At 39.8% G+C, this 288,358-nt stretch overlaps 7 protein-coding genes and 2 long non-coding RNA genes across 19 annotated transcripts; 3 read left to right on the top strand and 6 right to left on the bottom strand.

Annotated features, from left to right (window-relative positions):
• Positions 1–54,033: 54,033 nt before the first annotated feature.
• Positions 54,034–67,402, bottom strand: EDN3 (endothelin 3). Its single transcript, XM_080627933.1, has 4 exons — positions 67,102–67,402; positions 66,450–66,684; positions 55,050–55,211; positions 54,034–54,547 (listed from the first exon to the last, which is right to left on the bottom strand). Exons 1-4 carry the CDS (start codon positions 67,151–67,153, stop codon positions 54,475–54,477), a joined length of 522 nt encoding a protein of 173 aa, XP_080484059.1. The 5' UTR covers positions 67,154–67,402; the 3' UTR covers positions 54,034–54,474.
• Positions 67,403–92,689: 25,287 nt separating this feature from the next.
• Positions 92,690–102,548, bottom strand: ZNF831 (zinc finger protein 831; the record flags this gene model as incomplete). The annotated part of the gene is made up of 5 exons (XM_080627748.1): positions 92,690–93,535; positions 94,580–94,731; positions 95,418–95,584; positions 97,311–97,453; positions 98,283–102,548. The coding sequence occupies 5 exons, from the start codon at positions 102,546–102,548 to the stop codon at positions 92,690–92,692; spliced, it is 5,574 nt and encodes a 1,857-aa protein (XP_080483874.1).
• Positions 102,549–130,318: 27,770 nt separating this feature from the next.
• PRELID3B (PRELI domain containing 3B) lies at positions 130,319–145,165 on the top strand. Of its 9 annotated transcripts, none has more exons than XM_080627673.1 (6): positions 130,319–130,465; positions 131,375–131,576; positions 131,935–132,024; positions 132,599–132,669; positions 133,728–133,830; positions 144,723–145,165. In XM_080627673.1, the coding sequence occupies exons 1-6, from the start codon at positions 130,434–130,436 to the stop codon at positions 145,011–145,013; spliced, it is 789 nt and encodes a 262-aa protein (XP_080483799.1). In that variant the 5' UTR covers positions 130,319–130,433; the 3' UTR covers positions 145,014–145,165. The 9 variants fall into 9 exon arrangements, with proteins under 9 accessions (XP_080483799.1, XP_080483800.1, XP_080483803.1 ...); XM_080627674.1 differs by having other exon boundaries at positions 131,408–131,576; positions 144,723–145,155; XM_080627677.1 differs by having other exon boundaries at positions 144,671–144,903.
• LOC308226184 lies at positions 131,566–144,828 on the bottom strand. Its single transcript, XR_013957854.1, has 4 exons — positions 144,705–144,828; positions 140,267–140,446; positions 138,913–139,011; positions 131,566–131,668 (listed from the first exon to the last, which is right to left on the bottom strand). It is a non-coding gene; the product is annotated as an uncharacterized lncRNA (long non-coding RNA).
• A 2,284-nt stretch (positions 145,166–147,449) lies between the features above and the next one.
• Positions 147,450–151,493, bottom strand: TUBB1 (tubulin beta 1 class VI). The gene is made up of 4 exons (XM_080627671.1): positions 151,352–151,493; positions 149,664–149,772; positions 149,367–149,477; positions 147,450–149,271 (listed from the first exon to the last, which is right to left on the bottom strand). Exons 1-4 carry the CDS (start codon positions 151,406–151,408, stop codon positions 148,199–148,201), a joined length of 1,350 nt encoding a protein of 449 aa, XP_080483797.1. The 5' UTR covers positions 151,409–151,493; the 3' UTR covers positions 147,450–148,198.
• Positions 151,494–155,664: 4,171 nt separating this feature from the next.
• CTSZ (cathepsin Z) lies at positions 155,665–160,736 on the top strand. The gene is made up of 6 exons (XM_080627549.1): positions 155,665–155,855; positions 156,295–156,458; positions 158,046–158,225; positions 158,845–158,995; positions 159,257–159,419; positions 159,842–160,736. Exons 1-6 carry the CDS (start codon positions 155,710–155,712, stop codon positions 159,953–159,955), a joined length of 918 nt encoding a protein of 305 aa, XP_080483675.1. The 5' UTR covers positions 155,665–155,709; the 3' UTR covers positions 159,956–160,736.
• Positions 160,737–161,755: 1,019 nt separating this feature from the next.
• On the bottom strand, positions 161,756–172,025 carry NELFCD (negative elongation factor complex member C/D; the record flags this gene model as incomplete). 2 transcript variants are annotated; one of them, XM_080627548.1, is made up of 15 exons in its annotated part: positions 171,893–172,025; positions 171,294–171,409; positions 170,999–171,108; positions 169,882–169,991; positions 169,453–169,560; positions 168,772–168,924; positions 167,817–167,947; positions 166,646–166,811; positions 165,857–165,991; positions 165,187–165,326; positions 164,343–164,457; positions 163,922–164,017; positions 163,582–163,722; positions 163,039–163,168; positions 161,756–162,635 (listed from the first exon to the last, which is right to left on the bottom strand). In XM_080627548.1, exons 1-15 carry the CDS (start codon positions 171,956–171,958, stop codon positions 162,601–162,603), a joined length of 1,752 nt encoding a protein of 583 aa, XP_080483674.1. In that variant the 5' UTR covers positions 171,959–172,025. The 2 variants fall into 2 exon arrangements, with proteins under 2 accessions (XP_080483674.1, XP_080483673.1); XM_080627547.1 differs by lacking the exon at positions 161,756–162,635 and having other exon boundaries at positions 162,992–163,168.
• Positions 172,026–172,208: 183 nt separating this feature from the next.
• On the top strand, positions 172,209–175,132 carry LOC308226401. Its single transcript, XR_013957881.1, has 3 exons — positions 172,209–172,464; positions 173,626–173,731; positions 175,036–175,132. It is a non-coding gene; the product is annotated as an uncharacterized lncRNA (long non-coding RNA).
• A 2,005-nt stretch (positions 175,133–177,137) lies between these two features.
• GNAS (GNAS complex locus) lies at positions 177,138–276,187 on the bottom strand. Of its 2 annotated transcripts, XR_013957880.1 has the most exons (13): positions 274,884–276,187; positions 271,002–271,074; positions 234,815–234,869; positions 234,588–234,707; positions 217,670–217,767; positions 188,207–188,261; positions 187,160–187,233; positions 186,351–186,409; positions 185,277–185,397; positions 184,122–184,252; positions 183,556–183,623; positions 181,933–183,033; positions 177,138–180,519 (listed from the first exon to the last, which is right to left on the bottom strand). XR_013957880.1 is itself a non-coding variant. In XM_080628100.1 (12 exons), exons 1-12 carry the CDS (start codon positions 275,020–275,022, stop codon positions 182,887–182,889), a joined length of 1,140 nt encoding a protein of 379 aa, XP_080484226.1. In that variant the 5' UTR covers positions 275,023–276,187; the 3' UTR covers positions 177,138–182,886. The 2 variants fall into 2 exon arrangements, 1 of the variants encoding a protein (XP_080484226.1); XM_080628100.1 differs by having other exon boundaries at positions 177,138–183,033.
• Positions 276,188–288,358: the final 12,171 nt, after the last annotated feature.

Below are 288,358 nucleotides of genomic sequence, written 5' to 3'. Positions count from 1 at the left end.
TTTTGTAGTTTTCCTATTTATAAATATTTTCAAAGTAGGCTGTAGCATCTAAAGTTAAGCTGGTTTAGTTTGATTTGTTTTTTCTTATACCTGTAGAGTGTCTTCAACTGCTCGTTGTGAGAGAGACGCACCTTGAAATACAGAATTTGAATGCTTACTTGTTGGTAGTAAATATTGAATTTACTTCAACTGCCTTAAATAATTGCTTATATTCTCCTTAGCTGCTTGTTCACTAGGGAAGGTTTATGAAATCCAGTGATGGTTTTTTTAAGAGGTTTTTTATTTGGAGGCTTTTATATGAAGATGACCCAATAATACCATGTAATTTATATTTTAAAACCTCCCTAGGGACTTTTTCTTTTGGGGAAGACACAGTTCTTAGCAAATAGCTAGCAGAAGCAAACCATTAAAAATACATGTTATAACTCAATATTTCAGAATAATTCTGTAGAGACCAGCTTTAGGCAACTGGATAAGTGGCCTGGTTTTCAAATATTCTGAATCCTGTGGAAGGCATAGAGAAACATTGTATTGTAAAAGTCATTCCTGGGAATATATATATATATACTTAATTTTTTTATTTTTATTTTATTTTTTTAATTTACACAGAATCTTAGAGCTATTTAGGTTGGAAGAGACCTCTGGAGGTCATCTGGTCCAAGCCTCTGCTTCAAAAAAGAGCTTTTTTGAAGTTAGATGCAACTTCAGATTTAGCTTAGATACCTCAGGACCTTGTCCTGTCACACAGTCTGAGCAAAACTGTTCTTATTTTGACTTATCCTGACATTTATGTGAGCTTCCTGAGCACATGTTTTGTAGGCAGCTGCACATAGCAATTGCTGATCTTAATAAGAGATTTAAAAGATTTCCATAATACTCTGGAAATTGGATATTGTTTAGGGATCCATTGGCTTAAGGAATGTTACAAGATAATTATTATAGGCTGACCTCTAATAGTTGAAGTTTTCTTCAGAATAGAAATCAAATGCTTTCTTATTGCAAAACAATTCGGAGCATCTTAGGAAGAGTCGATGGCCACATGTTAATTTTATTTAATTTTGTGCTGATTGTTTTTTCAGGACTTGCTTCCCTGCTTGCTGCACATTCAGTGCTGCTGGGATATTCTCAGCATTTAAAGCTAATGTTTCCTTCTCCTTTACAATCAAGAAATTTGGATTGGTAAGACTGTCAACCTGACTGCAAAGGAAAGGATTTCAGTCAGGAATCTATAGAGAAATCCTGAAACAGCAATAGAACTTACTTTTTAATGTACAATTTAATATTTGGGGGGTGGAGAGGAGCACTCTTACATTCTGTCAGAGAATTAAACTGCAGCCTGTGCTGTTCATAATCATCAGACATAATTATTAGGTTTGAAAGAAATATGGCAATTTGTTAATTGTTTGACTCTGTCTCAAATATACTGGGGATGTAAACCAGCAAGAGAGGAATGTTGTAGTCGGCAGAGCCATGGCATTTAATCTTATTTCACAGATTGTCTAGATTACAGTCTGAGGAAGGCTTCTGTTCATCGGGGATTTAATTTGATTTTTCCATCAAACAAAACTGGCATTATCAATTGCACTGTGTAAATTGCTGTTGGTGAGGTTATGGACTTAGTTACCACTCTTCTCTTCAGTGGAAATACTTTCAGAAGAAATGTTTCTCAGTACTCTTTCTTCCCTCAGTGTATGTGACCCTTCGGTTCTGTCATCTGAAACATGGAGAAATTTTCCTTCTCTGTACTTTTTCCTTGAGTCATGCCTTCTGGCTTGTTTTGTAAGGTTTGCTTACTCAACTGGTGGTCTAGTTGTTCACAGTTCTCATCTGTCTCTATCTGTTCTTTCTAAACCAAAATTCTCCCTGTGAAAACTTTCCTATTTGAAGTGGGATGGCAGCATTCCTTTTTAACATCTCTTCTCTCTGTCCCAACATGGTTTGCCTCTGGCTGGAGTTCTTGCATGTCTCTAAGGATATTACTAATCCACCTTGGAAGAGAATGGAAGATCTGTTTTGCAAAGGTTTTAAGTCTTTTAAACTGATTTTGTTCCAAAATAAACCCACTCTTTCCAAATTTAAATTCTTCAAACAAAATATTTTTATTTTTCATTCTTTTGTGGGAAAAACCTACAAATAACAATCCCTATCAAGGTTAAGCAACATCCTGAATTTCTTCTGAATGAAACTAGATATTTTTTGTGTGTGTGTAGTACTGGAATTAGTAATAGGATTATTATTTTTTCCCCACTTGGAAAAGAGACATGAGAAGAGTCAGTAACATTTTGTCTAGTACTTTAAATTTAGCAAAATTACAACATGTACTAAAGAATTAATCCACATGGGTTATTTAACCTCGGTCTGGTTACCTAACACCTTTTTTTCATTTATTCTCCATTTTTTTTATATAGTTGCAATGTTATTCTACTTCTTTCCAACCCAGTCTAAGCCTACTTTAATGCATCTCTTCTCAAAGCTTACAGATTTTCATATGTGTTCCAGTATAATTAAACTTTCTAGCCTTTTTCTATTTGCTTGAGAAACACTCCTTTTTGTTGTTTGGTTTTCTGGGTTTGCTTTTTTTTTCTGGCTGTAAAAGCCTTATAGATTGGATCTTAACCCTGAAGGAAAATATTCCAGATGTTTCCTCCCAGGTATACCTGTCACCGGTTTATCTGCTTTATCTTAGAAATAAATGCCTTGGAGTATAATTCTTCAGTTGCAAAACTACAATAATCTGTATTGTCCAAGGATCCATTTCCAAAGGTGTTGTATGACTCTTCCCTTTCCCTTTCATTTTTGGAATATTAAACTCTCTTTACTTTGTGGCAATTAATGCATATTCTTATTATTCTTATATACATTATTTAAATGTATATATGTGTCAGTGTGCTGACAAGTATTTCTTTTTCATAGTATCAGTACTTAATTTTCCAAAAGCATGTTCCCTCTTCACCTTTAAGCAGAGATTGATATGTCTCTTTACAGTTGATTTGCCTTCCTATTAATTATTTCCATGCATTACTGAGTCTGAGATTATTGCAAAGAGTACACCAACAGGCTCTGCACAGAGGGCACAAGTTCTCAGACTCTTTGTGCTTTCTTATTCCTTCCCCTGAACAGGCAAGTCAGGGGAGAGGGATTATTATATGCACAAGTTCTTGGGTTTTCTTCCCTATAATAACTATATAGGAATTCCTGTAATTTGGTATGATGCTGGACTGAATCATACTTCCATTATCTCCTTTATACGAATGAGAAGGAAGTAGAAATTGAGTTGCTGAAAACAGAGCACTAAAATCCTGACCTTGTCGGAGTCAATTCCTGAAGTTCATCCTGATTTCAGTATGACAAGAATTTCTCCGTGTCTGAAAGGAATACCTTGCACATTACATACTGGTACATGTTCTGCGATGTTCGTTCTTTGTAGCTGAGCCTGGACCTGTTGACTGTCCCTAATTAAAGTAATCTAGGAAATGTAGGCAGCTGAGCTTAAAAGCTAGCTTTGAATGAGCATACTGTGCACACATAATATCTTGTGATATTTAAATAGTTAGGTATTTGTCAGGAGTGGTGCTGTCTGATATTGTTTGAGGAATATATTCTCCTCTTAAGACCATGGACTTTCTTCTCTTTCTTTTAATTTTTTGGACCAAATGGCAACTATTGCACAAACTCTTCCAGGAAGTAAACATTTCTCTCTTATCATTTAATTATCAGCTCTCAGGGGGAGTGACATAAGATAGCAATCGCTCTAAAGAGAATGACCAGTATGTGGGATTAAGCATGGAGGGATGTGATAAATAGTAATACTTCTGTCCTTTTGATTTGAGTAGCAGAAGGTGATGGTGAAAATGGGGTATGGGTCTTATAATAATAATTCTTTTTAGCCAAAGAATAAAGAGGGCCTTAAGTAACATGTATGTGTTTTTCAGGAGAAACATACAGAATTATTTTCACAAATCTTTCTTCTTCCTTACCTTCATTATTATGCGTATTCCAGAGAAAGTCTAGGAAAATGTCACATGTGTAGCTGGAAAGAATTAAAGTGGTATTTTAATTTCTCAAATTATATAATTTACCATCTTATTTCAGTGTCATCGGTTTAGGTGTTGGTCATTTGTAAGTGGACTGTAAATATTTAAGATTTCACTTTCCCTGGGATGAAAACAGTGCATTTGCCAGGTAAAGCCAGCCCAAGAACACAATGAAAATTTCATATTTAGGAAGTGTCTTGCTGAGCTGTTGGCGAGCCCTGTGCTTTCATTCACTTGTTCCTCCAGTTACCATCCAAGAAATATTGCTTGATGGATGTTGACATTACTCCTCATAACCTTGGTATGTGAGGAAGAAACAAATTTCTTGTGGAACTGCCCACAAACAATTTTAATGTTATTTATAATTTATTTAAACCCATCCTCCAAATTATTGTCTTTAGTAAGGTCAGTATCTCCTGCGTAATATTAACTTATTGAAACAAGCTATAATACACATATAGCAGTAATAGTGCTATTAGAGTCCTTAATATTGTTTGTATTCTATTTGAAAATAAAACACGGTATTCATGGTAAACATGAATACCATGCAATATGTAATGTTCATGCTCTGGACTGGGGGTCAGGAGGTTTGGGTCCTATTCTGGACTGTACCACCACACTTGTGTAAATCTTTTGTCTCCCTCAATTTTTGCATTGTTTGGCTTTACTGTTTGCTGTTTGAACCATGGTTCAGAACCTTAACTAATTCCTTGCTTCCCTGGGGCTACTTGCTGAGATGTGGTGAGAAGCTGAAGCAACTGCAGTAGGAGAAGAGCTGTAGAAGACAAGATAGGAGGGCTAACACTGATGCAGTGGGAATTCCTCTGTGAAATATCAAAGCTGCCCATTTTTACTGCTGCACCTCAGTAAGACACAGCTCTTTAGGAAACCAAGCAGCAGTATTTATACTGATCACAGGAATCCATTATTTAACATGTGGTTTTGCAATGTATGTGCATAGACTTCATTTTTTTGAGGAGGAGATTAACTCCCATTTATTTGGAAAAACAGCTTAATGTATTTTATCGTGTTAGTATAGTTTCCAAGCAAGGCATACTCGAGGTACTTGCCAGTTTGACAACTGAGGTGATGTGTTCATTTGTTCTAAGAAGACCAAGACTTGTCCTCCATTCAGTCCTTCCAACCAAATCAAGAACTTTCAGTAGAAGACAAAGGTTTGGCCACCAGATATCTGAAGGTTATCTAGATGGCTGAAGCTTATGTTAGAAAATTTCAGCCCAAGACAGTGTAGAAAATGTGGCAAAAAACTGTGGCAAAGAACTTTGTTTTGCTAGCTTAGTGGTAGTGGGGGAAATCTTTTGGGGGAAAAAAAAGAAAAAAGGCATTATAAAGCTGTTGGGTTTTTTCCACTCTTGAATATAAGTTCTATTCTATAAAACAGAAAGCAATTAGTATTTCATAACAGCATGAAATAGCATCATGCAGGTGTCATCAAATGCAATAATTAGACCTCAGCAAAGTAGTTTAAACATGCTGTTACCTGTGTGACTAGTTAGTTCTGTGAATGATGGGGAAGAGAGTCTAATTAGGGAGGCCGTAGGCAACTGGGAATAAAAGACCAATGTCAGCAGCATCCTAACTAGCTGGGAAAAGTCTTTGTGCCCAACATGCTGCTGCTTGTGCTTTAATAACTAGTCATCACCTGATCCTGTTGTCTGTTTGACAACCAAGTGTGTATACAGGTGATAAAAATGTGAACTGTAACCAGCACTTCAGCCACAATTTGAGAGATTTCTTACTCATGTTTTAGGAGACTGTTTATACAATGACAGCTAGATCACATGAGTTACACAGGAATGGCATGGACCCTTCTTCAAGTATGTTGGTTTTATAAGAAGTAATTTGACACATTCTCTTCTTGTAGGGAGTGTCCAAAAACAGTTATTCCAGAAAGGCAGGCACCCAACTCTAACGATCGAAAATTCAAAGAGAACAGAACCCAGCTTTATCAAAATGTGTTGCCACCAATTTTAAGATAAGACACAAGTCTGTATGAAGAGAGGATCTGTGAGTGCTGGGGCATGATTGTGGACTTTTGATACAGGGGACAGGCAGAGGTAATGGACTTGAACACTTGAATGTTCAAAGTGATACTAGATATTAGGGACTCGACCATAATCCCTAGGTATGAAGGACTGAACTCTACTCTTGAAAGACTATGTAAGTCTTCCAGAATGACCTTTTAAATGAAATTTTTAATTATTGTTAATTTAGAGAGTGGGAGAATGAAAACAAACACCCTCAAACCAAAATCTCAGAATTAAGCAGCTGCTGGGTAGAAGATGGTAAACTGAAAAATTATTGTTTCTAAATTGGCAAGGGAATTTATATGTTATGCCAGGTATTTGTATCTTCTCTCATGAGATGAGTTAAGATTAGAAGATGAGAGAGCCCTTAGGATGGACTGGAATATGGAGAGCAAAGCAGCTGTGAATTTCAGAGGATTTCTGTTCCAGGTAGAAGGTGTTGGCTCTAAATTGCAAGCACAGGCTCACTTGTGAGAGAGGCAGCAAACATTTGGAAGAGCACAGCACTCTTAATGTGCAAAATTGGAAAACAGATTCAAGGTGACCACTGGGAAACTCTTCTAAGCCTCTGCAGAATTGTTTTTTCTTTTGTGAGAAGGTGCCACCATCTGTTCTGTGAGACTAGGAGAAAACACTTTCTTCATGTAAGTAACATTTGGATTTAGATTTGTAATGTGTGAATATATTGGCACTGTTTGTTTGTTAACTACCTTGGTCAATATAGTTCCTACTAGAAAGGTAGTTTAGAGACAGCTGATGTGAAACTGCAAAAATTGTATCTCTGGAAGAGTTGGAAATGAAGATACTTGTGATACAGCAAAAGTGTGATTCCGATATTCTGAGTAGGTGGCTTGGAAAATTTAAAATCAAATAGTGGGGGTTTATTTGAAAAATACTGACTTAGTGAAGCAAAAATGTATCTATTTTAACACACTTCCACTAATGACCTGTCATGTATCTGTCAGAAGCTTGCCTGCTTGACTTGCAGGGTGCTAAAAATCATAGATTTTCAGTATTTGTAGCTTCTTCACCAGAATACTGTAAGTCTTCCATAATCCTGTTTTGAGAACTGAAATGGAAGTGCAAATAACCCCATCTTAAGTGAAGGCTCATGGGACCTGCTGGTTCTTTGCCATGCATTTTGAAGGCTGATAAGGTTGATAGGCCTGATGCCTTTGAGTTGAAGTGGGGATGTTTGGGATTTTATGTTCACTGATAGCACTTGCCCTGACTTCAAGAAGTCTTTGTAGAATGTCCTTATCTTTTCTGAAGCAGCTGAGGCTCTTCTTAGAATGAGGACCAGTATATACCTGCTTGGAGCTTGGGCTGCCTAGTTTTATTTTGACAAAAAACTATTTAAAATATTTGGATTTTTGGAAACTGTATTTGTCATACTGGATTTAATTTTTTTTTACTTGAAAATATGAGTGTACACCCAATTCTTTTACAGAGAAAGATTATGCTGCTGATTCAGTTTTCCTTCGTAATGAAAGTTACAAATTTAACCAGCATTCCTGACTGCTTAGATGGTACTGCTTAAATGGTACTTAGATGCTACATTTAAAGCTGGTAGGATTTCTGCAAGACACCAAACAACAAATGCCACCTTCTAGTGCTACTTATTCTCAAGACAAGATAGAGGCAAAACATTGATATTCTGTAGTAATGTAAGGACAATGCAAAAATACTGCTAAATATATCTTAGCAGAACTTGGGGGGCTGTTATTGTAGTAACCTAGTATGCTATTTGTTGTGATTACTAATGCTTCACAAGAACAGTGTGTGCTCTTACCTATTTTTAAGTGTGGGGTTTTTTCCATCTACTGTGTTTGACTTGTTTAAAATACCTGTTCTATCATCTGAACGCTGCTTCTTTCTGTAAATTCAGAAAACACTACGAGCTGTTCTTTTGATTAAATTTAGTCATGTTATATGCAATAGCTGACAGGCTAGTATCTCATGATACTTAAATAAACATCTTTTCCTCCCGTTAGTGTCTCATAAATCCTATACTTATTTTGTGTATCCACAGGAGTCCTTTTGAACTTTCCACTTGTTATCTTAAAATGTAAGTGCATGTTTTATTAGGGACAATGATATCTTGGTAAATAATGTTGGGTTAATTGATTTCATGAAACAGTCACGGGATCTAAATAAGCAAACAGACAAGTTTGCTGGGTCCAAGTCCCATAGAACTGAAATACAGGAGGGCAGACTTTTAGATCATAAAAGTGAGTGACTGTTTTCCATTCATGGTGGTATATACAAGTGAATCATAGGTTGATGATTCAATGACCTCTAGAAAAATCACAGTACAAAAGGCTTGTAAATTGCTATGCAAATATAATTATGTAGGTGTAAGGTGTTGTGGGGTGGTTTTTTCCTAGTTCTTTAAATGAACATTAGTATGTGTTATACTTTAGGCGTAGTCCATGCTTCTTTTGTGGTGGTTGTTAAGGATAAAATATAAATGTATAATAAACTGCTTGTAATTTGATACAGAAATGCTGCTAGGGAAAAAAAATGCAAACGTCTACTGACCCCTTCAATCTCTTGTCTTCTAAGACTAAGACAGGAGGAAATCAAAAAGCCAAATTGTTCTCATGCCAGTTGCAGTATACGTTGACAAAATATTTAGACAGCTTTTTCCTAAGCAAAGACATATGCTAGAAAATTAGGTGAACATTCTGATGGCTCTGATAATGAATACAAATTATGACCACAAATTGCTGAAAGTGGCCAAATAACTGAAGCACAATTGGAAACAGTGGCTTGAAATTGCCTGGCATCTCTCCACACACCTCTCAACAAGCTGGGCTGGCTGGGGCCACTTGTCCACTCCCTGTAAATCCAAGTTTTTTGTGTGTATTTCCTGCTGTTATCACTCATGGCTTTACCTTTTAGAGCTTTTATAGTTTTCTTAGAAGCTGTAAGTAAAGGATGGCAAATGCACTCATTGTCTAATGCTACCTAGTCTGAAAGCAAGCTGCTCTGTGGAGTATTTCCAGGCCTGATTTGTACAGTTTAAGTGTTTTGGTTTTGCAGTGCACTTAAGTGCATTGATGGCAGAGCTACTTCTAATTTGTCTCAGTCCAATGAATCCAGAGAATCTATTCTATGGCTGCTTTGCTGCAGCAGAATTGCACAATCCCTTCTGGAATGCCAGTAGTATGCAGGGCTATGGATGAAACGGAAAGCATCCTTCTGGCTTTGGCTCTTTGTATTTTTTTCAATGCAGCCACTGTTTTATTACCCTGTCAGTAAAGTTTTAAATTATGACTCTTTCATGAAAACATTTCTTGTTTTAGTTGAAAACCCGTAATGCTTCAGTAAAAAAAACTTGGGGAACTAGAAACTGCTAATGTTTAGTAACTTCTGTATTAATAGGCACAATATAATATATAACAGGCACAATACAGCTTGTGACTTTTGCTGTGAAAATCTTCCTATCTGTTCTCTTGTCTGATGTAGAGGGCAACTTGCTTGCTTCACTGCTAGGTCTCTCCTAGATGTTCCTTTTTCTGTGTCTGTTCATTAGTAGGACACTCCAGACGAGTTCAGTGGAGCTCAGCTGTTTTTTGTCACTTTAATTAACATTAAATCAAATGGCTGAACTCCGTGTGTGTTTGAGAAGAGAACTTTTAATATCCTGCTTAACCTTTCACTGGTTTTAATATTTCCATGAATGGAAGTTAAGTGAAGGCATCTGGCATATTCAGTCTCAGTAAATAATGAAACATTGACATATTATACTGAAATCATGACTACTATAAAACTTCAGAGGTGATCTTGGGAACTCGGGTGTGCACAAGTAACATTGCACCCCTTTAGAAATAAACTAAAATTCACAAGTGAAGTTTTATCTATTGAGCCAAAAAAAAAAAAAAAAAGGAGAAATACAAGCAACAGGAGGGTTGGTTTTTTTTCTCCTACAAATAGCAGTTAGCATCCAAGCTACACGCGGCATATAAATCCAGTAAGGTGAGTATATCAAAGAGTTTACAATCATTCTTCCAAGGTCCTGAAATCAAAACCTGGTGGCTTTCTTTGTGACTGACGTACTACAGAAACAGAGTGTGCATTGCCCTGGGCAGTGCAGTGCTGTGGTTAGCACTATGGTAGCTCCTCTAGGCAAGTTGCTTAGTGTGCATACCACATTGTTAATGTGTCTGCACTAGCTATTGAACTACTTTTCCTCGCCTAGCTCAAGAATCTCTGAATGTATTGCTGTTGAGTGCTCTCCGGGCATAGTTGTCCTTGTAATCTGTATTTCCCTTTTCAATCCAGCAGTCTTCCAGAAGTCTGTGTTCGCTGTCTTAACAGAAGTTTTGACCATATATTAGTGAATGGGCTGAAGCAGGACTATAGAGTGGGCATGAAAAACAATCAGTCTCCCAAGCAAATATCCTGAGCTCAGGTTTTGCTATGACTGACATAAGCCAAGCTTACAAACAGTAATGTATTCTAAAAGCATGTAACATCAAGGAGATTGGGTTGCATAAATCTGCTTCTGAGTTTGCACTTTCTATTACAGTAAAGTCTGTGTCTTAGTCCATTATCTGCAGAATTTATGCAGTAATAAATTTATCCCAAGCTGATCAGAGGCTAAATATCTTGACAGCTACAAGAGATGAATACTCAGGGAATACAGTTATGAAGATCACATGAGAAAAGAGATCCTGGGAAGCTAAGGGGGATTGCATCTACTCGTTAGCACCATGAACTCTGAGATGTACTTGCCATAAATCCATTGGGGGGGGGGGAAAGAATTACATCCTTTACCTATCTAAAGCTGCTGCTTTCCAGCAATCCTTATTTTTGCTGCTTCTGCTTCAGCATTGGAAGATTTCTTGGAAAGTCACCTTAATTTGCTAAACTTTCCAAACTTGATAGCAACAGCAGTATCCTTCTGGGACTTGCTATATTCTAGACACTTCATAGAATCATAGAATAGTTAGGGTTGGAAAGGACCTGAAGATCATCCAGTTCCAACCCCCTTGCCATGGGCAGGGACACCACACACTAAACCATGGCACCTGAGACTCCGTCCAACCTGGCTTTGAACACTGCCAGGGATGAAGCATTCACAGTTTCCTTGGGCAACCCATTCCAGTGCCTCACCACCCTCACAGTAAGGAACTTCTTTCTTATATCCAATCTAAACTTCCCCTGGTTAAATTTTAACCCATTACCCCTTGTCCTGTCACTACAGTCCCTAATGAAGAGTCCCTCTCCAGCATCCTTATAGGCCCCTTCAGCTTGAGATAGTTTTGATTTTTATTCTTATATTTTAGATTGATTTTATATAATACATTCTTATTAGAAAAGTGGTATGTTTCATTTATAACCTAAGAGTTTATGTACCTGAGCTATTAATAGGACAGTCAATGACAGCAGATGAGGTGTAAGTTTATCATGTACTTGCCAGCCACTAGACATTTACTGCACTGTAAAAGAGAATGATTACGTGACAGCTTCTACCTTCATTATCTAACTTCAGTATCAGGGTGTTGTCAAATTTAAAATTATGCTAAAATCAACAGAAAGTTTCTACATAAAAGGTTTCAATGAACAAATCGACAAATACAGAGCAGTCCTTCTAGGCTCAGTGTACTGATTTGTTTATTTGCACATTTGTAATGACGCTGAATCAGTTGGCATGATGGTTAGCCCCAATTTATCTTTGTCACATCACTTGAATTCTCTTGAGAATATCTAATTCAAACAATCCTGTCACTAACATCTCCTAAAGTAGAGTGGAGAACTAACTACATCAAGCCAGACATGTTTTTTTAGTTCAAAGGGTACAGTCCTGTGAACACTAATGTTCATTCCTCCTTCTGAGAGCTGATGCTTGCATATGCAAGTGTATGTAGGTTATGTCCCCAAAGGGAGTGAGGATATTAGAAGCAAAATGTAAGAGAGTTGATGTTAACACTGTCGTAACCTCCATCTTTCCTTCAGTTTAAATCTTGCTGTTCAAAGTTTTCCAGAATGCTGCTGAGCTGAGAGACAAATCTTGATTTGCTAGGTACTTTTCCCTGCACTTGTAAGTAGATTAAAATATTAAGGACTTATAAATATTTACAGTTTTGCAGCACTGACCAAGAACAGTTACCTCTTCTGTCTGTAATAAACAGAAACAGGAAATATCTGAAGGGGCTTTTGCTGCTGTAAATCGATATGAAATCAGAAGGAGGTCCAGTGTTAGCAACTGTAATCTCTTTATGTGTGTTACAGATTTAATCCAACAGAATTCCAGAGAATTCTCTAATTTAGATTAAACAGTATTTTGCTGAAGAAATATAGTGCTTGCTGGGGCATACCTGTCAAACAGAAGTGAACTGTGCATGTACAGTTGGAATATCTATTATGTATCTAAAATTATGTATGGTCATTCTTCCCCAATATTGACTTATAAAATGGAAGATAAGGAAGCTAAGGAAGATGTTGGTGTAAGCAGTTCTGGGGCCACTAGATAAGAACTTGGAAAAAGAATATCGGGGATTTAGATGTGCATAAATAGCATCTGGATCAGTCCCTAAGCTGCAAGTGCTGGAGAGCTGAACTTAGGAGAGGAAGTAGCAGTGTTCTTATTCTTCCAGGCATGTCCATATCTGGTCGCTGCTGGAAATTTCCAATTTACAAAAGGCAGATGTGAGTGAGTTATAGGAAGCCTGAAATTCCTGAAGGAAAGGGTTTTGAAAATAATAAACTTGGTGTGATACCTGAAATTGCTGTACTATTTGAACAAGGTGCACATAGTAAATATTTGAAGAACATGCATAGTAATTGTCAAGGCAGACATTTGAGTGAACTGTCAAAGATATTTGTCTGAGATCATGCTTCACATAGAATCATAGAATAGTTTGGGTTGGAAGGGACCTTCAAAGATCATCTAGTCCAACCCCTGCAATAAGCAGGGACATCTTCAACTAGATCACATGCTTTATTTCCCAAATTTGAGGTAAACAGTTAAGTCATTGTCTTAGGGATTGCATTACAATTCCCATAGGTTTGGCTTTATTTACACAAAAAAAATGTTGGAATCTCAAAGAAATGGTTACAACATACTGTATGTGGCCAAAAGGCAGTAAATAATGTTTCTTACCTGCAAACTGCCAATTCAGGTTTTGCTGACAGCTGCAAATGAGGAAGAGAGGAAGCTCTCTCATGCCAGCTCTGTTCTCTCATCTCCTTTGTGAGGTAGTTTTCCACATATGCACTGAGAAATGAAGCAATTTGTAGAAAGGAAGTTTGTCTATGTTGAATCTTACTCCCGTGTTCTCATTACCATCAATGTAAGGATTTTGAAGTCCGTTTTTTTTCAATGGTAAAATGCAATTCAGTTTCCTTTGAGGAGATAAAGATGAATGATAGAAGTGAATCAGAGGAGGCGGAGATGAGAAATAGGATTAAAAACAATAATGGAAGGAGAAATATGTGTTAGAATTATTTTGGACTTAATGCTCTAAGTCATAAAATATGAGTTGGCTATTGCCCTCCATCTAGAGCAGAGACACAGATCAAAGACGACCCCCTACATCTGCACAGAAAAGCCCAGAGGGGTTGCAGAGTATTACCAAGGTGAATCCTCTGGGGGGTAATGAAATTGGAAATGCTTTAGCCACAGTTTAAAGGTTAATGTTCTTGTGATGAATGATATGACAGCATATAAATTACACCCTGGTCAGTTCTCATTTTTATTGTCTGAATTGGCCAACTGGCACTTTTAATTTGTTTACTGCCATGGTGAAATGCAGAACTGTCTGGGTTTAACACACATTGTGTTCTCAATGTGTATTAAAAAATAGTCATAAAATCCAACCAAAACAAAGCCCAAACCCCTTACAAAACACAGCTTACAAAACACAACTTACAAAACAGTAATGAATATCTGGGAAATACTGATGTCTTGTATAAATTTGCAAGGGTAAGTCTAGTTTACTGCGCAGTACACAGTAAACTGTGTATTAAAGGGAAAACAGTTAAAGGTAATAAGCTTGCTTTGTAAAGCTCAGAAGCTTTTTGCATTCTAAGGAGATCTGGAAGGCCTTCTTACCAGTGATGTTTATTTCTCTAGCAGATCCCAATTCTGTGTAGCAGACCTCCTGCATGTAGAATTAGTTTTCCTTGTTCTGCTGATACTTCCCCTGTTTGGAGTCCACAGCAGGGTGAACACAAGCAGCAAATTGCTCTGAAAACAGCAGAATTGCTACAATCTATTTTCTTCTAAGTTTGACTCCATTCTTTTCCATACTGACTGTATTAATAGCATTCCCCAGCTCTCTGGCCTCTCATTATCAAATGCTTTTCACTGCACTGACTAAAACCCCTCCTGGTTTCTTTGCTTACCCACAAAATATCCCCACTCTATCCACAGCTCTGTCCTGAGTTCCCAAACTAGCAGATGGGCAATAAACACTTACTGCTCTGGTTCACTCCACACTGCCCATCTTCTGACCTACCTACAGATACTTAAGTGTTCCCCTTCACACACAGCACTAATTCTGGCACCTATGACCAGAAACTAGTTTCCACAAATCTTTAGAACTAACTACATTTAAAAATAAATTTCTACAGCTTTTAGTTAATTGCCCAGAAAAATCCAGGTTGGTTGTTTTTTAGGTGTTATATAAGTATGACTTGATCAAGTACAATTTCCCCACCCTTTTAAATTGGAAATATATTGATGTAAAGATACCTTACAAAACACAATCACACAATCTCGTATTTAAGACTTAGAAAAAAAAGTATTCTGTCAATACCGCACTGTTAAACCCCCCAATTTTCTATTACTTTAATTTTTTTTCATCTTAATCAACTGAGCCTATTGAGGAGTAGCCTCAAGTTTGTTTTGTTCTGTTTATATTTACACTTTACAACAGTGGCTGGCAATGAGTTCCTTTTTAATAAAGAATCTTAGTCTGGGGGTTGATTTAGCAATATGGTTCATCTTCTCACTCTGATATTCCCTGCTATGTTCTCTTCTAGTATGTGTTTATCCCCTTCTTGACTCACATAATGCAATATCCCAAATTTATTTTGCCTGCCAGGAGGCTTATGCAAACTGATGAGACATCTGAGAGATGACAGTGGCTTGGTGAATGCATTTCACTGTTACTTTACATGCTGTTCATTGTTTCCATCTGTGAAGAAGAGTCCCAGGAATAAACTGATACAAATACTAGCTTTTAGCATAAATAACGCTCTCATAGCATAGGACATTTAGCCATAAGTGTTTATACATCCTGTAGAACAGTAATCTGGAATAGTTTCTCTACAAAGCTAAGATAAAAGATTTTTTTATAGGAGGCGTTGCTTTGCTTTAGTCTTTTGGTTATTACAAATGATTCACATAGTTCCCAATAATATATATGTACTGCACTACATTGTTACATTGCTGTGTTACTTTCATGCCCCGGAATGAAGAAACATTATTATTAGCAGTGGCTTTGGGCACAGTAACCATACAAATCTTACTAATTTCCTGTGTTACATACCAGCAATAACCCTTTTAGTTCTGATTATTTAACTGCAGCGACTTACTTCATGCTGAGAAAACACCCCTAGTTTAGGAATCAAAGTGTAATAAAAATAAACCTGTTAAACTAATGAATTTTCTGCAGATCACTCTCAGCAAGTCATTGGTCTGATGAATGTAAAGGTTTTAAATTAACTGATGATAAAGATGTTGGCTTTTAGTCAAAGTGAAAATTGATGTAGAAAACAGGAGCACATTGTCATGTTAATAAAAAAAATATTAAATATTTCCTCTAAATCTGCTATCAGAAAGTGAACTTGGCTAGTTTTTAATTATGAAGAAACCGAACACACTGATGGTTTCTGCTTTCATATAGCTCTACTCTCAAACATTGTGCCCTTTTGCCCTAAAAACTCATATGGAAGGGTAAGGAACAGACATAAATGCTCTGCAGGTTTTATATATATAACTTAAATCATTTTTTTTTTTCTTCATTAGTGCAAAAGAAAAGTGGGAAAGTGGACCCACAATACAATTTGCAGCCCTGGTATGTGCAAGAGCCCTACCATCCTGGTTATAGGAAATGGGATGTACTATGCCCAGATTATAAAATAACTTGTATATGGCCAAGAACCTGTGTTTGTCCATTCTGGCAGAATCTGTTGTGCTGAAACAATGTTCTTGCCTGGATCTGGAACATCTGCCTCCTCTAAAAAGATATTAAGCCAATCTTTTAAAAAATAGTTAGCATTGCATATGTAAAGGAAAAGTGAAGAGGACAGTAGTTCCCATCCCTTGGAGCTGTAAGTGGGGTGCATTCACTCCCTTTTAGCAGAAGGGGAGTTCTCAGTCAGCATTCCCCCCATCTGACATTTACTTTTCATCCTGGTGTAATGCTACTGAGGACCCACTGAACTCCCATCTATTCTAGGGAGCTAGGCAGCCAGGTTTCCAAACAAGTTCTTAACGAAATGTCATGGTAGTTCCATACATTGAGTGTGTTCTGTTCCAGTTTTATCTTGTTTAGTTCTCAGAAGTTTTCTTCCTTTGTAAATTTTAGGCTATGAACAGGGTCTACTGGGATGTTCCATCAGGAGATGAAAAGGAGGCTTAAAAGAAAGGTGCTCTAGTATTTCTGATTCTTAGAATAGCTGGATACACTGTATTCTGAAAGAATTCCAGTGATTATTTACTTATAAAGAAGTATGCTTGGTCATTCTAAGTTCACATACAGTGAAGGGCTGTATGTTTTAATTGCCTCTTATTATTTCTCAGACAGCTAAAGCAGCAATGTTATGATTGCATTTCAAGGATCTCTTGTATATGTATTTTTATTTAAATCTAATCCCTCTTTAGAAATCACCAAACCCTAAAAACATTTAGGCTGGAAGTGATTTGTGGAGGTTTTCCAGACCTTGAGCTCCCTGCTCAAAGCAGGGCCATTTTTTAAATTAAAGCAGGTTTCTCAGGACTATGTCCTGTTTTGAAAATCTCTGAGAATGGAGACTCCAGTTTCTCTGTGCAACATGTTCCAGCACTTAATCAGTTTCATTCTGAATTATTTTTTTCATATATCCACTAAGAATTTCCCTTACTGCCACCTGTGATCATTGTGTCTTGTCCTTTCACTATGCCCCTCTAAAAGACAGTTTATCTCCAGCTTTGCTATAGGCCACCCACTTTAGGTAGTCACAACTGCAGATGGCTCCGTAGCCCTTAGTTTACCAAGCTGACTGCAGCTACTTCATCAGCTTTTGCATGTCACGTGCTCCAATCCCAAAACTTCCTGGCCTCTGCTAGGCTGTCTGATTTGTTCCTCTGTCTTGTAACGAGGTGTTCCAGAACTGGACACAATATTCCAGGACCAGATGCAGCTCCACATGTGCCAGGTAGAATTATCATCATCATGTAGGGGGGAACAGTCATTTCCTGCTGCTTGCTGGCTATGGCTTTATTTACATGGTTAGACTTTGCCATGGCAAAGGCTCACTGCTAGCTCCCCTTCTGCTTGTCTTAATCCAGGACCCCAAAATTCTTCTCTGCAGAGCTGCTACTTACCCGAGCAGTTCCTAAACTGTTCTTAACACTTTTTTTGTAGTTGAGGGCTTGTTCCAAAATCCCCTCTCAGTTCCTTCTCAACACTGTTGCCTCTTAAATCAGTTTTGTGGTAGTGCTGGTCAACTCTTCAAAAAAGGCTGCTCAAAAAATTGAGCCTGTATATTAATTGTGGTCAAATATTTAGTAAGTGTATGTTGTCATTGGTGGCAAAGTAGCTAAATCAGCACAGATCATGTGCAGATTTAGTCTGGTTTGTTCCCTGTATAGCTACTGGATTTGGGTTTATGGTCTGTCTCAGCACTTGCATGTTTTCTTGGCATAGATGTTTTCAATTGCAAGTGTGATTAATCAAAAGTCATCCTTAAAGAGTTTTGGCTTTTCTCAAACATGTGCAAAGAGTCTGTTTCTGATTTGATGTGGGGTTTGTGAGGGTTTTTCAGCACAAAGGTCACATGGATTAGTATGAGTTTAGTTTTCTTATATTTATGTGCTATACTATAAGAGCACTGGTAATAATAGTAAAATAAAAGCAAATGTTAGTAATATCCTATTAGCTTTAACAAATGAAAACATGGTATTTTTACGAACAGATGGAGTCAGACTCTATGCGTTAAGTATTTTAGAAATGGTTTGACATTTGAACAGCAAATGGATCAATTAGGATGCTTAAAAAACCTCAAAACCACAAAAGAAATAAGCCCTTCAAGAATAATGATCTTTTCTGTGATAATGTCTTTCAGTCTGATGCACAACTAGTGTATCTTTATCCTTTGTGTATACCCACCAATCAGGAGATACCTGTCCTGTGTAGGTCCCAAGCATTTCATCATGTTCTCCTATCAACATCCCCGTTTTTGCTGGAATAGCTGTGGTCCAGCGATGTGCAGTAACCTTCCCAAGGCTGCCCAGCAGGCTGTGGCAGAACAGTTTATTGCTATGGAGCTAGACAACGGAGAGTTTGGGCTTCTTAAGTACAATTAAGTAATCATTCTGAAATGTATAGTATCAAGAAGTATTGTAACATAGCTGATGCTAACTAGGTAGATCTGCTAATTGCATTCACTAAGCATCTATTTAGAAATGAACATAAGCGAATGCATCTGAAGCAGTTAGTATTGTAATGTGTGAACTCTCAAAATACCATGAAAAAGTACTGGCTTTAAATATAAGGTAGAAGAATATTTATAGGAGCTGAAAAAGAGGATTAAACCCTCTTTCCATGTTTTTCATTATTTAAAAAAACCCCTAAAAACCAAACCAGCAACTACAAAACCCCTCATGTTTTACTTCCGAATGTAAATCTAGTTCTCTCTCTGGTGAGAAGGTCTGTCTTCAGTAAAAATCCTTTGCTGATTTTGGACTGAGTTTGTTTATATTTATTTTATGCATGTTTATCCTTGGGGCGAGCCTGTTAATGATGAGAATTCCAGACTCTGGGACAAAATGCAAAGGAAGCACTTCATAACTGGAGAAAGCAAAGCCAGGAAGAGAAAGCGTTACTCACTTGCAATTTTAAGTGCCTCAGGCTTGCAAAGCCCTCCTGATCTTTAATGTATCTATCATCTCCAATGTTAAGCCCTCTATTCTGAGCCCATAAAGATGTGTATAACTGAAATGGGTATGTTGAGCTATTTGGGAGACTTTATCAATATGGGCTTATAGACTAAAAGGAGAAATCAGTTTGTGTATTTGTTAGTGTGAAATCCTGTCACCAGCATTACAGGTGCAAAGGATGTTGTATTGCACAATTCCTACACTCAGTATTGCTATTGAGCACATAAGCCATTCAGTTACTATGTTTAGCAAAGTAGCAATCTATTTGAACAAAAGGGGATGGTATTAAGTTTTGGCTTGGCTTTTAAGGAGATTAAACATTTGAAATCATGCAGATGAATATGTAATAACTCCATATGTATCCTGCATAGTATGTTTGTGGTTTGAAGTATTCTGAAAAGTCAATAGCCAATTTTTTTGTTTAAATTGTGAGCAGGCTCTGCTTTTGCAGCCTGTAGGCATGTGCAGTGTTAACAATTCAGTTCTGTTTTCAGTCTTCATTGTAGACAAACTGTCCACTGACCATTGCACACAGAATGATTGAGAGTTAGGATGTTGTTTTTTCAGCGCCACTTGTGTAATTAGGACCTTCAATCGTAGGACTGAAAAAAAATCAGTCCTAGGATTGAATGGGGTTAGCAACACTGTCAGAATGAAGAGAACACCTGATTTGTGAATTACTGCTGAGAGTAAATTGTTGGAGATTGGAGAGGCTAGCAGAGTTTCTGAGTTTTCTTTCCAATCATTTCCAGTCCCTATAGCAGAGTTAAGGTGAGTCTAGAGCCGTTTGGCAAAGCTCAAACATTTGTAGGTTTTATGTATTTAATTTTCTTTATGTTTTCTGTTTGCTGATGAAATGGCTGAATTATTACTGTTCCTACTGGCCAAGTCTTGCTGTCTGAAGGTTTTTCCTGCTGCTGCTGTTCATGTTAGCAGTGGTGGGGGTAAGAGTGGAAGGGGCAGCAGTTCTCAGTAGTGGCAGAAGCAGTTGGTTTTACAGGAGGGGTGGGGGATGCCCACACCCGTCTGCTCCTGGGGTTTCTAACAAAGCACTGTGCCAGCAATGGCAACTTCAGAATTGGTGTCTACAACCTTTGTGCATTAATGAGTCATGGAATGGTAAATAATTAGGAAAATCAGGATAGTTATGCCAGCCTACTAGGTTCACTAATAATCATGTATCTAAACACGTCGTAATGCCTTCTACAACTGGAGGAAAAAGAATTGTATTCAGAGAAGCACTGTGGAGAAAAAAGACTAAAAAAGTCTTGATTAAATGTCTTAAGTACCTTTTGGAATTAAAGACTGTGAGTAAATGGAAATTCATTGGCAGACTTGCCTGGAACACTGAGCTTTGCCTCAAGCTTTTAGACCTCTTTAGTGTGTTAATGCATATTTCCAGGAATGATGAAAAATAAGGATCAGTGGTGGCCTCGTGGTGAAAAAGTCAGCAATTACAGTCTGTAAGGCAGACAGGGTAGCCAGAATGTCTAAGCCAAAGAAGATCTATCATTACCTGTTATTATTGGCTTTCAGTTGTTGCCAGCTTAACTGAGAATGCTCAAAGTATTTCTTGGTCCAACATATTTCCAAATTAATCCAAACCTTAGTAATCGAGGTAAGACTGGGGAATTATTTATTATGGGGATTTTTACTTCTTTCTTCCCCTTCCCCCCTTCTTTTTTTTTTTTTCAATCTGAAGACTTTCATATATAAATTTTTATGTACAGCTAACAATCTTTCAATATCAAGCAACGTTTTCTGCTGCTTTTTAAAGTTTGGAATTGAAAATGAGTGTTGAGGGAGAGCTGAGAATTCAAAAGGGGCTTAGATTTCCAAAGTATAAATGTATATATGTTACACTGTTGCCGGATTTCATAATTTTCTGTTTCTCTTTCATTTTATATTGATTAATTCCAGGAGGCTCAGAAAGTTCCCTTTTCTCCATTCTGCCTGGCTGCAGTAACAAAAAACTAACTAGGGCCAAATGATACAACTGAAAATCTCCTGCATTCATTAGGAGAACCCAACAAGAACAGGCATGCCCTTAGTGATAAAGCAATGAGCTTTGTCTCAAGAGGCCTTGGTTTTATTTCCAGTTCAGGCTCCCAGAGAGTAGATGGCTTAATCTCTCTGTGCCGCAGTTTTGTCTATGTAGCAATGAATGTGTGCTATTATTGCCTGTCTCTAGACTGTAAAAGGCAGAGCAGGTATCACAGTATCACAGTATGTTAGAGATTGGAAGGGACCTCAAAAGATCATCTAGTCCAATCCCCCTGCCAGAGCAGGAACACCTAGATAAGGTCACACAGGAATGTGTCCAGGCAGGTTTTGAATGTCTCCAGAGAAGGAGACTCCACAACCCCCCTGGGCAGCCTGTTCCAGTGTTCTGTCACCCTCACTGAGAAGAAGTTTCTTCTCAAGTTTAAGTGGAACCTCTTGTGTTCCAGTTTGTACCCATTACCCCTTGTCCTATCATTGTTTACCACTGAGAAGAGCCTGGCTCCATCCTCATGACACTCCCCCTTTATATATTTATATACACTAATAAGGTCCCCCCGCAGTCTCCTCTTCTCCAAACTATAGAGACCCAGCTCCCTCAGCCTTTCCTCATAAGGGAGATGCTCCACTCTCTTAATCATCTTTGTCGCCCTGCGCTGGACTCTCTCCAGCAGGTCCCTGTCCTTCTTGAACTGAGGGGCCCAGAACTGGACACAATATTCCAGATGCGGTCTCACCGGGGCAGAGTAGAGGGGAAGGAGGACCTCTCTCGACCTACTGACCATCCCCCTTCTAATGCACCCCAGGATGCCATTGGCCTTCTTGGCCACAAGGGCACAGTGTTGGCTCATGGTCGTCCTGCCATCCACTAGGACCCCAGGTCCCTCTCCCCTACACTGCTCTCTAACAGGTCGTTCCCCAACCTATATTGGAACCTGGGGTTGTTCCTGCCCAGATGCAGGTCTTTTATATATTTATATTACTTCCTGAAAGGTAGCTCCAATCTCTCTAATAGCTGAGCAATGATGGCATAAGATGATGATCATGTGAATGGTTAGTTATGCTGGCCCACATACCATAGATTTGCAGGGAAAAAATATGGGCTTTCAGTATTTTATGCAGAGTTTAATATTGCTTCTTGTCTGTGTGCCCACTGGGGGTACGGGGTATGCTAAAGCTGCCATTGCTTGACCTTTGTGCAACTAAACACAAACCCTATGAGAAGCAGCCTTCCTTTCACTTTACTGTTAGCTTGGCTGGCTGCTAACACAGCCTAACTCAAACTGCTTACCAGATTTAATTATCCCAGAAAAGCAAAGGCCGGCAGGCCAGTGACAGTTAAAGCTGGAGAATGGTTATATTTTCCACTCAGATCTGGATCATCCATGGCTCGTTATGGCTGTATCCTTCTGAAATGGAGGTTAGAATACTGAAAATACATAGTACATGTTTGAACCATCACACCTGCATGGCATTAGTATAGCACAGTGCCTTCAGAAAATAAAATTATGTGTGAATAGGGTGCAGGAAACAGATCTTTACAAACAAGTTCTGGGGTATAATGGTCTCTGTTTTATAATTTCCCAACCACAAACAGTATCATGATAAAAATGGGACTTGAAGTAGCTTATTTCTTGGGGAAGAGTAAGTGACCTTGTGTTACTGCAGAGCTGCTGAAAGACAATGGTATTCTTTTTGTCTTAAACTGCATGGTAAATTTGTCATTTTGTATTGGAATTTTATTATGCAAAAAATACAGCCTTATGCAAAAAAAACCTGCTTGTTTTAAATCTGCCATTCTAAACTTATTTACATTAACTGGTGCTCATGAGTGTTCTCCCTGAAGTCAGTGGTATGAATCCAGTCTTAATGAAATTATTTGTTGTTTGTTTTTACTCAGTCTGTAATTATACTTTGCTATGTGATTTTTGCTTGAAGGGTCACAAAAGAGACTAAAGAACAGAAATAAAACCTTCTTAGCTTCTGCACTGGAGGCATTTCTAAGGAAATGCAAAGTTCTTGTATTCTATTTTTAAAAGCGTCATACAATCTGGCAAGGAATATTCTTATGCTATTATGAAGGTTCCTTATATATTTCAGATTTCTAGATATAGATGGGCATGTGCATTAAAGCTATTTTGATGAAAGACAATGATCTAATATTGTAACTAGTTGCATCTGCCAGTAAGCCTGAACGTGTGTTCATACAGATGTATAATTAAAGAGTTAATGGAGATATTTTATCAACCCTTTTAAGATCTTTTGTGTAATCAGCTGTGAATTAATTGTCTCAAAGGCACTTGTTTGACAGTGACTATGTGCAAAATAGTTTCTGTGAGGAATTTAGTACAAACTATTGCCATAAGTATTGTTGGCTCAAGAAAAGCTGTGGAGGAGTATAAAGGAAATACACTTCTGGGAGAAAGTTCTGGTTTCTGTTCCCTTTCCAGATCATTTCACCCTTCAATGTATGCAGGGTTCCCCGTGATGTAATTGTTCCCTCCTCTGGAAGCATCCAGACGGGATCTTTTCCTGTTAGATGACTTCCCTTCTGACAGGATTCAGTATTTTTCTCTCATTTTTATTTCTGAATCTGAAACGAAGTTATGGTGTCACTTATGGGAACAAGTTGAGTAAAATAGGTGTATGTACACACTGAAGAGGCTCTAGGGGAAATCAGTAAAAAATATAGATGTATCAGTAGTTTTGGTGACTACAGCCATCTCTAAGTACAGCCTGATTTTTAAGGACTTCCCTGATCTTTAAGATTTTTCACTTCTTGTGCAGTGATTCCTGTGCAACACAGATAACATGCAATTTATTCCCACTTTTACACAACAAAATGAGAACGATTACTGATATCTTTCTGTCCTACCAATAGTTTTTTGTCCCAAAGCCTATCCTCCTGGTCATGTACGCTGCTGGTAGTGATTCATTTTTCTTGCACAGAAGGCTTAAATTCTTTTCCTTCCCTTGCTGTTAGATTTGTAGGACTTCTTTTAGGTAAAGCGTGCAGTGAATATCGAAGTAATTAATCTTTACCTTATACTGGGATAACCTCCTTACTCCAGCTATATTTGAGAGATCTTGGCTTTTTTTACAGAAAACTTTTTCATTTAGCCTTTATTTTTCCTGTCCTTCACCTAAGGATTGGCTTGTGTTAAGCAAAGGATGGTGCAGTCTTAACGTGCTTCTGAAGATGTGTGCATGTGTTCGAGAAGAGTTCAAGCATTTAATGGAAAGTTCCATGTAAGAATGAAGTACAGCTCAAGTAAAACCTCAGTCTAAATGTACTAGTAGTGATCTATCTTCAGTGTTACTGGTTCCTTATCTACCTGTAATTGTACAAGAAATTCTTTGGGCTGGTAACCATATGTTTCCGAAAGTGCAAGGTTAATAACACCTTTCATTTTAATTGTGTTTCTATTAATAATGTATTATTAGACTGAGAAATTTAGGTAGTTTTAATCCGTAGTGACTTCTCAGACTGCTTTGCAAATACAACTGGTTTGTATTTTAGAAAGTGAATTAATTTTGGAAGGTTAAGATCTTCTATCTTATTAGCTCTCAGTAAGTCCTGTTTCAAGGACAGCACGCGTAACTTGAGGGTTTTATACTAACCTGTGCTGTAGTCGCTATCATCCCAAACGTACGCATAGAAGGAGGTAAGAATTCACCAATGGCAATGTGCAGAGCTTTCCGCTCTGGTGTAACGTGGTTCTCAGACTTGGTCATAGAGCTCCAAACGGCTTCTGTGGCAAGAGCATGCTCGTGTACTGCTGAACCCAGGGTCTTTATTCAGCGCAACGACTTCATGGGAATCTCCCGTGGCCGTTTCCTGACGTTGTAGCCGCTAAAACTGACCTGTCCGTTCCGCTGGTGCTGGGCGGTGTGCGCGTTCGCGGCCGGTAGGTGGCGGTGTTGGGCAGGCTGTGACCGCAGGGCGGGCTGTCTGCTGAGTCCAGCTCTGTAAGGAGAGGGGTTTTCCGCTCCCTTACTGACCGCTTCCCGTCTTCTCTTGAGGGTCTGCCGAATTGCGCTATGTACTTTGATACCTTAGGTCCAGGAAAGCCGCCCTACTGAGCTTACACAGCGTCAAGGACTCTTCTGCTCACCCCACCAGCGAGGAGGCTGGGGGGACACAAGGAATTAGGAGGGGACACAGCCAAGACAGCTGACCCCAGCTGACCCAAGGGGTATCCTGTACCATAAGGCGTGATGCTCAGTGTATAAAGCTGGGAGAAGTAGGAAAGGGGACAAAGTTGGGAGAGATAGCATTTGTCTTCCCAAATTATCATTACACGTGATGGAGCCCTGTTTCCCTGGGGATGGCTGAACACCTGCCTGACTACGGGAAGTGGTGAGCTAATCCCTTGGTTTGCTTTGCTTGCGTGCACAACTTCTGTTTTACTTATTAAACTGTCTTTATCTCAACCCAGGAGTTTCTCACTTGTAGCCTTCCAATTAGTGAGTGAGTGGCTGTGCAGTGCATAGGTGCTGGCTGGGGTTAAACCACCACGGTCTTGGGTTTTACAAAAAAATGAGTTACATGGAAGTGTGTGAATGGCTTCCTGAGCTTCTGCCTGCCCTGTCCATGATTCAGCCTGCTGGATGGTCTGTCAGCTGTAGAAGTTGATCATGAAGAATTAGCCAATGCAGTGCAAGAGTTCACATTACATAATGGCTGCAGAGCTCTTTAGCATGTAGCTGTTACACATGTACAAGCTGCTTGCATATCTTTTCATTCCTTTTGTCCTGGGTTCAGCTGTAGCAGTCATTTTTCTCCTTCTTAGTAGCTGGTGCAGTGCTGTGGTTTTGACTTTAGCCTGAGAACAACTCTGATAACACACCAGTGTTTTTAGTTGTTGCTAAGTAATGCTTACTCCGATCAAGAACTCTTTCAGTCTCTCATGCTCTGCCAGTGAAGAGGGGCACAGGAAGCCAGGAGGAAGCAGAGACAGGACACCTGACCCAAACTAGCCAAAGGGGTATTCATACCACAGCACATCATTCCTAGTATAGAAACTGTGGGGAGTCACCCGGAAGGCCCAGATCACTGCTTGGGTCGGGCTGGGTGTTGGTTGGTGGATGGTGATCAATTGTATTGTGCATTACTCGTGATTGTTTTCTTTTCCCCTTTTAGTTTTCTATTCTCTCCCCTTGTTATTTCCCTTTTTATTACTGGTGGTAGCAGTAGTAGTTTTGTGTTATACCTTAGTTACTGGACTGTTCTTATCTCAACCCATGGGAGGTACATTCTGTCAGTTCTCTCCATCCATCCAGGAGCAGGGATTGAAAAAGGGGAGGAGTGAATGAGCAGCTGTGTGGTTCTGAGTTACTGACTGAGCTTAAACCATGACACTTTCTAGCATATAGCTTAGCATCACTTCCAGTTCAGCAAGATCACCTTAAGTGTTTGCTACAAATGATGAAACTTCTCCTGTAAAAGCTAAACTTACACTTTAAAAGCTGTACTGAATTAAGATGTAAATCCTGGTCCAAATTGAAAAATTTCAATTGTGGAGTCATCCATCGATTTTAAGTGGGTTTGGGCCAGTTCTTAATCTTCTGGCAGGTACTAAGGTGCATGCTTAAAAGCAAACAACCCTCCCAAAACAAATACAACCCCTAAAATCTCTTGAAAACTTGGCTTTCTGTCAGTTCACCAGTGTTGGACATTTCCAGGGCTTGCCTCCCACAAATTTTTGCAACAACTCTGTATTTTAGCATGCAATGTGATCTCCCAGAAAGCTTGATTTCCATTTTGCATGTCTTAAGAGTTTTCCCTTTCTCAATATTTGACAAACAATTTTGACAAACTTTGGCAATATTGATGATGATGATGATAAAACTGAGAGAACCATTGCTGCATTTATATTTTCAATCACACTTGATTTTTGCCTCTGTACACCTACTTGGCAAGTAGTAGCACATTTTCAAGAGACACTGATGGCTTACTGTACAGTTCTTCCCATGGCCACAGAGCAGCGGTTTAAGACTGTTTTGTTTCAGAGCACTGGATGTCATTACTTGGTGACAGACAGAGCTTAACATGTTTGAACTGTTTAATAGGATGATCTAACTCGAAAGAACTGCAAAAATTACAGAACTTGTTAAGCCAACAGGGCCCCAAGTCTACATTTCAAAGAGGTAGTATGACCTGTCAGCTAGAGCTAGGATGCAGCATGGGAATTCCTATATTATACAAAGGGGCAAAATTAGTAAGGCACTTTCTCATCCAGTGTGAATACCCAGAGGGCACATATATATTGCAGAAAGTATATGTAACATGTCATGAATGTATGGGGAAATTCCTCTAATGAGTAATGTATTCTGGGTGTGTTAGAAGTACTACATACACATGATACGTTTGGCCAATGCCTCTGTGCATTGCTTGAATGCAGTACCTGTCCAGACCAACACCGTGCATGTGAGGGTGACGCAAAGTCACTCGCCACTTGCAGGTTTTGTTTGCTGGGTGCCCCAGAGGCTGCTACATGTGACTCTGAACAGGGCATCCAGGCTTGGGGGAATGACCACAATCATTCATTGTAGAAATCCATCAAAGTGAGAAAAATAGGGTTTGGGAAGGAACTGGGACTGAAGAAAGTAAGCAGGAGGGGTTGCCATTAAAATTAATGGGAGAGGATTTAAAAATAAATATGGGAATGCTTTGGAGATACATTTTGCAGAGCTACAGGCTTTGTAGCTCCTGCCCCCAGCTACTGTTTCTGTGGTGCATGCCCAGTCTTCTGTAAGCGGATTTCTTACAGCCATGGATTGCCAAAGGTATAATAGCAAGAATACTGCAAGCACTGGCAGAATTTGGAGTATTCACTTCCAAGGAAAGTATTTTATTCAGGTGTCAGAAATCTGATCTTAGGAGAAGAAAAGAAAAGAAAAAAAAAAAGAAAAGCAGGGATCAGGCTCATAAGCTGTGTATATTTCATTAGGGATGAAGCATTTTTCTTGAGAGGACATTTTAAAGAAAAAAGTGAGGAAAAATCAAAATCTAAATTAAAAAAAAAAAAAATATGCAATTACGAGGTTTGGCCAAAAGAAGCTGAATTCGAGGTCTGGGGCCTGTAGAAAATCCCTTTTGCAGACCTGCCCCACTGCAAAAAAAAAAAAAAAAAAGGAGAATTTGTCTCTGAAAGCCAGGTATGAGACCCAAGAACAGAAAAGCAGCCAGGCCTGGTTGGAATGCTGGCTCATGAGTTGCATTTTTATAATTGCTATCCTTACAAAAGATTGAAAGAAGGATTAAAAAAAAAAAAAAAACTGATTTAAGCTAAACACAATTAAAGCCAACTTATTATTCCCCTCCTGTCTAACGAAGAATTTTGTGCATTCTCCAAATTTTTGGATTGTGTTCCAGATGTTGGAGAAAAATCTGAATATTGTGTAGCCATTCCTACCTTTCTAGTGAAGGTGAGGTGAGTCTGTGTCTGGGCTCCTCAGAGATATTAACAAACTGAATTATCTAGCACTGATTCTGACTCTTTGCAGTTTGATTCAAATTTCTCTGGTCAATTTTTTCTCCTTGAATTGGAATGCCAAGTATTGGCCCACATTGTGTTCATCATTCATAAGTATTCTCACAGCATAAAACAAACTTGTTTTGTTTAAATGCAAAGAAGTCATGGGATTTCATTACATAACGAATATCGCCTTAGGTTATGTGTGAAAGTGACTGTAATGTATTCCAAACTTTTAATATTCCTGTCTAGTGTTTCTTATTATACTCTTTTTTGTTTGTTTGAAGTGAAAGAGATTATCTGTACTCAAAAGTAAGATGTCAGAATATCCCCCTATACAAAGGTTATGGGACTGAGCCATACTTTTTCCACAGAATAAATAACTTTTGAACAAAAGCCTTCACTGTGTTGTTAGTTCATATTCTCTTACTTGCCTTGCACTGCTGTTAAGCTGAAATGGATAATATTACCTTCAGTAGTCAGAGAGAATGTGGCAGATTGAGATGTAAACAAAAATACCAGAATTGGAAAAATATGATGTCTGCAGTTAGCCAAGGAAATTATTTTCTTGTAGCAGTGAGAACAGCAGCTCTTGCAGAGAAACTAGTCCCAAACCTTTGGCAAAATTAGGATTCTGAAAGAAGTTGCGGAGTAGTTTCCAACAGCAGTGTGACTCGTGATTCGTGTGAGGTTGGAAGTTCTGTTTAAGTGTGGCAGCCTAACAAAAGGTCTTTTTGGTTTTGATCTCTCAGTAAATTTAGTGATGAAGTCCTTGAATGTTTGTTTATGTCCATGCAAAAATAACTTAATTGGGTTGGAGTCTACATTACAGCGTCTTCTGCCTTGTTCTGTTCTAGTTTTCTGACCCTAATTTCCTACTTCCTCATTTGGTTTTAATTGGACCTGTTCATGAAAAAAGCCTTCCCCATAAGGCATAAATGTTGTGTGTGGGAGAATTACGTGTAGATGTTTGTTCTGTGAATTGGAATAACAAACTATTCTAAGACTGCTTTGGATTTGAAAGCTCCTTTGGCCAATAGCAGCAAGTCTGAACCTTTTATTTCATTATTATTAATTTTTCAGTTAATCCCACTGTGCAATTTGAGATAATCTATTTGCTGTGGGGTTTTGGTTTTTGGTTGTTTGGGGTTTTTTTTCCTTTTGGCAAAAATGCAAGAACCTTCTTGTCCACCAAATGCATGTGCCTGCTATGGACTTGTGTTACTGACACGTCTGTACATTAATTGAAGCTCTGAATGAATGCTTTTGAATAACGTGCTCTGTGAAAACATCTATGGTATTTCATAAATGTGTTTAGAAATTATAATGCAGATTATCCCCAGTCTTGAATCAGAGATGTGAAGTGTGTTATGTTCTTCATGTGGGAGACTCAGTGGTACTGAGTTCTATATGGCTGTTCTTTGGTTGCATCTGTGCAGGCTGTTGCTGATACTTTTGGCTGTAGATGCTAATATTCAGTAGCATTTTATTCTAGGGGGTTGTATTTACTTTTAATTCTTATTAGGAGTTTGTCATTTCTAGCACAAGAGCATGTTCTTTCCAAATCCAACAGTTTACTTTTGTTCAATTTATGATTAAACTTTTAGGAATCCTTCACAGGATTAAAAAACTGTTTCTCAGTTTGCTTTGTCAGCAAACTGAGTTTCGGCTTTGCTAAGGTTGTGACTAAATAACGGAATTTAATCACCTTATATTGTCTTTAAATGGTGATTTGAATCTCTTGTACGCAAACCGGTAGTTGGTGTTGGGTGATGTATGTCTATGTTATTGACATTCCCAGATACATAAGCTGTGTTCATCAGTGAACAGATTGTATATTCCAAAAAATATCTGATAGAGCTGCTTTTGTGATACAGCAGGTTTTTAAGGCTCCCTTCAAAGGTGATGCTGTGGAACTTCTAGCCATTGCCTTATTTATGATATTAATGTTGTGGTAATGTTGGCTTCAGAGGAGGGACTTTTCAAATCCTCTGGCTGCTGAACAGCACAAGGAATCGGTGCTCTTAAGTCCCTTAGCTACTTCTGAAAATCAAGTTTCGTGTATGAACTGAACTGTAAGGATAGATACTTCCTTGGACCATCATTTCAATTAAATGGACACCTTTAGTACAGAAGAGCACAAAAAATAATACAGGAAATTTCTGGGATTATATTAAGAGACAGATACCTGCAAAATACGTGGGTACCTCCACAGGAAAATGTTTGTGGATCTGGGTGAAGATCACCTATTGAAATAACTAAAAATAGTTACAAAACTATGAATTTTCTAGAAGAGAATAGTTTGGTTTTCAGATTCTGATCTGAAACCCATTGCAATAAAAGGAACTTTGACTCCGTAGACTATCATGCTTGAGATAATTTTTGGGAGCTTTCTTTTCATTGACTAGTCCAAGGAGTCTCAATAAAGTCCACAGAATTAAGTCATCTAGTGCCTTTAGGGATGAAGTAGTGAAAAACATCCTGATAAAGTAAGCTAAATGGAATAATAATTGTATTTTGAGTGGGTAGCAGAGTTTATGTTTGGGTATAATCTTCTGCAGGGAATTTTTTAAAACACTGAGTGCCTGTGCCTGCAAAATTAGTCATACCCAGTGAAAACATTTCAATACCAAGGACCAGAAAATATAGTTTCTTTTGCCTTCATCCTCACAAAGCTCTCTTCGCATGTGATCATGCTTGCTAGTGATTCTTGGTGAAATCAGATGATGAGTATGAAAGAGCAAGACTTTGCATTTTACATATTCTACAACATCAGGCATTGGAAAGCTAACAAAGCTCTTTTCAACAGAGTTATTAGATTGTTACATAAATTGTTGCTTTTCCTTCTTCACACTATATTACATCTAGTCTTCTGTAAATCTTCTTGCTTATTGCTTTTTTAATCACTGCATTTCTCAGCTCTGAGTTATGCTAGCCTGATGGTTTTAGGAGGGGCATGCATGGTTACAAACACAGGTGGTTTGGGTTCGTTTCCAAAGTAAAAATTAGTAACTAAGTGCTGGCAGCTGCATCTACCACTTTATATATATTTAAATCTATTTTATGATAAGAGTTTCTTGTTCCAGATATAAGGGTGGGAAGTGCATCTATATCATGTAATCTAGTCAGCCTTTCAGAGTTCACAGTAGCAATCAAGTCCTGGAAAGAATGTTTTGATGAGAACAAAGCTGCTGAGGAATTCTCCTGAGTTTTGTTAGAATGATGGCTTGGAATTGATATGCCAAAATCTGTGACAAGTCTGTAAAACTCAAAAGAAGACTTAGTGATATGGTTATAGTGCTCTGTGGATTTTCTGTAACACTGCTTTTCATGGACCATACAGGCAGATCATGCAGGGCAGTCTCCTGTAGTGCTTTTGCACTAACAGCGTGCTGATCACAAGGGAGTGTTTACGAGTGTTGCTGGCCTTCAGAGAGTTTGAATTGCCAAACTAGTGGCAAGTCTACTCTACCCCCTAATGAATGTTGGTCTTATAGTGTGATAATTCCCAAATAAATTGCTTCATTGACCCTGCTCATCGTCTTCTTCAGGGCGCCCCATTTAAGCCTCCAGCTATCACCTTTCTCAGTACAGAGTTCCATAGCACACTTATTCCAATCTGAGGCCTTAGGCTCTGAATCGCTGTTGTTCATTGCAATATCCTTCAACAGGTCAGGTCAACACCTGCAGTTCCAGTTCCTGCAGCATTATAGTGCACAGTTTGTTCCTGAAAAACAATACATTATTTAAACTGAAACACTTCAGAGAAAGCATTTTTCAAAAGAGCAATCAGTCTGGCATGTCTCTACACCCACCTTGCTCAAGTTAGTTGACATCGACAGTCCTGTGCTATGTCAGGTGTTTTGAACAAAGTGGAATCACTCCTTCAACTCCCCTAATTAGGGATAAAATATGGGAAGACTTATCTCCTCTTTTACTGTTATCACCATGTTTTAATATCTTAAATATTCTCATTTCCTGAAGGATACAAATACAATACGTGTTGCAGTAATGTTCTGAGAAACTTCTTGTCCCTGAGGGGAGCGGTGTGGCCTTAAGGTTGTCTTATGCCCTCAAATTTAATTTAATTTTATGCAGCTATCAGGCAGATACTTCTTTATTCAAGATTCTAATACACTTGTATGTTTAAAAAATTTTAAAGACAGAGATGATTTAATAGCAAGAAATCAGTAGACTCCATATCACTGATTTCTTTTAAATTGTATGGGGTTTATTGGTATTTATCACAGATTTTGAATCAGCAGACCCATTAATGGGTTCTGAAATTGTCTTGAGAAATTGCAGTCTCGGAAATATTTTCTTTTGTTTGTTCTTGAAGCTTTTTCTGAATAAGCTATCCATTTTTAAAAGCTTGCACTTACTGTTTCAAGGGATTCTTTGCTTTGTAATTGTCATGTTACAGGGCTGGTTGTAACTGGCCTTTGATATGCCCTTAAAAATTGACAGGAATGCTGTTATGCAGTGACATATTTGAGAACTCCTCCTAATTAAAAAAAGGGAAACCAAGCCCCTATCTGACATGAAAGTGTGTAATGTCTGCAGTGTTCTGTGTTGTCATGATGTAGAATGCTAGGGGAAAAAACGTAAAGAAAGTGCAATTGCAAGGCAGAATTGGAGACTCTTTCTTCGGGAGTCAGGGAAAGTTCCCCCCATGTGAAGAGATTCAGCTTTTGAACAGCTTAACTCCACTTTTCTCCTGTCCAACTCTTAGCAGTTGGTTTTGCAGACGTAGTCTTAGATGAATGATCACGTAACCATAAAATATAGTGTAGAGATGAGGAAATTAGTTTTAGACACAGTAGGGTATAACATCATGGAATTTAATTAACTGTTCAAAAAAGTAGTTTTATCTGCCTCTATATCCTCTGTGCAAGGGAGACTGGCTAACATGGCATTGCTGTGGCTGAATCACTTTCAGTACTTGAGCTAGTTGACTTTATTTTTTTAAGTTAATTCATCCATCCTTAGGCTGAAAAGCAGACAGCACTGAAAGCAAACTGTAAGAACAGAACTTAAGCAAAACCAGTGGAAAATACTGAGTAATTAAATGTATCTCCCAAGTAAAGAGAGTCTGCCCCACTGCTGGGTACTGAAAGTGATCATTCACATGCATCAACCATGGAGGCTGGGAGCATCTCTGGATTTTCTTTGTGTGTTTGCTTCTCTTGTTTTAGCTTCTGAAACACTTAGTGTATTTTATTTCTGTAAAATTACTTGTGATCTATTGCCTTGCTGATAACTACGCTGTGGCAGCACTTAGCCACACTTGAGCCGTCTGTGGGTGTTCAGTAGATGCTGTGATGTTCTCTTGGGCAGGAGGCTTTTGTAAGTCCTTCCCTCAGTTCCAGCTGTCTCTACTGTGGAATCACAGTATCACAGTATGCTAGAGATTGGAAGGGACCTCAAAAGATCATCTAGTCCAATCCCCCTGCCAGAGCAGGAACACCTAGATAAGGTTACACAGGAATGTGTCCAGGCGGGCCTTGAATGTCTCCAGAGAAGGAGACTCCACAACCCCCCTGGGCAGCCTGTTCCAGTGTTCTGTCACCCTCACTGAGAAGAAGTTTCTTCTCAAGTTTAAGTGGAACCTCTTGTGTTCCTCAGTGGAATGTTCTGCAGAGCTGGAGTTAAGTCCTTCCAGATGGATGACTGACTTGGGTTCCAGTGCAGGTAATATGTTTAAATTTCAACAAAACTTTGCACCAGAAAAAGAGAGGGCATGGTAAAAGGGCAAATTGCCATCACTGTAACTGGAGGGGTTTTCTTTAAGCAACTTTGGAAGTGCCTGTCATGTTAAGTTCTTCATGTACAGTTTCTTTTTTTCCTCAAAAGATACATGATGACGCTTCTGAAAGTAAGCAACCTTCCAGTGGCTTTAGAGCAAAATAAGTTTCACAAATATCTCCTTCAGTGGGTTACATTTATCAGCTTTCCAATCTCTTTTCAACATGAAAGGTGAAACAGTCTTACTTGAAATAAAGAAATAAATTCTACCTTGTCTTTGAACTGTCTGCCAAGGAAGTAATAGGCTCATGAGGTTTACCTGTGCAACGCTGAATTGTGCTGAGAACAGCAGCTTTTAATGAAACATACAAAAATATTTGAAATTTAGATATATTTTGGGATGGAGAAAGGGAAAGGATTTTTTGTTTGAACAAACTAATTCTGAAATGCTTCTAAGTATTCACCTAGTAATGCCATTAATATCCCAGAGCTATTTCTGTGTGTCTGTGTCCTTTGTTATTCTAGAAATCATTGCTTCTAATTCGAAAAATAATTTTAATAACCCTAAAATTTAGCTTTAACTTCTTCAAAGAGGCCATATGTGGTTTTTAACTGCTTGCTCCTGGGCAACATCAGTCTTTCCACATTCATTTTCCAAATGCACAGACTGGTATGTAACTTCATATGTGAAACCATTCCTATTGATTTTGGAAAGAATATTCATAGGAACAAAGTATGTATATGGATGTTTGTACGATCGAAGCACCATGAAAAACAAAACAGGAAGGTAAATGTCATTATAATCAAGGTCATCCACTAGTTCTGCGCTGATGTATTCTATGCATTAATATCATTAATATCAGTATATTAGTATCATTAATTAATATCATTAAGTAATATCATAATTAATTAATTATATTAATATCATAAATATCAATATTAATATCATTAATGCATAGAAAGACTTACTAAAATTATGTATTTGGAAAAGATTTCTGTCTCAGAATATTTGAAAGCATCATATATGAAAGCATCATATAATGGGAACTCATAATAAGAAATCTAGAATATTTTTTATAGAGCTTTCAGCTGTACAGTAGGGTAATTCCAACCTGTACTAAATACATATAATAAACAGCCATAGAGGAACAAAATATCCAATTTGATAGGTAAATCAGGAGCACAAGTAGATCATAAAGATTGAGAAGCACAGAAGTCAAAGTTCTCATCAAGGAAACTTCCTAAGCAGTGAAAAATTCTGCTATGTCTTGTACTAAAGAAGCAGCACAGGGAAGTGTTTGAGGTGGATTACTAATATTGGGATTGGCATTCATATATCCAGGATCCATAAGGTGAAGTTACTTAATAATTATGAAAAAGAGCTTCCTTTTCCCACTCCTTCCTTCTCTTTTCCTATCTCTATTCCAAAAGTAGCAGTTTAAAACACACTACTTTTAAGAAAACATCTATATGTGTTATAGCAAACTGCACATGTCCATCACACAGAAAGCCCTAAATAGTTACTACTTGGGTTCTGCTGTGCTTAATCAGATGACCAAAGGGCATGCAGAATTAGCATAATGCCAGAAACCTATGTGTGCTCTACCAAACAAGGCTCTTTTATGGTAGAAAAATGAGCCTACACACATGGCATTTAGGATACTTAAACCATACTGAAAGCTGATCTCTCCTGCTCTTCAATGAGGTGCTGTTCTTTATTCTTGCATCACATTGTTATAACACATAGCAGATACCAACCCGTTATTTCAGGTGTTCCATTAAACACCCTGTTTCTCCATTTCAGTCCCCTACAGTCACACTTGGGTCATCCTGCAGCTGATGTGAACCAGAAGTCTGACAAAGGCTTTTTTAATCATGGCAGTTCTAATTAGTTCTTCAGTTTACAATCAAATCTGCTTACAATAGGTAATTTTAGTACTGTATGACTTATTCCTAAGCCATCTTGCTTTCTTTTTATGGAAGACTACTGAGATTTCTCAAAAACTCTAGTATTATAAATGTTCCTAGACTAAGCTGCTTTGTGATTAACAAACCTACTCCAATTAGCAAAAGTCTGAAGTCTTTTTTCCCTTTCCATTTATGAACTCACCGGCTTCATGCAAGAGGGACACACAGCAATATGGATCTCTTGAGTTTCCCTAACACATTTCAGAAATCTTGCGAATGAAAAACTGTAATCTCACAAGGTGTGACAAGCATTGTAACATATGGGGGGAACATTACTTTGTCAGACCCAGAAGCATCACAGCGCAGAGTGAAGCTGTGCCAAAAAGAGTATTTCTTAAAGGATCATCATGATTCTGTTGTCTCCATCCTTCTAAGACTCATCTTTCTTCTCGCTTGCTTACTGGCATCCAGATCCATGAGAAGAAAGAAGCTTTGAAATAATATTCAGCATGAATGACATCTGTTGCAATCTAAGACCATTCTAGTATGCAATTTGGAAAACAATTACTGCCTATCTTTTTGCAGGAGCTTAAACATAGCTGAGGACTCTCTCCATGCATGTCCTTCGCCCTATCTACTCTTCACCCTAAACCAGTTTTTCTATGCCTGCGGACAGTTGATGAAATAATTGTGTAGACAATATCTTTTTAAACCAGGTATGCACATATTCAGATATATGCCAGCAAAGCAGAGAGGAACAAACAGTATTGATTAAACTTGAATCAATTAAAGGTTAGTCTAATTTTATTTAGTTGACAGTGGAAACTTATATGGGAACATGCACAATAAATCTAAGAAATTCTGCATTAGGATTAGCTGATTCTTGGACTGGAACCTGCGGAAAAGCCAGAACGCCTCAAACTTCTCACTCTGTCTCACAAGCAGTTGTTTTATTTTTTGCTTTGATGCATTTTGTTCTGACTTAAATGTATTCATGCAGAATAGCCCTAGGGCATGCAGGATTTGGACCTAGTGAGGATCTGAATGAAGAGTCGGGGGAAGTCAGAAAAAATTCTGTTATTTTTCAATAAGTTTTGAATTAAGTCTCAGTGGAAACTTCTATTCTGGGCATCCCTACACATCTGAATTTTACTGCTCCTTCATTTCTGTCAGTGCAGCTGAAGACTATCTTCCTTCAAGGGTTGAGGAAGTGGTTATAGTCTGTATTCACCACCTCCATGTTTGGAGGCTTGTGTGGGATCCAAGCTCAAGAAAGATACTGGTGAACTTCTACAGAGACCCAGCTATTGCTTGGCATCCTCAAGTATTTAACATACAGACAGAGCCTGAGAGCTGTGTTTGTTCAGCCTGGAGAAGAGGCTGTCTGAGCTGTCTTAGTGACCTCATGGGTGGTTATGCAGAAAACAGACTGGTTCTTCTTGAAGGCAACAGATGGCCAGCAACAGGCACAGATTACAGCAGGGAAAACTGACTAGATAGAAGGAGAAAATTCTTCCAAGTTAGTGTTCAGTCACTGGAATAGAGCCTGAGTAATGGAAAATTGGGGATTTTCAAAATTCAACTGGACAAGGTCCTGAAGAACATGATCTAAACTTGAAGCTTTCTCTAATTTTGAAGTTAGCCATGAAACTGGACCAGATGATCTTCAGATGTCCTCTAGAATATATACTGTTGTATAATTCTAACTTGAGCAATGCGTAATAAAGCATCCTTCTACCAGTCTGATTCTGCATGTAATCCTACAGATGGCTACATAAGCACAGCTGTAGGGACAGTAAACTGAGAGATGAAAAACAGGTCAGGATGGAAGGCAAGAAAAGTAGTAGTCTAAGGAAGCCTCCTACCTAGGCTTTGATGCTGGTCATGTCAGAAGCAGGAGTGTATCATCAGGATTTCCTCTCCTTGCATTTGTCCTGGACTTCTGCTTTATGCCAAGAGCACCACCACACCATTAACAGTTTGTGGATCACCTTCTTATTAGACACCATATGGGAACAAGATATCAGACAAAGATCACCCTTTGCAGTACTAATTCCTTAAATCTGGCTAGCAGTAGAGGGACTGAAAGCTCTACATAGAAAACCAAGAATGGAGTGATTATCAGTGTACAGAGGCCAGGTTGATCAGCATCAAAAGTCCATGTCCCAGCTTCAGTACAAAAAAAAAAAAAAAAAAAAAAATCAAAATCTTAATCTTTGCTTCTGATAAATGCTTCCTTGTCATGATTCCATCTATCACATCAGGACTTATATCTTAATTAAAAGTGCAGCAATGTGTAATCCTATAGGTCTGCATTTGAAAGACAGAAAGAGAAGAAATACTGCAGTAATCACATTTCAGAAGGGAAGAAAGCACATATGGAATGCACATGTAGGTAAGTATGTGGGAGGCTGACTGAGAGTCTTGAATAAGAAAATAACTGAAAAAAACCCTTTGTAACCTCTAAAACCTAAAACCCATTCCCAATATGAATTTTAATTTACCTTTTTTTTTTAAAAGGTAGTAAAGAGTGTCTGTTCAGCCTTTAGGTCAGAATTGGACTTTAAGCTAGGGTTTAATGCAGGACACGTGGAGTCTTCTTGTAAGTAGAATCATAGAATAATTAGGGTTGGAAAGTACCTTAAGATCATTCAGTTCCAACCTCCCTGCCAAGGGCAGGGACACCTCACACTAAACCACGTCACCCAAGGCTCTGTCCAACCTGGCCTTCAAAAAGTAGTAACAGGGCTCACTGAAAAGCCTATAATGTGACTCAAAAATCCTAATTTCTAAGCTATTCTACTCCATACATCTTTACTGGAATGCCCGAGTCTACAATAAAATAGTGCTGGGATGCTGTCTGCCTGTGCATTTGTCTGCTTTGGTAACAAATGTTTGCACATGGACAGGAGTCTGCTGTACCATATGGAGGAAAGCACCATTCTCCTGTTTTGTGTCCTCGCTTGGGCAAATTTACTTGAGACGAACAAAAAAAGTAGTCACATTGATGTCAGATCCTCATGAAGGTTAAATGCTAGAAGGGATGAATGTTGTTGTAACTCAGTGCAATGGAGTGAAAGCCACTTTCAGGGGTCCATTTTGTGACTCTCTTTTCTGAGTATAGACGTGCGTTCATTTTAGCAGTTTGATTTTGAGCTTGCAGTTCTGCAAAGTTTTGATCAGAAGTTTATTTTTTAATAAAATAATTATAGAAAAGAGAGATTCTCAGTGACTTTTCAATGCAGTCCTATTAAAATCTGTGGATTTACTTTAATTTTACAGCAAAATAAATTAAAAGCAGAATACCATCCCCAGCATCATGCTGTGACTTTCTTTTGGTACCAGGCTGAATTGCAGTGGTAACTAAAAGCTCTGTTGCAAAGTTTCTATGCTTGATCAGAAAAGAAAATTTTGAGAAATTGTTAGCTTTATTATTTAACAAAATACTTTTCCCTTAATTGAAGCAGTTTATAATAGTGTATGATCAATGCTGTTTGTCTTCCTTTCCCCATTATTTTTATCCCTCTCTCTTCTTCACAGTTAATAAAAAGCCAAAAAGAGAGAGTGTCTCAGAAGAGCAGATGAAATAGCTGTTTTCTGAGGCTTTTTTTAATTATTATTATTATTTTCCAGAAAGCCCCCCAGAATGCCAGCAATGGCAGGCTTGGGAGCATTGCACTTCAGGGTGGAATAGCTACTTTATTGTTCTAGAATAGTGAAAAACATTTGCAGACAGAATGTTCTGCTCTGGAAGCTAATGAAGCTGTTCAGGACAGCTCCTTCCTTTTGTCTTTGTCCACTTCTTTTGCAGAGAATAATATGCTCATTTATCTTCTTCTGAAAGCGCCTTTTTTTGAGAACAGCAGTTTTCCCATGCTTTGGTAGTATTTGTGGACTCTGCCCTCTTTAAACTGCATTCAAAAGAGGCTGTATAAATACAGAAATATTTCCAAAGTGGACTTGAATTCTACAAGATACTACATAATAAAACAATAGAAAGATGGATCTGATCCTCAGAACACTGGGATGGCCTCACAGAGTAAGAGGTGAATGGAGTTTTATGCGGAAAGGATTTTATTTCCAGTTGGTGAATTTAGGAAAGATATTACCCATTTTACAGCCTCAGTTTATTGTTGGTGAAACAGAAATGATGACCCTGACTTCTGTGAGTAGCTTTGAGAGCTGTGGATAAATTACAGTATGTAAAAATCATAGAATCATAGAATAGTTAGGGTTGGAAAGGACCTGAAGATCATTTAGTTCCAACCCCCCTGCCATGGGCAGGGACACCTCACACTAAACCATGTCACCCAAGGCCCTGTCCAACCTGGCCTTGGACACTGCCAGGGATGGAGCATTCACAACTTCTTTGGGCAACCCATTCCAGTGCCTCAGCACCCTCACAGTAAAGAACTTCTTCCTTATATCTAACATGAACTTCCCCTGTTTAAGTTTGAACTCGTTATCCCATGTCCTCTCACTCCAGTCCCTAACAAAGAGTCACTCCCCAGCATCCTTACAGGCCCCCTTCAGAAACTGGAAGGCTGCTATAAGATCTCCACGCAGCCTTCTTTTCTCCAGGCTGAATAGCCCCAGCTTTCTCAGCCTGTCTTCATACAAATGAGATAGTATTGTTCTAGCCTGTACAGTAGAATTTCTGCAGTCCTTGAGGAAGCTGAATAGGTTCACATCTGGCAGTGTTTCAAAAGTAAACAGCTATTTCTACTATCCTCTGAGTGTCTTTGTCTGCTAGAAAAGATATTTAACACATTAAATAGAGTAATGCCATTGTTTCCAATGGATGTTCCAATTAGCACTGAGGATTTTGAGGGTTAGGTATACTACAAAAGCTAATTAGCAAAGACTAACAGGTTGGACAGACCTTGCAAATGTAACTGAAGGTAACTGCCCTGAATAGAAGAATGGAGCACAGTTGTCATCTCTGTCCTGTTCTAGAGACTAATGTCAAAGGGACTGAAAACAATATTGACAAAATTCTAATTAAATATTGATAAAAATCTGACTAAATATTGATCATAAAAGTAATTTTATTATTTAAACTGAAATTATAACATAGAATCATAGAATCATAGAATAGTTAGGGTTGGAAAGGACCTGAAGATCATCTAGTTCCAACCCCCCTGCCATGGGCAAGGACACCTCACAGTAAACCATGCCACCCAAGGACTCATCCAACCTGTCCTTGAACACCGCCAAGGATGGAGCACTCACAACCTCCCTGGGCAACCCATTCCAGTGCCTCACCACCCTCACAGTAAAGAATTTCTTCTTTATATCCAATCTAAACTTCCCCTGTTTAAGTTTGAACCCGTTACCCCTTGTCCTGTCACTACAGTCCCTGATGAATAGTCCATCCCCAGCATCCTTGTAGGCCCCCTTCAGATACTGGAAGGCTGCTATGAGGTCTCCACACAGCCTTCTCTTCTTCAGGCTGAACAGCCCCAACTTTCTCAGCCTATCTTCATACGGGAGGTGCTCCAGTCTCCTGATCATCCTCGTGGCCCTCCTCTGGACTTGTTCCAACAGTTCCATGTCCTTTTTATGTTGAGGACACCAGAACTGCACACAATACTGCAAGTGAGGTCTCACGAGAGCAGAGTAGAGGGGCAGGATCACCTCCTTGGACCTGCTGGTCACGCTCCTCTTGATGCAGCCCAGGATGTGGTTGGCTTTCTGGGCTGCGAGCGCACACTGCCAGCTCATGTTCATTTTCTCATCCACTGAGTGATCCACCCATCAAATTGCTGTCTCTCCAATTTAGAGACAAGGATGTCATGTGGGACAGTGTTGAACGCTTTGCACAAGTCCAGGTAGATGTCAGCTGCTCTACCCCTGTCCCTCAGTTCCGTAGCCCCATCATAGAAGGCCACCAAATTGGTCAGGCAGAATTTCCTCTTAGTGAAGCCATGCTGGCTGTCACCAACCACGTCCTTGTTTTTCATCCCCTTCCTACTCTTCAAGTCTGTGTTGAAAACTTCAAGGCTTTCTGCAAAAGTTGTGACTTTTTTTTTTTTTTTAAATCTGATTTCTAAATACATTTCCTTAGATGCAGAAGATGACTGCATCTGGTGTCTTTGGTGTACCAAACCTTTGCTGTGTAAAATCAAGGCTTAAAAGTACTGAGATACAATTATTACCAGACAGCTACAGAGTATGAGCTTACTACGTCAGGTGTTAGTTTTTAATGTAACCAAATTTTTATTATCTTACGTGCTTCTTTTATCCATGCAAAAAATGTGACAGAAGGTGTGAAGTGCTATATAACAATGTGTGAAAGTAACTCACACAAACACTTGGATAGTTGTGCAGATGCTTTTATACTAACCTGTCAGTTAATTAGGTCCAGATCATTCATGACTATACATCATTCCCATATGGGCACTTCTCTATGAGTATGACAAATACATCTCTATAATCAAACCCAGAAATTTTTGTTGTCAATGAGGCATTTCTCACAGGAGCTTGGTTTAACCATTGTGGGGGACTTTGCCTGTCTTGCAATAAGGAAAATGCCAGAGTGTAGTTGCTTTACCTGTTGGAAGATGTAGAGTGAGAATGACAAGATGTAGATGGTCAAACAGATGCAGTGAAAGCAGCATATCATGTTTATGGTAACTGCTGCTTCAGTAGCGTTACAGAAAAAACACCTCTCTGGGATTTTTGTTGAATAGTGTCTGTCAACCATAAACTTCCTCCTTTATGTTGACTGAGCTGCCATTTTTCCATGAAATTGTAACTGAAATACAAAATTATTTTATTACAGTTTTGAGGTGAACTTACTATTTGTAGGAGGGAGGGACTGTGTAAAAAGCTATCGAGTTAGGTAATATGTTAAGTTTTTTAATTTGGCACAAATCTGAAATTCCAAGCACTTTTGTTTACTTCCTACAGAAAGCAAACTCTTGCATTTTAGGTAAGTGCTGTGAGCGTTCCAACCCTTCAAACCTTCTGCTGCTTTACAACCACTTTTGATAGATGGCTGGATGAGTTATAATCTTAGCTATACTTATACGCCTAGGAGTTCGGTATAAGCAGGTCATCAGGCAACGGCGACTTCATTCACAAGTTTGGCCTTAATGCTCCATCAGCCAGTATCTGTAATCATTCAAGGCAGCCTGCCTGTTTCTGCCAAAATCCTCTGTTGAACTAGGATTTTTTTTAGGCGGGAAAAGACAGAATTGTATCTATGTGTAAGGAATTAACAGAAAAAAAAAGTGTACAATTCAATTTAAAAGGTCATTTTTAAAAAAAAAAATGCAAATCCATAAGATGTCAGGTTTCTTTTAATCTGTTTTCATAAATGGTTTTGTGTTCGTATTGCTGATATAGATACTTTGAGAGATGTCACTTAGGATTTCCACCCCACCTTAATATGTAAGGCTTTTTTTTTTCTGGTGATATTTAGCCTTGAACAAGGTCTCTCTTTGCTTGATAGAAGCAGGCTTGATAAAGCAGTGGACAGCAGAATTGGTTTTATCTGCATAGTTTAGAAAAGAATGCTTTGGTGGATGCACACAGATTAGGAAATATGGGTGTTTGACAGAGAAATTAAAAATTTCCAGAGGAATTTTTCAAGAAAAGGATGTTCTGATGTTTTGTACAACACAAGACGTTCCTATGGCTTTTAAGTGAAAACCGAGCTTGATAAACATCTTACAGCTGTTTTCCATAAATGAGATCTGCAAACAGTAGAATCTTCAGAAGGTGAAACAGATGAAGCATGAAACGTGGCGTGAGAACAATTTTGTACAAACAGAAGAACACTTGAAAAATCCAAGTTGACTAACTTCCGAATGTTCTGGGCAGCTGATGTCCCACTCTGTACTTTTGGATAACCCTGTGGTAAAAGCACTATTGAAGAGACTGCTTAAGAAAAAAAAAAGTCACACCTTATTTGGACCAGATAGGAAAAAACACACTTAATGTTGGCAGTTGTGCAAAAAAAGTTGTTGAAAGATTGGACTGAATTTATGCTGTAGCAAAGACAACAGATGCTGTAGCTGTGCCATGTTCTTTCTTTACCAGCATTGTTTGAAGATAAGGAAAGGGCTGTTTGGAAGTAGTGTTTCTTCCAATAGACAGTGTTTGGTTTGCAATTTATATTTTTTGCACAGTGAGACGGGCAAGGTAGAAGCAGTTTGGAAACAGGCACTGCCTTTTGGAAAAAAAATTACTTGATAGTCTTGCTTATGTGTGAAAATAAAGGCCTTGAGAAGTATTTATGAAGACAGTGCATGTGGCTGGCAAAAAAAAAAGTTTACTCAGCTTGCTCTGTGATATTTAGGAGAACACATCTGCAACATCAATGAAACAATCATTACAGTAAAATGTCCTCCTCTGGAATCCTTTGCTTGGGTGGCATAGTACCGTGTCTTAAGCCAGAAAGGTCCAGTGCCCACATTGTCATCTTCTGTGCTAGACACATGGTGAAACAGCTTGTCTGAATCGCATGCTGGCCTTAAGAATATGCGAGATTATACAACAAAGTTGTATTTCAGGGGTTGGATGTGGACAACTAGGATGTGCATTTTGATATTAATACCAGATGTTGCAGTATCAACGTGTCAGCATAGTGAATGCTATGTACATTATTTTACTTTCTGGGACTGTCTTTTCCCAAGATTCTTGCCTGGAATGTCCATTGACAATCAAATTGCTAATCAAATACCTGGTGCCCCTTGATTAGTTTTCCTTAGGTTTCCACCTAATGCTTCGGTTCCGCAATTCAGATAATGGTAGTAATATGGCAGCTTTTCTTTAAATCCAGTTGAAAGCATAGAGAGGGACCAGAACCAACCATCCAAAGTGAGACCAACATTGTTTCAGGACAACCAATATGTGCCTGAATGCACAGGTAGCCATAATGAAAGGAAACAGCTATTCAAATCTATATGCCTTAGTTCTGCTCTAAATCACCACCAGAACCAACTTAGTTTCATGTGGGCATGCTACTCTCTGTATAGTATGGTGGTGTTTTGTACACTCCTGTTTTGTTCTGGTAGGCCACAGGTGACCAATTCCTTGAAAATGCTCAAGAGGTACAGTGACAGTTCCACTGAAAGACACTGATTTTCATATGTTCTCTAGGTTGACCAGAGCACTTATAATTTAAATTGTTCCTTGGAGAGAAACACGGCTTAGGGCTGGTCCTGTAGGGATCTTAACATGGACCTTGCCTTTGGTTTGTTCTTGAGTTAGCATATGCAGTAAAAGCCTTAATAATGTGCCCAAGAATCTATAATGAGAAAGTAGCAGAATCAGAACTATGATTCAGAGGTTACTGAACTCTGATGCAGGATTTCCTGTCCTTGAGCTTTCTTTTTTCTTCTGTGCTCCTCCAAATACAGATTTAAATTATCCAATCTGCTTAAGCTCTGCTTAAATGTTAATTAAATTAATGTTAATTAAAGACAAACCTCAGGATCTGGCACAGGTGTTCTGAATGCTTTAATTCATCATCAGATTTGTATAAAGAAAGTTTTTACATTTAAGAATTGAAATGCTTAGGTTCAATCTGGTTCTTAATTGTAGTGTCTTAAAAACACTGAAAACATGACCCTTAGCTGACCCATGACTATCCAAATTGACACCAGAAGAAGATGCAAGCTGGCTTTATTTTGAAATTCATTGTGGAATTTTCTTCTGTGATAGATATAAGGAAAGAAAGTGCAGGTTTAAAAACCATCTATTTTGGGAACTGCATCTTAATGATATCAGAATTTCATAAACACATGCATAGTTCCAGGAACCTTCTAAAAGAGCCTCTGAGCTTTGAATTTTACATCTGCTTTACTCTAGTTCTGTAGTTCACCTAACCCACTAGTCATTCAGTATGCTTTATATTGCTACAATAGTTTGTACAGTTATTTTTTAATGACAGAAGGTTCCTACTCTTTTTACATATACATTGAAAGTATTTGCATAGCAAATGGTAAGTGGAGGCAGCTCTTGAGCAATATAAATAGCTAGGCCTGGGATGCCAAAGAGAAGCACAGTGAGATACTGAAGCTTTTCCAAATTGTTTAGTCAATTCTTTAAGGGGTTGAAGGTACTCAGTGGAAAAATAAGATGGCTAAATCAAAATTAACTATGAAAATAAAAATGAAGATCATTTAACTGATTCCAATAAACAGTTCCTGGACAAGTACAGCAAAATTACCATTCATGAAGCCCCTAAGCACTAACTTAAAGGAGAGCTGGTTCACATTCTGAGAAACAGCTCTAACAGAAATGAGTACTTAATAAGTGCGATTTGCTGTCTAATGGAATATCCATTATAACCACTGAAAACTCATCTTCTCTAAGATTACGACATTGTTTAACATACTGACCCTTTAGTGTCTAAATGATCCTGTCTGTACAGAATATTAAAATATTCATAGGAAAAATGGAGTTTGAATGTGAAAGACTTTGAATCAATTTATTGTTAAGGGGCTAAAACTTCAGCACTTGCAAGTTGATACAATCCTGTTTATGTTGATAGAGAAATCTGCAGGAAGTTTTGATAGAGATATCTGTTTACTGGTAACATGAATGATAGCACATGGTAACGATGCTTAGATGCTTGAAGAAACTCAGAGGGGCAGGAGTTTTTAGATGGGCTTATGTATCTGCCTAATTTCTAAAAGTGGGTGTATATAGGAAATGGCAAGCAACCTACTCTGTTATAAAATGGATAAGGCTCATATTGAAATAAATGGGAACACTAAGCTAGATGATCTAGATACGGAGAGGGGTGTTCAGTGTGCATACTGGTGGGACTCCAGGCTAAAAGGCAGCAAGAGCCCAAGGATCCAGTGAGGTGATTCCCCATGGCAGAACAGGAGCTGAGACTTGAACCTCATCTCAAATCTCTGCTGAAGCTCGACTGTGCTACTGACTGTCAGCATGGGTCACTCAACTACAGAGATACCTTTGGGTTTCACATCAATGCATGCCTGCCTGGTAAAGCACTTCTGAAAATCTTGTAAGTCAAAATGCTTTATGAAGTATGCTTTTAAACTAAATTTGCCAAGATACTAGTTCAAGGTAAACAGAAAATTCAGTATGTTTTGTTTAACTTGCTTAATGTATTTCAAGTCTCTCAATTCTGACATTTCTTTGTAGCATAAAGCTCTCCAGATCAGGTTATATGTTCCCCTTTTTAAATCCCTACAATAGTGAAAACAGACGTTTCCAAACTCATCTGTTTACACTATTGCTTGATTACTATTCCAGTAGATTGCAAGCTAGGAGGTTAAAGATTTAATGTTCATACGGCTAAATTTGTTCCTTTTCTAGCAATAACTTTCAGCTATTTTATTGAGTCATACTCATCTTTAACCTGCATTTTACTCTTACAAAGACACACAACTTTGTCATCTTAAATCACCTGGAAACAAATTGTCATGGTTGTCCTCAGTTATCTTTCACAGCCAAGTTATTTTTGCATAGCTATTCTGAAAATCAGCTCCTAAAAGCAACATCTGATGTATGTGTGAAAGATGGTACCACTGGGAACATCTTTCAGGCTGGAGAGCTGGGTATCCAAAAGTATTCAGGATGGACCTAGTAAGAATATATCCCAGAATTGTGGCCACGATTGATTTTATTTTGGTCCTAAAAAGAGTATTATAATGTAACACTCATTCTTTTCGTGTAGCAAGAGAAATTCTTACAACCATTTTCTGTTGAGTTGTGGTTTGTGAGAGGCTTAGATGTCAAACATTGGGGATTTTAAAAACACCAGAAGCATTTCATTCAGTTGCTACGGGCATAATGTGCTGGCACATTATCCCAGCAGCTTCACAGAATCATAGAATAGTGGGGGTTGGAAAGGACCTTAAAATCATCTAGTTCCAACCCTCTGCCATGAGCAGGGATGCCTCACACTAGACCATGTTGCCCAAGGCTCTATCCAGCTTAGCCTTGAACAATGCCAGGGATGGGGCATTCACAACTTCTTTGGGCAAGCCATTCCAGTGCCTCACCACCCTCACAGTAAGGAACTTCTTGTTAAGTTTCTCATCGACCAACATCCTCAAGTTCTTCTCCGCAGGGCTGCTCTGAACCTCTTCTCTGCCCAACCTGTAGCTGTGCCTGAGATTGCCCTGAGTCAGGTGTAGGACCTTCCACTTGGCATGGTTAAACTTCATGAGGTTGGCATTGGCCAGCTCACAAGCGTGTCAAGGTTCCCCTGGATGGCATCCCTTCCAGATGCTCTATGCTTCTTAGGCAGGAAAAAACAATTCAGTATTTAATAAATAGTTGAAGATATGGTAAATACCATTTAGCACATTTTAAAGCCTGTGAAGAATGATGTAAGTCATCACAGTTTAGCCAAGAGAAACTTCTGCCTGTATGATAAAATAACCTCCCACTCATATATCTGGTAGACTCTAGTGTGTTACAGCCCCCCCCCCCCGCCCCCTCCCCCCTTTAGTAAGGGTAAAGATAACTGAATGAATAAATCAAGAGTCTATTTTAATTTGTGTAGAATTCTTTATAAAAGTGAAACATCTTTCCTGGTGAAAGTCAATTAAAAATCAGTTTCCTTTCCTCCTCCATGCCTCATTTTGCTATCCCTTTACTGACATAACAGGAGAAGGGTCTACAGAACATCGGGTAAGGAGCCATTTGTTCCCATGTACAGGAAACGAAACAGGAGCTCTGCTCAGGAAATAGTCACCCAAGTCTGCAGGAAGATGTAGCCCCTTCTTGTTCTCATCTTTGACAGCCCTCTGGATCTCTGACATGAAAGCCTTTTACCAGGCCCAGCCAAGAAGTCAGACATGGAATTGGTGATGGAGACTGGTGTCTTCACAGCACTTAACCCTGCACATGGGTACCTGTGCTGCAATCTAAGAATCTTTGTGTTGTTTGGGAAAACAGGGAACAAAAAATGGCTTTCTGTCCAAGCCCTTTGCATTTGACAACTGCAATCAGGTCTCCTTCCTCTCCTTCATAGGCTAAGACCCTGAAATTCTTCCAAACCTCCCTTCTACATTGCTTTCTAGACTTCTGATCATTTATTGTTCTTATTGCTAACAATTTCAGTTAACAATTGAAAAATGAACTTTTATTAATGAGAACTAGAATGAGAGCTATGCAACTCTTGACAGAATTAGAGCAGAGTTATATATGAATGGTTTTACATGAAATAGAGTAAGAATGGGAACCTGTTTGTTGGTCCAGAAGTAAACACAAGTGTCCTCAAAATAATATCCCAGATGAGCAGTGCTGAGTACAGCTAACTATGCTAGTGTTACATGTTGAAAGAACATTATTTCTAACTTCTGCAAGTAATCTCTTTTTTTTTTTCCTCTATGGTTTATCATAATTTAAGAGTAGTTTCTTAGAAAAAAGCAGGCTACGAAAAAGAAATGGGGCTACGGAACTGATGGACAGGGGTAGAGCAGTTGACATCATCTACCTGGACTTGTGCAAAGCCTTTGACACTGTCCTACATGACATCCTTGTCCCTAAATTGGAGAGACATCAATTTGATGGGTGGACCACTCGGTGGATAAAGAACTGGCTGGATGGCCGCACGCAAAGAGTTGTGGTCAATGGCTCGATGTCCGGCTGGAGACTGGTAACGAGCGGTGTCCCTCAGGGACTGGTGTTGGGACTGGTCTTGTTCAACATCTTTGTCGGTGACATGGACAGTGGGATTGAGTGCGCTCTCAGCAAGTTTGCCGATGACACCAAGCTGTGTGGTTCGGTTGATACGCCGGAGGGAAGGGATGCCATCCAGAGGGACCTCGACACGCTTGTGAGGTGGGCTGATGCCAACCTTATGAAACTTAACCATGCCAAGTGCAATGTCCTACACCTGGGTTGGAGCAATCCCAGGAACAGGTACAGGTTGGGCAGAGAAGAGATTCAGAGCAGCCCTGCGGAGGACTTGGGGGTGTTGGTCAATGAGAAAGTGAACGTGAGCCGGCTTCAGTGTGCGCTCGCAGCCCAGAAAGCCAACCACATCCTGGGCTGCATCAAGAGAAGAGTGACCAGCAGGTCCAAGGAGGTGATCCTGCCCCTCTACTCTGCTCTCGTGAGACCTCACTTGCAGTATTGTGTGCAGTTCTGGTGTCCTCAACATAAAAAGAACATGAAACTGTTGGAACAAGTCCAGAGGAGGGCCACGAGGATGATCAGGAGACTGGAGCACCTCCCCTATGAAGATAGGCTGAGAAAGTTGGGGCTGTTCAGCCTGAAGAAGAGAAGGCTGCATGGAGACCTCATAGCAGCCTTCCAGTATCTGAAGGGGGCTTATAAGGATGCTGGGGAGGGACTGTTCATCAGGGACTGTAGTGACAGGACAAGGGGTAATGGGTTCAAACTTAAACAGGGGAAGTTTAGATTGGATATGAGGAAGAAATTCTTTACTGTAAGGGTGGTGAGGCACTGGAATGGGTTACCCAGGGAAGTTGTGAATGCGCCATCCCTGGTGGTGTTCAAGGCCAGGTTGGACAGAGCCTTGGGTGACATGGTTTAGTGTGAGGTGTCCCTGCCCATGGCAGGGGGGTTGGACCTAGATGATCTTAATGTCCTTTCCAACCCTAACTATTCTATGATTCTATGAAAAGTGTTCATTAGTTGTATATGAAGTTAATTTTGTATATCATTTTTGAAAAACTGGATTTCAAATTAGCTTAACATCTTCTAGTTACAAATTAAAAATAGGTGAAGTGAGTCCCTAAGAGTGAAGGAATGTTAATAGTGACAAACATATGAAATTAGGTAATCTTGTGGCCACTAATTATTCCCAGACAGAACAATGGTAGTTTGACTCCAGAACCCATCGCATGCAACTTTCAGGTATATGGTTTATAGATTTATTTGGAGATATCTACAATGAACTTTAGATTTCTTTTTTTTCCTCTTCTGGGTTTGATATAACAATTATTTCCCATTTTCTTTCTACTGCTGTATTCCTGATGGGCTGATTTTTTTGTATAAACTGCTTGTGGTACATTGGCACAATGTTTTCAGCTACTGTGCAGAGTCCCTAACCCAAACTATTTGAAAGTGGAATTCACATAGAAAAATGTTGGATTTTTTTTTTTCTTGAGGAAAGAGCACAACAATAAGACCCATAGCCTACCTCTCAAGGGATAAACCTACCTGCATGCCAAAGAAAGAACCCAGTTTGAGGGGTTTTGTTGGGCTGTTTTTCTGTGAACATTTAAAATAGAGTGGAAACGGCACGGGAGACTGGGGAAGGTGTGAATCCATCTTCAAATTAAACATTTAAATTGAATTAATGTGGGAGAAGACAGCAGAAATGGAACCACAGACCTGAGCAGTTCATCTAAAAGCTGAACTGTGTCGGATGAGGAAGCACTGACAGTCCTGTCAGCACTGGAATGTGTCTGCAGTTCCAGGGAGAAAAATAATACAATGACTGAAGCTGAAGTCAATGAACACTGTTCACAAACAGAATTTGCAGTGCAAATGACCATTACCTCCTCCTTTGTCTCAGGATACAAATCAGGCCAGATGAGGGTGATGTTTATAGCAAATGGGACACAAAATTGTGATGGAACTTCTTATGCATAATTATTATCAAAGTATTTTTATTGTGTTTTCATACTCAATTCTCAAACTCTCAGGAGAACTCTCAATCTCCTGAAGAAAGCAAGTTTTTGTATGTTCTTGGCATATGCATTGGAGGGGGGGAATCCAGTTGATGGTTATAAAGGAACATTATAAGCATTCTTCATAACAAAGCTTGATTATTTTTTAAAACCCAAAACTATACACTGTCTTTTAAAAATTATGGGAAAATAGTATGTGAAGTGTTTTTATACAATAAATAATCTATTCTCCATTAATGTACAAAATCAGCTGTATACCAAGAAACTGATACAAATGCAATAACTGAAAGATATATTTAATTTTATAACTATAATAATTTATGAAATATATCCACATATATATATAATATATATATTTTGGCAAAGAGCTCCCTTTCTTGTTTCAGACAAAGTCTATTACCACTGTTTTAAGCTTACATACAACCACTTCTGCTGTTAATGTATTTTCATTTTATTGTTGGTCTCCATCATTCTTATGTTATAATTTAATGTCATTGGGTTATTTAACCTTTGTGCTCTGGGGAAAGTCTGTGTGAAGGTCAGTCAAACAAAAGCATCTGTAACGTCACAAGTAAGAGATTTCCTCTCTTTTTTTTTTTTTAAATAATACAGAACAGGGTTTGCAAAAGTTACTTTTTTTTTTTTCCAGCTTACTCTTGCATCCTCCTGTCAAAGTCCATAATTTCTAAAGAAGTCATTCACAAACATTAAGGGCTGGATATAATCCTTATTGCCAAGTTTCTGAGTTAATCAGTGATGATGTTTCACTGAAGAGATAAAAATGTGATTTATAGTACTAGCAAAGAGGAATGTGGATGACAACATATGTAGGGGCTTAGAACAGCAAATGATGTAGCACAGTGAGTTAGTCTGATTGTATGACGTTTCATCTGAAGTTCCACAGTCCTACCCTTTCATCTTCAGGAAATTCTTTGGGATGAGTAGTTGGAGTTTTGTTCATGAACTACAGTGCATCTACTGTAGAAGTTTTTGCATGGAACTTTGAAGTGCAGGAATAATTTGTGCCTAAATTAGGTTATCTATTGAATACTGAATGTATACTTTTAACTTGCTATAGTTTATAATAATATTTATAATAGCCATCCATCTTTATTCTGCATAGATGCTGTCATTTAAACATCTGCCACAAAGTTAAAATAGATGATTCAGGCTTGCATACATTAACAAGAGCAAGATTTTGTATCAGTTTATTCTTAATGAGAACTCATGTATAGGCAATCTCTCTCTAACTCATCACATTCTCCAGTTACAGTTGTCTGCATGAAGCTGGGGATGGATTCTTCAGACACAGAGTGAGCAGTAAGTGGAACAGTAAGTTTCTGTTGTTCTTTTTTAAATTGCATAGAAAATTGTTTCTGAAGCTTTGTATTGATGAAGTTCTGATCTGCCTTTGAATTCTTCAATAGTGATACATTCCCTGCCAGGTTATATGATAAATATTACGCTTTACTGAGACTCTTGAGAGGGGAGCATGGGAGAAAGCTTCTTCATATATGTTCACATGCCCTCAAAGTGGCATTGTTGAAATGAAAGTGTTGCACTCTGCTGAATTCTCCACTGGCATCAGACTGAAGCATCAAGTTTGTCCATCTCAAGGGAGAGCTGTAGTTTAAGTTCTTGCTTCTGAGCTTCAGCAAATAAACATTAAAGCTCTAAAAACAAAACAAAAAACTGCCTAATTATTCAGACTAACTGCCTATTATCTGATAGAACTATGGTTCATCTTCTTGACTGTGCACAGTGAATACTACCCAGTTGTCTAATTGCCTCTGATCACATAATCATAGCAATAAATTCAGCCTGGGGACTTCTAATCCAAGTGCTTCCCTTCATAGCAAAAATTTTTGAATAATGGTGTGATTAATTACTTAAAGAAAACCAAACAATTTTTCTAGTTCAAATAGCTGCTTCATTTTACCGACAAGTAGTTGCTTATCCTGACATCATATTGCATTTTGTATGTAGCAATAGCATTAAGGGTAGATTTGGAACTTGGAACTTTTTGAAACTAGCTATTAGGTCACAGTAGCCTCTTTATACCTAATATCTAAACTAGGTTTATTTTTCCCTCCAAATACTTTATCCACAAAGTTTGTTCTGTTTCTTTACCTTGACAGTTTAAGTTTTACTGAAGCACTGCATGGGGACATGTAGCTGAGGCTGCTGCAGTGCTAAATAAATGAGACAGGAACAGCCCTCGCCCTAAAAAAAATAGAAAACGGGGGACTGTTGCCAAAATATGTATCAGCTTATAGCCAAAGAATCCAACTTTTAAAGGAGCTACATCAGCGTGAGGAAAGCTAGAGTAGTTCTGTGTATACTAAAGGTTAAAAGAAACAGTAATTGAAAAAAACCACTAAAAAAATAAAACCCCAAACAAGTCCTGAGCCAGACTGTGTCCTTATGTAGCAAGCACTGATAGTACTCAGTTAAAAAAATTTAGTTTTGCAAATACAAGGAAAGTTTATGCAGTGTTTAATGTTGAAAAGAAATACTAATATCTGTAGCATACCTGACTGTTCAGAATCCTCCGAATTCTGTGTGCTACTGAATCAAAGTGTGTTCTTCTTCCCTGCACTGGTCTTTCTCCTCTGTCTCTTTCATTGATCCATGATTTCTGGAGAAGAGAGATTGTCACTGTGTTCTCATCAATTATCCTCACAGAGCCATTCATAAAATGACAATGTCATTTCACTCATTATTAGATTAGATAAAACTTAAACCACTCTAAAACAGTGCATGCCTCTCACTGGACAGTAGATCTGCTGTTTCAAAAATACCACATCATAAAAAGAAACAGCAAATAGCAGTACTGCAGCAGGCTTGGCCTCTTTCCTTCACCTATTAAACTCCCCTGTTTGTGACACGAGTTTTCTCGCTGTACTTCCTGTTCACTCCCCCATCCCTCTTAAGTGGGAAGTGAGCAAGCAGCTGTGTAAGTGCTTGGCTGCTGGCCAGGGTTAACTCACCACAACTGGAGAGGAGAATGTTTATTTAAAAATCAATCTATTTGTTAATCGGTTTCATATGATACATGCAACTTGACTAATTCACCTCCATGAAACAGACAAATCATGTTTGACTGTTTGAAGTTTGCAATATTAAGAAAAGCTACTCACCTTCTGTCTTGCATTCTTCTGCAAAACTGCATACACTGTTCGTCATGAGCATTCATACAAGAACACCTAATTGAAGACTGGAAAGTATTTTGAATCTGCCCTGTAGATCTTTTGCCTCTAAAATTGCCTTTGTAGTTAGACAGCCCATACGGCACAGTCCTCCTGTTGTGAGAATCATAAATAATGGTACATTTTAGGAGCCAATTAAAATTATATTCCATATATTTTCTGGTTTGAAAATAGATCTCTTGATGCAAAGCAATAAATAGCAGCACAAAAATCAAACCATATGCTTATGTAAGAAGTTCCCCCAGTAAGAGATCACAACTTCTGCTCTTCAACTCAGGCTTTCACACAGTTATAAAGTAGCAGACAACCAGCTCAACTGGTAGAATTAATTGGCAACTACACTGGCTACCTAAAACAATTATTACCCAACAGCTGATACAAATACATCCCCAGGTTATTGCTTCTTCTACTGCTTATTCTTTACCTTGTTGGCTCCCTAGCACCCCCTCCCCCCAAAAAAAAAAAAGAAATTGCACAAAATGCATTCTGTTCAGCGCTGCAGCTGGTATGACGTGAAAAAGGAGCTGTGCTGATTTCCCCCAGATAAATAACATCATATCATTGTTGTCATCCTCATGATTCAGAGCCTGATCTGCCGTTAATTTTATCACTTGAGAAAAGCAGAAAACTGTAAGCATGATTTATTGAACCATGGCTGGACCATGACCTATGGAGTTACAAACATGAAAAACAGCTAGATTATCTTCCTTTTACGTATTGACTACTGCTTTTCTATAAGGAATCATATTCTATGCTGCAGCACACCAAGAAATAGTAAGAGGCAGTTCTCTTTATTTCCCTGCAATCTGGCATGCTCTGTTCTTTAATGGGTTAGGGTCAATGTTATTATCGGAAAAGGACATGGTTCTAACATCTGCCTGCAAACATCCCCAAAAAGCATTGGATAGTTTAGACTGATGGCATAAATTATTCTCCTACAAGTTGTTAAAGAATCTCAACTGATAGCAGGCGTACACCACATGGAACTTCTGGAGATCTGTAAACATTCCTGTGTACTTGAGGGATGGGCTAAGCAAGCCACAAAGCCACAAACACTAAAAATCTGACAAGTATTTCATATTTCAAAGGTGAGAAAGAGGAGGGGGTGGGATAAATAAAAAAACCTCCAAAAACACAAGAGGCAGGGAAGAGGAAATAAGGATAAGTAAGGCTAGATCTGGGAAGGTTACAGAACAAAGCCTGAATAATCAGTCTGGAACCACGAATCACATAGTTGTAATTCTTTCATTTGCTTTCACAAAAACATCATTAGGCTATTAATGGGAAAGCTGCAAATCTGCTATTTTCCTACACTCGTGGTGGGCTGAAAGGTTCAGAAACACTGTTTTCTTCATTTCTGCTATAATTTTTGATGTAACATCAGTGCAGTTGATGTAAAGCATTTCTTCAAATCTCTGCATTTATAGTATGTGTGAGTTTGTACTAGTGCAGTGCATCTTTCACAGCCTGAACCAAAGCATACCTACCGTATAGAAATTTATCATAAAATCATACTGGAGCACAGAAAATCCTGTGTGTCAGAGACCATGTGATGGTGCTTCTCCAGCAGGTGCTGGTCTGCTGCCCCTATATGCACACACTGTTGTGTATTTTCACTACTTTATTCTGCGGCTGTGCCTACACACTGGGAGAGACCTTAAAAGACTTTAGAACTCTTGGCTGCCCCTTCTCAAACAGTCATTTAAAACACTCTTCATTGTCTTCAGGATTAGGGATGAGTCCCATGTTGTAAGCGAAGAGTATTAATAATTCTGTACTTCCATCTACTTTAGAATAATGAATGCCAAACGGCTAATGTAGGTAACTTCTGACAGAAATAACTGCTGTGTGGTCATATTTTTTTTATACATTCCTTGTTTTTATGAAGTAATGCCTGTAATTCTCCCAATATGCCTGGTTTTGATTTCTAATCAAAAATTTAAGCCTAAAACTTGAATAGCAACCCAGAGGCTTTCAACAGTATTCATAATAAGGAGCTAAAATATCATAGATGTTTTCTTGCTTGTCAGCTACTCTGATGCAACTGATAAATCACAACATTTAAGCAAATGTTAGTGTGTGTATGACTCTCATTCCAGAAGCTGAAAACATTAGTATTTCAAGTTAGTTCATGCCTCTTTCTCAGAAGTTCAGAAGTGAGATACCAAAGAGATTCAGCTGAACAAGTATCGGAAGCATTTGCTTAGCAGCATGCTTAATCTTAGGTTGCTACATGTGTTACCTGTTGCTTTTTATACTCTTTTTTTATGAGGCTGCAATGCTCAGGTTCAAATTGAAGCAATTTCAACATGCTGAATGGGAATTATTGTCAAAATGTAGTTGTCACCAGGCATCTGTGACAGTACCCTGTTTCCCATTCCAGCTGAGGCATCTCTTTTCTTTAGCCAAAGCTTGCTGACTTCAGTATGCACAGGACAGTTTGTGTCTCTGCAGTGAAGATGAGAAACAGCTGAACTAGGCAGAGTTAGCCATCTGCAAAGCTTTTGGGGATCCTGAACAACCAGTTCCTTTACGCTGTGTTCCTTGTGGTTGCAACCAGATCCCTGGACAAAGTACCAGCTAAGAGCCATTTACAAACTTCTTGGATATTTCTGCCCCAATTCCACAGATTAAAAAAATGAACAAACAAAAAATGAAAAACATCTCACAAGAAATTTTGAATTTCTGACCTTTAACTCTGTAAGCATCACTTTTTCCTTTAGGAGAACAAAATTCTCCTGAAGCCATGCAATGGGTTTCTACATATTTAAAAGCTAAGGTGCACTGTGTATCCTTCATGCCTTTGTTCTCTACAAAGTGGAGAATAAGCAAATCTTTGCAACTCTGGATCAGCCTTCCCATGGTGCTACTTTGAACTGGTATCTGTGTGGCACCTCTGAGGAAGCAGCCCTCTGTTGTAGACTTCAGTTACCACTACGATTATTGCGGCCAGTGAGTAGGTGCACAGAAGTCTGCATCTTCAGTTTTAAAGCACTTTTCAAATTACAGAAGGTCTGATTTTAAGGAAATAGCTGCTTCTTCAGTATAAGATACTTTTTCTTTATTCCAAATGCAAAGAAAGAAGATGCTAATGCAACTCTCCACTACCTGGAATTATTCCAAATGATAAAATTAGTGCAACAGATCTGTTAATTGAAGATAATTCCATGTATAATATAGACAGCACAAAGCTAATCAAAGCACTGTGTACTCTTGTCCCTTGCAACATACTTTGGATTTCTGCAGTAAAAGGAACACACAGCAGTCTTTAGGTCAGACAATGTTTCTCCTAGAATTTTAAAAGAGAAAAGTATAGATCTGCAGATTAGATATTCAGATGCTGAAATAACCTATATTATTTCTGTACTTTGTGTCCACAAAATATAGTCATCAAAGCTCTCCCCCTAAAAGTCACCTAGCTTTTGAAGCAAGTTTTTGCCCTTAAATTATTAGGAGTAGGCATCTGTTGAAAAAAGACAAGAAATACCAAGGAATAGTGAAACAGCCATCCTGAACCAGTGATCTGGGTGGAAATTTCCCACAGAAAACAAACTGCCCCTTGAATAACTACTACCTTCAGGTTTGATTGGGAAATGTGATTTGCCTAAGTCCAGCTATCCCTCATTTATAGTCAGTGTTCAGATACAATTCAGACAATGTTCACACATTTTCAGTGAATGTTCAGACAAAACCAATTATGTTAATTTTTATTACGTGTGGCTGAGTTTCTCATGCTATGTTATAATTGACCTATGAGCTGCTATTATTTTCTACTTTCCCAGCCACTTAAACACAGTAGATACCTCTAGGGCACTTGAGAGTTTCAGCCAAAACAAAGGGATGAGGGGGTTGCAGCAATCATCTTAGATGCTGTGATTTCAGTATTCAGCAATATATTTTCTGGCATGCATCCAGGCCAGCAAGGCTCCCAACAGTCTCCAGTGTTTCCAGATAATCTTAAAAGGTATGAGATCCCTGTAAGGACCACTGAAAACAAAGAACATGGAAAGGAAGCAAAATTTATCATCCTCCAAGTGAAACAAAATGTCCCCAGAATGAAAAAGGCTTGGGGAAATAAAACGTATTTCTGTATATACTGTCACATATAGCTACTGCAGTAATATTGTATAGCTCTGTAGATGAAGAGATCACTGGCTGTTCTGAAAGTTTTGGCTCCAACTCTTTCTGTAACAGGCATACTTTTTAAGAGTAGTTCACAGTAGGTGTACCTGCCATATTATTCCTTCCTTCTCATCGTCATTGTTTAAGAAGTAAAAACATCTTCAAAGAAGTGCCTGTCTTCTGTCATCCTAACCATGTGCTCCATTCACAGAAGCTGTACTTTTTCCAAGTAGCTTTTTGCCACAAAACTATTTTCAGAAGAAACAAACTTTTATCCTTCATAGCCACGCCTGTATTTTCCACATCCTCAATTTAGTAGTAGTCAGCGTTTCTGAGGACCTAGGTTAGTTATAGTTCATTATTTATAACTAACTCAGGTAACTAGCCAAGGATTGCACATATCTACTTCACTGTCCAGTCTCACTGATTACATGAGTTCTTTGATTTCCCTCCCACTGGGATTTCATGGTACTCAAGTTATGTACTGTGAGAGACTCTGAAAGCTTTTTATCACTGGTCACCCTCCTCCTGTAGGTGTCAAAAGGATATTACATGTTTTCTTCAGATATGATCAGAAAAATATCTGAGTTGTTGAGTGACAAGCTGGGCTACATTTCTTGAGGTAAGCAGTATGAAGCAGGCATGGGAGGGAGGGGTTATTCCATGAACACCCCAAATAGCCAGAGAGGCTCGGTAGAGCTCATCTGATCTAATAAACTGAGCCACTGTTTCACAGAAATACTTCTCTCAAAACAACACTGCCTATATTCTCATTCCAGTCCTAATTTGCTCCCAGTTTTGTGGCAAGATACATGGTTGTTTAAATAAATAAGGGAAATCCGGTGCAGAATTTTCTGTCTATGAGGCCCAAGTTCCCATTATTCCTCTTCCTCTGGCTGTCAGGGAATATTAAGTGGGATGGTTATAATGCAAATACACTGAGGTAAATCCCAAAAGGCAGAGCAGCTGGAAAATATGGATGAAAGGAATCAAATGAAGTGTCAAATGGTAGCTTTTTCAAACTAAACTTCAGAGTGCTTACTGCCAGCTTCTGAAGCCACCACACTAGCGCACGCACACAGAATACATGCCCTAATGCATGTTTCTACCACTTTCTGCATTGTGTATAGCTCACTGCTGGTTTAAAAACAAGTAAACCAAAAATCTGGGGGGATACGTTAAAATTTCAGACGGATGAAAGTGACTGTGGTTTGGCAGCCCTTGAGACTGTTTACTCTTAGAATTAGACCAGCATGAATACCAGTGGTGAATTTGCAAGGCTCTGGCTATTTGTCTGTCTCGCCCCTGACCCCATCCTCTGCAGGGCTAGCTCCTACAGTGCCATGGGGTTTTAATCTGCAGAGCCAAATCATTTCAAGTCTTTCTGAGGGTGCTGCTGTTAAAACATTAATACTGTGAGTACTGTAAAAAAAGCTCTGCAGGAAGACTAAGAGGATATATTCTACTTTTAGACTGTGGAGGGCATGCAAGCTGTGCACATTTCAAGTAAGACACTGAAAGTGTGAAGTCAGGACATGATTTAAACATGATTAGGACATACAGTCCCTATACACAGTCTAATCTTGGTAGCATTCACATATGTAAGACAAATAGATTTCAGTGAACATGTGGACAGTAAAGTCTGCAAAATGCAGGGCAAACTTAATTCAGAAAAGTAAAATAAACTCAACAGAAGATTCAGCACTTCTCTTTTGGTACTCAGTTCTGATGGTTAACTATGCGCACTGTTTAAACGACAGACCAGCTTCCTTATTTGAATGGCCTGGCGTGCAGCCACTTTCTTATCATTATGCCTTTGGCTAGCAGGTTTTTTCAGTCTGATCTATTAAGATTATAAGCACATGCTTAATTGTTTTGCTGAACAACAGATCTTTAGCTGTGTACTTTTATGTCTAGTAATAAACAGGATATCATCCAGCCTTATCCAATGATGAATTCTCAAAAAATGGGGTAACTGTGATAATACTACTTAATATCCATAAGGATGAAAAGCATTTTCAATTACATTATGGTGACCTCATAGCAGCCTTCCAATATCCGATGGGGGCCTACATGGATGCTGGAGAGAGACTTCATCAGGGACTGTAGCAATAGGATAAGGAGAAATGGGTTTAAACTTGAACAGGGGAACTTCAGGTTAGATATAAGGAAGAAGTTCTTTACTGTGAGGGTGGTGAGGCACTGGAACAGGTTGCCCAAAGAAGTCGTAAATGCTTCATCCCTGGCAGTGTTCAGGGCTGGGCTGGACAGAGCCTTGGTCTTGTATGAGGCATCCCTGCCCATGGCAGGGGATTGGAACCACATGATCTTAAGGTCCTTTCCAATCCAAACCATTCCATGATTCTGTGTGGGCTTCCATTCAACAAAATGCAATCACCAGTGAGATGCAGGTAGCAAAAAGATGTTATGAAGGAGAAGTTAGCCAGCAGACCATACAGTCAGAACAAGCATCCAACTGGTTGTCTTAAGTCACCTCTTTTGTAACAAGACATCACTTCCTTTCTATATATGAGCAAAACTATGAGTGAAGCAATCATAGGGCACATATTGTTTTCATTCTAAGATGACTTTCTGATGGTGACCTAAGCCAATAATGAGCAAAGATAACTATTAGAGAACTGACTGTATGTGGAATCAGCTGCTGTTGTCTGTTCAGCTTCTGACAAGTCCTGAACCCCTAATGGACCCTTCTGTCATCACTTTCAGGAAAGACCAAAAGAATGAAAGTGCATGAAAAGCCTTTCTCACCCCAACATACGGTCATATGAGGTCAGGAAAACAGATTCTGCAGAGGAAACTATCTGGAGCCAACCTACTGCTAAGGAATGTCTGATTTGCATATGTTACAGAAACAAATTTCTTCTTTATTGAAGTGACAAACACCACATCCTTGCAGTGGCACCAGGTGACCACAAACTCACCGTATCCTCTACCAATATATTCCCACAGAGCAAAGCAACAGATTGCAAGCGTGTGCATGCCCTTGTCCTTCCACAGAGGAAACAGAACGTGTAACTACAGGGGATCACAGCTGCAAACACAATGTTAGATCAAATTCTTCCTTTCACTCTATCCATCCAATTCTCCTCATTCAGAAATTCATGTAATTGGCAGACTCTTTAGATCATCATGTAAGCTGGTCTTTATAACATAATTTCGTTCATTCGTTACTCCTTTTTTGAGCATACAGGCAAATACTGAAATAAGACGTCATATAGAAAATAAACTCCTTTGATTTAACACTTCAAGAAATTATTATTTTTGGTGCCTAGTTTGAGCCAGGAAGTAACTTTACCATTGTGGATCTATGCTAATATTCCTTTGAAACTGTCCAGATTATTGCCATAAATTCTCACTGTACTATTTCAGAATTGAAGACTGCTTGAGTATCCAATATTGTATTCTCATGATAGTATCATTTTCTAATAGTTGTCACTTTTTAATCTCTTATTAATCATTCTGAGCATCTCTGAAGCTTCTGGCGTTGCTTCAGCAACACTAATGTTATTGATTGAACTACATTATATTGTCAGATGCACATGTTCATACTGAAATATAAAACCCCTTTGGAGAACTGCAGATCTAAAAGAAATCTTGCCTGTACTTTCTTCTTTAACTTAGAGAATTAAGCATCAAGTTTTGGCAGTATTACATCAGTAGGTACTGTTTAAAAGACTATTCATTTCTTCTTTAAAACGTATCTAGCTGTAGATCGAGATAAGCATGTTTAATCACTTGACAAAAAAAAAAACATTGCAAACTAATTCCTGAATAATCCATCTTATCAGTGAGAACAACTTGCCAGCTTTTAATTAGCTTTGTTACACAACCATTGTCTACACCACATAATTGCATTATTCTACTCTGATTTACCTGACTTTCTTAAGGTCATTGTCTTTTCCACTTAGGGCTGTCACTGTTCCCAGCAAAAAAGACTTGCTATGTCAGAATAACACTGGTGCACTTACTGGTCTGAACTAACAGCAGTGGTTCATGGACAAGTATAAAGCAGTACTCAAACTTGCGTAGAGATGATTTCTCATTTAACTGGCAATAACTACAGAGAGTCAAAAACTGCATATTCTGCAATTTCGTGCTTTCCTACAACTGTCACCCTGCTGATCTAAGTGGTTTCTCCACAAGGATAGGAACAGATCCTCTGTCATCACTCTGCCTCCAACAGTTTCAATAAAAACATTAACCAGTTTCCCAGAACACGAGCAGAGAGAGGCTATGACCAAGATTTGTTACGAATGTATCACAACAATGCTTCACAGTATCTCCTGTTGGGAAAAGCAGGGGGAAAAATGCAAGGAAGTAAAGTTTGTCTTTGAAGTATGGAAGAGAGAGTAACCTGGAAACAGAAAATAACACGGAATTTGTAACAGGAATAAGAAATGATAAAGTGAATGATATTAGTCAGGGGAAATAAAAAGTAATAAAAGGCAATTGTAGAGTTTAATGTAGAAAATAAACCTGAAATAGATGTGGTAGTTAAATAAGCAGGGAGAAGACAAGAATTAACAGATGTGTGGAAAACTTCCCCAGTCTTTAACACCCTCTGTCTGGCCTCCCATTATGTGTATGGTTCTCAAAATTGCATTTGAGCCAAATTTTTAGTAAATATAAAAACCTTCAATAGTCATGTAAAAACCCCATTTACAAACTGCCAGTCTGTACAGATCCAGTGGTTACTTCCATTTAAAAGAAGTAGCATAACTTGCTTGGGATATTGAATTGCACAAGCAGGCCCGATTTCTCTCATCCACATCCAGAAGTACCTTCTTGCTTACGGAAACATTGTTCCAAGTAGGACACCAGGCCGGAATTAGTGCCAGATCATTCAGACGTGTGACATGAATTCTTAATCCTTCCTCTGTTGCACTGAACACAGTCCAAAATATCTAATATCTGTACTTATTTCAATGACTACCTCTGCTGTCATATATAGAAGCATTCCTAGGAAGAAAATCCTAGATTCCTTGAAAATCAAGACAGCGCTCTTTCAGCTTAGAGAGAGACCTGTATATCTCCCTCAGCCCTGCACAGAGCCTGCTCACCTTGCTGGCTCAGAGCAGCCAAGTCTCGTGAATCAGTGAGAGGAGCAGGACAGCAAAGCAGCCCAGTTCTAATGAGTACTGTCACATCCAAGAGAATTCAGTTCCTACTGGACTAATTCCCTTACTTTCCACCATCATCCACCCACTACTTACCAACCCCACTGGATCCCCAGCATCCTCATCAATCTAGTTCCAACAGTGTTGCTAAGTTATACAGGTTCACATCTTTGGAGCACAGTAGCCAAAACCTATTGTTCTATGTGAATACTTAATATTGAAATTGAATATTGAAATTGAATATATTCTATAGCTTACATAAAAATGTTTAGTAACATGGCACAAAATGTAAGTGGGATAATCATAATTTCCTAGACCTCACGTCAAGTCATTACAGGCTAACCTATACACTAGACAGCAGGGGTAGATTTTACATATCTGAGAGATCTGCTGTTATGTACAACTGAGCAGTTAAGAAAGCAGAGACTTACAGCTCCAACTGTTTAATATTTGGATTATTGTACGTACTTCATTGCTAATGCTGTAGATATCACAAAAATGTTATCTGTTTTTACTCTTTAATTTTGTTCTTTCTTTGGTGATGTTTGCACCAAACTTTCAGGTAGGAAAAAATCCTCCACTTTTAATGCGCACTAAATACTTTTCCCACTGCAATGAAAATTATCATTTCTGTAGACTTCAAACAGGATATCCTAAAAAGAAAGGGGGGTGGGTGGGTGGGTGTGTTTAAAATTAGCAGAATTCTATTTATTCAGTGTGTAGGGGGAAAAGGAATGTCATTCCCCTGTTTTCACTGGTGAGCTCTGACTTAAATATACTGAGTCATAAATATTTGGCTAAAATAATTCCAAGTAATCCTGAGTGGATTAGCGCAGGTATGGAACTCCAAGAATTGAATGACTTGTGTGAACACATGATACTTACTAGTTGGTAGGAGTTCAAAAGACCTGTCGTCAGACATGGCCTCTAGCCAGGACACACAGGTGAAGTTACAAATTAAGTGCCCTAAACCCCATTTGACTTAACCTATTTCACTGCTACTTTCTATTTTTAATATTCATTTTGTTATTTTAATTAAAAGCTTTGCAATAGATTCAAAGGCAGATCTGAGTCAGTACAACTGTTCCCAAGCTGTAGTGAGTGGTGTACTTGATGACATGTATAGAAGTTTACAGTCACACAGCAAAACGATCTTTAATTCTTGAAGATTCATCTGCTTCACTGATTATTTTTTTGATGAACAGACTGCTGTGGTTGCTGCAGGACTGTGACCTATCAGCCTATGAGAACCTTTACAAATCCTTAGGACTGTTTTAGTTACTCAGGGAGACAGGATAGATAACCCCGGGGGTGCAGGAAAAGGAGGCCTCTATCCTTCAGGCTGTAGGCACAGTGTGGGCATAGAAAAGAAATTATTTCTTTTCATGATACTAGTGCCAGGGCCCGCTTCTCTGCACCCACCAACCCGTGGGAAACTCAGAATTTCCATCTCCTGGGGAGTGTTATGTTTTCAACACTGTTTTTATTATGAGTTGAAACAAAAACTTGCTTGCCATTGCCATAAAACGTTATTGTAAAAGGGGGCCTTTTGCAACATCTTAGATCTGGTAGACTGAGGTTTTCGACAATTGTTTTAATCATAAAGTGTACTTCCAGATTATTTTCTTTATTTCGAACGGCACAAACTATTCTTCCTTTCTCAGCAAATGATTTATTGGAAGCAGATTTCTTCTGCACAGTAAGTCCTTTTCCCCCCTTGGCTGATCTCACGCGGCTGCACACGCAGCGCACGCTGAGGCACCCGCGCACCGCCGCGTACCCTGCAGGTACCGCGAACGGGCCCGGAGGCGCTTACCCGCGGCCCGTTCCGCTCGCCTGCCCCCCCCTCGGCGGGCCCAGCAGGTGTCGGGGTGGAGAGGCGCGGGAAGCCCCGCGGGCAGAGCCGCCCCGGTCCCTCTCCGCTCCGGCGGCTCGGCCTGGGCTACCTGGGGTGCGGTGGCTCCGCCTCACACGGGGGTCCCCTGGGGCAGGCGGGGAACCTCCCGCCGCCGCGAGGGTCGCGCCTTCGGCAGCCCGGCCCGCCATTTCGCGTCCCGCCGCACTCACTCACTCGGGAGTGTTGATCCAGATGATGTCGAGGTGGCAGTAGTAGACGCACTCCTTGTCCTTGTAGGTGTAGCAAGTGCAGCGCCGGGCTCGGGTCCGCAGTCCCCCACCGTCCACGCGGGCCCTGCCGCCGGCCGGCAGCGCCGCCGATTCGCTCTGCTCCCGCTCCTTCTGCCCCAGCGCCGCGGGGCGCGGCTCCGCGCCCACCGGCAGCGAGCGGGGCCGGGGCAGCGCGGACCCTGCACCGCGGGAAAGAATAGCTCAGCTCGGCTCAGCTCCCGCGCCCCCGTCAAGAGCTAACACACACACACACACACACACACACCCCCGCCAGGCCCCACGCCAGGCGCCTTGTAGCCCCTCCGTAACGGGACCCGAGCCGCCAGCTACACCCGGAGGGGGTTCAGGGCTGTGAAAAGCACCGTTATGTCTGTATTAACCCCGGCCCCGCGGGCTCGGGGTGCATCGCTAGCCAGTGGTTTGGGTTTCAACCTACATACGGACGAGCGATGTCTTTGGCGTCTAGTTATTACTTACCACGCATGGGAGTGAGCTGTTGCCCACAGCCTTTTGGAAGAAGTGAAAAAAAAAAAAAAAAAACCCAGCCTTTGTGTGCATGCGTGGAAGTGGCAAAGAAAGAAAGAAATTCACGTTACCTGCAGTCGACGTAATTGTAAGGCCAAAGAGGAACAATAAACTGAGCTCCATTAAACCCAAATTGCACGCGTGTGAAGTGCAGGCAAAGGTGAACTGCAGGGGCGAGCGAGCCCGTCCCGGAGCAACCGCTGCAGGTTGGACGCAGAGCTGGCGGCACACGCTGCTACCGGAGGTAGTTCCCACACGGAGGTGTGATTAGTGGTTCTCCTCGCAGTTATTTCCCTCCAGTGCAGGATTAGGCCTGAAGGGGAGAGTGTTGTCAAAAGCAGGGAAATCCATCGCTGGGCTTTTCCCACACACACCTCCCACCCCACCCCCAAACCGATCAGAAACCGGAGCTGCTGTTTTCCAGCTGCAGACGCCTCCCACCCGCCGAGAGCCGCCTGCCCCCTCCCGCGGGCAGCACGGCCCCCCCCCCCCCCGCCCGGGCCCCGCTCCCTACCCGGCAGGTAAAAGGCCGGGGAGCAGCACATTCCCCTCCCCGGAGCGGCTGCTGCTAATGCTGATTTTGGCTCGTCACGTTTAAATAAGCTGGTCCTGTTGTTCCCCGTGTAATTCCAGCAGGACAGAGGATTGCTTGTGTGATAAAACCGCGAAGTTTTGACTCAAATGTGGGCTATGGGTTTGGGAATTGTTTGAGGCTTTTTTCCCTGGAGTCTGCCAGTGATTTACTAGGTGAAATTAAGTCACCAGTTTATTAACTTTGTTTTGCCCCAGTTTAACTCTGACCACCTTTTTGCGGGGAAATCTGACTACAGCGCAAAATTTAAGATAAAAAAAGATTTCATATTGTGTGAAATATCTGACACTTGTGCTAGGAAAACACTCCTGCGCGTGACCCCTTTTGGTATTATCATATCAGCTATTGAGTGATAATAGGTTCAAGGGTTCAAGGGTTAAGGGAATTGGCTATACCTTTTCTTACAGTAGTATGTATAGTATATCCTGTTCTAGGAAATGAATGTCATAGAGAGCACGTGGAGAAAGATTAGCAAATTTAATTGTGGATATTTTAAATCAAAGCACAGTGTTTTATTTAAGAATGTTTCAATACTAACAGAAAGAGCTGCAGCCAAAATTGTTTTTATATATCATGTGCCAACTTGACATGTTCACTGAAATCTGTTTTGTGAGTAGAAAACCGGTTGCAGGATCATTTGGGTTATGTTATCTGAAGGAGGAGCACTGTTCTCTACTGCACCACATTCTTCTCCAGCCCTGCCCCCAATTCCAGCTTCTGGTGTGTAGACTATTCAGTAACAACACTGACAAAAAAAACCAACCTCATTAAGATGTCATGTTTTGTCAGGTTGTCAAACCTTGCCCTTTGTCTGCTTCTAAAGATGGAGAATTTCGTGGGAGAACTTTAGGTGACCATACTCCCAGCTAATAAGAAATGCATAATGGATACTACAGGCAGGGTAAGAACTTAAAAGTTCTTTTCCCCAAGTTTTACAGAGATCACAGCTCTCTGTGGAGACTTAAATTGCTTTTGTTTTGCACAGTTTGTGCAGATGACAAGTTTTTGTAATATAAAGTTGAAACGTCAGAAACATTAATCGTGCTCTATCTCCAAAACCCAGTTAGAAGAGCCAAGATTTCAGTAGATTTCTAAGGTTTGTACCTGGTGCTATTCATCTGGATGTAGCTGCAAGCAGTTTGCTCAGGTGTTGTCAATATTCGAGTACTGAAACAGAACTGTGAAAGTACCTTGTGGATTTTAGTTCTGCAAATTTTAGTTTCACTGCAGTTGCCAGTTGCAGTTGCCATTATTCTCATAACTAATACACTGAGTTGGAAATAGATCCTGTGGGAATTCCTGAACTTAACATCATATTGAAGTTCACACCTGACCAAGGAAAGTCAGCACTTGGGTATCTGTGAGGATGACTAGCTGCCAACGACCTGAGTATTTCTATCATTCACTTTGCTGGACTGGGAGGTTGTTACCCAAGCCTCAGCAGAGTCACAGGCTTCATAGGTCTATAGCTGCTGCTGTCTTGAGAAAGAATAGAATCATAGAATCAACTAGGTTTGAAAAGACTTTTAAGATCATCATGACAAAACATCTCTGAAAAGAAGAATGGCTTTGAAGTTATTTCCGTATCTTACATAAGTAGATTTTTTTTTTCAAATCAGTATGTTCTATATACTGCACTCTGATTTGGTTGGATACAGGATTAATTTTGATAAAGGCTTATGATTTCATTTTAACTTACCTGAAAAGGAAAAAAAATAGAGATTTATTGTGCAGTTACTGTTGAACAGAACCCTTCACAGCAGTGGGTAGGAAGTACTGGTTATATGTTGTTGGTGTGATAAGTAACAAATGCTGTTAAGTCTGAATTGTTATTATGAATTTCATTTTCTTCATTACACTTTTTTTCTTTTTTTGTTGACAGTGATGTAAAACAATCATAGTAACAAAAAGTTTAAAATGAGAAATATGTAACTGTTGTATATTTTGTACCATACATTTGTTATGGTACAAAAGGTCATGTGTTGTGATTGAACAACATTTCCCTATAAAATATTGGTTTACTTTTTAAAATGCTATTTTGGAGGTCTCTTCTCCAGTGTATTAGCTTTTCTTTCATGGGCTGTTTAATCTCTGTAAAGCCAGGGAGACCATATCAGCACTGATACTGAGTGCTGTGCAAACAAATGGAGTAATAAAATATATTCTGAAATTAGCTATCAGGGTTCAGAAATTAAGAAGGGTAAGGGTTTGGTCAAATGACTTCATGTAAGCTTCAAAAGAAGGTAAGACATAGGCTCTACAGGAAGAAAGAGACTCTCACTAAAAGGAATTAATACTTCTGGGCCTGATTCTTATTTACATTGATTATCAAGTTGTTTGTGTCACATATTCCCTAATGTCATAGCTATTTATTTAATAAATAGGGCACTCAGAAGAATGCTGGTTAAGCAAACAACAACAAATAGATTTTAAAACTCTAGGGCCTGTAATGTCTGGATATCAATCAGTGTCGGTGATACCAACGTGATGCAAAATGGTTGTGTAAATCTATTTAATGATTACACTTTAATTTGGTTGAAACATGAAATAAAAGTAGCAGCTATTAAAGTAGCTGGCATAGATTGGAAGCCAGGAGATCCAATTCCTATTATTTTACAGCTTTTCCTTTAAAATTATTTCAACTTTGTAGGTTCCGTTTTCTGTTTCAGTTTCAGTACCTCTAGGGTAGATGGGTACTTTGCAAAAATCTTGAGAGTCCTGGACAAAATGTGTGGAGTGAATCCTTCTCTTTATACCTCCTAATTGTCCCACCTCCAGCACACTCCTTCCTGCCCTCACATAGGAGCAGCCCCAGAGTTCTGCAGGAGCCAGCTACACTCTCTACACAATCAGAATTCCCCTGTGCCAGGACACTTCCTGGTTCTTAGGGCCACCCAAGCAGCTTAAGGAAGACAATCAGCAGATCTACCCTGTTGCTAGGTGTAAATATTGTATATTTGAGACCTTGTAATTGACTGAAGGGAGAATGTATCTTAGAGATTAGGTCAAGGCTGAAGGAGTCCTGGAATGCAGAGCAGCTGAAACAGATGATGTTAAGAAAAGTCAGCTCAGATTCCATATTTTATGTTTGAAACCCCTGGACTGCTATTTCAATTAGGAACATAATCTTGGTTTTGTTTAGTGCTTCTCTGCCCCTTGTATCCTTACTTTATAAATACACTCATGATTGTGTAGCAGTCAGACTCTAGCAGTAATTCCACGGCATTAAAACTTCATCATACAGGTGACTACACAAAATAGTTATGAGTTACAAAGAAGTTCCAGATGTGTTTAAATAAGGTTGGTTACTGAGAGAAACCACTTTAAAAGCTAAACCTTCTAGGCTGTATTTACTCTAGTAATAAAGCCTGTATTTAAAAGGTACGATAGGATTTCAGCAGCAGTGGAGAATGTTTTGGTATTGATACCTTCACAGCAGGCCAAGAGGAAAGCCTGATCAATACACATATGGTAATAAGTAAAAGCAACTAATCTATTTATTACATTTATAAACCATTCCTATCTCTTTTCCCACTCTCTTGCTTCCTTCTTAATCACAATGTTCTTTAGTGTTCCTGAAAGAACATCATATTAAGCTGCAAACACTAATAGCGCACTGCATCATTCTCACAAAGCAAGCAGCTTAATAGATGGTAGTTGATTGAAAAAATGTGCTGAAAGCAAGAAAACCTTATCTTCTGATTATTATTTGTTACTTTTTGCTTGGGATCTATAGCCAGAAAGCTGAAGTTAATCTTGTCTCCCTTTCTGTCACAGACAGCCCCATTTGAAGCCCTTTGATGTCAGGGCTAAGAATCCCATTTTTAATGGCCTCTGAACCAGACATACTAAAAAACAGCAACTGAGCATTTTGTAGGGGTTGCAGTTGGGTAGTTTGCTTAAAGGAGGAGAGTTCTGTTACCTATTTCTGTTTTCCCATTCTTTTTATGATTTTTAATATTTGTACACCATTAAAAGTAATGTAGGTACTAGGCAAACAGTGAAGAGGTTCGGTGCTTCTGCCCTGACCACATTATAGTTTGGTTAGATAAAAGCAAAGTAAAGAAGGAACTGTATGGCTGTTTTTCAGCCTTCATAGCACTAGAGCACACAAATTTAATGATTCCTGCTTGTTTCAGCTATTGTGAAATTTAGGAAGGAGTTTGCATAAGATAACATATCCTGCTGTTGTAATATACTGGAGACAGGGCTCAGATCTGTGGATAAGGAATGCTGCAAAAATCCTAAATGTTATTATCACTATACACCACTCTCCCCAGGGTCTGAACCTGACCTCGCTTCCTGGATCCAAACAATCTCTGTCTTTGTGACAGGATTTTACAGGAAGAGAATTTTCTGTAATTATTACTTGAAACAGTTCTTTTCCTCGACATTTATTCAGGTTTGGGCATGTTACTGAACAAAGAGATTTTCATATCAAAATATGATCAATCTCAACTCTTCTTGTGTTTGCAAAGAATGGAGAGAGCTGCCAGCAAATGAGAAGCTAGAGGTGAAAAACTGGGGTGGTTGTCTTGCCGGAAGAACAGCATGTTTAAAACTGAGTAAGACAGAGATACAGACCACTTGGGACGGACAGCTTGTTTCTGGAGGTGCACTTGCAGGAGGAAGGAAACATGAGCACCAGAGCAAAGCAGTTTGGGCAGAAGCCAGTGTGGAGGGTGATGAGAAGAGGTAGAGAGTGGTGTGCACATAAGAGGGTTTGGGCTCTGGCTTGGTTTTCCTTCCTCAGCGGCCTAGTAGAGAGCTTGTGGTCAGTTGTTTCTAGCATGAGTGATAGGGGAAGTCTATAGTCCTGGGAGGAAAGGAAGGTGTAAAGATAAGATGAGGAGGGTGGCTAGAGATAGGTTGTGTTCTGAAGACTATGGCTGGCCCTCAGGCTATTGTACAAAAAGTTAAATTCATGTGCTTCTCTGACAGCACTTCCTTGAGAGCTGCCCTTCTTGGAATGTGCCGAGCTGAAGCCTGCCTGGATGCCTTTGAAGAGTGCATTGTTTGCATTTTGTTGGAAAGCCAAAGGGCCAGAAACCTTGAATTAGGTGTCTTGTTTGGAGCAGAATCTGCAGGGAGGGATCCACTGGACTACTGGAGAGGTGAGTGTCTGCTATTGCCACTGCTGTGGTCTGTGGAGCTGGATGGAGCAACAACACGAAGTGTACTGAGGCACTGCAGTGATACTGCTTTTTACAGCTCATGTCGGTCAGAGATGTAGCAGCTTGGGTGAAATAGAAGCCTAAATCTTGTGTTGCAAATCGTATGTTGTTTCGTAGCCCTTCTGGCTCTGAAGGGGGCTTTACAACATCTGGATTTTAATTACGAGCATAGGTTTTGCAGAAATGGCTGGCCTCTTTTTGTGGTGACAATTCCTGTTTTCCTAGTTAAGCAATTTTGGGGGCTTTGTGATGTGTGACTTTGTGATGTGACATACAGGTGATTGCAGGAGTTTAAAACCCCTCTGTCGGACCATGGATATGCAGGAACATCTTTTACACATCTGTAGATAAGTGTCTTCTACCAGCCCATTGTATTACATGAGAAGGGTGGCCCAGAACAAAGCTTAATGAAATGTGCACATTTTTTGTTAGTGCACATTGAGTAACAAAAATCTAGTTTATCTTGTATGATGTGCCCAGATTGACAAAACTGTTAAAGTTCATGCAGCAGTCAGTATACTGTGTGCTAATAATTTATTCAGCTAAATGAAAACCAAACAGGCTGGTCATAATTACATATATTCTGTGGCAAATGTCCTCTTAAAATTTGTACTTAACTCAGTAAGAGCTTAATGTTTCTGGTGCTGCCTTGTAGCATACTATAAATTAAAGTTCTGCTGCAGTTACTAACTACTAATAAATTTAGTATCTTCTCATTGCAGCTTCTTGGTAAATCCAAATTTAAAGACAAGTACAGGTCTGACCATTTCTTTTTCTGGAGGATCCACAGCTGAGACTCATCAGTCTAGCAACAAGCGTGACACCGTGTTTGAATATATAACCTTTCCTCTCCCCAAGTAACTTATCTCTCACTAAGAAAAGACTTTCAGAGAGAAATAAACAAGTGTCTGCCCTTGTGAACTAGTAAAGGGAAAATAAAATGAAAAATGAACCCTTATTATTTAAACAGTGCGACATGACAAACTGCAAGTGCTGCTCACACCTAGCCCTCTGAGAGCAGCTTGCTTTGTTGATAAGCTTTGCCTGAACCTGAACCTTTACTTATTAAACCTAGCTTTGTGAATACATTACATATTGCAGTGGTGTGATATTGTAGTCCTCCAGATTTTCTTCAGACCATTTGTTGGGATGAAATCATCAAACACAAGGCCAAGTTAGGCATCAGTGTTGTGAGTGATCTGATTCTTCGGTCCTCTGGGAGTATTTAAGTTTGGTGTAGAAGCTGAGTAATTTAAATCATTCTAATACCTAGAAAGACTGTGTGTATGGGCATCAGGAGGCTGTGTCATGAATCTGGGGTAATAACTGCAGACCATCTGTGAGGGTTGTGTGGTCAAGAGCTGGTGCAGTTTTAACTAAGTGAGGCTAAGGAAGCTCTTGCATTGCTGAAGTGTATGTGCTGTGCTATAACCTTTTCTACAGTGCATATAGGGCGCACTGCTAATTTTGTGCATTCTAAAAATCCATGTAGGTGTGAGTTACGGGCCTAGAACATTTTATGGCAAAGGGATAATTGCCATTCAGATCCAGATTACCAGGTTGTTTTCATCTTGAGATGCTGTTGGTACAACAGATAGCACAGATATCCCATGTGTTCATCATTACGAAATCCATGTCTGTGGCTATGTCATGTCTATCTAATTTGTTGGAAGAACAAGAGTTGGCAGTATCCTTCTTGATGGTTCAAAAGGAACAGTTATTTCCAGAAAAGGCTTAAGTCTGCAAAGCAAACATACTGAGTTACAAGATGAGCATAAGACTAATGTAACCTGGAAATTCTTAATCTATTTAGCCATTCTTATTAATATGATTGTACTTATTATGGAGGGTCTTGACCTCACATGCAGTTTAGTAACTCAAGTCTGGGAATTGCAGTACTTCAGACATGGCAGGAGTTCTATATATTTTATACATTTAAGCACATATATTACTTTCTCTGTGGTTGAAACATCAGGATAGGAAGAGAGGGAGAAGAAGAGGAAGTGCACCATAAAACTTGCATGTAAGTTCTGAATACAGCTGATGTACCTTCTCCCTTTCTCACATTTTCCACAATGTATTTCACCCTACCTTATTAGGGCTGTGAAGCAAGTGCTTGTAAATAAGATTATAAGAAAAGAGTGGGTACCAAAAGAATGTTATCCACTAGTTTCAAGGGAAAAATACTGCGGCATTAACCAAAATAGGACAGGGAAGGTAACAGTGTTTTGTGGAAAAATAGGAAAGATAATGGGGAAAAACAATATGCAAAAGAAGGGGAAAGGAGAAAGTAAATTAATTTGGTTTTCACAGAGGTGTCTTTTCTATAGAAAGACAGCAAAAGGAAAAAGCAGGGAAATAAAGAAAAAGTTTAAAAATACAATAGGAGGCTTAATGGGGAAGTGGAGAAAAGGTATAAAGGAACAGGGTAGAGGAAGAACACACGATGCTAATCTTTTTCCAAGGGTCAAGTATATCCCTCTAACAGCATGGCTAGGATTTTGCTTCTGCTTTTTGCCTCCAAGTGCTTCTTTAAAGCAAATAGCTCACCAGGCACCAGGCTGTTTAGATTACTTGATGTCATTTGAGCTTCCTAGCTATTACGCTGTTTCCTTGACGAAAATTCTTCAGCTGCAAACATTTTCAGGCCCCAGTTGTGTTGTTAAGAGCATGGAAAAAAGAGATAATCTCAGATGATTTCTTAGTACAGCGTTACTTTTCATATACATTGTGGTGAGCATTCAAAAGATTATTAAGGCAAACTAGAACAGATGGCAAGTTCAAAAAGCTGTTTTATTGACTGAAGGACTTGATGAGGGAGGGAATGAAGAAGGACTGGAATTTGTACAACTCTGTTAACAGTCTGGCTGCATTCCTTTGTCAGTATTTTTACTGAGTTTCACTTCCAAAGAAACAATGATGCTTCAAGCTGTTCTGTGAAATCTTGATATACCTTGCTGAGCTAATGAGCCAGAATGCATCACAGCTGCTAGCAAGGCTTGCGTGTGTGTACACACATTTGTACACACATTTGTGTTTGTACTTCTCTCACTCTGAAGTTAAATTCTTTCCATGCCTTTTGAGTTTGGAATAAAAGCCCTTTGCACATTAGAAGGGCCATAATGAAATCTGTTATCCCTGGCTCTGAAATAATTTATTGTTGTTTTAACATTACCCTTCCCCTCTCTTCCTTTTTTCCCCTCCCTATTTCTCTCTTGCTTGCCACCTTTCTCTCTTCCTCCAGGATATTTTATCTTTTCTCAGGCTAGGAATAGAGAACTAGGAGTCAGACTTTTTGCTTTTGATATCTGTAATTTTTCAAGCAAAGACTGTCTATACCAGTTAAAGTTAAACTGGTAGTGACTGTCTGTCCTAACAAGGTACAGTGGAAGAGGACACAGGACTCTCATTCATTTTGTGATAAGTCAGAATCTAGGGGCAAGGATTTTATATGTCCATCATTGTTATAATACTGATGGGCAGAAATTCACTGTCTTACTATAAGGTAGCTGCCAAAAGGATAATGTGGATTGTTATAGGCTCCAGGTAAATAGCATAAAATGCGAACTGAGTAATCACTGTCAAGTTTTCACTGCATAGTTCTTCACTGAATCTAATAGGTATCCGATCAGATAGAGATTTGTTCAGATAGCTCCATTTGCTTTCAGCTATTCAATGAAAAGATGCATGAGTTACTAACAGATTGTAACTATTGCTGTAATATATTTGCTTCAAATAGTTTATATTTGGAGTTATCAAAATGCACTGGGATCTTAAAATTTGCAGAATATATTAAAAATACTGAAAAGGGTTGTCATTGAGAGTAAGGAGATGTGAGCAAGTAAAGGTAGTTATACTGCTGGAAAGTGGCCACCCAAGAAGGTCTGGCAGAGAAAGTAAAGTACTAATAGCATTATTAATCTACTGAGTTTTACTGCAAGTAAAATAAGTAGGGAAAGCAAGATGAAAGAGAAGTAATGAGGCAGCAAGACAATGTAGTGAATTTACAGTTATCAGAGGTATTATGTTTGTGGTTCCTGTTACCAACCTGTAGTATATCCAGGGTCAGCAGCTATGCCAGATGTCCAGATATTGCAGTTCACAGCAGGATAAAGAGCATAACACTGTTCAAGCTCAGTAGGCTTCTCATATGTAGCAAATCCCCCATGATTATTCATTACAACAATCAGAAGCCATTTTTCATGGGTCTGGCAGCAAGGAGGTTGGATGCTGAGTTAACTGAATGTGTTTCTTCTGCTCTGCAGAGTGCTGGTACTGTGGCACTGTGCCCTTGCTACTTCTTGTGTATTTTTCAAAAAATTAAATAATTTTCCTGATAATCTGGGTATAAAAGGATAGATTTTTTTTTATATATTTTTCCCCCAGACAACTGTTCCTGTAATTTCAGAGTGTCTCAACCAAATTGTAATTCATGACAGTTTTGGGTCACACTTCAATTGTTATAAAACCCCACTTCTTTTCCACCACTCGAGGCAATGCCACATCAGGCAGTGGAAATCTCCATTGTACTTTCTGCATGTGTTCACATCAATGCTTTGGCAGAACATGTTAAGCTTTAATTAAGGGGTATGCTTTATGCATAAAAAAAAAATCTCCTCTAAGTCTGTGGTTCAGATTTAGTTGCCAGTTTTCAGTAAACACTTTTATTCACTGTTTTATTTTGTTGCTCTTGCCTTCCTGACACTCACCCTGACTTCACAGCTAAATAGTGAGAAGTATAAATTTTTCAATATATGCTTTTCAGAGTTTTTATTTTTTATTTTATTTCGATGTTTGGTTTGTAGCAGCAACTTAAAGGGCTAAACCAGAAGAAGGACGTTATTGCACATTCTGATGTGCATCAGAAGTGGTTCCTATCTCCTCCACTGATTGTCCCTGATTATAACAGTAGGTTTGCACATTTGGAAAACTGAAGGCAGTGATACGTCAGATGATTAGGAAAGATTGACTAGAAAAGGAAAATGCTGTGAAACACTTTTGCCTGGCATAAGATAGAATAAATAACTGACAGTAACTTTTTTTATACAGATTATGTTCAATATGAGCCATCTCCAGCAGTCCCTCTTTATTGCACAAAGCATGATGGAGCCAAGTGCAATTAAATCCAGAAACTGATCTGTCCACTAGAAAATATAGTCCTTCCAGGACATGGCCCAGGCTATTCTACGTTACGTGATATGGGAGAGTATGGAGAGCAAAACTAACACACTAGTGGTTTCAGATCCTGCTATAGATATATTAGGGCTCCTATAGATAGGTTAAGAAAGGATGCAGATTCCATGCAAAAAGCACAAGTAAATACAGTATCTGGGGCAATAGCTTCAACACAGAAGACTAATAAAAAATGTATTTGTGGGAAAAAAATCCCATATATTTTTAAATAAACAGGTGAGACCTATCAACAAAGTCATATGTAGATAAAATTTCCTAGAAACATGAAAAGTAGAATAGGAAAAATTTGTTGGGAAAAAGAATGAAACCAGATCAGCAGGAAAATTGAAACTTAAGTCCATTAGCTGTCAGAGAACAATCATTCACTGATTGCTCAGAAGCAGAGGAGGACACTCTGCTTTCCTTTGGTGCTTCAACTTCTTTCCTCTTAGTAAAAATCTGTCGTTTAGTTTGAAAATTCACATCTGTTTTATACTGCATGAGTATTTTAAGCTTCAGCTCTAAGTGCTGTTAAGACATCGTTCGCTGCTCAGAGTATGGTTTATAATGGGGATCACGTACTCTCTTCTTGAACTGGGAACTGAAGCCAGGATTCCCTATCTTGAGAAGCAGCTCAGAAGTCAGTGACAAACTGAGTCTCATCGTCTGCAAGCTGTGCTGTCAAGGGTAACAGGCTCTGGGTCACTACTGGCTATTGCGCTAGCTCAGGAGGACAAGCAGTGTGCTGGGAATCCAAAGGTACCAAGCACTAGAGATTTGCTTTCGCATAACAGATTTTTATATTTTAATTTGTTTTTTTAACTTGTCTCTTCAGAATTCGTTTGTTTTCAAAATCTTCTTTCCCTTTCCCCAAAGTAAATTAAACTCGAGCAAGCATCCTGTTTAAAAGTAAATAAATAAACTAACTATGCTATGTAATCAAATCTCAAGTGTGTTGCTTATGCAAGTGATCTGAACTGTACAAGGAGAATCCAGAGTTCTGGGATTTTGTCTCCGTAAGAACTAGGTTTTGTTTTTTAAAAGATCCTTTGTTTGCTTGTTTGTTTGAGACACCTCTGAAAAAAATTGCTTTACAGATACGGTGTCTTTTGGGGTTTGTTTTCTGAACTTCCCCCAACACCGCAGTCTCCTCCTGTCTCTGGGGTGTCGAACTCGCCACTGTTTTTTTCTCCTTTCTTTCTGTTTCTCAGGATTACTGAGAACCTCCTGGGTCTGTAAAGCATGTCCAAGTTGCTTTAGCATTCAGAAACTGAAGATACAGCAATACATGAAGCTGAACCAAACAGTTTAGATTTAATTCTGATAGACGTCTTCTGTTATGATTTAGGAAGTCACTATCTCTTTCTGTTGGTATTTTATAAGATGGGCAAGCAGTGTTCCTCAGGCCTGTCTACTTAAGTTATATGCCATTTGGGGCAAATTCGCTTCATCTTTTGTGTGAATACTGCCTCAGTGTTGCATTTTGACTCTTAAGTACAACTGAAATGTAAAATAAGTAGTGGTAAGTCCCTTTAGTAAGCTTCAGCTTTGATTCACAACTGCCACTGAAGATACACTGATTGTTCCCCATATTAAAGAACTGTATCTTAAGGAAGCTGCAAAGTTGAAATAAGCTGCATCTTGGATAAGCTTTAGTACTCTGTTTCAGTGATGTTTTGAAAGCTGAATGTTTTGTCTGAGATGGATGTTTGGAGTTAAAATTCAGTGGTCTTACAGAATAAAGGCTCTGTATTTGGGGCATTTGTAATGTGCAGTTGTTTTATTTTCTTCTTAATTTTTGTGTGCTGGCTGTGTTTACATTTTATGCCCAGATGGTTTTCTTTAAGGTTTTAGTATATCTTAGCTGTAACATTTTGCACCAGTGTTGTTTTCTTGATTTATGCCTCTGTGTTTGAATAGTTTGAAAACTTTGTGAGGGTACCAAATGGAGAAACTGCTTTTTTAGTACTGTGGATGGCTGTTCTCTGTCAACAGAAAACTGGAAACTTGTAGTTCATGTGGGTATTGTTGACAGTATCATAGTCGTGTCATGCAGGGGTTTTTTAATTTATCCTTTAAAGAAGCCTAAAACCTTTACTCCCAATTGAAAGAGCATTCTTTCTTAGCACTTTGATAGCTCTGGAATTAAGGATTAAGTCAGTAATTTATATTTTTCATAAGGGATCATATTCTTCCCATGTAATAAAATGCCATAGAAGATGCTAAGGCCTGTATGACTAAGATAAAGATGAAAATTATGAGCTGATACTTGTGACATAACTACTCATGGAAGAAAAATCCATTGTTAGAACTAGGTAAAACTAGAAATGCTCATTGAGTAGATAAAAAGCCTACAAATACTGCTGGCTATAACCATTCTGTATTATCTGAAAGAAAAGGTTGTATATTAAAGAAATATTCATAGACAATTTTGCAATTACTTGGCAACCAGATGTGCAAGTCAAGTGTCCTGCATTGTAGCAGATAATTTTATTCTATGAGTAAAAGTACCTGCTTTGCAATGGCAACCTAAAAAAAAATTATGTCTAGAAGTCCATAATAATGTTAAATTGAACAAGCAATTGAGGGTATTCTCAAAACAAAGTAATACAGGCTTCCTTCTGTCTGCACCTAGGGAGGGCTGCAGGGTTTTTGAGATTACTTGAAAGTTGAAGTGTAATTGTGGATGAAATTATGCAGCTGGCACAAGGAACTGATTTCTTACCAATTTTGACTAGGCCACTTGTAAAATGGCTTAGCTGCAATGACTAACAAGTATTTCTGTTCCACTGTTGAACAGAATGGGTCAGTAATATTCACAAGCGGAGTTTACATTTTCTCTTGAAATGTGCTATTGCCAGAGTTACACTTCATCCCTGTTTAGGGGAAAAAAGAGTAGAAAAGCATCTCATATTTGTATAAGGGGAGTGTAATAGAAATTAGGCAGAATACATGACATTTGCTCTAAATGTGCCACCTAAACTGGTGAAGCCAAAGTTACATCGATAAAGTCAAGATACTCGCTAGTTACACCTCACCAGCACACAGATATCTTTCCAGGGAGGCAGGACTCCGCAGTCCCAGAGATGAGAGCTATTAAAGTAATTATTAGTTACAGAGAAAAACACCTACTTCTGTCTGCAAATCTTTTCATATACATTTGTTTGCATCTCATACCCCTTCAGAGGGTGCTTAGAGGAAAATATTGTGCTAAATTCACTATGTTGGCAAAACATAGTTAGAAAATTTGAAAACAGCCGTTTTCCCTACATTCACAAGAAATGTTCAGTGTTGTAAGCCTGTACTCTACATTCAGACTCACCTTCATCTAAAACATACCAGAACATATCAACTCTACAAACAACCTGAGGCATGATCAGATCTGCAGCTTTGAGTGGAAGAACAAGTCTTAGTTTCATTGACTACAACATTTATATTTGCCAGGGTCATACAATCCTGTAGACTTGGTGAAGTATATTTTTTTTCTGAATTAATATTATGTCTTGATTAATTTAGTGGAAGAATTTAAATCCTTTTAGTCTGATAAAGAACTATTAGGATTTCACTGCTTTTAGGATGACTTGATGTTTCTGCTTTCTTGCAGAACAGCCAGTGTTCTCCCACTAAAGAAAAAAAAGGAAAAGGCAAGGAAAAAAAAAAAAGATAAAGACTTGTATGCTTTAGAACCCTTGGAGCAATTTACTGCTTTCTGTAATTTTTTTTGGAGTTGAGTGTGTTTAGTGCAGACTTGTGGTCTGTTTTAAGTTGTGCTATTTTATGAAGCCTTTCTCTCCCAAATGATGTTAATACTGCCCACATTGCATAATTTTGATTTCTCACTTGGTGGAGGAAGGGAAAACACCTGTGAATATGTTTCAGTTCTGTGAGGCTTCTCTGAGGTGCTGCTAATGGCTTCTAATTCTGCCACTCAGTTCTCCAGGAAACAGAGGAAGGGCTCTTCTTGGTCTGAGATTGCTGTGATGCTCCCAGCCTCCTCCTGGCACTGCTTGTACTGCACAGAGGAAGAGGCTTCACAAACCTACACTTTTAAAAGTATATGGGCAATGTTCTTCCTAATTCATGTTCACAGCTTTCCTTTATCCGCTGCTGATCTTGCTCCCATGCCCATTTTTCAGGCTATTATCTCTGCTGGTTTCAGCACTTGCTCATCAGCTAATCCCCTGAGCCTCTTCAATCTTTCATAGCAAGGGAAAGCTCCAGAGCTCTCTTTGAGGCTCTCTGCCCTAAAAATGGAACTTTTCAGCGTTAACTCCCTAAATTATGGGAGTTTTTCTATCTGAACTTTGCTCTGCAGCTACATCTAGTTTCTCCTCAGACTCCTGTTGCTGTTGCATTCTTGTGCTTCATTTCCTGCCCTGAATTCCTGTACTCCAGAATGACTCTTCCTCTCTTTGGTTGCTTGAGTAAGAGTTGTCTTCTGGCAGACAGCTATTGCTATCCTTACTCTAGTATTTTTTCCACAATGCCCCACAGCATAGCCACTTCCCTCATCACTCATTCAGATTTGGAAATAAAGAACCAACAAATAAATTAAAACACTACCTGGCTGGGTCCCCCTGCTGCTTTTGCTTCAGTTCTCCTAAATATGTTAACTTGGCAAGTGAAGATGGACTTGGTGAAGTAGAGATTTTGTGAGTGCAGTAGCAACATTCTTAGACCTGAAATGTAGTTTTCAAGGATATGTTGGCAGCAGTCTGTTAATACAGCTATTCATTAAATGCTTTGAAATCAGGGTTTTTTTATTACCTGTGGAATTTCCAAAGCTTCTAAACAGGACTTGTTGGCTTAGGTGCATCTCCCTATAGGCATGACTAGACTGAATTGATTTACTTTAAGCCAACTTGATGTGTCTGTTCTGATCTTCCATGTTTCCAGTATTAAGCTGAGTTAAGAGAGTTTGGACAGAACCAGCTTAGTTCTTCCTGAACCCAAAAGCGTGTAGGAATGTCCACCTGGCGTGTAAATGCAGAAAACCATCATGTAAATGGTGCCAGGGGAAGTGAGAAACGAACATATTGCTGAAGAGCTCAGCTGGCAGCCACTGTACTTGCTGTGAGCAGACTAGTTCAAAACAACTTGCTAAGGTTTATGTTTGGTTTTAGTAAATGTTTTGGCTATCTCCTGTGAAACTACTTCATTAAAACACTAAGTTGTAGATTTTAGAGTAGTAGAATGTGTATAGTGAGACAAAAGAAGAGCAAGCTGTAAACATGTTCTGCCACTGGTGTTCGTATATTAAAAAGACTTTTTTTAAGCAGAAGTCAGGCACTAGTTAAATACCTATTGCGCGTAACTGCCTTTTTGGGCTTTCTTTTCAGAAGACATTTGAAACAAGGCTTGTAGCTTGCTACCGTATTATCATTTATGTAGATTATGGGAAATAACTGAAAGATCCATTCATGGATAATTTAAACATATTCTTTTTTTTAACAAAACTATCTGACACTCTTAAAAGATGGAATTCAACATCCAAGTTAACTGCCTGTTGGAATGCTAGCCCTGAGTCTTCCCAGAAGAATGTAGAATGAATTTAACTTTTCAGAGGGCAAAGATATTTAAAGCAATACAAGCTATATAAAGAGCTTAGGGATAGCCAACTAAATAGTTTTCTGTTGACTCAAGCACTCTTTCTCTTGTTGTCATGCATCATGGAATCAAGGGTGGTGGAAATATGCATGTGAGGAAGCATGAAGAAATGGCATGCGCTCTTTGTGTATCTTAGTGGCTTTTTTAGACTCGGCCTTACTGCAACATAGTTACTGTTGCTACAGTCCAATCTGGAATCTTTCCATCAGAAATGCTGTTTTGTGTACTGACTCCTAAATGTTTCATATCTCGTTGTTCTGAAATTTGTCACATCTACAGCTTGGGAGGCAAATTAAATCCCATTTAATTTTAGACAGAGTTGTTGCTATTCTAAAGACCAGATTTGGCTTTTGCTACTTTTTTGGCTTAAGATTTCTGCTGATTTCTGAAGCCAGAAACACTGTAGAGTTGCAGACGTGGGTAGCCCAGTCATCCAAATGGCTCAAGTGACTGGTATGGGATGTCTGTAGGCTAAGATAGGTATTTGTTCAAAATGTTTGATATCAATCTAATTTTGTTTCAGCTGAGCTTAATTAAAAGTTCAATGAACACAGTGCTTCTGGAATTTCTATTCATGCAATATAGATGCTCATATATAGGTAGCATCAAGCTGACTTGATACCTTTCTTCTTTATTCTACTTACACAATAGCAGATCTTCATCTTTCAGCATGTGAACCTCAGCCATATCCTGTAGAAATTCCTGGACATGCAAAGAGGGTCATGATTGGAAATAGTCAGGATGGATTCATTTCTGTCTCTGATGAAATTACTACATCTATGGATGAGGGGATTGCAGTGGATATTGTCTGCCTTAACTTTATAACTTAACCCTGGAGAAATGGACCAACCCCAACATCATGAAATTCAGCAAGGCTTTCTGGGCTGCGAGCGCACACTGCTGGCTCGTGTTCATTTTCTCATTGACCAACACCCCCAAGTCCTTCTCTGCAGGGCTGCTCTGAATCTCTTCTCTGCCCAACCTGTAGCTGTTCCTGGGATTGCTCCAACCCAGGTGTAGGACCTTGCACTTGGCATGGTTATCCAGGAGGCAAGGATAAGTGATAAGATTGCTCTCCTCACCCTACTTCTTTTTTGCAGTGTCATTGTAATTAAACCAAAATGGTGATTTTTGTTCTTTTTTTCCTAAAGAGCTGTTCTTACACAGTGTACAGAGTGGAGCATCTGGTAGACATTGTACATAAAGTACATAAAGTACATTTTAGTAATTGATGCAGCTTGGTTGTAAATTTTCATAATTGATTAGTCACCACTATTTTTCTCCGAAGGTGGAGAGAAATAATGGATGTAGGGGTAGAAACAATTAAAGTAGACATTGTGTGTGATTCCATGAATGACAGGGACATCTAAGAGAAGAACTGCTTGGTCTCATTCTCTGGCAACTTCCTCTGTGTAATTATTTTGTACAGTGACTGGCTGAGTTCTAGCTTTATGTTAGATATCCCAGAGGAGGTATTTAGTAGATGTAACTGCAGTGGGACATCCCCTGGCTGTATTTTCCTTCTTTTCAATTTAAATACCAATTTCTTTCTGTCCTAAAGGGAATTATTTCCCTGAGCATGTCCAAGCAAATTCTTCTTGTCATTCGTCTCAGTCAAGCTTTTCTCCTGCTTATATTGGTACATTGTCACTAAATGTAGTTGGACGACATTGGCATAGTTGAGAGCAGCAGACTGGTTCCTTTAATCTTTCTTTATGAGTAATCTATTTCCCCAATCAGTGTTTTTTCCCTGCTTGGATTTTCTTCGAATTTGTCAACATCTTCAGGGTAAGGAGGTTCTCCTGGCACCTGAATTCTTTTTGAAGCACAGAGCATGTTTCCGCAGGCATGTTATTAATTATGGATATTTCTCTAATTCCACTTCTCTGACTATTGTCCAACAGTTCACATCTGCATATCTGCATCTGGTACAAATAAAAAAAGGGTTTGTTTTTCATATCAAACATGGGATAATGACCATTTTGCTTTTGGTTTTATTTCTAAATCAAAGTTTGTAAACCCTTTTTATATAATCTCTTAACTTTTATAATATTGCACAGGATTAGGCAGCTTTTTTATGCTTTACTTAGTTATAATTACTTTCTTGCTTCTGGACAACTAGTGATTGGGGGTCTGAGACCTTTGTATGATTTCCTTTTGAACGTTTGCTCTGTTTGGAGCTAGCATAACCCACAACTAGAATCAATAAAGTTATGCAAAACTTCATAAGAGGACTGAGTTGAAGTAAAAACCACTCGTGGGCTGCAGGAGTTGTGATGACATGGTTTATGCCATTATTGCCTTCCATTTGAGGAGCTCAATGCAAATCATTCTCTGTAAAGGGAATATTAAGAGGCATTGCAGAGTTAAGGGTCAAATTACTTTTTAAGAGGTGTAATTTTCCCTGTTCCTCCTTCCAGCCAACACACATAACGTGTATGTGCATATAGCTATCTACATTGCTAGCTGTGCCAATCTTGTAATTGCATTTGTACGTACAGGTGTTGAGATCCAAGCTATTATAGCCCTGGCTTAGCTTCCCAGCAAAGTATTCCTCTTCCCAGACTGTGGTTTCCTAACACAGGCAGGAAAAATGGTGGCTCCCTTTCTCCTGTTCAGTTGCTAACATGAATTGCTGCCAAAGTGTGCTATGGAAATAAATTCTGTTCTGTTCTTTTTGCATTAACCATTTTGATGGAGAGCAGGAACCTTCTTTAAGGGCTCCTTTTCACAGAGGAGGGAGGACAGCAGCAGCTCATCTGCACCCTGTCGTAGTCCCAGCTGTGTCAGAATGCTTTATCTGGGAATGTACAATGAAATGAGAAGGGTGTTTTCAAGAAAAATCCAAATATGCTGTGTGTAATAAAGAATGATAAATCACAGAAAGGTTTTTAGATATAAACACTGACTATATCTCTATCAGCGTAAGAAGAGTGGGGAAAGCAGTTGATGTGACCTTAACTTTGCCCTGTGAATGCCTCTGTAATGTGTACTTATATTATAAAAAATAATTACATAAAACATTATGTAAGAATATATTTTTATATTTATAGAAATATAATTATAGAAAAATATATTTTTAATGAGGCTTTGCTTTGCAGAGGTTAAGTGTAGTTCAGACAGTTACATTGAAGCTTGACTCCATAAAAACTGAGCTGCCTACATTTGTCTAGAGTGATTGACATCAGCAGTACTATTGAACCTAAGTAGCATTTAAAGACATCTGGAAAACAAGAGCAGGGTAGGTTATGAAACAGCTCCCACGGCTTTCATCCAATTGCTTGTTTTCTTAATGGTGTAAGAATCCTTGAAGAGTCAGAGTCTAATAGAGCTGAACTAGCTCACTGAAACACTTCCACTCATTGCTGGATTAAGTAGTTACTCCTGCTATCATATCCAACGTTGTACATAGAATTGCTTGGTTTGTCAGTCGAGACATGCTACAAATGCATATACACAAAACTTGTGATGCTTAAAAACTGAGTAATTGATTATATTAGAATCACTCTATTTTGTTTTTTTTATAAACCCTAACCATCCTTAGGGACTGATAGTGAAACTTACACAACAGGGTTTTTAAAGCCAAAATAGCCTATACACTCATGGCACACGAATCACAGAATGAACTAAGTTTGAAAAGGCCTTCAAGATCATCCAGGCCAACCATTCCCCAGCACTGCCAAGACCACCACTAACCCATGGCACTGAGGGCCTTATCTACACAGTCTGTGAACACTTCCTGGGACAGTGATTTCACCACTGCCCTGGGCAGCCTGTTCCAGTGCCTGAGCACCCTTTGGGGAAGAAATTGTTCCTAACATCCAATCTAAACCTCCCCTGGCACACCTTGGAGCCGTTACCTCAATCCATCTTGACCACTTTGCAAAGCATCCACAGATATGTTCAAGTAAGTCCATCCCTTGTTTAACTGGTTCCTGTAGCTCTTCTAAACTCAAGCATTGCATAAATACATAACATACTTAAGCAGTTGTCACAAGTAGCCAATGGGTGCACTGACTTTGACTGGGAGAAAGAAACCTACTTTTTTATTTTCAAGTACTGCTTCAATGTAAGAGAATGGTTTATAACAAACTGTGGTGACATTACAGTTCCCTGGAAGACAGCTTTTCAGTATGTGCTTCTACGTGACATTTATCTGGTTCCACTGGGACACTTTAAATGTGCTGTTAAAATCTCACAGGATTTTAAAGCCTAAAAAAAATAATATTAACCTCTTCACCCATTGGGCTTTTGTGGAATGCTGATGGTAAATGAAAAAATACAGGCCAGGAGTCTCAATCTGGGGCCATAACTCCACGCAAATCCTTAAGGTGGATTTAATGGTTTAACAGAGCTACTTAACTACATGAAAATTATTCTAACTTAAGCACTGATGAATAGGAACACATTTGGTTGTGTCAATAAAACACAGGCAACATACAAAACCAGACATACATTGTGAGTAATACAAAGCAATGTGTTTAGGTACCACTCTCACTGTGTATCCGTGGTGCATGGACAGCCACAGGAATACTGAATGGTTTAAGCGTTGTATTTTGGGGAAGCTATTGACAAACAAGAATTTATGAATAAAAAGTGGCCTGGAAAGAAGATCTCTTCTGGCCCAAAATAATGTTATACTGTATTGGGTTTATGTGGCAAGGTTCTGGTAGCAGAGGGGCTGCAGGGGTGGCTTCTGTGAGAAGCTGCTAGAAGCTTTCCCCATGCACGATGGAGCCAACACTAGCCGGCTCCAAGACAGACTCACTGCCCCTCAGTTCAAGAAGGACAGGGACCTGCTGGAGAGAGTCCAGTGCAGGGCAACTAAGATGGTTAAGGAAGTGGAGCATCTCCCTTATGAGGAAAGGCTGAGGGAGCTGGGTCTCTATAGTTTGGAGAAGAGGAGACTGCGGGGGGACCTTATTAGTGTATATAAATATATAAAGGGGGAGTGTCACGAGGATGGAGCCAGGCTCTTCTCAGTGGCAAACAATGATAGGACAAGGGGTAATGGGTACAAACTGGAACACAAGAGGTTCCACTTAAACTTGAGAAGAAACTTCTTCTCAGTGAGGGTGACGGAACACTGGAACAGGCTGCCCAGGGGGGTTGTGGAGTCTCCTTCTCTGGAGACATTCAAAACCCGCCTGGACACATTCCTGTGTAACCTTATCTAGGTGTTCCTGCTCCGGCAGGGGGATTGGACTAGATGATCTTTTGAGGTCCCTTCTAGTCTCTAACATACTGTGATACTGTGTGATACCACTGGCCAAGGCTGAGCCCATCAGCGATGGTGATAGTGCCTCTGGGATAATGTATTTAAAAAGGGGGGAAAAAACCTGCACAACTGCAGCCAGGAAAGAGGAGTTGAGATTGTGTGAGAGAAACTGCCCTGCAGACCCAAGGTCAGTGCAGAAGGAGGGGAGGAGGTCCTCCATGTGTCAGGGCAGAGATTCCACTGCAGCCTGTAGTGCAGACAGTGATGAGGCAGGCTGTGCCTTTGCAGCCCATGGAGGTCCATGGTGGAGCAGATATCCACCTGTAGCTTGGGGAGGACCCCACGATGAGCAGGAGGATGCCCAAAGGAGGCAGTGACCCCATGGGAAGCCTGCACTGGAGCAGGGTCCTGACAGGACCTGTGCCCCATGGAAAGAGGAGCCCACATGAAGCTGGTGTGCTGGCAGGAGCTGTGACACTGCAGAGGACCTGCACTGGAGCAGGGGACAAGTGTAGGGAATACTCCCTTGAGGAGGAAAGAGTGGCAGAGAAAATGTGTGATGATCTGACCACAACTCCTATTCCTCATCCTCCTGCACTGCTGTGAGGGACCAGGTAGAGAATTCAGGATTGAAGTTGAGCCAAGAAAGAAGAGAGAGGTGGGGAGGAGGTGTTTAGGTTTAGTTTTATGTCTCATTATCCTACTCTGATTTGACTGGTAATAAATTAAACTGATTTCCTAAGTTATGTCCTTTCTACCCCTGACAGCAATCGGTGAGTGATCTCCCTGCCCCCATCTTTACTCACAGGCCTTCCATTACATTTTCTCTCCTATGTCCTGCTGAGGCAGGCAGTGCTGGAGCAGCTTTGATGGGCACTTGGCTCCCAGCCAAGGTGAACCATATACACCTGTAGTCAGAAACACTTGCCTTAACTGTTACTTAAGTTCCCAAGTGATGCAGGGTCTATAATCTCCCTGGGTTACTTGTAACATGTGTAGTTGCTTCCTTAAATAGGAAGCAATCTAGTTTATATGCTGCAAATTAAGCCCATCATTTCATGTTCTCCCAGAATAGATGTGGAAGACAGATGATTGTGCTAGCTTTCCCATGTTCTCCTGCTGAACTTTTTTGTGCATATTCCCTTTTCTCTTCTGATAGCTAGCCAGCTCTTGCTATCTCTTCTCATAAATTATGTATTCGAGGTATATTTTTATATTTGTTGGTGATCTCTGGGCTTGCCCTGGTTGGTTCTCACCCCTCGCAGCCCTTGTGGAGGAGTTGGGGTTGCCAGGCAGATCAGTGAAGTGTCAGTAATTCATAAGATCCAACATAAAAGTTTGAAATAGTAAGAAATAGTTTGTTCACATCTAAAGAGGGCAAATCTGAAACACCCACTTGCTTACAGTCTGATTGAGTAGACGTAGGTGTTGAATGTAGATCTTATCGGTGATCAGCATTCCTTATTAATTTGCTTCCTTCAACACAAGGCAGAACAAGTTAATGAGATACATTCATGTGCAAAGAATTTCAAATCTACTTATAGCAAAGCAATGGTACATCAGGATGCTGCTGACTTTGAAAGATAAAGAAACAGAGTCTTTACTCTGTGCCTGGTGCCCTCATGTGGCTTTGATGTTCAGGTTCTTGTGAATTAATTGAATACATCACTGCATGGCTGACACTTTGGCAGCGTAAAAGGTAGCAAATGATTTCCCTGTATAGCCTTGCATGGTCCTCTGTGAGCACAGCATCTGCTGGAAAGCCAAAATACACTGTCTGTCATGTGGCCAGTGTGATCTGGATATGCAAACGCCAGGAGTTCCCTAACTTAAACCAAGAGACCTGCTAAGGTTTGATGTAGACTAACAAATTTAGCATAATTGCTACTAAAAATCATTAAACATTAATATGCTTCAACTGTAGTACTAGTGTAAAATAGTTTAACAGTATAAAGATAAAAATCTAATATAAAACCAGTCTACAGTTGTATCATTCTTTCAGCTGTACCTCAGCCAACAAAATACATGCTGTGCAGTGCCCAGAGCCCTCCAAGCCACCCCTCCTGATGCCATTCAAGCTCCAGCTCAATGCCCATGCTGGCTGAGCTCTGAACACCAACCTTCCCAGGTCGGGGGGCTCTTGCTTCACCATGGCGTCCACACTATGGTATGTGAGATAAACGGAGATTTACAGAAGTCTGCCAGGAAGTGAAGCACAAGAACAGCCCGAGTCACTGTACAGCTGAACTACAACTACTGATCACAACCCAAAATATTGGTAGTAGCACTATCGTTATAAATCCCCAGCACTTGGCAAATGAGAAGTAAAGCAGAGGAATAAAAATGCAAAATCCCTTAAACTTATATTCCTAGGAATTTTCTGTAGTTTTGCCACCAGTATACTTCAGTGTGATTGGTGTAATATTGTAATATTTTTAGAAAGGGAAAAATAGCTTTCATGGTTCATCGTCTATTCTGTATGAGTCGTTTTTTCCTAACTTTTTTAATATCTATATACACATTAGAATTAGGAATTGCTGTAGTATTTTGAGCATGATTTTTTTGTATCAATAATAAATTAATGAACAGAATTTGAGGCTAACAGTGAAGCTCTGTATGGATGACCTCAAGTCTTGTCTTGTTTGTAAGATATGAAAAGCCAGGAACTGCGTGGGGCTCAGCACTTGTTTCATATCTGTGAGCTGTTCTTTGTGCACAAAGGCATTTATTTTTCTCTTGTAGCATATACTAGATTTCTTTGTGAGTATGACCTATATCAGCTTACCTGTGTGTGACTAAAGCGAAAGCAATTCCAAACATCCCACCTAGGTTAATCCATTAAACCCTTTGTATGATTCACTGTGTAAGAATAGTAGAAGTTTAAATACAGAATTTGACTATAATGTACAAGTAGAAAGGTTTTCATGTTTATCAGTCTCATCAAGCAAGTGAATACACTTGGTCAAATTAAAATATCTAATTATTTATTCACATAGAAACCAGTAAATTTTAGGGTTGGTAGCACAAAACTTTTTGTTAAAAAAAAGAAAATGAGCTATGGCATATAGCTTCTTCACTCTCAATAAAGTAACATGATCGCAGTTAAGAGTACATAGAAATGAAACATTCATGTTATATCAGTTGGAGCACAACGTGATGAATATAATGAGAACATCCTTGTTAGAAGTGTTACCACAAGGAACTATCAATAGCCAACAGCTATGTTCTCCAACTAGAAATCAAGAGTATTTGAGTAGATCTTAGCATAAAAGGCACAAAACACAAAGCCAAGCATGCTTGTGTCATTTGTCACAAAGAAGCATTGACATTTGTGCAACATGGAAAAGGATCGGCGTTTTTCCAGACTCTTCCAGTATCACGGATCTGTAGGGAACACTAATGCCAGTGTGTCAGTCCCAGTACAGATGCCAGCAACTACAAGGAAAGAGGAGTACATAGAAGAGGATACACCTGTCCCTTCCAGGAGATTTTAGCTTGTGTACTGAGAAAGCCGCTGCTATTGTACTGTTAGTAGTAAGTAAATTACTGCAGCCTCTCAGAAATGCAGCCTCTCAGAAACACAACCTCTGGCAGTGAGCACCTGTGGGATTGTGTAAGACTGCTAAGACTGTAACAATGTTGGAAACCTCTCATAAACACAGGTTTACCACTTGCATTTAAATGTGTCGTGCCAGCTCCCTTTTTGCTTTAAATAAACCTTTTTAAAAGGTTTGAGTCCTTGAAAGAAAGGACTCTTCAGAAGAGAATGCTGCCTATGCAGGGGAATGGCTTTTCTGATTTTAAGGTGCTTCAGAAATACACATTAAACATCCATGGTATTTCCTTCTGTAATGGGCTAACATCCTGCTAACATCATCTTGTTGGCAGTCTATCTGCTATATCTCTATAACAAGCCTATCCTCATCATCACTGCTAGTGTCATCATACTCAATTCTGGTTTGCTTCCTCATCATCTCTAAACCTCTCTTTTTGTATGTCTTGGGAGGTGTTGCAGTGTAAGTCTTGAACTCAGGGGACCTGAGAGTAACTGGGGGCTTTTGAAAGGCAATAGCAGCAGTGTCGTGTGGCCTTTCATCGCTGTCTGGCTGCAGGTGGGTTCTGTTCTTGTCTGCAGTCCTGGGAAGGTCAAGGATTCTTTGAGAAAAGTTTGCCTGCTCTGGGTGTTCTGTACTGGGTAGTTCAGCCCTTGAGACTGCCTCAGGAAGGGACTCTGCTTTTGATCTGAAGAAACATGAACATCCAGGCTTGGAGCTGGGAGTTGAGTTTTCTTTTGGAGATGAACATGTGTTCTCTTCAACTGGAGGTTTCTTCCTTCCGGAGGCCTGCATCACTGGGTCTAATGTACCAAATCTTTGACTCTCTGACTCTCCACATAGTATGTTTTCCTGGCTGGCTGCTAGGTGTAAGGAAAGAGGACCAGTAGTCTCTGAGTTTTTGCTGTCACCTGTGCCTGTATTTGTAAAATCGGAAGTGCAAGACCAAAAAGAAGGTGCCATTGAGTCACCCTGAATGTTTGGCTGTGACTCCCCTGGGACTGGTCGCTGAAGCACAAGTGGTTTTGTCACTACACAGCAGATTTCCACATCACTGCTGACCTGCTGCATGGCTGTAGTAACTGTGGATGAAAAGGAATGATCTGTCACAGATATTTCCAGAGGAGCTGTAATGTTCTGAAAAGAGAGGTTTGTTCTTGTGTGTTCCCTGATTTGCCCAGAAATGTCCTGTAGAAACTGGGGGGTGGGAAAGGAGGAGGAGAGAGAAAATACCTTTTAAATTTTCAGACCAAAGCAATTGCATCCTTCATGAAAGTGCCACAATAACTAAGCTGACTTTGTCACTGGAACCTCTTCTCTCCCAGTGTGTGTGGGAGGTGTAGTAAAGGATATAGTTTTTCTTTTTTCATGGGTAGGTGACAGATCATGCTAATTTAGGGCTCATCACAGATCATCATAATTTAGGACTGATGGGGGTCAGGGCTTTCACCCCTCATTCTTATGTACTCTCCAGGGAGACATTCTTTTCATTAAGGTGTTTTAATATGCATATTGCAATGATGTTTGTGCAACATAGAGGGAAAGGTTTGTGATGAATCTGTCAGAAATATTACAGTGTCTGAGGTGGCAAGATACGTGTAGGAAATAAAATTACTTAGTAAAAAACATTTTAAGGATTAGGTTCCTAAGTATGATACTGCTTACGCTATGTGAGGAACCAGTGCTCATGGTGTATAACAGCAGTGTGGCTCACGAGCTTTTGTCTTCAAGTGGGGCCAGTGAATGCCCGGGGAGGAGTGTAATGAGGGCAAGCACAGAATACTCCAGGAGCTGTGCTGACACTGCACACTGCAGCATCCTTGCAACACAGCAGATGTGTCTCAGGCCTTCTCTAGCTAATGCAGCTGTTGGTAGCATTGAAACCACAGCAGCACTGGCTTCCACACTGGCCTAAAGATATTCAGTTGGGCACACATTCTTCCATTACTGCCCTCCCCACTTCTCCAGTTCCAAGCTCACTGTCTCTGCCTCAGGATACTCCGTGCTACTTCTGCTGGCACCTCCAATATCAGTGCTAACCAAGTCTGTGACAGCAAGCACGAGAAATATCCTATTCAATTGATGCAAAGATTTTTTTTAAAGAATCTGTGATACGAAGTATTCTCAACCTGAACTTTAAAGCAGCTGAACGTGATTCAGGTTTTAATTACCAATATCCTTTTTTTTTCTTTTAATAAAAAGTAATATATGAAATAAGGCACAAATACCTACTTTTTTATCCATTTTGTCTTTTTGTCTAACATGGTTTAGATTTTCAGTATGGGCAGATATTCCTGAGTTAACCTTTCCTTCTTTTTTCTTTCTGCAAAGTGGCTTGTCTGAGGTGGAACAAGATGTTTCTTTTTGCTGGTGTAGGTAATCTGCTATTAAAAAGAGGTTGAAGAAACTTTTACTTTGATTTTTATTCCCCCACATGCTAGAACTTGCTAAATTTTTCATCATATCACAGAATTAAATTATATATTCTGACTATTTTTCATAAATTTTTCTTCTAAGTCTAATGCGTTTTCTCATTTCCTTTATACATGTTTGGTTGGTTTTTTGTTTTTTTCATTTGCCATTACTGTCCTGCAAAATAATAGCTGTTTATATCTGCTATGAATGAACACAAGGAATTGTGTCTGCTTCCAGATGGTTGTGGCATAAACATCATTTTCATTAATACTTCTAATTAAATGGGGGGTGGTCACTGAAATGCACAAAGCAAGTCAACACCAAACTCAATTCACGCTGCAAACACACAGTCTTGTTTCAGAAAATGGTAAAGATGCATCTTAAAACTTTTTAGACTTCTAGCAGAAGGTTATTTTGAGTTACTTCCCTTTAAAATGCCCTCCTAATTGTCAAATAAACATATATAAGAAAGTGCATGAAAATCGTTGTGTGTTCAGTTCCCAAAATGTGCAGGATGTTCGTGTTTTTACTCACAGAACATACTGAAGGGCAAAAAGTGTTTTTGTAGTTCCATGTGGTGCACATCAGAGACAGTGCGAACATTCATGCTCTTAAAAATATATTCAGTATATTAAAAAATATTCAAAATACTGACCTTGTACCTTTGACTGAGGAGAATGGTACTTCTTATACTTAAATTTACAGGGTTGGGATGAATAGCCCTTCCTAAAACCATCCAGTGTTCTGTTTGGGAAACAATGCTGCTTGCTTTGTCGATTCATTTTCAGTTGAGCAGATCTGCGTATGTGCCTTCCTCTGTACCTGCATTGCCAATGGCATTGAAAGGGTCAACAATACATGTGATTTTAAAAGCAGCCAGAGTAGAATAATGCCACATCATCAAGTAAATTTAAGTCTAACAACAATTTACTACTGTGGAGAAGATGCTTGTTTATGTCAACTCAAAAAAAAAAAAAAATAAATCCAGGATTTTAGGCAAGAGACCCACAATTATTTTATTAATTTTTTTCTCAGTAGGGTTCAGTAAATCCCAGGTTTGATAAGAGAAAAGGATTCAGGAATAACAGATCCTTTTTCCTGTATGTGGGATTTTGAAACAACAAACTTCATACAGACTTGAATCACACAGGAATCACCTGAGACTGCACAGTTGTTGGCTTTTTTACCTTTCACTTACATGCTACCTATTCATCATCACTAATGAACAACATCAACATTTCACTTCCTTAGAAAGCTCACTGAATAATCCAACTCTTCTTTGTTTTCTACTCTAGCTAGATCTTTCAGTAACTTAATGGCTGAGGCTAAAGTACATTGCAAGATCCCATTCCTGTATCAGTAGAATCAGTCACTATACACTGAGTAGTAAGTAAATCTAAAATGGGGTATTTATTCTAGTGTTTGGTGTATTAGAAAAATACATTGCATTTTCTGATTAAGAGTCTGGCCAGCTAGCTACTGATCGGCATGACCTGATCTTTCAGAGCCCTGTACTTAATTGAGTCTCCGAAGCTATTTGGGAAAGCCAAATAAATAAGTCCTGAGACCAGCAGAGGAAAAAAAATATAAAACAAACCAAAAAAAGCCAGGACAAAAACCCCACCCAAAAAACAGACCAGAAGAAAGCCCCAGAAGAATGCCACTAGACTGGATAATACAGCCCTGAGTCTCCTGTTTTTATTCTTATGATCGTTCAAAATTGCGGTGCTGTTTGCCAAACTAGACCCAGTGATTAAGTTACTGACATTGATTTGTCCTCAGGGGAGTCACTCTGTCTGATTTTGGTCATGCAATAAAATAAGGGGGATGTATGCACACAATACCTGTTTCTTATTGAAGCAATTCATCAGACGTGCTGCTACCCCACACTCTTGAAAGATTAGAGGCTAAATCTTCCACTGATAGGAACTCCCATTAAATACGGAGCTGCTGTGCTGATTGATACAATGTGCCTTTGATAGTTTTATGCTCAAATTCTTCCTGCTTTTTATTTAAACCGAATGATCCTTTAAACTACAGATAGTTTTGTTAGTTTGTGTTAGAACTTGATATTTATTTCTCTGCATTCTCTTGTGACTACAAGTTCAGGATACAGATCTCATGAGGACAAAAGGGTCTCACCCACTGCTTTTAGCTGTAACAGGATTAAAACCTGAAGTATTTTGGTTCCCTTCACACAAAAGTAAATGCTGACACTTTTGGCAGATAAGAATAATTTCTAAAGCACAGTGAGAGTCAACTGACCACTCGTCATCTTTCTTTGGTATATGTCTGTTTTGCTTAGAAAAGTCTGTTCCTGATAGTAAACAACATACTGACATTTTTTATAGCTTACCTCTGTGGAACTGCTGCAGTGTGGGAAAATCTCCTTCCGAGAGATTTCCCCAGCACCTCACCCCCCACCCCTCTACCTCCTTCCCCCTGATTTTGACAAGGTTGAATTTTGGGAACTTTTTATTTTCTGTGGACGTTTTACACCCGTTCTAGCAAACTTAAATCTAGGGAAGCAGAAAACCCCATTACTCACCATTTTGGGGTGACTTTAATCTTCTTCTGTTTGTGGCTCCTCTTGAGTTTATTTGTTGAGAGTTTTTCCTTTTTGCAAACTACTGTTTTCTTCTTCTGCTCTGAAATATTTTTGAAAGCACCACCAGGAGCTGCTGAGCTCAACTGTTGAGAGTATTGGAAAAGAAATTAAGTACATGAAACTTCTGAATTCATCAACCAAGAGATTGGAAATCTGCACTCTTTTTAAACAGCACTGAGTAACATACTAGTTAAATAGCCCAACTCTGAGTTTCTCCTGGAATTTGTGTGTTAGCTTTTTCTAATCACTTTGTCCATCTATTTTTATAAAATAAAATTAAAACAACACACTACTTTTGTGGATCTACATAGAATTACTGCATGTTCTTTCATATTCTTCTTCCTGTATAAAAAGTCAGCTTCATCTTACAGAGCTGTTCTAGGATCTGTTCAGATAAGCTAGTCTACCTTCACTTACCTAAAATAGGAAAGCTTTCAAGCCTTAAACATTTCACAGGGTATTAATGTGATTTGGTTTTGTTGACGTTTCAGTGTATCTGAAGAGAGAGGTGTAATCCACAGCCTGTCTTTGACTCCACACATATCCAAGTATAACAAAGTCTTGACATTAATGGCTACTGAAGTCCTACTCTAATTCAGATATTCATTTAAAATGAAAACAGTGAAACACATAGGCTCTTGCAGAAGAACATAAAATACACTCATAAGGGGGAAAAACAAGAAAAGACAGCATTCCTACTGAAATTCTCGAGTGAAAGTTAAATACACGGAAGTATGGATTTTTTTCATGCATCAAATGATTATGTAACTTTTCTTATAAATACATAACTTGTAAATCCTGTATCAACAAATGCCTGTCAATGTCGACTTTTGATAATGCTTTTATTTTTCTAATGGGGGGGGTAAGCCAATTACACCCTCTTGAGAAATGAAATAGCATTCTTACCATTACCTCCTGCATCTGTTGTCCTTCAGCAAAGGATGACACCAATGTTTTTAAACTCCTGTTTGTTAAGCCATATGCCACAGTCTTGCTAATATTTTTCATTTGGAAAATAGAAATATCATATTGTGACAGTGCACATTCGTTGCTAGACTCCTTGTCACAGCTGTGCATGGAGGAGTAAGCAGAGTCTGTACTCCCCTTCTGCTCCGCAGGCAGAGGGAGGCTTCTTGTTAAACAACACCAAGTTAATCGAGGTTCAGCATTTAGTGATGGGAAGGTGCTCTTCGCACTTGACACTGTCAAACTTCCAGAGTAGCAAGTCAGATTATTGTGGGGTAGTGCTGGGAATTCTTTACAGTGAGTGGTGAGAGTGTGGCAATAAAAAGTGCCAAAAGAATGGCAAAAATAAGAGGGATTGTCTGCTGAGCTGTGAGCATGCTGTGTAACCTGCAGTGCTGGTGAAATGTCCTTAAGAACACATGGAGTTCCACTCCTGTCCCACCCCATGACTGTTGGCTCTGCACCCTTGCCAGAGGCTGATGGTATTATCAAAGAGTCACTTCTTGAGCAAAGATGATGTAACATCTTTCTGTCTTCTTTGATGTCAGCTGATATGAAAAACCCACTTGTATACATAGAAGTAAAGCATATTTTCTTCTTTGGGGTTTGGGTAGAGGAAGTAGTTATGCTCACCCACTTCTCTTCTGTTTGCTTTTGGTAATTTAATTTATTTTTGGTTTGTTTGTTTTTCCAAGCATCTTTTACAGCACCTTGCTGCCTCAAGTTTTGGTTATAAAAGGTGTTATCTGTTGTGGTTAAGATATTTGTTGTTTCTGAATTGACTGGTGAACAAAACACTGGAGTTTTCCAGTTTGCATGTACGTTCCATCGCAGCTCTCCTCTGCTGGCTTTTTGTCTCACTTCAAATTTTAAAGGGGACCAGAAGACGTCATTAGAATGAGAACTGAGTGATGGGCTGTTGGGAGAGTAGTGGGGGTAGGTTAAGGTGTCTGTCATACATGTGCAAGGTGTAATCTTCTGTTCTGATCTAAGCAAAAGTGACAAATCTGAGGCTCTCTTCTCTTGTGGTAGTTTAAGGATATATTTTGGAGAAAAGGCATTTTGCTGTGGAGCTGGAGTTAAATGACCAGATTGCGGATGATGATTTTTAGAAGACACATCAACAGCATTGTCATTGCAAAGTGGCACTTTTACTCCTGTTTTCACAAGACCTGTTTTGACATCTTTATCTGTTGCACTGTGCAAGGCGAGGGAGTTGCAATCACTTCCCCTTGATTCAGGCACTAAAAAACCCACAAATGAACTCTTTGAAATACCTGCTGAATGTGAAAGGTTAGCATCACTATAATTAACAGCTTTTGTGGGGACTTTGACTGTTTTAATATACTCCACATTCTCAGTATCTCCAGTAGATTCATTAATTCCTGTGCTTAATTTTTGCTCCTCTTCTTTACTGGAGAATGTCATTGGTGCTGTGGAAAGGCACTGAGTGCTACTGCAGGAGACCCTCTCTCCTTCATTTTCTGCATTCTTTTCACTACTGGGACTAGGGCAGGACTTTGAAATAATGTTTTGTGTCTTCTCCACTTCAAATTTCAGCTTTTTTCTTTCTGGTAAATTCTGGGATTTCCCTGTGGCTTCTTCTCTGTTGTTGGAGAGGACCCACTGGGGCATCAGGGCATGCTGGCCAGTTTCCTTATTCCTGATATAGTTTCCATAATTGCTTGAAGTGGTTTTACAATCTGATTCAGATGGACTGGATTCTTTCCCAGGGCTTGATTTTTCCCATTTGCTCCTCTGTATTGGCAAGCAGTCATCATTTCTTCTGCTGGTGTCCAGCTGACACTGAGTGTTTTGAAGCTCACATCTGCTTGGAGCTAGTAATGTGCTGCTGCCCGCTGTTTGTCTGTCTGTGTCACTGCCCCTGAGATCTTGGGAAGGTTTGCTCATTACAGCCGGGGCACCAGCACTTACTGCATGTGATGTCTCCATTAGGTAGGTTACACTGTCTGCAGGTTCCTCAGAGGACACATTCTGTAGAATATGGTTACCATTAGCAGAGGTTTCAGACTTATCACTGCTTAAACACGTCACAAGGGAGGAAAGACTGTCACGTACAGAGCTCCTGCCATTGCTTTCCTCAGTAATTTCAGAACTGCTGACTGATTCCTTTGAATCAGGAATGAAGCCTGCAATACCTGTAATCTTATTTCCCCTTTGTTTAGTTTTCTTGGTATTTTGACTGCTTTTCATTTTTTGGTAGATTTTCTTAAATGTTTCATCACCATACATTTGCCATTTTTCTTGAGAGAACATCTTTGACTTCCTTTGATTGTGTTTCTTATTTTTAGCACTGATTACTTCTCCAGCCCCAACCTTTTTACTCCCTTGCAACTCCTCTGATGGAGGAGAATGATCAACCACATTACTTAATGGCAAATCATCCACTGCTATTTGTCTGACTAGAGCTCGGGGATGGCTATTAGGAAAATCCACTGAATTTGCAGCAAGACTGTTGCTAGGCAGCAGACTCACAGGGCCTGTGTTTGCAGACTGCTTAGTAAGAGAAAGCGGTTTTGAGCAACCTGCTTTGTCATGTCCCATTCTTGTGCCCTCCAGAAATGGCAAAGAGTTGCTTCGTGTAACAGGCACAGTTTCTATGGTTGTGGAGAACTGGGTGGGAACCGAATGAAAAAACACTGGCTTGCATTTTTCTAAGGGTGCAAAGGTAGATTGTGCTGAACAAAGGGAAAGATTCTTCTTCCTATTTGCATCACAAGTTCTGATGTCAAAATGGAAGGAGTCTTTATATGTATAAGGCATTGGCAGATCAATGCTTCCCTGTTTAGAAAGGACAGTTTTTCTAGGCCTAACGTTGTCTAACTGGGTATCATCCACCACACTTTTGTTATGAGAAATAAGTTTTGAAATGTGTTCTTCCAGCCTCTTTTTCTCTAGCATCACAGCCATAGCTTTCTCAGCTGCATCCAGCTTTGCACTGCTTCGGGAGGTGCAGCTCAAGCTGCTGAAGGCAGTTTCATTTTCCTGTTCTGTGCTGTGTTCATAGAGACTGTGCAATGGGCTGGGTGATGCCATCTGTTGTTCTGTGCTGTCAGAGCGTGACAGATACCCTGAGTCAGTGCTCTCACACTTCTTTAGCTTGCAGTCGAATGGCTTGTAATCCCACTGTTTTTCTGAAGAGGTTGCTTGCTGCCTTTGCAACTGAATATGCTTATTGGCAGTTGGAGTTCTTTGCTCCTGTATCTTCTTTCTCTGGCACTGACCGTTTGGCAAAGCTCCTGGAGATGGCAAACTCTGAGGTTCTCTTTCAGAATCTTTCAGATTACCTTTGGAACTAAAGGACTGATTCATGGTTTCTTTATTTTCTGAAATGAATGATGTATCACTTGTTGCCAGCAGTGGAAGGTCATTAAGGAGTTTCTTAGTGCTTGTTACAGCACTGGGCTCTGTACTCAGTTGTTTCATCTGTATCCCTTTGTCTTCACAGGTGTTACTAAGTAGTTTGCTGCCTTGGTGTGAGGTGCTGCTTTCTGTGGATTTGTCATTCTGCTCCAATGGGCCGCTGTTGTCAGAGTCTGAGGGCAGTCTGGTATTGTTGACATGTGTTTGAGTTCTTCTGTGTTTGTACAAATTGCTTTGAGTTTTAAATGCAATACCACACGTGGTGCATGGAAAGGGTCTCTCTCCAGTGTGAGAGCGAATATGTTTCTCAAGGACACTTGGCTTCAAACAATCTCGGCCACAGTGTTTGCAGATGTATTTCCCAGCTTTTTTTGGCTTTCCTGGGCTTCCAATAGATGCATTTACACAAGGAGTTGGTGATGACAAAACTGGTAAAGTGCTCACTATGTTCAGCGTTAGAGTTTGCCCAAACTGTTTCTGAAAAACTGACTGAGGCTGATCTGTGCCTTCTGAAGGAAGAAGTGGATTCAGGATTAGAGGTATGTTGCTGCTGTCTAGATTTACACAGCTCCTGCCAGTCACTAACTGACTGCTTGGCTGAAAGCATCCTGCCTGGACAGGCTGGTAGAGTGGTATGGTGAGGGCTTTGAGATACACAGGTTGGGGCAGCGCTTGTTCCCGTTGAGGAATCACACTGCTTTGGCTGTGACCTGAAGAGTTCTGTACAGGCTGGAGAGATGAGGTTGAAACTTGTTGATCCGCAAGAGCAGCTGTCAAACCCGGCTGGGTCTGTGCCTCCATCTCAAAGGTTATCTGCCATGTGGTCATGTATCTATGAGGGAGGGGAAACAAAACAAGTAGGAATCTTCAGATAGCAAAATAAACACTTTCAACTGCTGGACTGGGAAAGTCAGCCATTAAGAATGTCACAGATCTTACACACCAGTGTTATACAGACAAAATTACATAATTTTCCAATTAACTTGATTCATCTTTCATTTCTTGGCTAGGAATTAAAGTTTGGTATGTAAAGAACATTGAATATTGCACTTAAAACCTACAGTAAGAACCCAAAGTACTAGAAATAAATCCAAGTATCAGATTTGCAAATGGAGGCCCTCAGGCCCCCCAAATAATCCAGTGTTAATTTTCTGGAACAGTATTCCCATTACATATTTATACCATGTTCTTTAATTTAAGAATTTACATTAATATATGTTAATATAGAAACACAGAACAATAAGGTTAGAAGGAACTTCAGAAGGTATCAAGTCCAGACACCTGCTCAAAGCAGAGTTAGCGCTGGGGCCAGATGAGGTCATACAGGGTATTACCCAATCTGGTTTTGAAATCCTCTGAGGATAAAACCTGCACAGCTTCTGTGAGCAACCTGTTCCAAACACAGGACATGAAACATATTAAGTGTGCTTACCCAAAGTAAGTGAGGCTTTACACGCTGCACAGGTGATGCAAAAAGGAAATATATGAACAGAATGAAACTTGTGTCTTGTACAAGGAAGATGCACATAAATATATATAACATAGAAAAGATGGTATCAGAGGCAAATAATGGGATAAATTAAAGCTCTCTTTTGTGTAGCCCAAATTAATTTTCTCTAATCAAAGGCAATAAATACTATGATATACTGTTTGGGTTTAGATGCTTCCAATTCCAGATTAAAATATTTTGCAGACACAGTTTTTGGAAAAAGTTCTTCTGAACTCTGTCCAGATCTAAGCAGGGTGCTGTTGGTCCAGACTACTTCATATTTTAACAAACATGTATCTTGTCTGTTTTCTTTGTTAGAAACAAACTAGGAAACTGTCAAAATAAGCTAGTTGAAAATTATCTCAGGAAGAGCTGGTAGAGGTATCAGCATAACCTCTTGTAATTACAGTTTGGGTGAGAAATAGAAGGTGATCTGGGAATGTTTGTTCAAGTTCTCATTCAGCTGTACTCACAGCTCTGTATCCACTGGCTGTTAGCAGTAATAGGCTATTCTTGTGCAAACAGTCATAAAAAACCCATTTGAAATAACATAATCAGTGGCGAAATGTGAAATCTGCAATTTGTTGTCTTACTGCATAATCTGTAGTGGTGTTTCTGTGCCTTCCTCGGATCATTTTATTAGCTAATCATTACAGAGAAACAGTATTGCTCAAAATTGTTTGAAATTGGGACTGATTCCATATGACACCTACACACGATGTCACGCCTAGTTAAAGCAGTATCTCTGTTGCACACAGATATTGAGAATTTTGCAAATAATTCACATAAAGGACAAATGGCAAACTCAATGTAATCATTTTCAAGTATTCCTTGGTTATTATTAGAGAGGTTAATAAAGCTGGTAAGTTGATATAAAGTTGGATGGAGATCCAAGAGAAGTTCTATTACTTCACAACTGAAAATGATAATATCTCACTCGTGTCACAACTGAAAAAATAGGAAAATAACTTTCTATTAATGATCAAATTAGGTCAGTACAGGTTAAGGTCAGTAAGTTATATGCTCAGTACTAAATGTAATTAGCATCTCATTAAATCAAGTAGGAATTCAGGTAGTTTTCATATGAAACGTACACACCGTTGACACTGAAAAAGAAAGCAACCCTCCTGGTTATCTTCTGCAAAGGAAAAGGTTTTCCATATTAGGATATTGCCTTTAATACAAATTATTATTTCATCCCTATGTGTGGCTCACAATGCAATTGTAAATATTTCCCTCCTTGAGCAAACACAACACTAAGGTACCAAGAAACTGGCAGCTATTGCTTTGTGCTTCCCATTCTGCATCACTTCTGGAAGTTCTGTTGCTGCCTGGCAACTTATGTTTCACAGCCAAGGCTTCTTCCACTTTCTTTCTGAAACTTGCTTATTGCAAGAACTGGGAAAATGGAGGAAAAAACCAGCAAACTCAGTCCCTGGGATGTGTCCTCTGACTTTCCTTCTAGTCACAAGCAAGGCCGTTAGTGCCTCTGCATCCAATACATGCATCAACAAAACTGACAATGAGCCAATGTGTGCAAAATGAACTGATCTGCACAGAGCAACGTGTTAGATTTTGCCTCTTCTCCAAAGTCTCCATGGACTTTTCTTGTCCACTTCAGAGATTTCTGGAGCAATCACTTAAGTGGCTTTGTAATGTAGCTATTAACTATATTGATGAACAAATGTTGAAAGAAAATGGCTTGTTCAAGGAATTAAGTTGTTACCCATTTTCTACAGTGTGGTTAACACTATGGGTTAAAAGTGGATTTCTCTAATTTGCAAAGTGAGGTTATAGACATTTCAAGTCCATTTAAGATGGTTCTTAAGCTATACAATCACCTTTATTTGTAGCAATTTAAACATAGCACACAATAAAACCAGCAGTAAGTGATTAGGCATAAGCCAATGACAGTCATAAACTAAGCAGGCAGTAGTTTTCCCAAAGATGTGAAAATAAAGAAAAGTTGAGGGGAAAAAGTACACCGCAGAGACAAGACTCTCAGAAGAAAAGTGAATTCTGAATACCATGTAGCTAGAACATGTAACAAGTACCATAGAGACGAAACAAACCGTAGTATTCATGCTCCCCTTCTTCCCCTGGACAGAAGTGTGGAAATGTGGAATTTACATTTCCATCCCAATAAGCACAAAGTATGTTCTGTCTTTGAATATCCTCATGCACATGGGTAGTTGAGGGGCCCTTCAAGGCCAGCCTGTACGTTAGTAGGACTGGCAGTGGATGAATCCTGCAGTTCCAAGGTACCAGATTCTCTGTGTGATTTTGCTTATTCTGGTAAATTTCTGGGACCCAAAATACAGTGTAATTCTGAGAATCATTTCAGTGCTCTGTAATGTTCCACAAAGACAATACCTAACTGATTACAGAAAATTTAAAGGGAGGTTTTAACTAATGCTAAACAATTAAACTAAATGGTGACACACACTCTCATTACTTTCAAGAGTTTAATAATACATTTCTACCAGCTGTGGCGGTTTGCTGCTTTTCACAGCAAACAAAACATACTTTCTTCCTAAGTGAAGCTTCTGTAGCTTGCATTCTACTGAGGCAAATATGATCGTACTTTTCACAACTGTCTTTTATATACAAAAAAAGCCACTCTATTTCTTTGTACATTCACAAAAATAGCTTATCTCAAATTAATGGTACCCCAAGGCTAATTCTCAGTAGTCCTTCCCTAAAGTAGAAGAACTTCCATTGTTGATTGTCAGGCTCTGTTACTGAGCATGTACCTGATGTTCTGAGCTCAATTTGTAACTCGTGGCATTGAACTGCTCGTATAAAACCTTGATCCTGATTAGATAAGGAAAAATTAAAAGTTAAAAGTAGGATTTGGCCAGTCCAAAATTTTCTAGATTAGTTTCTTAAGCTATCAAAACTGTTCAGTAAAATTCCACTTACATACAATTACTTTGTTCCTAGTTTGAATTATATCTTCAGGTACACAGCACAGGTAGGTCTGTGGAACACTGAAAAATCAGAAAGTGGAGTAGTTTTAGATGACAAACCTTATTCTGTATATAAGAATAAGTATAAAGTAATCTAATAAGAGGGGAGGGTAGTACAAAAAACTCATTTAAAATCCAATGTGTTCCTCTTTTCTATATATTTTTTTCTAAATTACAAATATATTTTACAAAGCTTGCTTCATTTTATCAGCACTGTTATAATAATCTTGGATTATACAACCAAAAGATTTTTGTCTTCTACATGGCACACATAAATGCATGGTCGACTGCCCATCACTGTTACTAAAATCATTAAATAAACATATAACTACTTATTTCCTGCACTTACATATAACTTTGGGACACACCATTGAAAGGAGTGTCATAGTCTTGAAGCAGATGCAGCAATCAATCCCCTGGCTTGGTTGACAGGTATAATCTCTAGACATGATAGAATTAATTTTGTAACCACAGAGAAGCAGCTTTTCAATATTCTAAACATACATAATCTACTATATTGGAAGTCTGCCTTTTTTAAAAGCTTTTGGTGCTCCCTACCTTAAAAATAACACCAGAGAGCATACAGAAGTGGAATCCCCATTAGTCTCTAAATAATCTCAGCTCACATACCTTTTATTGAGCCAGGCATCAGCAAAAGAAGTCTCATGTCTGTCAATACTTGATGCAAGCAGAGAGAAACGAGGACAAAGACTTGAAACAGATTAGAAGTAGGAAGTTGGGTTTTTCTTTTTTTTTTTTTTCACATTGCTGTCACTGTAACAACCTTCAGAAAACAGGAAGAGATGAAACAGAAGAAAATGAAGTAGCATTTCACTCTCTTCATATCCTTTATCATTGTTCATGTAGGAACCTATGAACAGAATCAACTGTCTTCAAAACACAGGCATTTTATACACCATACACAATCATATCATTCAGTGACACACACTGACACAATGGTAGATTGTTTTTCTTTATGCCATTAAATATAATCTGCTGATAACTTTACAGTAAAGATCTCTCTTAAAATGTATTGGAAAAGAGGAAAATGGTAGAGAAAAGACACTTGCTACATTTGAAATGATAAGCTTATCCAGCATGGGTATTACCCACCAGCTTCTTTGAATGGTGCTCTGCATTAGGGTAGAAAAGCAGTAGCCAGGAGGGAAAGTACTTCAAGAATGTTAAAAGTGTTTAGGTCATGTTCAACAAACTTCCCTAAAATTTGTGAAAAGCTATAGGGTAAACAGGATAGGGGACAATCAAAAGAAGTGAAAAGAGGTTTAGATATTTTTGTGGGTTTACTTCCTAACGAGCGCTCGGGTAAAGCGGGCAGCAGAGCCAGGGTGTCCTGGTAGGGGGCAGCTGTTCTTTAGGCAAACACCGTTTAAAATAGGTACTGCAAATGACTACTTCCTCCTGCTATTAGGCTGAATCCCAAACTGGAACATGCATTCCCTATTATGTTACAAGATCAGCATATCTGGCCTGTAAAAATTCCTCAGGAACACTGTATTATGGAAGATGTAGCTTTTAACCTTACTCTGATGAGCTCCTGTCCAGTTCAGATGGCTGCAGCCTGTAGTTTGTGAATTGGATAGTGGTGAAACTGTAAAGTTAAGATTGTCCAATATCCACCGTAGTGGAAGCTCTTTCTCTTAGTAATTCAGATGACAGTCTAATGCCAGATGTATCACTGGAGCCTCACTCTATGCAGCTTTTTTGATCTTGGAGAGTTTTGCCTGCTGTTTGGATTGCTCTTAGTTTGTTTGTGGACTCTATTTTAGTAGGCTTCTAATTTGGGAGGTGGAGAAATGTTTTTGTCTTATTCTTCCTATCTTTCTTGCCTGTCATCTAGTTATTCAGGAGACACAAAAAAAATATAAAAGCTCTTTCACAGGGCCTAGTATTGTAGCTTAAAATCCTTCTAGTTTCTATTACACCCTTAAGTGCTCCCAGTAATTGGTAATAGCACTGCAAATGCTCAAAATCAGTGAATCTAGAAAACTACTTGACACTCTGAACTACTTTACAATTACTCATGCTGCTTATCCACAGACTCATTCTGTCCATATGGATAAAACTACTTGCAGCAGCTAGTTTCAGCTCTCCTGGGAGATACTTCCCTAAAGGAATGGATTATCACATATAAGTGAGATCTTCTGGAGGAGTAGTGCATGCTACAGTCAACAAACTAACAGAGAAAAAAAGATGCACATCTTAGAATAGAATCCTGGCAGGAATCAAATCATACAAACAGATGATTATAGGCATTTTACATAACCAGTCACAACTAGTTTCTCTTCAGTTTTACCATGTATCTGAAGTCCATTATATTTTATTCCCCTTTGAGACTATTACTATTTTAAGTTAAGGTGAACTTAATTAAAAGAAACACTTTAAACAGCCCTAATAATTACAGCAGTATGCTGGAACTAGTGACAACTCTAAAACATATATAATCTTTTTAAATTCATTACTTAGAAGACTCAGTAGCATATCAAATTCTAAATGCTAAAACTGAAAACTTCTTATCCTGAGAGGCTTAAAGAAGCAATAATTGAATAAAGCAAGTTACAACTAAAGCAAGTGACTGCATGGATGTTTACCACTGTCACACAAGTTTCAGGGCTTAGCAGAGTCTTTTGAAGCTTGATCTAAAATCTCTAAATCTTGAATAAGTGACTGGAATCCCCTGGACTTCACAGCATCCTATGATTCTTACCATTTACATGGATGCTGTAATGGCTAAAAGTATTTGAACTGTACACTTAGTACAGAGGACTAGTATTACACTGCATTAGTTCTATTTGAAATTAAGTGATTTTTGTTTTCTCTGACTAACCAATCTATTTTTGGGTGTCACTTCTTAAGCTGGAATCTCTATGTAAGACTACTTATATTCATTTAAGTTCAAAACATTATCTTCTTCTCAGAGAAACCTGATTAACTTCAGTTGGCTCAATATACAGCAAAATATCTGGCTTAACTATCTATGAAGATGAGCCTACTGCCAGGTACTACACAATAGGGAGTATGTGGTGCTATACTGTACTTCACTCTCAATTCAGATCTTAAACCCACACACCATTGGTGTGCATTTCTAGGGTCCAAGAACCTGTGGAAAGGGCTCCTTCAGGTGTCTAAAGCCCTGCATCCTTCTAAGATACCTAGAGGGTGTTAGTCAAAGATGTGATCGAGCGAAAGTAGCAATAAATATCCTATACTAATAAGGAAATAGATTTTAAAGATCCCACCAACTACATGATTTAAAGTACCTTACAAACTTAAATTAAAAGACAGCATCTTACAGGATTGTACACTATTAATTTTTCTTATGAGGACAATGATGCTAAGGACAGCACACAACACCTTACCGTCAGCAGAAGATACAGATACTGGAATCATCGCTTCCAGTTGCTAGCCTACCACTGACGGCTAGCACAAGGTGCCAGTGTTCCTGAACAACCTTGACTGACTGAACAAAATTTCTGCTTAAATATTAGTATAAAAAAGTAATAGTGACCCACAGGGTGCTTTAAACACTACCAGCTTAATGAAAAAGAAAAGTTTGGGAGTGCACCCTACCCTAATTCTGGCACTTTCTAGTCCTCAACTCAAAATAGCAAAATGGAACTGATACATTTCCGGATCAGCCCAGAAATGACAGTTAATCTTGCTTTACTTCAAAGCTATTTCTGCCTTTGCCCTTTTCTCAGTTTGACTTCATACCTTGAGATGTCTCATAACAGAAGTAGTGACTTCACCTTTTCACTTGCTCTTAAGGGATGTATCGGATCTTACAAGGCTGCAAGTTCCACCAGCAGTGTGCACACTGCTATAATCATAGTAGCAAAGTTGACAGCCTCTGTCCCCTGCAGAATGAGGCTGAAAATGTGTGACTGTCTAATTTCCTGAAACTATCACAGGCTTTCAGTGACAACATTTCTTGCTCAAACTGTGACTTTCAGAAATCTTGCTACTTGTTAAGAAGTCATTGTTCCTGAAGTTTTGCCCTGCTTCATGTTAGAATAGTATAAAACAACTAGGAATCATCTTGATTTAACTTAGAATTTCTTGTACCATATACTGAGGAGAAATATTTTTGACATTGCACTTCCACAATTGTGTGGTCAGCAAAATTGGTTTATTTATTTTTTTAAACACTGTACCAGAATACAGTATTAAAACCTGTGAAGAAGAGTGTGATCTGTAATACCTTTCCTTCACTTCAGAATAGCACCGCTTTGATCATTAGTATAGTTTTCTTTCTTTTTGGTTCTCTTTTTTCTTGAATATCCATAAATGAAAACATTTAAAAGTCTTAAATCAATAAGAACATTTTTAGCTAAAATACATTTTAGAGTATAAGTGAACATTGTATTGGCCCTTTGATCTCTTCATGCAATTTGCATGAGAGAATTATTTCCTATTCTACTTCTCATGCTGGTACTTTTCTCAGGTCCAGCCATAAGAAATGCTTTCTAGTTTATTTTATGTCTTTATTTAAAATTGACACCACTTCTTTCTAAAAAGAAACCGATCGAACACATCTGTTGGTTTTGTAACACCTTTGTTGGCTTCACAATGGACAAAAAAAGGATTGTTAGTGCTTACAAAATCGAAAAACCTCAAAGGATTTCCAGGGTTTTGTCCTTTGATCAAATTCACTCCTGTGCATTTCCCTTGCTAGGAAAGGGTTAACAGCCGCCAGCCAGCAGTCTATAATCAACAGGTTGCTCTAACAGAAAATAATAACCCTAATCCATCTTTTAAAGTTTAGGAGGTTGGACTAAATGATGAAGGAATAGTGATTAAAGCTCTCTTAAAAACAGAAGTAGGGACAGGAAAATGCTGTGTGTTACAGGAAAAAATCTTTCTCATTGCTAAGTGAAAGAACCATCACATTAAGAAAATGATAACTTTTAAATTTCTGTCTCACCATCTAGAATTTAATTCTCTCTCTGTCTGTATAGAATGATAACAAAACACTTGCTAACCTTTTGGTGGCCAATTCAGAGGCAGCTGGAGAGGTTCAGGTCTCTGGAATAGCGTTGGAAGAAAAGCAGCATCCTGTTTTCTTTTTTCAGTGTCTTTCTCTTCTCTTTTTTTTTTGAGCAAGTGAAAATTGACAGGTGGGTGGTGGGGTGTGTGCGGAGAGAGGAGGGGGTGAAGCCAGCCCACGCCTGGTGTAGGAAGAGTTTTAATGGCCGATGCTGGTAATATGGTTTGCTGCTACAGTGTCTGCACTACTGCAGCTCTGTGTGTGGGCGTAAAGAAACGACACGACTGGGTTTGAAACCATTACACTGAAGATTTGCAAACAGTTAAAAACATAAAAACAACACAACCCCATCAGGCACAAATGAAAAATTATTGTTGTCTTTTTTGTCATCTTTTCCCAAGGTTGCTTTGGTGGGGTTTATGTGTGGCGTTTTTTTCATTTAGCAGATAAAATCCAGTCAAGTTTTTTTCTCAGCCTCTAAATTAAAAAAAAAAAAAAAAAAAAAAAAGGTGAATTAATTATTTAGGCAGGTTTTGATTTCACACAATGACCACTTTGGATGGGGTTTGCTGCTGGGTTTTTTTAATTAACCTAAAGACCTTGTATTCAAAAAGGCATCCAGATTTCCACAGTAAAAGTATTCAGAGGACACTTATATTTCTGCCTTTTATATGCTAAATAGGTACCCAAATCTTGATAGCACCAAGTATTATGGTACAATAGACAGAGCAGCCACTCCACAACCAACCAGATAGGAAATCTTAGACCATGACAATTCCCTTGAATATTCTACAAGACACAGCCAAGGAGAAATGGGACATCCTGGCAGCCCATTTGTGTTCAGCAGTCCAGCAATGTGCCAGGCTTCCTCATCCAAATCAAGCAGAAAACAGGCTTCAGCGTTTGTTGTAACTACTGGCTATGATGGATACCAACAGGAGTGAGACAAAGGGGCTGTTCTCTACAGTATCATGGGAGTGAGAGGAAAATGCTATTCAAGCTAAAATACAATTGCTATTGCAAGAGAATGTGAATATAAATGGTTATGAATACACTGGTTTTGGGAGAGACAGGTGGAAGTCTTTTGTCAAACAAGAACACTTCTCAAACATATTTTTGACCACAAAGACTTAAATGGAGACAAAACAGTTTTAGGAAGAAGCTTAAAAACTTCAAGAAATCTTTATGACTTGGCTGCTCCATGACAGTAAGGGATGAGCCCTTCTTAAATGCCTGTATTAATGTATATATGAGAGAAGACATCCAGCTTGAAAACCGTGTGCTTGGACACAAGGCGTATGCATTCTTGAACGTAATGGTTTAGGTGTGCATTTTCTTAAATATTCAAATGAGCCCCAAATCAACCAGGATTTCTATTGTATTTGGTATTCTGCTGACAGAGAACAAAAAAGCAGGGCATCTGGATACATAGGCAAAGGGGAATGGGGAAAGAGAAGAGACACTTTGCGATGCTCACATTGCTGTTTAGTGCTATATAGTATCACTGGCAGTTCTTCACCCCATATCCTGGCCATGGTGTGAAGGAATCAGCTGAGAGATCCCAGTGTCAAGGACCCAGAGCTGAATGCCAAATCATCAGAATTCAGTGTGTGAGTAAAAACAGCAAGACTGGACTTGAGACTACTAATCCCAAACTTTAACAAAGAATCTGATAAAGGCAGTTATCTCACTACATATGAATCTCACTACAGTGAATTAAGAACCATCTTCAGTTCTATATCTATCTGGTACAACTGCCAAAGAGATATCACTACTAATACACAGAAGCACAGCCTGACTTGCAGTAGAAGCTTCAATTCTTCTTTCATGTATAAACTAGCTGAGGTCAGCTCCAGGAAAAATTTGCCAGAGAAACATCTGTGGCCTCAGCTGATACAGAAAAGTGAGTGTTTAGAGAGAGAAAAGAAATATGGCTCCCATCAGGGTTATATTCATGCAGACTGAGGGCAACTGTATAACATGTTGTAGATTGCAAACTGAAATTGCTTAAATCAATTAAGTAAAACTGGTAATTTCTCTAGCACTGTAAATTTTTGGTGTGTATGGCAGTGCAAAAGATAGGTTTTACCTTTCGTGTTACTTTGTCTTTCTCTAAATTCTAAATTAATCTTTGTATACTCTCTGCTTAGTGAAGACACTTTCTGCCCAGTTAACACTGTGCATTGTTAGTGAGTAGTGTCATTTAAATCCTTTACTATAAGTCATATTAAAAAAAAAAACCAACTAATTACAATTTTCTTGACCCAGTTTGAAAACCGTAGTAGCAAAATACACAGCTCAAGGCAGTAACTCTAAAAGGTGTGTGTTGCTTAGTTTTGTTTCGGTATGTCATGAACAACTACATATAGTGACTCTAGTAGTTGTATTTCCAAGGCACTGCAGCATTCATCATTTCTGCCACAGTACTGGCCACTTTGCTGCAGATAAAGTAACATCGGGAATGTCTGAATGTATCTAATCCTCCTCTGAGGACTAGTCCCATGAAGAATCATTACATGATATTGCTATCAGTCATCACACAGATGTAGTGACTTTTATAGATGTGAACTCCTAAGTTTGAATGTACAGAAGTTGTGGTTAACTGCAAAACTTCCATTTGACCAAAGGCACATTTCCACCATGGTACTTAACATGTTTTTTTTCCCCCAAAGATCAAGCTCTGTAAACTGACAGAATCTTTTAAAGAATTATTAAAAATCTGAGAAAAAATGAAAACAAATAATATTTAAAGCAGGAGGAATGAAAAGCATTCTAGTAAATTGACATCCAACTATTGACTTCATTTCAATACTGCATAACAACTATTAAGATTCATATGGCACTTTGGTCTGTTTGTTGAGACAGCAAGAACCACCACTCTAAAGAGAAACGTAACCCCTCATGTATTGGTCAGACCTTACTGAAAAAAGAAGTCCAAGAGAAAAGAACTTTTAAGGCAAAAATGTGCTTGAACAGCAAAAGGGAGAGAGACAGCTTCATGAGAAGCAAATGTGGGTCTACTTGCCAAAGAAAAGCCAGTACAAGGAGAAAAAATAAAACACAAGGCAAAAGTAATAGATCCCATAGGGAATTAGACTCAAGGGCTGCTGAGAAAATGCTAAGGCAATCACAAAAATGAAAAGATTCAGCTGGTTGTGCGCACAACTTGAATGTTTCCTAAGAATTGAATTTCTTCTTTAAAGTGCTTGCATTATTTTCACATCCATGCAGACATGGGACGGAAGGCTAGCCTCCAACCATCTCCCATTAAAATCCCACAGAGCTTTTTTGCAAATTGAGATTTAATATGTTTTAGGTAAGACTCTAAATGCTGAATCATCATCATCATACAGGCTTGATTTAGGGTTTTATTTGGCTTGGGGTTTTAGTATTAATTCAGCATAAGCAGGTCTGGTGAAGGGCTGTTTTATGGATTAATTCACAAGGATAGGCTACAACCCAAGAAAAGACTTACACATCTTAGACAAAAAGCAGATGTGTGAGTCTAGCTTTGCTTCTAGAGTACCAGGTGACAGGGTAGATATGAGGAGAGCTCCTATTACTCCTCCTTGCTTCAGCCATTCGTTTGCTGACAGTTAGAAGGTTAAAAAGTGAAATATGCTATTGTGCCTTCTCTACAAAATAGATGTTTTGCAGAAGGAATATGAAAGGTCTTCCCAGGTCTTTTAGACTGCTGGAACTATAATATTTTCAGGCTTATCACTCACAAAAATGAGTAATTACAATTAGGATGCACTTAAAACAATGTAGCTTTCAGAGTAACAGTTGCTGCAACTCAAAAAGTCACCAAGGCTAGCTGCTTTTTACACATGCACAAACTAGAGAACAGTCATCTTAATTTTTCCATCTGTTTCTTATTTGTCATAGAAAAACAGATAACTTAAGGGTTTCTGACAGTATTCAGAAATGCTCTAAAAGCCACCAGCTACACCAGCTTAAATGTACTTTACGGAAAATGGGACTAGAATTTGACAAGGTCATTGATCATTCGAACCAACTTTCAGATCAATGGCAAAACTCATTAAAGCATCAACTAGGACTGTAGAAACAGCAGTCCTGTCACCATGACCCCAGGCCAGTACCAGTCACCGAGGTAAGCCCATGTTCCACACCACGCAGCCAACTCAACTATTCTTTTGTTGTTGTTGTTTTCCCCATAGGTTTTTATGTAGGTTTATGTAGTTTATGTAGTTCTGTCTATTTGTGGTTTTTTCTCAACATGTTGTCAAGGAAACCTTACTTTCTTGTAGCTTAGTATCTAGCTCTTGATTGCTACAGACACAAAACAATTTAGGATTTTGAACTGATTGATATACTTTCCCACCCACTGTGAATGCTCTTAATGCTATAGGCTGGATAGAGTGGAAGGAAGACCTTGTTCTTGAAGATTCAGTCCTTCCAAAATGCCTGTGGGAAGTCTGCCAATTAACACTTCTACGTATTAATTTTATTAAGTTATTTTACATTTTATATTTTATATTTTATATATATACAAACATTTTACAGTCTATTATGCTTTATGCTATCCACTGAAAAACAGCCCTATTAATCTTACTGGTGTCCTCTTAATTTACCTCTGTCATAATTCCGCTCATTTTATTGTCTTTGAACAATGTTGAGTTCCTCTTCTTTTGGATTATGTGAGAGCTGCCTGCTAAATTTTAGTAACTAAGTGAAAGTTGCACATTCCTTGTATCCCTTTCTTTCTTGACCTTACCTAATATTTACACAGTTCTTCACTGGGAAAAAAGGTACTCTATGTATAATGTACACAGAATTTATGATGCACTCCAGGGAACAGCTGCTCTTCAGTGCCCAGGTGTGCAATAGCCCACTCTGCCCATGGTTAGCTTCCTGTGTAGCACACTACTCACACCCCCATGGCAAAGCACTAGGTCAGCCTCAGGGTTGGCACCTATTGATTATGTCTCGTGCCTGCTAAGTTCTTTCAGTATGCTGTATAAAACACTCACCTGCTCCATGCATGCCACACAGGTGTCCCAGTTCTTATCACAGGCTTGAGCATGCCATTTGAATTTTCACCCGCATGAAGATGATCAGTGAAACATACCGAATGCTTCACACTACTGAATAACTTCAATATAAAGATGGGAAGTGGTCGTGTGAAAAGAGTACTTGTAGCTGCCTGTCTGAGTGAAGCATATTATTACACTGGACTTGTATTTCAGTTGTATATCATGGTAAAAGGTATTTCTGTCATTCTCTCCTTTGGGTTTCATGGAGCTATGCTTCTATCTGTTGTCAAGGAAACACCAATTTCCCCCCCCCCTTGCTCATTAATGTCTGCATTTTTGTTTCCATAGCTACAAAGCAACCTGTGTTTTAAAATAGCAGTAATTGGATTACCGTGACTTTTTGTATTTTATTGACACCACTAATGGCTCCCATTTTCAAAAGCAGACACCAAAACTGTATCAGCAGTTTTTCAGCTATTAACATTTGTTATCTCCTTGTCCTGAAACACTGGGTACATGCTAAGAAAAGTCTTCAGCATCCAAACACTCACTGCACCCAGACTCAGACTCTGTAAATGGGACTCTAACTTAAAGCTATTTAGTTCTTGACAGGAATGGGCAAGCTGCTGTTGTATTTAAATGCAATTTGCTGTCCATGCTAATAAGTTATATGCAAAACTGTGGAGATTTCACCTGTTTGTTCTTCTGTTGCAAGTTACTAAAGATTCCTTAAATAACCACAATGAAATGTGACAGTTAACTTTTAATTGTAGGTTTCCCTGACCATGCTTTGCTTCTGAAGTACCAGGTGATAGGGTGGTAATGAAGAGAGCTCCAATTACTCTGTACTGAATGAGCATTTCATTGGCACAAGCTGAATTTCCAAGCACCTGTTCCATAATGCCTTCACTTGGCACAAAATATGAGCTGAAATTACTGAAAATAGTCTGCTTTTCAGTTGTATTAGTTTTAATTTTTGATGGGCACCTGCAAATAAATGCAGAGGTTCTGTTGTGGTTCTGGGAGGTGTTAACCCCAACATCTAACATGTTATTGATCCATTATGAATAATCTGGGCAAATCTTTCCAGCCACATATCTAGCCAACTCAGGATACAGACACATGGAAAAAGCACAAAGAATTGAGAGCACCAGTGTTGCTAAAAACTGGTATTACTTAGCAGGGGCATAACTCATGTTTTCTTAAGACAAAAACTGAAACTCCTAGACAGGCTGTTCCACGTGTCTGTCTGTATGCACACTCCTACCATGCTGAAATTGTTACTATGCTGTCTTTTAACACTTCTAATTTATTTGTTACAATGTACTTGCCTATTTGAAGTATCTACAAAGCACCATAAATCCATATTCTGTACCCTTAGCCTTCCGTTTTGGTATCTCCCTTTCCTCCTGTCCCCAGCACGGCTTGTCCCACACCCCCTAATTAGGAGTCACCCCTGTTGTGTCTGCCTGGCCAATCAGCAGGGTTTCTGCACTCTTGTCTACTGAGCCCCAGTCAGCAGACACATACTAGTCTCACAGTCTAACTTGATTAAAATTAACCCACAGTTTAAAAAGTTGTAAGAGGACAGAAAGAATGACTGGATATCACCTATTTCTTTAGAAATACAAGCTAAAGAGAGTCACCAGCCTAAAAGGTTTCCAATCTAGGTATAAGAAAATAGTGACAAGTGGTTAGACACAGATAAGTATAAACACAGAAATCCCTTTAATTTAAATATTAGTTCCTACTTTTCCTAAGGACTTTCTGTGCATCCTTGAGGCTTAAACATTATATTACCATAGAAACAGTATCCTGTGTCATTGTGGACCTTACTGTAGCTTGTGCTGTTATGGAAACAGTCATCTGAACAGCTGTTCTCATGTTATACATTTCAGTTATTGTGTTTGTAAAGATCCACTTCTAGACTATCCTTTCAGGATTCACTTTAATAAAAACTAAGTCTCTAAAGTATTTAACAATTCTATAAACACTTCAAGGCTGCTCTAAATTAAAAATACAACATTAGAGCAGAATTTATATTAAGATTACAGTGTCCCTTCAATAAATACTGACCTTTCCAAATCTCTGGTATCTGCAGAGGTTTGGGGGAAAAGATGGTCTGTCCTCCCCAACAGTCATTACTAAAACTACTTCAGGGAAACAAATTTTTAAGCCACGTGTTCTGTGCAAGGACTCCTTTGCATGCCTGAGTGGAAATAAGAAGGCACAGTGAGGAATTGGGGCTTAGCTGACTGAACTGGGAATTGGGAATTCTGAAATTTTAATTCAAAGTGAACCATTCTTTTGTCTTGCAAAAACCATCTAATATATTGAAAAAGATACATGTGAGTTGGAAGCTCTACTCCCACTATCTTTTTGCCAGGAATTGAGTCCTTAGCTGATCCTAGAGCCTTGAGAAAATCTCCTCAACATTTTCATATTTGTAACATCTGAGATACTACAACTTACTTGTTTCACAAGAGTTCTGTGGGCATAAGTATTTCTTTATTTTCTTGAGTAAAGCCATTGCAGAATCTGTGACAGAATAACAAGGTTTTGAGTTAGTGGTCATTTATCACTTAACTTGTCAGATGTAAATAGCTTCCTGGTTAATTATATTGATTATACCACATAGTTACTACAATTTAAGACTGTAAATCCACACTTTCTATCTCTCTTTTTTTTTTTTCTTCTGATCAAAATCTTCTATACCAAGGAGGTTATATCCCACCTCTATATTCCTATACAAAATACTGCTTATTATGGCTTGTAATGGGAGCATTTCCTAACATTGAAAAGATAACTAGAGAGAGCATTTTAACATGTATAAAGAAAACATCCAAATGTCACAAATTCATTGATAAAATTCAAATACCTCCACTGAGCTTCAGGGAAGCAGGAAAACAAAAACTACTTGGAAACATGTCAGCTTTGACACACAGCTAATTTCCCCTCATAAGGCCAGTGATGCAGTGATACCTCAGCTCTTACCGTCATTTAGATGGAGTATGTCATGTCATGTCCTCCTAATTTAGCCTTGAGTTTGACTCCTTAGGCACTTTCTCTTTCCTGAACCAAACTACTGTGTTCTTGAAGTTAGCTTAAAAAACATTAAAATTAGCCCATCGAATCTCCACCCCCAAAAAGGGGGGCCACAAACATGACTGTGTGCAGTCTGACAGCACAGCCACCGGAATGAGGAGCTGTTGGGCCTGTAGGCCAGCACTAAACTCTCATGCAAACTGTCCATGCAAAACTCGTTGGCATTCCACTATCAGGATATGTAACAGGACAATTAAGAAGTCAACACAGAATTATTTATCTTTTTGCCTTCAAAATATTTAGAGGGTGTGTATATTATGTGTCATAATTGCTATTGTTGTTCTATTCACTACTGCCACAGAGCAGAGTTTGTTATCTAGATGGTTACCTGTGAAAGATTCCATCTTCGCAGCAGTGGTATTCCCCCTTGGCTTAGTCAGTAATCTCCATGAACTGTCAGAGCTCTTGGTGCTTTCTCATATTATTTCTGAAAAGACAGACTAAATTGATTTGCTCAATTTAACTACCAAAGCTGACAGGTATAATTCCATTTTGTTCATCTCCCTAAATTGTGATTGTTCTAGTGAGGCTAATATTGTTCTCCTTCTCTCCATTTATAGCCATGTTTTTCAGAAAACAGATTTTCTGATCTTTATTTTTTAGTATTTCAAGGTTTTTGAAATGCACACCCATTTCCTAGATTCCCTAACAGGCTCCAGCAAAATACAGTAATTAAAAAGCAGGCGACATACCATAATGTCAATATAGGCCTTAAAAAAACCCAAGACTATAAGCAGATGAGGTAGTAATTACTTTTTGAAGGAAGTCTTTTCTAAGTGAACACAGAAAAGATTCAACATCTGAAGTTTGCCTAATTCTGCAGACATTTTTTTTCATGCTTTTGATCCTCACAGTTATTGAAATAATCAGATGAATACTGAACTAAAAAGAATATTCACCATCACTTTTCTAAAGAAGCGTCTTTCTTACGGGTAGATGTAGTTAACTTTTGTTTAAATCCATGCAAATTCCTTGTATGAGTGTCCAGATGGTTTTGAAAGTAATCCTCTGATTTTAAGTGTATCAGCAAGAATTAAGATCTATATGACACACTGAAATACAGATTTATAAAAGGAAGACTGATTTTGGAGTAACTAAATTAAATTTAATTAGTTTTAGTTGCTTCTGCTCCTGGGTTGTCTCCCAGTTCTGTGTTTAATGAAGCTTAATGCAGGGTTTTATTAATATCATATTTTTACTTAGAACTTGCCTTGCCTGCTGCTTTCATTACTAATGTATCTGGCAGCGTCAGTCCCTGTTGGAGTCCATATGCTCAGGGGAGTAGTCAGCTGTTCAGACAGTATTTGTTTTTTCTGTTCCTATGATACTGTACGTTTGGGAGCCCTTTACTTGCAAGACACATAGTATGTATATCTTGTTGAAAAAGAAAAGTTGCTGTAGCTCCCATACTCTTTATCTTACTTTTTTATAGAGCTTGATTTCTAATAATTACTGGTTTACAGTATTTTATGTATTTCAGAGAGCCGCTGTATGCTCAGAGGTTGTCACCTGTAGAAAGTGTATATAAAACCAATTCTTACGTCTGAGCTTGGAAGCCATACATCGACACAAGCCAAGAAGGTCAAACTCCAGTTTTGCCATCTTATTAATCACTAACTTGCTGAAAAAAAATGCATATCCTATTGAATTAGTGCAGCAGAACTGATAGAAATATTATTTAATTGTGCAGCAACTTGAAATAGTTCTTAATTTACTCAAGTTTAGAGAAAAAAAGAGAGGCAGCTACTAAGAAAGTGCTGTAATGTACACTGTGCAAGAACTAGATATGAAAAATTACATTTTAGATGGTTGTTTTGTGAGAAGACAAGTAATTTTTAAAATTACTTTATGCAAATATTTATTCCTTTTTTAAATATTTCAAACTTCAGCTTGTGGCTGTTAACGTTTTAGACTCTATACACACAGAACAAAGAATATATCCGTGGATGCAACAGTGTGTATATCCTGAAGAGATGGATGGCATTAATCCAATATGGCTTAATCATCCTATGGAAAGTGCTTTGAATTTAACATTTTGTTCATTTATACATATTGTTTATTCCTTTAATTATTGCTTTTGCTGAAACACTAAGCTGCAGACAGCTTAGTATATACAGCTTAGTTTCAGCACTGCAGTAAGTGCAGGTATCATGATGATGAAAAAGATTTTGTCTCCCAAAGTGCTAACTAATCATTACTAATTAATTAGCAATGCATAAATTAATAACAACAATGGGGATGGGGAAGGCCTAGAAGAGTCCAAGTTTCTGTGCCTAAATTCTGTACCTAAGAATCATCATGTGCACTGAACACTTTCCATCCTTGGTACAGAGTAACAGCAACAGCATGGAGAAAACCAAGTGTACGATTTTACAGGTATACTGCATGCACAGGTAGGAGTTAGAGCTGTGCTGAGATTAACTTGGTATTCCTGATGAAGTGCAACACTTCCAAATACTGTTCTGAGAATGTATTTTCAATAGCTTATATGTTCTTGTAAGACTTTAAATTATTAGAACTTCTTTAAGTTGTTGCATAATTTTCACTTAAATTTTCGTATTCTGTGTGTACCAGACTTGTACAAGCCTGTTGAATGTGTTTGACTTTGGATCAGGACAGTTCTAGAGAATGTAGTAGACTTCTTTTTCAAGACTCCCAAGATTAGAGTTTCCCCATATATTCCTTTTGTTTTGTTTAAGTGCTATATAATATTTCACAGTTAAGTATTTTACAAAAATCCATAGCCTGCCGTAACTGTCAGACAGCAATTACAGTACACAGCAGATTCACACATTTTATCTAGTTGGACTCTGCCCTTTGACTTTGAGCACACCATCTCAACGTCTTTGATTTTATGGAATCTGTTTATTAGTTTAAAATGTTTATTAGAGATTACCATGAAACAAAATACTTTTGTCCCAATTGTGCATGAAGAGTATTCCATTACTTTATTTATGTAGAAGATATTTGCATTATGCTTCCTTCTTAAACTCTCCTATTAAATTAGTATTTTTTTAATTTGTTTTTCTTCTATAGTTTATCCCTTAGGTTGCATGAAATACTCTTGAAAACCTTCAGAAGACTACTTGGAAAAGATATCTATTTTCAATGAAGCTACAAGCAGGAAACTACTACCGGCCTGGTAAGATAACAAAACTTTTAAACCCTTGGAGTGCCTCACGCGTCATCCCTGTAAGGGAAAGGGCCACTCTCTCGTGTGATTTTTCACTTCTGAGCTAGCTGTTTCTGTCTGGATTGTCATTTCTACCCAAACACCAGAATATCTTCTCAGCTTGGAGTTGGGAATTCCTGCTGTCAAGCCCAGCTGAGAAGGTCAGGACTGAGCCTTAATTGCTGCTATTATTAAAGATCCAAGGCCTGTAGTCCCCGAGATTAAAGGTCTTGTGCTCTTGATTGCTGAGACTGGGTCCTCCCACTTCAAAAGAGGTGTTAAATCCAATCCCAGTACTAAAGACAGAATAAGTAGACTTAAATCCAGGATCTAAGTTTTCTGTGGCCCACAAAATTTTGAACAAAACTGATTTAATGGCTTGCTTTCATCATAGCTGTGTAGTCAGCCATTGACAGAGGTAAACTAAAGGTGTCTCAAGAGTATTTGCTTATAATTGATCTGATAATTGTCTCTGTGATAGTTAAGATGTCAGCACTGATGACTAAGTAGCCACTTTCATGCAGTAGTCTGTGCATGAAGAATTCTCAACTTTCGTTTCCAGGTTGCAATTTCTCTAAACAATGTCAAAAGATAGCTGATGGGATCCAAGATTTCTGAAACAGAGAGTTTTATATAAATTTTGAATAAAAGAGCAGTATTCGAAGAGCGTGAGTTATGTGTGTGACTTAACATGTAATATGTTACAACCATGACCTATCATCACTGGTTCTTCAAGAACTGCATTATAAATTTGCATTCAATGAATGTTTGACAGCATTTGTGTTTTATAAGAAATGTTGTCATCTTTCGAATTAAACAAGAATCAGATGTAGTGAAGAAGCATGATTATTTCCAAACAACACAAATACATTAGCAATTTCAATGTACTTTAAAATATATGGTTTTGTCTTTAATTGTGCTGTTACTGTGCTTGCTCATGAGTTGTGGGTGATAACATGTGATTATCATCTGCCTACTTGATCACATGCACATTTGTGATGCTTGCAAGAGAAAACATTATCTGGCTGGTAACTGTCATATTATGCAGAGTTTAGGAGACTGTTTCCCAGACAACAGAATAGTCATATTGCATCCATGAACTGTACACCATTGTGTATCTGCACTGAACTCAAACACCCAGTGGCAGCTGCTGCTCCCACTAATGACACAGACAAGATGGAACTGTTTGTATAGTCATAATCAAATCAAACTCCCTGAGCTATGGAAGTCAAGGAAATTGCACAATTTAATAAAAAATTGTTAAAAAAATTAAAATTCATGGTTCTAATGAGTCATACAGCACATATATTGTTACAAATTTTGAGTCAGTTTTTAAATTGAAATCAAATCATTCGCTCACCAAAAGCCATTTAAGGACTCTGTACCTGCCTGCTTAAGAGTTCTGCTGCAAACCATAAATAAAGCACACTCATGTAATGTGGTATGAATATGTTAAACAAACCACCACAGACAGCAGGAGGAAGACCTAACCTTAGAGTAGCCAGTATGCTAATGATGAGGCAATGAGAGAGCCAGCTGGGTGTGATTGTGTGCACACTGAGTTTTTACATTTTGTATGGTGTCAGGTGGGAGAGAAAGCTGATAAGAAAAACAATTATTTGCATTCATCTTATATAAACAATATTAGAGACTGGTTAGTGTAGACGGTGTTAGACAGTATGTTTCACAACTGCAGTAGGTGTATCACATGCTTGATAAGGAAGGTACTTGGCCAGTTTTGCATATGAGGCAACAGTACTCTGAAAGTGTGCAGCTTTAGGTCGCCTAGGACATTTTCTGGCAGCAGAATAAAATAAAAGGGATCTGAAAATCAAATGTTGGCTCCAGGGCTAGTTCCAGATCATTCTATTAAATGCAGTTTTTTTAATATACCCTAACTTAAACTAAATCTTCTAAAGCAAAGATAATGTCTGGGTTTGAATTTTCTTCTTTTTTTTTAGGAGGGGGGTTGGGGAGAGGAGATGTTGGTGGGGTGGTTTGGTTTGGTTTGTTTTTCCAGGGTGTGGTGGGTATTTAGGGAAGGGAGAGACATTAAATGCTAGGTAACAAAAACTCAATCTCTCTGATGTTCTCAGCTTCAACTAGCTCTAATTTTTACCGCTGCTAGGTTTCCTGATGCAAATTTACAGGCATAGACAGCAAAGTCCTGTGATTTGTGTATGCAACTCTTTGTGTAGATGGTGAGCAAAGCAAATGTGTTAGTGTGTAAAAATTGACAAAGGAAGTGTGTGTGACTTACTTCTAAGCTTGGCCTTTTCTGTAGGGCAGGCACCTATCCAAAGTTCAACCAGTTGTTGTAGGCAATAAAAAGTTGACAGAGAGATCTGCAGCCTTGAGAGAAAGACATGCTGTTGTTCTGTCCATTTGCTGTCACTGCCATGGAGAGATCCATTGACTTTCAGCAAAACATGACCAAACCACAGTCACTAAAACTGTCCAGTGTTGAAGTAATTTATGCAACCTGGTGAGTCAAGGTGATGAGTTAGTAATTTGACTGCTTTTATTGAGTTAAGTGAAAGCACCAGTATGGAGAGACCTCCTCCCCACAAAAAAAAATCTCAGGTGGCTTTCAAAAGATCATGTATTACTTTAAAACTTAGAAATTACTTGAGGAGCCGGACTGTTTTAAATGTGCCTGAGAAGGAAATGAGCAGCATTTTGAAACAGGAAATAGATTTGCAATAGTATTGTTAAGAAATTACATCCTTTTTTTTTTCAGCTCCCTGTATCACCATACTAGAGAACATCAGCACTTTTTGACTATGGCCTTTGTACAACTGCTCTGCATGCATACATATATATGAAAGATTTAAGTGGTAGAAAAATAATATATATTAAGAAATTGCAGGAAGAATCCTTTTATGCAATCAATATTGGAAAACAAATTCTGGATCTGCATGTAAGTCTGTGGGAAAGAGTTAGTACCTTAATGTTTTTAGTCGTAAGAAGGAAGTATATGTCCCCTTTTTATGATACAGGAAATAGAATATGGCATCTGAGGATGAATAATTCTGACTACACTCTGCCTTTTGTGTCATCTTTTTTCCCTCAAAAGACAAGAAAAGCTGCCTGAGATAAACTTCTATGTTATGGTTTGCACTCACTGCATTTCATTGCTGCAATAAGACTTGTACATGAGCAATAGCACATACATCAAATTGTACAAGTCTGGGTTCAGTATTGCCTCATGATCAATTGACTTCTCCATCCTTTATTTCCATTCCATATGTTATTTAATAACATAAATACATATCTATAAATACATATATATACATATATATACATACATATAAATACATAAATAATAACATTCCACGTTATTTAATTTTCTGGCATAAAAAAAACCTTCTGGCCAGGCAAACAGATGTTCTGAATTGGAGTGTCATAGGATTCCTGCTGCTTATTTCACTTGTTCTTGTAATGAAGACAAACGTGGAAGGTGATCATACAACAGTTCTGCAAGATTGTTGTTTATATACAGGTTATCTGAAAACTCCTGGGTTTTTTCAGTCCTTTGGGAAGGTGCTGGCAGAAGCAGTATGTTTTTGGATGCATGTGTTTATTATTCATTGCAGGCTACCTATGTCAGAGATCACATTGCCAATGACAGTTCTTTTTATCCTTTCACTAGCAGGGGATCAAGTACAGATCAAGTAGATGCTGGATGGGTAGCATGCAGTGTAAAATACTATGGTGAGTATGTGCAGAGCCACTTAGGTGATACTTTAAGAAATGATTTAAACTACTCTAAGATCATACTGTTGTCAAACTATATATGGCCATACGTTCCTGTCTCACTATTTTGCTGCTGCTGCAGTCGTGCAGCTGAGCAGCCAGTAACAGCAGTAAACTGGCCCAGGAGTAAGTCAGATTTTTTGTAGGCTTATGTTTTTGCCAAACTAACCAGGCTTAACTAGAGGACGTAGAAGGGACCTTTTTATTATTATTTGGGGATGTTTCATTGCTTTTATGTTGATTTTTCATTAATATTTTTGAAATAATGAAAAAAGGTACTGATTGTATCTTTCAGATTTGTTCCCAGCAGGGAATTTCTGTCTGGAGCACATTTTAGGTTGGAAGCAGTGGAATGATTTATTTCTGCAGAAAAATACGCTCTGGATTTAGGGCTGGGCAGCCCTTTGAGAGTAGTTGCTGCTGGGACGCAGAATCAGAGTAGAGATCTTGGCCCTTCTCACATGGCAAAGCTCAGAGGTGTGGAAACCTTGCGGTGGGTTTGCTTATGAGACTGTAAATCCGAGTCCTTTCTCGCTGATGGAATAATTTTCTTGGTTTTGCGTAGAGAACCTCATGGAAATCTAGCCCCCTCTTGTGGTTTTTACAAACTGAAGGTATGAATCGATTCGAACTTTGTTCTGAATAAAAAGATACACCTGCATCTTTTCTCTGAAAGTTGATATGGTTACTGGTATTAGTCCCAGGATATAAAATTATAATCTTTAAAATTTTTTATTTGCTTTTCACATGCAACTTCACAGCCATTTTCACAAGAACACAGGGGAAAGGGATTTGTTGGCTATTTCTATAATCTGACTTTTCTTCAAATTGAGAGAGGAAGAGTCCTAAATACTGAAGGACAGAGAAAAAGACTCTCCTGATTGATTGAGAAAGTACAGAAACAAATACAGGCATTTGGTTGTCTTACACTGATCTGTGGTTTATTTGGGGTTGAACCAAAATGGATGATACTAACAAACACCAAGTCAGTGTTTGTTAGTGGATGAAGAGCAAATGCACTGACCTTCTAACACTGTTGAATGTGTGAACCCAAGCTGTGATTCCAGTAGGCTTTCCAGGGGGTCCACAGCATTGGCTTACCCAGCCCTGACCACTTGTTCTTCACCTCAGGCCTCGTCTGCAATACCAGCATGGTCACTGGATGATTCTTCAGTTCCATTTATGGTTCACTGTGCAGAAAACAGAAATTCAGCTGCACTGTTCCCTTATAGCACTTCTCCTGGCCATATGAATTGTCACTCCAGAGCAACATGAGCAGCAGCTCGAGAATAGAAGTCACTGACCTCAGATGGCACCTGCTCCAGCCAGCTTAACCAGCTTTGGCAGAAGTTGAGAAATCAGCTGGATAGAGCCTAGTCTGACACTGCAGATACCTTGACTGAGGCAGGTAGCTTTAAGATAGTATAGAGCTCACTGTCCCTTCTCTCTGCCCTGGGTCAAATGATGAGTCCAGACCTCAGCTGCAGCAAGGAATGTGAGACTATATCAGTTATGAAGAAGGAAGGTGAAAGGTTGTGGAGTGGGAGACCAGCTTGCGGAAGCAGTGAGAAGCTGAGAAGCATGTAAGGACTCAACATCAGCAGTGGAACTGCTAATGCCATGCAGAGGGAAAAACTGGTAAAGAATGCTGGTTATTTAGATAAAACCACATTTTCAGTACAGAAGAGGAAATATTTTTATTCCATCTATGTTTCTCTGAAGAGAGAATGCTCCATCCCTGGCAGACTGCGTTCAACATGTGACATGTGACATGGTCCCATGGACAGGGCCGCCTCACAATAGACCATGCTGCCCAAGGCTCTGTCCAACCTGGCCTTGAACACTGCCAGCAGTGGAGCATTCAGCACTTTTTTGGGCAACCCGTTCCAGTGCCTCACCACCTTCACAGTAAAGAACTTCTTCCTTATATCTGACCTCCTCCGGACTTGCTCAAATAGCTCCATGTCCTTCTTGTGCTGAGGATATTAGAACTTCACACAGTGCTCCAAGTGGGGTCTCACGAGAGCGGAGTAGAGGGGAAAAGATAATAGAATCTTCTACTATTTAATTCTTGGTCATAAAAATGGACACAGTATTCTCTAGCTGCAACATGACCAACATAAAGAATTCTAATATTTAAGATGTACAACTTTTTCCTCTGCAGTTACAAATGAGAATTTTATTTTCCTAAAGTCAGGTTTATTTTAAAAGTCAGGTTTATAAGTAGTTTGGCCCTTGGCATCACTCAAATACAGAAACTCACTTAAATAAAACTTCTGTTAAAATGAACTGAATTTTATCTAAGCGAGAACTTTTGAGATCTAGCTCCTAATCTGCACCATATGTTGGCATGTTTCCTTCTTGGAGATACCATTTTGCTTTGCTTCCAGCAGTTAACATTTCTTTTACAGATTAAAAAAAAAAAAAAAAAGCCCTGATGAGAGACTACAGATAGCCTAAGGGATAGGGGATGGGTATCTGCTGAATTGCCAATGTCTGTTTGAGGGTCACCATCTTCCACAACTATGTATTGCATTCTGAGACCTTGCAAAATGCTTAGCATTTTTAACATCCTTTGCAAAATTCTCCAGTTGCAAAGATCACTCAGTGGGTATTAAGACTAAAATGGATTTAGAACTGTCTTGCAGTCTTCCAGAAATCACTGTGTACAAGATGATGTATGTTCACAATGTTTAGGGATAGTGCCGTGAGGTGGAAGAGTCAGAAAAATAAGATCAAGATAGGTCTCTCCAGCAAACACTCTGTTTAGTCTTCGCTTAAGTATCTGCTGCTGACTGCATCTGGTAGTTTATCATTAAATAGTATCTTCTCTGTATAATGGCTTCTGTATTTGATGTTCAGTGCAAACAGGAATGCACAGGAATATTCACTGAATATGAGCTTTCCCACAGACTGGGCAGGATTTCTGGCATGGCAGAAAGATGATAGAAATTTCACTGTGTGAAGTAACCTGTTTTTGGGAAATTTCCATTTCTACCTTTTCCAGTGAGGCCATTGCTGTGTAGTTATAAGTACGTATCAGTCACTCACTGTTTGAGAGTGGTGAGCATGCAATGTTGTCCTGCTGTCTCCCTGTTTGAAAAACCTACAATTCCTACACTATTCAAGGCACTTTCAATATTGTTATCTTGAGAATTTTAAAAGAAAATGCTTGACGATGAGCCACAAAATGCATATGGGTTGGTTTGTAGATGCAGCTGGTTTCCTACTGCTTTATTGATCTTGTAAATCACTTCTGTTTTATTCCAAGAATGATTAAAATGACTCACAACAGTTAGTTGAAACCCTTCCATTCTGGAATAGCCTGCACGTTACAGAACATGCTTCTTAACATCCAAAAGAGCAAAGAGGCTGTTTTATAAGTGTTGGTTATAAAATAACTTCCAGGCAGCGCACTTACAAAACAATTTGGCTAAGGACACCAGTAAGCTGCCCCGGCGGGGCACTGCTGACTGCTCTCGGTCCGTGCCTTCCTCTTCGTCCAGCACAGCCCCGTTATACCATCGATGCTCGCCATGATCCCCTCGCCCTCTCGTAACCGGACCCCGCATAACGGCTCATCCCGAAAACAGCCCGCGGTACCCGCGGCTCCTGACAGTCCGAGTTAACATAAAACGTGCCTTAATTCCAACATTAACCGACTAAACCTTGCAAGAGCTAACGGGCTGTGTTTATGAAACGTGCGTCTTGTAAAGCACTTGCGTAATTTGAGCGCTTTCAGTTGTGACTAAAGCTCGGTTAGCGGAAGCCACGCAACTGCACTCTATCCCCACCAGCTCAGGGCAGGGAGAGCTCCAGAAACCCGGCACCACCCCGAGCTTCGCCCCCGACCTCCCGTACCCTGACACATTAGGAACGCCGAGAAGACAGCACCTTCCGGCGCAGCCCCACGCAGGCGCAGTCAAGCGGCCGGGCTTCCCGATAGGCGCCTAACACCCGCGACCGAGAGCCCTCTGCGTGACTTTCACTCGCTACGTCACTCCTGACGTCCAGGCGGCGCCGCGCGCCGATTGGATGCCAGCGTTCCGCGCCCACAGGCGGTGCTGTGTCTCGTTCCTGACTGCGCAGGCGCAGCCGCTGCTGGTGGAAGTGCCGGGCTCCGTGGGTACCGGGGCGGTGGAGTGTGAGGAGAGTGCGGTAGCGGTCCCTCTGGTCCTTGCCCCCATCGCCGCCCGGTACCCGCCGCCGCCGCCGCCGCCATGAAGATCTGGACCTCGGAGCATGTTTTCGAGTGAGTGTGGCTCGGGAGAAGGCATGAGGGGAGTAATAGGGCTGGTCTCAGGGATGGCGGCTGCTCCTCCTGGGGGCCAGGGGCTGAGGGGGCTTCCCGGCCTGCAGACCGTCTGCCCCGGCCCGGTGCAGCGGCCCTGCTCCGGCGGTCGTGCTCGCTCGCCTCCCTTGACCTTCCCCCTGCGCGTCCTTGCGCCCCGGGGTCACTCTCCGCGGGGAGCCGCTCGCCGGTGGCGGGGCACAACTCTGAGGCATGCGGCCGCGGTGGGCAGAGCACCAAGCCTACTGCCAGCTCGGGGGGCGCCCTCCGGGCGGCTGGGGCGCAGTTAAACTACCAGAACGCGGGCATCGCTGCCGACTTGGCGGGGGCCTGCCATTAGCCGGTGGCTTCTGGGGAGGCGTAGCCGGTGAGGCTGTGGAAGCCGCTTCCCACTGAACCGGGAGGCATACCTACAGTGTCGGCCGTGGTGAAGATCGGCTTTGTGCTGCACTTGCTTTCCGGGTGTATGACTGACCGAAGTGTTAGGAGTCCGTTAATGTTGTTGGGGCTCCACTGCCCCAAAACACCTCTGCCGAAAAATAATCCGAAGAAATTACTTGTTGGAGGAAAGTAACAGCTTAATAAATTGCTCCATTGTTCCTGAAGCCTCATAAAAGCTGCACTCTTTCAGCATTATGTCACAGGGAAAACATTCATATCGAATTAGAAGCTACAAGGTAGTTGAGCTCAGGAGTCCTGATGAATCAGGTGTGTTGTATGTGACCTTCTGTGTACCTCTGCCCAACCTGCAAAATGGGTGTTTTCCTTTAGGGAAGGGTATTTGTGGGGTTGAGAACTGGAAAATGAACTGCTTTAAAAATACCATTTGATTGATGTGCTCATTTTTACTACAAATCACATTAAAAAAAGGTGTACAACTCTGTCTTGGTTCTGGTTTGGCAGCCACCCCTGGGAAACTGTGACAACGGCCGCCATGCAGAAATACCCAAATCCCATGAACCCCAGTGTGGTTGGTGTCGACGTGCTGGACAGACACGTTGATCCTAGCGGGAAGCTGCACAGCCACCGGCTCCTTAGTACAGAATGGGGAATACCTTCCATTGTGAAATCGGTATGTGTCTTGTCGCAGAGCTTGCAAAGGATGCCGGAGGGTGAGGGAAGCTTGTGAGTCAGGTGTTGTAATAGATGCGTATCATTTCATAACTGTAATGGTTTGAAAAGATAAGCATTTATGTACCTGCTGAGGAAAACTCAGCAGCAGTACATGTAGGGACTTCCTCATAGCAAAAACTTGCCAGAGCTTTAGATTGTTTCCATCTTGAAAATGGTATCTACCTCAACTGAATAATTTTTTTAAGTGAAACTCTAATTCTGATGTCTCAGTGTCTGTGCGATACTTCTGTCTTTAAAGGCACTAAAAAATAGCTGGCTTGCATGATTAATGTTGTATATGTTTGCCTGCCTTCTAGCTTATCGGCACGTGCAGAACAAAGACCTATGTTCAGGAGCACTCTGTTGTTGATCCGGTGAAAAAAACAATGGAGCTTAAATCCAGCAATGTAAGTAGCTGTGTTTGTGCAACTGAAAGAGACTGCAGATTATAATACCTTGTAAATTGGAAAAGGAAATTAATCTTGAAAATTACCTGAAAATTGCACTGGAACAATACAAGTTAAAGGTTTATGTAGCGTGTTCATAGTGGACCAGTTCTGCTTTGCAGGAAGGTGCTACTGGCTTTTTGGAACTTGTCAGGATGGAAGCAGGTGAACATGCTGATGAGCAGGACAGGAGTAGTTTTGGGTGAAGCATCAAGAAAAGGAACTTCTAAAAGCCATTTGGTGTACACAGTCACTGTTTCCTGATTTTGCTCTTTGTACTGCTCAATTTTCCCAATCCCACTGTTGAAATGTTGTTATAAATGGGGTAATTATAATGGTAAATGTCACAGAAACTTATGGAAAGGGAACCATATCAGCAACTGATTTTTCAACATAGAGAAATCTCAACCCTAATATTTGCAGGGAAAGTACAATGTTTAATCTGACATAGAAGCGTAGTTTTGAATCTGCAGGTTTATTTACTACATTTGTTTAATATTTTTATCAAGGGGTAATCTTGTTTTGTATTCTGCAGATTTCATTTACAAATCTAGTGTCAGTAGATGAGAGGCTTGTCTATAAACCACACCCTCATGACCCATACAAGTAAGTACCTCTGTGTTCTGACGTTGCCTAGAAGTAGTACAGAGTCTGACTTTGAAAATTTCCATGGTTTCTCTTGAACAGGAGATGAGGTTTACACCTTGTCTCAAAAAGAATTAAATGGACTGCCATTCTCTCTGGTGACACTGTTTCTGCAGAGCACTGGTGGGACACGCAATGTCACACTATGACAGAGCCCAGTTCAGATCAGCTTTTCAGGTGTTGTCTTGTGTCCTGTCAGTAACTTGAGTTTTCTGCTTCAGTTATGGTGCCCTATTCTTGATCACCTTATCTACTTGAGCACAAAACCTGCACTAGAAGGCACATCTATCTCCCTGTAGTGTATAACTTTTGAGGTTTGGGTTTTGGTGTTTAGTTTGTTGGTTGGTTTGGGGATTTTTCTGAAGCAGAATTAGAGCTTTCTGAGGCTGTATTGCTGGAATTATTTATAATTCTGAAGGATCTTTCCAGAGATTCCAACATAAGAGGTTTGTTTCTTGGTCAGAAGTGTTAAATCCCTGTTGTTGAAGGGGATGTTTTAATGCTGTTTTCCCAATATACCTTCACTCCAGATCTGCTGTTTTCACTCTTCCAGCTGCTAAAGATGCATAAAGGGACACTTCCACTTAATGGAGACTCATGGATTTTATTTTATGAATAGAAGCATAAATCATAAAATGGGTTGGAAGGGACCTTAAAGCTCATCTAGTTCCAACCTCCTGCCATGGTCAGGGACACTTTCCATTAGATCAGGTTGCTCCAAGCCCCATCCAGCCTGGCCTTGAACACTGCCACAGATGGGGCAGCCGCAGCTTCTGTGGGCAACCTGTGCCAAGGCCTCAGCACCCTCACAGGGAAAAACTTCTTTCTAGTATCTAATCTAAATCTACCCTCTAATAAAGCATTTGTACACTGTGGAAATGGGTTATGTTTCTGGGGAAGTTCTGTGTTACACAGCAAAGCCTATAAGAGAATGTTTGTTGGGAAGGAATGACTTTCTTTCAGCAATGCATTATTTTTTTAAGCTACTTAGAATAATTCTGTTTCTTGCTCTGTTTCAGAACCATGTTGACACAAGAAGCAATAATATCAGTAAAAGGTGTAAGTCTCAGCAGTTACTTAGAAGGGCTAATGGCAAACACAATTTCTTCCAATGCTAATAAAGTAAGTATGATCCTTGTGTATAATGTGTGACCACTGGCTAAAGGACAAAGGGGAAAAAAATTTCTATTTTACTTTTTGGCTTTGACAGCAGCCTTGGGAAGGGACAAACACAGTTCTGTTGTCTTTACTGTAGAGACTGAATGCTCAGCTTGCTGAACTTCCTTATTTTTATTTTTTTTACTCTTGTGAATGGAGATAATAAATTATTATTGGCAAAGCTCCCTGACTCTTCACTGGAAAAAACCATCTCCACTCAACAAGTCTGGCACTGTCATGCTTTTGCTGCCCTCCTGATGGCATCCATTAGTTTTTTGTTATTGAAAAAGACAGATCTGAAGTAGTTGTGCGGGAGTAACAAAGTGGTGTTTTAGTTGAGGGTTCTCTAGGAATCCAAAGATGTCTTGAGTTCAGCCTCAAGAATGATAAAGCAATCTGGATAAAAACTTTTGTTGCTCATAATGTGAGCAGTGCTCACATAAGGCATTTTTTTCATGGAATGTAAGGCAGGATGTGTTCCTGCAGTACTCCAGTTATTGAAGTAAGAAGTACCACAGAAGCCTGTATTTCTGTACCTTTCCTTTGGTTTTCAACTATTGTGTCTAGTCATTTTCAGCTAGACAGGGTGTAACCCTCTTTATTTACTAAGATTTATACACTGATAAATTTTTCTTTAACTGTAGGGCCGTGAAGCATTGGAATGGGTAATTAATAGGCTGAATGCAGAGATTGAAGAGTTTGCAGCTTCAGCAAGAGGAACCATGAGGAATTCAATGGCAGCAGCAGCGTTTGTAGAGAAATGACAGTAAATATACCTGTATTACTAAGGAGGCTTAATAATCTGAAGCTTCTCTCCAAGTCTAAATACATGTATCCTTTGTTATTTAAAGGCATACCTGTGTATTAGGCAGGTTTTAAATTTAATTTGGAGAAAAGCTGCATTCTTAATAAGGAGGTTGATGGCAAAGCCCAGTTAATATATTGGTTCAGCTGAACCAGGTTACAGATGAAGAAATAATTTCAAGTGTAGTTCCTTACATGAACACTAACTTGTAATGTTTTCAGATATGAAATAGCCTCGTTTAGTGATGAGGCTGCGTATGGTGGGAGATTGCATGTTAGGTTAACTTCCGTGGAATTTTTATGAGTGTGTATAACTTATGGACTACCTCTTTTGGGACCAAGCCCAAAATTAAGCAGAATGGTTTGTTCCATCATTGTTCTCTTTGTTAATTCTCCATAGTTGTGTGATACAACTTTGTTTAATAGAAAGTTTATTACTTGATGCTTGAAATATGGAAGAATGTACAAAATATCTTTTGAGAAGCTTTTTAACTTGACTGGTTGAGCTAACATGGTACTCAAATGGTTTTGCAGTCAATATGGGTAAAACATACAAATTGTCTCTTATCTGTTAAGATCTAAATTCTATTCTGAAGTGCGACATTAGTGAGCTGGGTGTGCCGTAACTGAAAATAAAATCCAGTTTGAAACTCCTGTAGTAAGTATCTCCATTTCTAAAAGCCCACTAACTACAGAGGTACAATATGCATGAAATCTTGCAAGCTGCTAGGATGTTTAAGAATAGTAGGTGTTCATTTCAGAATTTCAAAGAAACACTTAAAGATCTAAAAAATCTTTGTATATTTGGCTAAAAAGATACCTAAACATAAAAGTAATATTAATGAATTTTAACAGTATACTCGTTAATTTGGTCATGCACCAAAAATAACCTTACATCAACTGAATATTGTATTGTCCTTTAAATTGGCTTAAGTTCCAGAAGTTCCTTTACCTTCTGAAATAATCTGCTCACGATACAAGGCTGTTTAAATGAAAACTTTGAGAATATAGTGTTCTACAGTTCTCGGTACTCGTCATAGATTCTTGGTACTGTCACCAGTCATGAGCTGTGGGAACGTAAAGGTCAGACCCTGCCATCCTCACATAGTATGCCAGCCTGCTGGTAGTCCTGTTGACTCCAGCAGGGGCCATCTGTCCCAGGAGGATTCTTCAGTGTGAGGGGGAAAATGGAGGGACACAGCCCTGAACGAGTTGATGCTTGTAGTTTGGTGCCAGAGGCTCTTGCTGGAATTTTGATTCTAAGCTTTCAAGTGATTTCAAGACTCTCTTAAGTCTTTGAAAACTGTAATGTCACCTGTCCAGTATATTTTATGTTGCATGCCATTTCTGTTATCAGAATTCTCTATTGAATAGTGTCTGCTATATAGACAACCAGAGATTATTTTAAGTTGTAAACACACAAGAACATTCTTCTGTAAGACTTGGGTAGGGGGAAGAAAACAGGTGTGGGGGTTGTGTGTAGAAATATAACTTTTTAAAATATAACTATTCTAAATATTTTTCTAAAAAGAAATGGTTTGAGACTTACTGAATTGAAATCACTAAGCTTTGCCATGCTTTTATAGGAGATTATTACAACTGAACTAGCATTTCAATTTAAAAGGTATACATGAAACTTCTGCAAAACTGTACCATCATTTCTGATAAAAATACAATGCTTGAAACTCATCTGAAATATTTGTTTAGCCATTAGTACTACTTGGTAGTTTTCTTTTCCTGATTTTTCCACACAAGGACTCACAGTTTGCCTTTGCACTGAACAAAAAACCAACTTACTGTTTAATCTTTGCAAGCATTCAACAGCTTGAAAGATCCTTGTTTTATGCTATTTTATTTATTTGCCTGCATTCTCACTCTGCCAGAGTATGTGGCAGTTTTTAAATAAAACTTTATCTGAATTCTGGCTACTCTGAAACTTTGTTTTTTATAACTACTAGGTGAGTAAGATGAGGGGGGTGAAGGTGAATAAATATTCTGGAGTTAGTATCTGCTTTTTGAAATTCATATCCTAAAATGCACATTTATAGCTGCTGTGCTCTTTTTTACTTCTGAGTAACTCTGCTTTTCTGCAAATCTGACACACCAGACTGCAGTTTGTTAGATCCTGTGGAATGACTGTCAGTGTACTTGGACTGAGATTGATAATGCTCTCTATTGTTAAGAGCAGAAGAGAACAAAATGTTTTGGTCTGTATAGTCACTTAACAGCTCCATGTGTTGACCTCAAAGTCTCACAGGAAGAGATTTCACCTAAAGTAGCTTTGCTTGATAGGGAGTGGACAGCTGTCCACAGCAGTTACAATGTATATGGAAAGGGATGTAGATGCCTGCCCTGGGCTCAGCACCCATACATACGTATGCACATAGATATGCGGGTGGTTTCTTTGCTGGCCACTTCAGCAAGTCATATGTTACCTGTGGATCAGTGTCACAGTGCTCTGCAGGGCTGTGTCATGGCTGACAGTGCTCTGATGAATGTAGGATGCTACACATGAATGCACTGGCATTGCAAAAAGTGCAGCCTGAGGTAGTGTGGAGAAACTGTGGGTTCTGGTGGTTAGAAGGAATGGAGGAGGTGGGTAAGAGGAGCTATGGCTGGAGGGACAAAGCTTAAAAGGGCTAGGGAGAAAGAAAACGGGAGGGAGGGGAGAGGTGGAACAATGTAAACAGATTGGTGGTGGGGCCTCTGGATTTGCTACCTGCTGCAGCTTGACTAAATGGATTAGTGTTTCAACTTACCCGTTTTTAAATCACTTAAATTTTGAACTTGTGCAAATAACTTTGCTGAGAAATAGAACAGAAGTGAGAAAGTGAGAAGTCTTAAATATTCTCCAGGCCATTTAGCTTTTAGAGCCAAAGCTAAATGACTTGGAGAATATTTAAGATGGCACCATTAAATCTTTTGTTCTCACTGATCACCTGAAGTTTTCAGTAATCATTTGGGTAACTTTCTCATGTTCCTGCCAGGAGGAGGAACATAGTACAAGTTTCCAAAGAACTGTTCTAAAGCAAGTTGTATCTAGAAATGCTATTACAATTGATCTAAAATCAGAATTTTAGATTGCAGTAGTTGGAAGTTTGAAGTCTTGGCAAGCTTAGTGCCCTCTTTTTTTGTGACTGAACACTGGCATCACCCGCTGGTTCTGCTGGAAACACTGTGCTCTCCAATTGTTAAATGCTTATATGGACGTTGCCACATGCCTATAGAAAGGTTCTTAAATCTTTATCTAAAAGTTGAAAAAAGAAATGCAAAAATGACTTTTCCTCAGGTAATATAAGAATTGGCCATACCAGTGCTGGGATTTTGGTGTTAACTTAGTAAATTACACTTCTTGATTTAAACAGGTTCAAGATGGCTCAAGCAGCAATATAATGTTTAACTTGTTTTATAGTAACTGCAAGGCATTCTAGGAACATGTCTATTGGGTTTAAAATTTTTTTGATCTGTGTAGGTGTCTAGTTTCCATGTATCCATCTGCACTAAAAAGTGTTGAAGACTTGTATTTGTGCACCTAGTAAGGTTTGCTTACTACTTGTGTTCTGCAAGGTACTGCTTTTGACAGTCTGAAATGATGAAAGCTGCTATCGTGGAAGAAAAAAATCGTGAATTTTCTGTGACACTGAAACAACTTGTGTCTGTATGAACACTAAAATAATACCACTGTCTTCAGTCAGCAACAAAAACTAAGTACTTTTAAAAAGGGTTAATTTACCTGAGAAATCTTTCTTCTTGCTGACAATGGCTGTCGGCACCTACCCAGTGACAGCAGTTAACTATAAATGTAAACCAGGTTTTTGGTTTGGAAAACAGAGAAAATACTTTAACCACATTTCCTACAACTGCTGATCTTTCTGTTGTGGTCTGTACTTGAAGTTAAACTGTACACTCTAGTGTATTTCCAATAAATGTTATGTACGGTGAACTTCATCACCCATTGTCTGTTAAAGCCCTGTGGCACAGACAGTTCAGAGGAAAGATCAGCATCTGGCTGAGGTTCATGTTTATAGAAGAACTGAAGAGTTCTGATAAAGAGAGCTTGTGTGAAAGCACCGAGTGGTTTTAGCATCCTTCTGTTTCTCAAAGTGAAACATGTTCTTTCACTTGCACTAAACATGGTAGTTTCTCAAGTAATTTGATGGCTTTGCTTTGTATGTTGCCATAGGATTGAGTTATTCTAAAAGTGAGGGTACATGTTACAGGTAACCTTAACTAATTGCTTACCTTAAAGGAAACAGTCCTATGTGTGTCTGCCTGCCTCCTTCTTCCTGGCTGTGCCGTTCTACTTCTTCCCCTGCACTGAAGGTAGTAGTCTTCCCACCCCTTGTTGAACCAGAAAAAGAATAGAAGAATCAGTATCATCTTTAGGCAGCCAGAAGCAAGGTGAGAGGCACTGTAGGAATAGAAATGGAGGATTTCCTTATCTGTAGGAAGCTATCAGGTGGGCTGAAATTATGTTTTCTCTGCAATGTGTATTACAATAATTTCATATTGCATCTACTAGAAAGTGTTTGCAGCATCAAATAATGTAATTAAGCAGTAAAAATTACAGTTCTGTAAAACGGTAACATTGGTAAGTTAAAGTCTTTCTTCTCAGACGCATATAAAGTTCAGCACAAGGTCGCCTTTTTACATTTTTTTTGTTCTCTAGAAAAGTTTGGCAGTACTTCAACCAAAAAGTTTAAAAACTGAACTAGTTTATATATTATCAAACTGAATATATCAGCTACAATATAATAACATGAACAACATATGTAGAAAATATTTTCCTAAATCACGTACCCAATCCTTTTTACATCAAATCAAACAATTGCTCCTGCTGTGAACTTTAATATTCCTAGAGCCTGTTCAACGTTGTGGGTGCCCTGGTAAGGAATCTGTTTTACATTATGACATGTAGCATCCTTTGGATGAGTTCTTCTTGTTTTTTGGGGACTAAGTAGATATTATTTACCTATGAGATAACTGTGCCGGTTTATCTATATTTAAACTCATTTACATATAGCAGCTGCAGCACAATTTAGTAGGCAAGTTGTGAAGCTGGGAGTAAGGAAGTGTGTATCAGAACCCACACGTGAAATTTCTTTATATTTTACAGTTGTGTCATGCTCCAAATGATCTAACTGAAGTACTAGGAGCACACAGCCTGATGCTCTGTGCAGTTTTATTTTCTCTATAATTGCCAGGTTTGAGAGACATTTCAGAAAGCTATGCCATTTCCTTGCTTTTCCTGCGAAAGAACAGAAAGGACAAAGCAGGCTGCTACTGCACAGGTGATATTTTTCCCTATCTGCAGAGTGAGATGCACTAATGGCCCTTATTTACCAAGGTTCCTAAGTCTCCCTTGTATTTCAAAGAAGCATAAGCACCTGAGACCTACAAATTTCTGGAAACAGGCTCCAGCTGTTGGTGTCACCTTGGGGGGGGTTAAAACCTTTACTCAACATTATCATCAGCTGTGGACAAAGTTTTACATTATTATGCTATTTTGTCAGAACAACATTCATAAAGCTAACAAAAGTTATTAAACACATTAAAATAGGCCATAATGCACAAGGTTCTTGAAACACGAGCCTACCTGAGTTCTGCTCTGCAGATCCTGGGTCCCTCCAGGGCCTATTTTATGCCAGATTTTGTAGAATGGACAGCTGGGAACTTGGATGACTCTGCAAAATTATTTTTACTTTTAATCCAGATGTCCAAAAGTTAGAAATTAATGTCTTCATCTGCTTCATCAATGAACCTTGAAAATGTTGTCCTGTAATAAGAAACATCACAGAACTGCAACTTTATCTTAAGATTAGAGCTAATTTCAGCATATTTTCTGCTGGTGCTCTGTGCAGTGTTGTACTTAGATGAGAGGAGATTTAATAGGAGACGACCCATATTGTCATCAGCATGGCATGATTTCCAGTAGCTGTGGAACAGATTAGGGTCATCAGCAGAGAGAACAGCAGAGCTTTACCAGCACAACCCAATATGGCTTACACAGGCAGAGAAAGGAGATAAATCCACAGCTATCAAAGGTAGGAAGCATTACTACTGACCTGTACATTTTATATAATAGTGACTGTAATTCCATGTTTCTTGACAGTGTTGTTTCATAGGAAAATGGGCAATAACTTTGTACACTTTAAATTAAGGCAGAAGAAATACAGGGAAGAGATGATGGAATTTATAGTCTGTTGGAAATCATGTTGATGCTTTTTCTTCTGTTGTCATATGCCGTTTGTATAGTTTGTTATTCTCCTTACAATGCACTTGAGAAACTTGAGATTGAAGTCAGTCACAAAATGATAGTGTTAGACAGCAAGGGGTATTTTTTAAGGGGTTACTTATTTTCATTGTTTTAAGAATATAGGGCAGTAAGCAGACTTGTTTCATCACAAATTATACATGTTAAGAAAAATTAGCTTTTGCCTTTTGACCTACAAACATTGTACTCTTGACAGAATTACAGTCATGTTGCATGAGCTCTAAAATTACAGATGCATTACGAATAAATATTAACTGTATTCAGGAATTGGGGTTTCATCATTGGTACATAAGCAGCTTTTTTTTCAGCCTGGTAGATTTTGTGTTATGCTAAATCCCCATAGTTTTAGTATGTGCATAGGAAGACACTATTTCTGTCAGACAGGCAGACACCTGCTTCAGTTAAGAGGTGACCTCAGTGGGAGTTCCACCCATGGTGATTATGTTAAATCCATTATATATGCATCTGGACATCAGTTGTGTAATAACACGGGCAAAGCTTGGGTGCATTCACCTAAGAAGCTGCAGCCTCCTGTATCTTTCAAGTGTATCTTTAACTTTCTTGGTCCATAAAATACTGTTGTAATGACTTTCTGAAGAATTTCTATGTGTATTGCTGTGCCTACGTCTGGAAGGGCAACAGCAGGTTTCAACTACTGTGCTCCATAGCACAGTCTTGAGACGAAAGAAGGCAGCTGTAGGATCAGCCTCTTGATCTACTCATACTATAATTAGATGCACCTTTATGAACTGCAATATAAGCTGTTCTGTTCCCTTTTTACTAAGATGTCTGCCTTCTATCAGAACCTCTCTTGAGGATATTTTCATTAAATCATTCAAACCACAAATAAAAAAAATCTGTTAGTACAGGTTTTATGTCCAGAAGTACAAAATAAAAGTATTAAGACCTCTTCTTCTCTGAAAAACAAGTAGAATTGATGTTGCTAAAATGTGTATTTTGTAGTCACAGAATCAGTTTAGCATACTGCTAGCTACCCAAAGACATTTTGCACACGCTGCAGAGAAAAATACTGATTTGCCATTTTTGTTAGAATCATCAGGAAGAGTCACTGTACTTGTATTTCTGTACTTGTAGTTCTGTACTGAAGTCTGTGAGCTCTTATTACTAAGGTGTTTCTCTACCAAAAGAGAAACTGCTAAGAGACATAAAGATGAAGACTGTATGCTTAGTTATTTTCAAAAGTAGTATTATTTAGCTTCATTATGTCTTTCTGGCTTGTTTTAGCATGTTATTAGAGCTCTTTAGTTTAAAATACTTCTGATTTAACACCAGTGATGTTGTGGGTTTATTTGGCTTTTCAGTGTCATCTCTTCAATCTACCTGGACCTATTTGGTCTCAATTTTTTGGCCTCCCTGGACCCCTCCAGTGTCAAGACTTCAGCCTCCTTGGAACTCTTTAAAATCCCCTTTTCAGATTCTTTGGATTTATCCAGTCTGAGTTCTTCGTCCTCTGTGGACTTCTCCAGCCTCACTTCATCTTCTCTGGACCTTTCAAGTCTCACATCTTCAGCCTCTTCAGACTTCTCTAGTACCTCCTCTTCAGTCTCCTTAGAGATCTCCAGTCTCACCTCTTCAGATTCCTGGGAGCACTCTAGTTTCACCTCTTCAATTTCATTGGACTTATCAAGTCTCACTTCATCAGGATCTCTGGATCACTCTGGTGACAGTTCTTTAGCCTCCTTAGACCTCTCAAGTCTCACCTCTTTATCCTCCCCAGATTTCTCCAGTCCTACTTCTTCACCGTCTCTAGACCTCTCCAGTGTCAGTTCTTCATCCTCCCCAGGTATTTCCAGTCACAACTCCTCAGCTTCCTTGGACTCCTATACAATCCCTCCACCCTCACTAGGTGTCTCAGAACACACCTCTTCAAGCTCTTCAGACTCACTAGATCTCACCAATTTTAACTATTTCATGTTTCAAGGCTCCTCTGGATTATCTTCGTCAACCTCTGAGGATGTTTCTCATCTCATTCCTACACCCTTTCTGGATGTCTCCAATCTCACCTTTCACGATGCTTCTTCCCTCACTTCGTCAGTTTCTTTGGACATTTCTAATCTCACGTGTTTAGTTCCCCCAGACCTATCCACTCCCACATTTCTGGATGTTGCTAACTGCACCGCTTCAGCTTCTCTTGATCTCTGCATCTAACCCTCTTGACATGTCCCTTCTCACTGCAACCTCCCTGTATCTTTCCAAACTTACCTCCGTTATGTGCTCTTTCCTAAATTCTGTCTCAAAGTTCTTATCTGAGGAAAGTTTAGGGCTTTACAAAGATATCCTAGCATCTAAACAGAAATGGGCATGAAAACAGGTCATACAGATCTATAATGGTGCCTTGTTCACAGCTGCCTAAACAACAAAATGTATTCTGGAATTTTTGTAGAGCACAGTTTCTGTCACTAATTTCATTTCCATTCTGTCTCAGCATGGTACCTCTCCCAGAGGTTTAACGTTTTTAATTCATGCTGAATTTATATCTGTCAAGACCAAGAAATAGTGAATAGAGCTACATGCGCAAACAGTTACATCCAAGTTGTATGTCTCCCATTACGGATTTAAACCTGAGAGCACTGCAGAATTGCAGGCAGAGGCATTTCACGTGGAGGTAGAGAGAGAGATGTGGTGGGAAAAGAAAACGGGGGGAAAAGAGCAGGTAAGACAAGGAGTAGGGAGAGGAACCAGAGGTGTGGGGCAGGAACAGAGGGACACATAGGTAGAAGAAAGGTGTCCAACTCAGCTAGCATAACTTTTTTCTGTCAAGGTATATTTGTGGCATGAGGCTTAAAATAATCTTATTGATAACTATTTTACCTATCAAAACATTGGACATTAGAATTAAAATAGCGTATGTCTCTAACATGCACTTCATCAATAAATGGAAGTATTGCGGTTATTTGTGTTGTATGCAATGTGGAGCACTGTGATGAGTGGTGTTCCTCAGGAGTTGGTATTGCAACTGGTGCTCTGTGACCCACAAGGACCTTGACAGATTTGTGAGGTGGGAACCTCATGAAGTTCAGCAAGGTTGAGTGCAAGGTCCTGCACCTGGGTTGGGGCAATCCCAAACACAAAGACAGGCTGGGTGGAGAACGGAATGAGAGCAGGAGGACTTGGGGGTACTGGTTGATAAGAAGCTCCCCATGACCCGTCAGTGTGCACTTGCAGCCCAGAACCCCTCTGTGTGCTGCACTGCACCCCCAGAGGGAGAGCAGCCAGTCAAGAGCCACTGTGCTCTGCAGAGAGCCCCCCTGCAGTCCCGATCCAGCTCTGGGGTAACAGCACAGGAGGGACATGGAGCTGCTGGAGTGAGCCCGGAGGAGGCCACAGAGATGCTGCGAGGGCTGGAGCATTTCAGATGTATGCACAAAAAATCCCATGCGAAGGCATCACGTCTGACAGGAAAAACCTCTGAACATGGCAGTTTGGCCACACACGGACCAGAACTCCCAACTGAAGAGTCTGTTTATAACTCGCTGTCTCCACATGTTTGCAAAACATTTTCTTCTTTAGTCTTATCTAGAAAAAGCTAAGACCTTATGGCACAGAGGGGTAATAACTTTTTTAGATGGAAAAATACACACTTTTAACTACTTGCTTGGATTCTTGTATTAGAACAGGACTACTCAAGAATGAGTTAATACATAAGTGCTATGTAACTAGCCGTTAGCCTCAACGAGGAGCCAGGTTCTAATTTCTGCTCTCTAGCTAACTAACGTGTGCTGTGTTCCTGGCGAATTACCTGCTCTGAATCACGAAGACCTCACACACCCACACGGTTTTGGACGGCACGTCCCAGCTGACCACGTTTGAAAGCGAAGCTGAGACCCTCCCCAACCGGGAAGGGCCCAAACCTTTCCCAAACGGTTTCTACCAGAGCAAAACACGCCACTGCAGCGGGAGAACACTCCCGGCGGGAGGTGGCGCGGGCGGGGCGCCTCAGGAGGAAGTGCGAGGAGTCATTGTTCAGCCTTCTGATTGGTCGCTGCCGGAGGAGAGAGCTTCTGACTGGAGAAACGACCGAATAGATGCTGTTGGTCAGATTCTCTGAGGTAACTCGGATTCCCATTGGCGGAACAACAACTCCTGGTTGTTGATTGGCTAGAGAGTAGCGCTGCGGCCTTTCCCCTTCCGGCGGGCGCTGACCTTGCCCGGGAGCAGAGTGGGTGGGTTGCGGTGTGTGTGAGCCGCAGCCTGCAGCAATGGTGGCGTACTGGCGGCAGGCCGGGCTCAGGTACCCGCCCCACGGCCGCCGGGCTTCTCTGATGACTTCCGTCCTCGCGGGGTCGGGGGGGGAGAGATTCGGGGAGGGGTTTGGTTCTCATCATCGTTTTCTGCCCCCTTTTCTCCCCTGTTTTAGTTACATCCGGTTTTCCCAGATCTGCGCCCAAGTTGTGAGAGCGGCGATGAAGCCTCAGTACAAAGCGGAGGCAGAGAGGGCGGCAGTGGCCACGGTGAAAACCGTGAAGCCCAAGAAGGAGTAAGCTGTAAGTCAGGTGAGCAGGCTGGGTGCTGCACTGCAGCTCCTGTGCAGCTGTCACAGCGTGGGCTGCGTTCATGGGGTAACTGCGTGGTTCACCTCATGCTGTGTGCGGAAGATCAGCTCTGATCTCCGTGCATGAAACCCGGGCAGGCTGCTGTCTGGCTTAGCACTAACGTGTGCGGGTGTCTGCAGCCAGACTGTGTATTGGAGAGGAAACTGCTTCATCTCATTAGTTCAGTAAAGTGAGATGTTCTGTTCACCAGCACCTGGCTTTGAACGACTTTGGTTTGGTCAAAGTTGTTAGAGAATTAGCACAGAACTGCTGGGTTTCTACAGTAACACTCAGAGGTTTCCTGTCTTTTCACTAAGCCAACAGCCAGCCTCCCTGAACTGCTGCTTCTTCTAACCAGCAGATTTATTTGTATAAAGGTTATCCGCTACATGTGAAAGATAGATGCTTTACCTTTATTTGTGACACTGCATACATCATGAGCAGCTGAAATCTCTTAACTACAACAGCTGTTATTCTTGGTCTGAGATTAAACGTTGCTGCCTTTTGTCCAAAGCATACTTTGTGCATCTTCTTGAATGTAATAATTTGTATTTTAAATCTCTCATAGGAACTGATGTGTGGTGAATACTCCAGCACCAAATGGCAAAGCTGTGGACAAGCTCAAGACTTCGCAGTATAATGTCATCATATTAATTGTAAAACTTGCCTCTATGTACACATCAACATGCTAATAAATGTCTGTTAAACACATGCATGTGTGGGAAGTGGTGTTCCTCTTAAAACAAAGTGGTCCGTTTTGCAGAGACATTCATCTTTCACTTGTGTTAAAATAGAATAATGTTCTTATCACAGCCTGCTATTTAGTAGCAACATGTTTAAGGCACATCTCGTTGGATTTCAGGGTAACAGTTCAAGTACATAAATAAGAGATTTAATCCTTGTTTAAAACGTTTCTGCCTACTTCAATGATTGTAACTTCAGAAAAAAGTGTTCTTTGCTAAAACCTATGTCAACAGGGAATATAGGCATATAACTTCAATAATTAAAAATACCTCTGCTGGTTTCCTGCTGGAAGTGGTTGGCTTTAAAATTCTCTGTCATCATAGTGTTCAAAATCCACTTGTGCTTAGAACAAAACAAACTTGGTGAAAATCAGTTTGATGCAGCTAAAGGTTATGGTTAAACCCTCAGCATAAGAAGGATGTGGAACTGCTGGAGGAAGTCCAGAGGAAGCCATGGAGATGCTGTGAGGGCTGGAGCAGCTCTGCTCTCTGGAGTCAGACTGAGAGAGCTGGGCTGGTTCAGCCTGGAGAAGAGAAGGCTCTTTATGGGGATACCTTAGAGCAGCTCCAGTGCCTAAACAGGCTCCAAGAAACGTGGAGAGGGGCTTTGGACAAGGGCCTGTAGGGACAGGGCAAGGGGGAATTAAACTGACAGAGGAGAGACTTGGATTAGACATAAGGCAGAAGCTCTTCCCTGTGAGGGTGCTGAGGCGCTGGCACAGGGTGCCCAGAGAAGCTGTGGCTGCCCCATCCCTGGCAGTGTTCAAGGCCAGGTTGGACAGGGCTTGGACCAACCTGCTGTAGGGGAAGGTGTCCCTGCCCATGGGACTGCTGTTGTCTCAAACATGAGGAATTATGTTCTTAACAGTATAATAAACTCTTCTAAGAGTATAAAAACCACTCAATTTCCTCATGTTACAAGAATAAACTGATTTTTGTCTATCAAATGTTTCAAGTATTAACATATTTTATGGAATAATATATAATTTTTATTTTAAAGAATATTATAAATACATTGTAAAGTAGATGGCTGTGAATGGCAAGAAACTTTTTCTCTGAAGTTAAGATATGCATTTGATTCAGTGATTGCTGTTGAACTTAGACCTAACTAGCTGCAAACCATTCTTTCCACTTTGTAGTACTGATAGGAAGAAAATTTACAGTAGTTTAGTTAATATACGAGAAAAAAAACCAAAGCAGATCAAGACATTTACACAGTGTCTATAACACTGTACGCTAATAATAAGTCAATCTATAGTCTGAAATAGAAACAAACCACACAATGATAATGAATACAAGCTCTGCAATAATATAAGCCAGCAATGTGATAGAACTATTAAAGTACTTTTAAAAAGGTAAGAATATGCATATTCAGTCTTTTGCCCTGTGTTGTTTCCTCTCTTCTCCTGCAACTTAAGGAACTGCACTTGTCTGCAGAGCTACATCAGTCTGTGGAGTGTGTAATAACAGAGACAATGCTGTCTTTGGAGCCCTTACAGGTGTGTGCATGGTCCTGAAACAGTAAGAAGGTCACAAACAAAACAGGGACTGTTTACCTGAGAATAAATACATTTGATGAGTTGGTAGCATATTTTGCTGTTGCTTATGATCCTGGTATATATTTATACACAGCCACAGAGGCTGTACATTAGATTCAGTATCAGGCAATAATCTTCAAAAGGTGAATACGTTTACAAGAAAGGCTGTTAGGAGACAACTTGTATTCACAGTGGATCTTTTTTGAAAGCAAGTCAGTGTCAACAGTTGTTTAGGAAGTGAAGCACAGCTGCCCTTAATTTCAAAAGCACTGTATTGTAATATTGGATATATTTTGGCCAGACGCAGAGAATTCTTCTGAAAGGTGTTATTTTCGGTCTGCAGGTGATAGTTATTGCTTTTTTTTTTTTAGTGAGTGTCAACAGGCTTATTTGGAGACTGTTTTGATATTGCCATTGTTTTTACTGTGCTTCCTTTTCGGGGCTGGCTTCTGCTTCTACCTCTTCATATTCCTCAACATCTGCAGTGGCATCCTGGTACTGTTGGTACTCGGACACAAGGTCATTGGTATTACCTTCTGCTTCTGAAAACTCCATCTCATCCATGCCTTCACCTGTGTACCAATGGAGAAATGCTTTTCTTCTGAACATAGCTGAGAACTGTTCTGAAACTCTGATGAAGAGCTCCTGAATGGCTGTGTTATTGCCAATAAAGGTAGCCGCCATCTTCAGGCCTCGTGGTGGTATGTCGCACACAGCCACTTTGACATTATTAGGGATCCACTCCACAAAGTAGGAACTGTTCTTGGTCTGGACAGCCAACAACTGCTCATCCACTTCCTTTGTAGACATTCGGCCTCTGAAGATGCATGCCACCGTCAAGTAACGTCCACGACGAGGGTCACAGGCTGCCATCATATTGCGTGCATCAAACATTTGTTGGGTAAGCTCTGGCACCGAGAGGGCTCGGTACTGTTGGCTGCCTCGAGCTGTCAGTGGAGCAAAGCCCGGCATAAAGAAATGCAGGCGAGGAAAGGGCACCATGTTAACAGCCAGCTTCCTCAGATCTGCATTCAGCTGACCGGGAAAACGGAGTGAAGTTGTGACACCACTCATCGTTAGGGACACTAAGTGGTTGAGGTCACCGTAGGTGGGATTGGTGAGCTTTAAAGTTCTAAAACATATATCATATAGAGCTTCATTGTCAATGCAAAAGGTTTCATCTGTATTCTCTATTAGTTGGTGGATGGAGAGGATGGCATTATAAGGCTCTACGACTGTGTCGGATACTTTGGGTGAAGGAACAACACTGAAAGTGTTCATAATCCTGTCAGGATATTCTTCTCTGATTTTGTTGATGAGGAGTGTGCCCATACCTGAGCCTGTGCCACCACCAAGCGAATGGATGAGTTGGAAGCCCTGAAGGCAATCACAGCTCTCACACTCATTCCTGACCACATCCATGACATTTTCAATCAGTTCAGCACCTTCTGTGTAGTGGCCCTTAGCCCAGTTGTTCCCAGCACCTGAATTTCCTGTAAACAGAAAGAACAGCCACAAAGTTGGGAGTTAAAAGGCCATTCTGTGACAGCTGACACCAGTTACTTTGCTGACAGCAGGCTGTACATACCATGAATAAAATTGTCAGGTCGAAAGAGTGGGCCTATTTTGCTAGACCGTACGCTGTCCATCGTACCAGGTTCCAGGTCCACCAAGATAGAACGGGGCACATATTTATGGGCTAGGACAAAAGAAAATGAATGTGAACAATTACTGTTAAAAGCCAAAGAGACAAGTTTATAACCTGCTTTGAAAACTCTAATCCCCCTACAGTGATTTGGGGATGTATCTTTTAATTACTTATTTTAACCTCCATGTTGGCTCTCCAAATTGCTCTGCCAGCACCCAAATGGTGCCAAGCACTTACAGTAAGCCTCATTGAAGTAGACGTTAATTCGCTCAAGCTGCAGTGATGCGCCCCCATAGTAGTTTCCAGCGATGTCAATCCCATGTTCATCACTTATCACCTCCCAGAACTGAAAATGGAAACAGGTTCAACACATTTACAAAGATTTACTCTTTCTTCAGGACAATGTGCTCAGCACCAAATCTGCTGTGCTCATGCCTGACTGCACAGTGAGAATTTTGCCTGAAATGGGGGATGTTTTGCCATTTACTCATTAGATCAGAGTGGGGATCCTCTTCTCCCCCCTCCCCAAATAAATTCAAGGCAACAGTTTCGTATGTGGCTTAGCTATTACCCATGTACTAATAGGTGGAGGCCCTCAATTTTGTCCCTTTATGGTAAAGGATTGATATTAGTTTAAATAACACAGGTACTAGTTGGTATAAGCTTAACATAAAAGCTGGGACGGTGGACTGTGGAGATGCACAAGTGTCATGGCAAAGCCGGCTCGGCCATATTTGTATGCTAGCAATGCTTTCCACAAACAGATGTTGGTCCTAAGTGTCCTATCTTGACATTCACATGGATGTCCTGTACTTGGGCTCTTATCTAGGCAGCAGCCGCAGCAGTGTTAATGTGACACACCCACCCACTTATAATGACCAGGCTGGTTTAATGTTAAAGGTCTCCTGGGTTAGCATCCAGTCTTGTTTTGAGTGTACAAATACACTCCTGCCAGCACATGCATGCTGTAGTGGTGTGTCCATGTGTGCTTTTCTTACAGGTGTTATTACACGTAAGTGATTTCCAGGTCAAAGCCAACACTACCACACTGCCTGCATTCTGTCTTAGTCTAACATGACGTTCTCTGGCCATCCACAGCTTCATGCTCCAATAAAGGGAATTAAGTGGGAGATTTGTGGGAGAAAGAAATGGAGGAAGAGTACAAGGGAGCAATCCTTCAGCTAACATGTGTCTTCAAACACCTCCTGGCCCCAAATTAACCCAGATACCCTTTGGTTCTGGACAACTTGTCAATTAGAAAGAGGGATATCATGCAGCAAAAAGTAGTGAGGTTTGGTTGGGTTTTTTCTCTGAGCACACAAACTCAGCCATGAGTGACTTCTCCTAAGTACCAAGCACGCCAGTGAACTACACAAAAGTACTCCAAATGACATCACAAAAAGAGCCTCCCACAGGTGGCCAGTTAGACAGGAATCCTTCACTGCACTTTCTGCCACTCTCAGAAAAACCTAGTTGGTCACTGATAGCACAGATCATTCTGCTGGTTACTGCAGTCCCATGTTAATGATCACAGTGTGGCAGAGTTACTGCTTTATGGCTGAACTCAAGTGCTGTCATCACAACTTCGCAGGCCTGGAATCATTTGTTCCCTCACTTGTCCCAGTATTTCACAGACTAGATTAGTGCCCCTGGAAATACGAGTCTCAGCAGGAATTCACTTAGAATCACCGTGACATAGTTACTGCAGATGTTTCACTCTTTGACAGTCTTAGCCTTTGCATGAGGAGCAAACCCATCTTAAGACTTTCACATCAAAATATTCGCATTCATTGCTAATGTGCCATACATCTTACCACTGAGGCAGCAAATAGTTCCCCCTGAAAATCCCCATCCAGTAACAACATTTGACCTGCTACCACTGGGAGCCCTTACTACTAATGACCAATACTGAAAAGAGACCTTACCTTAGATCCAATTTGGTTCCCACACTGGCCAATCTGAAGATGCACGATTTCACGCATTTTGTGTAGCTTAGACCCTTGGTGGCTACAACCCAACAGGTTTTGTGGTTGCAGTCCCCAGCGCAAGCCCTCTCTGCTGCTCTATCAGCTACACCCAGCGCAGTCCGCCCCAAGGGGCCTTTTTATACTAGTGGGACTGTCACGCAGCCAGCAAGGGGAGTAGCCAGAACCTCAGGCTGCTACCAGTAGGCAAGGTGCCTATTTACTGCCTGTGTACAGGGTACAAGAGCACAGGTACATGACTGCGTGGCTTGGAAAACTGTCACACGCACACCCCCCTTACAGTTCATTCTAGTTCTCTGAGCAGCAAACAGTGTGGTTCATTAATATCTGTGTTCACTGTATTTGTGGTTCATTATTTTATATGTAATATATATACAAATACATACACATATATAGAGGTTGTGGCCAAAAATGAGTGACCTTAATTTACTAAGTACATGTGCTTCTGCCACATAATTGAAGTTTTAACATCATATGAGTCATACAGGACAAGATCCATAATAAAACCAATAACAACTTTTGAGCAGTAGCCCCCTATAATCACCACATTCAACACATTGCCAGGCAAGCTTATAGTTCATTAATGAAGCATTATTCCCAGTGCCTAACTGCATAAAGGATGAGAGCAGGATCGGTAACGAAAAAAAGAAAACCCCTTGTAAAACTGCACTCTCAATGATGTACTTTCCTTAAACATTTAATGAGAATCCAGCAACTTCAGACAATCTAAAATCTGAATCAACTTCTAATTAACTTGCATAGATGGTCTCTCCCTCCACTCCCCCTTTTCCTCTCTTCCTTTCCTGCCATTAAGAAATACAGCATTTCTTATCTTTCTTATTTTCTTATATCTGAGATCTAGTATTTCAGAACTTGCCAGGAAAATGCAAGAGGTGAAAATGCAGTTCTACTGAGGTTAACTATTATGTTCACTGCATTAAAGGGAATTATGTGAGGCTGAACAAAACACAACAGTCATGTTGCCTGCTGATAAACAGGACTAATATCACTGAGCAACAGAAACCCAGAATGGACTGTCCTCTGGAAGCTTATAGCAGTTTTATTACATGTTAGACAGCTGTCAGTGCTTTCCTTTTAAGGACAGGAAAAGGAACTATAATTAGGAAAGCACCTTAAGTTATTTTGCATTAAAAGATGACAGTGGAAGGACTTGACTCATTGACAATATGCGTTGCTAGAGATAAGGAATCTCTGAGCTTCCATATTGTTCCAAAAGAAACATCAGCCTATTCCAGACTTCCCCACCACAGCTGACTTCCACTTCCTTCACCAGGCAACAGAGGAACAGGCAACTGCTCCTAAGACAATGTTCAGCACCAGAAGTGCACTGCACAAAAGTAGCTAGCAAACATTCTGCCATCCTCTGCCAATAGCTTGGGAGCCATCTTCAGCAGGGAGCAAGAAAAGCAAGACCTTAAATTCAGGTCAAATTAGTTGGTTTCCTTAAAACACAACAGTGTTCTTATTTATAAAACCCAGAATTCCCTAAACAGTTTAGTTTACTCAGGAAAACAAGCAGTGATGTTCCATTGCCACTCTGTAGATATTTTCTACAATGGCAACAGATATCTTCTAGAGTTTCGTAAGACAAAATTCTGGAAAGGTTATTTGGACGTTTACTTTGAAAGCCAATTTTATCTTACTCATGCACATTCATTTTTGTTTTCACCACCTATGCTTAGCTAAAAGTGCAATTCTGAGTTGTACATTCAATTGCTGCATTCTGACACTAAATAAATACCACATAAAATATGCAATGCATCAATTTACAGTAGCCACAACTTATGAAGAAGATGCTAATTCGCTGTCCAAAAACAACTGGCAATTTCAGCAATAACTATTCTCACTGAAAGCATGTCACAAGCAAAACAAACAAAAAAAAAAAAGGAAGTAAAAGAAATGTGCAATCACATAACACTGGTTTTTCTCTTGCTAAAAATAGCTCCTTGGAATCATGTGCCTCCTCTGCAGCACTTCCTTACAGAGCCTTAAAAATGATGGCACATGACAAAGCACCTGAGGGGCTTTGAAGCCGAAGTGGGTTTGTGCCTCTCCCCTCTCCTCCCCAGCTGTGTCTCTGTGAACCCCCTGTCGCTCTTTACACCAAACCTGGCACACGAGATGCCTGGTTCTCAGTAGATTTGGTTTCAGGCCTGTTCTCAGCTCCAAGAAACCTCAAGCCTGTTAACTGCCCAGTGTGGTCCCCAGGCACGGCCACGGGACATGTGCTGGTGCAGATTAGCTGTGTGAGTGTCACCAGAGAGAGGGGACGGTGCGGCAGGCCTGGCGTCGGGGGACTTTTGGCATTGGGGTGATTAGGAGCAGCCTGACACTGAGCACAGCTATTACCAGCCTGGCCTGCAGGGTCTGTTATCAGCTGCCCACTGCTTCCATTGCCTTCAGAGAGAGCTCTAGATACTAAAGCCCTGACTATGGGAGTAAGCCAAGACCACAAAAGGCCAGTTGGGTTTTTTTTTTGTTACTGGGTTTTTTGTTTCTCTTGTTCTTGTTTTTTTTTTTTTTTCTTAATGCCACCACAGTACCCACTAGCAACAAATACACACGTGCAGGGAGGATTCTGTGATGCTTTGTTTTCAATATGGCTTGCTTGGGAGGATCTGGCTTTTCACAGTAGTGGAGAAGACTGTTGAGAAGAAAGCCTATTCAATTTGAAATTAGCCTAGCTCCAGGCCACCAGATAATTTGATGTATGGATGGCTACCAGATGAGCTGATGCTAGTCTCAACTAATCTGGACTAGCTATATCATCCTTAAAGATGTTACAAAAACCACTGCATTCAACGGGCAAGAAAGACTATCATCTGCTTCACCTTTTCATTTCAGTTAGTAAGAAAAACTATTTAAAGACTACCTTCTGGTGGCAGATGGTCCAAAGGAACTAAGGCAGGACTGCCCATGTAAGTTATCATCAGTGTAATGAGCCCATATAGTTAAACAAATAGGTTTTGGTACAGTTGGAGTAGACAACAAAGGAGTTCATTACCTTCCTCATACTGCAGATCTATGACCCAGCAAAAACCTGGGGCTTGTGGCATGTGAATTCATCTGCCAGGTGACAAATACTCTTACTTGGGCCCTACTGCCCCAGCAGCAGTTACCGGTGAGTTTGGATCATTTGATGAATTGCCAAAAGGGTCAACTGCACAGCAGCAGGCTCTGCTCTTGCTCTGCTGTTCCTTTTGCTGTGTTGGTTCCCAGTTTCTCTATTCATAATGTGGAGCTAATAAGCCTCATGCCTTTTACAAAAAGTGCTAAGAGTTAAGGCAGAAAAGCTACGAGGGAAGAAGTGGCTGTGGTTCACTAAACCTGTTTTACCGAACATGAAAGCTCTAGCTCATAGATGGGAAAGAAGAAACTGGTAGTCCACTCACACTAATTAAACATTCTGCAGGAAAATTACAGAACTATTTCTACTCCTGACTAAACCTTGAGGTAGATAATAAGGAATCTTCAAATGTCCTGAAGTCTAAATGACAGTCAAAGAATTGGACACAATTCCTTTGTAAACTGCACCATAAAAGGGCTTGAGAAATTCAAACTTAGGACTAGCAAAAAACCCACCCCTATCCAAACAAGAAAGCAGCCCTCCTGCTCCCTGCACTCATAGTCACTGGGTGCAGCCTTACACAATGCTGATGTGTGAGGCCAAAGGTAAAGAAAGAAACCCATAACCAGTCACACTGGATCTGCAGCTGTTCCCATAAACAGGGCTCCTTGTCACAACCCCTGTGCTTACAGCAGCACAATGGTTTAATAGCTCCCCCGCCTTTCCTTCCTTCTTGGGGGGGCGGAGGAGGGAGGGACTGGGGGCTGTGTGATCAAAATTGTTTTTTCTGAGCGAACACAGTGATCTCATGTGTGTGTTCATTCCCTGTCCACTAAGAAACTGATTATATACCACTAGGAAGGACTTGTCCAGCTTTCCCCAGACATAAGCTGACATTGGAACAGGCTGCCCAGGGCAGTGCTGGAGTCACCGTCCCTGCAAGTGCTCACACACCGCGTAGACGGTGCCTTCAGTGCCATGGGTTAGTGGTGGCCTTGGCAGTGCTGGGAACGATTGGACTGGATGAGTTTAGAGGTCCTTTCCAACTCGGTTGAATCTACCGCAACCTCGAGGTACGGACCCGCGGCAGCCCCGCACGTGAGCGCAGCGCTCCCCGCCCCGCCCGCAGCCCCCGCCCCCCGGGACCTCCCCGCGCCCTTAAATCCCGGCTCCGGGCCGCGCCGCGAGGGAAGGCGCTACCAGACCCAGGATGGCTACGATATGTCGGTGCCCCGCGTCCCTCCTCCTCCTCGTGCTGCTCTGGGGCTGCCTCTGCTCCCTTGCCCGCGCCGGCCTCTACTTCAGGGAAGGGCAGCACTGCTACAAGCCGGCCCCGCGCAGGGCGCCTGGGCTGAGGTGAGGTTCGGCCCCGCCGCCCCATCCCGCAGGGGCTACGGACACCCCCAGCTCCCTCCGAGCGGCGCCGCGGTTTGGAGCTGGGGAAAGCGCTGGGCGGCCGCAGCGCCCGTCTGCTCGGCGGCTTTGCAAGCCCGGCACCGCCCGGTCCTCGCCGCCCGGGAGGGGTTCGGGGGGGTGGGCTCTGTCCGGTCGCCATCGCCCGAGGGGGCTCGGGAGGGTTCCAGGCGCAGCCGTTGACCCGCGGGGCTCTGGGAGGGGGGGTCCCAGGGGGAAGGGAACCCTACGGGGCGCAACGGTGGTCACGGGACCGGTCACGCTGCCCGCTGTCACGTGACAGCGCCGGCCACCGGCGGCCCTGTTACGAAACTCCCCCACATGTGCCCACTGGAATCCCGGTCACGGGAATCCCGCGCTCCAGCTCCTCTCCCCGCCCCAGGACCTACCCCCGGCCGCACGAGTACCTGGACATCTCCGCGCTCCCCAAGAGCTGGGACTGGAGGAACGTCAACGGCGTCAACTACGCCAGCACCACTCGGAACCAGCACATCCCGCAGTACTGCGGGTCCTGCTGGGCACACGGCAGCACCAGCGCTCTGGCAGGTAGGCAGCAAAGACCACGGCTGAGACCTGTGGATACACTGCAACAGCGGGAATTCCCAAGCAGAAGGTCAGGAGGTTTGGTTTAGATAGAGAAAAAAGGTTAAAACTCTGCACAAGGCATGCTGTTATGGCTCCTGCCATGCCACTGTTCAGGGCAAGGAGCAAGAAGTGGGTTTTCTGTCACCCAGTGATGGGAGTATCAGACGCAAAAGCATTTATCACATCTCCTTCCCTTTTTTGGTTCGTACACCCAGCGCAGCAAGGGGCTACCCCAGCCATGCCCGAGTATGAGGAAACAAATGAAGCTGCCTCTCCTGGGAAGGGCCCACAGGGCATTTGCTTCATGAGCTCCATGATTCAAATGAACTGATTCCCACAGTGTGCAGGAACATCTGTTTCAGTAGATTCTATCAGCCCTTTCTTGGGGAAAGGGAAGTAGAGGTTTGTTTCAGTTAAATATTTTCTCTAGACAGAACTCATAAGGATTTGCATGCAACAGTTGTGCTGCAGAAATACTCTCTACACAGGGCAGGTTCTAAAAGGATTAACTGTGAAGGAGAAATAGAAGGAATTGTGCAGAACTGGGAAGACAACATAGGTGTAAGCAAACAGCAGGAACCATAAAGGATCTGTTCTTAAGCACTACAAGAATAGACATGTATGAAACCTTGGAAGTACTAGGACAGATAAAATACGGCACCTTAATTATATAACTTAATTGTATAGGTAGGCATGCCAATTATGTGCATTTTTCTAAGTATAAAAGGTTGATTGAAAAGAAAAAAACAACCCGGGGTATTTTTTTTCTTAACTGCTGTGAACAGTTAAAGCATTCATTCCTATTCTTGTTGCTGGAAGACTAGGCTGCCATAACACCTCCCAGTCCTGTCAAATAGAGCTGAGTATTATTAGTACTAATAGGACTAAAAGTACTACAGTGCCATCAGTTAGGACTGCTAATGCACTGTGAGAAGCGGTTTATAAATACTCACGGGGAAGCTCCTCTGGCAAGTAAGCTAGTTGTATCTGCTAGTAAGCTAGCTGTTTCTGACAAAATAAGACAGCCAAGTGGCACTGCTTGTCTGGGATGGCAGGGTTGATGTAACAGTGAAGGTCTACTTATGAAAGTTCTCCTTGCCTTAAGTTTTTAAAGACCTGTCTCTCAGATTTAGAAACCTGAGCTGCATGGGCTCAGGTCTGCCTACATGAGTTCATGTACAAAAGACTAGTGAGATGATGTGCTTGTCAAAGCCAGGAAATGGATTTGGAAGGTTTCAGAAGCTGTGACTTGAATTTAAAGGTCTAGGGCACTTCAGGGCTTTAAACAGATCTAGCTCATCTGCATATTTTCTGCTGAGTTTTAATGGAAAATACTTCCCATGGAAACCCACAGTAACAGCTCAGCCTACTGGTGTGAGTTGGGTCATGCTGTGTGCCTCACTGTTGACAGTAGAGGCTTTTCCAACCACAAGTAAGGCTGCCTGCACACAGTTAACAGGTTCAGTCAAGTGGACCATTTTAACACTAGTTCCAATGTGTAGCCACTCACATATTTTGCTAACAAAATACAATTTCTTATCCTTACAGACCGAATCAACATAAAGAGAAAAGGAGCATGGCCTTCTGCCTATCTCTCTGTTCAGAATGTGATTGATTGTGCTGATGCAGGATCCTGTGAAGGTGGAGACCACTCAGGTGTTTGGAAGTACGCCCATGACCATGGCATTCCAGATGAGACCTGCAACAACTACCAAGCTAAGGATCAAAGTATGATGCTTATGTGCTCTGCTTTGTAAGGCTTCATCCCAGGCTTAGCAGAGTTTAACATTAAAAAAAACCCTATAGTTTCTTGGGTTTTCAGCATACTGGTTCCTGCCTTTTGGTGTAGTACTTGCTGTTTGACTGACAGAACAGGTTTTCCTTACAGGCCTCTGTGTGTCTCTTTAGCCAGACAGCATAGCATGAAATCATGCCCTGACAAGTCAGCACAGCTGAATTGTTTTAACCTAATCTCTCAAATCAGTGATATACAATCTCTAATGTATTGAAATACTTACAAGTGTCACCTCAAGCTAAACAAAGTCAAAAATGTAACCTGTCTGGTCATGTGTGACTGGAACAGTTTCTGCATCTAAAGAGATGGACATCTGAAACATTTCCTCCCCAAAGCACTTAGGCCTAAGAAGTAAAGCAATTGTAACTAGTAATTGTAGAGACTTTAAATGTGGTTTCCAGAAAGAAAATCTTTTCACCAGAGTATGTATTAGTAATTACTCTTATTAAGTTCTTAGTAAGTTCAGAAAGAAAAAGCTTAGTGTCATATCGTAATTAATTCACTTGAAGAAAAGCATACTCTTGCAGTGATGATCTTGCTTTTGTTTTGTAGAGTGTAAGAAGTTTAATCAATGTGGCACTTGTGTCACTTTTGGAGAGTGCCATGTCATAAAGAACTATACTCTCTGGAAAGTTGCTGACTATGGGTCTGTCAATGGAAGAGAAAAGATGAAGGCAGAAATCTATGCTAATGGACCAATTAGGTAAAAATAAATCTTGAATGTTAAAAGTATTTATCTACTAGTAATACTGTGATTGAAATACTTGAAACTCAATCCAATGACTGAAGCGTACTTCTCCACTCTGGCTTATGTTAGCAGCTCTGCATTAACATGCAGGGCTTCAGCTTGTTTGTAGATAAATTGAGTCCTAAAGTGAAAATGTAAGAAAACCAATTGGCTTTAGCCAGGCCCCTGTCCTGATCACCTTGTATAAAAAAAATTGCTTCCTCTGTTTCATTACAGCTGTGGCATAATGGCTACTGAGAAGCTGGATGCTTACAGTGGAGGACTTTATACAGAGTACAACCCCTCACCTGTGGTGAATCACATTGTATCTGTGGCTGGCTGGGGTGTAGAAAATGGAACAGAATACTGGATTGTTCGTAACTCCTGGGGTGAACCCTGGGTAAGGAAACATGGGAACAAACATCCTTACAAATTACTTTAGGGGAAAGGTGGGGTTGCAAACAGGAAGCTGCAAAGCTAGCCTGTGGATAGGAAAAGTAGAAGTTTCTTTGAACTAATATGAAGTGTTACTAATCTGAAGACAAGGCTATTCAGAAAAGCTACTTGAGTAATGTCAACTCAATCCCAAATGCTACCTTCCATGGACCTGCAGCTCCAATTATGGGCAACTCTAAGTTACTGTTAGTTGTAGGCAAAAATTAATAGATGGAATAGATGGGGAGGGGGGGAGGGTGTAAGGTGTTGCCTCTGTGAACCCAGTGTTATACTTCATCTTAATTCCTAGATTCACTTATAAATCATTCATATCTAGAAGACAGAACAGACATTGTCTAATTAACAATACGAATTAATTCTTTACAGGGTGAAAGAGGGTGGCTGAGAATTGTGACAAGCGCATATAAAGGTGGAAGAGGAACAGAATACAATCTTGCTATTGAAGAGGACTGTGCATATGGAGATGCTGTACTTCCTTGATTCTATAGTGTACATCTTTCTGTTTAGAAACTACTTTGGAAGCTTCCCAGCACAACCTTTTTCGGTTTAAAGGATATTAGTCTAAAATTCCTTCACAATTCAAGACCATCAGGCAGTTCTGCAAAATTAGCCCTGACAGCAACACAAAATGTCTTCAAAGTAAAATATGTACAGAGCTGCCTTCAGGTATTTCCAACTTAAAAGCATTTTACCCAGGAGAAAGTGGTCTGTATTGACGCACAGTATTGAAATCATACTGACTTCAGTGCAGAAACTGTAAATATCTATTTTTTTACTTACAAATTATGTAGGCATACTGGGAAGGAAAAAGTATACTCAATATTTGGGTCTAGAGCTTATATTAAATTCTTTGACAGTACTGAGCAAATATCTCGCAAATGATGCTGCTCAAAAGGCTAAGTCTGGTCATGACATATTAAAAACCTAAATCCCCTATTGTTTTCCTTGGTCTCCTGGTGAAACAGTGGTGTTGGAAGTCTTATGTAATGCAGTTACTTTTATGCAACCAGAATGATTTATCAGCAATTACTTTGATCAAAAACCAATTACTTACTTATTTGCTTTAATATGTGATTGGCTATGCCCTTTTTCTCCTAAAGAGGCAAAGTTTAAATTGCCACAGCACAGAACTCTCTTAATTTGAAGGTTTCCAATTCTCTTCCTTAACACTCAGCCAGTTACCAAGTGGCAAATCAATGTAATATCGAATGTTACTAAGTGGCATTAAATGCATTTAATAAATGGACTTTTTCTTACATGACTATAGCTGTATTGTAAGACCTTACTAATACATAGATTTGGTTGCACCTAAGAAGTAGTCCCATGTGGTAGCTTACTGAGGGTGGCACTGCTTTTACTGGACTTTGTCTTGTGAAAAGGTTGGTTGACAGCACAGTCTATACGGCAACTATAATGGTTCAAACAATTCAACTTGATCTCCAGTGTGCATAAATGTAGTGTAAGGTAAGATACAAGTTTCAGGGAAGCATCCAACTTCAACAAGACAGAAAGATACATTCAGATGTAGAATACCACTCCTAAATGTCAATCTTCAAAACCTAACATGAATGAAAACAAGCTGTGAATTATGTCTCACTTGAACCTGTAAGTAAGTTAAAGCTTTGCAGTGCTGCAGAGGAGGGGGAAAAAAAATGTCTTCCCCAAAACTGTATCTATCTGCTGCCTCCCAATTAGTAGTTTCTGCAACTTACCTTTCTTTCACAGATAAAGCAAAGAAGTCTGCTCCTAGTAAGAAAGTAAGTTTGGTAGAGTGGTAAAGACCCATAAAAGAGTAAGACTGCTAGTATCTAGGAGGGAATTGAGGTGATTGTGCTATTCTGATCATTTAGGTTTCAAACAGCACAGCTTTTAGTATTGTGACAAGGAGCATGTTTTAGACCAGATGCTTTAGACCATATTCCAGTAGGCTGATGTTTCTGGTTGGAAAACTGGAAGATGCACTCCTTTTTTGTAAGAAAGAAGTTAATCTATACAACTGGCTGCTGTCTCAAGAAGTACTGTGGTAGCTTAAGTGTTCCCATTCACGAATCACAACACATAACAAGGTGATTTCCTCCTGACATTTATGTGCCGCTGGACTTAAAGTCTCCATGTCTTTTTAGAAAGCAGGTTCTTCAGAAAATAGATGTGCTTGGAAAAAAGCACAATGAGCTTGTCTACACCCCTCACTTTTAAACAAACGAACAGCATTTACCTGTAGAAGGAAAATCCAGCCCAATGAACAGAAAGAGTGGCCTTAATAAAACTTTGAAAGAAAGCTCTGGAAAAGAAAAAACCCTTTATTTAAAGGTAAATTATAATCTTGGGTGTATCCCTGCACTGCCTGGCATCTACCAGGAGAGAGTAGAGATAAGTACAAAAAACAAGCCACAGGAAGCAGTTATGACATTTCTGCACACGTTCACATTGCTGGACAGCAGTGGAATGGTAATGAAACTTACCAGTAACATCTGAAGCATCTATTTAACAAAAAATAGATTCCGAAAGATAACATACTCACATATACAGTTCATCTGTTTGTTAATACAAAACTAACCTGGACTGTTACAAACCCATAGCAGAAAATATGTAGGGTTTTTTTAGAATTCTAAATAATGCAAAGGTGAGAAAGAGCTAATCACACTAATTCCTTCTATACAACTTACAGCATCAAAGCCTAGAGCATTCAAGATCCAGTCTTCAGGGAACTACCTGCAAAGTGTTTCCCCATTCTTCAGGTTTTGTATATTACACAAAGAATCAGTGACAAATTCTCCAAGCAACCAAAATAACATTCTTTGAAATAAATGTTTTTCTCCTGCTATTCCCTTTGGAATATCCAGATTTCTACTGATTTGTGTAATAACAGAAAAACCTTCAGTATTACTCCATTTTCCAAAGTACATTAACAGATCTCTGATATGAAGCTCAAGGTCACCATGCAAGTCAATCAATCAAATGCCCTTCAGCCCTTTCTTCCTCAGTTTGGGTTTGTTGGTTTGTCGGGTTTTTTGTTTGTTTTGAGGGGTTTTTTGCTGCTTTGTTGCCCAGTTATAGAGCCTTTCTGGTGGAGAGTACAGCAAAGCAGTGATCGTGTGCTCTGTGTTCTTCATCTTTTCCACTGCTTAGTTTATCATAATAAAGTTAGATTTGCAGTGAGCTTAAAAGAGAAAAAGAAAAGAAAAAAAAAGCATTCAGTACACTAATTTGAGTTATTTGTTTGCATGCAGACTTCTGCATTATGTAAATAATTACGATTTTAGGGTCTGGCCAGATGTTTTTGTTTTAGGATTGGAATGTATCATATGTCAGACTACTTCCCTTCCCATCCTTTAGTTAGTACAGTTCTAGTTCTCAAAAAAGCAGTATTTATCTCGAAGTTCCTCACTACTACCCAGAGATTCTTGATTAAAGGAAAATTGCTAAACACAGGCCCCTAAAAGGGAAGTTATCAGTGAAAATATCTCGCAGGCATTCCTATTTTTAGCAATCCTCCTCCTAAACATTATTTGCAAGTTATAATGAACACAAAAGGAAACAAGTATGCAAGGAATAAATATTACCTATAAATTCAGTCACGGGGTCATGTTCACCTTCTGTTTTAATAGTGCCTGCAATACTTTCATTCTCCAAGATTGGAAGAAAAAGCTGTACAAAGTCTGAGGTATATGGAGGAGCAATCACATCAAGTACCTGAAGCAGCAGACAAAAATGGATTATCCTTACAGTTAGAGGGGTAGTAAGGGCAATATTTAATTCACAATACTAGCCTTGGAAGCATACAAGTAGCTCCACGTAAAACTTCCTGTTCCCCATACAAGGAATTAATAATGTATTCTTGTGGTATTCTATCCACTGTCTTTCAGAAGTCAGCAGTCAGTAGGCCTCAGTCACATCCCAGTGAATACTGATACTACATATATCACTCAGAATCCAATCTTGTATCTTGCTGATACTGAAATTTATATATGTAATTTATATATAATTATATATAATTTATATATATTTTATATTATATATAATATATATAATTTATATATATTTTATATTATATATAATATATATATATAATTTCTATATAATACAGAGCAATTTTTGCTACTGACCTCTGTAACAAAGTATCTGATGAGAGAGATATCTGTATCTAGCTTCTCCAGGCATTTGCGGATATAGCTCACAACAGGTAGGACATATCCTCGGCTGAGTAAGTGCACCATTCTATCCAAGAGAGTCTTCTTCAATTCCAGCTGATGGTACGCGGAGGGAAGAACCAACAGATTAGAACTTCCTCTCAAAAGCGTGCAATTTTTATTGCTCATTCTTACTGATTCCCTATCTATCTGCTATGTTACATTTAAACCATGACCATATTCCTAAATTACTCTTAAAACTGCTGTGACAGCAAAAGCTATTATCTTGAATAAGCATAACTAATATGATAATCACCTGCTCCATTACATCAAGCTGCGAATGCTCTGTTTCAAAGAGTTTGACAAGAAGTTGTAGAACTTGGGGATGAAGTAGCTGATGGCATGTACTGATCTGCAAACAAGACAAGAGAGTTAAATCCTCAGAACTTCAATTTTAAAACCAATGCAGCAGTCTTTATTAGAAAGGTTTACACTGATGTTCAGTGCAGATGTAAACCCTTTTAGGAAAGTGCTCTATCATTTCTTTCTTTGATGCCCAAGTTTTCCTGTCATAAATAATGCTCAGCTAACAAAACCAAGTAATTGACTCTGAACAGAGATTAATCTCTATGTTTAATGACTTACTGCAAATGTTATGCAGTGAACTGGACATACTTCCCAGTTACAAAAGTCAGAACTGTTCTTACTCTCCAACAAGGTTTTATATACACTTTTACCTCATCCAATAATGCCAGATGAACTGGAGTGTGATCAGTCTGCAGCTGGAAGTATCGTGGTTCTGACACTGTCCAATCCACCCACTTTAATACACCCATTGCCACGACTGGGAACCTGCAAAGAAAAGAGATTGATTTAGCACAGGAGCATAAACCAAAACAAATAATCCAACTACAGAAAGATCCCAAACCAAACCAAACCAAAACTCCCTGTAAATTAAAAATTATAGTATCATCTTTCAGTATATTCTAATGGTTGCTAGAATTTCAGTTTAACTTACAGAAGAACTTGCAGAACTCAAAAAGATTTGCTTGAAAAATTGCCAGCAAATCAAGTAGTTTTTCCACAAAGAAAGCGGGGGGGGGGGGCAGAATTATATAGCCTGGAGGAAAATTCTTGCTACAAAGACACTCCCTACTAAGCACAAAATGCAAAACATAGGCAACAAAATTGATGAACACTCCTAGTTTGTTCCAGTTTATTCAGTAGCTATTTCATACTTTGAATAGGAGAAAAAGAACACCTCAAAGACATCTATTGCTAGGAAAGCTTTACTGGGAAGACAAAGTAATCTGTCATCTTTTTCCAGTGGCAGAGAAAAGCATGTTCTGTGACGCAAGGATGACAAGCTGTTAGTGAAAGCCAGAACTTGTGTCCTCATGAGACTCGTAAGTCTCGGATGCACAATTTTGAAAGCTGCTTTCAGACCACATTTTCACATATTCTGCAACGAGGATGTTCTCAGAGTAGCCTACAAAGGCACTTCCCTTCAGCAGTACCCTAACCTTGCCTAAGAATACTTTCCTTCCAACAACTAAAACTTGGGACAGTATTTCTGCTCACCTGATGCACTGATAGAGAGTGCTCAGTTCTGCAACCAATTCTGACGCTCCTTTGTTCTCATTGCAACACAGATTGTGAACAGTTTCAATGGCTTTTGAAGTTGACTTGAGCTCATCCTTGTTTATACTGACTCTCTTATTCTGAAAAATTGCAAAGTTTGAATGCAAGAGTTGTGAATATCCCAGATAACTCTGGTTATTTAAGGAAAGGAACTGTGATTAGCCTGAAATTACATCATGTTTCTCAAAATTAAGATTCAAATCCAAGTTTCAGAAGAACTAATTTTCAGTGAGCTGAAGCACAAGGATGGTTGCGTTATTTAATTCCCTATGGATTACCTTATCCACTTCATAGAATTGGATTCCACTTCCTCTGAAAAACCACATACAGTCCAGTAATACAAAACTGCTATTGATTGATAAACTTTGGGAGGAGATGAGGGAAAAGAACACAAATACTCAGTGCACTCAGACTTTTATAGTACTATTTGGTCATCAGGATCTACATTTTATAGTCATTTCAGTTGAAGCCAGAAACATTTCCTATTAAAGTAAGTAAATCAAGCTTAATACATTATCTTAAATTGAGCAACTTCACAACCATGCATGTTCTTCAGCACAGCCTGCCCACTGCAAGTAGAAATAGTATTATTCACAGAACTGAATATTACCTTCTTCCACATCTCTACTACGCTAGCTGCATATGCCAGTATGTGAATATATTTATGTTTGTGATCCTGGTTGATCTTGGCACCTGGCTTAAACAATGACTGCATGAAGAGATCCAGAAAGGCAGGTACTCGAATCTGTGAAGGAAATGAATGGTTTCTTAGAGCCTGAGAATTACAAGAGGTGACTAAAAATACAGTTTTTGCATCTGATATACCTTGCACAGAAAGAGATATGATGCATTCCCCCAGAGAGTTTTATGAAGAGACCCAAACTTTTGACAGAAAGGAGGGGGGGAAGTGGGGAAAAAAGGAAAAAAGCAGGGTAGGGATAGAAAGAAAAACCAGAGTTACAAACTATATTGCTAAAGTTCGCTACCAAAACCCACATCAGAAGGAGCCAGTGAGAAGTGTGAAATGTCCACTTAAATCTGCTTACAACAAATTGCAAACTGGGTGGGTTTTTTCATTATTTTTTATTAGTAGTATCTAATTTATTCCTTGCCATCTTTATCTCCTAATTGAAAAGCTCTTCAATTAATTTATGAAAAAAGACAAATAGGAACGATTAAAAAAAAAAAAAAAAAAAAAAAAAAGCCAAAACCCAAGCTATCAAGAAGCTAATGCAAAATAGAATATCGCATTTAGACATCACAGTTATAGAGGGATGAGCCTGAGTACTAACTTTTATTTTGTGTTGCTACAACACTTAGCACAAACAAACCTCATCTTTCTGACTACTACTGTACTAAAAGAAAATAGTCCAGAGGTTGTAAGAAGATAGCTACTGACCAGTTCCACTGGAGGTGGGTCCATGCTTGTAAACATTTTGAACAGGACAGTGATGTCTGCTGGATTCAGAGCTCCTTTGGACAACATAGCACCAAGAGCCTGACATGCTCGAGGATAGGAGGCTGCAGTACCCAATGCTAAAGTGATCTGACTGGCATCATGGCCTCTAGATGAAGAGCAAACATACACAGCAACTTATATTCATACTTCAGACATTTTCATTCTAGCCTCACTGAGTCAACAGGGCACATCTTACAGAATGTAATGACTTAAGGCAGAACCCCTTATCCTGGGTAATCACAGAATAAAGATACATATTTTTTGATAGACAGAATCTTCAATTCTTTGCTCTTCTGATTTCAGGTCTCCCAGTACAGAACACTGAACTTTTCTGTTGTTTCAGACATTAAAGCTTGGTACAGAAACTGTTACGTTACAGCTAAGAATTCTCCTTTTGCTGGTAAAAGATGCCCTGGGTTCAGCTGTTTCGTACCAGTTTCATTTCTCCTTCTCAGTAGCGGGTGCAGTGCTGCATTTCAGATATAGTCTCACAGTAATGCTGATAGCAACAACTAAAACATTGGTGTGTTAAGTAATGCCTACCCTGATCAAGGACTTTTCAGTCTCTCATATGCTCTGCCAGGGGCACAAGCCTGGACAGAGCAGAGGCAGCACACCTGACCCAAACTGCCAAAGGGGTATTCCATACCACAGCACATCATGCCCAGTATATAAACTGAGGGGAGTTACCTGGAAGGCCCAGATCACTGCTGGGGTCGGGCTGGGTATCAGTCAGTGGGTGGTGAGCAATTGTGTTGTGCATTATTTGTGTTTATTTTGTTTTGGGTTTTTTTCCCCTTCCCTTTTTAATTTTGTATTCTCTCCCCTTGTTATTTCTCTTATCATTATTGGTGGTAGTAGTAGTGGTTTTGTATTATACTTTAGTTACTGGACTGTTCTTATGTTAACCAATGGGATTTACATTCTTTTGATTCTCCTCCCCATCCTTCCAGGAGTTGGGGGGAAAAGGTGGAGGGGTGAACGAGCAGCTGCATGGTTCTGAGTTACTGGCTGGGCTTAAACCACAACAAAAGGTAATCAAGAATGAGCAAAACACAATTTACAAATCCTGGTGACTTACATTTCACTTATATATGTAACTCCCACTTACTTCTCATGAGCATATCGCTGAACCTCCTGAGCAATACGCCTGACAGCTGACCCTCCTTGTTCTTCTTGAGCCAATATGGACATCATAGATTGAGCAAAAAGGTAAGTGTGTTCTCCATGGCACACCATCTTCTGTTAAAGCACACGTTAAAAATCTTATCACACAACAGGGAACACACAAGTATGCTGCTGGGATTACACTGCCATAATAGCAAAGATTTCAATGAAAACTACTAATCTAAAGAAAAGAAAAGAAAAAAAAAAAAACACAACAAAAAAACCCAAAGCAACCGAAACCCACCTACACAAAAAACTAAACAGGAAACCCCAAAACCCAACAGCCAAGAAAACTACAGAACAGCACAGTATCACTATGCACTGATGCAATGCAAGAAGAAATGGCTAAATTAAGAACTTTGTTTCTTAAATACCAAGATTGAGAGGAACTTCTCTCCTAATTACACTCAGTACTTCCTCTACAGTATTTAAAAAGTACAAAGCCATCCAAAAGTCATTATGCAATTTCACTACACAGAACATAAGCTGGATTGATTCACATGGCAACTTTCACAGTGATGTGGATCATAGAAGAATTATTTTTGTTTGCCAGAGGACTGACTAGACCGATCTTTAGATCTTGTGTTAAATGTGGAAGACAATACTCTATCTTCACGTCTTACAAACCATTTAATAAATATGAGAAATGTTACATAAGCTACCCAAGTAATTCTCGGTCACAAAATTATCAAAAAAGCATAGATTTCCTTGGGGTTTTTTTAAACTCAGATATAACTTCCCTTCATAAGATTTTTGAAGACTTGATGTTAAGATTCTCTACAATCCTACAATGATCTGTATATCCTAACCAGAAAACACTATTTTCTTCCCACATAAAAGGGGAAAAAAACCCCAAACCACCAAAAAAAAAAACCCCAGCCAAGTCGCAGAACACTTACAGCAAACTCAGGGAGGTTTTTTTCAAGGTTTTCTTCTCCTCCATCTAAAATTGTTGCCAGAGATGTACGCAGGACTCTGGAAAATACCTCCAGTTGCTGACATGCTGTTGAAACACTGGTTATTTCCCCTTGATATCCAGCATCAGATATAAGCTATAAAACCAAAAACATCACAGAAAACTTGTATTATCTGCATTTATGTTTCAGATATCCTAACAAGTCTAGAAGAACACAGAGAATTGTAAGATTTGCCTCTGCATACACTTCGTGGAATTCATGTTTGTCTTTCACACTACAGAAAAAGGAATCAATAAAGATGTAGCAAAAAATGTAAATCATAATGACACAAAAATATATTTCAGAACACAGCAAGATAGAACATTCTTTCCCTGTCACAGGAACATACCAAGCTGACTGAAATGTCATACTGCACCAGAAAGCCAGAATTCTCAGATACAGATCACAATTTAAAAACAAACAACAAACTGGGAAACTACATTTACTATTTGCAATCTGTAACACAATTCCTCCTACCAATGTGTACTTGCACTGTTCTGACATTTGAATAAGTAGTATTAGCAGGAATACATAAAACATAAAGGTAGGATCACAGATGATATTTGATGCCAGAGCAATCAGCCATTTATGGATATTCTCATTTACCAGACTTGAGTATAGTACCTTCACAGTAAAATTAAGCATTAAACAGTCAGGATGGGCTTCTGCCAACTTGTAGAAGAGATCTCTCCATGTAGTATGTGCTATCATTTGCTCAAGCCAAGCTGGAGTCTGAAAGGTTAGAGCAATAAACAGAAATGTAAGAATTTCTAGTTGTCAAGGTCATTAAAAGTAAACCTTCTACCTTTCAGGAGTCCTGCAAGTTGTTGTATGGAACTTTATTGCAAAGGAGGATGCCTTTGACGTTTTTAAGTTCTCTAGGCCTCTAAAGACCCCAGTGAGACACAGTTGGTTTTCTGAAACCAGCTGTTTCTTAATCAAAGAGCTTTGAATATATGATTTCCCTTTCCCCACCATCCACTACTCCATCAGACGAAGGCAAATGTGTAGGGTTCACTCATGAAGAGACAGCAACATGGATTCCATGCATACCTCTCCTTCCTCTGTAAAGATGGAATCTGCTTTCCGAGGGTCAAAATGCTTAATAAGTAAGCTCTTTAAATGGTTTTCTACAGTCTCCTGAACTTGCAGTGGCTCAACACCTGTATAGAAGGAAGAATAAACCTTAGCACATGCAATCCAATCAAACATGGCAGCAACACCTTAAGTATTTCAATGAGAACAGAAATTACTCAGAAATTTATCAACACAGAGAGGAGAGCCATCAGTTCTACTGTCAAGCCACACTGATACAGACAGGTTCAGGTCCTTAATCTTTTTTCCTAAATGCAGATTGCTTAGGATCTCAGGCAGGTCACACTAGTCCTTTTCTTCTGCTCTCTTCATCAGTCATGCAAACAGCTATGTCAGTCATTTCACAAGATTGTTACTGGGCACAACACCAAAATGCACATATCTTAAACACAAAACGGATTGCAAGGATGGTGCGTAACCCACCTTATACAGACTAAAGTCCACCCTTTTACTATGTTTGCTACCAGTATCTTTGATAGTATAGGATAAAAGAATACACAAAGTTGTAGTAAGTAGTTCTACAATTCCAAGATCAGGGCATAATAATTCTGCTAATTTGTAAATGAAAGTTTATACTAACTGAGGGACAAACATAACTGAAGATAATGCTAAGCTTTCAAGAGGCTGCTGAAGAATTCAAAAGCAGACTGGTAATACAGAATTCTTAAGAAAATACAGGCATCTGTATGACAGCTTTCCATCTAACCATTCATCTACTGAAAGGTAGAGTAAATAGCAATAGAGTAGTTGGTCAGTTATTTATATTGTACTCTTAGAAACAATGAAATATTGATAAGACCATCTATATAACAGTACCCTTGATTATAAAAACAAAATACAGTTTATGCAGGTGCTTCAACTGTATTTCCCTTTATCATACAGTTTGTGAGCATTTCAAAGTGTTCCTTAACAGATTATTTATTCTCTGCGCAGAATAAACATATTATAAAGAATTTAGTCATACACATATACAGGATGTCAACTTCACAATAATCCACTTCTTGAGTATGATCAAATTTGCCAGTGACAGAATAAAGACCCAAACTATAGTGTATCAATCACTTATCAATCATACCTGTCTGAATGAGCCACTCTGCCAGCAAGTTTACAGTCTGTGCCACTGCAGTGTAGTTTTCAGAGAGGAGCTGGATAACGTTCTCTGGAGAACCTCCTGCTTGGAAATACCTGATGAAAGGATTACAAAATAACTAGTTGAGTGTCATATTAAAAATCAAAACCAATTGACCTCTAAATAGAGGAAAAACAATAGCATCATTTATGAGCTTTCACACAAACTTCCATAAAAAGTGACCATACCACACCTATAACACACATAACGTGCATTTTAACACATATAAGGCTACACTCACCTCTTTAACGTGTTAAATATAGACGGCTCCATTATATAGTCAGGGGTTGAAAATTTCTTCAGGCATTCTTGCTGGACTTCGGCATCATCTTCACCTTCCCCATCCTCATCGTCTTGCTGTTTGCAAGCACAGGCAAGTCAGCCACCTCTCTTACCCTGTTTTCCTCCTATAATCCCATATTTAGACTACTTTTGCCCACAGAAACTCACACACCTCGGCTCACCCCGGGAAGCGATCTCCTCCACACAAAACCACGACTTTTTAACAGAGAAGGCGCAAAACCAACCAGTTGCTTTTCTCATTTAAAACGCCCTCAAGCCCCAGGCCCCGACACAGAGGAGGCTTCCCCACCAGCCTCTACACCCAGCGCTTATCGCCTCAGGTCTGATCCCCACACGCGGACTCCTGCCACTCCCAGAGCGACAAGGCCCGGGAGCTCCTCCGGAACCCACTCGACGCCCCCAAAAGTCTCCGCTCTCCAGAGCGGCCCCGGAGGGGAGCGCTCCCACTCACAGGCCGCTCCAGACCCGACAGCGAGCTGCCGGCTCCCGCAGCGCGGGCAACCCCGCGCCGCCGCAAAAACGCCCGCAAGCGCTCACCGTCCCTCCGTCTGCCTCGTTCCCCCACTCCGCCGCGCTGCCTTCGAAGTAATCGGTGTCCTCCATAGCCCCTCCCGCCCCGCGCCCAGAAAGCCGCGGCAGCTGCCGGAACCAGGCCGCGACCGCCCCCCAAGGAGGAGCGTCGCGGAATGGCGGGCGCCGGGAGGGCGGAGCCGCCGCTACCGCCTGGCGGGGCGGGGCGAGCCGGACCGGGCGGGGCCGAGGAGGAGGGTGGGATTCGCCGCAGTAGCGGCGCTCGGGGGAGGGCGGTTGGTGTTTGGAGCCTGGTTCGGGAGGGCGGGTATTATCCTGCCGCAGAGCGTGCCGCGGCCCGGCAGGGCTGACAGGAGCCGGCGGCACGGCCGTTACCTCACGCCTCAGCGCTGCCGGCGGTGAGGCCGTTGGTTGCAGAATGAGGGCTGAAACCGCCGTGAAGGGTGGCAGGTAAACACGAAAAACGGAACGTGAAAGCCGGCCTGGTGGCGGTGGTTCTGGATGCAGTTGGGTAACGGTGGTTTCCTTGCGCTTTCTGAAGCATAAAGAGGATATTGAACAACAGCAGCAAGTTGATGGTAATGATCAAATGTTATGGTGGAATTAAAAAAAACCTATCAAGTAGGAAAACAAGAATAGGAAAGATAACTTTGGTAGAATGGGAGTGGGAAGATTATTAGGGCTAGATTCTAGTGGTAAAGTTTTATGACCAAGCACTGGTGTAACTCTGTGTACCCAAAACTTGCTGGAGAATAGCATTAAATAACATTAGTGCCTTTTCGCATTGCAAACAATTTGGGGGAGGTCGGGGTCATTACTTTTAGCCTAAGACAAAATCCTGAAGGCTTTGATGTGAAAAAAACATCTTAATAAACCAACTGTACTCCCTATAAATAACACTACTGGCATTAGTTACCCATTTCATTTCTGGGCAGGAGAGTGTGCTGTGTGAGCCCACCTCCCTGTTCCTGAGGCTCTTAAGAAGTCTATAACCACACAGGGCAGACTATTTCTGTTCCCCTATGCATGAAGGTAGATCCCCAGAGCAGTGATTGTGCTAACCTCAAGACTAGTACAGATGGTCTTGGGGGTGCTGAGGAGTCCCAGAGGAGAAGGGTTCAGCTCTGGTGCTGACTGAAGGCAACAGGCCAAGAGGGCACCCAGCAACACAAGGACCTAGGAAGTTAGAGATGGATGAAGAAGGGATAAGTCTAAAATGAAAACTGATCATACAGTCTGACCCTAGGCAAGGAGACAGGCGTTATTGAAATGGAGACCATGTGAGAGAAACAGAGTCCCTTTGTCCTCTCTTCAGATTGACTCCTGTTCCCCAGTTGCATGAATGTAACTGTAAGAAAGGGGAGGGTGAGGGTTGTTCTGAGAGTTGGAGGACAGCCAACAGCATTGCTGATTAATTAAGAAGTCCTTTATTCTCATCCAGTTTCTAACTGAAAAATAGTAAAAATAAATTACATATTCTTCCATGTAGTCCATGAAATTGCATTGTAGGAAAAGCCCTGTTCAGAAATAAGTTGTCGTAGGTGTGGTCATTGTCCTAGTTAAAGGGCTTACTGCATTTAAGATTTCAGCATAGAAAATAGAGACCATCACCTGAACTGCAGCACAGTGCAAGTTGTGCTGTCGTGTGCTGCCCTACAGTGGTGAAGCAACCCTTTCTGAAACATTTCTTCAGCATTTTTGTGAGTCCAGGGTAATTGTTCTTTTTGCTCTGTCAACAGAAAAGTTTCAGAACAGAAGGCAAGCTTGAAACAGAGGCACAACAGACGCATTCTCTACCTGTGCTAGATGATTGCTCAATTGCCTGCAGTCCGGGAAGACAGTCAGGTAACATTTCAACACTTATAGCACTGGCCATTTTTTAAGAGGAAAGAACTGGAGTGGAGTGACAGGCTGAGGCTGGAGGCCAATGGAAATATCCTTGACAAAAAGGTTTTGGGCAATTTCCATCTCCTAGATGTGAGAAAACAATAGTGTACTTGGAACAGACACTGAGATTAACCAGTCAGATTATTTTACTAAGAAAATATTTTTAAACTTAAATCAGAACATATTTTTAAAATATTTTAAAATATTAGAAGGTATTTTCCCAAGGAAATACTGGACCTAGATTTAATGTATCCCAAACCAAGAAAGAAAAAGTATTTTCTGAGATGAGTAAACAGCATCTATAAACCACTGGTGCTTCATCAGCTCTAGTAATTTCTTCATACTACTTCAGTGTTTGAATCTTAAAACAGTAAGATCTTTTGTCTTTACATATGTGTATCTCTTATTTTGATTGCAGTAACAGATTTTGGTGGGTTTTTTGTTTGTCTGTTGGTTTTTTTTTTAAATTAAAGAACAACACTGAAAGCATTTACTTTTAACTTTCCTTGAGGAGAAAACTAGGGACCTGTAACAGAGCCAGACATTTGATGAATAACCCTTTGCAGAAGAATTGTAATATCCAAGCTCTCCCCACTTCAGGTCAAAAAGCAAAACGCAATGTCAGATCAAACCCAGCAGTTTCAAGGTATCATTTAAACTCTGATGAAACAGTAAATGTACCAGAAATTGATTTTGCAAACTAAACTTCTACAACTTTGAATGGAAACAATGTTGGTATCTTCTTGGGTTTATCTGTCTTCTCCAATATGGATTTTTTTTTTTTTTTTTTTTTTTACGAAGTTTCAGTAAAACCTTTGTAAATAAAAGCACTTAGATTTGCCTGAATGTCTCTGAAATGTCTCATTACCCAGCAAATGACTGCAACAAATTTTCCCTACATGCATATTTGACTACATTTTGTATGTAAAATATTCTTGAGTCACAATTCTCATTGAAGGAGACTTTTGATGAACATATTAAAGATAAAACTTAAAACAGGGGTTAAAACTTAAACAGGGGAAGTTTAGATTGGATATAAGGAAGAAGTTCTTTACTGTTAGGGTGGTGAGGCACTGGAATGGGTTGCCCAGGGAAGCTGTGGATGCTCCATCCCTGGTGGTGTTCAAGGCTAGGTTGGACAGAGCCTTGGGTGGCATGGTTTAGTGGGAGGTGTCCCTGCCTATGGCAGGGGGCTGGAACTAGATGATCTTAAGGTCCTTTCCAACCCTAACTATTATTCTATGATTCTATAAAATTTTAAGGCAAATAAATATACCATGAAGGCCAGCCCGAGTCTCTGCTGCATGCTTTGGAGGAGCAGTAAAGGTATCCTGGAAAGTAGACGTGTGAAGAAGAGCCAGATCTACAGAAATGTGGAACAGAAGTTAAGGTTGGTTTCATAACGGAGTAAAGAATAAGCCAAGTATCAAATGCTCAAGTTTCAATTCCGCCCAACTACCAAAATTTGTTGCTTCATTTTTGAGAACATTTCTTAACAACTCTGCTTCACGTTTTCCTACCTAATGAAGGGCTCAGTATAATACAGCTGGTGACCCAACTTCACGTGGTTCCTTCTGGGAATTAAAGAAAAATTCCAAACAGAAGAGCCAACTTCAACAAAACTGTTTGCCTTTTATTTCATACCTTTTTTTAGTAATACCCACTCTGGCATTCTCTGTATGCTATCTCTGCTCCTTGCCCTCTACAAATTCTTTTAGCATCAATTTGTATTTTGTAATCATTAGCCCTTTACAAATCAGCCAATACATTCAACTAGAGAGAAGTTTACTAACTTTTGAGTAGGAGATTACAGCAGCATCAAGTTAGGCTAATGAGTTTTGGCTGAAGAATTCTTCCTTCTCAAGCAGAACCTCAAGAGTAAGCATTTTTGTTTGAGATTCACAGCTACTGGTAACAGTTATTCCAGACATTGAACACCACGATACTTTGCTAGGTAACTTAGAAGCATTCTGAGACAAAACAAGGAGGGTTTTAGGCTGCCAACATAATGCCATTCTAGACTCCTTGAAACACCAGCTTCAAAGTTGGAATTGTATTTATATACTGTGGATTGCTTGAAAGCACAGCCTCACAATGCCACAAGTACTTTTCAAGATAAACAAGTGGAAACTTTTCTTGCTTCAAAGCAAGTTCCCATTGATTTGCATATTGATCATTGAACTTAGGCTTCACTGAAGTGTCTCCCAGTTCTATAATGTATGTGGTAAGTGCACTTTTTGTGGTTCCATAGTTGGGAGATATCTTGGACTTTTAGGTAAATAATTTTTCTGTCCTTGAAAATTTATATAAGGATCCCAAACTTGGTCACTTACCTGGGGAATGAAGAATTTCCCCTGTAAATATATTTCTCAGTGTCCAAGGTGATGGATTTAGGACTTTTGTTTACCTAGCTTTCCCTAATTCCTTTGAACTTTCAGTGAGGCTGTCTCGTAACATTCTTTCACAGCTGCTCTATTCTCTCTTATCAACCATGTATGTTTTCAGAGTAGGTGGACTGGTGGATGAGGACATGACAAAGCTGAAGCCAAAGGCAGCAGGTTTTGGGCCATAATGTTGGAAAGAACAATTGCTTGTAAATAAGGTAAAACAAGTGCTGTTGCTCATGGCAGCACTGGGCTTCCAGACTGTCTTACGTAGATGGACCTTTATAGCCCAGCAGAGTTTTGTCCTGTGGGAAACAGAACTCAATGTTAGCACCAAAACATTCATGAAATCTGTTACTTCATTTTGGGTGTTGTGCCTTCAAGCAAAAAGAGAGCAGAGATTAAAAATGTTGAGATACATATGAATCATCATACACTTCAGGAAGGACATGCTGTCTCTTATGGCTCTAGCTTAAAATAAGTTTGAAATACCTTTCATTAACGTTTTCAGGTCTTAACACAGACAGTTTGGTTCTACCACCCAGCCTCTTCATTTCCCTTTTTTATGGAAGCTCTTCTGATCCAAACTGATATTGAAGTGAAAAAAGACTAGAACAGGCTCCCTTTCCAAGCAGCTTTAGTCACAAGCTTGCCGTGGCAATTCATAACCCTTACAGAGCAGCTCCTTTCTCTTCCCAGTCTCTGCTGGATCACTAGCATTTTCATTGCAAGAATGATACAATTCCAAAGTCATATCAAATACCAGAAAACTACAAATAGAAACACTGTACTTCACTATTAATAATTCACATAAAATTCACAGCATAAAAACATGAGCCTGCGTAACAGAAGAGCAGAACTGAGAGATTTCCCAACATTACTACCTCTGTCCTAAGCTTGTTCTTCCCCCAAACTTTCGTATATTAAAAAAATAAAAAGGAAAGCATTAGCCAACTCATTTAATAAAACAACTGGGTAAATTAAAGAGATACATTCACATTTTAATTTTGAATTTGCTTACATTTGTCTACTGGCACCCCAGCCTTAGAAAGCATGTTATGTTACATAAAAAACACTAATGTCAGCATCTTCTCCCTCAAAAATGTACCATTCTCTGTAATTGGGACAATGTCTAAGGGCTTTATTTTGTCCTGTCATAAAAATTAAGGTTTTTCAGGCAGACTTCCTAAGTGGAAAGAATTAGGAAAACTTGTAAATACTGGTTTGGTGGTGTGGGGTTGTTTTTGTTGTTTTTCTTCAAAAGAAAATTATCTAGCGCATATTTTGTCAGTTACCCCTTGTTGCAGAGGTATCAGTGAGCACTTGCTGTTGTTAACCTAAAGAACTCCCTATTTTTTTCCACAGAACCAGGCTACACTTATAGGCCCCAAAAGTTACACAAAACTCCTACCTTATTGTTTAATGCAGAAAGAAGTTAAGTTTGCCTCCCCACCTCCTCCCAAGCTGCTTTTCCAAGTAGACCTGTGCTTTAAACTGCACCCATTTTTGCTCAGCTCAGTCCATTAAAAGTAGACAGGGTAAAAAGACATTTTAACTTTTAATAAGATGAGAATTGGGGTTGAAAACAATTAATTACAAAGCCAGTACTTGTGGCTGAAGTTTTGGCAATCTCTGTAATACAGTAGAAATACTCTATAAAGTTTACTACCTAGTAACTGAAACACACCCACTCACAGTATTTAAGCAAACTGGTTACAACCAGGATTAAAATAGGTTCGCTCTTGCAATTTCTGTCTCGTCAGTCACCCGAGAGGTTTTTCAGTGTAACGGCTTTCATCCGCAGAGGTTCAGAAATCCCTCTTGTAGCTTATTTTCGTTTGCAAAGACACTTCAAAGGTTGTCGTAGAACAGACTTTTTCCCAATGGATGGATTTTCACGAATATGAAGCTGAGGAAGAAGGGTACAGTTTTGGGATTGGATTGCAAACAGATGTTTGCTTGTAAATAATTTTACTGCTATACAAACTCAATATGTATTTTAGGGATGATGACCTGTTCTTGTGTGAGATTTCCTCTGATAGTAATCTATGGCCCATATGCTGCTTCTTACAGTTAGCAGGAATTTTATCATCTTCTTCCATGGAAGAGGTCTTTTGAGTGCCAGCATTGATAGAAATACACACAGCATACTAGATACAGGTGGGTAAAGAAGAGAACTTACTCTCTTCCAGAATAAGTTACTAATTTTATGACTTAAAACAACTTTATCAATCCTAGACATTTGTATAGCACCAACCACCAACAGTATTATCACTAAGGCACTGGACTGGTACTCAGCTGTCATGTGTCCACCTCCATATCTGTGGTCAGTTTCCTGTGTAATCACATTTATATCTTTTGTTTTTCCTGGTACATGATTTTTGACATTGGAAACTAGGATATAAAGACAAAACATTCCACATCATTTACAGGAATATCGCGCCATGACTAATCACAAGGTGCTCAGATTATAAAGTGATGAACATTAATATTTCTGTGCATAGATTTACTGCTGTAAGAAAATTATCCTGCAGGTATCAATTATGTGCAACACACTGAAACAGAATGAGCTTCAGTTCATCTGGAGTTACTGACATACTCCAAGTTAAATCCTCTCCTCGATGCCACAATTCAAAATAGTTTTTAGATAAACGAAGATAAGCCCTCAGGGCTCTTGTCTCTGACACCTGACCCAGCATGCTTTCATAAGCATACGGCATATAGCATCAAAGTCTGCTCCAGACAACTTAACAGAGCTCCAGCTTCAGCCTCTATGACAGCAGGTTTTGATGCTTTCAGAGGCAGCTAAATCTTTTTTTTAGTCTGTAGTGGCTTTACTTCTCCACAAGGTTAAAACCCCACAACCCTTCAGGAGCTATCACTGTTCTGCTGCATCACACTGGCTGCTGAGTATGTTTACTAATGTAAAAGGTGCTACAAGTTCTTGGGTTGAAATAAGTTACTGCAAATGCACAGTAGCTGATTTTTAAACCACAACATCTCTACAATTTATTATTATTTTTACAAAATACCCAAAGTGATCAGACCATATCGTAGGTTACTGGCTTGCCAAAGGTTATGTTTTAGAATCAAAACCATTTCTGAGTTACAGAAGTGCCAAAAACAATCTTGAACCAGGTTTGTTTGTTGGTTTTGTTGTTAGGTTTTGTTTTTTTAAACCAACCCCCATCCAACAAAACAGTTGTGTAACTTAAAACAGAAACAAGAGTTTGTGTTGGAAACGGTTTAAAAACCAACCCACCAAATTCATGCTTGAGCAGGAGCCTTGTACGGCAAAGATTTAGCTTAGGGCAATTTAGTGCCAAGATATAGACCCTCTATGGGTTTACAATGGAAATACTGACACAACCTCAACTATAGTGATGCAAATGTGCCCTAAAACACTGTATTTGCTTTTATTAATAAAAGTGGTAGTGTTTACATTTGCAGGTATCTTACACTTCAGCATCATGATGAATACTGAGTAGAATGAGTTAAGTTTTGGCTGTAAGGTCAGAAGTTTCCAAACAGATGAATGAGACAGAAGTGAAAGTCCTCAATCATGAAAACAAGAACTTCAAATAAATAAATAAAACAAAACTAGGAAATATGGGTAAGCATTAGGTTGGAATGGTTCAATTAACTGCAAATTATGGCCACTAAATTAGAGACAGAAGAAAACACAGTTACTTATTAAACAGCAAGCTTTAAAGCTTTATGGTTTTGTATTAAAAAAAAAAGAAGGCTGTTAAAAATAAGACTTGCATTTACCAGGCCACCAAACTGCATGGACTAATAAACAGACTAACAAAGGCAATACTGAGACATTAAGACACACACACTCCGTACTTGTGCAACTCAACCATATTCAAAACAATTGCCTTTTCCCTCATTTAAGGAAAAAAATAAAAGCATCCCCTAAACATTTCTGTTCATATAAAGCTGTAGGTTTCTTACACTGCTGCTGGCTCACACAGCTCACTGCAGTATAGATTCTTCTCACCATCAGAGGAAGAAGCTTATGTTTTCATTCCTGTTTTTTAAATGGAGGTGCTTTGTTTCTCTCAGCTGAGAGAGGACATTCCTCACAGCACTGCAGGCCTTCCCACTTACAAATGTGGTGTTTACACCAACTCCTCTGAGGCTTAAAAAGATAAGGGTTGGCACTAAATTAAAGATTTTGGCTCCCATAACTAAAATTAAGGCTCACAATTTTCTTTCCCCTACCCGTGTCCCATTTTTACCCAGTGGAAACACCAGCCCTTACCCTACAGGCACTGGATACATTCTTAAATTGTAAGGGGCTATTTTCTGTCATGTTCTCCTGCGGGTCTGCGAAGTTCAGGTGACAACTGCCTAAACCTGTGAACAGGAAAGATCCTTTTTGAAAGATGAGTAGCAACCGCAGCTAGATTTTTTTACATGATTTAGTATCATTACCACCAGTAATTTGAATTGAGAGAGGTGGGACAGGAACTCCATCATGTCCCTGCTCTTTAGTGACAAGGGACCAGGTGATTCATTTTAATTCAAAGCACAAAAGCAACAAAACCTCACAATTCCGAACAGTTGCAGTTCTTAGTATTAAAAAGGCATCTGATACTGAAGCAAATCTAGCTGCACAGACATCACTGACCACAACCTCACTTTAATTTAAACTGGACCTCTTCCCAAAAAAGGAAGTTCACAGAGTCTCTTGGGCGGAGGGAAGCTAGTGCGAAAGGCAGAGAGGCAAGTATTTTGGTGTTTTTGTTTTGCTTCTTTTGTTTTCCTTTTAAAGTCACTGCAGTAAGATCCAGAAAAGTTTAGGGGTGAAAATGAAGGAGGAACAGGGGTGTTTGAGTAATATAGGCTAACACTGTTCTAGATGTGTTATTACAGCTGTAATTTCTGACTGTACAAATTGTACACGTAGGTTTAGACACATGAAAAAGTAACACACTCACAGAGACATAAAACACCTAGGTATAAAATATAAAGCAGTGTAGTAGTTACTAAAATTACATGCTCTCTTATTGCTACAGTGATTTTTGCTCTTTTTCTTTTTACTGTACCACATGTTGTTCTAAGCATATAATTTGCATAAATTATTCAAGTTTAAGAAAAATCCACACATCTTCACTTTAAGCTACTTATATAGTTAATATAAAACAAAAAGGTTCTAAAGTATCTCTTTATTAAAAGAGAAATAAAAATGTCACTTGAAACTGGAATTCAGTGGCCAAATCCAAGGGCAGTGCACGCCTTGTCATGCCGGTAGCAGTCAGCTCACACAGTGTGAGCAGAGGTTGCTGGGGTACTTGGCCCAGCCTAGAGATGGTCACCAGACCTGCATGATGCCCTATGTGTCTGTTATTGTTCTGGTTTTGTCTTCAGAAAAAAAAAAAAAAAAAAAAAAAAAAAGGACTATGAATGACCAAAGACTAACATTTATAATTTGTAGCAAAATTTGGTTTATGTAGAAACAAGCCATGGTTTGCATTTGGATAGAGATTTAAATGAATTAAAGCTAAAAATTAAAAAGCATGATGCTGCAACATCTGGTCACTTGTTGAAGACCTCACTTTTAAAGTGGTTAAGTTTGCACAATTTGTACTTTTTTCTTTTTTTTTTTTTCCTTTTTTTCTTTTTTTTTTCTTTTTTTTTTTTAACTAAACGGTATTTTTCCTTCTTTTATAAACCAGAAAAACTAAACTACAGATAAATTTTCCCTACCTTGAGCTAATGCTGCAGATAGGGTTGACAAAGCTGTACAGCGCAATCAAACATACTTACATCTTAGCTCATTGTACAGGTACAGCCATAATCAAGGCACAAAGATCTTCTACAAGTTATTTTCAATAAAGTTGTACAAAATAATACATTTTACAGTCTGTACAAGAATAATAATCCAGCAGTAAAATAAAAAATGAGGGGAGGGAAGAAGAAAAAGAAGGGAAAGACTGTGAGGACTACAGTCCAGATAATGATTTTTATAGCAGATGGGATCATCAGTGGACAAACTGAAAACAGTGTGTGGTTAACTCTTTCTGCAATCACAGGCCATACGCAGTTCAATTCATAAGTGTCCATGGTTGTCTTTAGACCACCAAGACTGGTTTTAAAAATACCCTTGTGAAAGGTAGCAGTTGGTTTTTGCACTGTCTAGGTCTGTTGTAGAATTGTCAGTATTTCCGTTCAAAGCCACATTACAGTCAGAGAACCAAACTCAAGTGTCTGTCTTCAAACTTGGTCTGTGACTTGGCACCTTCTTTAGTCTGATGCAGTGAATGATACAAAGTGGAGATCAAGGGTTACGTGATTATGCCCACAACAGTGCTAAATTACCTATTTTTCTCTCCCCAATTTTTGTTTTACGTTTCAATTTTTTATCACCAATTCTCTCAGGTGCTCCACATTCAGGGCTTTTCATTAATTAGTTTTTATTTCTTTTTTTAATTACTTTTTTTTTCTTTTTTGTTAATAACAGTGTTAGGGAATCCTCATGGAAATGGCCTTTTAAGTGTTAGGGGCCATCTCAAACTGTCCGAGGGGTACAGAAGCAAGCTTAGAAGTGCTGCTATTGTCCAGCAAGGAGAAAAAGTTGAGGGGTGCAAATCAATGGGAGATTCAAACAGTTCTCTTCCACCCCATGTGGGCAAGGGTGGGGTTTTTCTTTCTTTTTTTTTTTTTTTTTTTTTTTTTTAATAAGGAATAAGGAGTCCAAAACACAGAAAAAAGTGCTCTCCATCACAACAACTCGTATTGGCGAAGGTGCATGCGCTGAATAATGTCCCGACAGTCATTGAAAACCCTCCGGATGTTCTCTGTATCCACTGCACATGTGAAGTGAGGATAGCAATAGTGCCTTCCATCTCCACTTGCTGTGCTGATTCTCTGTTAAAAGAAGAGAGAGATACTGGGGTTAAAATAGAACTGAGTGGGGAAAATCCCCATCTTCTCAAAACTCAGGTGAATTCCTTCAGGTGAATATATGCAATATGTATGCGAATTGTGTTTTCAAAGGGTGCAACTAAGGGGCAAAACATCCACAATTTTTCACTCTCTCACCTAAAACATCAAATTTAAAATTATCAGAATTATACGTTGAGAAGGTCACTGCACACCAGGGAATTTCAGAACTGACCGAGAACTTGAATTGGCCCCGTTTATAACTCATCATTGTATTCAAGGTTTATTAATTCTCACCAATTCTTTTGCTATTTAATTATTATGTACTGTGTCAACAAATATCCAAAGAGCAGCTAACAAAGAGCACTAAAGCTCTTAAATGTGTTTTATGCAGTGTGGATGTTAAATCTAAACACCAAAAGTGGCAGCATTTTGCAATAGTAGAAGGTAAGAGCTTATATTTGAGAAGAATCACATAAAGAATACTGAAAGAAAGGAAATACTTACAAGAAACTCATCTCTAATAAAATACTTGGCCCTTGTAACTCTGGGATCCTCACCAGGCTCTGGTGTTGCTGATTAATAATAAAATAAGTATCTCATTAAAACAGATGTTTTTTGGTGATAGCACCTAAAAATCATAACTTGTTCTGTTTCCTGCTCACATACAATAGAAACATCATTTGCAAAACTGACTATAAGACAATACATAAAATGTTACTCAAAACAGCAAGATTTCAGGAGAACAAAGGCATATTATGGTGGCCATAGGACAAGGCATTCAACAGGTTAGAGAAATGACCACAGATATGAGCAGGGGGAATCCAGAGGATGTATTAGTGACAAGCTGTACTGTGGTCTACGCCAGCCAAGTAACAAGATTTTGGCATGATGATTAATATATTAAATGTATAAAAATCAGGATTCTCTCAGTATTAATACCTAAAATTTAACATTAGTTTGGCTGAAAGACAATGACGATTACATCTATTTCAGAGTTTTCAAAGTCTTAGCTGAAAAACATTACAAATACAGTGAACAAGGAAACTGCCAATAAAACTTAAAAATCTTACCATCATCTGGTGTAGTGTAGCGAGCAAATTCTGGAAAGTAGTCTTCAATTTTAGATTTCCCTGCCAAAACTTTCTCTGCTAGCAAATCTTGTTTATTCAGGAAAAGAATTACTGAAATGGTCCGTAGCCACCTGCAGAAAATGGAAACAAAACACTCTTGAGAAGGCATAGGTAGGATCACATTGCAAAAAGAAACTTAACCCAGCTCTGGAGACAACAGTTGTATGACACACTATAATAGTTCTCAAAGGTTCCTTTTATACCTGAATCCCTGTGGTGTTAATTCCAGGTGTACACACCCTCTAATGTGGGCAATGGAAGTTGCCCCCTTTCTGCTGCTGATCCAAACTCATGGAATTTTCAGTGTGCTACTCTCTCAGTGCTTTAATTACAGCCTCAATATGGCAATTACCAATTTGTAACTCTCCAGAGTTTTCTTCAATCAGGTGAGTGTATCAGCCATTAATGTAACAGGGAGGCAGTTGTGACTGAGCTCGAGTTCTGACTGTGCCATGAGAAGCACATAACAGAGGCTGCGCTGCAGCTGTGGGCTAACCCCGGTGAGCAGCAAAGCACCACACAGCAGCTCGCTCACCTTCCCCCTCAGCAGGACAGAGGAGAGGAAGAATAAAGCAAGAAAATTTGGGGGTCAAGATAAAAAATGTAAATAATAATTGTTTAATAAGTGAAGGATAAGTGGAAGAGAGAACAAAGGAAACCAAACCAAACCAAGGATGCAAAGGCAATCGCTCACCACCTCCTGGGGGTAGATCAATGCCCAGCAAGGTGGTAACCCTCCTGAACCTCTTGTTACCCTTTGATTGCCAAGCACGATGTTATATGGTACAGAATACCTCTTTGATTTGCTTGGGTCATCTGCCTGTTCCCAACCTATTGCACACCCCCAGTCTATCACTGGGCGGGGAGCAGAGTGAGAAACTGAGGCGGCCTTGAAGCCCTGCAAACACTGTTCAGCAACAGCTACAACATTAGTGTGCTACCAGTACTGTTTCAGTCCAAATCTAAACCACAGCACCCTATGCACTGCCACAAAGAGTATTAACTCTATCCTAACCAGTACACAAGTCTTCACTATTGTATACAACAGGATTACTAATTTATTTGATACAAACAATGGAACTTCAATTCACAGACCTGTTGTTCCAGATACTCTTGAAGAGGTTTAGTGCTTCTTGAAGCCGATTGGTCTGATTGTCCTCTCGTATAACCATGTTGTAGCTACTGCTCGCCACCACAAATATGATAGCAGTCACATCTAAATTGAGAAATACCCATCAGTTATTTTTTCAGAAGAAATATCCAGGAATCCCAAAGTTCAATAAAAAGCAGCCAGACTTTCAGCTTCATGAGAAGAACAGGCTGAAATGCTATTACTGACAGCATTATAAGCACCAGGAATAAAAAAAGAAACTGCAGAAACCATTAAAGACAGGAGAAGCAGGCCACAGAACAGGAGCTGACAGGATGGCAGGAATGTAGAAAATAAAGGAACAGAAGCAAGAGAGAGAAACTAAGAAAGCTAAGAGAGAAATTTTAAAAGTTGTAAAATCTAGAAAGCAACTCAAAGCTATCGAGAAAGGACAGGGAGGCCCTTGGGGGAAGACATCAGAACAGCACATTTGATCTGTATGAATAGTAATAATAATAGATTACTATGTATTCATGGTTTATCCCTCTAGTTCTCCTACACTGTACTATTCTGGCTTAGAGACCCTATCTCTTTCCTGGGAAATATTCCCAGATCACAGAATCCAGATCTCTGGTTCTGTGTGGCTGTGCTGCTCCAGACCCCTTACGGTGACTTCCAGGCTCATCTCCTCAGACAGCAGCAGCAGCAGAGATGAGTCAGATCATGAGGTAACAGGAAGAGGAAGGAGCAGAGGTAAACCCCAAACAAATCTGTTATTAACAGCACAGAAGAAAATACTGCACAGCAGTTCCACGCATATGTAAAGTATTCAGGTGATATTCTATGACAATGACCGTAGCAAAAGACAATGAATTCTAAATTGCATTCTACTCTATTTTGTAAGATCTCATTTCTACAAAAAAGACAGACTTTTATAGCATAGCTTCAGAGTTTGTCCAGACAACAAAGACAAAAATATTTTCACCAGCTTTCACTGTCACACAGTGAGAAAATGAAGATTGGGCATTCAAATGTTGCAGAGAATTACTGTATAAAACAAACATAAATTCTGATCATACCATTAAAACACTGGATCCATTTTCGGCGTTCATCTCGTTGCCCTCCAACATCAAACATACTAAGAAAGAAAAACAAACTGAGTCAGAACACATTGTGTGTTTGCATCTTCTTCCCCCCCCATGCAAACAGAAAACCAAAGAAATTTTAGGACTTCCATGTCATAGAAGCTAAAAGGAACCGAGGATGATGAGATGCTGAACAGGTTAACAGTCCTGCAGCATGTACACCCAGAGCGTTCATCACAAAACATACTTATGTTTACTTTCACCAACACGTACACTGAAGTAAGAAACTCTTGTGCATGTACATTGCAGATTCGTTTCCACCCTTAAAAACTAAGACATGAAATCAGGTCCTACAAAAAATTCATTTTCTGGAACAAGTATCACAGATCTACAGTCAATGAGACCAGACTAAAACTTGTCAGTTTTTACTCAGGTCAAGCAATCCTTCTAAGCTGGGACAGTAAAGAGAACATGCATTTTCTGTTACTTGGATATGTACAAAGATTTCGGTCAGATATGTAACTCTATACACCAGCAATGAATCAAATACTCGTGCATTAGTAAAAACAGATTTAAAACATTTTGTTCTTTGAGATTTGAAATAAAAGCAGAAGATTGCACATCATTTTGCATTTCTTTTGAAAGCCAAACAACTAAATTAAAAAAACCCCATAAATTACTTGCTTTCTATTAAACATCCACTTGAGAAATACAGAAATCTCAATGACTATATGGGAGACTGTCCCCTCATTTACCCTGGCACTGTGTGCATTGTATTAAAAGGAAAAAAAAGGAATACTTACTGAAAATTTACTTTATCCACCTGAAACTTGGTTTCAAAAATTCCTGATGTCAGAACTCTGCATCTGAGAAGATCCTAGGGAAGAAAGGGAAAGTCACTGATTCAACACAGATACTTCACAATTCTTTGTATTTCCAGCAACAGAAATACAAACTTTTTACCCAGTGCTGCCAGTGTATGCTGTACTGCAGAAACAGGGAACAGGGCACTGAAGGTTTTGATCTTGCAGCAGATCCTTTGCCTCCAGTATAAAACTGACGCTTGTTCTGAAGTTTCGTATCTGAAGATTAGTTGCTCCAAATTTCAAATATAATAACCTGTATTTCTGATATCTTGTTTTTTGAAAATAGTGGAATTATCTCCACAACAAGAAAGCCTCATTTATGAGAACCCTCTGCTTTTTAAAAGGGTGAGTGATTTATTCTTGAACAACTTCGAAGGATACAAACTGCTCTCTCCTCACCAATACTGCCTGTGAAAGTTTTGGGACATGAATATTGTTTTTTGGTTATTTATCCTATGAAAATGCACTACATGCTTAATTGCATTATTTATGGGCAGAAAGTTAGGAATATACATGTGGGTTTGGATTAGGGATTTGGTCCTAAAAAGATCCTCAGATTACCTGCAACCAAATGAAAACTACAACTTCTACTCTGATAAAAATTGTTTTTCTAACAAGGTTATTTATACAAAATCTGGTGTCCGTGGGAGCCAGTGGGGCTGAGAAGATACCAACCAACTTTGCATCATACAAAGTTCGTGATGGTTATTCAGCAAGGAGAGCAAAACATAAATTACTCCTGCAAATGGATATTTGAGTTTCAGTCACAGAAGCATGATGGAAGTCATGAATCTAGGCACATTTTCATTTAATAAATATGATCTCAATCCAAATGATAACGTAATTTTTACTGGAATACTAAATAGGTACAATACATGGTAGTACCTGTACTAGTGCCACAAATGGCAATTAGAAAATCAGTATGATCCTCAAAGACAGAGGGGACAGATAAATTGTGTAATTTCTTAGCGGAACTTTTCTTACCTGGTCAGACGGTGTATACTCATTTTGTTTGACTATGTCAATCTTGTCTAGGAAACTAGGGAAAGGAAAGAAAGCGTCACTTTTAATTCTCAAAATAGACAAACTATCTAACACTTTAGTAGCTGACCGCTTCCCAGATAAGATCTGTTGTATTTTAATGCATCAGATGCACAAAATGCGGAATATACTGAAATTGCTCAACATTCAAGCACTGGTATTTAAACCATGCACTTCCCAGCACCACCCAGCAGAGGGCCAAGTCCACAGCTTTATTAATCAGGTCTGGAAATCTCATTCCAACCCCTCCTGCTCAGCTCCCTCCATTAACAAACGTACAAGTAGTTTAATTTTTGTAATACATAAATTGTACAACATAATCTGCTCCTGCTAACAGTAAAGCAATGACTCACCTTGCCTACATGCTATTTTCCTGAAAGTTAGATGAGTATTTAAAAAAATTATTGTCCATATAATTCTTTCAGTAAATGAAATTCCCAAACCCATTTCATGACAAGCTCAGTTAAGTGAGAGGGAATACTGATCTCTTCTGTTCATAGTTGGTACCAGTTTTCACTAGCAGTAGTTGGCAAAATGGGTATAAAAAGATCTATTTTATTCAAATTCATTAGGCATTAGCGAAAGAGAATACCCTGGAGTCTTTAAAAGGTTCTTACCAATTAATTGTAACCTCCTAATTATCCTTGACTTCAAATCAAAGAGTAAAAATCTCAAGAAACCAGTCTGTTAACTCTGTTCTATGGTGGTGTTATTGTGAGACTAAAGACAGAGCCTAAACCCAGCAGCTCCAGGATGCAGACTTAATGCTGTCCACCCCCCAAGCACACTGCCCAACACTGAGTATGCTCAGACACCTTCCTCTGCAGTACTTTTAGGAGACCTAGAAATGCTCCTACAGGTAACTTCACCCCTAACACTATGATCAATTACAGTCTTAAACCCAGTAACCTTGCTTTTAAGAGTTTCCTTTTAAATTCCTTTGCATGAATTCTTTTTCCTTATGAAGCAGAAATCACGAAGCTGGGTTTTCCCTTCTGATCCCTACACACAGCTAGATATGCTGAAGAGCATTACCTACAGCTGCAGGCAACAATTTGAAGGGGGGGGGGAGGGATAGGTAGCCATGTCCCAGATTCACAAATCAGAAAGCAAACTCTCATTAAAATCAGGAAGGGTCTTAGCCCTCAGCTTCAGCCCCTACTCTTCAACTGACTTCCTAAAACACCTAACGAAGAGCAGAGGAAGGAGGAAAAACAGTTGTATACCTCAGTGTAATGCCCTTCTCACCAGGACCTAGATGACCTTGTTTCAGAGACAAATGAAAAATAATTGTTGTTTAAACTGAACTACAGAATTTTCAACACATGAAAACGTATCATAGTAAATGTGCTGCTAAAAACATGATACAAAGTGTAAAGACCAATTTCCATCATGACAAGCGACCAGAAGACAGCAAAGGATAAACCTGGTGACAAATTGTGTTTGCAATGTTTCCTCATCTCTCCCAGGCTGTGAAGGAATTTTACTTTTCTTTTTTTTTCAATCCAAAGGTGAAGAAGTAAAGCTCTGTTTGGTCCACAGAGGATGTTAAACGCGTGTAACAATCATGGATTCCAACTACTATGAATGTTTCCGTCTCATATTCTCCCCTAAGACCATGGTTTCAGAATCATGTGGGACTTTCACAAGTTGGAGGATGCTTAAAAAATGTCCCGAACATAACATGTTCATAAAGATCTAAAGGTGATACTACAGTGAGCCAGCATTTCCGTACTTGACTGATCTAAGGAGAACATTTTATGCAGAGATTTCCACAGAAGGTGGATTGTTTAAAAGTATTATTTTGAAAATTTGGGTTTGTTTTTCAACACTCTGCTAATCAGCTTAATGGATTTTGGAAACTGACAATTAGAAACTAACAACAAGATATTGCTAAAACCTGGAACTGAAAGTACAAAACCTCTTACTGTTGTTTATGCAGACTATTTTTAGGCCTATGATTTCCTTGAAAAACATCAGCCACATAGGAGCAGCAGTACTGTACTTGAGATGAATTCCAATAGCAATGTTCATGCCAGGTAAAACAAGTTCGAATGGAATAAACATTTCTTCTTCCCCCCAAAACAAGCTCCAACATTCAGGAACATCTGATACTCGCAACAATACTCTCTCAAGAACGAAGTCTTTCACTGTGTGATAGTTCACAGAAAACCTGCCCTGCTTCCAGTGGCATTTTAGGGAAAATGGAGCAAAGCAATACGCTGAATGCAGATCTCCTCTGCATGTGCCTTTTCATGAAGGTCTGCTCTAGCAGCTTTAGAGAGGGCTAACAACATTAAAAACCAGTTTGATTTTTTTTGCTCAAACATAGAAAAGGGATTATTTCAGTTGGTCAACTGTAAAATACATGTGCTGTAAGGAGAAAAGAGTAGCAGAAATTTGATCTAGTCTGATACACCTAAAATAAGGAGCAACAGTGGGAGCGTGAGAGTTCAGCAAAGACCAATGCACTATGTTCAGAGACTTCCAAGTCAGTGTTAATCAAGATCAAATCATTTCTCCAGTAAATTAAACTAACAATCAAGTCAGATGAGAACAAAGCCTAATTCAAAATAAAAACAAATTTACCATCATTAATTTCTATTTTTAATTCTTGTTCTGCTCTACCCAAAACACAAGTGAGGCCACTTCAGAACTGCTTTCTGTGCTGAATTCTCTGCTGTTATAGATTGTTCTAAGTCTCCTGGAGATATGCCCACTTACAATGTCAGCTCCCTTTCTTTTGCAGGGAGAAAGAAAAGTGACCTTGGTGAAATAACTCAAACAAAACTGTCAAACCATGAAACTGAATTTTATTCTGTGAGCAAGTCCCGCACCAAGCCACAAAGTCAGGGATTTCTCCTGTAATTTTCTCCCAGAGATTAGATGGGAAAGCTATTTTCCAGAAAGCAAATCATTCATTCAGCATCGCTGCCAATTCTCACTTCGGGCCAGATTCTGGACATGACTAAATAACGGATCAGTTATCGCTCTGCAGAATACTGTCACTTAAAGGCACTTCTGCCTGTGTTATAATAAAACATTGATACTGCTATGAGACATTAAAACCCCCGCGAAAAATAAAGACTTTACGGCTTTAAGTCATTTGCAGTCAGCAACACTGGGGAAGGAGTATCTCTAGGACAGCAGCAGACACGTCACCAAGATAACGAAATGAAAGGTATTAATGAAAATTAAATAGGAATTAATAAAGCAATCTGAAATCAAAAAATGCACTTTATTTTGGGGTCCCTTCCTTCGGCTTGGGGAAGGAAAAAACCGCGTGTGAAATATTTTAAACAGATTCTTGTAAACAGTGAAGTTTCTTTAAGGGGTGCACGTAGGAGGCTGACTTCATACAGTGAGATACACAGAAGCTTTCCTTAGCTCCTGCAGGTCAAAGTAATTAAGTCATACACATATTCCCAATTCTTTCCAAATTTTTAATAAGCCTATTATGTCAAAACTATGCTCCAATTTTCAGATCAAGATATATGCCAGCTACTGATTCATTCTGAAGTTCCTTCGTACAGGGAAAGCTGTTAATCCCTGTGTGGGGGGAACTTCCTGAATGAACAATGCTGCTGCCCGACTAAGAGCTGCAGCCTGCACTCATTTTTCCCCACTGGAAAGGTATAGAACACTTGAAGTCTTTCTCCTCAAGAAACAACACAACTTCACTGATTTGGAAAGAACAGGGAGGGGGAAATCACACTGCCTCTCCTTGACAGTCTCTTCAATAAACACTAACTGGAAGGTTTACTCTCTGTGATCTGACGAAATGGTTGGCAGAATTATTACTTCTTTTTTGCTTTGTGAAGAAGAGCATTTGTTTTCAGACCAGAACAACCCTGGAAAGGTCTCTTCAGACTGACAACACCTATATCTGAAGAGCTTCATTTGCACCACATTTTTTTTTGTCAAGTCATGACCTGTATTTGTATACAAAACGTTTCTCTTAGAAGACAAACTAAGATCCCATTTTTCATGTCAGTAAAATCAGGAATTCAAAATTTCAATCCCAACCAAATACAAAGTTTGTTCATAACTTTATAACCCCCAGCAGTAGCACTGGAGCTCCGTATTAGTGAAGTTTCTTGCCTTTGAGAGCCTCACGGTATTCTACACAGTAAATCACACTCACAACTCCTGCCTGCCTTCACATTCATGCTGTATTTCCTGCCTCTACCCTACCATCCTGAACTGCACACCTTACATTAACCCTGTTTTAAAGGTAGGCACACAGGGAGTAAGTTAATTGCCCAGCGTCCCCTGAGTCAGTGGAAATGGAATTTTCATTTCCTGAGTCATGTGTTTTTATCAAGATATTACTAAGAATCGACAAGAATATTACCAAGAATTTTCAAGCTTTTACTAAGAATTAAAGCTGTATTTACGCCGATCACTGAGAAGACAGTCTTTACAGTTCAAGTTTCTATGTTCAAAAAAAAATTAGTATTTGTTTATTGATCTGCCTAAGGACTGAACTGTGCAAATGCCCAGGAGATTTTTATGAAGTTATCTATACCCTATCAGGACTAAAAACTAACTCAAAGCTCTATAAAGTAGTTTTAAGCTGAAATTTAACTCAACATTAATAGTGTTTATGAACAAGAGTGTATTTTCTGTTTCTCAGAACAGACCAGGCTTTACCTCTACTTTACTCCTGTTGCCACAATCCATTATGTTAATCAGCAACAGCTTTCTAAAAGCTAAATGGTTAACTATTTGATAAATTCTGTCTTTAGCTATATTGCCTGTGCTGAAGCCAGAGTCACAGGGGTAGTACAAAGATATAATATTCCCTTTAAAAGGGAATATTAATACATCATGGTAAGAAATACATCACGTATATACTGTAACTTCAACACAGTTTGAAAACATGTTAACACATAAGAACTTTCAAGACCCTGAAAGGCCAGGTCTGTTACAGCGTCTAACCCATGGCTTCCCACACAGCGTTCACACACCGACACTGACTTGGGGCACAGGGGTTATTTCCAGTTGGAAGCACATATGGATACACTGCCCATCCCTCAGGTCTACCCACTTCTGCTCTTCTTGGGAGCAAGTGGGATATTCAGGGGGTGGGGGAAATCCTATTCCTTAAACTGGTGATAAAGATTTCTTTTACATTTCAGCCAGTTTATTTTGCAAGAGAAACAGAAAAGCAGGCAAAGTTAGAGGAACGATACAAATAAAATAAGCAAACATTCAATCTGCTAGTATTTATCGTACCCTGCAAGCACGGGCAGTATATGAAGCCAAAGCTGTCATGTTTTTCCCTAAAAACTAAAATTGAGACATCAATACTTTTTTGTTTGTTTCTTTTTCAAGATATACTGATATTTCCTATGACTTGCAAAGGTGGGGTTTTTACTGTTAAGGTGGCCACAGAAGAAATGCTGCAAACAAGTTACCAGATGATGAAAAGATTGAGAAAGACACAGTTCTTTTTTCCCTCTAAACAAAATTCGATAAAGAGAGAGGGGAAAGAGGGGAAAAAAAAATCCATCAAAATCTTTGCAATTACTTTAACTACTTCACAAGGAAAATTAAGGAAAAAAATCCCAAGTCTTTAGGGACAGTACTGTATGTAACAAACAGCATTGGTATAATTACGAGAGCACTATATTGCATGTAAAAACAGCTTACATACGGTGTTCCTGTAATGAAGTTTTGCACGTCAGTCCTCAGGCGTAAGGACCCCATTCAAAACCAGATTTGTATTGGAAATGAAGTTCAAAATGTAGTATAGGACTTGAACAGAAGTAAACTAAACGACTTTAGAAAGCTTTCCCAAGAAGCTGCAAAGCATTTCTTTATTCCCAACCTCAAGGTTATGATGATTTCCTTATCGAAGCAGCAAGTCACACAAAGACTTAAAACCAGTCTAAAGCTCAGAATTCAATTATAGCTTGCATTAATGCATACATCTCGCAGAAAAGTAATTTTGAGAGCGGCCCCAGCTGTAATTACAGAAGAACCTCGCGGCATTCCAGCCACTTGGAGGCGGAGGGGCACCATGGGTCTAATTTTGAAGCAAATAATGAGAAAGCTGAAAAGTATGACTCCATATATTTGGAATCATCTTGTGGTAATCAAGGTTACAGTTCCTTATATGGCGTGGAGAGCATGAAGCACACACGAAAAATAGAATATTAAAACTATGGGTTCTGAAGAACTGCAACCATTGTGAAAGCCCCCCTAACCATACCCCAGCGAGCAGGCAGCAAAGACTCTGTGTTGCCTTGAAATACAAACCTTGCCCTAAAAACAGGGCTGGTTACACACCCGGCTTCCTACACTGACTAATTAAAAAAGTGCACTCCGCCGGGAGGCATGAATGAATTTGAGACAAACCCAGCAGAAGGCAAACCCTCCCTTCCAAAACTGCTACTGAGCGAGAGCAGAAATGGGGAAAAGGTAGGAGAAAAAGAAAAATCTATTTAAAGACGTTGTAGTTGTCTCTCTCGTTTTTTTTTCCCCTCTGCCTGTCTAAAGTTAGTCTGGCTTAGAGGATGCACTAACTTTCCCAATCAGTTTTACATTACAGCACAAGTCCAGAAATAGCTCCCAGCCGCCTTGGCCTCTAGCACGGTTGCCATGACAATGGAACCACAGTGCTATAAATAGCTCATCGGCACCAAATCTTGTGAGACACATCTGGAATGGGGCCAGCCCAGCCCTGGCCTGACAAATAAAAATAGGCACAGGCTGTTTCAAAGGCTGGAAAGGTACAATGAGGCTCGGCCTGCGGGGAGCGGCGGGTGGGGGACAGCCTGCACGGCTTGTTAGCACGAGATTTATTTGATAGGAGATCGGGAGAAGTAGAAAAGTTACTTTACTGCGCACTCAACAGCCTTTCTCTAAAGCCCCTTTATTCTTTCTTTCTTTCCCGGTAGTCTGCAGCAAAACCATGCCCCTTTTGAAACTGCAACAATGCAGTCTTTTGCCCAGGAGACCAGTAAAATAAGGAAAAACAGAAGAAGAGAGGTCTTCAGAACTTCCCCCTCTAACTATTTCTGTGCGCTTTTGGCTCAAGCGTGTTTACACGCTCCAGCGAGTCTGACGGGCATCCTGGATGGGATCCTGGATGGGATCCTGCATGGGCTGGAGTGCTTTGCTCCAGTTAAAGTCATTCACAGGCTGCTCAGTGCCTGATACAGACATGGTTGCCCAAAGCCTCTGCCAGGCTGCAGCAAGCTGCTCTCCTCCTCAGCCTCACCCGCATCCCTTTGGACCCTCACCAGGGACAAAACCTCAGCCGTGGACTATGCTGAGGTTCCAAACAGGCTTTGCCTGCAGCTCAGGCCAGACCCGAGCCATGCTTTCAGAGGTGGAAGGCAGCATCAGTAGTCACGGCATAACCCAGCCCACTTTCCAACAGCTCTGCCTGACAAAACTGCCTTTTGAGCAAGCATTTTCTTGCACTTAGTGGGTGAGAAAATGTATTTTTAGCACAGACTCTTGATCAACCCATTCAATTACATCCAAATTATCTGTGTGGGAACAGAATGTTATGTCAAAAATGTTATTCAGTGTATTTGTCAATATTACCCAACAGAAGACATTTGTATAATCAGGAGATTCAATATTTTCTACAGCGTATGAAAGCAACAGCTCAGGAATCAGACTGAAGTTGTAAGACTTTGCTGTTTCACAGACACTGGAAATAGTCAGCGTGATACAACACAGCGGACACCACTCTATCAGAAACCAATAGAGACTACAGATGGTAATCAAAAAACTGCAACTATAACAAGCATTAAGCCACAGCAAAATATCTTCTGTATGCCGTAAAGGCATCAAGCACACGCTCCACACAAACTGCACCATCAGCCCACAGGAATCCTTTAGGTCCCTACACAGATATTTCAATTTCTAAAAATCGTAGAGTAACTTCCACCCAGCCTTAACACTGTGTGGAAGCTCCCCTCCCCTTCCCCCTTCCTTTCACCACCTCCAGTCTGCTCAGCTCCATCCTGAACAGTGGACGTTTCAGGAAACAGCAGTCTTCACTCAAGTATTTTGGAAGATGTACTTTATAGCGTGTACTGCAGCCCAATTCAGGATTTGTTGTTTTGTATAAAGATGCTCCAAGTTAATGTAAGAGCCTACAATCTACTGCAAGCTTTGATTTAAATTATATTAAAACAATCCTATATATGTGGGTTTTTCTCCCTTAAGAAAGCAATTAATAAATTTTTATGGGGTAGCCCTTTCTGGCTCACAGAATGCACAAATTTTATGGTTTTGTCTGGGAGAAAGATAAGGGGGAGAGGGCTGCAGAGCAGAAGACACTGCAGAGTCACTCAAATCTGGCCAAATACTCCAGTCCTTCACTGGAAGAGCCGCCCTCTCCCAAGCTGCAGAGCTCCTGCCAGTTCCCCACTGCCATTAGCTCTTCACCCTGACTAGATGCTCCTCCTCCAGTGATGGCTTTGGAGGGATGCCTCCCCCAGGCACAACATCTGCGCTCCTTTATGCTTCCCGCTGACCAGGGGCACATGTTATCCCACAGCCATCGGCCTGTGACTGTACTCAATCACCCGTCTTCAAATGAAACCCACATACCGCACAGCTCCCCCACCAATAACTGACCCAAACCCTTGAGGCTGCTCCAGCTGCCTTCACTCCTCCTTTGCGAACTTGTACAAAGGTATTTTCACACTCACAAGTACCAAAACAGACTGGTTAAAAACAACTCGCTACCACATGCCTCTGAGGCTCGCCCCGCCACACAAACCTGCATATGTCAAATAACTTTGGAACAGCCCCTCACCCCACCCCAGAAAATTACTTCCCCATGCCAGGAGGAAACATAAAGCTGATCCAAATCCAGGGTTGGGTACAGCAATGAAAGGTAACGGTATGGATGAGATCACTACGTCGTGATCCTATTCCCGGGCAAGCCCAGGGCGTGAGGTGGTGTGAGTGAGTGGGGAGAATTTGGCACAATCCCTATTAACTTCTTTTGTCTTAAAAGTGGGCTGCAAAGGAAGACAAAAAACAGGAAAAAATGAAGCAATTAAATGCTAATGTAAGAAGATTTCTTACCTTGTTTTGCTTTCTGCCTTACTTCTCCAACTTTCCTTCCTATTAGTGGGCCAAACACACTGGAGTCTCAGATCTAACTAATGATCCTGTCTCTTGCAACACACTATCAACTATTTGCTATGGGATGTTCTCTTTTCTCTACATTTAAAAAAGATGTTTGCCTGCATTGATTTTTATTTATCCCTCTGAACAAATCAGTATTTAAAATAAAACAAGAAGTGAACTGATCAGAAATCCAAATGGTTTTAACCTCCTGTGACGCTCAAAGGCTGTCATCCTGAAGAACCAAACTTCCAGGTACTCCACAGTTTGGTATCTTTTGCAGTTACTTCAGCAAGAGCTCTGCACACTGAAGACTACAATTTTTAATTTTACACAAGGAATGAAAAGTTCCATTCTAATAACTTGATTGTAAGAAAAATAACAAATTGTTTCGATGGTCTTTACTACCTATAAAGCCATCAAGCTGGACTAGTGAGAATTCAAGTATGACTGATGATGAACTCTCCCACCCTGCCCACCCATATTCTTAATGCATTTTTTTCAGTTCCTGTTTTCTGGAAGGTAGAAAAAGGTCTGTATCTACGAACAAGGTCAGGTATTTTTATGTTGTAAGCTGTTTTTAATTGTAACCTGAAGTCACAGACTTCAGACAGCAGAAGAAACCAACATAACCACATCACTGACCGCATCACTCCCATGCCTGAGTGAGGCCTGAACTTGGAGGGGAAACTTTAGATTTAATAGTTTTCAAAGTCTATGTAAATCAACGAGGTGCAACTGGGATCTTCTCAGACAGGTTTTAGCTTAGTTGCTGCTAACTTGGTCTAAGGAGACTGTTTAAGCAGTTAGGCAAAAATCCATATAAGTAATTTTTAATGGAGTTTTAGAGTGTCTCTATAGAATATAAATTTGTTTGAATCCCCCCAACATCTCTGAACGCAAATCACCAAATGAATGCTTGCTTCAGTTTCAGATGTCATCTAATATGGCAACACCCTATGCGCTTAATAACTGTATGTCCCTGACCGTAGGCTGCTCTGAGCAATTAAAACAGGTGAACCTAATGGGATATCCTTTCATTGTGTTTCAACAAAGTATTTATCTGAACCTTGTCCTCATGGTCTTTAGCTCCCTCCAGTGCCATCAAATCAGTAGAATTGCTTTTGGTTGATAAAGACCATCATGCCCATGTAATTTTCAAATAGCATTATTCTGACAAAATTAGGGACATCACTAATAAAGAAAATAAAGATTAGGTTAATCATTTGAAATGTCAATAAAAGCAATGTCGTTCTGTCAATGCCTGGGAGCAAAAACCACAGCCAGGAAGTAGAAAAGGAAGAAAAAAACCAAACCAAGAAAAACCCCAAGAAAATAAAGGAGAGACAACCAAAGAGCTACATCTGAAGTAGGAATAAAACTGTACTGTTTGACAGCCACAAAATGCTTTGTAAGCATTTTTACTGGTCTTTGCACTATGCCTTCCAGATGATAATAAGAATTTATAAACTAATACTTTGTGTGCTTGTTTCCATGATTTGAAGAAACATCTATCTGCAAAATTGGGCAAATAAAGGCTCAGAGAGTTCCCACATTTTGCAGCTCGTGTGTGTCTTATATAACCTAAACCCCAAACATGGAGAATGCAGAACCAGGCACTTCCCCAACTGCGATCAGAAAAACAGGCAAGATCATTTTTAAGAGGAATTTTAGGGATGGAGGTAGTTGGAGCTGACGTGACCTCACGTGACACAAAAGGAATTCTGATCCCAGGACTGAGTTTCCGCAGGAACTAGGGAAGCTCAGCGAAGAAACCAGGCCCCAGATGAGCCCAAAACAATGGGAGGACAAACAGCTGCTAAGTTTTGAGCAGGGTGGTTGGGTGGACTTCGCTGCCGTATCTAAATACACTTGCACAGACAAACAGCTCGCATGTCTTCAGCACGTAAGAATGCAAATCGAATGCTGGAATTTCACCTAGTAAGGCACCATCCCAACTGAGATTTTTGTTCTTCATTTTAGGAAACTGGACTTTTTTTTGCAAAAAGGCAGGAATTTTGACTGTTATCCTGCTCACAGGAGGCTCAAATGTTCCATTTCTCCTACACTGGCATCACACATGGTGCTTGCTGCAGGCACACAGGGCCAGAACAGCAGTCAGTGCCTTCCCAGGACGACCTGTCAATACCTGTCTGCAGCTTAAACAACTCATAGCAGCAGCTCATGTTTCAGGCTTTGCTTTTCTCAGAGGCTGCTGCTTCTCCCCCCTCCACCTTTGTTTTTTATAATGTTTTTTTTCCAACTTGGGAAAAACAACTCCAGGCCTCTGTAAAAGGAGGCACAGAACCTGGCACCAGTATTACAACCATCTGTAAAGAGCCCACCTCTTGTTCTGGAGTGAGTTACAATATAAAGTTATTCTTCTTTTTCTTGAAAACATTTGCTTATCATTAGTGCCAGACTTAAAAATAATTATTTTAACACAAGCAAATGGTAGGGAGCTACAGTAGCAATTTTATACTATTAATTTTGACATTCATCGTTGGTTACTGTGAAAAGCATCATCTGCAAATATCTGTTTCTGTGTTCTTCTGCCACACAGTAAAATGAAGAAGTCAAATTTAAGTGCTTGTCCCTCCCTGGTACCCATTATATTCAGGCAGATAAAAGGAGAAAGAAATCAAGCTTGAAGCCAAATTCAAAGGCAAACAATAAAGGTCAACATACTACTTCTGCGGGAAAGCCATTCACAGGGAGTGACCATGTTCCTGAAAAAGTGCAGCCCTCTCTTACTCTCACAGAAGTTTAACACAGGGAACAAAAAGAACTGTCAGTCATCCGGATGCTTGACTTTGTCTTTGCTTAGATTTTCACTGTTCTCCTTTAAAGGAAAATCTAATATGGACTCTCCACCTTCACTTATCCCCATGCTGTTTGTTATAACATCAATACATGCTCATTGACTACGGAATAGTTCCCAAGCCTGCATTTGGGTATTTAGTGCTTTTAAGCACTAAATTAAATTGACACAATTAAAACGAACTCCTCACAGAATACAGTGGCTTTACAAAGGCTCACAAACAGCACTAACTGAACAAGGGACAAACTATGCCGTTTCAGAATCTTTGACTAACTTGACTCAACTTATCCTAACGCAGAATTTTAATCATTATAAAAATATGAACTCCTTTAATCTCATCTTTCAAAAGAGAAGACTGGCTGTAAAAGATCTTAAAAATAGTATTTAAAGCTCTAATCATTCAGATGTCTATAAACAAGGATATACTTCATATTCCCAAAACATATTTTAGCATTTGCAAAAGTGTATTTTTCAACGTAGATTTTCCTAAGCTGCATGCTTTTAAGATTAAAGTAACAGAGAATTTAGAGTGAAGCATGTACAGGAAAAGTAAAATCCCTGACAAGGCACAACCTCAGCCCGTTTCCTCTTTCAGCCAAGAGTCACGTCTGCTGGTTTCAGCACGGAGAGGTTTTCCATGGCAGTTCCCTGACTCACAGGCGAGCAGTCAGGTGCTGCAAGACATGGAACCTAGGCAGGGCTGGAGTAAGCGTGCGTGGAGTAAGATGTGTGTGGGTGATGGACGTGCACGTGTGAGGAAGAGCTGCTGGGTGAGTGCACAGGAAAAAGGAAGCAAGGTTAAAATTTGAAAGGACTTTTAAAATCCCTTATTCTCTAACTAGCTTAAGACAATGTTACAATGGGGAAGTGATGATGCAGCTTCTTCAGGTGAAATTAGTTCTTTTAAACTAGCTTTACAGCCACTACTTATTACAGTCATATGAATTGTTGTAATTGCCTAAACAATTACAAATATATTATTCACAGAACATAATTATTTCAGCTTTGTAACTTTAAAACCCCTCAACAGTAGAATGGATAGCTCTAGCTTGAAATAGAAGCTTATACTTACGAGACTAGAAGGATTCAGGAGGCAGGAAAGGCGACACGCGCACCGCCCTTGCAGTCTTAGCATCTTCACTGCTCTCCTTATCGGTGGACTTTAAAGAGAGGCCAAGGACTGAGAAAGCCTGCGCAGGGAGTCTTCTCCCCCAGCCCCATCCTTCTTTTCTGACATGAGTCTCTGTGCTCCCAAGCAGTGCCAGAGCCTTGACCAAAAACTACCCCTCCACCGAGGTCGAAGAGAACCTCTGTGCTAAGGTATAACTGCACACAACTCTGCTGAAGTTAAATTGCTGCCACATTCTCTGGGAAACTTGACTTCAGACCTCCTTTCCTCAGGGATGGGGGGAAGGAGAAAGGAGAAACACCTAATCTAGCCATTATGGTTGTGAAGCAAGTACAAAATGGTGCGATGAGCTCTATCTATGCAGGTAGCAAAACAAACACAGAGGTGAAAAAGAATCTCCTCTCTGCAGGCATTAACTGTGAGGCCCCAGTGATAATGGTTTACACTTTTCTATTTTGTAACACTGAAAAGAAAATATCACAGAGCTATGAATAACAACGCATTTCTGCACCACAAGTGGGTGGACTCCCTGCCCCCACACACTCAATCACAGCTGGGCACCAAGAATCTGAGGGAAAGCAAAGCCAAGCTGAAAAGCCCAAGGTGTGCATTCAAGTTCCAGAAAATTCCCAGATTTCACTGGATGACCAAAAGCCCTAAGATTCCCGTAGAAGACACACACATCTTGACCATCTCTTTGTCTGCAGAGGGCAGTGTCTCATGGTAGCATTTTAAATGGCTGAAACACTAAACCTGAATTATTTATTAACAGATGAAAAATTTCCTCTTCTACACGAGAGGAACATTTAAACAGTCTCAGGAAGAGAACTGAACTAAACCAGACACTAAAACTCAGGGGTAGAATTGGTGCACTGGGAAAGGTTAGAAGGGGTCTGAGAAGGTATTTATCTTCCCCAAATGCAGTGCATAGTCCCACATCAACATATGTTAAGGGAGTTATGAACCCAGATGGTGCTTTGGCTGCCCTTAAAAGCTGTGCTTAATATCCAAGTCTATTATTTTGCACAAAGACATACATACCAGCAACCCTCTTACAAAGTCTTACTGCAAAGGAGCATCAAAGGATGTACAGCATCCTTCAGTGTTGCAGTCTTGGTTTAAGTATGTGCTTGACACTTTGTGGGCATCTGACACTCGCAGCCACAGATCTGATAATAAATGTGCAATTCCAAGCTGTGCTAGGTAGCAGAGGTATGCAGCAGCCTCAGCAGAACAATCATGACCCAGCCGTAGCCTGAACTCGTTCACCTATTGCTCTGATACCTGTAACTAGCAACTATGCCATTCAAGAGTGCTGAAGACAATTCCAGGATTTCCATTTATTCTGCATTACTATAATTAGAGCTTCCAGATCTTGGTTTACACTAAGAACAGCAGCAAAGACTGCAAGGTGGAAGAGCCTCAGATCAGATGGATCAGACAGGGAGAAAGCCTGGAGAGAAAACTCCGTGGTTCTGGTGAAATGGAGGTGTGTTCTTACATTACTTACACCATATCAGGTGCTTATACATACACAGTCTATAAACATTACGACCATATGTGAAACACAGCTTTTATCACACTGCAGTATTTTAACCTCACTTCCTCTTCTCAGCAGCAAATTATTAGATTCACCACAAAAAAGAGTGCTTAAGCACAGTACTGATGCATTACACAGAAGTTAATACTATGCAACCACTAAATATAGCCATCCTCTGTTTTCTTCCACATTTCCCAGCCCAAGACATTTCTGCAGCATCTTGAATGCACTCACTGCCCTGTATTGATTGCGATGCTCAAAGCCAGTGACAGGTGCAGAGCTCTCAGTATGGCACTTTTCCCTCACCCCATCCCACCCATGTTTAGATCATATAGTTTCAGCTTGTAAAACTACAGTTATCGTCTTTGTGTAAATGCACACGCACAGGAAGTCCAAGGAACAGACTGCCAACAAGCAGATGAGAGAATGAAAAAGGATCCAAGTTGCTAATAAACTGTGCCAGAATTATACACTGCATCTAACTACTGGTTTTAAGGAAGCATCACTGGAGTGCTTCTACAGGTAAGTAGAGCCTTAATGTTAATCAGAAAAGAAAAATGCCCTCCTTCGAATGAACCCACTTCCATTTCAGAGACCTATGCTTTATTAACACATCTTACGATTTTCTGTTTCCTTTCTTAAAGACAATAGCATGGGGAAGAGGGGAAAAGAAAAAGGCTGATCTAGTTTGCATTCGGGCACTAACCTTCCTGACTGTGGCTCCAAACACCAAGCTTTTAAAAAATCACCAAACAAAACACCTGGCCATCCCAGCCTCACGTTGCTCTGCAGCAGGACCTCCTCCTTTTACCTACATTCATTTGTATCAGTGTCAGCAGCAGATATTTACTGGAGTTATGGTCAAAAGGTATCCTAATGGAGAAAAAAAACCCCTTCAAATAATACCACAACTGAAAAATGCAGCTTTTCTAACGTATTACTGATTTCTAAGTAAGCATGCAGGGAAACTGCCATACATTTATGTAGCCATAGTTGTGTCTAACTCTGTAGAGTAAAAATTTGTCTCAGTTTTCTGCATAGCCAGCATTAATCCATTATAATGCCTTGTGGTACAGACGTTAAGAATAAATATGAAGCAGTTTAGAATTTAAAAGATACACTATTTAAATGTGGATACAATAACCTGGTTCACCCTGTAACCCATGTATGTATAAAAGCAGCATATGCTTGTACAGATTCTGGTAATTACAGAGTTTTGTTTCAAAAAACCATCATGTTCATACAATAAAAACATGGTAATTGTCACTATCTCACAATCTACACTGTGATTTCAATTACGCACAACAAAGGGACTGCTCATGAGAACTGAACGGAGAGGGTAAATTGCATCCCTCATAATAATAGTAACAAACCTGCATTCATTAGTGTTTGTTTATTTGTTTTTCAAAAGGTATTTGTTGAATTCTTACAAACACCTCTTAGAGACTGGTGGAAAAAGAAAACTGCACTGGGTGCGGCATTCATCTTTCATTTGTGAGACTTGTCTTGAGGGAAATCAGTTTCATATTCTTTAGAGCCACGTGACTTTATCAGAAAACCACAGCGCACAATTCTGGCATAATTAGCAGGACCTTCTTAAACACAGCCCAGAAGAAAGCTCTGAGGGAAACAAACACATTTCACATCATTAGGGAAAGTCAGAACCGAAATGGAGGTGCCAGCCTCTGTACAGAACAGCAGAAATCCTATCTATTTTTAGTTCACAATTCCAATAAGAAAACAGCTGGGAGTCTAATGAAATTATCTTGGTGACAAATTTAATGGACTGAACACTGAAGTTACTATTTTTAAATAAAGTTCCTAATTATCTTTCAAAACAAGAAGCAATTAAGCAGCAGTGGAGCTACAGCTTCCCAAGCGTCTGCTAAGGCTTGGCTCCAATCAGATTGAAACTGGGAAATGGCTCAACACCTTTCTGATCCTAAAAACTGGTTGAGGGCCAGGCTTGGGGTTTGGTTGGGTTTCTTTTTTTCCTTCTTAGTTTAATGAAAGCAGCTCTGCTTTGACCTGTCCAGTCCTGCCTTGTCCTGTTTTTCCCTGCCTGTTCCCAATCACCCTCCTTATGAGCTGGGAATGCCTTTGTGCAGCTGCACAATTCACAACCCGCCTTGAGCGAAGAGAAGGTGGAGAGGAAATCAGAGCTCGGAATGTCTGAAGAGAGCTGGAGAAAACGATAAATGGTAATAAACTGCTTGGATCTTGGAGTATTTCAGCTCTGGGGAGAAGAGGTGGACAGTGAAGTACTCCAGAGGCAATGGTGAAGGGTCAAGGATCTCACCTAGCAATGAGCACTGGAAGAGCACAGAGGAACTCACAACATAGAGCATTAACGACACCTGCGAATTTACTGAACAAATCACAGAAATCACAATACAGTGAGGTATAAACTGACATGTTCTTCTCCAAATAGCTCTTTAAACCGACACATTTTAATCACTGGTTCCCTTGATAACACACTGTGACAACAGCATATTATACTTGTAACCTCATCTAAGACTATTCTACACTTCATATATACTATATGCCTTGGTTTTGAAACAAGCTTTTAACAACAGGGGTACAGAATTAGCATTGAAAACACACAGATAACATACTAGTATCTACATTTTAATGTGACATATCAGGATCCTAGAGTCTGGAATACCTATTTGGGCAATATTACATCTATGCTGGTGAGACAAGAGATCTTAATCCCATCTTCTCACCCCTTCTACAAAAAACACTTACTTGTATCAAGAGTCTCGATGACTTTGCAATAATTCCTTACATTTTTACCATGACACACTGAACAACAACAACACCCTTCACTCATCTGATTTCATTTAAAATCTCACACTATCCAAAATAGTCCAAGTGTTTGTGCAGATGTGAGCTTTTATATTCCTCTTGAAGAAGAGCCATACCACAACACCAATTTACAAATGGGAAAACTAAGTTTTCACCCAAATCTGGCCTTTGGTAACAAAGTATTTGGATCCTAAAGCAGCTCAGTGCTGTGAAACAGAGAGTTCTCCAGTAAAACGGGGGAGAGAAGCCATGCAGGCTGAACCAAGAGAAGAACTGAAACTGTACACCTTAACTGCAAAATCTGTTCTTTGTGGCACACTGATAGGCAGAGCTAATGAAAAGACCAAAATAAAATACCTATCAATAGACTTGAGCACGATTGCTTCACTCTTGACATTCAATCTGACGGAAGAACATCCAGAGAGCAGCCCCACTCTCTATGAGGCTATGTCAGAAGATTGCTTTGCCAGATACAAAGCTCCAAGATGCCTAACCTTTTCACACTGTCCCTAATTTTATAACATCATAAACAAGCAAGTAAAATCCAACTGAGATGGATTATGTCCAAAGTGGTGGACAGTGTGTTCCGGACATGGTCTGCAGCAACTTTGCAAGTATTACCAACATTGGCAATATATGAACAAAAATGCCAAAATAACACAATTTGCGAGGATTTCGTGTGTACACTGCTATTTTAATTTATTTCTAAAAATAACTTGGGCTTCAGAAGGGTTTGTTTGGTTTTAACTGTAAAAACACCAATCTCACAGCAAAGATCAGGCAGCATTACCCAGCTGCCTGAACCGGGCTGGACGCGGCTCCCATCATCACCGGGCTCCATCGGCATTCCCTCCTCCAGGACCCAGCTCCTTCCCTCCCCCAGCTACAACAGCCTTCCTAAAAATAGCCCTCTGCTCTGTTTTACTCCAGCTGCAGTTTACATAAGCCCTTTGGGGGAAGGGGAACCTTGCAGAGTACCCAAGGCACTTTACAGCCTTCACAAAACATTTACTGGGCAGCCAACACGTTTTAAGTGTAAATTACTATCCAGGCACTGAAAACCCTGACTTGCATAATGAACACACTATAGTTTAGCTTTATGGGTGGATATCCTTCTCTAAGACTTCATTAGTGTACCACAATACAAATACAGTTAACACAGAATTATACCTAACTATAACAACTGATTTTAACACATTTCAGCTACAAAATCAGTATATAATGTTCTACAAGAGTAATCAGCTGAAAAACGGTATTTCAATCACAAAACCTATCAATGACATCCTGCCTGCAAAATTACTCTTACTCACATGTAAAATTAGCCAACAACTTCTTTCAGTTTATTTAGGACTTCAGTCACATACTATAGAAAGTACTTAAAGAGCTTCAGCTTGATAAACTTGTTCACCTAATATAAGCTTAATCTATTCCTTCATTTTCAGCCTGCCTCTCCTGAAGTATGGATTTTATGACCATGTTCTCTGCATGCAAGCACATGGTCTCAATAAACTTTCAAGCCTGCTGGTAAATTTATACCAAATGTACAGCAGACATCTTTGTCATAGGGGTCTCTCAAAACGAGTAACTTCAGCAATACCTGTGACTGCAGGCAAGCACCCAGACAAAAGTAATTTAAATGTAAAGTCCCCAGTGAAGGAAAGGATTCCGTGCCTCATTAAACAGTGGAGTTCATGCAGGAGGAAAAGGAGGGAGAGAATGTGCATCGAGTACTCCCTTTCCCTGAGACCAGCAGTGATGTATTTGCAGTGTTTTCAGCCCAGGGAGTAATCAGGAATCGAACCTGACACTTTCACATTGTACCAGCAAATGTACTGGCCTCATTTCATCCTTGTAGCAGAAATTTTCTGTTGCCTCCTATCTTTTGGAACCCTATTGCTTTTAATTCCCTTTTTAAAGCAAGTCTTTAATGAAGTTTTACAGTATCTGTACAGGTCTTAGTTTGATAAAGCATTCTCCTAATTGTCGTCTTCTAATCTTGAAATGTTCCTTTTCTGCAGCAATACGGCATGAGTGATAAGAGTTCTCATAAAAAAAACACTAAACAACAAAAGACCAACCCATGCTCCAAACGCTGTTGTGCTTGCTGACAGTGAACATCAGAAACAGCAGATCCTAAGGTCAGGACAACAACTTCCAGCAGCTGCTCACCCACCAAGGTGAGGAATCGGCAAAATCCTAAAAGAAATCCTAAAAATACCAGTCCCACCAGCTCCACATCTGTCTGGGCAGCCATTCCAACAAGCCTTTTCCTGCAGGAGCAGCATCTACTGGGGCTTCCCGGCAGAAGCCAGACCCGAGGGGTCCCCTCTCACAAACACCCCGAAGCCACCCCAGCAATGCCCCCACATCGGCTGCCTCCTACCTCCAGTTCCAGCCAGGGAACATCAGCCCAGCTGTTACACAGGTAATGCAATAGTGATTCAGCTAGAGCTGTACTCTTTCTCCTTTCTTCAAGCATTTATTTATAGTGTGCCCTGTATTTTGCACCTGCAGGTCTTCCTCCTGCAGGAGGGATTCCTAGCAGAGGCTGCTCCAATCTGTCTGGAAATATTTTTTTCCACCTGTTTCTGTATCATATTGAAATGTTGCTTCGAATCACAGCTCAGAACAAACCTCATTGAGGGCTTTTTCCGTTTGCATAAAGGGAGGCTGCAGAAGCATGGCAGGAAAGGGTGAGTGAAAAATCAATGCTCAGGAACTAATACAAGTTTTAACAGTCGCTTTGACTGATTCGCAACGCTTGGCACCTATAGATTTTACACCACTATACTAATCCAAGTGCAGTATACCATTAACCCTGACACTAACAATACAAGATGTTGTTTGCTCTGTTTTTTAATAAAGTTAAGGGAATTTTACAGTAAAACTGAGCACATTCTTAAAATGAAGGTCTAGTACAGCCTATGTACATGACAACCTCACAGTGTACATGAACATAACTCTTACTTTAACTTCTCATCCTAATTCATTGTAATACACAGACTGCTATCTGTCTTCACAAAACCCAGAGGATTTAAGGATTACTGTGCACACAATAATCTACTATTTTACTGGTCCAAATTTACTCAAAGTATGGGGTTTTTTGGGTTTTTTTTGAGAACTGAGATTACAGGACAAGTTTCATCTGCAGCAAAGAGAGTTATTTTTAGAGTGAATTTGTTGCAGTTTCCCTACCACAAAAAAGTATAGTCTCTGTCTAGTGAAAGGGCAATACTACCAGCAAGATCCATACACATGAAGATAAACCAAAGTATCTTGAACTTTCAGGAGTTACATAGTTCTATCATTCTGACTTTCTGGACGTGTCAAACCTCGCCAAATGTTGGGTCTGTCTTGCAGTAAATGCACCAAGTGTGTGTTTAGCAGCTTTGCACCAGTAGCCTGACAGGGTGTTTACTATAACAGTGAGGTTCCCTCATTCCAGGAATGTGTGGCATCACTTGAAGGATGAAGGCTGCTTGGCAGAACACCAAGGAAACTATGCAATCAGCGATATTTGTGAAACCTGTTGTTAATGAATTAACTCACAGTAGGAGAAACTCCATCTACTTTAAGAGAGTTCCTACAGGAATGAATCCAGGCTGCTGATTTTTTCTTAATCTTTACAATCATGAAAGAAAAATACAATAGTGTAGTAAGCAGCTGCATTTAATGATCTTGTGTAACAATGATACATACTGATTTCTTGAATAAATTATTTTGTGTCAGGTCTGTAACAACACTTATTAGTCACTCCAAAATGGATTATGCATTGAGTCAGGGCTTTGAATGCATGCATGAAATCTTGTATACTAATATATTAGTTGTTTGAAAAATATTGGTCATTTAATTATATGGAGAACTATTTATGAAGTCTCAAAAGTTAACAAATAATCAGCTAGAATAATCAACCAAAAGCATCAACCCTACACATCTCCTCGATTAAAAGTTGGAAACACTGCATTGCAAAGTGGCAACTCTTCAACTGTTTTGCACAGCTAATCCCAGGTAAATTTAGCTTAGGTATACAAAAAATCACAGAGTTACATGCAGAACAAGCACCCTGCCAGTGTAGCTCACTACTTCTCATCCTATTACAAACTTATACCTATCCATAGAGCAAGAGACCAATATGACATTCACAGCATTTGCTCCAAAAGCCTCAGCAGACAAAAGATACTTTTTCATGTATTTCTAGCACATTCTTTCACATTATTGGTTAATGCCACAACAAAGCCTTTGAGAATGGGAAAAGGAAACAGTGGGAAGGAATGGGAAATGTGTTGCCACTAAAATGCAGAATCAGTAAAAGTTTAATTAACAGAAGATTTTGGCTTATATTTCATCTCCTGCTGTATTGCATTTCAAATCTTCCCCTTCACCCACAAAGAAATTCCACTGCATTTGAATGTGAAGTTTGCAGAGAAGAGTGCCACAAAAAAAGAAGCAGAAGCATGGACAGGTATCAGAAATACATTAACTGAGAAGTCCAGATATTCCTGAAGCAAACAGACTTGAAAGCAATTACAAAAATACACATCTGGCATTTGCTTCACAAAAAGCTCAAGCTTATTTTATTTACTCTTTTTGACACAGAAATCTGCGCATTTGACATAGGGCTCCTGCACATCTTGTCATTAATCTGCATTACTCGTTTATAAAAATGTTCAAAATCCTTTGGTGATGCAAGCATAATATTCTGCATCAAGCAACACAGTTTGCCATTTTTACCTCTAGTAACAAGAAATCTGTTTTCCTCTTCAGTGAATTATTTTTAACTTTGTTTTAATTAACAGTGTGGGTATAGGCAAGCCATCGAGAAATTGGGCTACAGAACAACTCAGCAGAATTCTGAACTGCAGCCAAATACTTTTAGTACAGAATTATCTTATGAAGCTGTTTCATTCTTTGGTTTATACAGCAGTCGTTACTCATACGTTCACATTCTTCGATAACATCAACTTTGGTTTTAAGGCTGCCTATTAAAGTAAAATATTAGCTAAAAGCTACATCCTGAGCAAACTACCGAGCTCAACACCACAGTAACTCTTCACCAGCTAATTAAAATGTCAATATGCACGTTATTCAGCCCGGCCTTCATGACACTGTCATGATGTGCTTTTGCCAATTCAAAATGAAACTTCTCTGCAGAGGAAAACAGCAATCTACTGAACAAATCATGTGGTTGTCTACTTAAGATCACAGACGAAATTTACCATTTTATGGACGTTATTTAAATAAAATGTTAACACTCACGCCAAAGTTTCAGAAATACTCCTGAGCACGCCCCTGCCCGACCTGTGCAAATTTTGTGCCGTGAATTTGTTACTAAAACAAAGAAATAGCTGTTGGATGAGCAAATGTAACAATGAGCATCCATTACCACCAAATCAGGCACCCACAAACACTTGCACTAGGGTTTATCCTTAATTCTTGCAGGCATTAACAAGTGACAGACTTAAACTAAAAGGTAAAGTGTGACTATCTGGATGCAGGACTGGGTCAAGAAACTGGGGAAGAAGTTCCAACCCAGCTTCTTCATGCTGTTCAGATCAGGTTAGCCCTGCCTCCAGCTAAAGCCAAATCCCTAATACTTACATCTAGACACAGAAAGGAAGTTGCATCTGCATTCAAAGGCCAGAAAGGAACTGACACATTAACAGATGTGTGGAACAAAGGAGAAATAAAAGCAGCAAATGAATGAAGGCAATGGGTGCAGGGAGGTTACAAGTGGCAGAGTGAGCGAAAGTGGAGGCAGAAATCGGATTCCTGGAGCAAACAGTTAAACCCTTTCACAATAATTCAGACTGACGTGATGGGCATTGCACAGGCCTCAAAAACCTGCGGTATGACTTCTTAAATTATTCACATTTTAGACTTGTAAAGGTCCTTCTGCCATTATGGCTCATCACCTTCAGTATTTTCACTTATCGGGGCTCCTAATTCATAAGACTCAAGCAAGCAACTCCAGGACACCTTTTGTTTTATCTTGCTTCATACTGGGATGTAATTTATTTTGAAGACAGAGAAGTTTATCTGGGGTTAAGTATAGCTTGAAATTAGGAATTTATGATTAGCTGTGACAACAGTGGGAACATGTGTTGGATTCATAATCCATTTATTGGCTAAATTTAGGTAATCTGGTTTTCACAGCACTTGCCAGCAGGCACATCCCTGCTATTCACAGTCAGCAAGAAAGGGCAGACATATGGAGTAGTTAGGTATAATACAGCTACTTAGATATTTGGGCTCATTTTATTGGTAGTGACTTCCCTAAAGTCATGCAAAGACAGGAGTTAGTGTGCTTCCCATTATCTCCAGCAACCTACTTCTGCACCCAATACACCACTGGATTGCAGAGAAAATATAACCTGGGCTGTATTTTTATTTTTTATTTTTTTAATTAAAATTTAACCTTGTTTGAAACATGATGTCTGTTTCCTCAGGCTGAAGAAGAGTAGTGAGAAGACCCTAAGTGCTCTGGAATAAAGTAAGGTGGGCTTTTTTATAATCAAGATCAAAGATTAGAAGTTGGATGTTCTGTTCCTTGGCTTGCAGCAAGGAATGCAGCAGTATTCCTATTGCCACATAGCAGTAGGCAAGCCCAACAGTTTTAGATCAGCAAAAGGGGGCATGAATATTATTCTTCCTCATGGGAATATTTAACAATATAATTGTTAATGTCTGTAAGAAGCTCATGTATGCCAGGGAAATTCCTGTCCTGTTGAATGTGAGTATGCAGACATAGCTTGCAGAGCTGGAGGAGAGAAGAGTAACTGCTCCGCCAAAATTACATCCAGTGGAAAGTAAAAAGAAAAAAAGTCATAAATAATATGAATAAGAAACGAGACTAACAGTAATACCACTGATAAATCAGCCACTATTTAAAAAGGTGAGACTTTCAGCAAACACACACTTTACTGCATGTTCCATGAAGGGAACTTTGTCATGAAGTGAAATCAACATGGAAGAAAATCATTGAGTGCTCAGATCGGGGCTCCTGATTGCTCTCTACAAGTCAGCAAACCCAGAAATAAAACACACCATAAACCTTAATAAAAATATAAAGAATTTACAAGCCATAACAAATTAGAAATTAAGAAAACAGTGTGTCCACATCTGCTGATCCTTTAGCAGCCCTGCACAGCAGTCAGCTAATAGCTGCACTCCCCCCTTTTCTTTGATAAGTGTTTTAAAAACAAACATCTTAAAAATACTTCTCGTAAAACTCCTCTGGAGCAGCCTGGCACAGTTTTAAGCTATCAGAGTGGCTCTGCTAGGGCTGAAGGATGAGAAACACGACTCTGCACCTACACCAGCCACCTCCCCATGCCTTCTCCTTCCCCGAAATGGCAGGCGGCAGAAGAGCCGTCGCGGCCAGCGGCAGGAAATAGCGTGAGAATGGACTCCCTCATGCTACTTCCAGCCCTTCCTGATATCGGAGGGTGTGAAATGGGTTGCAAAGGCTGTCTCTCACACTATTTCCTTTTCCACCCCAGCTGAAACCAGGAAGCGCCAGCTAGGAGGTACACACAGCAAGCACAGCGTAACATGAAGCACAGAATCAGACTGATGGCCAGGGCTGTAACTAAAGCAAGAATTCAGGGATTGCGGACACAGCCCAACATTAGCAAGTCTAGAGAAAGCACTAGGATGCTCGTGTAACCCAGGCTTTGCTTTTCATTTACTACATAGCTAATCCAAAGGCTATTAACATCAAAGCAGTTTTCTTCAGGACATTCACAGAATTTGGGTCAGACTTTACAGGATGGTGCAGGCATCCCCCCTGCCCCTGTGCCGCAAACAGCACATCTGCATGGGAGAGATCCTGCTTACTCTAACTACTCTGCTGTGTATTTTGTGAGCCTTCAAGAACAGAGCTGCTCAAATGAAAACTGAGGTAGAAGTATTAGCAACAACAGCACTTCAAAGAGATTATGTTTGTTTACATTTGACAGAAGGATATATTTGACAAACAGGTCTTGGCACATTACAGTGGAAATGGCTCCTATGTTTTTAAGTAATATATTCTAAAAAAAATACAATCCTGTGCCTTCAGAGAAGACATACAAAGGATGGCAAATAATTTATCACTGTTCAGAGTATTCTATATTCTAGACCTTTCTGCGTTGTTCTGTTTATTGTTAGCCAAGAGCAGTATCACAAGGCAGCTTCAGTACATTCGTTCTCTTCTGCATACATCCCCACGAGATACAAGAGCAATGAAATCTGGTCTCCTCATAGACAATGCTCCTTCCTTACAGCTAAAATACATTCTTCTCAGAAAGAACCTGGTAACAACCCTGCAGACCATGTAGTTCTAAAAGACGAATTGAAACTAACTACTTAGTAAGTCCAGTGAAGAAAAGGGAAACAGTCTCCTCTCTCCTCTCTCTGCCTCTCAAGACTGTAAAATATGCCTAGGCAGGAAGTACAGTAAAGCTCATGATGAGCAGAGGCAGCTACTCTTTCAAAATTAACAGGGTTCTTTCGAAGTGACATTTTCATTTAGCCAGTGAGCATGAGGGGAAAGGGCAGGATACCAGAAAGGCTATCCAGCAGCTGAGGTTACTGGGCGGGCCTCCCAGCTTCACACCTCTGAAGATCACCACTGCAATTCCATGGAAAGCCAGGACTGTACCTGTCGCTTTGGTCTTTTCTGAGCCAATGCAACCAGGAACTTGGCGGAGCAGCGGCAGTAGTACTTATTAATGTCAACTTTTTACAGGGAGGCACTGAAAAACTGTAGTGAGTCAGCAGGAAGTATTGCAGTATTTAAAGTTACTGCTCAGGAGGAGGTGAAAAATGCCATTTCCAGACATTAAACAGCTACACTCAAGTTAGCTAGATACAAGACATTAGGTTGAGAATTATACTGGTTCCTACTTTCCAGGGAAAGGACACGCAGCAAGAAGCAGCCTTCTCCTCGCCCCGAGCTCAACTAGGAGAGCTCCTGACTCATCAATTAGCTCCCTTCTTTCCTCAATACAAATCTGCAAGAGTTTATGTCTTCGCCTCCCCAACATCTTTCTTTCCAAGGTGATCCACCATCCTGCAGCTTATGCCATGCAGTCTGTAACCTCAAGAGAACTTCTGTCAGAGTACAGCTAAGCTGCCTTACACAGAGAACCAGTTTTTATCCATGAAAAGCAGAACTGTAAAAGTAGTGGTGTCCAACAGAAGGGAACCAGGTGAGTCCTCAAGACCTCCTCTCACTGCCACCATCACGCCATTAACAAGAGATGGAAATAAGAGGAGGGAAGGGACTTGTGCCAGTTCCCAGAAGCCAGCAGGCAGGATGCCGGGTGCTGCTGCCGGGAACAGCTGCCACACAAGCAGACCATGAGCTCTGCAACGTGCCCGCTCGCTGAGGACAGGAGACACAGGCCAGCCCCTGAACCCACACTGATCCCTGAAGAAGCTCTGCACACATTTCATGCTGGTTTGGCAGAAACAGAAATGAATTTTAGCTTGACATTAACTTTTCTGAAAGCCAAAAAGAGCCCTGTAAGATACACACACACTGTTCTCTGCCCAAAGACAGGCAAAACTCATTATTAAACATTCAGCACAATTGCCTTGAAAAGCTTCCTACATAAAACTGTGCCACTTCCAGTAGTGGGAAAACCTTCCTCTTTAAAAATGCTGAAAGAGCCCACACCAAGACAAACTTCAAGTATTCACACTTTGAAAAATGACATTAAAAAAAAACCTGAAAATTTACAAACAACTACAGAAAGTTAACTTTTGTTAACAGGAAACATTATTTAGGATTTTAAGGGAATCCACTGAACAAAGTATCAATATGTAACAATTCATTCAACTTTAAAGGAGGGATTTTTGGAAGCTGGTTTGATCATGAAAGCAAAAAGCCACTTTTCCACCTTCCATTTTAAGTATTCCTTTCTTGTTTTAAAGAGAGACTTCAAAAGGGGAAGGTGTTTAGAATCCAAGACTGTTCTCTGCAAAAACTGACAACTCCAACACAGTTTGCTCAGCTTTCTCTTTTAACCTCTATTAGCCCTATTGACAGTAGCTTGCACATTCAAATTGAAAGCACTCACTTGATAAATCTCAGCTACATTTTGTATTTTGCCTTTGCTACATTCTTTTCTTCAGAGTGTGCTCACCAGTTTTATTTCAAGGTATCAATCATGTCAGATTTCATCGAGTCCAGGGAAAATAGAATACCACAGAAACAAGTTCAGAATTTCAAAGTGATGTTAACCTCCAAGCAAGTATTTTGCCATTAGAAACCTCTTACTTTGCATATTGTGTTATTAAACACAATGTCACTGCATGATCAAAGATGGTAGAAAGGACAAGAACCACCAAAGCTAACAACTAGAAAGCTCCTTCTGCAAGAAAATAATGTCACATACTTTACAATCAAATTGAATAAATATTAGAATGATGAAATAGTTTTAGAAGGAGACAGCAATGGTACCTTAGTTAAAATATCTAATTTGTCAGCAACGTACAAGGTTTAATTTTGGCTCAGCAGCTCATGATGTAGAATTACATGTTCCACTAGATGGAGCAGGACAGTAAAACCATCCTGAAGGCCACCCCTGGCCGCTGACCCATGAAAAAGTCAATGTCCAGCCATCAGGGATGGTAAGAATTTTAGCTTTCTTCTGTGCATTCAGGGCAGAACAAAATTTGCTTCTCTTCCAAAAAAGGCTAACACAAAACCCCCTTTGTGCTTAACAATTTACTTCTTCCCATCAGAGAAGTTGACCATTAACAAATGCTAACCAGAAACAAACAGATAACCAAACCCTATGAGAAACAAAGCTAGGTTTTCCCCATTTCTATCAGCTTTACACTTGAAAGAAAAAATGTTCTGGATAGTTGAAGGGAATGAAAATCTTGTAGGGTTTTTTTTTTGTAACAACCGAAGTTGCAAAACGATCCATGCCAAATGATCAAACATTAGTCACCCAATGCAAAAGACATCGCTACACATCAAACAAATTCACAGTAGAAACAATGGCTAAACTTCAAAGAGGCTCCTAAAGACCTGGAGCTGTGCAAGTCATAGTAAAATTATCTCCCTGGTCTCTTTTCAAACAGAGCTAATTGTGGATTTAGCTTTCAGCCTACCTAAACAAACAACACAAAAAGAACCTTACAAATTTTATCAGATGTTCTTTAAGAGATGCAGTAGTAAACAAACTGCCCTTGTCCATCAGCACGTGAAATAAGAAATCTGCATTTCCTTGACCATTAAATCTTATTTCAGCTTCTCCAAAAGAAGTAGAGTATAAACAAATACTGAACATTGAAGTCCTGCAATTCTTGAGTATATACAACAAAAATACCAGGAATGGTCACAATTATCACAAACATGTTCCCATAAAAAAAAATCTGAACCGTAATATATGGCTGTATGTGGTAAATAACTGCAAACATGCAGAAGCCTCTTATGTTAATACAAATTATCACAGTGGTCCAAACAGCAGAAGAGAATTAATCTTTCTCAGATATGTGCACCAAGGCACGCAAGCAGAAGTCTTGGTGACTGATCACAGGCTGCTGCCTATGATTCTTACCGCCATCTCTTAGTTTGCAGATAAATAAACTGCACTAAAACAAAAGCTACAAACACGGGCATGTTTCACATCAACGTACTTTCCATCGCATTAAAACTTGCTGCAGTATCTGAAGCTGTCATCTGAAAGGAACTGGTCTAAATGGGAGGAGGAGGAAATCTGGTCTTTGAGACAGTACTATTGCCCACTGCATTAAGGTGCCAGCCTATATTAAGACCATTTGAAAGCATCTGCAAGGTTTTCAATGGAGCTGCTATTGTGTAACTGAACACCAGTTTTCCCTATCTCTTTGAATAGTTGATTATCAAGAATTCACTATGTAGCATACACTCCTTTTCCAAGGTAAGGAAAAGTTAGCAAAGGGACCATCTAAATCACTGTCACTGAATGTTTTCAATAAAAGAATTTGGATATAGCAGTCAATATAGAGCAGAATACAAACAATACTTACTACTGTGCACAATCAATCAGTTGATATTCATTAGATCTCTCATAGCAGGCTCTCACACCTTCATCTTGCCAAAGGGTTTTTGTATGTTCGTAAAACTCCTGAAAGAGTAAAAAGAGTATTAGCAAAACAGATTATATATTAAGAGAACTGGCAAATGGTACCATATCATTTCCACTGTAATGACTGATAAATGGTAGCATTAATTAACGAAAAACATTTTTTAGAACCTGACTACAAGTTCAGTTGGCTTTCTCAGTTGTTTTGACTTGAATGTTTCGTAACACAAAAACCTGCTTCTCAATCATTTTGATTGAGACCAACTGGATATTGAGGGAAGGTTAATTTTTCATTAGTTGACAATTCTGTTGGCATTTTTAATAACCAACACTATTTGGTAACTTTTGCCCTTTAACTCTTGATTCCACTGAATGTTATATTTATTTAGCCATCAAGATTTTTTTCCTTCAACAAAACACTACTTCTCAGTAATTCTTACATAATGGTAGTAAATGATGATTAGGTTTACTTGACTTAGCAAGTTAGTGAGGACCTTCAGGGACTAGACAGACATCTGCATCCTACTTAACTCTCTATGACTTAACTCTATTTGCAGAATTTATTCTATAGTGTAAAAGGATATTGAACTACTGAAGAAATACAGTGACACACAGCTAGATCATGTATTAACTATATCAACCTTAAAAATTGCAAGCCAGTGTACAAAAGCAGACAACCAAAAATGCAATGCTTCCGTTTTCTTGAACTGAAACACAAGTATAAAACACAACCAGAAGCCTGTCCTTTTCTTGCACATAAAAAAAAAAAAATGCAAAGTTCCAACTTGCTTGTAGCTTTGGTTCCAACAGAGGCAAGTGCCATCTCTAATCGTATTTCTGGATATTGGTCTAAGAACTTCGAATAGACTCAGAGAGAAAAGCAGCAGCCTAGTGACTTCAATACACACACCACTGTGGGGGCATTACTTCTATCAATGACCATGGACTTTTTCTGGCTACCTCTCAGAGCTTTTAAAGTGTTTTGGACTAAATACTTTCATTCTGAATTTAAGTGGCTCAGGTAGCTTACTCCATATCAGCATTTTGCATTGAGGACAGCACAAGACCTTTGAAATAGTTGCTGTACATATCCTAATTCCCCCCCACACCTTTTCTTTACAGTAGAAATATCTTAAAAGAAAAAAAATAATGTATTATTTTAAATAGTTATTTTACTGCTTCAAGGTTCCTCCATTAACTTAGCTTTGGAATCTCTCCCTCTTTTGGGGTATCAGTCCCTTGCATTCTTTTATTATCAGCTTAGTCCAAAGAAAGGGGTCACATCCAATGTGACTCCCAACGTTTCACTTGAAATTATATTTTTAAAAGATTCACCTTCCTAACAGAATGCTAACACCTGAACAGTACCAGAACAGCAGATGCTTTAAACAGCATCTTAAAGATGCATAATGGCAGCTTGAAGTAAATTTAGTGATGCAGATCTTCAAACCATCCTTTTTTTGGCAGGTATAAGATGCATATGGGATTGCATGATCACACAGTTGTGAACAGCCATGATGGAAAGAGCCTATCAAATGTAAATTTGATCTTGCTTTTATTGGTGTTGGCTATTCACTAGCTGAACTTAACATAAAAATGATAGTAAATGCACACTACTACACGTCTAAAAAAAACATGGTAAAATTTTGTTCTGATTTCTTTTAAAGAGATTATAAATTTTATGTATAGTAGTAGATGTATCTTTTCCGTTTGTTCCCTGGTTTTATGAACTGCTCAGGAACAAAAAGACAAGTTAAAATTCTTGCGTAACTAGATAAGAAGATTTTACTTGATTTTTTAGTACTTACAGATTGTACAACTATTTGCTGTTAAAGGAAGTAAAAGATGGCTCAAAATCTGAATTCCAGTCCTCAGTTTTCTTTCTCCCACTGCTGGAATTGTGTTCATTGGATCCTTTAATTTTGAATGTTTCCTGGTTTTTGGCAGTTGGGGGACTGTCAATTACTGACAATCTTCAACTACATCACAGCACAGTGAGGAAAGTATCTCACCAAAGCAAAAAGGAGTAACAAGAGAAAGTAAAGGAGAGAAGTGGAATTATCTGGGTCTCCTTGTATTTAAACCGAACTCATTTTGGGGTAGGCTTAGGTATTTGGTTTTGAAAGTAACAGTAGTCTAGTACAGAACATCTTATGACTCACTCAACTTATCACTACCAACTGGGAAATTGAAAACCTGAATCATCAATTGTAAGAGATTTTTTTTTGCTGAAACAGCAGCTGATTCACATGGACACACACCATTTACATTTTCCATCTAATGAAGGAAGATAACTTACAGCAGACTTCAGATAGTTAATTGAACTATTTGACAAAGATATGGCTCTAAAATAGACATCTGCTTCAAACTGAGGTCAGCATTTGCCAAGCCAATTATCTCCAAATACACCCCCCAATACTGGCTTCATCCTGCATTACAGTAAGGAAACAAACAACTAAGCACAGGCAAGTTTGCAGACGATGCAATAAGCCCGACCGACTCTTCATCACCTACGAATGTACATTTGAAGTGAAAAGAGGCAGTGTCTTGCTGAAAAAAGACAAAAATCACAGCATAGTAAAACTGCCACATAAATGTGACACGAAAGTTCTTCCTTACCATTGTTTCTCACTACAGCTATGACATTCTGATAGAAAACTGATAGAAAACAATTATTTCAACCAACTTATGAGCTCCATCATACCTTGTGGAGAAACATTTGCAATAGTTTTTGCAATCAAGACTCTTAAAATGGTATGAGAAGAAAATCAAGTTCCTGGTCCTACCATAAACACATTGGAAATAAAAAGCCTAGGATTTAGTTTAATAGAACAGTTACAAATTGTTCTGAAGAGTCCTCCTTGTGTTTTAAGGGCAGTTTTTAACTTCTAAGAAAACACAACATGGATTACAATAATGGAATAACAATCAGTGTTTGTGCCTTGTTAGGCCAAAACAGCAATAAAATACTTAATACTGCCTTTATGTCTATCATGATAATCTGAACTATAACCAGCAATACTTATGCAATCTTTTCAATAGGGTTATTAACCATCCATGTGGGCTGGAAAAAGAATTTAAGTCCACATTCTTTGAACTTTCTATTGCCATTTCAAAATCAGTATCTAAGACAAGTAATGAGTAATTATTATATTAAGACACAGTGAGGGGTTTTTTTGGGGTGGAGATTTTTGTGTTTCATTTGAGGTTTTTTGTTGTTTGTTTTTGTTTTTCTTTTAAAATTGAACTACACAACTTGTGACAGCCAAATACAAAGGTCTTTTATTAATAAACAACCTTTTGTCTTTAGGCCACACCAAATATGCCTTCACACATTTTGGGACTAAACGCTGACCCAGCCTAAACAACTGCAAACCACAACTAGAAAAGTTGGAATCAGGCCTACAGATTTCTACTCCTGCTTTACGAGAAGCCTACTTGTACTAGTCACTGATTTTCGCATTAAGACTTAGAAGTCAGTTGCAAAAAACCCCAGATTCTCCCTCCTCCCCAGTACACCTACACTAACCACAATTCTGAAATAATATTTAGGAAAAAGAGTAACACAAGAAATCCTCAGCATCCCATCCGAGTCATGGAATGACTGGGGCTACTGACAGAGAAGGCAAGGAAAACCACAAGATTTGTTACGCATTTAGGTAAAACAGGGGCTTCAGAGAGGCCACTAAGAAAAATCAAGTTAGCAACAGGGTGCCTTTTGGCTTGGTTCTTTTTTCAGTTAAACAGGTCTAATTTGTATGAGTTCTCTAAAAATAATGAGCTAGGAAACAAATTAACCAAAAGTAGCAGGCAAATTTCCTGAAAAGAAATAGCCAGAAAACTAGTCCTTACATGTCTGGTTCTTGTTTCCATAACACCGACTGATTTGCTGGCACATTCTAAAATAACAGACTCTACAGCAGCATCAACACAGGTTTCTCCTGCCCTGTAAAATGGAACTCCTAACAAAAGAGCTAAAATAAACAAATAATACTAAATAACAATTTGGTTTGGGATGACATTCCACAATAAACAGGATTTAAACATTAGGTTCCAAACAATCCACAGCATTTGCAAACTATCCATTCTTGCCCTTATGCATACTTAAAACAAAAAAAAATTCAAGTTTTGTCATTTTCCACTATAAAAGTGCTGCCATTATACAATACACACCCAGATGAAACTGGGTAAAGCAACAAAAGTCAATGTAAGTGATGACAGCACAGCATCACCGAAGGTGTGAAGTGAACTCTTCCTACAAATTATTTCAAGACTGCAGCACTTATTTACCACCAGACCAGACTTTACACTTTTCAAAGCGTTAACATAACCCTGAAAAGGGAGAAAAATCCTTGCGTAGGGAAAACAATGCCAACAGAACACAAACCTGAACAGGACTTGACTCTGAATCTGTTTAGGCTGGGCAGGGGCATAGTTTGAATTCCAGGCCATCCCCAACTAACAGGCTACGCTTCTGTGAAACTATAAAAACAACCCCCTGAGAAGATCCACTGTCTGGGTAGACTTTCTCTGGCCTTACTTAGGTAACGGAAGTATCAAGGACCATGACTTGCTAATAACGAGGAAGCCTAACCTCTCAGCATATCATAACATCACGATACTTAAAAAGTAATATTTGTGTGAAATGCATTTTGGCAAGAATGTTTTATTTACGAGACAACACTTTCTCCACCTGCTGAAAGTTCTCCCAACACAATGAGTCAATAGCCAACATTTATAAATGGCTTGTATTCACTTACAGGAATCTATGCAGACCTCTAGAGAAAAAACCCATCAGCGGAAATCATCATATAGAAGGGATGCTCGGGAAGCAGTACTTTGCTCCATAAAGATCTTACTGACACAATTCTGGATTAGAACATGGGCAATGCAGAGTCTAATCAAACTAAAACCCAACTCATATTAGAAAATTTCAGCAAACAGAATAAATGGCAGCAGGCAAACCATGGTCTATTGAAAGTCAAACCAGAGAAAGTGTTAAAGAACCCTGAGGTTGAGCATTGTGGTTGTTAAAAAAAAAATAATCCTCAAGAGACAAACTCCAGGCCTGGGAAAAAATAAAGGAACCAAATCAGCTTTTGAGAGTCATTCTAAAGGATGAAATATAAGCAGAAAATGAAAGAGAAAAACTGGACACACTGTCTACAAGGTTTTGTTCCCTCCAGATATATAAATACTCAAGAGACTTTTAAAAAATGTTTATGAAGCAATGTTTTATAGGCATTAGGATGTTGGCAGGGAAAATCATTGGCACAGTTCTTGCCACTATGACACCATATTCACAGGAACCTTAGTGTGGATATGCAAAATTATCTTTTCTTTGTAACATATAATATAGGGTAGATCTGTCATTAGAAAAACTTATTTACTAATTCCAGGAAAAGTCAATGCCATTGAAAAAAACCTTACCCACTAAAAAGTGTATACAACCATTACACAATATTGTGGTTAAAACTGGGATTCAGTTCCTGGGCAAAGTTCACTGTCCCATAGCTGCACATTTCATAATAAGAGTTTTAAATAGGTCATCAACTTACAAACCTAATGATTAAAGGTCAGACCAAACCAGCTCGTAACTAAAACTGTATCCTGGAGGGTATTTGCTTCCTGACATGTTCAGCTTTTAAAAACAACACTGACTGTTGATTTCAAACCCCTTTACAACCTTACTTTGCAAAGTAGGGGCACATGAACTTTACTTTCATGACAGCTGGGCAGTTCTGCTGCATTCCACTAACGAACCACATCAGAACAAGATAGGGTCAGAGGACAAGGCAGCATGGTGCACTCCAAGACAAACTGCACAGGTTGATTTTTCTCCTTCCAGGATAGGCAAATACACAACAAATTGATTTATTTCATTACTCATATCTGAAATCAAGTGATTATTATTGACTGTAAGGCCACTCAGAGAAGGAAACTGATGGCATCTTGTAATTCTCCCCATGTTTGGGCAGGGATACTAGAATATGTTAAATCTGTCAAATCAGACAGTTTAATAAGCCACTTAGTTGAATAGGGAAACATCTGCATTCCTAATGGTGTGAACAAGTGTTAATTATTGCTTGCTATTTCAGGGAAAATATGCTGATGATATCACAAAGGAAACGCATACCTACAAATAGTTGAAGATACTCTCCAGTTACTGGCATGTGTCCAGAGCTGAATAGAAAACTCTTTGGGAGAGGCCAGAGTACTCAGTACTTCCCATAACTGGAAATACCTCAGCAAGGATTCAGTCGCACTATCAATAGTTTTTCATGCTTAAAAAAGAAGAATGATGCTGAAATATTTTGTGTTTCTGCTATGGTATCTTCACATTTCTAGTAGCCTAAATTAAACTGGATGTGGCTGCAAGGAATGGACAATAGCAAGGGAATTGTATTTAAGAAACTCCTGTGAAGTTTAAACTTTTTTCCCCTTTGTTAAGGCTTTCAAAATACCACAGTATTTGAGAAATTTGCCAACACACAATTCAATATCCATAATCTACAAAGTGCCTTTGGTTAAAAGGCCTCACTAGCATAGTATCATACCATTTCTCTTTTATTTCTGCTTTCACAAGAAGTTTCATTGCCACAGAAGCTTGATCTGTTCATCCTAGAATACTGCTCAGATTTAATCCTTTCACACAACTTCTATTTAAAGCACATCATGCTCATTAGGGAGGAAGAACTCCCTCTTGGTGAGAGCACTGAGATGGAAGTTGGCAGACGCGGACCCTAGTCCCCATTTCATCAAGATTCCTCTGCAATTTTACACCAAGTAGTCAGTGTTCCTCTGCTTCTTCACAGTATACTCATACATGGAAAGAAGGCAATTCATTAAAGGATTAATCGCACTGATAGCACGAAAGGCTCACAAAGAAGTCTTCTGTACCATTCCAGCTCTCTCATGGGGCAGTAGACAGCAGTAATAGAGGCATTTCAACCATCAGCTATTCTCTTAAACCTCTGGCTAAGAAGGTTTAATAAAACACTGAGAAATTTCCCTTGAGCCTTAAATTAGGGTTTGGAAAATGTCTTTCATACTACATCATTTAGTCGCTTTTTGGGTAATGAATATATAATATATTTAAAACAAATATTAAAATCAAATGACCTTATTACCTCAAGTAGCACTAAGCAAACTCCATTTCAGGTAATGGGTTGAACCAGGGACCATACAGCAACTTTGTTGCCCCTTTCAGGCTGGAAACAAAAAGAGTATTTTTGCCAAAAACTTCCACCAACAGAAAAGGGTGAAAGATAAAGTAGTTCCTCCTCATTCTAAATTCAGACAATCACAAACACAGATCGCTAATCACCTTACAATCTTCCCAAAGAAGCAGAATCCGAATTCATACAAGTAGTCAGACTCAATACAGTCTACATGAAGACATCAAGCTCACATACCCTTACAACAGATTAATTAAAAGTTCTGTTTATTTGCTGGGACTATTTTTTAGAGTAAAAAGCCACCCAGTTCCCTGGGAGCTTAAGAGATCCTGAACTTGATTGGGACAGTGAAGAAATGTCATGTAGTATCCAACAACAAGGGGAACACCCTGAGAACCTGATGGCTCGCTGAACAGCAGGTCTCCACCAGAAGAGAGGCTTGCATTTACAAAACACTATGCCTTTAACAACTCCAGTCAGCTACGGGCACAACAAGGTCTGCAGCAGGATCAAAACTTGGAGTAAGCAAACACACAAGCAAATACCTGTTCATCCACACACCTTCATTTCCACATGAGCTCTCGCCAACTTCCATTCAAGTTTGACAAGGGAAAAAGCCCATGCTTGCGGATGTCTCTCAAGATTGGGGCCTGACATGTTTTTTAAATTTCATCATAACTTCATAACCTAAATGCACGCTCCCTGTTGCTCTGTTCCATATACAGGTCTCCCTGCTGAGAAGTCACAGAGGCTTCATGCATAAAGGCAACTCTGTACAACTCAGACATATTACAAGACATTGTATTTGGTACTGGAAAAATGAAAACCAACTTCAAATTTAGCACTGAGCAAAAGAGCAAAGAGTACTCCACAGAATAAGAATGTACAAGAGATCACGATACTTTTCGTTTTAGCTACCTCCATGCTCATCCAAGTTCATCCTTTACTCATCTGATGTGATGTAAATTAAATTCAAATACCAAAGTAATGATTTTTTTTTAGAAGCATATTTACCATCACATTTCCAAGTCTTTGTACACTGCAGAATTTTCATGCCCAAAGGCACTTTTTGTGGTACACCCAAAAAGCACATCCACAGGGCAACTAGCACATTTACAGGTTGCTTAGTCTTCACCGAGTCTCTCAAAGAAACTCTTCTCAAGCCATTGCAATACAAAGCAAGCTCACAGGTATAATTTTATTTCATCTATGCATACACTAGTATTTTGCGGTAGTCTCTCACAGTGATTAAAAACAGAAAATGCTTAAGAATTTCTATATTAAATTTATGCCTATTTCCTGTTTAATTCAGCTGACAGCTCTTCTATTTCACATAAATTGAATTAATCTGTTCTTGTTCTTTAAGACTGCTCTGAGGATAACAAAGAAGATGCATAAAGAGAAACTGAGTCGCCATTTCTTCAAACGAATTTTGAAATGCAAACTTACGAATCTATAAATATGGTATGGTGAGAATTTGCTGGATAAAAATGCCAGTGCAGAATAAAGCATTAGTATTTGCTTCAAATGCTAATCAAATTGATAATAAAGGAAAATATAGGGTGGCTTTATTTACTACAAAAATGACTGCTCTACAGAAAAGATGTGCAGATAATGTCTGCTGTCTAAAGTTCTGCATTGTAGATTCTCCAACTTAAGGAAATACTTTATAGGATTTCCACAGAACTATGTGAACACCTTGGTGAGAGCACTGCAGAATTCAAAGGCCACATTCCTTTAATTTTCTAGCAAAAAATATCTCCATGTACAGAATGTTTTATTTTATTGCATTTAATAAACAGAAGCATAAGAAGAAGCAGCATCCCCCTTTTCACAGCACTCTGAAATTGCTGTTACTGGCAGTAAAATCTGGATTACCAGACGGTGGGAAAAGAGCCATTCCTGCACGTGCTGCCACATTTAAGAACAGAATCAGGTGTAGCTGGAAATACTGCAGCAAACAGATCAAGAGACTAATCACTATATAGAAAAGCAACGCTAATTAGCAAAGCTGCTTAGCTCTCACATTTCATCTCACTTCTGTTCACTGAAGACAGTAAGGAGACTGGCTCTTTTTAAGTCCACATGTACTCATTATTTAGGCTATATTTAAAGTTAAGGCACTGTAATATTACTGATCTGATGGGCTAGCCTAAATATGCACGTAATTTTACAGAATACAGGCCTAAAAACTCAAGCTTTTTCTTATAAATTAAAACACAAGAAACTCTAAACCAAGATGAAAACTAGGGGGCTTAATCTGTATTTGAGGACAAGAGGGACAAAAAGACAAATCAACAAAAAAATGCGATCTTCATTATTGGGTATCAAGATTAACCAAATTTTATATTGAAGGAAAAATTAGAAATACTGCTTTAAATTACCAAAATCAAACCGCCTATGCAAATCATTTAAATTGCTATTTCTCACAGCTTCATGCTCATTAGCTGGCATCCATTAAATATGTTGAATTCCTGATATATACAGTCTATGAGTTACTTTTGCTAAACACATGAATGTTGTATAAACAGACATAAGCAACTGTATATTTTAATAGTTTTTCAAATTACTTTTACTTTCTTTACTTCATCACCAGTCAGGCAGCGTCACTTTCTTATTTATGATGTTCTCCTTTTGTCCATGACCTTTGTTTTAGGTGGAGACCAAAGTTCCATTTAAACGAAGGAAACCAGCATATTAACTTAATTTAATATGGAATTCTAGCTGGATGCATGAATTACAGCAAAATTAAAGGCTTATCAAAATACATGACAAGTTTTTAAAAAGAAGCTTTTTTAAAGAAGCAACTGGTGAATTAAGTAATTGTTTCCAGTCACCAGAGCACTCTGCTTTGTGGAAGCAATGAGTTTGCACCTTTTAAGGGTATTTTTTTCTTTTTTCCAGTTTTAATAGGAAACTAACCTATTTTTAATGTCTAATGTCACATTACTGAACAGTACAGCAAGCTAAATGGACTACAGGGTTTAATTTTCTGGTATAAATGGTTTCTTCACTTCAAAGAAGCCCAGGCTCCTAGACAGTGCTTTCATTTCTGGAAAACTTTAGCAGTCAAACCATACAGCACAAATATTTTTTACTTATTTAAATAGCTTTATTCTTAGGTGTAAAAAGAAAGAACTTCCCACATTAAATATTTTCTCTATATATGTGCACAGTTTCTAATTAGATATCTTACTAAAGAATGACTTTAAAAAAAAAATAATCAAGTTCTCTGTAAATAAAAAATGCTTTGCATAAATTATGCATGATCCTACAGAAATCCCAGAGACTTTATTGTTTCCTGGACCAGAAGACCCAGGACCAGTAAAAGATCTGGTTTTTAAAGTGATTCACACTGAATTCACTCACCAGCAGCTGACAGACCTAGACACCCCCGTCACAGCGCACACATCCTGGCATGCCAGAACCTCTCCATGCACAAAGGCAGCTGCTCCCAGCATGGCTACAGCAGCCATGTGGGACCACTGGGAATTCCTGCACATTCAAAAACTTGCCATTCCAGGTAACAACTCCTATGACAACTGCTGTCAAAGAAAGATGGCCACCAGGAATTTGCTTGGGAACCTAAAACCTGAGTTTTGTACTAGTGTTTGCTTTTACTTATTAAAGTAATGTCTAGTTAGCAAAAAAGTCAGGTATTACTTTATGCTTACACTCAATGTATTTTAATTATTAATGGAAAAGGTTTCACGTCAACATAGTATTTCTTAGTACAATGCAATGGGCTAGTTCACAAGCTAAGTAAAGCCTGGGGTACTGCAGACTAAAGCTGAAATTAAAACAATCACACAATAAATAGGTTAGCAATGTCCAGATTTGCTATTCACTTATAATAAGTTTATTTATAAGAAGTTACAAGATATCTGATATTGCTATTCACTTACAAGAATACAAAATTCCTATCAGGCATCTATCCAATGTGGACAAAAATCAAAGATTTCAGGAGATTCATTACTAGCTATACACATTTTAATTATGAGAAAGAGAAATGAAGTCCCGTGGCTGCCTACCCCAGAGCCCCTATACTAAAAGGTGGCTTCAAAACAAATCTTTTAATTAATCTGTATTAAAGAACTGGTGGCTGCTAGTCCTGTTAAACTCCAATCAGGTAAGCTCAATTGGATTAACTAGAAGTCCACTTAGAAGGACCTGCTCTTTGTAGATAAGATAACAGAGACGTAAAAACCAGTAAGTAAAGATTATTTGAGAGGATCTGGTACTACATCACTCTGCTGATACTGTCTGTAATACTCCCCATTCCTTTTTGTTAACAACATTAACATTCTTGAGTTAAAAATACTTCACATACCCACATGGTCTACCACTTATGCACCTCAAGATGCAACTCCAGATCATCACTATTTTACAGATAACAAGATTTAAAAAAGGCACTAGAACAGAAGTGTATAGGACATTGAGGTGACCTGCTCAAAATTATAGAGAGAGTCTGGACAAGAAAAAGCAAGAGCACAAAACTTTCTTGCCATAATACCTATCCATGTAATATTATCCAAATACTCAAGAAACCAGGCTCTATTTCCCACCTTTCCCAGCATCTGATAGGTTTGCCCACCAGAGAAAATTTTTGGCCCATTCCACCCCCCAAAAATCTGTAAAATTTGAGGTACCCTCATGGGAAATGGGCTTCTTCAGAGTGGATATGTTTGTTATTACATTACAAAGGTAGCAATGCTGTCAAACCGGAACAGCTCTCCTCTTCTTCCACTATGTATTTAGACAGAGGTAATAACATATCTATCATTATACACATCAGGGTGATTATCTACAGGGACAGATAATTTTGTTCTCTTGCCTACATAATTAAGGAACATTTCTGGCAGCAAGGAGATCCCAGTTCACAGCTTTTCTTACTGAGACTGTATTCTCTTGTTACTTTCTTGAAGATTTTGGTGTCAAAAGCACCTTAAGGACTCCCAACCCTATCCCTGACCCTACTGCGCAGTAACATATTACAGTTTGTACCATCTCATTTGCACCACACTGCCCACAGGCCATGTCATAAACCAGCCCTCAGAACTGATCCCTGTTAAAAATATCCCCCCAAAAATAGAAGAGAGAAGGAGCAAGGGTTACCAGGGTTATTTTTAACCTGCATGGGTTCAATGGTCTGACTGACACTGGGGACCCAATGGAGGTTTTCTTGGTGCGAGTGAGGGTGGCACATCATGGTGTGGAGGAGAGGGAAAGGATGGCTGTGGGCAGAGGAGATGCTAAGCCAGCTTTGAGGCTGAAGTCAGCATGTGGTAAAGTTCAGGCTCAAGGACACCACTCAGAAACCATAATAAAACTATTCAGCAGCATTGGTAGTGGGAGATTCAAAATAACTACGATGGAGCAGTGTAATAAAAAATAAACTGGGACCAAAAGACCTGCAGACAATTTCACCAACACTCTCAAAATGATGCTTCTCTTCTAAACATGTATTTTCCTAGCTCTAGAGAGCCTTAGGCTGGAGTGATTCTGCAGTTATTTTTCATTTCAATAGTGAATATTCTATTCGGGTTCCACTACTTTTTGAATACCATCTTGCTGAAGTTATCACAGTATTTTCAAGAGACATCTTCCTTAGCTGAGTCCAGATCAATTAAAAATAGGCAGTTGTAAATACTGTTCTGCTATTTTGAATATTTCATTAAAACCGGAGAATTATAAAGGGACTGCAACCCAAAATAAGTAAGTTTTATTTGGCAGCTTGCTTGAAACTGGTTGATCATGGAAAGAGAAATGTTCATAGAACGACAGCATTTCCTTTCCTCTTCTAAAAGTAAAAGCAAAAAGAAAGGGATGAGAAAAAGGACACTATTAGAGCTGGTAGTAGGGATGGAGAAAATATCCTAACCACTGTCTGGTATGCAGAACAGGAATAAAAATATCATCTCTATGACCCAGCTAACCCAACAACACACTATATTTGAAACAGATATACAGCTAGTCAGAAGTATTAAAAATACTTACGAGATTGAATTTTGACACTGAAAACATACACATACAATTTTGTTGAGCCAAATGCATCCAAGAACAATTGCAACCGAAAAGCCGTTTGGAAGTTCAGTTACAAGCATCGTTTGTTTTTATTTTCTATTTTAACTGATGGAATAGTTTTAGAAAAAGCCTGAAATTTTGCTTCATGAAATCTTTGTTCTTACACACCACATTGACCCTGTAAAGCATGTATTCATCTGGTCACACAGAAAATTAAAGAGCAGAATTTACTCCTACAAAGTTCAGCTGGTGTGAGATAATTAAAAAAGCAGTTCTAGCACAAATTCGGGCAAGCTCTCAAATTTCCTGCTCAAGCAGACCAACTATGGTACTTATTTCATTAGAGAGCCTCAATGATGAACATAGTTAATTTTATAATTTCTAAATCACTTATTAATTTCTCCCTATTTAAAAATACTATTTCTCATGGTATCATCTTAAAACAGAAGCCCAGCAGCAATTACATGTATGTCTTCAGATCTGTACCTCTGTTCCAATATATCAACACAGAGATTATGACCTCATTTCTAAGGCTCAGAGTAATGCGCATTCACAATCAGCTCGATTATTAAAATTAAATGCTTCCACTATCTCAAACGAGTTCAGTTTGATCAACTTCCGAGGTTTTCTTACTTGAACTTTCTTTTCCTTTGATTAATGTCATCATATCGGCCAGTGACAATTTAATCACATGATAAAAAAACCAACCCGAATAAGGGAAATGATAGTGGTCCTTCTTAAATGATAATCTTTTGTAAAAAATTGGTAGTGTAGTATTTTCAAGAAGTACTGAAAGCAGAACTCTATTTTTATCATAGAAAGCATGATCTCTATTATTCTCAATGGTCATCCAAACTAGCAGGGCTAGTACTTTTTTGCAAGACTTAGTCTAAACTCTCTATGTCTGTGCATTGCCTTCTGGAGAGCTCGCTAAATCAATGTTTAAGAAAAGGTGAATGAGCACTTAAAATACAAGGCCATTCTGCTTCCCTTTAAGAGTACAGCACTAAGTATTCACAGCCCTCAAAGAGAATCTCTTTGGTACATGCATGTTCTTTCTCCCTACTCTCATCAAATATTATACTGAAGAAAGTATGTCTTCATAACAGGTGAAATATGATTCTCCAAAAAGAAACTGGAAGAGATAAAAAGTTCTGCAACTCAAAACAAAGAGCACTGCATATGACTAACATCACTAAAAATTCCCCTCCCTTCTTCGGCATTAATATGCAATATAGGAAAAAGTTTAGCTGCCAGTTGGTTAAATTCTCCCTCCAGAGTACTGGAGAAGAAAGTAGATAATCAAGACTCTCCTGGACAGAAAGCAAAACTAGCATAAGACTATCCTTTACACTTACAGAAAATTATTTCTTTTTCTTCAGAGTACTTTCAATTAATCAGTAACAAAGTCAGAATCTTTTTTATAGAGGTACCCAAGCATCACCTATTTCTAATATCATGCACTGAGAGTTGGCATCTAGGGACATTCTAGACCTTAATTTAAAATACACAAAACGTACGCTCAGTTTTTGAGGTACAAAAGGACTATAAGCTACGTTCAGACAAGCTCAGAAATCAGACACATAATAGCCTCTATAATGACCACGGGCAGAGGGAGCCACAATAATCCTTCAAAATTTGTGGATAATGTATATCCAGTTTAAAACCACAGCCCTGCATTTACACATGAAGTAGTTAATCACACCAATGAAGCTAGCCACTAGTCACTTTTATGCACACACCTAAACCTCTGTAGATTCAGGGCTTAAAAATTTCAGACAATACCTGTGCTCAGAGAAGAAAGACTAGTTTGACTGGAGCACCGTTATTCCTGAAGTCGTGTGTCATTCAACTCATCAAAGATTTTCACTGAACTTGAAATTATTTATGGACCTGGTAAATATATTTCTATTGCTTTAGACATCAAGTGCTTGTTACCATTTGTGCTACCAGAGATAATGCATATTGATATTAACTTTTATATAAAAACAGTTAATGTAACGTATACACACTGGACTGACTCACTCAGCACTGCATAATTAGTCCTTGCTGCAAAGAAAAAAGTAATTACTGGGTTTTTTTTAAATCACTGCATTTCAATTGAATGGAAGAAAAAAAACCCAAAACTCTGAGGTAGAAGAGACAGGGAAAATCAAGTATTTCAGTACGAGTTAGGTCACAGGAACTTGTTACAGCGTTGTTACAGATCACAACCTGAACTACCACAAAACAATGGGCAGTAGGGTAGCTGTGGGCACACAGCCAGCTCAAGAGCACACTGGCTGGAGTGAGGAGCCTTTTCTCTCAAATATTCTCCTAACACTATCTTCCAAGCATGAACCTTTGTCCCTCTAGTAGGGGAGATCATCCATTAAGTGACTATGAATAACACTGACAAGTGTCAAAACCAAAGAGGAGTCAAAGCTAAACATCACAAAATCTCTTTAATTTATTTAAGATTCTTTAAGATAAAATGACTGATGTTACATTTTCTGTGCTAGAAAAGAACCATACACCTTTCTTCTCCATCCACCTGTCTATGCCTGCTAAACTTAGAAAATGACTGGATTTGAAGACTACAATGCCAGTATTTCCACTTACTTGCTGATAACACAGGACTGCTGCCTTGTACACAAATTATGTGGGTTTGGTTGGTTGCTCTTCTCTTATATATAAAGGCTTATCAAAGCAGAGAATTTCCCAGAAGTGGCAACAGTTGCAAAAGGTAACTATCATTGGTTTCACAGACCTCAACAATGTTTACAAATCAGAGTTACGAAAACCTTGCAAACTATCCTGCTTCTTACTACTATTTGTACTTGCACTTTCCAGCATCCGGGACTGACTACTGCTGGATACAGAATTCTGGTATAAATGGATCACGATTTTGATACACCACCATAATTCTTACCTGCTGCCCTCTGGAACAATGCACAGAGAAAGAATACAAACTTTGAAATACTCCTGTATGACTTCAAGTATAAGACACTTCAGGGTAATTAATAAAAATATCCTCTCGGTGTTTAAGAGCTCAGTGTTTACAAGCTGTATTTTCACAGGGTTCTGCTACCAGCCTGGTTGAGGTACAGTAGAAATTAATCACAGAGAGTGGGCACAAAGTTATACCATCCACCAAGTAATTACACTTTCTGCATTTACTCTGGGACTGCTGGCATTTTGAATGATTAACTAGGACTGGGAGGGTTGGGGCAAGGACATAACATGTGGAGCCTTTGCAGAAAGCCTGGCTGACACAGCTCTCTGAGAACATGTCTGAATCAGCAGAAACTCTAGTATTCTTCCAAAACAGAAATACAGTACCACTGAATGCCAGCTAATCATCAACAGACTGTTGTGTGTATTTTCACTCCCTTTGGGCCAGGCAATTCCCAACAATATCCAAATTTAACTGCCAGCACTGCTGATTATTTCAGTAGAGCACAAAAAGTAGACAAGCATCTCTGTGTTCATAAAGGACCAGCTTGAATATCCTGTATGAATGTTGCAATATGCTTGATTTGGTTAGCACTGATCAAAGACACTTAGTGTGGTAATTCCCAGAGAGACCTCACTGAGTTTTGTAAATATTTAGTACAGTGCAGTGAAATAAAACCATCCACAAAAAAGCATGACTGCAGCCCATGTGAATTACTTACTTACCGGTGGGAAATCAAAGTCTATCTGGTTAGCTAAATTTAAGATGTAGTCGATTCGAAACTGGTTCTCTGGATGGGCTAGTTCAACTGGAGGTGCCAAATTGCCCATTGCTGTCACTATTGTCTGCAGAGAAACAGAAATAAATAATAATAATAATGAAAAAAATAAATAAATATTGCAGAGTGTCTAAATAGCTCTGAATAATTGAAAGCAACAGCTTGTAAGCTTACCTCTATAGCTTCTTTAATATTGTTTTTAATATCCTGAATTTTCATTTTCTTCTCCCTGTAATAAAAAATCACATTATTAAATTCAAAAGCCATAAAAGCAGAGTATCTTCTAGAAACAGAACATGAACTTGAAAACTATTCTATCAAAACTGTGTTGTCACTATCGACTAAAGTGCTTTCAGTCAATGAATACTTTTGTAGATGCACTTGATTAAATACCTCATAACTTTTCTACTTAAACACTAAACACCTATTTGTACTAAAACCCTCAGTATCTAATTATGCTTAAATAAAAAATTATTGTAGTCTTAGACTGGGACTAAGACATCCTGCAAAATCAAACATTTTGATTCATCTGAATGCAAACTACTAGACATACATGGAACTTATTTAGAAAAGCACAAACTGGAAACAAATGGGGAGGAGATAAGTTACTAAAAGTGGAAACAAATGAAAGTACAAAAAAAAAATTACAGCAGAAAAGTGACGTCATACCAGAAAAAGCTAGAGCAGAGAAACTCAACCTGACAGAGACATTCAAACTAGCACTTTAGATATAAAATCTAAAATAAATAATAAAGGGCTAAAGCAAATAGCTAAAATTCCCTTTTAACAACAAGCAGAAGAGCACGCTAGAAAACCACCCGGAATGCTCTGTATGAGCACTGTCATTTGGGATTAACTGCAGCCAAATTAAAAAGCATCACAAGCTCAAGCAAGCCAGAGTAAACCACTGCCTCTACTGTGTGTGCACTGTTTTATGTGTCAAATCTGACAACAGTTACTTTCAATGTTAAATAGTGCAATAAAATTAAATGCATGATCAAATATATGGTATTGACCAGCAACTAGCATCCTAAAAGTATTACACTAGTACTGAGACAGTAAGTTGTAACTTAACTGTGATGTACTATCACACAATTTTTACATTACTTTCTTACTATACACAACATAAAATGACTACTTTGAGATAAACCAAGTTAGCCATGTAATTACTACAAGAACCCCAGCTAGATTATCTAAGTGACCTTTTAATCTTATTAAACTGTTTCTACTGAATGTTTTATCTGAATATTTATACCAACTATTTTTATGTTTTTCATTCTGAAAAGTAACATTATCCAGCACAATATCCCAGAGACTTTACGCTTGCAACAGCATGTTTGCTTTTCTTACCCCTTCAAAGGTAGTGCTCACTCTTTCAGCTTACAGACCACAGCTTGAAAACCTCATTTTACTGAGTTAATTAAGCATGTAGATTGCAAGTGCTTTTTATCACTTTTTCCTTTCTATAATCATTCACAACCAACAACCAAAATGAAACTGAAAGCATATTCACCAATCAAGAATGCAGAACAGCAGGGAAAAAAAAATAACCAAGAAACCAGTACTGCTTAAACAATTAGGCAGACGCAGACAACCAAGAGTGGTGAGAATTTTGATTATCAAATCAAAGATTAATGCAACTTTTGTAAAAGACAGGGTTAAGGAAAACACCACTGTGCCTGCCACGTGGTACACTGCCTTTTAGATACAGACGTGGAGGACCTTACTATACATTCTACAGTTGTGACAGCATGACTGCAATGCAAGGGCTGCTCTTAGAGATGGAAAGCAAGTGGCAGCATCAAATCATCTCACTCAGTGACTGCTGTGTAGAGAGAACATGTCTGAATCAGCACCCAAACAGAAACACAATTATCCCTGAACTTCAGCTCCTCCCCGCTGACCATTGCATGTATTCTCAAAACTGTGGGACTGGGTGAGGAAGGTCAGTGAAGCTTGTTGAGGAAAGAAAATTAAATGCTCAGTAATCTGATGTAAATTCTTTGTTTCCCTAGACTTCCTGATCTGCCTACAGACCACCTTATTCCTGGAGACTACCAGGTTTTTGCTTTAGAGATTTGGCACTGCTGATGGGAACAAGGCAGTGAGCCAACAAAGACCAAAAGCACTGAACTAAGGAAAATAAGTAACACAGGAAAAGAGAGGAAAAATGAGGCCTTTTCACCCTCTTCCTTCCCATCTTCAATGCTTTCCATTGCCTTGTATCTTGAGAAACTGTCCATTCCATAAACTAAGGCATACAGTAGGTGTACCAACACTGTGTTTTCCAGTTAGTGCATGTATGGTGGCAGAAACATCAGGCACCTTCTGGTTTTTAAAACTTATGTTCCTTTATTTAATAATATGTAAATAATGGCATTTTACCCATGACAATGTAAGCAATTCGCCTGGCTTGATTTTGCCTCTAATTTTCAGCTGGGTTTTGAACTTAATGTACACGTATCCAGATTCCACCCCACTGAGATCAAAAGGGCAACTGATACGCTGAAAGTTTAAGCAAGATATCAGTATTTTTAAAGCATTAAATAAAGAAATACTATTCAGTCATTTTGCTTTGTTTTGGAACATCAATAGAAAGACAGAAGTTTAAAAAGCCGTCTGATTTTTTTTCCCGTCCCATGTATTCGTTTTTTTAAAGCAAACTCTAGTTATATTCTCTCCCCTGGAACACTTGCAGGTAACTGCTTCGAAGCGTCACTCAAATACACATTTACCTGACTCTTCCATACCATATAAAAAAACCACATTTTTTTTATTACAGGTTTCGGTCCAACTTTCACCTTTACACCTCTCTACTGATCCTCATGCATACTAGCAGCGTTGCAGAATGGGGAGTGACGTAAATCTCTGGCAATTAACAAACTGTTTGATAACCATCATCATCTTTACAACAAGAATACTCATAGTTCCTATTTCTGGTTTTGTTGCCATGGCCCTATAGCATGCCCAGTAAACAAGGAATCTTATTACACAGCAATGAATGTTTTGTAATGTTTACTAAGCATAAATTTTCCATGACAATGAGATACTTCATTCTTCTGGAACTCAACAAGTTCATCAATCACCCATCCAACAGCTTACATACACTGTAGCTTCCCTTCAAAAAGAAAGGTGAAACTCATTTTATCCAGGGACTAAGGAAATGCAGCAAACAACAGCTAAACCCCACTTCTGCCAGCATTCTTTTTGAGAGATCCCAGCCAGGTTGCACCACGAACTTCCAAAAGTAATTGAATTTCATTATCCCCAACCACACAGACTAAATACTGAACTTAGAAACAAATTCTTGCTTTTCTCTTTCCTACTCCCAGGTGCTGGCACAATGACCAAAACTACAAAAGGAAAAAGTTGGGCTCCCAAAACGCTTTCCTCTGGAGCAGACGGAGTAGATTGGGAATGGCACCATGCTATCCTGGCTAATGAACGGCTGTTGTCTCTGCAGGCCTGTTCTGTATCTTTAGATGCCATGGGTTAATAAGGTCATATTTTTAATCTTGTTTAAAACTTTTGCTTAGGCTGCGTAGAGTAGGCCAAACAAAGCATTAAACTCTATTAGTTAAGGATTAGAAGAAAAATCTCAAATCCTGCTGGTTTCAATATTTAAATGGGCCAAAGCAAAGCTGCACATAGCTTTCAGGAAAACTAATAAAGTCTATTTTAGGCACTATAAAAAAAGATGGCATTTTAACTCAAATAACATGAAATTAGAATGACTGAGGAGGTCAGAAAAATCAAATATTCCTTGAAAACAAACCTTATCATTATTTAGTAAAGAACTTCTCCACCTGTGGCTGAGCTTTGCTATTAAAATGGCAACATTTTTACTCAGACTTCATCAAATCCTATGCAATAAACACATTACCAAACAGATTACCAGAAAATGAACTATTTTAATGTTAATGTTAATTTCTGGTTTACCTTCCAGATAATATGAATAACCATTGCTTGGAACTTGGAATAAATATTTAAAGCTTAAAAAGAAGGTTCTGGAGGACCAATGATTCAGCTCACCCAGAATAAACATCTCACAGGTAGAAAAGTTAACCCCTCAGTGCTGAAATAAATGGTCAAAACAAAACATGTTGAAGAGCTGAAATAATACAAAAAACCCAAAAACAAACCAACAAACCAACAAAGCCAAAACCCATAAAAACCAAAAACACACAAAGAGAGAAAGAAAACAAACCTGTGACCCCTTTATGCCATTGATCTAAATGCCCGAAAGCAAAGTTTGAATTTCTTGGTTAAGGAGCCGTGCTCCTTGTTGCAAAGTTTTGTTCACCAGGCAGAGTTTGGACAAGATTGAAGAGAAAACTCCGAAGAACTACCTAGTTTTAAATCAGAATGTAGTATATTACTACCTTTGTTTCCAGCAAAAAATTGGTAAGGTTTTATGAACACAAATGAAGTGCCATGTCTTCAAACACCACAAACTAGAAGAAAAAAATCCAAAACACGCAGAGTGTAAAGCAACAATAAGATTGATTTTTCCTTTAGAAGGAAAGATAGCCATGCTAATAAAGCACTATCATTTTAACATACATCAATTACCTAAGTTAGTGGGGAAACTCACCCCATATCTCCCCCCAAAACCTCTGATTATACAGGAAACTGTATACTTTAAATGTAGGAATATTTTAGGAACCAAACATCAGACATGTCATGAAGAATACTGTGAAGAGGTGAATTTAATGCTGTGGGATGCATCATTTGAGTGAAAGTGAAAAGATTATGATCAGATAATATGCAACAGAAAAAGGCTTTTAATGAGGGTAAATGATGATTGCCAATTAATCCCACTATGAACATGGCCTAAAAAAGGAACATACTCTGGAATATGAATACTTACAATGTGAATACAAAATACTGGAACATTCTTTGTATATTGCAGATATAAATGCTAGCTTTCATTTTTGAAAAATGTCATTTTCTCAGTTTGTCTTTTAACACGTGATTTCCTATGTGCAGTCTTAGCATAATAAATGATGCCACATAATGGTTTGTGATTTAATAGTATGCCTACATTATTTCACCACAAGTGAGCCTGTCTAGAATCCTGAGGGGTATGTAACTGCATGGGCAGAGTACACCTACTTAAATACTACTGGGTTTGTATTCTATAATAATCCCCCCAAAACCATGTTAAAATGTTATTTATTATGTTCCAAATTCTTTTTAGTTCTCAGGATGCTTTTTGCAAACAATAAAAAGCAGACAGTTTCTCTTTAAACTTGCATTGCAAAATGTACATGCCTGGAGAGTATATACAGACGATTTTAATAGGGCATATTACAATATAATCGTACGATGTTAACACAGGGCATTAGCTTTTCTCTTCTTTACAAGGTTGTAAACAGCTTGGCTTTAACACCTTCAGTGACTGGTATAATGCATAAATTACATTTATTTCTGAAGCCTGTCAGACTTTACTCACTCTTGAACTTGCTGACAGAGCAACTCTTATCTAGTGAAAAGCTTCCCTTGCCTGTGCAAAGCACTGCCAGCGAAGTGAATCAATCTGCAAGAATAACAGCCAGAATAAAAATCTTACAAAACAATTCATTTGCCTCTGGTTTTTCACAGGAAAAAAACCACGTTGCTCTGTTTCGGCACAGGCACCCCTTGGTTTGCTTTACAGGTATCACTAACAAAGGTGCAGACAGCCATGGGCTGTCCCTATTCTGCTCACCTTTACCCATCACAATCACACATTGAAAGCAAATGAAAAGTTAATATATCAATTTAATTTTAAAACACAATGCATTTCTTTGATAGGCACTCATGCACTTCACAGGCACGTTGGCCTTAAACGTAGCTATTCATCTAAAAATGGTGTCTTTGATGCAGTGAAACACACCTGTGGATTTCATAAATGTCCCATAAAATGTGCACTAAAATTTGTTTACTACACCTTATGGAAGAGAAATGCAAACAGCACTACCTGCCAATCCACCTCGTAAAAACAGAGCAGTGCAGTCAAAGTCTTCAGACACAAGACCACAAGCAAGGAAATTCAATTAAGATTTTGCTACCAATCCACAATACAAAAATTCTGTGGTACTTTGGATTCAACAATAAGGTAAATTTGGTTTAGCAGCCTGGGTTATTTCTAACAGAACAACACGGCAATTATCTCAAAATATAACAGCTAGAATGGCAAACAGGGCAGAGGCCAAGTTAGAGGCACTTGAAAATGGGGGAAAATAGTTGCCTAGAGTATTCAGAGTGAAGCTGAAATAATTCACCTCAGGCCTATAACAAAGTACCAATTTTGCAGACAAAACTGCTAAAGCAAAACAGCAAAAACCACTGAATCTCTTCTGCAAAATGAACTCTTCATTTATATCACAGCACAGAGAACTCAGTAATTCTGCCAACTTCAAAGAGATTTTTCTATTCTGTACTGTTCGAGAACAAAAGGGACGAGCACATGCGGTACCATGGGGTAGGAGCTACCATGCATCAGCTGCACAGCAGTCACTGTGCAGCTTTCAACAGGAAATACAATTTACTTGGGTCCTCAACTGCAGCAGAATTGAAAGAGATTTTCTGATCACATTAATACTTTGTTCTTGACAATTCCGTCACTTTGTAAAATGAAATCAAGTTACCCAAAGGCACAGCTAGCTGACAAAATGTAATCTAAAGCACTCTTGCTTTAGTCAGTGCCATGCTGGTAACACTGACCAGGTACACTACCAAGCGCATCACTGAAAGCAGCAACCCTTGCTGCTGCTGGATGCAGAAATGAAGTTCTCCCTCCCTAATACTGTGTTCTTACTCCACCTTTTTCCCCCATCACCTACTTGACTTAGAAGATTCTTAGGTTTATTCCTCCAAGTTTCTGGGTAACAACAAACTTTACCATCCAACTACCAAAGATGATTTATTGGGAGAAAAAATACTAAGAACAGAAAAGAATAGCTATGAGAATAGACTATTTGCTTCCTTTGTAAGTAACAGCTTTCTGAAAAAGAAAAACCAAGAGGCTGTATAATTTTGTTATTATATACTTTGATTTAGAAGACACAGCTAAAAAATACTTTGCACAGATCTTATTGTGACCTAAATAATTTGGGAGAATTTAGTTCAGTTATCCTCAAAACACAATCACTTTCACACACACACACACACGTATGAAAAGTTCCCTTTTAAATATTGGAAAAGGCACTGTAAACTGCTTTACCACTGCTTGTTTTAATGTCCTTCCTGAGCTGCATACACATCTACTTCTGTGGCCATAAGTAGATGAACATATGATAAGAAATGTAAGCACAAAGACATACCTTCTGTTTAGAAAATGATTCTGTCATTCCATAAGTTAAAAGGCAAGAAATACAAATTACTTAAGCAGTAATAAAAAAAGAGGCATCACAGCTTTGTGAAAGCAAGATAATGTTATTTTCAATCATTATTTAAACTGTAATGTTAGGTGTTAGGGGGGTGACTTCTTATTTTAAGGAACAGTACTGTAATGATATTACTCTGAAACAGGCAACACTAAATATAAACCTAATTAACTCCATGTTTCGGTTCGTTTTCCCTCTGCTCATTGTGATAACCCAGGTGTAAAGGTTAAAGGGTAGCTTTATTCTGCCTCCATGGCTATCAGATGCAAAGACTGGTCATTGGCAGGCTTGGCTCCTGCTGAAGTTCAAAGGAGCTGGGAGAGTAGCAGGACACACGCTAAAGGCTCTGTTCCAGGGGCTGCTCCAGCAGGCAGGAACAGCCCAGGCACATGGCACCCTGCTCATACCATCTGCCCAGCTGGATGTGGCACAGAGATGCTATTCTGGCTCGAAGCCACCTTGGGGCTCTCCTTCGGCTTTGCAAATTCCTCCGTAAAACCAGTTTAACTGGTTTGCAGTCCCTTTATACCTGTAAGCGGTACAAAGAGACCACCACAGACCCAGTATTAAGAAGCATAATCCTGCTTATGCTGCTCCATTTACCTCAGCTAATTAACTAGGAATAGTTTAGGTAAGGAATGAAAACAGAAGCGTTCACAAAGAGCTCTGTGATATAGGAAGCTGACAAAGGCCCTTTAATTCATACTGTGCATTGAACACCTTTGTAAATTGAAAACTTGGTCTCTAGTGTCTCTAGTTCTTCAAGCATGCATACAGAAGATAGGAAGGATAGCACACCAGTCCCATTTTCTTGCTCTAAGTACAGGTAATTATGCATAGTACAATAAAAGATGTCCTCAAAAGTTTAGTATTCTCTCTAGATACTTGCTACAGTAATTAACAAGGCTGGAGTCCTCAGAGTACACTTTGTGATTCTTTTCTGGTACAGAAGGACACCTCTCCGAGCCAGAAGGAATAGGAAGACTCAAGTCAAACCTGCTGAATCATCTTGCCTTGTACAATTCACTACCTTCAGATAACTGTTTCAAACCGCTCTCAGGAAGCACAAAGATCTACTTTCTTGCTTATGGGGGACATAATCTTTGGCTGTTAAAAAAATTTTGTGCAATCAAGGTTTCTAACAGACCATCTGGGGAAGTTACTGCAACACCCAAATAAGCTTGTGCTTGTAAAGATTCAAATTTTAGTACAATTTGGTCACAGAAATCCTTACAGATACATCTGAACAAGACAAACACAAAGTGTCTCATCAGTAATTGTTAACAACAGGTACCTATGCAAAAAGATTTTTGCTACCAATTGATAGTTAAAAGAAAACATTTGTGAGTTAGGACAGATAATTTAGAACAGACATTCCACCACGAAATAGTCCCTCAACTCTTAATTTCAAACTCGCTTCCAAATGTTAATCAAGAAATGAAACAAAGCTTCTCCTTTCATATGAAATGACCTGCAACATGACTGCGTTCTCCTGAAAAATCTGCTTCACTCAAATAAAAAATAATAATCTAAATCTCTGCATTTTCTAAATGCTGCAGGATTCAGCACCGATAGCCCGTAATTCAGAATGACAGTCTGAAGAGAAAGGCAGTTAAAGCAGTGAATGCAGAATTTCAGCACCCAAATTACAGGGGGGGAAATTTGGAAAGGAACACACAAACTGTTTGTTAAACTGTGCAGCTGTTACTGAAAGCTGACCTTAGATTTCAGTGAAACACTAATGTTAAATGTTTTGTTCACCACACGTTTCTTATGGCAGTGTCATTGCTGTCACTGAATCGACTATCTTTACAGCTACAGATCTGGAGTTTTTACCACTGACAAAATCTGAATCAAGAAAGACTTCCACAGTTATCTCAAGAGATGAGGAGTTGTCAGGTACACACAACTTTACTTACAGGCCTTAAGAACACTTACAAAACTCAGCATTATCAGCAGAAGCTAGATCAGTCCCTACTGACCTTAGTGTTGGGGAAGTTCAAGTTCACAGTTGTTCTTAACAGTGTGCTGTCGTACCTAAGTGGTAATTTCCATTATACACTTTATTAATACCTAGATTTCAATAGAAAGGTAGTTTTGTGAAGAATATTAAGGATGTCATGTTTCTGTGAAAAACAATCAGCACATTCCCACTGAAATCCTCCGGAAAAATAAAATCCTGTGAATTTTGTCAAGTACTGCTAGATTTCAAGAGTTGTAGTTGTGTATTTCTACTTCCAGTATATGAATCGACTATGACTGTGCATGGACCCTGCATTTTCAGAACATAAAGTAACTAAATATCAGAACCACCAAATCTGAAAATCTGTCCCTTAAAGATCCAGGCTAGGCACTGAGAGGCAGGTGTAGCATAGCACTTAACAAAGCAAGGTGCTGACAACTTTGGCTTTAATCCACCAAAGCACTTAAGCACATGTTTAATTTTAAGCACATGAGTAATTCTATCAACTTTAATAGGGCTACTCATAGTTTAAGTACTGTGATGGATGGGGGCCAGAATGTGCAGAACCTTTAAGAACACTGCATGGCCTATGAATAAAAAACTGCATTCTTCCATTGAACAATTAAGTTATAAAAGTTCTGGAAGCAAAATCTACCAGAAGTTGAACACAGCTCTGCTTACGTAAACACAGAGATGCAAGTTATTCTGCAGTCTTTGAAGATAAAACATGATGCAAGTTCTCATGTCCGTGTACCTTCAGTTTGCCTTTTTATTCCCCGAGACCTCTGTGTTATGGTCATACGTCACCTATGCCCATCACACTTTGCTTTGAAACGGGGGGAATCACAATTAAGCAGTCTTACGCTCAAAAGACCCAAAACTTACCTACTAGTTACACTTCCTCAGTGAGATGCTACTAGACACAGTTTAAAAACACTAGTACTAAGCCTTTCAAAGGTACAGACACCAGTGTAACACTGCAACTGACTTAAAAGTTCAGTAACTTTTCTGTAACATCTATTATTTCAGACATTCAAAGCTGTACAAATGTCTCTTTCATACACATATACAACTCAAATGCTTTTAGGTAAAAATAGGATTTCTTTAAAATAGTTTATGCAGTCAAAGGCAATGATGTTAATAAACAAAATCCGCATCTGCTCCACAAACCTCACTGGGACAGCCTCTGTATATCAGAGGTGACTTACTTGATCTTTAAACCACTCACTAAAAAATCCTGGATCTTGTTTTACCTGAATGTTGCTCCAAAAATTGTTTAGAAAACAGTTTTCTAAAAAACACAGAGAATGAAGCGATTTGAAAAACCCTCTACAGACGTTTTCCAGGAGATCAAATTAGACTCACTGAATAGTAACACACAAGAGCCATCTACTATTCCTGCGCTCATAACATAAGTCAGAAAGGCTCCAGAAAAATTTCTGTTACATAGTCATACTGTCCCAAATGAACAGTGCATTTTAACAGCTTCTAATACAGTATTAGGTGTTATCTGCTCTGAAAAAAGCAATGGAGAAGGCAAAGTCAATTAAATGATCTCTGCAACCAGGGAGGGACCAACCCTCCCTCCACATGAAAGGTAACGTTACCATTTCTGTCTGCCTACTACCAAATCCTCAGCCAGTAACAAAGGCAAAGGGAAACATATGGCTAACAGGGAAACAAATCTCTTCTGCCAAACATTTCAAGAATTCCTTCCTCATTTTAGAGTGGAATAAAATTGAAGCTGATTATTACCCGTCTTTCCTTCCCCATCGTATCACATAAGCATACCACACAGTGCAAAGGCAGGGCAGCGAGGTGATCTGTTCTCTTTTCCCTTCAGTGTAAGTTAGGGGGAATAAGAGCTTCTTTTCAAGAGCAGGGAAAATGAAGGCCACACGAGACCACCACTTGTAAGTCTGTCTTGATTCTAATGCTGTCTCAGACCTTTCAACTAAAATTTACTCCCTCTGTGATTGCTGCCACTGAAAATCTGGTCCTGTATAGTTTTTACTCTGATTGTTCCTAATAGAACCTAAAATTAATACAGCCATTTCACTCCTTGATTTGTCAACAAGTACAATTGAGAACAAATGTGTGTTTAGGTTTGGGGTTTGCTATTTTTTGAACTTTTTTACTTGGTGGTGAACATGCAGCAAAGAGCACAAAAATAAACAGCTTTTGTGTGCTTTTGATTTCGTGTAAATAGCAAAAATAAACAGCTGAGGTATCTTCAGCATGGGAATTACATACCACTGCTTATTAAATGGAATTTATAGAAAATGATGTACACTACTAGGGGACTTTAAAAGTCCTTAAACACGATTCAAAAAGAGAATGCCTTGAATCTATGTCACTGCAGAGCCTCTAATTTTTGCTAGAATTCTCAGCTTGTTACAAGTGTCTAGTGTGATACATCGAACATCCTGTAGTACTACTACTGTTAACAGTGTCAATAATAATTCTGACAATTTCTAACCTAGAAAGCTTTTGAAGTTATCACAGTAAAGTTTTTATGGGTTTTTTTTGTGTAACAGATGAGTTTGTCTTTTAGTATTTCTACTTTGCTTTTCTACATCTATCACAGCAGCACTCGGTCAAAGCACAACCTTATCCCTGTAGATAAGGGAACAGAGGCAAAGTGACTGTGTCTCCAAAAGGCAAATCAGAGCAACTATGGCAGAAGTAAGCTTTTCTCCAAAAAAACATTCTGGAGGTCAAAGCACCGTATTAGGCTCCTATATACCAGAAACCAAAAAAGCAAAGCAAACAAAAAAAGCCATCACAAACCACACCTTCAAAAACCTACCCAGCATTACTCTTTCCTGAGTGAATTCCTCAGCATCACACACAAGTCTCAGCTAAGTTAATCTTTATTTCAGGTTAATATGCCCAATGCTTCTGCATTTTCCTGTCTTTAAAATACGTATGTGGGCTCATAGCTTCCAGCAACATATTGGTTAGTCAGTGCTCTGTTACTCTAGATTTAAACACAGACTCTGCTTGATTCTGTTCCAAACAGGAATTTAAAGCAGTTTCTTCTTTATTCATCATGGTTTTAGAATATTTTTTCTGACATGCCAGTCATTGGTAAATGATCCTGCCTTTACATCTAGCACAAGTGTCACTGAGCAGGTAATCCTCAACAGAGCAATTCCACCAGCATTCACCAGAAACAAACCCCCTAGCGCTGTTCCCCTTGAACACTGAAGTTCATACAGCTCACATGAAGCTGCACAGATTAACCCTCAACCTTCATAAAAGACCAGTTTGTTAATGCCACAGTCACACAACTTTTTGTCCACTTTTATGTAGTAAGAAGCAACTATATCATGACATGAGACAGTGAGAATTAAAGCAAAATTCAGTATGAGTTACTTCCATTAAAAGAGCAAATGCAGAGTTCCAAGTAACCTGACTGCATTGCTATCTATATCACATCTCCATATCACTAATGTGACTACTGCATTTTTACTGAGACGAGACTGTGCGAGAACTTGAGGCTGCATGAGATGTGGACTGTACTGCTGACCATAGCTGGGAAGTGCTGAGACCAGCCATGACAATGCAATGTGGGGACTGAAAGAGACTCACAGCAGGGAACCCAGGAGGAAAATCTTGCACGAGCCTTAGCATCCTTCTAAAAATAATTTCACCAGCAAAAATCTTGTCGGTCTAAACCAACACCTGCTTTTCTTCTGAAAGGTCCTCCCACTTCGCTGGGTGACATTCAGCCTCCTGCAGACAGTAAGTGCAACATCAAAGCTGTTCTAACACCTCCTGTAACCTCACTGGAGTGATGCTTTCACTCAGGAGAACAGAAGACTAACCCTAGGCTAGCATGTTCCAATCCTGAAGCTCTAAGGTAAAATAACATTGACTGAGTTACAGCAAAGGGTCATTCATACCAAGGCAAGCCTTTCCTCAACATAAAAGGAAAAGGTACAGCTTGTATCTGTTAAATGAGTTACCAAAGTATTTGCATTTCCTACACAGCTCACAGGGAAACTTTTGTGATTAGCCTTAAAGAAGTCGAGGCAGCACAGACTCCCCTGATACGAAAGGATTATTTCTGGTATTTTTAAATCTCTTACTGTTACAAACACCACCTATTTCTCCCAAAACGGTAAAACTGCAGGAGAAAAAGTTTCCATTTCACCTTACTTGTGCAACTGTCAGCATTTCAGTTTCACATTCTGGACAGGGTTTTTCTGTTGTAGTCCCTCACAAAGTAACAAGAATGAATAATCACTGACAGTAATTCTGACCCTAAGAAAAGCAGCCAAATTAAACTTTAAACTCATCAAAACTAAATTAAAATTTTAGCTGTTTGCACACTTTCCTCATATGTTCAGTGCAATTCCAATGTATTTACACACAGATACCTCGACACACTTATACAAGCAACAGCCCAAGAGCTAATACAGAAATTATAATCAAGTTTCCATGCAAAAGAGATCAACCATGCCGAATTCCAAAGCCAGTAGTGGGAAGAGTAAGAATAAGACAAAAGTGCAAAGAATCAAACTTGCACATAAAGAAATTCTCCAAAGCAACCTGACACAAAACTGAACTGAAATGTTTTGGGGTTTAATATTCATATTTTAAATGGGAAAGATTTTGATTTTGATGGTGTTTGTTTTTACCAACCTATTTGTTAACCTGAAAAGCTGTTCAAGCCTTCTCTTTTACACCTTGTATGTTCAGGCTTAGGTTTACACAAACAGGAACTAAGTAGGCATTGAATCAGGCTGTACAAGGTCTCTATCTGCTTTGCGCTCAGTCAGAATACAAACAGCTCCACAAGAAGTGAAGACTCAGGCTACAGCACACTGGTAATAAGCTCAGACTCTGAACTTTTAGTACTATTTAACTCTGATGGTCTGGGTTTTTTATTTCTGTAGAGTTTATGTAAGTACCTTTATGAACCATTACCTATGCCTGTGCTTTAAGAAATGAAAGAATAAAAAATTGCAATACTTATTCATGTATGTAACTGCAACCAAAACAGACAGGGACAGCAAACCCAAGCAGAACCACCACTTTGGCAATTCGGCAGAACAGGTATAGGAAAAATACAGCAGAACATACTGCTGGGTACATGAACAGTGCACTTAAACAGGGTAAAGCCACACTTTAACTCGTTTTAATTGTTACTCTGCACTCCTTCCTACCTTGGAGGAGATAGGAAAGGAGCCACCAATCACTGCTGGCAGAGACCCTCACACAGAGCTGTGAGACTGGACAAGAACTGTTTTGCTGATAGGAAGACAACTCACCCATGAGACCCCTCCCAACACGTAATCCATTAAAAAAGTCAAACAAAAGCTAGTTTGCAAGATTATAACATGTATCAGGCAACAGCTACCTTTAAAGTATCAGACCGATTTCAATAATATTTAATATGACAATCTTTTCTTTTCCATTTATTAAAAATTTTGCACTACCAGAAATGAAGATAGAAGAAAAATATTTGGAAATAAACATTAAGTTTATTAAGGCAATAACAACAAAAATACCCTCGCTTCGTTCCAAGCACAGATATAGCCATCATCACACTAAACCCAGTAGCAAAATTCAGCTGACCAGCATCAGGGAATATTGTTTCAGGCAACAGGTTCCACCTACCAGCTCTTCTTGCTGGCCTGACTTTAGAAGACACTGCCAACTGGAAGACATCAAAAACGTGTATTTTATTTCGAGCCATCTAGGGCTCTATTTACAGAAAAGTTGAAGTCAATTTATTGAAGGAAGTGCAGATTTCTGTACTGCTGCTTCCGAAATGGACTGTTCTGGTTAAGTCAATCTATGTAAAACTGTACTATATGTTACCTGATGAAATATTTTAGTAAACAAATCCCATACATTTAACAAAATAGGGGAAAAAAAAAATCTTCCTTCAGTACAAAGGAGCTGCAGAAATGAATCTGAAAACAATACACACTTCCCTTACCTAAATATTATATTTCCCCCTATGCCCATTCACATGAACGGCACCGTAAGAGAACAATACTTTTACAGTTCAATTTTGCAGTTCCTTAACTGTGTCACAGCAAGCTATTTTTAGTTACAAAAGCTTAAATGAATATAGTATGCAACTATGGTTTTTAGGCATACAGTTAGGACCAACTCCTGAACTACTCCTAAGTTAGCCCTAAACAGATGGGTAGATACAAAAAACCCTCTTCTCAGCTTCTAGCTTCATTGCCTTACAGAATCTGCTCTGTGCCAGGCAGCTGAATCTCACAAGACGGTACCTTCTACGCAGTTTTTTTTAAGTTGGCAGAGTAGTTTTTCCACATGAGTTTCCTCTCACACAGACTGCTTCCCAACAAACACCACAAGGCTGAGTCTTCACTCCTCGTGGAGTTGTTTATATTCCAACTGAGCACAAAGCAGATAGAGACCTTCTACAACCTGATTCAATGCCTACTTAGTTCCCGTTTATGTAAACCTAAGCCTGAACATACAAGGTATAAAAGAGAAGACTTGAACAGCTTCTCAGGTTAACAAATAGGCTGGTAAAAACAAACACCATCAAAACTAAAATCTTTCCCATTTAAAATATCAATATTAAACCCCAAAACATTTCAGTTCAAGTAAAACACAGGGGTTTTATATTTTAGATCTGCTTAGAAAATGCTCTTTCTGGTAGGGAAGAACTTTCCCCAGAGGTCACAACCTACCATGATCCCAGTCTTCCAGGGAACCTCACCTTTAGTACCAGGAGGGTACCTTGTTGGACCAGATAGGCTCACTGATGTTTTGGACAAATATTCTGGGTCTAAATTAGCACCTTCTCAACACAAATTAGCTGGAAAAATTCCAAACAGCTGTTACTGAAGTCTGGAAGTCAAAATGGATGCAGTGAAGAAACTTTCACTTTACTCAGCACCTACATATATTTGGACTCAACCAGTAAGAAGAGTGACCTTTTACTGAGCTTAAAATTGGAAATTAATTACACCTAAATAAGCACATTTATTATCATTTCCCCTGATAAAAGGGAAGTTATACTGCTGTAATTTAAGTCAAACTATGACAATGGCACAATTATCACGTCCTGGCCCTGACCTGACATTTCTAAATGGTAACAGAAAAGTAAAGGATACAGTTCATACTGACAGTATGTAATAAATGAGAATGCTAGGCCAAAAGTTATGTGATAAATAATTTGCTGATACCTAGCACAAGTTAGAATACACAGCACTTTGCTGTAACTGTCCAGTTACCTTCACAACATATGGTTCTTTGAATATTAATGGTATTGTTTAAATGACAGCCAGGTGAAGAAAATAATCTCAAGAGAGTGTGTATATTGCTGTAGCACTACAAATTACTTAAACAGGATTGCTTGGGCAAAATTATTGATCCAACCAGCTGCTACCTCAGCTGCAATAAAAGCATACTGAAAGCACTGAGAAGCTGGAGATACCTCAGCTCTATCTGAATCTGGCTGACCTCAGTGGCATTCCAGCTAACAAAGGTACAAACCAGGCAGCACAACTAACTTGCAAGAAATGCATTCTGTTCATGGACAATAAAATAGAAAAAGGAAAGCAAGAAAATTCAAAGGAAAAAACATGACTTTTTTGATTACTTAAGTGTTAGTCTTTCTAAAGAAAGAGAAAAACATACTGAATGTGACTTAACTTCAAAACTTGTTATGAATCTCGCTTCTCGGAGTTCCTAAAGTGCCAGTGGCAGAACCTGGCAAGAGACCTGAAAAGGAATCACTGCGAATCTTTCTCTTACCCTTTTCCCCTAATCCTCCACAAGTGCCATTTCTGACACATGATACTGGACTACACAGACCATTGGTGTAACCTTGCATGGCATGGATTCTTAGAAATTCTCTTCCTAGAAATTTCACCAGACCGAGATGCCACTAAGTTGCAGAAGATGTGTGATTGGTACCACATAAATTTGATTTAAATAAAATTAAAAAGAAGTTGGTGAATCACCAGTAAAACTCTAAAATATATTATTTATCAGATATAAAACAGACTACATGAAACATTTTGTAATTTAAACAAGAGAAGAGGCTTCTCAGACAAAGGGTTTGGAAAGGGAGAGGAAGAGAAAGAACAAGACACAAAGCATGTCTTCTCTCTCCTTCCCGCCTTAAAAACAGTAACAGTAATAAAAATCAAAAACCAGCAGAACAACCTGCAACAATAAAAAGCCAAAACATTTGTCTCTGGCTTGTACTTTTATACACCTGACCATTCAGAGCCATCCAATAGCAATTTACCAAATGTGTCAACCCTGTCAAGAGTTCTGCTCTAACAACACTGCTGCAGCAGCACAGCACAGCTCACCAGTACAGCTCCTTCACTCAGTCATCTGCAGCCACGCTTCTCAGCATTGTTGGCCAACTTTCTGAACCAGCAGTTCTCAAACATTTTTGTTCCTTCCTTGTTTCTGTGACAAGAATGGGCTAAACTGTACCTGGGGAAAGGTATGCTGTTAGAAAGCTGCTGAAATGCATTGGGGAGACACAGCTAAGGAGCGCCAGGCTGTGCTGGGCAAGCCGTGGCTCGGAGGGAAGGCCGGATGAGCAGGACCTGGCCCACCAGCAACCATTCGGCCTGTCCTGAGTTCCACAGAGAGGCACAGGGATGTGTGCTGTGGCTCCTGCTGCACCTCTGACCCTGGCAGACTGTGCTTCTTCCAGATACATTCCCAGCTACTGGTGGGAGAAAGGGAAGAATGTACCTCACGTTAGTAATCACTGATGTACAGCAAGACGGAAGACGCTTTCCTCCGAAATGTTTAACATGCTCAATTACCAAATCTCTTTCTCCATGAAAAGTTTAACAGGAAGAGAAACCAAGTTTATTGCCATCCACTACAAGAGCGTTTTCTCAACATATGCAAACAACATGCAGAAACGCTCTATGAATCTACTACCTGGAAATCAGATAACACAGATCTACAGACAGCATAATGCTATTCACTGGCATCTCTTTGTGTACTTTCATGCAGGATTTAAGCAAGATTTTTTCAGGAGCATAGACTTCCTATAGAACACAACACAACCAACTGCATATGCTGTGTGTACCAAATACATTTATGAAATGTTTAAGTCATGCAGTTTAGTAGGTTCCTAATAGTTGCTGTTGGCAGAGAAAAGCTACATTTCTCTAAAACTGGAAATCATGTAAACCTAGTCATAAACCTTTTAATGAGCATGTTTTTTATAAAGCACTGTACTAACATTAGCTAGTCAATGCTCAACCTATCCTAAGGGATAGATTAAGTATTGAAGTACAGGCAAGGTGTGGCATTGTATCAGTTTACCCTTAGTGGCAGTTACACAATTAGAGGAATTCTCTACCAGCTTCATTATTCAAAACCAGCAGCCTACGACAATGCTGAATTTCACTAAGTGATTCTGAGGGAAAAAGTCCCAGTGGACAACTGACAGTCTGAGTTGTGTAACGACTTCTCAAGTCACTACAGGGGGAAAAATCAAAACATGTTCATTATTCAATCTGCAAGGCACGAAGGTAGTGACTGCTCTGTCTCGAGCACTGTGCCTCAGAGAATACTTCAAACATGTCTGACCCAACTGCGCATTTATCACTTCTGCATTAGTAATTGATAAAAGAGGGGAGAGAGTAAGTAACTGGGTAATAATTTCACCTTGGGCAATCAACATTCATATCCAGTATTAATATTCAGGAAATGCCCCAAGTCTCAATCACTAATGATTAAGTATCACCACACCCTGGAATATTTTACTACATATCTGTATTGACATCATGAGATCCAGACTTCAAACGTAATTGTTTGCCATTTTAAAGATCTTCTCGGAATTAAGGGACGCTGCCTACAAACTCCACCTCCGTGCCAAGGCAACAGACAACTGAATTACAAAAACCTACAGTCTCAACTCCTCAACAGTTTGAGGATGTATTAGGACATTTTTAAATACAGTCACCTTCTGGCAGACTGAAATTAGAAAATTTAAATCTTAGACTAAGAGAGATTGCTTGTATTTAATGAGAGTCAATCCTGTATCGCCTCACCTCACTTAGCATCATGCATCCGCTACACAACTTTCCAGAATATTTACAGCTGCACTCCCAAGCTTACACAACCCAGCTTTTAGGGAACACTAAGCATGTGCAAATTGCTCTAAGAATCAAAACCACCCCTCAACACCCAGCATCGTGCAGGAGTCTCATGTTCCAATTCCATGACAGCTGCTTCAGCAGGCACCCGCACACACAATGAATAATCCACGGCAAGTATGTGATGGCAGATGATGTGCTACATCTGCCAAGCATCTTCAGCATACACACACTGCAAGGGGTCCTGCAAGTTGCTTTCTACCAAATCTTAATTCATTAGATTTCCTCAAGAGTTAACAAGAAAGAATCCAGAATCCAGCAACATTCAGATACAATTCCACTGTAGTCACTTCTGTAACACCTTCAAATGAAACTTTTTAAAAAATCTAATCCAAGAAGCAAGAATTTAATTTTTTAAATGTTTACCACCTTTTGCAGTATTATTAAGATATTGAAGAAAAATCTGAAGTCATGTGTTTACTTTCATTTTTCAAAACAGGACACTTATTTTTGTGTCAAAGATGCTCTCCACAAAGTAAATGGACATCCTTTCTTCGCTGAAAGCTGGACAAAAAGAGAAAAGCAACAAGCAAACCGAATACTATGAAATCAGATGACACACTTGCTTGAAAACCTAAAGTTTAAGGCACTGCAGTCATTTTGAGTACTAATTCCATACACAACTACTATACAAAGGGTTAATGTACAATACGTAGCAGTTAATTGCCATAGATAACAATAGTTGGAATTCAATAAATTGGTAGGATTACAGTACAATTTTACTACCTCCAACACTTTTACTGTTGTACTTTTTACTTTCTTTTTATAGCATACCGCTCTTGAGCAAGCAGTTTATAGTATTTACCCTTTTAAATCTAGGAATACAGAGAACACGTATATATAAAAAAGGGCAGCTAAGTTTATATGGCAATCCTACTGCAGCAGCTAACATCACATATATATATACAGTAATTACACACACCTCACACGGACAAACCTACTTAAAAGCCTAGAGGCAAAAGACAGCTGCCAAAATTCACACACTGTACGCATTACAAAAAAGCATGAACTAGGACCGGTCTTTTCTCTTAGGAGATGAGGATAAAAATACCATCACTACAAACAGTTTTTGTATACACATCACACAGACACATACACAGACTACTTTTCTATCTCTAAATTACCTCCATTAGCTGCAGTATGTCAAAAGAAAATATAGTCCAACACAAATATTTAACCTTAGATGATGAACATGGTAAAAATACTACATAACACTGGGATGTTCTTTCATTATGTTTTAACCATTTCAAAGTGTAGCTCTTTTGTATGCCTGCTTTAATTCAATTTATCCTTAAACCCAGAATTATCTAGTACTGTTTGTAGTCCTCATGTTAAAAGCAACAAGAAACCTACCACCAGCTGACTCAAAGTGACTGCATTGGTGAATAATGTACCACTCACACGCACAGCAAAAAACAACTCTTCTCAAGCATGCACTCCTTTGGCTCTGCGATGCACACCATGAACAGGCTGCAATTCAAGATGTGTATGTTCTCTTATTAACAGCTTAAAATATCACACTACCTTTAAAACACCTCACACTCCTGCGGAAGCAGGATAGCAGGAAGTCGCCTTGCAACGATAAGCTGTGAAGCTGCACACTGAGCGTCCATTTTTGCGTTTATCTGCATCACACAGAAAATGCCTGTGTTACACTGTTTCTTCTTGTTCATTTTACCCTGAACAACAGCAGAATGGAAGCTTCTTGACAAACACACCTATGTGGACATCCAGTGTGTAAACAATAGACTCAGCACAAAACAAGCTGCATATAAAAGCTTCACTGTGCCTGAAGCATGTCTGACATGTATGTCTTCCACAGATGCTGAATGTGTTAATTCAGAACACATCCACGGTTGTGTATGAACTGAAGCTGGGACTTGACATATCCCCATTTCTGACACATTTGTAGTACATCCCTTTCTTACTACTCTGACCCAGAAGTGGAATAAGCACATTTCTAAGACCACCATCTTGAGATAAAAATAAGGGGGAAAGAAAACATTAGATTATGAATGGGACAGTCCTCCAAACCAAAACCTGTAGGATAGCTTAATTCACGGACAGCTTAATGGCATACAACTTTATAATTCCAGATAGACTGTGACTGAAGGAAAGTGAGTACTCACGGTGTCAGAACCTGCTTTAGAAGAAACGCATTAGAATTACTTACTGGTTTTTAGGAGTTAGTTACAAAATTTAAAATTAACTTTCCATATAGCAGCCACTGGCATTGTGTCATAAATTAAAATGAACTCTAAGGCAATCTTCATTTAGATACTTTGTAATTTATGTGTCTTCAGTAATGTTGCTGTAGTAAGTCTATGTGAAATAAATCATTTTCTTTCTGAACTGAAATGAAGCTATCCCAGAAACTAAACAATCTAACACCAGAATCATTTTCTCCAATAAGATTTCATTTTCATTACAATATCCTTTGCTATGGCAGTTTCTTTGCTACTCAGATCACATCTCGCACAGGAGACAGAAAATGAAAATAAGTTCCATTTATTGCTTTATCAGCACTACAGCATTATCAAGTGGTAAAGGACCTACACGCAATCTATTGTACTTCTAGTTTGGAATGCCTTCCAGGTGATAAATATTTTAATGTAACTCAACACACTGCAGGTGCATCAGCATGAAATGAATAGACAGTAAGGGCTACGTATCAGCAACACACAAACAAAAATCTTCCAAAACCTTCCAGTTAATCTGTAGTCCAGCTAGAAACACGGGAACTCAATACAGGTCAGAGAAACAAATATATACACTAAACTAACTCCTGCCCTCCTGGGACTAGATCCTGCCCTCTGCTCTATGAAGCATAAACATAACTGTGTTTCACTCACTGAAAGGAAAAAAAAGAAATAGTCTTTATTTAATAATCTTACAATTGCTTGATTAGTGCTTGGAAAATAAAGAGCACTGCTTAAGTGCTAAATATTGTCAGCTTTTTCAGAACATCAGCTCCAAACTCTCCACTCCCCATTTCCTTCTCTCGTAGCTCTCTTCATTCATGTCATCAGAAGGCATTTTATTTTCAGCAACAACTACTTACTTTTCTATTTTTTTAAATGCTGCTGGATGTGCAGAACTACTGTTGAGGTTGCTTAGCAACTAGTGAGATGGATCAGAAAGAGAGATAAGGCCCAGAATGAATGGAATCGAAGAGAACTATATTTGGTTTCATTAAGAGATACTAATGCACTCAAACTATACCAATCTGAATTATCCACACTAAGGTGAAACTTTTCTATTTCTTTCAAAATACAGACATCCATAATCACGGAGTCCCACTAAATCCATTCAGCCACATCCTTAGGCACATACATGTCTGTCTGTACAGAAGAGACTTCAGAATCAGGGCTTTTATTTGGGTTAGTAGCTTGGTACAACAAGGAACAAGCAGGTAACACAGACATTTCATAAGTATTTTGAAGAATTTTAGGCCAGAGAGGATAGTTGAATACTTCAGCCTGCCTTTCAGTGTACCGTAAGCTGCTGTGCTGCTCCATATACTTTAGTATCAAATTGCTATTTCAAATGAAACAATTCTTACCTAAGGTCACAATTTGAAACAAAACAAGACTGAGCACCCAAGACTCCTGCAATAACAGAGAACTGATTGCAAGTCTGTCCTAATAATTCCAGGAGGTCAAAAAACCCTCATGCAGCAGAAAATGGAAACATGCTTAACAGTTCCCAGTGAAAGAGTTTCTTCTTATCTCAAGCTCTTCAGCTAATTTTATCTAGATTGTGTGAGTAAGAATCAAACAGTCTGGCACAAAAGAGGATCTTCTAACATCACCTCAGACCTTTAATGCTTCAAAAGGAAGTGAAAACAGTAACAGAACACAACCACCAAACTCTGTAAAGGGAAAAAAAGCAAACCCAGAAGTCAATCCCTATGCTTCCTCATATCTCTGATGCTAGCAGGCAAACACAGGACTCCCAAGGCTTCAGGGCTTCAAGTACCACATAGAATTGCATATATCATAATGATGTTCAGGGTAATAAAAGCAAGAATAAAAGCTCATAGTGCAAAAGAAGTGGGCAATTTGCAGCACACTGAAGCAGGCTTCATGCTTCCCAATGCCAGGGTGGGCACCACAAGCACACACATTTGCATCTGGAAAGCTGTATCTCCAGAAGCTGGATTGAAATACTGTTTAAAAATAAACCTGTCCTTCCCTGAGGCCGCTCAAATGAGCCTTCCTCATCCCCAACGAATTATTTCAGTTAAAGTCTCCCTAGTGCTAAGGAAGTGAATCTCACGCCTGCCTTCATTTTTAGGTATCTTTCTCACATACCTCTACACAGCAAGAAAATCGTGATTGGACACCCTGCTTCTGACCTTCGTATAACTCCTGTGGCCTTTCTTTTAAATTCTTCCCAGAAAATCCACATCCTTCACTAAGTGAAGACACCAGCATGAGATACACCATTTCAATAACACTCTTATCAGTGCTGGAGTCCACTTTATTACTTATGCTTCACTCTCCCCTTTAGCTCCCGAGAGGCCTTCCAAGAAGAGGTCCCACTCATTGTCTCTATTAACCACGGCACCAAGAGATCTATCAGTAAGCCAGCTTTTACATCCCTGTAATATATGCACTGTTAACTTCACACAAGACAATTTTTAAAGTAAAAAAAAAGTTATATTACATCAAAATCAAAACAGTTGGTTTTACAATGAGATATATAATCTCTCCAAAAAGGCACCAGTTCATTCAAGAAGATCTCAGTATATGTGAAACTAAGCTAAACTTTAATGATGTTGTTCCTATATACCATTGATACAAGAAACCATAGTAAGTAATAATAATAAATTAAAATGCCTGCATTTGATGCCAAGCATCTGGGCAATCTTTTTAAGCAATGGAATTGTTTCCCTTTTTCTAAGAATTACAAAGAAATTAATCCTTTGAGACTCTGGCCATTATTTATTGAAAATATCCATATTCTAACAGATGATCCTGATATTTGTCCTTCTCACAGATGCTAAACTTCCTTTTCTATTTGCAGTATTGTGCAGGATGAAGACATACTTTTTTTTGTAAGGAACAAAATATCTGCAGAATAGTTTTGCTTTCTCTACATAACTACGTATCATTTTACCTCCTGCATCCAGTCATAAATGTACACACAAATAATGCTATTAGAAATAAAGTGAAATAAAAAATCATTTTCATATTGTCCAAAATTATCAGAATGCAATCTATTAATTTTAATTAACAACATAGGGGTCTTGACTGATTACAGTTAGCCTAAGAGAAGTAAATTTTTAACATTTATTCTGGGACTGAATTAGGTTAACTTGCTATTTCTTTCTCAGGGCAATATATCTAACAGGCTTTTTTTCCGTCTGTTTTCCCTTCTCCCTCTGTACCTCTCTCCCTTTTCGGACAACTCTTTTTATGTTTCCAAAGCATGAATAAAATGGTGAGGAAAAAAGCCAGGCAGTATGTTGCCTACATCATTCCGAAGTTTTTTTTCTGACCCCCTGCAATTGTGCAAAATAAGGAGAAATACTTTACTCAGTCTTTTTTACTAACCCTATTTTCCAGTGGTGTCAAAAGGTACTAAGGTAACATAATGCCATTAAGTTCTTGGCTGATAAACATAAGGAAAGTAAACATACTTAAAACATCCTTGTAACATGCAATTACACAAAATAAAGACTGTCCAATTAAGTGAAGACAAAACACAGAGGTGGTACACAGCATCCCAAATTTCCAACGGCTTGGTGAAATCAGAGTCCAGGGACACAGTTCCCTCCTGTTTTCAACTCAAAGAACTAAAAGGCAGAACAGTTAAATTTGCAATTTTTAAGTGTCTTATGTGTAAGTTACAGAACGTATTTTTATCTACAATGTTCAGCATGAGCAGAACGTGTTCCTATGAGTAACTATTTTGAAACAACGTTAATCATTTTTACATACCAAAAACTAAAAGGTTGCATCTAATTTACAGGCATCTATTTCAGTACACTTCAAAACCCAGGACTGAAAATTCAGTAACTTCCTACACTGTAGAAATTTAACAACAAAAACCCCCAAACAACCCCACAAAGCAAATTTTCCAGAAAGTTGCATAACATGTTTGCTGCAAAATACACCAAGCAAAGTAGCAGAAACCTTAAAGTTCTTACTGACACTGCCCTCTGCCTCTGTTCTGTCACGTATTCAGAAGTGTAGAGGATGCCAGGCCAGGAGAACTGGAGCTGCTCTTGCTGACCTGCATGTAGACTTGCGATTTGTATAGGAGGTTGGGTCAGAGTATTATCAGCTTTCCTGAGAACCCCAAGTACGTAACTGAACCCTTCTCCTTCCAGTTTTCTCACTCGTTTAAAGGGGGGAAAAAATATAATAGAAAATAATAAGAAAAAAATCCTCAGCTTCACATTGTGCTTACCAGTTTGGTTTTTGGTTTTGGTGAATGATGCAGTGCTGTGATTATATTCTCATTTCAGGTAACCAAAAAGTTTAAAGGTATTTAATAAAACCTTTCCAGGAAATAGCTATGTCCTTATGATTACTATCCTTTGCCTACTTAAAAAAAAAAAAAAAAAAAAAAAAAAAGTGATTGCAACTGCAAGTTTTTATCTTTATCTTAAATGGTCTTTAACTGTTAAAGGCAACACAAAATAGATGAAGCTCTGCCAATCACTGGTATGCAATTCAATTAAAAGTCATGAAATCAATTTGTTTAATTTTTCCACAGTAATGTCATGTTAAATCAAATTTAGCTAGCATATCTGTAAGTCATTTAAATTATCTGGGTTAAAACAGGTATCAGAGTTTTCTGAACATAGTGTGCTAAGTACACATTTCTATCTATTTAAAAAAAAAAAAAAAAAAGAGCAAGACTTCCTTTCACATTACAAACTTAAGGAAGAATCCTACTTCACTGATACACATTTCCTTGCCACTTGTTCTATTTAATATGAACATTCATATTTCATACATAATTGTATTGGCAAAACAGAATAAAAATGTCTTGAAGGGAAGACAAGTGCATCTACGCATGTAGACCTACAGACAAGAGGAGAGTATTTAAATCACTATGATTAAGAAGGCAATATTAAATCCCACAGCTAGCAGTGAAGTTGCCATTCAAGGCTAAATATGATGTCTACTGGGACTACCCTAAACCTCAGAAGGAAATCCTGCACACCTCTGCCTGCTCCATTAGTTCACCCACGACTCTTGGGAGGCTACAAGGGTGCACTGGGAGAGACGATTATTTCCTGGTGCCTTAACTAAAAAGACAAGTGAACAAAATGATTTATTAAATAGCCCTTTGGAGAATACAGTCAGCAACAGGTAGCTAATGGAGAAGGTCACATGCTTTCTCATACTTTTGTAATAGCAAACACCTTAAAACAGCATCTCATCAAGACATTCCACTACCACACTCCTCAAAAAGCAGGTAATTTTGCCTCCTAGATGTCAAAACCATACCTCAATGCATTGCTGTTTCAAAGTAAGCAAAAGTAAGTTGCTTCAAAAGTAAGTGGCTTGTAAGTTGCAAAGTAAACCATGACAAGGTGTAAACAAGTAGTTCTACTGCATGTTTACATCAGATACAGCTGTCGAAATAACAATTAAAAGCTGGTGTAGCTACACATGCACCATATCCTAAATACTCTTGTGCTTACTAGGAACTCAAAATTCAACTGTCAAAGTAAAATGGAGGGTGTATTATTTTCAACACCAGGATTCAAGTCTCATTTAAAATAAAAACCACTCATCAGTGAAAATTCTTTCATTTCAGCTTAAGAGCTTTGAATGACCAAGACTAAGTTGTACAACTTCTTTATCTCAGTTCCTCATCAGAGATAGGACTTGGGCAACCCCAATATACAAACACATGATATATCTAAAAATAAAGATGAATTTGCCTGCTGGATTATACTTCAAAGCATGCCTGCCTTGATCTAGCAGAAACTGAAGACACTCAGGAAGGATGCTTACAAAACTGGAACAAGAATAGGGGTTTTCATTAAAAAAACCCAACCCCTCAGAACCCCATAAACCTGCTCCCCCAGCCCAAGAGGAAAGAAAGGACACATCCTCACTCATACTGAACCTATCCCACAGAGACTGTAACAACACAGGAAGCCCAGCAACCTAAGAAACAGGAACAAGAAACAGCACTTAGATCTAGATTGCTAGAAGGAGCTGAGAGAGGCACAGCATTTATTAATAATAAATTATATCTTATGGGACAAATGCACTAGGTTTTAACATTAAGAAACTGAAAAAACGCCCCAGCTGGAATGACTGACAACAGGTAAAATGTAATTAAGCAGAATCTTCAGGGATTGCAATCATGTGAAAGTATAGTTTTAATACCAAACAGGTAACCTTCCATGAGCTTAAGATGACAGAAAGTATTCTGTTCACATATAGAATAATTCAAGCATCCAGCAGGATAAATTAATAAACACTTTTCTTACTGGGAAAAAGAGAGTACTGCCCAGTCTGCCCATCCAAAATAAGAGAGACAAGGAAAAAACCAAGGAGATATTGTAGAAGCAAATTCTCCACATGGTACCAATTCTGTGACACTGGCTAGAGAAGAGGTAATCACTCTGCAGGTCTCATTCTTGAGGAGAGTCGGGGAAAGCCTCGTACACTCAATTTTTTTCAGAAAGGAAAGAAGTGTGGACTATAGACATATATTTAATATTCTCCATACAGAGTTACATTTTGGAAGTTTCTAAAGCTTTTTGGGGGTATTTAATACAGTTTATGATGTTAAATAGAATTATATATTTGCTTATACTAGTAGATGTTTGCTTGACATAAGAAAATGGAGAAAAACGTACCACTTCCACTTTTAACTCATGAACGTGAACAGTAAAAATATTTCAAACAGTATTTGGACTGAATTTAGGAAGAGTAGGGCTTTTTTTAGCTGTTTTCTCTCAGTCTAACTCTCAGAGCGTCATCCAACCAAACCTGATGGAGATTTGCTGTTGCAGAGATTAATTTCCAGAAATGAAAATCAGCGGCTGAGTAGAACACAGATCAAAATTAGCTCTCCAACGAGCAAAAGCAGGAACAGTTTCTGTAGATCCACAGCAGCCACAATGCATGCTAATGTTGCCCAGGTAACAGGATAAGCAGAAAAAAAGAAGATGAAGGACAGGAGTATCCAGGAGTATTCAGGGATCTGTATTGTGGGGGACATGAGGGTCATGGACTAGAATGAGGACTGCATTGGCTGGAGGAAACATGAGATGCTTGGAAAGCTACAAGTCTCACAGGGAGGAACTGCAGATGCTACATGGGACTGGGAGGGAATATGGTGGAAGAAAGTTGGAAGATGTAGAACAAGTTACAGAAATCAGCCTTCGTTAGCTCAGCTACGCACGTAAGAGTTTGTTTTCTGTTTTGAGAAAGTATAAGGAAACTTGCAAATTTTGTAAAATAGGGTTTATTTTCATTTGTTAGTTTTTAACAAAACTAATGGGTGAAACCCCACATCTACCATCAAAAGTCAAAATCCTCCCAGAACCATTTGCAATGTTTTCCATAGTTAAGTCTTAAGCTCTCTTCTGTCTTTTGCTTCTCAGGTTACATCACTCATGCTTATTCTACTATTCATAGTTATTGCCCTCCAAGCTCTCTGCAACTCTACTAGGTGGATAGCTGCCTATGCATACTTAAAAAGCTTTGGTGAAATTTAAACCTCAAAACAAATACAACTACTGCCATATTTTTCAGCAGTCCCTTTACATGCCAAATCATGTCTGCAACACGTGCAAATTTATCTTAAGGGACGAGTTTACTACTGGGGGTTTTGTTGTTGTTTTTTCAAATCAGAAAACTGAAATATTTAACTGACAGCAAAAATGTCAAGTTGCAAGGAACCGTAATTCAGAGGACAGAAGCTCTCAACATGCAACAACATCAAACTGGTAGTTTAAATACTGCTTTACTAGAATATTCCAGCATTTCCCACCAATCAGTATAAGATCAGATGCACGCTCTGTGATGAGCAACACCTTGTTTCCCATGCAGTTATGAAAATAAAGGAATTTTCCCATTCAATTCTCACTTTCCTTTTTTTACCTAAGTAAGAGTTCCTTGAAAAAGCAAGCACACAGAACAGGCAGCTGAAAATAAAGCATAAGTCAAACTGCAAGTCTGTGCTTTCTCTCAATACTGTGCTGTCATCTCTCCACTTATGGTCAGCTTGAGCCTACCATGAGCATCTAAACACAGATAGAACTAACCAGCTTTACAAACTTTTAGAGTTCTCCATGCATCACTTTTCTGTAATGCTTTCAAGAACCTAAATAACATCATTTTGCACCCTGGAAAAAAAAAAAACTCACTTCCCTTGCACATGGAAATATTTTAATGGCCTGATTTCAGAATGCCTCTGAGCAAGGTAAAGGAGTTATTCCACCAACCATTAGAATATTCAGCATCACAGTATGTTAACACTCTTCGCCAAGTAAGGACCAGTATAGGTACTACAAATTATTGGAATTTGCTGAAAATTCATCTTCTAGTATTTAAAACCACACCTGAGTGGTAGATTTAAGTGCAAAATATTTGCCCATGTTCCTAATGGATATTGTCTCATGTCTTCCGGCAAGATACCACAAGAAACTTGAAAAACCCCAAAACTGGAAACTTTCTTTTTTTCCCTTTATAACATACTGAAACATTAATGCTGCTCCATTGAGTTCAAGTTTACTTTTTCACAGAATGAAATTTTCCCCTTTGAAGAAATAAAAGTATTTCCAAAGAAAAAGATAATTCCAAGCACATAAATGCAACAGTAAACATCCTAACAATTAAGGAATTTCTTCTCTTTTTAATGCCAACAGATATTACCTCCCATTTCTTTCAAGCTGATGGAAGTTATATTTAACTTGCATAAACATTTTTGCATGAGCTTTTACAAGCTATATGCAGTATCCAGTTCTTAATCATAGTATTTATTGGCTGCTGGCATATTCTTGTCTTTTGACAAAACTCAATTACAGAACTGTGTCAGATCTTAGGACAAGACCTAAAATAGACTGAAATACATATCCTGCTCCCCTCTCCACCCACACCTTTGCTTTATGTTCTACGGCACCAATTTTGACCAAAACCCGTAATGAGTTCTTCAGCTGCAATGGAACTCTTCATAGTCTTGAACAGACACGTACACACAAATTTTCCAGCACAGTTAACACCTCGTCCATGTCCTGGCAGAGGAGCTGAGGAAAAAATAGTGCTCTCTGTGTCCAATCTGCAGAAGTCTCTTGATACACCTTGTGATGCAAAGAACAAACGAACGGGGCAGGGAAGTAAATCACCCCCCCCAGCTCCCTCCCCTGCAATTCTCAATGTTACTCAAACACCAGCAAAAAATTATTTTGTTACCAGTTGAGTAAAACTCAATAAAGTCAGTTTGTTTCTTAGCAAGGAACTGATGTGAGCATTCTGGAAACATGGTATTGGTACACAAATCTAAAGGAACTGTAAAAACAGAGTAATAACATTTCTTGGTCCAAACTAATATTAGCCATTAGGAGGGAATTAATTAGAAGACTGTGATAACTATTCTCCTTTTTTCTCATTTGTAACATTAACTTCCCTTCCTTAAAATCACATACATGAAAAGTGAGAAAATAAAACACAGTATCCAGGAGTAGAAAAGTGAAGTTACTGAGTCAGAATTCATTTCAGTGACAGAAGAGATTGACACTGACAATGTGACCAGATACCATCATTTCCTGGTTTCTGTGAAATAATGGTGGTACTTCAGTTCAACTTTTGGTGGATGAGACATACAGAAGGATTAGAAAGCATCAGTGACTACTTTTCCTTCCTCATAAATTACTAAATATAGGTAAGAGAGAAAGTTCCAAACCTTAAAGAGGGCAACTTGGCTTTAACTTCACCACAAAGAGAAAACATATTTTTTAAGTACAAGAGAAATGTGAATATATTTGTTATCTACATCTTGAAAACAAAGCTGTTAAGTTCTGCTTCACTCATTATCATTAATAAATTTGATAAATATACAAACTCCTATCCAACAACACACTAGTTTAGGAGTCATTGTTATACAATGTCATTTGGGAAACTGAGGCTGAAAAGCATTATCTACAATTCCCTATAAACTCAAGACTTCCTGAATCATAAATACTATCCAACTTAGTAATCACAAAGGCACATTCCCCTTATCTGTCAATCTTATAAATGGACTGCCCTGCGGAGAAGGACTCGGGGGTGTTGGTCGATGAGAAAATGAACATGAGCCAGCTTCAGTGTGCGCTTGCAGCCCAGAAAGCCAACCACATCCTGGGCTGCATCAAGAGGAGCGTGACCAGCAGGTCGAAGGAGGTGATCCTGCCCCTCTACTCTGCTCTCCTGAGACTTCACTTGCAGTATTGTGTGCAGTTCTGGTGTCCTCAACATAAAAAGGACATGGAACTGTTGGAACAAGTCCAGAGGAGGCCACGAGGATGATCAGGGGACTGGAGCAGCTCCCGTATGAAGATATGCTGAGAAAGTTGGGGCTGTTCAGCCTGGAGAAGAGAAGGCTGCGTGGAGACCTCATCGCAGCCTTCCAGTATCTGAAGGGGGCCTACAAGGATGCTGGGGAGGGACTCTTCATCAGGGACTGTAGTGATAGGACAAGGGGTGATGGCTTCAGACTTAAACAGGGGAAGTTTAGATTGGATATAAGGAATAAATTTTTTACTGTGAGGGTGGTGAGGCACTGGAATGGGTTGCCCAGGGAGGTTGTGAGTGCTCCATCCTTGGTGGTGTTCAAGGCCAGGCTGGATGAGACCTTGCGTGGCATGGTTTAGCGTGAGGTGTCCCTGCCTATGGCAGGGGCGTTGGAACTAGATGATCTTAAGGTCCTTTCCAACCCTAACTATTCTATGATTCTATGATTTCATAAGCACATTTCAACAATTTATTTCTATCTAAATATTTCTGCTTGTCCCAGTTTTCCCCATGACACTTACTGCCTCTTGCCCTTGCCAATGTCCCACTTTCTAAACTCGTGCATGACAACGACGCTCTCCTTAGGGCCTGTCAGCCAAACCCACAGTGATCACAGAGAGGAAAGATGACTTGAAAAAGTCAGTGAAAGGCCGTCACCTTAAAAGCAAAGGATTCCAGCCTCAGTACTTAACACAGAAGAGGGTTTTTTTTCCTTTTCAACTTGAACTGTACATTTACATTAATTCTTGCAATTATATTTCTTATTCCTCCTGTCCTTCCTTTCCCATTTTTAATCCTTTCATAAAGATTGGCATCTGAACTTCTGCAGTCAAAAAGAGAAGGTTTTAACTCCACTTTATCAGTGGATGCACACAAAATGCAATACGCAACAGCAGAGATCTACTTCTCTGGAATAGCCTCATGAAAAGACAGTGTTAAGGAGGGAGGGAAAGAAAGGAAGGGAAGTAACAGGCTTCCTGCTATTTAAACCCCCTGCCACATTTAAATCCCTTCTACATCACAAGGGGCTCTGTTGTTGGCAGTAACGCAGAGTAGAAAATTTGGTTGATACGGAGTCTTCATTATGCTTAAAAGGCAGCTCCTCCTTTTTAAGAGATGAGGAACAGTGGAAGAGCAGCACTGTGGGGAAGCCGCATTCCCATTACTTATGAAATTGCTGTAGGAAGATGTCAGTTGATAGCACAGCCAACCGAAGCCATCCTGTGAAGTGGGCTATGCCTTTCCAAAAACTCCATCCAGAAAAAACTGTGTTGTAGAACATGCCTTGCTTCTCCAGTACTCTACTCTGCTCACCAATGCCACAGTGCTGTTACTTCCTGCACACCACCTTCACAACAGGAACACAAAAACCCAACCATACATTTCTAACTCAACTACAGATCATAAAAGTAACACTGAAAAATGTTTAAACAGTCTTTATTGTAGTTAACTTGCCTAGAACTTTAAATACCTTCACATTCACCTTAGCATTGGTAACTATTAAGCACATTAATTACCTGGAACACTTGATTCCATACAGTTCCTCAAATAATTAATTAGCTAAAGTGATCAGGGATTGGAGTCCCGGAGGAAATTCTTCTAGTTTTGCAGAACTACATAGATTTTACCTTGTTAAATGCTACAACAATTCATTTACATATGACAACTCCCCCTTCATCTACTTAGGGGCAAAACCCTAAAACCAAAACAAATAAACCCCCCTCACACTGAGTGAAGGAAGCCAGTGCCCTTAGCCCTGGATATCCTGTTTAGTCCCTAGAAACTCAGAAGACTATCTGAGTAGCACTAAAAAATTTTTGATTCTCTTGTTCGTAGCACATTAGACGTATTTCATAACATGTGTCCTCCTCCTGCTTCAAACATCAATTATCACAGGGAAACCAAATCAAAGGTGAACAAGGTTTAGACAGGACTTTAAACTGGATTTTTTTCAAGCCACATGAATAAGCTGCAGCAACAGAGTAATTCAAAACTACCGTCATGTACGTGGACACTAATGGTAAAAACTGTCTTTTCATCTCCAGCATACTACAGTTTTCAAAACCTCTCTGCTGTTATTCATCACATCAGCTGTGGTGTTGTATGCAAACACGTTTATGTTATACAACAACTGATAAGAACATTAAGAAACATAATGCTTTACTTTTCCTACCCTTAAAAAAAAATCCTTTCCAAAACCCTTCCATGCTCTCTCTCTCATTAGCTGAATCCCACGTCATTTTTCCACAAGGTGAGTAAGGCAAAAGGGAATGAGGTGGGCAAAAAGGACAGCAGGAAAAACAGGCCAGTGTGGGGAAGCAGTTAGTTACATTGAAGAAAATACAAGTCACTTAAGTACTAACATGTAACTCTCAAGAATTTCAAAACACTGAAAAACAACCTTCTGTCCCTGTAAAGCATATGTTATGATCTACTGTTTATTTTTGGCAACGAAACCCTAAAACTAGACGCATTATAACTTACTTCTTGTACTTTTTATATATACCACTTTTTAATTTGATTTTTATGCACCTGAATGTTCCAATACATACTACCCACAAAAGGACAAGCACAGAAGACTGAACGCAAGACAAGATGCCATGGGGGGACAGACGATGTTTCCTGAGCTGCACACAGCTCCCCCATAACTCAGTCATGGCTCCCACACCAGGGTATGCTATGTGATTGGCAGCAGGGCTGCTAGGTAATCCAAATCCCTTGCTATGAGAAGGCAGAAGCCAGCAGAGGCTCCTGAGGCCACATTTGCCATGTGCCCTGGAATCCCACTGCACGCTCAGCTCAGCTCCAGCCTACAACACAGAAGTGAGATACTCGAGGAACAGATCCCAGAGCGTGTCCCAGGCCATCCTCAGCTCTGCAGGCTTTGTATAATGGGTCTCTGGGCTCCCAGTTCTGCACAAATTTGGGTATGCAGCTTGAAGGGTTGAGCAGCTTATCTAACCATGAAATACACCACTCATTACACAGCCGAAGCACCTATTTAAGAGTATTGGTGTGCTTAGAAAAATTAGAACTGCGTTGGTTAAAAGGACTGATACTTTTAAAGGTGCCAGGGATACCTGACTTTCACTTTCATTGATGAACTTTTTACTTAGCACCTGATGTTGAGAAATGCTACACCAAAGTCAACTCATGTAAATCTTTTAAGTCACACAAGTCTTGTAAGAGATCTTGAGTAACTAGAGCAGCCAAAATAACGGAGACAACTCAGCAGTAAGAAGACACAGGACTGGGCACTTATGAAAAAAAAGAGTTGTCTAGGATAAAGAACATATTCCTTATACTGAGGAGTTAAAACCATGTAGCACAGGATGTAATTTGTTAGGAATCAGTCTGAAGTTTCTTTCAGAAGACTGTGTAACTTATCCCAAACTAGCATTTGGGGATTAGGAAGAAGCATTGTCCAGGCTCCTCGGCTAAACTTTTAGCTCAGACATCCTGACAAAAGAATTAACTGCTGAAAGCCTAACTGCGAAAGCTTCATCTTCCCAAAAAGGCAGGATTCACAAAATAGATGATACTACTAGAAAGTAGAGGATGCCAATACAAAAATATTATGATTGAAAACAAGACAAAACCAGTAATATAATATTTAAAAAATAAACACAGAGAATAAGCTCTGAAATTCCAACACCTTCATTCAAGTAGAATTAATTAAGCAGGTTCTGGTATACACACACACATACAGACGCCTGCATGTGTAAACTTAATGTGCCAAAGAACCTCTTCCTGCTCCCTAGCAAGGTTAGCTGAAAAGTTAACAAACACAAATCTTTCTTGGACAAAAATAAAGAAAAAAATCCATTTTCCCTATCCTAATGTCGTTCCCCTCCTCACAACAACCAAATAATTAAACCGATTTTAAGTGTAACAAGAAACACTTTTAGAAACATAATTTAATACCAACATCTGGAAGAGTAAACACAACAGGAAAAAAAACCCTGACCTATTACCCCCAAAATTCATAGTACAGTCTCATTTTGTGAGGAGACAGAAATAAAAGTCTTACTTGCTCTAAATAAAGAAAAATGTGTTCATTTTGTACACTAACAGGAGGTATGTTCACAGCAGTATGAATCAATGTGCTATAGCAGAGGTAAATCAGTGTCAGCCATGTTGTGAAAGAAACTGCAGTTAAAAAAAACCCAACAAACCCACAAAACTTAAGCCTTCATCAAATCAGCTATGCCTTGATATATATCATTTTATAGCATTAGCTCTCACTTATTATTGGTGCATGACTTCAAGTTAATGCCTACTAATCTCATCTAAAAATACACATCCATACCATGAAACAATAGCAAGAATACAGCAAGATACAAAACAGCAGCAGTGACTACTGTGCAGCGTGCAGACATAACGTAAGTTGTAAAGTGAAAAAGCAAATGCACTTACTCAGCATTAAATCCATTCACGTGCAAGATCCTCATCTGTTTGACTATTGTGCTTTTACCGGATTCACCAGCACCTAGAAAATGAAAGTAAATCAATTTCAGAAGGAAGCATGAGTGATTAAGGGACACACTAGAATTTTTTCATCAGGGTAAAAACAAGAAAGTTGGCTTTTTCAGTGCAAAAGTGAAAAGTGAAAGAAAAAGAAATCATTGCCACTGGAAACTTCAGTTATAGCTGACACATGCCCGGCTCAAGTCATGTGTCAAATCTGAAGCTTGGATCATTTCACTGTCCATTTTTCCAGTGTCAACGTTACATGCAGACTGTGGGGTTTGGAAGGAGAAAGGACAACTTCAACATTTTATAGAGAACAAGATGGAATGTTAAAATCTGCTTGCCATGTCACTAGTATCTGATGAAAAGACTGATTGAAGTCCATATTAAACTAAAGCCTTTTTGTTAGAGCCTTAAAATATTTTAAGTTTGGCTGCAGTTATCTTCACCCAGTCAAAAGACTGCAAATTAAATCACAAGAAATAAAATATGCCGATACTCACATCTGAAAAAGGAAGACATCCCTTTAAGCCTCCACCCACAAAGCTACAGAAACCTCCTTCTCTAATTTGTGTCTTGTAAGCACCCTCCCACCCTCTGTACATGTTCCAAATCAATCACATACACAACAAGACGCAAAGACCACCTTTTGTGACTGCATGCTCCAAACAGCCCCCCCACAGCTCTCCTCTGATTCCGTTATATACCCTGCAGTACAAAAAGCCCCACTCCACTTTACTCCAGTTTCCATAAGTAGATGTATGCTATTTCTGCTGTGCTGCACGGATGCCAGTGCACAGGGCAACCCATCTGCCTATAGTACCCATTTTTTCCATGCACACTAAAAAGACTCAAACAGCAGCATTTAACTGAGCTGCTCCACACTGCCAGATCGGTAGCTTTCTATATAAAGCAAACATATTTTTTGTGAGAGTAGTATCATAACCTGGCAAAATTTAGAAAGATTCCCTTTCACATCGCCTGGCTACTCGTTTATTGTGCTCATGAGCCTATGCCTCAACAGAAACGTACGGCTGTGCCGGAACAGGCCCAGAGGTACAGTCTGTATTTATAGGATGTCAGGCCTCTGCTAGCACACACTGACAGCACAAGCCTCCATTTTGAGCCTCGTGTTCAAAACTGTATTTTAGCAGTTATATTTCAAAGTTCATTTTTTGACAAATCCTTTCCCCCCTGCTTTCTCCCTTCCTTTCCTTCTCCCTCATGAATTCCTGCTCTTCTCTCTTATAAAGCCTGCTTGTGTGTTTTGCCACCTTAGCACCGGAGCTTTTACTCCTTTTCCCTCTTCTCGCTCACTGATGTTTTGTAAGCACTGAGAGAGCAGCTTTTATCTACAACTCTTAATGCAAGCACCATTTCTCCCCTAAACTAGTATTTTGTGACATACACAGTCTCTCTCTTTAGGCATACTGCACTATGCAATAAAAACAGGTGGCAAAACTAATCAAGAATGAGTATCTCAGGTTAAGGTAAAGACTGGGTCCTCTTCACAACTAAGAATTATTCAGGAATAGCAATAATGCTATAGTCATATTTCCATTCAGACTAACAACTAAGAACATTTCAGCTGTAACTCTGAATCACATCTTACATTTATAAGCATTGGGAGCCAAAATCTTCACTTAGGCCAAGAATGGGGGTAGGTTCACACTAGTGAACCAAAATGAAGTACTACATCTGAATTTCTGAGTGAGCCTATTTCTATGTTGGGCTACTCGTTAAGGCCCAATTCTCACCAACACTTGTGTGTACATTTAACTTCACCACCAATGAGAGTGCCATTAACTTCAGTCAGACGGCTCGTGGCAGAAGGGGCAAGCACATGTACAGTGGTGGGGCCAGCAAAGAGCAGTATAAACCCACTAGAATATTTAGCGGCTCTCCTTTGCTGTTATGTGAATATGATGTGAAAATATTAAGAATACTTTCAAGGTACTTGTTTTTTTATTTCACGTATCTTTGAAAGTAAACAAATAATAATAATAGCGACGGGAGCATTCTTATTTTTTACCAGCGAGTTTGTGTTACAGACTGTCCCCAGCTCATGACAGCTACTGTTAGAAACTGCAACAGCTGAACTATCACTTTAAAACAGAGGCACACAGATGACCCTACAGCCTTCACTAAACACCCGGTAATTTTTATTTACAAGTGTCTAAAATGGTTCTCAGCCACCAAAAATAAAGAAAACTGAAAGAAAACCCAGGCAAACCCATCATGCTTCTGTTCTCTGAAATTCTGCCTCTCCTGGCAGCAACCCATCTGATGACAAACGGTTTCTACTGATCTATTAAAATATTCAGCCTGAAATCTGGAGCTCAACACGTTCCCCAAGAGCTGAAGGTCCAAATGATTCTGCTAAGAGGATAATCTGAACCCTGGCAGGCTCCTCAGTGCTGCAGGTGCTGCTGTAGTTCCCAATCACTCTCCATTTACATTAAGCCTTTTTCTTCAAATTAGTATTTAAAAGAGTTTACCATTAAGATCATAAATCCAAATTCATACCGCTCAAAACCTCCTTTTTTTTTTTTTTTTTAATTGTGCCCCCATTTACAGTTGCTTCACACCAGAACTGGGCTCACTGAGGCCTACTCTCCACTCCACGCTAAAACCCTGCACAACGTGCACAAGCGGTTCCTCGGCGTGACCAAAACAACCCGATCTCATAACTGCATCTTATTCTAAAACACGACTTTTAAATGAATCTGACAAACATTTTCTTGTTCTCTCCAATAACGCCTTTCGGACCTTCCCCTTCCTTGAAGCCGTAACCTGCATTTCTAAACCTATCTCCGAAAAACGTGACACATGCAGGTCACTTAAATTAACGCTGAAACACCTCAAAACAAGCTACAAACGACCCCCTCCCCCTAAACGTGCGACACCTTAATTAATGGTGCGATAAAGTAAGCCTAACGAGTCAGCCGGGGGACGCGCCCGCTCCCAGCCCTGCTCCCCCAGCCACAGGCGCGGAGCTCCCTCGTCCCCAGCGCCGCCGCGCTTCCCTTCGGGACCGACATCCTCCCTCCGTTTCCCCCAAAAGATTCCCCGACTTCCTCCCTTCCTCTTCCTCCTCTCCCCGGCCTGGCCACACGTTCCACGGCACCGTTGCCTCAGCCCCACGGCGAGGGGAGCGCCTCGGGCCGGACGAGCCCCGGCTCCCGCCAGGCCGCGGTAACCGGCCTTCCCCGCGGCCGCGGCTGCCCGCTCCGCACGCTCAGGGCAGGCCCGCGGCCCCTGTCAGCGCCCTGCCCTGTTTGATCTCCCAGGCTCCCCCTCGGGCCTGGCGATCCCGCGACCCTCGCAGGCGGCCGGCCCGGCACCCTCGGTGCCTTCTTTACACTCGGCCCCGAGGCCCGTTCCCTGCCCCGGCCTGCCTCTCCGCGTTGTGCCCGTGCGCGCGGGGCGCTGCCCCGCAGGCGGAGAGCGGCCCCGAGCCGCAGCTCCGTACCTGCAGGGCCTGCCCGCGGCACTCCGGGTGGTGTTCGAGAGGTCCCCGCCGCCGCCAGGCCGAGGAGCCCGCGGGCTCCTCTGGACCGCGCCGGTGCCTTCAGAACCCCCGGGCCCGCCTCCCCGGGCGCTAGCGGATCCCCACGACCCCGCCGTGAGCGGGCTCGCCGGCCGCTGCCCCGGTCCCGCGGAACGGGTGGGCCCTGCGGCTCCGCTCTCCCCGGGCCCCACCTCTCCCTTGGGTCTCCCCGTGCCTGGGCAGGGGGCCGGTGCGCGGCCCCGCCGCCCTCCCTCCAGCGATGAGGAGACGGCCCCCGGCCCGCTGCCCCGACGCCGCGCTCCCTGCGACCCCCTTACCCAGCAGGAGGAGCCGGTGCGTGGCCCTATAGACCTGCTTGTCCTTCTGCAGCTGCTTCTCGATCTTCTTGTTGGCCTCCCGCTGCGCCTTCTCCTCGTTGCGCTGATCCTCCGTTTTGCTGTTCCCTAAACAGCCCATCTTGGGGAGGGGGAGTCAGAGGACGCGGGGCGAGGGGACGGGAGGCGGCCGGGGCTGCCGGGGGGAGGGAGGGAGGCAGGCACTCTCCCGGGCTCCCTTCTTCTTCTTCCTCCTCCTCCTCCCCCCTACTCGCTGCTGTGGCGTCCGCTGCCCAGAGCCAGAGACATGGAGAGAGCCGAGCCCGGAGCCAGCCAAGGGGGGGGCCGATAGCGATGACTTTGCTGCCGCTCCGCCGGGTCTTCTCCCCGGCAGCTGCAGCTGCTTCTCCTCCCCGCCCCCCCGCTCAGCCCCGCGCCGATCCCCTCAGCGCACCTTTCCCGGGGGGGGTGGCGGCAGGGCCCGATGCGGAGCGATCCGCGGGGATCTCCGCGCCCCCGGCCGGGCCGCCGGCTCCTCTAGAGGGAACAGAAATGCCCCCCCCCGTGCGGCACGCACAGGAACAAATCCAGCTTCAGAGCCACCCCCAAAAAAATAAAAAAAAATAATCCTCTTAAATCCACAGGCACGGGCTCCAGGCGCGGAAACCTCCCCGGATCCTCGGCCCGGAGGATCGGGAAACGTCTCTTCCTCGCCTCTCCCCCCGCGCCGACGGACAGAAGCGCCGAGGGGGTCGCGGCAGCAGCGGCTCTCGGGTCCCCGTCCCTCGCCGGGCGCCGCCGCTTCTCACCCTCCGGCCGCGGGTTCTTCCTCCCTCACCGGGGCGGGGGTCTGAGCCGAGCCCCACTCCCCTTTTTTCTGTTTTTTTCTTTTTTTCTTTTTTGGGGTTTTTTTTTGGGTTTTGGTTTTTTTTTTTGGTTGGTTGGTTTTCCCTCTCCTTGCTGCTGCTTTTTCACATCAGGTTTCCAGGCGGCTGAATCCTCTCGGCTTCTCCAGCGAACGGGGAGGGGGGGAAATTAAAACCGAAAGCGGTCGGTCCGGCGTCTCCCCCGCGCGGAGCCCGTCCCTCACGGGAGGATCTCCGCCCGCCTCGCTGCTCCTGCTCGCTCCCGCATCCCGGTTATTATCGATCTCTCCCCGTTCTCCCCTCCCGTGTCGCGCTGCTCAGGGAGCGGGTGGGGCAACCAGGCCCGCGTGCACCCTGGGAGCGCGCCCGCTCACGTGACGCAGCGTCACCCCGCGACGCCGCCGGCGCCCGCTTCGAACCGACCCCGGGAGCCCGGCGGGATTTGGGCACCGGAACCAACCCCGGAGCCGGCCCGGGGCACCGGTGGTGGCCCCTGGGGAGGGCTCTGTGGGAGGAGAGCAGCCGGGAAGGAGGCTGCAGGACCTGGAGTCTAAATTAATCCATTTCTGAATAAACCTTAACAGAGCCGTGCCCCGGCCCGCTTCGTGATGCACTTGGAAGTGATCACTGCAGAAGTTACTGTACTAAATCCTTATGTATGCATATATTGATGCGTTTCATCAGTTGGCGGACCTTGCATACCCGCACAGTGACCTGCAGAAGGGTCCCGCAGCCGCTGATTGGCGTTACTTCACTTTGGACCAGTGCGGGAATTCTGGGCAGACGCGCATCCCCAGCGAAGGCAGCTCTATGACGCGGGAGCTGGGATGCTTCCCTGGGATCTGGGATAGGCATTGGGATGGGGCCCTGGGATCTGTGATGGAGCGCTGGGATGAGGTGCTGGGATTTGGGATGCAGTGCTAGGATAGGAGATGTGGTGCTCTGATGGCGCGAGCCTCTCTGGAGGGCTGCAGCCAGAGAGAGGGTGGGACAGAGGGAAACAACCTTAAACAAATTATTCTGGATGGACCAGGAGAGTACAACTTGATGCACGCAGTTGCCTCCACCTATGGTCGTACCAGCTATCTAGCTCCTTTCTGTTTTCTAAAATACCTTTTCTGGAAACCTCATGACATAAGTTACACAAGCTTATCAGCTACATCTGGAAAACAAAGATCGGCACTTTGCTCCTTGTATATCCTGGCTGCTTAAAGTATACAGGTAGGATTTCGCTACCCCCCTGAGATTAGTAAAATGTCCTTTACTATAGATAAATTATTTATCCTCATTTGCAAAATTCAATTATCTACAAGACTATTTGTATGAACATAACTCCTCACGTCATCCAGTCACTATATTTAGAACCACCTACAGTAAAATAATTATGTGAATAGAGCAAACAACTAGAAGGTCTTAGTGTCATCAGATACATCTGTTTAACTGGCCTTGCTGAAAGGGGGTGGACCTCCTGAGAAACATGCAATGCCACCTCCAAACCTTGGTCTTTGAGGATTTATTGGCACTCTGAGTCTATCTTAAAATGCCACAACTTTGGGATACACAGAGCTTAAGAGATTTGGAGTCAGCGGAGAAAATCTCACTGACTTCAGCTGTTGATTTAAGCCAAGGTAGTTTTAAATGGTCTTAGAAAGACTTGGCTCAGCAATGCCCAGACTCATCTGAAGCAAAGATTATAATAATTCCTCATATCTTTTGTACGTCTTTTTATTTATTTATTTGTTTACATGTAATATCCATTTTTCAAAAACATTTTAACTGTGCTGTTTGCAAGGCATAAAGGCCTCAATACAGCAGAATTCAGAGTGAAAATTGTTAATACCTCATAGCTTTTTTATGGTTGTAGGTATGAAGAGAATGCAGAAATGCCAGTATCTGCCACCTCATGTAGCAGGGAAAATCTGCCCCAGCCTCCAGGCTTTGCTTCCCTCAGGGTCCCAGCTAGGGAGGGAGGGAACCTATCTCAGCTCCAAACACGAAGGAATACACAAACAAGATAAAAATTATTGCTGGAGGTATAGAAAATGCTAAAATCTTGGTGAGTGGCGTGATCATAGGGAAAAGGGAGCGGCAAACACACCAAAGCACCCACCTACAAGGGAGTCATTGCTGGGTAAACACCGCTGTCCAGCAGCATGCACCCAGCCCTGTCCCAAATGCAACTGGGATGGGCTCTGCAAGGTTAAACTCTAAGAGCCGCTGTGACATGGGAATTGCTGCCCTCCTGGTGTATGTATACCCTGTGCCTCTGTCTCTTCAGGTTGAACCAAGCATGAGGTAGTTGAAAAGGGAAAACACACTCAGCTAATTCACAAAACTCCCAGTTACTTATGACAGAATTCAGAATTAGCTCCTTGTGTTACAAGTGTTATTAGGGTGTGAAAGTCTCAAAAGCTACAGAGAACAAAAAGAAAACTCCCAAATTGTTAAACCTAACAGCAGATACAGGCTTTTCTTGTCTTGTTGAATACGACACAAGACGTAAGGCACCAACCATCCTGCACAAACCCACCAAATTGTCATGATTCTTTTCTAGTGCTGTCCTGATTAGGAAAACGTTATTTGAAGAATGAGCATACCAACACATTAGCTGTTCTCATTCTTTCTAATTGTTTAAATAACATAATGCTGCTGATGTGTCTTTAGAGTAAATTGTGTTTCTTATTGGAACTAGTTGTATTAGCTTCCATCTTGTAAAAATCCATTAACTTCAGTTTCACGAGACACCAGAAGGGAAAGTGCAGGCATAATCTGACCCTAACTCACTGTAAAGTTGGAACTCACTTCTGAAGATCCTGCAGTCTTAGAACAAATAAATGCAAAGATGAAATAACTATATGTATGGACACAGTGCTTCAGTGATAAAAGTCTATTTGAGGCTTTAAAATACTCAAGAGGGTGTTAAAGGACACTGCTGCATGTTAAGCAGAAATATTTTCTGAAAGGTAACATAAACGTGGAAGTGGTTGTAGGAGACATAAGAAGATATGTTTATTGATTCAATCCTTAAATTAGAATCATAGAATCATAGAACAGTTAGGGTTGGAAAGGACCTTAAGATCATCTAGGTCCAACCCCCCTGCCATGGGCAGGGACACCTCACACTAAACCATGCCACCCAAGGCTCTGTCCAGCCTGGCCTTGAACACCACCAGGGATGAAGCATTCACAACCTCCCTGGGCGACCCATTCCAGTGCCTCACCACCCTTACAGTAAAGAATTTCTTCCTTATATCCAATCTAAACTTCCCCTGTTTCAGTTTGAACCCGTTACCCCTTGTCCTGTCACTACAGTCCCTAATGAAGAGTCCCTCCCCAGCATCCTTGTAGGCCCCCTTCAGATACTGGAAGGCTGCGATGAGGTCTCCACGCAGCCTTCTCTTCTCCAGGCTGAACAGCCCCAACTTTCTCAGCATATCTTCATACGGGAGCTGCTCCAGTCCCCTGATCATCCTCGTGGCCTCCTCTGGACTTGTTCCAACAGTTCCATGTCCTTTTTATGTTGAGGACACCAGAACTGCACACAATACTGCAAGTGAAGTCTCAGGAGAGCAGAGGGGCAGGATCACCTCCTTCGACCTGCTGGTCACGCTCCTTTTGATGCAGCCCAGGATATGGTTGGCTTTCTGGGCTGCGAGCGCACACTGTTGGCTCATATTCAAAATTAATAGAAGATAAAAGTTTACTCACAGAAGATTGTGAGCATTGCACACTTCCAGATGAAATTCAGATTCACTGATATTCTCACATATCTGAATGTAACAGCCAACAACCTCAGATTCTGTTGCTTTTGTTGTTTATTCTGAAGCAACGTAGATGCAAGAGTTAGTTTTGGAGTTACTGCTTTCTTAATGGAGTAGATTTTAAGCCTGCTGAAAAATGCATCTGAAACACGTACTTCTTGTCGTTCCATTTGTTTCTCTTTCTAACTGAAAGGGATAAAACCTTCTGCTTAGAATGCTGATGCTGCATCAGTTTTACTCTCAGTCCATCAGTTAGGCTCTGAATTTTTTGAGTGAATTCACCTTTGTTTTTACAGGTGATTACAAGACCCAGATCAGCATGTTCAATCACCACACATGCCTTCCAAAGCCTCGAGGCAACAAACACTTACTGCAAACAATTCACATATGTTAGTAAGTTGAAGGCACTGAGCACTTGGGATGCCTCAGCCTCCAGAAGAAAGAAACAGTTACCGAGTTTTCAGGCGGGACCATTGCAGAGCTCCTGATGTGCTCATGCTGCCCACAGTGAACATGACCTCAATAAACTTTTGGCTGTGAACCGTGGGGGTGGAGCTGTGACCAAACCAATGTGCTCTCTTGGAAAGGAGGATACAGACAACATCACGCTTGAGCATCCCTTAGCAACCGGAGTGAAATGGCACTGCGGCTTTTGAGGGGGTTGTCAGCCCTTGCCACTGGAATAGCCTGCACTTCAGTTCCTACCACGGCTGAGGGGACACAGCCAAGGAGACAAAATGTGCAGCTCAAAAAGTAAAAGCGATAGGGCTGATCTAACTGTACAGTTTCCTTTGTTTCTGTTTATAGGAAATAGCCTATTTTCAACAAGTTTTTTCATGGAAGGATACAGAGCTCAATCAATCTGGGGAACATATGAAACAAATGGTTCTTACAGCAACACCTTTATCTCAGATTTACTTTAGACTCTTTCCACTTGAAAACATAAGACTGTAAACTTTGTAACATACCTCTCTGTGATTATCAGGATGAACCAAAAGAGAGCTAAGCTTGCATGTGTGGGAAAAAAAGTCCACAACAAAAAACCCACAATAAAATACTCTCTGATTTAAAGCCGTCAAGGAGTGGATCAGTGAACATCAAAGTATGGCCACTTCACCACAGACTAGAAAAGGCAGTTACAGCCCCACATCTCAGTTATCCTCTTCCCAGTCCTCACACCTGTGAGACTGTTCCACTCCTAAGAGTTTGGAATGGAACTGCTGATCATGTCAGGGGAACTCTGAAGGGGAAGACAGTTTAATCTTTTATTCACTGTAAATCTGCAACCCAATAATCCCCCCACAGCTGAATACGTGCTACTGGAGGATAATGTCAGTACCCTGCTTTCTTTAATGATTTTCTTTAATAATTAAAAAAAAAAAAAAATCTATGCATGCCTCTCTACTTCGTGATTCACCTGAAATAATTTATATTTGTATATGTTTGTGTATCTTTGTAAGAAATGAAGATGTTAGAGGTGCTTCCCCCCCCTCCTCCAAGGTTTTCAAGGGATTTAAAGTACTGGGAGAAAATAAACAGTGAGTGAATTTTCATTAGAACGGTAAAGAAGAAGTTCCCCCTGTGCATATGTAGCACCTTTAAGGATTAAAATCCTAAGCAGAAATAAGAAGTAGCTGTGATTATTTGTTAAGGAGCTTACATTATCCAATGCTTTGTTTTGCTGTCCTCCAAACTCACAGTGCCAAGGCTGAGCAGTTAGAACAGACTTCCCTCTTTTAAAAGCAGGGATTACCTCTGGGACAGATTGACTCCTCCAGGTAAAGGATATTTTTTAACAGCACACACTGTATTTTTGTGCATTGATACCTCTCTGCTTTGACATCTGTTAAAAGTTTTAGCTTTAAGAATACAGAACTGGGGGCCTTCATCCTGAGCCATCAAAGTGACCAGTCGTTAGTATCAAATCTATCCATCTCGATGTATTTAATCCTCAGTAAACTTCACCTTTTAGTTAGTTATATATAAGGATTAATTAAGGTTCTGATTTAGACTTAGCCCAGGGTTGGTTTTTTTTATTTGCTTTGACACTAAAAGGCTCCCATGGCCTCTTGCAATGACTCAGGTCTGCTGCTCACGCTTTCCCTAGATGGAGGCATCCTCCATGAGCTGCAAAATCCTTTGGACTCTTGGAAGAATAAAACTTGATGATAAAGAGGGAAACGGTTTCAAAGTCTCCAAGTTACCCTTTGACCTGCTGAACAAGGAATACTTGAGTAATCTCAAACCCGCTTAAAGGAGAAACAAACAAATTAAAGGCAAACAATAATCTAAAAAGGAAAACCAAAGCAAACAGATTGGAATTGGAGTAAGAGTCCAATGTGGTCGGAGTTTTTTTCCCAGCTGAGTCCTTTGTGGCAGCCAGAACAAAAAAAAGCATTAAAAGGTAAACAAGGTAGGAAATGAAGCCATTATCAATCTAAACTTGGGAGAGTAAAGCAGGATCATCAAGTAAAAGGATGAGTTTGTCTGTCATGGGAAAGAGTGAGCCTACCCGACTGCAACGAAATGAGCATTGTCAGGAAGAAATTAATGCACCACTAATGTATTCAATAAAGAACAAACACAAAACACTTAAGTACAGATACTCCAAAACAAACAGAATGGAAAGGAGATACTTCCCTCTTTGGCAAAGAACAAGAATTTTTCCATACAGAAATTCTGAACTTGAGAGGGATTTTTGTTTTGTTTTTAAATAAAAACAAGCCCAAAGTCTACTAATAGAATTAACCAAGACCTTCCTTTAAACTAAAGGGGGGAAAACATCCCTTGCCTCTCTCCTTTCACTTCAAGGCTTTTCCTTAGAAACATTAAAAGAGACTTCTAAGGAACTCAAGGAATTATGGAAATAACAGACTGAGGAACAGCTTTTCACCCAGTAGCTTTCCTTATTTCCTTGCAGGTTTTTTCCCTGATAGTCCTTCTCACTACTCATGCATTCTGCACTGCACTTCATTAAAAAACAAAACCAACCCAAAACCAACCACCCCCCCCCAAGTCCCCTCTTATGTAACAGAAATAGCACATCCCAGCTCTCCGCGTAACACATATGGAATGCCGATTACAAAAAAAAACCCAATTGGAGCAAGTCTTTTCTCAGATTTAGTTTCAATATTTGTCAACATTCAGAGCAGACCTACCCCCAACTGCAAACTTCTCTATCAAGAATTCTTCTGCTTTAACCCTTGTTACGTTTCGGTCACAAAACCCACGGAGGCAGCAGCAGTAGAGACTGTGTTTTCCAACATCAGGTTATAGTTAGCTCCTGCAAAGCAGCACGGGACTCCCAAGCCTTCCTCTCGCCGAGAGGAGGAGGAGAAGTTCCTGCCTTCCCCTCCCCAGCAGCCTGGCACCCACTGCAGTCTGCACTGGAGCAGCGTGGCTGAGGCTCAGCCTGACCCAGCGTGCTCTCCAGCAGCACCCTGAGCTACCCCTCCACCTAAGTAGTATTTATCACTGACATTGGGCTCTCCTTTTACAGCTCCTAACAGGAAGGGGGAATAAGAGGATTGTTAAGTTGTTGCTAAGTTGTCACACAGGCTTTAATGTGCTGGTAAACATTCCTCTCCTTCTTTTACATTCTTTCTTTTAAATAGAACGATGTTCAGGCTTTCCTGCTCAAAATAACTTCACATTTTAGTGCTGGCTGACCACAATACTCTCAATACCAGGAGCCAGTATTAGAGATGATCTGCAAGGAAAACAGAACTGGGAGTTTGCTCTGCTAAAGACTTGAAAGTGTCCTGTTTCAGAAAGGATATTTTCTTCTATCTTTTTGTATACATCGAAAAACGTTTTGCCTAGATCTTAAAATTACATACAGACACAATTACAGAAGAGGGGTCTTCTGTACCCTATTCTTCCTGAAAGAATTTGTCTGACTTGCAAACTAACAGCACAATTACTTCTTAAGTGCCTTGATGTTAAATTAGAGTGGCCCACACACCCTAGGGCAGTTGCAGAATTTAGACCCTTTCCCAATGTTCTAAACGAATCCTTCTGGTGATTTGCAGGTTTTTTGTGTGTTCCTTATGTTTTAGAAACATATATAAACCAATTGATTATCTCCAAGTCTTTAGGTGTGCAATGAAAGGTTTCCCTTATTGTTCTAGCTCAGACAAAGCCAGGAAAGACATCCGATGCCAGAGCTGCAGGAACCAGGCAGGAGTTGGGGTCTGGACCCAGCTCCAGCTCAGGCTGAGTCAGAACTGGGGTTTTGCCTCTGCCACATCAAAACCAGCTGAGGGGAAGGTTATCCCTTCCTATCCCCAAAGCCCAGGAGGGTGCTTGGGCCTGTCTCACAAAATGTTAAAGGCAGAGAAGAGCACAGGGAGCAAACAGGGGAACAGGACTGAGACCTGATCTCACACAGATGGTTCGATCCAGCACAGCCACCGATCCGTGCGTGACCTTGGACAAGTCACTTCCCCTTTCCGTGCCTCTTTTTCCAACTATCTTTCATCTGTCTCTCTCATATAGATTGCAAGCTGCTTACTTCTGACATGTCTGCACAGTATTGAGAACCAAGGGCCCCATATCTCATTGGTGACCTTTAAGCCTTTCTGCTACATGTTTAATGATAAAATAATTATTTAAAATTAAGCAATTTCTTAATAGTCTGTCTTCCTTTTCTTAACACTTCTAACTCAGACATTCTCAGCAATATTAGATGAAAAAATAGGCTCTGTTCAAAACCTTAACACTTTTTCTTCAATGAAAACATTGAGAAAGCTGCTAGTACTCTGCTCAGTCCTCCCACAGGCCCTCCAGCCTGCCCAACCAGGGACAGCTAGAATCAGCATGCTTGCGACAGTCAAAGTACCAGATAAAGACACTTTTTATTTCGGAAATAGAAAAAAAGAGTAATAAAAAAAGCCTGCACACCTCTCAATCTTTCTTTGTACACCATAAAGCACCAAGCAGGGCAGAAACCCAGTGCTGTGCTCTTTTGCAGGTCACCTCCAGGTTTGCTTTATGCTCTCTGGTGTTACAATACTGAATTTGTTTTTCCATTGCCCTATGCATGCTAAGAGTGACCTATTCTCATCTGAAGCAATTGGCTCTTTACAGCTTAGTCTACGCTATGTAAACAGAGAGCAAGCAGTGTGGTTGAGACCCCAGTCTTCAGAGGTGAGGAGCATGCTGCTCCTGAAGGAAGCCTTGGAGGCTGCCACCCTCCCCCCGATGTCAGCCCCGCGCAACTGCGCTCCCCACGATCCCAGTATGAACAAAGGCTGCAACCACTGCATGTGGAGAGCTGCGCTCCCCTCTGCTCACTGGGGTCATGGCCATGTCAGCAGAAGGGCTTTAATAGCAAACCACAGATCCAGGGATGCTGCAATGGCTTTTACCCTGCTCTACCACCACTGCCTCCTTCAAGCTGCAGCTCATCTGCCAGCCCATAAGCAAGAAGAGCGAGCAGTTACCCTGCCCTCAGTCAGCAGCCCAGGGGTGATGGCACAGAGAAGCCTGTTCCCTCCTGCCTGCCCTGTGCTATGGGGCGCTGGGAGGATGCTGAGTCTCTCTTGGCACCGACAACCCCAGGCTGGAGGCAGGGCCCTCCTGCATGGCTGCATTTCACACCCTATATATAAAATACACAGCTGTACATTTATTCTGAAAAACTCTATGAATTGGTGTTACTGAGGGATATATATATATATATATATATATATACTAACTCCATACATGCAAGAGTTAAGGAAGATTTGTCCAAGGAACTACTGCCAGAGGAAGTGCTGGGCAGCCACATTATTTGTTTTGTTTAAAATGATTTCAGGCTCGATAATGCCTCTTTATCAATACTACACATGTGCTGAGCATGCACAGTGCCGCGTATTGTGAGGCATGAAGGAAGGGTGGATTTAACTTATTTCTTTATAATGAGTATCATGGTGCTGTAAAGAGAATCCTGGCTGAAAGCATGAAATAAAGCCAAACTTTCAGAGGACTTTTTGGAGCCTGAAGTTCCTGTGCTGCCCTTTCGAATTCAGTCTTAAATTCTATATTCCTAATCCTCTGCTATGTCTGGACCATCTCATGAATGGACATGTGTATTCTTACAGAGCTGAGCAAGTACCTCGTAACATTTGCCATTAATATTCATTTGAAAGAATAATGGAGTTTAAGCTTCCTGGTTTTGCTTTCCTTGAGTGAGGAAACCAGTGAGGGAGTTTATACATTCACAGTTCTGGCAGACAAAAGGGACCAAGGCAATTGTGACACACCAAAAACAGTTCTCCATAAAAATTATAACCCCATTTTATTTTGTGAACATCATCTTGGCTATAAGGTTTGTTTGTGTTTGTTTTGTATCATACCCTCCTCCATGGTGAATCATGCATTCATGCTGCAGGACAGACTCTGTACCCAGCTGAATAACGATGGCCACAAAGCAGAAACAGAGCCATCATGACCTACCAGCACAGATCCAACTTCCAGCCATAAGAATTCATTCTTTTCCACCCTAAAAGCTGGCTTGGAGGGGGAAAAAAGACAGAATGGGCTTCAGACCCTCTATGAAAAGGACCACATCAGCCCACACTGGCCAAGCTAAACAGAGGGAAGGCATAAAGAGCTGATGGGCATAGAGATAGTGATCCAATGTAAGATACGCAAGGTACAAGATCAAACTGTGCAGTAAAGACTTGCAAGAATGCTATTTTTCCATGATCTGTTTATGCTCAGTATTGTTTAAAGTTAAAAAGGCTAAGAAATTCCTTGCCTAAAGATGAATACAGGAATTCCCATTACCAGAGAGTTGAAACTACGATTATATTATGAAATTTAGAATGTGAAGTGCTGAAACTGTGTGTTCACTGGCTAAGAAAATGGATCTCACTGCCCTCAAGAGTGTCCTCCAGGAGATCTCTTTACAGAAGCATCAGTGTGAAACCTATAAGTAGGAGCAAACAACTCAGGTGAGGGGTGGTAGAAGCAAATGCATTGTCTTTATCCAAACAATCCAAAGTGGTCTGCAGAGAAGATGATGATAGTAATAATCTACTATGACTTGAGACCGCCTGAGCTAGTTAACAGTTATGTAATTGGTAGAGTCTCTAAATACTTGAGTAAGAAACCTTTCTGTTGCATCAAGTTCTCCTGTCTAGACAGATACACATCATGAATGAATCACCACTGGCTAGCTTTGAAGACCCGAGCTGAAGAGCACTCCATGGTGTAAGCCACTATCTGGACACATCAACACTTACGGAACAATTTTCTGGAGACAGTTCTTTCAGTACATTACCATATGCTACACTGGCTGTGAGAAACTTTTTCCAGTAGTATCCTTAAAAGACTATAAAAGAAAGCAATATAGGCTTAGCAAAAGAACCTCTAATCACAGAGATCCAAGTCTTAAAAAAAACCCAACACCAAAACACTCCCCCCATTCCCAAATAAAAAAAGAGCTAACAGAAACACATAAACAAGGAACAAATACATAGAAAAAACCAAACAGGCTCACTTCACCTCTTGGCCTGATTATGCCCTTTCTAGCAGCAACGAGTCTGCCTCTGCTCTCTAGAAAGTTTTGCTTCTCTGTGAAGAACATCTCTTCCCTAAATAATTTGAGCTGCTCTTCTGCTCCTTTGCTTTGGTTTCAAAGGTTCTTTGTTTTGTTCCTTTCCCAAATTGCTAATCAGCTTCTCTGCACAATGGTCACTGTCTTACAAAATCCTGTTCCTCAATTATTCTGAATGATTCCCAGCTTTTTCATTTGTCCTCTTGGAGGTGCTCCTCTCCTTGGCAAGGATGAAGGGAATCTCCAACATGGGCCTATGTTTTAATTCAGCCCAGACATTACACACAGGGTGAGGGATCTGGTGAAGGTTAGGGTGTTCTCAAACACGGTGTTCTCAAAACCACAGTTTGACTCACATATGCCCCCAAACAATCATACATTAGCAATTATAATGATCTTTAATTAAAAAAAGAAATATGTTGCTGTTCTTACAGATAAGAATCTATAGAAATACTTGTATAGGTGCCATGAATGTCTATTTTTCAAACTGCATTTCACTGAGGGAATATCTAACTACCTTACCTACATTACTTGAATCCTACTCTAAAATGAATCTCTTTGAAGTTTTCTTATTAAAAAGCTTTAAAAATTAAGCAGTTTGAATTATTTTTCTATGAACCATATAATCTTCTTAAGTAGTAAAAAGTTAACTTCAGCTCAAGTCATTTCACTTGAAAAAAGGCAATGAAAAAAAGCAACAGATTCATGCATCTCGCCCTACATTTTCTCTAAATGTAACATCTAACCCCTGATTGTTGTAATTTTTCATGGTAAAGCTTTCTGAGTCTCCCTAGCCAACACTATCTTTTATACTAGAAAGTCTGTTACAGAAATGTCACTCTCATTTATATCCTCAGTTATAACAAAGTCATTTATGCAGCTCATTCCTAAGAAACCACCTATTTCAGCAGCTTGTCCTAGCTCTGGTACTGTGCAATGTAAACAGGACAAACACAGAAAATTGTACCTTGGAGATGCTATGTTTTTGAAACTAGGGCTAGAAGCTAAACTCACGCACTACTCTTGATATGAACATCACCTGCCACAGTTCTACATTTTATTTCCAGACAGACCTACCTACATTTGCTAGCCACACACGAATTATTTTGTAGAGCACAGTTATCAAATGTTTGGTACAAATGGACTGAAGATATGATGCTGAGTTGTGGCTTGAATCCTAAGGTCCCACAGAATGAGAATTTGGGTTTGGATGCCACAGCATTGAAATTACTCCTCACAGATTCCATCGCTGTCAAAACCAGAACCACAAAAAACTCCCCTCCTGGTTTTTAATCCTGCTCAAACCCA

Source organism: Psittacula echo (genome assembly GCF_963264785.1).
Source record: "Psittacula echo genome assembly, chromosome: 12".
NCBI classification, from domain to species: Eukaryota; Metazoa; Chordata; class Aves; order Psittaciformes; family Psittacidae; genus Psittacula; species Psittacula echo.
This window is presented reverse-complemented; position numbering and strand designations above follow the sequence as displayed.

Excerpts from the sequence above, each read along its gene's own strand:
- EDN3 (XM_080627933.1), bottom strand. The coding sequence starts at position 67,153 with ATGGAGCTCAGTTTATTGTTCCTCTTTGGCCTTACAATTACGTCGACT. Across the intron at positions 66,685-67,101 it reads TACAATTACGTCGACTGCAG|GGTCCGCGCTGCCCCGGCCC; the intron begins GTAACGTGAATT and ends CCCGCGGTGCAG. Across the intron at positions 54,548-55,049 it reads AGAAGAATGCAAGACAGAAG|AAATCATGGATCAATGAAAG; the intron begins GTGAGTAGCTTT and ends TCTCTTCTCCAG.
- TUBB1 (XM_080627671.1), bottom strand. The coding sequence starts at position 151,408 with ATGCGTGAAATCGTGCATCTTCAGATTGGCCAGTGTGGGAACCAAATT. Across the intron at positions 149,773-151,351 it reads GGAACCAAATTGGATCTAAG|TTCTGGGAGGTGATAAGTGA; the intron begins GTAAGGTCTCTT and ends TTCCATTTTCAG. Across the intron at positions 149,478-149,663 it reads CTACTTCAATGAGGCTTACT|CCCATAAATATGTGCCCCGT; the intron begins GTAAGTGCTTGG and ends CTTTTGTCCTAG.
- CTSZ (XM_080627549.1), top strand. The coding sequence starts at position 155,710 with ATGGCTACGATATGTCGGTGCCCCGCGTCCCTCCTCCTCCTCGTGCTG. Across the intron at positions 158,226-158,844 it reads CTACCAAGCTAAGGATCAAA|AGTGTAAGAAGTTTAATCAA; the intron begins GTATGATGCTTA and ends TTTGTTTTGTAG. Across the intron at positions 158,996-159,256 it reads TATGCTAATGGACCAATTAG|CTGTGGCATAATGGCTACTG; the intron begins GTAAAAATAAAT and ends GTTTCATTACAG.
- GNAS (XM_080628100.1), bottom strand. The coding sequence starts at position 275,022 with ATGGGCTGTTTAGGGAACAGCAAAACGGAGGATCAGCGCAACGAGGAG. Across the intron at positions 186,410-187,159 it reads GTGGATAAAGTAAATTTTCA|TATGTTTGATGTTGGAGGGC; the intron begins GTAAGTATTCCT and ends TTTCTTTCTTAG. Across the intron at positions 183,034-183,555 it reads TTATTAGAGATGAGTTTCTT|AGAATCAGCACAGCAAGTGG; the intron begins GTAAGTATTTCC and ends TTCTTTTAACAG.